Source organism: Stylophora pistillata, chromosome 4 (genome assembly GCF_964205215.1).
Source record: "Stylophora pistillata chromosome 4, jaStyPist1.2, whole genome shotgun sequence".
In the NCBI taxonomy this organism is placed as follows: Eukaryota; Metazoa; Cnidaria; class Anthozoa; order Scleractinia; family Pocilloporidae; genus Stylophora; species Stylophora pistillata.
Genome location: NC_142522.1, coordinates 27,921,885 through 28,203,609, shown reverse-complemented (window position 1 = coordinate 28,203,609; position 281,725 = coordinate 27,921,885). Strand labels below are relative to the sequence as shown.

Sequence of the window (281,725 nt, the reverse complement as noted above, 5' to 3'; positions counted from 1 at the left end):
GCCAGAAGGCTCATCCAGGCAGAGCCTATCACAATGTTAAGTAGCATGAAGCAACCCTAAGTATCACTACTTCTTGCGTGGTGGTACGCCAGTCTATTGCAGAGGTATCCCCCATTGTTTTGTCAAGTTACTGTTCTTCTGAAAAATGCAGTTATCCAGTGCTACTGCTCGGTGGAGAGAGGGCCAAGAGGGAGTGTTTTACCCAAGAAGGCACAGTAAAATACCCAGCTAGAGGTCGCTTTCAGATCTATTCAACCATAGTTCAGCGAGCTTACTTGACTATAGGTCACTCTATCTCCCACCTTTTGCGCACATTCCATGTACTTCTAAAGAGCTTGTGCTCTTTTTTTTTTCCCAACTTTCAAGAAACAAATCAAATGATTCAAAATTGGCATTACTGCTTGAAAATCGCACTCTGTACTTGTAGCTAACTTTTTTAACACAATGACTCGCTCTCACACAGCCTAACCATGACTTGATGTAATCAACAATTATAAATTTTACATTAAACTACCTATACTCTATGGCTCTCTGATGAGCAACATCAATTATTTTTCTTTGTCAGCTTTTTGTTAGCAACTATCTTGATGTGGCTGCAGTCTGTAGTTAACCTGTTCATTGCTGAAATCAAGAGCTCTTAAAAATGGTGGATGCTGAGACCACAGCTATACAGAAAATAAAAAGCAATGGTAACAGACCTGAGGAATGGCTGGAGTTTTTGGCTCTGCAACAATCAACACTGGCAGCAGATCTTACTGATGAGAACTGTCGGCACTTGCTGTACCTCTATGAAAGAGCTGTCAGTCAAATTCCAGCAGAAGAAAATAAGAAAAATATCTCCTATGCCCACATTCTTGTAAATTTTGCAAAACTGCAAATGTAAGTGTTATAAAAAGAGCATAGGTTTTATTTCTTCAAAGACCCAGCTGGAGGGAAAAAATGGCTATCAATACTAATTCGGAGTCAGGAGAGGTCAATTATTTTTGCAAGGTGTTCTACTATATTTCATCAGTTTTGTAGGAAAATATAGGTATATTATGTATCTTAAAAACATTTGAAAACATGTGTCTGCTTCAATGCAGACACATTTTGCAAAATTGTGACCTTAGTTGTGTTCCTGTGTTATTTATAGGAAAATATCGAAAGATGATGCACGGAGCACATTCCAGTTGGCACGAAACAATGCAAAACACTTTGCTATTGTTTTTGTTGCATGGGCACAGTTTGAGCTTTCAGCAGGTTTGAATCCAACTCATTTTTCAACTTCATCTTTTTTTATCGACTATGATGCATCCCCTTTACCCTTTGAAAACACAGGAGGGTCCCAAAGGAGTTAGAAATGCACACACGTAGCAATCATTGTAATTATCAGTGTGTTCTAGCTGAGCCTGGTGGGTGGCAGAGGTGTCTAATTTCTTTCTTTATACTACTTGCAAATATTTGCTTTTATGGATTTCCAAAAGCCTTTAAGAGCTGTACACTCGTGGCTAATTGTAATGAGAACCTTCTGCAACTCTGTGATTCTTCTCAAAAGAAAAACCTGATCTTGATGAATCTTGCACAATTTTTGTAGGAAACAGAAGCAAATGCAGAAGCTTGCTACGAAAAGGAAAAGATTCTGGTGCAGAACCCAAGGAGTTACTTTTGAAAGCTTATGATAACTTTGTAGCACAAAGGAAGGTGTTGATCGAGGAGTCTGAGGAACTGACAGGTTTTACAGGTTACAGAGCCAGCCAGAAGAGTAGTGAATCATCAGTAGATATGTCACCTTTGAGTACAGGTAAAGTTTAATTGCTCTGTTGTAGCTTTTAGAGAATGATTGTTATTGATCAAAAGGGGTTTATGAGACAAGCATACATACAAAGTGAAACATGCAAAGGTTTTGCACGTGATTTGGCCATGTACATCTCAACTGGGTACTGTAGACTGTATTGAACAGGGCTCAACACTAACTTTTCAACTTACTAGCCAAGGGGCTACTGACAACATAGATGTTACAACAATTTCAGTTTGTTTACTAGCCAACTGGCTAGTGGAAATCTAAAACCACCAGCCAAAACTGAATTTCTACGGTAGTCTGTGGCTAGTTGGCTACCATTAGTGTTGAACCCTGTTGAATTTCGACTTAATTTGGGAATAAAAGGGTCACCCTATCTTAAAGTTAATGATGATATTTCTAACAATCATCATCTAGGTTTGTTGGTGTATTTAGTCTTCAGCCAAAAAAAGTGTGAAATTTGTTCTTAATGTTGGGTTGCCAGATAAAATAAGCCCAGGGGGGGTTCAATATGCCCAGGTCCAAGTAACTGTAAAAGATTTTGAGTAACTTGTTGAGTGGTATATGACACAATGTCATGCTTCCGTGCTGAAAATTGGCCACAAGCATTTGAAATAGTTTGAGAAATGTGCCAGTTGCTGGCTTATTATTTTATTTATCCATTTATTTCCTTCTTTTTTTTATTTTGAATTTCACAATTACAGGTGATTTTTCATTTATTCACATCTCAATCTTAAATGTAAGCACCATTTATTACAGCAAACAAGAAACAGCTTTATGGGACCAGCAACTACTACAACTTTCAATGTCATGAGTTGTACAGTGCTAGGCATGTCATATTTAAGTGCTTTTAATTGACCGCATGTTTGTGAGGCCAAATGTTATCTAGTTTGGTTTGGTTATCAAACTAATCTTGTTGTCTTCTTCTTAACTCATAAGAAGATGAAAGTTCAACAGGCACTAACACACAGCTCACAGAGGCTGACACTGCAAAAGTTTCAGACAATACCACTGCTGTGATTTCATTCAAATTACCAAGTGTTCTGGAGAGCTGTGGCAAGAAACCTCTCAGTTGCAGAAGAAGTAACAGCAGCAGTAGCAGCGATGAGACAGACAGCATCCTTTACCAGTCATCCACCCACAGGCAGCGTGGGAGCATGTCCACCCAGAAACCATCTGTGAAATCCACTCCTGACTTCAAATCAGGTTAATAAACAAGATATATGCAGCTAATCCCAGTTGTTAACCTTTTCACACCCAGGATTGACCTAAAAAGGATTTTCTCCTTGCAAGATTGATGTATCTTCATGCAGAGAGATGTTGAGAAGAAAGAAAAATATCAACACTTCACGTAAACAGGCCCTTAAACAATTCCACAACTTTTCCCCCCAGGTAACTTTTGGGCATACACTGTAAATCCTCCATTGAGCCCCCCCCCCCCCTCCCCGCTCTATTAAGCCACCCCTCTTTAATATGCCCCCCTCTTTAGAGGAAGAAAGTTATTAAGCCCCCCCCACCCCTCCCCCTCAAGAAACAAAAATTAAAAATAACACTCAATGTCAGTAAGTACGATCAATTTATTCAATTACTGTAGTTTGTCATTTAAAATTGATTATGGTAATGGATTGATTGATGTTATCATGTTGGCATCAATAAATTACGGTATATGGAAATTGCAGAGCAATGCTAAAAATATAAAATGGCTAAACAAGGTCCATTGAGAGAGTTAGATCGTAAATTTGAGTTCTTTATCGTCTTTATTAATTATCCCCCCTCTAATAAGCCACCCCCACCCCAAGTCTCTGAAATAAATAAGCCCCGGGGGAAGTGGGGGGTTTATTAGAGGGAAATAACGGTGAATGTATCTTTAATCCATTGTGCTAAAGAAAGCTTACCAGAGGAAAACTTGTCAAGGAAATCTTGCCAATGTTATTGACGGGTTAACTTGCACTTTAGGTACAGACAGTCTTGCAGGATGTATGAATCTATCAGTTCGCCGCCACAAAGCAAGACGCGGTGGAGGAATACACTTTGGTCTTCCAATGAGAGTGAAGAGACCACTACCTGCATTGAGTGAGCCTGGTGATGAGTTGGATGGTATAACTGAACTGGACTGTACCGTGGAGGTGCCTCAACAACAGAGTTGTGAACCTGAGACAGCTGCCAGTAACCAGATACATGGATTTCATCTGGCCAGGAGCAGTGTTCATTCTGCGTCTACAGAGAAAGATATGACTAAGGAACAGAGCCTCTCACCTGCCTCTGGATCTCAGAAAGAAACATCGGGCAAACATTATGAAGGGCGTTTCAGGAATAATACAGTGGAAACACAGGAACTTGTTGCCCCGCAAGTAACAGAAAACCTACTGTATAACCAGCAGTCAGCAGGGTCTTATTCATTTACTGCAAACCCTCAGCCAGCGATGCTGAATAACAGCTGCAGTACACAACAAGGAGAGGTATCCAACTCAGGTCGCCAGCCCATGCTTTATCAAATACCAACACCACAAGGTTTGCCATCTGCGTCAAGCCAAGTTATTGATGGCTCAGTCACCATTCGGAAACAAAGTACTAGTTCAACTGCACAACCCGCTGAAAGAAATGGCTCTCTGTTGCAAAAGAAGACTGCACAAGTTAGTCACAGTGGCCCGTTGCACTCGACGCCTGGTCAGCTCTTAGGTGCCGGTTGTGCCCCAGGTTACCCTCAAGAAATGCAGTTCTCAAGGTCAGCAGCCGTCCCTGCCCAGTCCTCGCAGGAGACTATCAGAGTGAAAGGCAAATTGTACCAGAGATTAGGTACTATTGGTAAGGGCGGCTCCAGCAAGGTAAGTTGTCTGGCTTTTGTAGTAATTTTTTTATCTGCGATGTGTTTATTGCAACTTTAAGCGCCGCCTTGAGACCAATTTTCGCCATCCTTTCCAACTTGAATTAAACTTGTAATTCAAGCTTTGCCACTGCTTTTAAAATGTATCATCCATTTTTTGTGCATAAGGTCAGCATTTTAGATCCGCAGGAGTGTACAAATCGTGGATAACTGACATGATTATCTGAACTCTACGGAATCCGAACAGTATTCAGGATTACGAATTACAAATGACAACCTTTCGACTACCTTAGCGCCAAGTTGACGCTAATGATTACAATGTACTTCCTCTGAGGTTTTCGAAACTTTAGTCATTACCACCGACACCAGTCCAAGTCTCCATTCATCCGGGCAATTACACGACACGATCAACTGTTACTCCTGGGTTCAAACTGTTTACTGTTTTGTAATCTGTTATTTTTTCATTGATGCTCTTCCAGGTCTTCCAAGGTTTCGACGGGAAAAGAATATGTGCTATAAAGTGCGTGAATTTAGAAGAAGCCGATGAGTTCATTGTTCGAAGCTATATCAACGAGGTGCAATTGTTGGAAAGATTGCAGGGCAATGATAACATAATTAAACTATTTGACTGGTGAGTATGCCATTCTGCTTTATCTTGTTTCTTTTTTTTTTCTTTTTTCTTTTTTTTTTTTTTTTTTCCCACGCATAGCATCGTTTGGTCCCAAACTGCTGCATCTACAGCCACTCATACCGTACGCACTCTAGGAGCATTAATCACGAAATTTTGGGCTGGCTAAACAAGTAATGAAAATCTACATCTACTTTTATTGATCAACAAGGCTTTCGTATCAAGTCGATATAAAAAATGACAGAAAAATTACTCAATCTGAGGAGAACACAGTACCGTACGATAGTTTCCCTTTCCATATTCTTCTAGGGAGCTGAGCCAAGAGATGAGTTCCCTTATTTTGGTGATGGAATGCGGAAGTATTGACTTGGCGGGCTTTTTGAGAAAGAATCGCACAAAGATAACCGAGAGTGAGCTTCAGGTGTTTTGGCGACAGATGCTGGAAGCTGTTCACGTGATTCATGAAGCACGCATCATTCACCGAGACTTAAAGCCTGCCAATTTCTTGTTGGTCGAAGGGCGCTTGAAACTTATCGATTTCGGGATTGCGAATTCTCTTCAAGTAAGTTGGATGGCCACGTCCTGTTTCTGAGTACTTGAAAGTCTGCTGTCTCTAAACACTTCGTTATGTTCCCATACAGGGCTCGTATGGGTCATGGCCAAACTGGAAGGTCATTGAAGTCTACCACGTCGTTTTCTAGACCTGTAAAGTCGTGAAAAATGACTTGATATTTCATTTTTGAGAACAACAAAGAAGGCCTCCTTTTCTTGATTGTTTTTACTTTATTACCAAATTCTGGTTTTTAATTCTTGAAAAACACAGAAAGGGCCGTAAAAATGTATTTGAAAGTCACAGCATTTTCGCTCATTTTTTTTTTTTTTAGACCGACACATAAAGTTGGCCCCAAAGCTTCAGTTTTTAAATGAAAACTCTTAGCTCTCTATAAAGTTGGAGATAATAATTTGACGATTCCCGTGATCTTTGAAATTATTCTATTACACTGTGTTAGGAATCGACAGGTGGACTTCTTGACAGACGTCAAAGTTTTTGTACGAGTCAAATAAGTCCGAGTCTACATGTACGTGCTTTACATGTCCAATTTAACCTTCACTTGTTTCTTTTAGGGGGACAAAACAAGTGTTGAACTTGAAACACAGGTTGGCACATTAAACTTTATGTCTCCAGAAGCTTTTCAAGATATCTCTCACGCGCCTCGATTTGACAGTGCAGGAAATGCAAAACCCAGAATGAAGGTAGGGACATAAATTACTGGTCCGTCAGCAGGTAACATAAAGGAAATCCGAGAGGAAAGGTTCCACACCATATTGTATGTTACCCGCTTCTTCGTTCGCGCAACTAATAAATCCCCTATTGGCCAAGCTTGGTTTGGTCAAGATTGCTGAATTTCAGCCTCAGACGCCAATTCATCCCGCTCGCACCCATTTTACATCCATGACGCTCCTGCGATTTGCATCGTTAGCGCGAAATTTGTACGTGTATGATACTGGTTAGCCTGATTGGAGGCGGTAGTTTGTTTTTCAAGCACGAGATTCAGTGCGGCAAATATTCGATCGAGATATTGGACGGGTAGAAGATTTGGGATGCGTGACAAACTGAGGGTGGAGGAGAATTTGCTACCTTTCTATAATATCAAGAAATAGATAGATATAAACCGTAGGCCCCGTCCCCTGCAGGGTTAGGGGTAGGAGACGTTAATTTCCCACGCACGTGATTACTGTGTGGTGGATGTCCTCCCCTGGGGTGGGATGGGTGGGTTTACTGGGCCCGCAGTAATTGGCGCAAGCTGTTGCGGTGTCCCTGCCTGTCGGCGAATCTAATAGATTAAATTGAATTACTTCTGCTGCCCGCGCTCCTCCACCCAGGAGTATAAGTGAGTGCGAAAAAACTTTCAGGGAAACCAGACAAAATCCGGAAGGGAAGAGGGGAAGGAATGATTTGTAATAGACTAGCACTCAGTGCACGAGGAGTACTAAAACTAAGTCCCAGTCACTTCATGTCCGTAAAACAAACCATCATAAGCTTCAGTGGCTGGCTATGTGGGTCGATAGAAATGTTAAGAATAGCAAAGGAAAAATTGAAATTAGATACAGTCATAACCCGCATACAAGAATCTAGGTTTTTTCAAGTTAGCCTCCGTGTATTCTTACATAAATGGTGTATACTGTGAAATTAGACTACTTAGGTTCTAAATCAGGTTCTTAAGTTTTTTTTTTTTTTAACAAAAAAAAAGAAAGAAACTTCTACTCGTGGGTGTAGGTGTAACACTGCGCTGTTTACCAGCCCTGTAGAGCCCTGCTTCTGCACACAGTTATGGATGTATTGACAGTACAGTAGTGGGAACCTATAACGCTGGCAGTGTTCTGGCTAGATGCTATTACCCTTTTTATATCGCATGTCATGAGCTGTAATAAATTTGAAAAAAAAAACTCTACATTCTAAAAATAAAAAGGGCTTAACTAGGAAACTTTAGCTTAACAGGTTCTTAACTTTTAGGTTCTTAGACGCGGGATTTTATCGTACTACTCACTATTGCTACAATCCTCAAGTTAGCTGTGGACAATTATTGAAAAGTGTATTGTTCACGGCTGATGCAATATTTTCTCTTCGGCGGCGCACAAATACATGTAGTTGAAACTGGACAATGAGAAGTTCAAATTTTGCCGTCCTAGCTGGCCTCTCAAGTCTCGTATGCAGACTAGACCTCTTACCTTTTACTTTGTACTGTGAGTTACTGAGGGCTTTAGCTCTTGTCTAAAGTGAGTCCAGTACACAGCTTCATTTTTCGACGTTGTAATAACTTTTCGTAATGGTCGGATTTATATTCCTCTCTAGATCGGCCGAGCAAGCGATGTTTGGTCTTTAGGCTGTATCCTGCATATGATGGTGTATGGTAGGACTCCTTTCCAACACATAACTAATCATATTTTCAAGCTGCAATGTATTATGGATCCTTCACACGTCATCGAGTTCCCGGAAATTAAAGACAAAAACTTGCTTGATGTCATGAAGGTTTGTCGACTCATTTGTCTTGATAAGAAAACATTAAAAATGATCGTGTCTATTTACAAACCTGAAAGAACTCCCCTCGTCCATTGATGTCTAAAGAAAGGCCACTTTTTAGCGTTTTTCCGACGAGCAGAAGTGAGAACTCTGCGCGAATGACACGCAAGGCGAGGCGAGTGCTCTTCTCGCGTGTGATTCCACCCTTTGCACTTGCTTCTGCTCGCCCCAAAAACCAAAAAGAAAAACATCACACCTGTTCAGCCGTCTCCTGTGTGACTGTTTGCCTTTCCTGGTATTTTTAGGGTTGTCTTCTCCGGAATCCCAAGGAGCGTTATACCATCCCTCAGTTGTTGGCTCACCCTTACATAAATCCTCCATCACATGGTGAGTGTGTCAGCGTTGAAGTAAGGTAAATTGTTTGTCAATAGAGTATAGCAGCAAACTCAGTCAGTCTTTCGCAGAAAATAGGCTGATAGTTTCGAAAGAAACTGTTTGGGGCTGCGTCGGTGGGAGTAACGAAATAACTTGGATATATCAACAAAGTTGAAGTGGTAAATTGGCCACCGTAACGATTACAAAAGCTGACGTTTCGAGCGTTAGCCCTTCGTCGGAGCGAATAGAGGAAATGTGGGTTGTGTGTGCTTTTAAAGGCAGAAAATGGAGCTACGTTATTGGTGGGAACATGGCAACGAGAAAAACAAGAATAAATTAGTGGAATGAAAAGCGTTCGTTGATCCCTGTGGGATTTAGACTGCCGGTTTGAAAGATGAGCTTTAGTTCAAGATTTTTACGGCTTTCCGTGCTACCTAAGTGTAAGGAAAGACCTCAGATTGCCATATGTTTGGAATGATTAGGTAAATTAGAATGTCTAGCGACTGGTTTCGACGTGTCCTTGTCATTCCTTTCCACGTCTCGAAGGTGTTCTCGGAATCGGTCGCCTAGTCTTCTGCCTGTTTCGCCGATGTATATCTTTTTGCAATAAGTACAAGTTATACAATAGATTACATTGGCGGAGGTGCACGTGAAGTGATCGGTGATCTTAATGGATCGTTTAGGTCCCGGTATTTTATCAGTGTTGTGAATGAAAGGACACGTTTTGCATCGTGCACGAGCGCATTTAAAAGTGCCTGGTTGGTCATTAGTCATGTTTTTGTCGCGTTTGAATGAAATGAGCGGAGGCTGCGAAAAGATAGTGCTTGTCTCTGGATCGTTTTGAAGTAATTTAAAGTTTTTAAGAATGATGGATTTAACTGAGTGGTTGTGAGGGTGAAACGTGAGAGTGAATGGATGCGGTCGGAATCTTCCTTATGCGACGTTTGTAGTGCTGAATGTCAATCAATAAGTTGGGCGCGGTGGTAACCAGCTTGAACGACAGAAACGGAGTAACCACGTTTTTTCGTTTTTCGATAAACGTGGTTACCCGGAAAGGAATGACAAGGACCCGTCGAAACCAGTCGCTAGACATTTTAATTTACCTAATCATTCTAAGCAACATCGGCAATCTGCGGTCTTTCCTTACACTTAGGTAGCACGGAAAGCCGTAAAAATCTTGAACAAAAGCTCATCTTTCAAACCGGCAGTCTAAATCCCACAGGGATCAACGAACGCTTTTCATTCCACTAATTTATTCTTGTTTTTCTCGTTGCCATGTTCCCACCAATAACGTAGTTCCATTCTCTGCCTTTAAAAGCAGACACAACCCATAATTCCTCTATTCGCTCTGACGAAGGGCTAACGCTCGAAACGTCAGCTTTTGTAATCGTTACGGTGGCCAATTTACCGCTTCAACTTAGTTGATATATCCAAGTTATTTCGCAGAAAATAGACGTATCCAGTGTGTTAGTTGTAGAATGCAAGCAGGTTATTGGCATTATACAAGCTCATCGCTCAAAAAGTGTATAAAGCCTAACTTTTAACAATGTATTCTTACATGGTCAAGCTAAGTTGATGGCGCTCGGCACCAAAAGGGACAGTTTTATCGCAAAACAGCTCAATTATTTAAAATCACCAACTGTTTCACACGTTATTGTTCCCCAATTTGATACTTTTAATTTAATAACAAGCATCTGCCATGCGTGAATCTATTAAAGAGAGCATGGCTATTACAAAGTCGCACAGAGCGCAAAATCATTCGAGTGATGTATTGCTGTCTTACCATCAGATCCCCCGGTGGAAATAGAGGATGAAGACAAAATGTTTCATGTCCTGATGGAGTTCGCCAAGGCAGATGTCAACTCTCCCCGCTCGGTGCGAGCTCTTAGTAAGGTAAGATTTGTCTTAATCAAGCCTTTCACGAACTAGCAAAGATTCTGAAAAATTTGGAGACTTCTTCCAAGAAAATCAAAGGCATTTATTTTCTATCACTGTGCGGGACGCCACTGATTATTTTGGGCTGAAGGTGTGAGGATGTCATTCATCTTATTTCACTTTGCTTTTTCACTATTGATACTCGTTTCAAGAATGGGCCTTAACGTTTCCAGAGTAAATAAAACTAAACTAGCTTGTATGCAAAGAATTCTTAACGTAATCTCCTTTACCCATTTGTCTGATTGCATAGCGATCAGAAAATCCGATCTGACTTTCATAAAATTATCAATATTATAAAGAAATGCCTTACCGCAGATTTCAAACACAACAAAACGTTATCTTTTTACCAGTTGCACTCACTGATAACTTGACTGATTTTTTTTCCCCGTTTTTCAGACGTTTTACAAACAGCTACTCACTGGTAAAAAGGTGAGCCTATCATCTGCCGCACCCCAATCCTCGATCCCAATGCATTCTCAGTCACCTCGTCAAGTGCGTCAAATTCCGCCTCGTCAAGTCCTGGAGCCTGTCATCCGCCAGCCTCTTGTGGGGATAGATGTGAAGGCGTTGAATCAGGCTCAGAAAGCGCTGAAGCCCCCACATGCTTCGGGAAATGCCAAATATATGAAAGAAAATGATAGAGAACAGGATAAGGTTTGTAAAATTTATTTAAATCGAAGTAAGCTTGTGTGTGATGTGAAGTTAGTCTATAGTTCATTTTTTTAAATCCCTAAAAGGAGCACCAAGGTAAGAGACTTGGGTAAGGATACGTAGACTACAGAAGCGTATGGAAAGGCTTTAAAGTTCCTTCCGTTTATCAATCGTATGCATGCGAGGGAGACTTCATGTAGAAGTCTCGGTTTCCTTACGGGAATGACAGACCCTTATCAAATGACTATGAGTAAAGATAATGAAACATTTCATAATACAAAGGGGATATTGCATGGCTGCGCTAATGGGTACTATTTCTATCTTTTTACTGATATTATCGCTCACGAGTAAATGAAGTGAATAACTCGTAAACATCGTCGCCGCCGGTAGATAACGTTTTTATCAACAGGCAGATAAGTAATGTTCTGCTTATTTTATACAGCATATTTAAAAATGATATGGACAATCTTAGAAAATATTTCATTTGCTCGAAATACAGTGACAATATCATGTCATGGAACAGTCTTTCATTGATAACTATACAATAAATTCAGTTATCAGTGAACAAAAATTTAAAAGAATTGTTCTGAAGTTATGAAATAATGAATTTTATGCAGGAAAACCCGGATCTCGATGGGCTTTTAAAGCATGAACTTTTAGAGAAATACAAGAACGCACATCCTCGTAACACATCTGAGTTTTCCTTTGGTAAGTGAACTGAATACAGTTTAAACGAAAAGTGTAAGTTAGTAGTAATGGTTGTAGTAATATCACAGTTCAGAAGTGAAAGACTGAGTGGCATTTTACGTTTTGATAAGCCCCCTTCCTTAAAAAAACTTCCCATCTGACAAGTCCCACCCTCCCTTAGGAATTCCTCTCCCTCTTATAAGCCTTCCCCCCACTAAAAAAAATTTACCCTACTAATTAGTCCCTCTTTGTCATTAGTTTTCTACTCTTCCATAAACCCCCCACCAACCCTCTTAATATTTTTATGAGATGTGCTTCAATTTTATGTGGGTTATCCGAACAAAACGACCCACTCTTCAGTAAGTAAGCCCCCTCAATATTTTGATAAGATGTGCTTCAATTAAAGTGGAGTCATTCGCACAAAAAGTCTAAACTAGGAGAATCTCAGAGAAAACGTTCCAACATTGAATTAGCTGGGAAAGACACAGTTGCTGCATTTTTCGAAAAGAAAGTCAGTACTTTCTCGTAACCAGTGACGAATATTAGATAGCATAGGCCCCTGGGGAAGTCCATTAACAAGCGAGTTATCATTTGGGAAAAGCTTACTTTCACAAGACTAGAAAGAATAATAATGGAGACCTATTCAGTTGAGTATGATTTTGTTTCGATTGATTAAGTGGATTAAAAAAGACTATTCTATCAACGTGATGTGATACTGCACCCCTTTTACAAGTTGTGAATAGTTCAGTTCTTTTACGTCATAAAACTAAAAACACAACCTTTGCATCTTGGGGAAACGTTTCAATGTTCTACAGCGTATTCTGTCAAATTTCGTATGCAATCTTGAAAAATCTACACGAGTGCGCACTGTTCGCGGTTAAGTCTTGTGACGCTATCTGATGTGGCGAATGCTGATGAACCAATCGATTTGTCGCAAAATTGAGCGAGTGCTGTAAGCCATGTGATACCTCTTAAGCAACTTGTGGAATGCTAACAGGAGGGTATTGACGCCTTGCACGATTCTCCACCAAGCTTCTCAACTTTATCAAAGTCTTAAGACTCGGCTAGGCAGAAAGTTACAGCATCCATCGTTCGGTGGTGAACACTAATGGTATCTGATAATGCAACGGTACTTAAAATCTTTTGTTGGCGGCTTAGATGTTTGCATGGTTTTTTATATGGGCGCAAAAATACGTCACCATCGCCCCGAGCTACCTTGCATAGCATTTTCAGTCTCATAATTTCCACATCTAGGACAATGATGCAACGTTTCTGGCGAACTGATAGAAAAAAATTTAAAAGCTAGGACCGCTATCGGTGGTCCACGTTGAGAGGAGTTTCATATCTTTCCGTAAGGGTGAGAAATACTTTCATCGAAAAAGTGGCATGTACAGAAAAAAAGAACAAGGTGAATAAGCAAAACATGAATCCCACTGAGAATGTCCTTCCATCTGTCACGCTATGTAACACAATACTCTAGAAAAATGCAGCCTTTTTGATAAGTAACAACAAAACCAATGTGTCCTTTCCCTAATCAACTATATTTATTACCGTCCTGTATTCTGTAAGCCTCAGTCTTTTGTCAGATTACTCTAACCGATGTGTAAACCGAGCTTCTAAAATCATTGTTAACCTTGAATTTCATTAATTGATACAAATCTGTAAGAAGAATAAAAGGTTATGTTTAAGAACTTCTTTTTTTTTTTTCCTTTCAGAACAAACCTGGAACACAACATATGAGGACTAAATTAATCCTGACTGATAAGGATCCCTAAAATTCTTCGTTCAACACGAACAACTCGTCTGTTTTTCCGAGTATTGGTTCTATTGAAGTATTTTTGTGTTTGTGTTTGTGTGTACTCTTTAATTCATGTATAAACATCTTGATAGTGTAATATATTTTTCATAGTGGAGTGGGTTTTAAATCCAAGGCATTGAAGTTTTGATTACGCAAATGGTTAAACCAAGTGCAGCTAAATTGCGTTTTGTTCTGTGATTGGCTTAAAATATAGGTTATGAACAAAATGAATGAATAAATCGTTACACGATTTGTTTATAAACAGGCTGAAGTCAGTAAATCTGTTTAAGAAAGCAAAACAAACTCAGCTTGCGAAACAAGCACTCTTAAACAGTTTTCTTCGACAGCACCAGATTATCAAACTCGTAGTATTAGCGATAAGTGGAAAGGGGAGTTAAAAGAGGGAGGGAGAGGAGATGGGATGAAATAAAAAAATGCTAATAGCTGGTACAAGTGCGAGTACGGGCAGGTAATTGTTTTGCACTTATCAACATAAATTTTTTACTCAGTGTTTTTATCAGAAACATTTATTAGTAAATGACAACAGGGCAGTGATGACTTGAAGTGTAACCTATTACAGTCATTATCGATCCCTACCAAATCAACCGTATTGCTGAATCATGCCTCCCCCCATCGTACTTCTCTCAAAATACACGGCTAAGTGGACTTTCGACGAATGCTTTTAGGGTCCACTTAATGCTCTCTACCCACCCTCTACTCACAGTCACCTAAAGAAGGTTAAGTACCACGGCCTCTTTCTCCATAACAAATACACAGTCAATGTTATCGATAAAAGCCAGCGCTTTTTTTCAATATGATCTAAAGGATTGTGTATCAGACGAATAAACTACCGAACGGCTAGGGGTAATAGGCGTTCAGTACATAATCAAAGGGTCGTTATTTATATTAGACCTTCTTGTCTTCTTTAAACTCGTTATCCCATGAAATTGTGAAAATTTTATGGGTGATTACTTTTACCGCAGTGCCGAGTGATGTGTTGCGGCGCGCACTGTTTTATTGAGAGAAAAATAGATGTCTCTATGAGCAAAATATCTTGATAATTAGCAATATTGGATTTGACTTTCTTCCGCGATTTGTTAAGTGTCGTGAATGATTCCTATATCATAAGGAAATGGGTAATACTTGTTTTCCTTTTGAGGTGCCAATGATAAGAAGCAAGACAGTGAAGTGGAAACAATATTCAAAATCGATGGAATTAACATTTTGAACTGTTACAGGTCAATTGGTCAAAGCGAGAAACTAACATTTTCGGTCTCGATTCCTGTTAGATCTCTGAGTTTTTTTGTTTTGTTTGTTTTGTTTTTTTTTTGATCATTGCCTGCTTCATTGTGATTCGAGGTACAAATAGTCTGTCTTTACTTCTGTTTATTTGCGATTCACGCGTGATTGCTTTTTCACTAACATGTAACATCACCTAACGTATCATTCCATTCGGTGACGAAACTCTACCCTGTTGATATACTTGCAAGCGAATGCGACAAAGCAACTTACCAAACATCACGCTTACTAAACTTATAAGCCTCAATATACTTACATTTTATGGTAACGTATTTAATTTTAGTTGATTAAAGTAGGAAATCGGGTGTGCTTGAATAGACATCGACCACGCGTCCTCAACATGGCTGTCATGCTTTATTTTCTTGTTTACTTTATTTAAATGGAAATAGCGATTACGTGGTTCTTATTTAATCTGATCCATTCATCTTATTGTTTTTCCCATCACGTTCGGGTTAATTTTTTTTTCCCGGCCGGCCTTCCTTCCCTCTACTCTCGAAACACATTGTTTAATTCATCACTGTGAACTGAATGCATGCTTTGTTCTTTTTCGTTCATTTTGTGTTACACCTGGAGTGAATTTTCGTAAGTCGTGTTAAAATAACTCGTTCTTTGCAATTCAAAGCTGAAACTGCCCTATTAAATACATATTTCCCCAATTGTTAGCCTAGACTGAAACAGTTGGGGCCAAAATAGAAAGTGCTGACTAGGGACTGTCAAATTTTGTTCTAAATTCGGTAACTTTGTGCTAAAAATATCAGGTTTGACAGCTCTAAACTTAGCTTATGAAATGCGTGGGATGTCGTCAACAGTTCTGATGATGATAATTCTGGAAAATTAAGCGTGAATGAAGGGAATATAACAGGATCAGAGCCTGTAGCATGAATTTTTTTTTTACCAAATGCTAACACAGAGTACTCAATACAAAAACGTTTAAAAAGTAACGTGAAAAGTCGCAAACCCTAAGTGGCGTGCTTCGTTCACAAAACATTCCACAGCCAATACTTAATTAGTTGTCCTGCTTGGCAAACAACTATCTTCCAGATGTCTTCAAATCAGCCAATCGTATTGTCGGAATTTTCGAGAAAGTAAACGATACGGTCAAATAAGCAGTAGCCCTTTGACAGAGTAGCGACAAGAGGACATTTCAAGCCGGTTCAAAACAAGAAGGCGTGAAACACTAAACAATCCAAGATTGGTGTCACTTTTTACAATTTCAACCAAAATGTTTTCTTTCGCTATCAGCTTTGAGATAAACTTCATGGATTCTTTAGAAACACCAGCTTTGATCGCTATTTTAGTGTTTGTGGCCATCGTTGCGGTAAAGCAGCGACATCATAGGCGTATTAGGACGTTTGTGGATAAACGTTTCAATACAAGCGCTTGTTGCTCAAAACCGATTCCTGTGGAGAATGAAGAAAAAAGTGGGAACGTAAGTGATAACTTTTAAAAGTAACGTAGCTGTTCCGTTTTTTTTTTTCTTCTGAGAAAGTTCACATTCTCAGTAAGTCCTTTTAGTGAAGCGTCCATGAAATTTCCAAAATCTGTGCAATAATTCCCTCTTTTAGAAACCGACAGACATTTCCTTTTATAATAGCTATGAGAATTAGGTGTTACATCGAGAATACGTCTATTTACTGATACGTTTCTGGCAGTGTTCTTATCACTTGTTTGTTGGTTAATGTATTAATTTTGTGCGGGGAAGTAGTTGATAACTCTATCGCGATAGGTGATCAAGCCGCAAGCGAATTCTGCTGATTTTTGTCCCTTGCATTGAGTTTTGTTTGCTTTAAAGATAACTTAATTTCATTTCGTTTTTGATCAGTTTCTGTGCATGTATAATATCTGTAAAATGAAAGTTACAAAACTTTTGATTTCCATATTAATCTCAATTGTCAAATGTGGGATAGTCCCAGGGCCTGCGCAGCAAACTTATTTTTAGTGGGAGAGGGGAAGGAGGGCTAAAGACGAACGCGTAAGCTTCAGCCGATAAGGCAGGGGCGTGGAGCATGCTTAAAACAGGACAAGCTTTTTCAAAAACGTAGGGGGCTGAAAGCGGTCCCTGTCAGCGGGTTGGATATTGGTGAAAGGTTACCTTTGATGTGAATGTCTCTACATTTCAGTCATTTTCTTCTGACTGAACTTAGTCAAAAGTGACTTTTGCTACTCCTTTAAAAGAACACCGTGTTGCTTAGCTCCTAGATGGCCATTCTTCTGAGTTTTTAATGACGAATTTCTCTGCTTACTTTTTTAAGAATTCGCCATGGTCTGAAATTATGACAGCTTGCGTTACAGAGCTCCAGGGAATTAAAATTATTAATGACGAACAGACGAGAATTTCCCAAGAACATTCACTGTCTGAACGCTATCGACACCATCCAAAAAATCAAGAAGAGAGAAAGAACAAGTCCTCTGTGGAAAAGTTGTCCTTGCTGGGATAACAAGAAGTTCATTATTATCAAATAGCTTAAAAACGTGTAAAAACCCCAGAACACTCGGACCTCTTCGGATTTCTGAAGCTAAGTGAGAATAACCTTGTTAATAATATACATGAAAAAATTTCTCAGTTCTGATTGGTTAAGATTAATGCAGTTTTCAGTTAATTCAGTGCAGAAGAGAGTTAATTCAGTGCAAAGAAAGAAACAAACCAGACATTCTGAATGGTCAGAATGATTGGTCAATGTCAAGGTCAATGTCACTTGCAGGGTTTGAATAAATTATTTTTGCACGTGATGCGCGCGCTTTTCTTCTGCGAAGTTATGAGAAACTACCTCGTATTTTTTCATGTATATTATTAATAGATAATCACATGATTTTCTCGTGCAATTTGGAGTAAATAAGCACCTGTAAATTTTTTCAAAGACCACAAATTGCACTCGCCCTACGGGCTCATGCAATTTTGTTAGGCTTTGAAAAAATTTACTCGTGCTTATTTATTCCAAATTGTACCCGAAATCATGTGATTACCTATATAAATTGATCTAGATTTGTAAAATATTTTACGGAAGATCTGATCTGACAGAAGATTTACTGTCGTTCCTCGTACAAATCGACAAACGTGAGAGGAGACTTAATCATACAGTAAATCTTTCCTACTGCTGATGCATCCTGAAAACAATATTCGAATACGTATTCAATTCATAGATTAGTTTTACTAGTAAAGACCCCAAGGTATGATAATTATTTAAAAATCTATAGTTTTCGGTGCAGGGTCTGTAAAATAATCCTCATGAACATGACGAGGTGGAGAGGATGATATCAGGAAAAGTATTCACGTCAGTTGAACCTCCAGTGGTGAGCAAAAAACACGCACGGCTGACAGGTGCATCGATATTATCGAGTGAAAATTAAACGAAAGTGCGATCTATGACTTACAGTAATTATGCCCAAACTTCTTGTTAAATGGCCCGAAGAATATCGCCAAATTTTCTTATCTCTACAGGAAAACTGAATCGCATTATCTTGTGAGTAGGTGACAACCCCCCGCTCCCGCCGCGAATATGCTTTCCAAAAAGTTGTTCATTGTTTGTTTTCAATTTCGATTGTCAATGAGAACACGATATGACGCTTTTTAACGTTGCATCACATCTCAAAATAAACATAGAGAGTAATTCTAATCAAGTGGAACCGAAGAATAAATATTTTGCCTTTTTTTTTTTTTTTTTCGATTTTCCGTCGAGGTACTAACCTATGAATTTCATAAATTATTTTCGAGACAGAATGAAAATGTCCGTGATTAAATTCATGACGATATTTAGCCGATCGATGTATCACCTTTGCATTTTACCGAATGGCAAATAGAAGTATTAAATTGTGACCACATGTCTTATAAATTGCAAAGTTGGGCTTTCTAATAGACAGTCTTGTTTCTTGGCAATTGAAACCTCGGTAGAAATAAAAAGCTCCCCGTGATCATGACATGTACAAACAAGACTACAACACGTATGCCGTTTGATTATGATGTTATGAACCCTACCATTAGTATGCTTAAACAAATATCGAAAAAAAAAACAGTCAAAAATTGAATTTTGTCACTCTCGCAGCCGACAATCAGGTGTGTAGTAAGGAAACTGTTGAACGTTGTCTTAGAGCCAGCCTTGAAGGAAAATGTCAAAACGTGGGATACACTATCTGTGCGGGGATCTTTTTCTCTATTTTTCACGGCTCTCGCGATTTGTCAGCGAAGGATTATTCATCTCTATTTCTGTTTCGCGCTGGTAGATAAATAAAATTTGGGATTAGTTTGGCTTAACTTGCACATAAGGACTATACAGTATCAATTTTATTGAACGGGAAACGCAAGGAATGATTATCGCTGTCCACCTTTCAGCGGTTTGTACCACAATGTAAAAACTATAACATCTTTTATGGATCGATAAGACCTTTCCCTTTGTTCCTGTTCAACGGCAGGTTAAAGAAAAAGTATGCGAAATATACGAGAGAAATTTCGCTATTTCGCTATTGCTTAAATAGCGCTATCTACTGCGAGGATCGGTGTATCATGTATCTAATACCGCAGTTCAGAATATATGAACTTCATATATTTCATTGTATCTGATTTATCACTTTCACGGGTTTATTAAGAATCAACTCAACGGCCTGCTCCCAGTTGGCTTGTTAGCTCAATTGGTAGAGCGCTGCACTAGTATCGCAGAGGTCAGTGGTTCGAGTCCCGTACAGGCCTGATTTTTTTCAGGTCTGATTTTCGCTATTGCTTTAATAGCGCTATCTACTGCGAGGATCGTGTATCATATGTATCTAATACGCAGTTCAAAATATATAATCTTCATATATTTCATTGTATCTGATACGAGAGAAAGTTGTCTACTCCAATACGTGGTAAAACCTTTATCACTGAGCTAGCAGCCATTCGTGACTAACCAAACTACTCATAAAGCCAAGTAAGGCCTAGTTGCATCTGTCTTCCCCAGTCGTTCGCGGGCAACAAACTGTTTACCTTTGTTTCTACGCAACGTCACGTATCTGAAAGTTATCGAAAGGAGCTAAGCACTTTCAACAAAGCCAAGGTCGCACTAAAGGAGAAAAACTGCTGCCTTTAAACACTGAAGCTTTCTAAAAAAATGTTTGAGCGGCCATCGATGATTTGACCTGATTACTTATTTCACCCCAGTGGAGTAAAATGGAACAAACTTTAACAAAAAAGATGAAAAGTAGCCGGTTTAGTATGTGTCTCGCACAATTAAGCAAATCGTGTTATAAATATGTAGATCTACTTTCCTAACTGGTTTATGCAAATAGTTGATTTATATCTTTTCATTTGTCTTTTTCTTTTTTTTATTTTTTATTTTTGAACTGCACAGTGTTAACGCACTAGGCAATTTTCCCTTGAAAAAAAATTGATATTAGTGTTCAATTCATAGTAAATTTAACATTTCGTATTATCCCTATTCTTGATCTTCGTAAAAGCAGGAAATTATCTCCAATCGTTCTACAACCTTCAAAAGAAGTATACGTGATGTTGATTTGATTAGATGTCTTCTCAAAATAACAGAAATTATTTCCATTTGTTGAGTTCTAAAAATTTCCTAACCAATCATGATAAATTGAATAAATAAAGAAAATACGTTAAAAAACGCACAATAAGGATTTTCCGAAACTGGCTCTAAATTTAGTAACATTTGGCTAAAAATACTTTGTGTTCTTAAAATAGCTCGTAATAGAGCGCGGGGTGTGTTGATTCAAGGATTGCGTTGGCGGCGCTTGGGAAATGGTAAAGACCTTGAAAAGAGAACAGTCTTATATCATGACAAGTGCCATTAGAAAAACTTTCATTTCTTACCCCGATTTTTTTCCCAAGTTAAAAAGAAAATTCACCAATGATTTTTTTAGTGGCTTTTCACCATATTTCGCTCTTAAAACAGTCGATTTTGTTCTTAGGTGAAACTACCAACTTTCAGATGTCTTTCAGTCAGCCAATCATATTGAAGCTAGTTTGGGAAAATGACTGATAACGTCAAATAAGTAGTTTTTTCTTGTCAGAATTTTAATACTGAAAAAGAGAAGCACCCATTTGAGTGAAAGACTTACGTGAGAAACTTAGTAAATCAAACTCAAGAAAAGAATTGACTATCACGAGCAAGCCGTGGAACTGAGAAAAAATGTCCTGTTCTGTTACCATTACCTTTGAATTTCAGTACAAAAGCGCTTTTGAAACAGCAAGCTTGCTCGCGGTAGTTTTGGCTGTTGCTGTTTTCATGGTAATTCGTGGCTGCGCTTCATTTCCCAAGGCGCTCGATTTTAAAGCATTTGATCCTTGCTACGACAAAAGACCCATTCAGGAGGAAAATCGAGAGGATAACAAAAAGGTAGAAGATATTTTTATTGACTAGAATCCTCTTTAATCAAGCGTTGATTAGTTTCTTCAATGAGTCTGTTTTTGTATTTTGTTTGTTTTTCTTTGCTGATGCGGCAGATAGCGCATAACCTGTTCAGAAGGAAGAGGTTATTGAACACCTTACTTTTTCACAATAGTCTTGTCTTGGCGATTGCCTTTTTTTTAACCTTGTGATATAAATGTCGCGACGATAATACAGTTGTGCAAAAAATGTCTTGGCAACGAAAGACGGCTTCGTGGTAGTTTTTACAAAATTTAGTCTTTATCGGCGAAAAATCAGTTGTGAGTGATATTTTTTTGAGAGAAAAAACTGAAAAAACACTATGATCAACATAGAAACAAGCCGTATCATAGACGATGTGTTTGCAGTCTTGTGTAGGGATTATGTTTCACCTTTTCGTTGCCAGGATCTCAACTGAAATTCTCCTTACTGTCTGCCATTCATTTCTTACCATGTACATTCTAAGAATTTGCCCTTTGATCAAATGATATCCTTTAGTTGGCATGATCCTTTTTTTTTCCCCATTACCGGTTTGCATGGTACTTAATTCGTATTACAAAGAGAATTAACTTCAAGGTCATGCACACCTGGGAGTAAAAAGTTTAACTGTGATGTATATCTTTCCTTCCCTCAAGACATCATCGTGTCGAATCACGACGACCTTCTCTGCTGGCCCCAAAGAAATGAACATCGAAAACAAAAGCCAAGAAAGTATTTCTGAAGATTACAAGCGCATTCGGAGAGAAAGCATGGCCAGCCTAGGAAGAAGCAAAAATCTATGGTTACCTGTCTGACATGCAATAGCTGAAACTTTCTCATCGCGTGCTTATAAAACCTTCAGGGATTCATGCTGCTGCGGCTATGACTAAAAAATTGTATGCTTAATAGTTGTAATTTAACGCTTCTTGCTGAACCAACGGTCTTAATTGTTTTGTAGACGAAAAAAACATTTTTAATTGAAATTAAGTAAAAATAATGGACAATTCAGTTAGTGGCATCATCAACGTCGGAACATTTTTTTTTTCTTTTTGGTTCGGGCTTGTGTCCTTCAAATGTTTCGGTCAACTGAACTTTGTTTTTTTTAGAACAGCTGACGGCAAAAAAAAAAAACAAGGGAGAATTTTGGAAAGTTTCCCCCACAAGAGTCTTCTTCCAAAGGTGATCATTCTTTTCTGTAATCAAGTGGCAAAGAGTCGCATCTCTTGTAATATATATAGTCAGTTCAAACAAGACGTTTATCTCAAAGGCAAAAAGTTCGATTTTTACTATTTAAGTCTAGCTTAGTCATTATGGTGATGCGTATAACTCGAGCGTTGCAAAGATGTTTTTGCGAAAAATATGCCGAAGTCCCTTGGGTTATCCCCTTGAGAAAAATACACGGCTCAAGATTTGCTATCTATTAATCTCCCATCGATTTTTGAAATACTGTTAATCCTCTAATAAGCCCCCCTATAATGAACCACCCCCTCTAACAAGTCCCCCCCTTTTTTAAAGGAAGGAAATTTTTAAGCCCCCCTCTTTATAGGAAGGAAATTATTAAGTCCTTCCTCCATTAAGCCCCCTCCCCAATCCGTCCCCCTCAAAAAAATTCAAAATAACACTCCATGTCAGTAGGTACGATAAATTTATTCAAGTGCTGTAATTAAAAAAAATAAGAAATGTTAAATGAGAACAACTTTTTGAATAAATACGGTACATCATATCCTATTGTATCCCGGAAGTGAACATCGGGCTAAATTGATAACACCCCCCCTCTATTGAGCTCCCTCCCCCTCTAACAAGCTTCCTCCCCAAAGAACTTGAAATAAAATATTCTCCCCCTCCCCCCTCCCCTTATTTGAGGATTTACGATAGGTATTGAAAATGCCTCTGGGGAAGAAATCCCGGCGCCCAAAATAAGAAAACTCGTTTATCACCGTTAATTACAATTACTTACGCATCACAATCCGCAAACAACTCGGGCGCTCACAAACCTTCAGTGACACTGTCCTAAGACTTGGGCCTACTGAGGAAAAGGTGTCTTAGCTTGATCCTCTCTTCCAACAAACATTATAACGTAACCAAAGTAAAGCGCACGCTCTGATTGGTCAATTCAGCGTCCACCATTTGGCTATGGGTGACGTGGCAAATCAAAGGGAGCTCTTTTGCTACAATGTATCAATGTCATGCTATAAAACAAATGGTAAACACCACAGCGCACACTGTTGAGTTAGAGATGCACTTGGGAGGTTGCTAAGCACTTAAGAAGCTAGAGTTGCTCTCAGCTATCGCCTCGCGCGACTCTTACGCTTCTTTCGTGCTTAGCAACCTCCCGCGTGCATCCATAACTCAATAGTGTACGCTGTGGAACCTACGCTGTGGTGTTTACCATTTGTTAAGTATTCAGGATGCTTGGCACATATAAACCCAACATGTGGCCTTGATACACCACTTTGGTTCAATGAGAGAACATAGGAAAGCACAGTTTAAAGGTTCTGGGGTTCAATTGTTCTTGAAGCACTCAAATATTTCCTCCTCCGGCACTCGTTATATGAAGTAGGCGTTTTTCCATATTTGGTAGATTAGTTTGCGATTAGCAGAGCAAAATATCCAAGCCAATATGGTAATTTCAGCTGTTCCTGAGGGAGGATAAAATTCTAGAAACATTTAGGGATTTATCAGCTCTTGGCATATTTCGAGAAAAGTCATTATTATTCAAACCAAAGTAACTACGTATGCGTAGCGTTGGTTCCTTGGAAACGGCAGCAGTGTAAGCTGTTTCGCTCCTTTTAGAGCTCGTCAGCACTGCATAGCCAACCTCTCATTAAAGACACAAGTTCTTTGTAATGAGAAATCATAACTTCCAAGGTGGACTAAAGTGTTTTAAACCCCAGTCACCACATTACAACTGTGGGACCTGCTACGATGTTAGCATGACGTAGGAATAAGAAAAGTGTCTTCAACAGTACATCGAGAGATTTTGGTTGCATCCCACCTCGGTCATCAATGGATATCAAGGGTCCCAATAACTCGGTCATCTGTGTCTGTCTCCAGCATGGAGAAGACATTACCAAATAGAAGCAACTACGCATGCCCAGCCTTGGTTCCTTGGAAGCGGCAGCAGTGGAAAGCTGTTTCGCTCTTTTTAGAGCTCGTCAGCGCTGCATAGCCAACCTCTCATTAAAGACCCAAGTTCTTTCTAAGGAGAGGTCATAGCTTCTAATGTGGACTAAAGTGTTTTAAACCCCAGTCACCACATTACAAATGTGGGACCTGCTGCGACGTTAGCATGACGTAGGTAAAAGAAAAGTTATTCAAACCGTAAGCTGTTTATTTGAGGCTTCAGAGCTCCTTCTGAATCCATTTTGCATGAGATTTAAGGTAGCTAAGATTGCCACCTTAAATATGCCCACATTTTTTCAAGCATATCGATCTCAATGAAAAGTTATGAGCAGAAAAACAAAAATTGAAGGACGTTTTCACATTAACCAGTATTAAGTAAATCTAGCAAGTACACATCTAGAGAACAGTCATAGCTTCACCTGCTTTCATATTGCTCCCTAATTTGTAATCAGTCAATGCTTTATATCGAGGAACTCGTACAGTAAACATAAGTTGTGTATATGCACCTCTTTGGGTCCAATTCAAGGATTTCTCTAGCTCTCCAGTTTGCTTCTTTTTCAAAATTTTTCTCCGTTTTTTGAATTTCTATGGAAATGACTTCCATGACCAAAATTCATTCCCTCATTTATTATGTTATTTTGCACATTTCTGAACTTGCCGCTTAACGTTGCAGATGGCAATAAAAATGACGAAAGTAACGTAATTTTTTTATCTTGATGGCAAATTTGTTAGATTCTTGGTCAACTTGCGTTGCATTTTCATTATCTAGAAAACAAAACATGACTTTCTCTTTTTCAAACGAAACTAAAATATATTCATATTAACTTTCAACTCGCCCAGTTTGAAAACATCTTTACCTTCAAAGACATGGGGCCGGCTTTTCGAGTTTGAATTATGAAGAAGACACCATGGAATTAACCAGGAAATGATGTGTTGTGTTTGTAATGAGGGCTTTTTCAAAATTTCTTCTTTTGTGTAACCTCAAAGTACCAACGGTAAAGTAGTGTTGTAATCCATGATATACAAGTTACCTGATATTTCATGGGTATGGTAATAACTTTGAGAAAAATTTAATTTGAAAACTATTTGCATAGCGGATGAAAATTGTCACTCTTATTTATTTTATTTATTTCCCTCCACAATTCTAAAATAAGCTTTAAACCTCTTAAGACTCGGTTTTACGGCAACTGAACACAACATGATTGATATTTTGTATTTTATAATCATTCATTAGTTGGTTACGTCCTGGCACGGGATCGCCGGTTTATTCCTTTATCTAGTTTTCCCGGCTTTACTTAACTGAAAACCTGTCGAACTGGAGCTTTTTCCACGCTTTCTCCTGTTTGCCAAAGGCTTACAGCGGAGGAGTTTTAAACGAAAAATTAATTTGAATCCATCTCGAAAATTTGAACTTTGTAAAGCATACAATAAAGGATTTAAAAACGAATTTGTGAAGAGAACAAATCTAGAAATTCTGTGAAATAAATACAATGTGTCGTAATTGTCCTTTACAGTTGTAACATCAACGAAGCTAAGAAACATAAAGTAAATTGCAAATGGCAGAGAACAGGTAGCGAATACAAATGTCAACCAGATAAGAAGGCGACCTAGTTGTTTTTTTGCTTGCCGTTCAGCCTCCGTTACCGTTGATTCCGAGAAAACTGTTTTTGTGAAATATATTCCACGGATGATTGAAAAATAGCAGAGGAAGACTATCAGGGAGCTAATAATTCCGAACCAAACACAAGTAAAGATGATGAAGGGTTTGTGAAGAAAATATTCATCCAAACTCCAAGGACGCTTGCAAGGATATTTGGATGACGAGATATCGTACGTATTGGCTTGAATATCTGGGATGCATGAGATTAAGGCAAGCAACCACAGCACTGCTATCACATGTTTCACTTTATCTTTGTCTATTCTTAGATTAGCGCGGAAAGGTTTGAGAAGCGCTAGATACCTTTCCACGGCGATCGTACAAACCGAAAGAACGGCGGCGTTGATGGTGATCGGAACAATTGCATTTCCCGCAAACAGTTTGCAGATTAAATCCCCAGTGAATCCTTCTAAGTCAACGTGCACCAGAGCAAAATCGTATGGACCAGGACAGAGGAGCAATGTCAATAAATCGGCCACGGCTAAGTTTAAGAGGAGATAGTTCGTGGTCGTGTGCATTGAAGGCGTTTTTCGCACTATGGTAATCACGATAGCATTACCTATTACGCCTGGAACGGCAATAATTGAGTACAGCACTGCAAAAATAATGTCCCGAGTTGTGATGAAGGTCGCCGCCGAATGACGATGAGAATATTCTTCTGTGATGTTGATTTCCATTGCTTTTGCCTTTCAAGTCCTTATTTTATATTCGCCTCGGCACCGTCTTCAAAAATTGTTGTTGAGATCGCAATTCGAATTTTTGGATAGTTTTCCTTTTTTTTTTTTTTACAATTGTTTTCGATGACTTTGAAGTTTTATGTCTCTAAATTTAGAGAGAAAACGACACCCCATTGAATTACTGAAGTGGCACACCGGCTGCTTAGCACATCAACCCATAGTGGTGTAAGTAATTTAGCCAAGAAGGGAAATCACACGTGACTGTTGCCGCGTCGAATTATAACGAATCAGAGCAATATGAGAAAATAGATATTACTGTGTAGGGTGTTGGGAACGAATAAATCATAATTAAAGGGCCTTATGACAAAAGCAATATGGAAAAACATCTGTGTAACCGTTAAACTTATCATTTAACACATTTTTCACAACAAACCACAATGAATTTCAGCCGGCATGATTGACCATAATGCCTATAAGAGCAGAATGGTGCCGTAAATGTGTTGTTTGATACTCTGCTGTTCAAATACCTGAGGTAAAACTCACTTCCGCCAAATTTTGACTCACGAACTAAGTTGTAAAAATCTCCTTCACGTTGTCTGCGTCAAAAGATTGGCTTAATGCGCCGATCAATTCGAAACTTCAATAGCGAGATTTAGCACCGCACTTTCGTGAAACGGCAAACGTTAGCTTTCCCTTTCACGTTTCATGTAAAATAGCGTCAACCTTACTGCTTTAGCTTCGCGTGAGCTCACGTCATGGTGGATTTGAAAGCGCCCTTGTGTGACTCACAAGGAATAGTTTTGGCGCACTTTTTCCAGCTACTGACTTCTAGTCTGTGAGAGAAAAAGTGAAGAAAGTTTAACGTACTCGGCAAACGCAAAACAGGTTACTTTCACGTACAGACGGCATAGTGCCACCGGCAAACGTGAAAAAATGGCGGGAAAAACATGGTTTCGTGGTCACTCTTGCCGTTCATGTTTCATGTAAACGCGGTGCTAAATTTCTCTAATATCCCTCCCCCGCGCGCCACGTCACATCACGGGTATTTAACCGTCGTCCGCACCCGGTGGGAAAAATTTAAACTTTGCCAGGCTGGGGTGGGGAATTTGCACCGTAGTGTCAAGTCTTTCCAGTGGAATACAAGTGTTGCATCTTTTCAATATTTAAAAATATTGAGGTGTTTATGGTAAATAATTAGTTTTCGCGAGCGAATGGCTCGGAAGAAGAGCTCAACGTGTAGAAAGTCACAGTCGGGGATTTTTCCTTTTGCAAAAAAATTGGGTGGGGCATTTGAACACAATTTTTGCCCCGGGGAAGGTAATTTGAACAGACCAATCTTCTAAAGTTCAAATGCCCCTGTGGGGATGCACTGGGAGGATGTTGAAGCTTCGAATTGATCGACGCATAACCTCGACTTCTGAATACGATTTGAAAAAAGTTTCTCTGACAAGAAATTATACTGTCTCTGGCCAACCTTGTAGTCAACTTCAGGAAGGGAGCTGGACCAAGGTTGGGGGGGGGGAGGAATCAATCATGCCGTTTTTACTAAACACCCGTGGGTCTCGGAGGACAGGTGTTAAAAAGATAAACTTAAAGAAATGGTAGCAAATTGCACAACACCTTTCATAAACGCTGTACCATAAATGAATAAAACGTAAGCTTCGTAAAAACACCAGATTCACTGAGCCAAGTCTGAAATTAACGCCGTAGGTGTTTTATCAAGATATGTGGTATTCTGAGTAACTCCAGTGTAGACTGCATCAGTTTTCAGAGTGGTCTTATGATGTAAAGAAAACTAAGAAGACTAAGGTCCATCATGCTTATATACGTGTTGGGTGTAGCAGGAATGCTAGAAATGAGGCATGTGTCATAAACAGTAAGATGCCTCCTTTCCACGATTTCAAATCTCAAAGGTCAACGGTCTCAAAGGAAGCCATGTCTCAAAGGTCAAAGGTCGATTTCAAATCTCAAAGGTCGACTCGCGACAGAAAAACAAATACGACGGAGAGAACTTTCGTAGCAACTATTCTTCTTCGAATTTTTTTTTTTTTTTTTTGCGTTGAACCACAACCTATTATTGTGTCTGTTCATTGTTTCGTTTGATTAGCAGCACTTCTCAGCATACAATTTGCTACTCTTAGTTACATGTAGTGATAAGGATAACCTCAGGTGGCTCAAGATTTGCAGGTACGGTGACACTGAAGTGAATTTAGAATTACTGTCATGTGATATAGTTTAGTCACCTAAGGAGAAAGAGTTCGGCCCAAGAAAAAAAAAACCGGTATAAGAGAAAATCGCGATGAAACTCGGTGTAATAAATTTTTGTGGTTTGCGGTAAACCATATCATTTAGGTTTTCATAACACTACCCTGTTTCTACAGATTGTTATTTTTTCCAGCTGCCCACGTTATCTACGTTATCCTGAAATCACCCGCTTTTTTTTTCGCACAGTGGTGATCAAAAATAAAATCTTTCATAATATTATTTTATCTATTTATTTATTTTGCAAGATCCGAGATAGATAAGTGATAGTACCGGAAAAAAACAGGGTTCTTAGTTTTTTCGGGAGAAAAGGGTATCACTAAACGATTATCCAGAGTTAAATGTACAGAACTGCAGAAAGATGTTTCACGTAATCACTAATCTATCTTACCACTTAATCGGGTTACCTTATAATTTGCATTTAAAAGGATGTGAGTAAACTATCCTAATTTTTATTTTTTTAGTGGTTTGACACAGAAAACATTTGAGTTTGTAATTCCATAACCAAACAACCCAGTAAATGCAACCAATGTTCAACAGGAAATGAGGGATTTATCACGATTTATTTTCCGGTAGTCCGCTACAGAAAAGAAACATCTAATTTCAGGCGATTTTCGTTTAACACCTTTCTGTCTGGTAGAAAGCTATGTGTTATCTGTGCACTAAGTAACGCCACTCCAGACCTGAAGGGTGCAATATTCGTTAAATAGATCAATAATGTCGTTTCCTGTAATTTTTATTACTTCTTAAATAATCTTAGCGGAAATTTGTTCTAAGATGTCGGAAGAATGAAAAGAGTCCAATTAACTTTTTAAATGGACTTTTTTTACTCTGTTCTTCTCTCAGAATAGAACAGTTGCGTTAGCAACGATGGTTTCAACGACTAAGATTTTGGCTCATTGCCTTGTGATTTATGAGGGCATTTATTTTGTAATACAAATAAGGAAACATTCAGGCTCGCGGTGCCTGGTACGTTTTTGCCACGGTGCGTTAGGCCGAGTGTAATTTCATTGAGGCTAAAAAGCTATGAAACACCAAACAAAAGCGTAACTGTTGAACTTAAATGTTGCCTTGTTACTAATTGTTTTTATGGACACCTGTCGTACTTATCGCCGGCTCATCAAACGCTGCAATTAATTACCATTTTGGTCGAGCTTCTATGTATTAAAGTCGTTTAGAACTTGACTCAAAACTGCTTCAAGATTCATTCATCGCTGAGACGGAACAGGACGGAGGAATTTTCTTAACAACAACCGCCTAAAAACTCTTTTTTTCATAGTTCTAAGCTGAGTCTTCGGAGCTTGTAGTCTGAGCGGATCATAAGCTAACGTGGTTTGTGGTTTTCCGATCTTTTTTACGATGGATGAAAGCTATTCAAATAGATCCCAAGAACATTTAAAAACAACCTCACAAGACATCGTTTTTGCCACATTATATTCGTTCATGGTGTTTTTTGGCGTGTTGGGTAATGGTGTAGTGATTGCTATCGTACGCAAAACGCCTTCGATGCGCACGACAACGAATTATCTTCTGCTAAACTTAGCTGTGGCCGATTTATTGACGTTACTTCTTTGTCCCGCTATTTATGACTTTGCTTTGAATCATTCGAGGATGAACTCCACACTGGGTGATATCGTCTGCAAACTCTTTGCTGGAAATGCCGTCGTTTGCATCACATTCGATGCGTCCGTGTTGACTCTGTGCGTTATCGCCGTGGAGCGCTATGTGGCAATTGTCAAACCTTTTAAAAGTAGCAGTTGGAACATTTCTTCCAAGAACACGAATTTAGTCACTGTCGTGATTTGGGTACTGTCGTTCATTTTGAGTTTCCCGGACAGCTTGTGGACGATGTACAAGAAGGATCCCAGTTCGAGTTATCCATGCACTCGCCCATGGACGCTGGAACACGGGTCGACTGTTAAGGCCTATATTATCACGCACTGTCTGGTCATGATTGTATTTCCCTCCATTTTGATTTCATTTTGCTATCTCTCGATTCTTAAAGTGCTCAAGTGGGACTTGTCAGACCCAGGGATAGACGAAGCCGAAAAGAACAGTATGAAAAGGCTTTTAAAGCTTCTTGTCTCTTTAGCGGTGGCATTTTGCGCGCTCTGTTTGCCGTTTGCGTGCTTCTTTATGTATGTTTCCGCGATCACGGACGCTCAAATTAAGCAAGATTTCGCACAATTGTTTCTCGCACACAGAATTGTTCGGGTACTGATATTTTTTAATTCTTTCATAAATCCGCTGTTGTATGCCGCACAGAGCGCAAATTATAGAAAGGCAATGAATGGAATTTGGTGCCGCACTAAAGTGGTCGATTCAAGGCGCAGATCCATGAAACTGGCGGAAAGAACCTCACCCACTGGAATTGGAGAGACAGTCCTAGTACAGAGACTCTGACAGCTGCATCTGTGTGAAGGATTGATAACAAACCAGATGCAGAATTGAATGACGAGTTAAGTGACAAGTAAAAAAAAAACAATCAAAGAAAGCATTATTCGCTTGTCATGAACTTTTTTTAAATTTCGAAGTGATTAATTTCATCGATAGAAACTATGGAATGAAATAGCCCGGAACAACTTTTTCAAAATGCCCATAAATATAAGCAATTCAGATCGCTTTTAAGTGTTCAGATATATCGATATCATTTGCATTGATTTTATTTGACCATACACTTTCTTTGTCTCCGACGGAGAAACACGTATTTCACTAACTGCTGTTTTGCAATGGCTACAGTGATGAAAGAGACTTAGATTCAGCATGACGTTTTTCGCACAAATTGGTCAACTAGTCCTTCCCTCTGCTTTCAGTCGTATGAGCACTAATAACTAAAAAGTGAGTAAAAAATAATGATATAAAAAGTGAGTAGAATCAGAGTTCGTTTCAGGCTTTAGCCATTCCTACGAACGTTACAGTGCCGAGAATATCATTTTTAAACTCACTGATACTTGATCCAGATAACAGCGGGTAACTAGAGCCGTGGGACTGAGGAGATAAATCTATCAAAACCGCAATTATGATGACGGAGTTTCTGTTTAAGATAACGATTCCTTGAAGTTAATCCATGTTTGAAAAATCGATATCACACTGAATGCACAATATGTATGCACTACATGCTTTACTCGACTAAAAAAGAAAATAAATCAAAAAGTTTCTTTAATTACCAAGTCTTTCCTCGGACTAATTAGCAATGTCGAACGTTTCTTGTGTCTAAAAGAAGAAGGATGAGTTAAGTGTGCGATAAGAATTGATTATCAATCGAATATCAATCGAATATTTTAATAAATCACCAATAAAATAACGGCAAAAGTGACCAATCAGCTCTCAAGAACAAGGCGTAGTTAAAAAGCGATTGGCCGATACCTTTTCCGTAATTCTCAGCCACGAGACTCGACAAGGCTTACTATGAATAATGATTGATCCTCCAACAAAGTTTAGTCGTTCCACTTCCAAATCGAGTTTGCTGGTGTTACTACAAATTTGTAATCATCTCTTGAGAGGAATCTATTCTATGAATGTAGTTGTTTTTGTAAATGAAAAAATTGAACTGAGTCCCAGACCATACTGTGGTCTGCCGTATATCAAATAAATAAAATCTACAAAAGCGACTTGATCATTAACTTCAAACTTTCTCCAATGAAAGAAAACAACTTTTCTTTGCACTCCGGAAAAAGCTCATGATTTCGTAAATTGACTATATAGGAAAGTGGTCTGTGAGTTTGAGATATGATAACTTTAAGTGAAATAGACACCTCAGTGACATAATACAACTTTAAAGGCAAAATTGTCGCTTTATCAACTCGAATTCAAAATAAGATCCAGATGGTCTTCGTTGACTCAGCCTCATTGAAAAAAAAGCTGGTAGGATTTGAATAAAACTGACTACTAACAGCGCAGATCTTTGGTCAACATTTAAACGTGTCTTTTTTTCCGATTATCGCCAATCTTGTTTATCTAATGGTTCAACGATTTCGAAAAGCGGTTAAAACGCTATATTTGTCGCAGAAGGTAAAAGATTAGAATAACACGACAATTGCGCATTTTTGGAAATTAACAGATGGCGTTGTGCGACCAGTACCAATTATCGCCTGGCGCCGTTTAGCAGGCTTAAAAAGCATATTGTAGTTAAAGTGGGTTAAAAATTTAAACAGCATAAGAGCGGAACAGTTCCTACAAATTAAACGTATTCATTGTTCAACCTCTGCCAGCTATCACCAGCTGTTTCCAGAAACGGTTCAAAGACAATTTTAGTCACATGAGACAGAAACTGAATGGCACGAATATATTCCTGTGGAGCTATTTGATAATTGAAATGCCATCTCAGAAATAAATTGTTATGACCATTTTTTGCATCTTTAATAGACAACATGTCGGTGTAAATCTTTTTCTTGTAACGGAAAATTTCGCTGACATTTGAATGCCTCAGAACAGTGCCTATCAGAGCCGGCCAAGATCACATTTGTTTTAAGAGTTTCTCCCACTAAGGAACGTACCTTTGAAGCTAATACCGTACAACCAACTATCAAAAAAGATACTGTAACTATCAAACGTCAATTCAAAGCTCCCAAATTTGTTTCGTGAAATAAAATGCTTTCAATTTAAACTGTCATTTGGAATGTTTAGACCCATTCTTTGGTTTTATTAGTTTCTTTAGAGTAAACATCTGTCAATTGCAAGTAAGCAAACGGGTTGGTATCACGAAAGTACAGCGAGAAAGAAGAAAACGAGAGAAATGGGAGGTAACAACAAAAAAGACCTACAATCATCAGCTGGCACCCGGCACAGCACAAGACGTTCTTTTAGCGACTTTTTACACATTCATTGCTGTTTTCGGTGTTGTCAGTGATGCTATCGTGATAACCATAGTGCGAAGAACGCTTTCAACGCACACATCAACAAACTATCTTCTCTTGAAATTAGCTGTGGCTGATCTCCTGACTTTCATTCTGTGTCCTGGGATGTGCAGTACGACTTTGCTTTATCTAACGTCAACCTGCAGCTGAAAGGGATTACGGGGGATTTGATCCGCAAGTTGTTTGTGGGAAATGCTGTTGTTCCAATCACCATCAATGTCGCCGTCCTAAATGTCTGTACGATTGCTGTGTAGCGGTATTTGGCTCTTCTAAAGCCTTTTAAAGTCAACTCGAGGATGTATGAAGATCAAGTAAAATATATGAGTTCCGTGCTGTGGTTGCTTGCCCGGCTATCCTGTATCCCATATATTCAAGCCAATACATACAACATCTCGTCTTCCACGTATCCGTGCAAACGCCCTCGGAGTTTAGACGAGTATTTCCTTCACAAGTCCTTCATTACATTCAGTGTTGTTTGTTTTGGCTTTGTTAGTTCTATGATAATGTTTATCTGTTACTTTGAAATCATCCGTGGATTGTACTTTACGAACACAATTTGCTCTAAGTCATCGGACACAGAAGCAGACAGAAAAACAAAGAAGCAGCTAGCTCAGTCGACCTCTGATCTGGCTGGCTGTTGCCTTTTCCTTCTGTTCACTGCCATTTCATATATATTTCCTCTTACTTATTTCCTTGGATAATGAAACGGTCCAAAAAAACTGCAGCACATTGAATTGGATTCACAAAGCATCACTCTTTCTACTTTTTTCTAATTCTTTCCTAAATCCTATTTTGTATACGCTACAAACCTCGAACTATCGTGATGGATGTAAATTGATTTTAGCTCCAGGTTGATTTGCCGCAATTCTTTGGTAACAAATTCTACACAAGGCCTTACTAATTGGTGTACAGCATCGAGGAGCACACTGGCAACATTACACAGCAAAGAACATTTCGTAATAAATGTCAAGTTGAGTGAAAGAGAACAATTATTCTTCGGGAAAATTACAATCGAAACTCTGGTGATTAAGTAACCAAAGTCAAGCTTCTGTGACGCTTTTCCCCCCGGTTCGTGGTCACCTCCGGGAATTTGCATCTACTCACCAGTTTCAATTCTTGACAATTATCATAGCTGAACATTTGGGTAAATAAGGCAAAATATGTTACCTAATTATTCCCCTCTATACGATCATTACTGCGCTGCCTCATGAATACGAATTTACACAGTGTTATCGGAGAAGGGCATTTTATTTTACTAAGTTGTTAATCACGAATGATTTTTAACAGTTAAATATGGAGATATTCAAATCAATTTTCACATCATCAGTTTGCTGTTGTAACAAGGCAAAGCAAGAATTAAGTAGACTGTTATCAAACTGTTCACAGATGAGTGTAAATCGTGACGCATTTGACGAGCCTTCTAATGGGTGTAATAAATAAAATAGCAGGGTCCCAGAAATGCTATCATGAATTTCTCAAGATCGTGAATTTTGCAGAATTGTCCCCAGCAAAAGGCGCAAAAGTGGATTGAAGCGGTAAAATTTGGCGAATTGGTGCCAAAAGTCCCCACATTTAAGTCGATCTCGCCTGAAAAAAAAATTGCGCAGGATAGGAACGATAATTTACTGCTTTGGGAATACAATGAAGTTTCGTGCATTTTACGTGTTTTGCCTAATATAGGTCCGCTGGTGTTTCAAAGATATTACAAATTCCTGTTACGGGACTGTCTGAAGCGCATTTCTCGCCTGATTCGTTCGACTAATATACTGATCAGAACACAAAATTTCTCTACCCCTTATTAAACATGACAGTTAAAACAATTTTCCCACTCCGCTATTTTCCTCGCCATAACTATACCCACTGACATGGTCTTGCTAAAAGGTCGTGATCGGATTGCCCAAGGAGGAGAATAAATAAACAACCCGACCCAAATCTCCCTAGTTTTTGCACCTCATCCTCTACTACTGCACCGTCTTATGTCGTGCTAAAAAGAAAGGTTAGGGCTGGTTGCCCAATGGACCTCTAGGATACACGTCATCCAGATAAACATCTTGCTGACAGTCTCTGTGAAGAGAAGTGAAATAAAGTAACTTCACATCTATTGGGACTACCCAAAGTTTAAAAAGTAGAAAAAATGACAAAAGAATCAGTTTACTAAGTCTTTAGTGTGAGATAAAAATTCATCGAATATTCGCAGTGTAAACCGATCTGCACCACCTTTGCTCCAAGTAAATTATGCCATTTTTAATGTGAATAAAAATAATCATTTTTTATCCTAATTAAAATTAGCATAGCTAGCGACTTAACTCTGTGCCGAAAAAAAGCCGTTTGTCAGCTAGTGGTTTATTCACTAGAAATCATTCTAAAAGATAAAGAACGTGTCGAATAATGATATATTGCGATGACTCTTGAGAACTTTAATCGCGATTTACCGGTGCTATGGTGAGCAATCATCTTTTCTTAAATATGAGGGTCTCCGCGGGGTTAACTGATAATTATTTAACTGCAAAAAAAAATTAGCCGTTTTACCCTTAAAATTCTCCTTTTTAAAAACAATGGAAAGAAATTAACCGTAAGCCGTAAAATGGCCAAAATTTTAGCCATTAATCGTAAAAACCATCGTCATACTGAGACTCTTACATGTCAAAACATATTGCTCAATTATTCGGTGGGAATTTAAAGCCAATAAGACTGGGGAAGTGTAAGAATGGAATAAATGACATCCAGACAAATTAAAATGCACAACTACCACGCTATTCTGTATTCTTATAATCAAGAGTTCGAGAGACTTTCCGACTCACTTGTTGGCAACCTCTTCCTTACCACAATTCATTTCAAATGCTGCTGCAGGAATTGTTAAAGAATCCGCATGATATCGGTTTTGCGGTGAACTAAACGCAAGGTATGACTAAAAAACATTTAAAACCCGTGCATGCTGGATGAAATTTCCAATGGTTTAATTAAGACTGATAATTGATCAGAGGAAGCTAACGCAGGTTTTATTTTCAGAATGAACGAAAGCAACATCAACGCCTCTCTACTCATTACTACTCATGACATCGTTTTTGCAACGTTGTACTCGTTTATTGTGTTTTTTGGCGTCATAACGAATGGCATGATCGTATCTATTGTACGGAAAACGCGAACCATGCACACAACAACAAACTACCTGTTGATGAACTTGGCTGTAGCCGATTTCCTAACGTTATTATTTTGTCCGGGTTTCTACGACTTTGCATTACACAATCTTCGATTGGGCTCTGACAGATTGGATGACATCTTTTGCAAGTTTATTGCAGGAAATGCAATCGTTTGTGTCTCTTTCGATGCCTCTGTGTTGACTCTGTGTGCCATTGCGGTGGAGCGCTACCTCGGTATTGTTAAACCTTTTAACAAACGTTGGGTGCTGACGAAAAAGAAAGTGAACTTTATTATTGTGGTTATTTGGGTGACAGCTGCTTTTTCAAGCCTTCCCGATATACTGTGGACGAAGGAAAATAACGAAGACGTTCTGTCGCCATGGCGGTATCCATGCACGCGTCCCTGGACAGTTACGCATCAGAAATTGAACGTCAAAGCTTACATCCTTAGTCATTCTGTCGCTTTAATCGTTCTGCCTTCAGTCTTGCTTTGTTTTTGCTATATTTCGAGTTCCGCAGCGCTCAAGTCAAGCGCAGGTAAACCGGATGAAGATCCCGCTAGCAAACGGAATATGAAAAGACTCTTAAAGCTTCTTATCTCGTTAGCTTTGGCATTTTGCACACTCTGTCTGCCATTTGCGGTTTTCTTTTTCTATGTCACTGCACTCGCCCCAAACCATTTAGAGCAAAGTTTTAAAACGTTGTATCTGACACACAGAATCGTTCGTTTTTTGACATTTTCCAACTCATTCGTAAACCCCCTTCTTTACGCTGCTCAAAGCAAAAACTACAGAGAAGTTCTGTTTCAGAAACTTTGCCCCAAAAACAACGCACGTAACACAGAAAACGATGCTGCAGTCAGAGCCAGAGAGGAGAAACATAGAATATATTACGAAACAGCCGTGTGAAACAATTGTAACAATAAAGAAAGGTCAGTGACACATTTGTCACGAGCGTGTTTCGTAGAAAACATCTTTATTCTTGCTTGACGAACAGAAAGAAAGACGGAGAAGGAAAACGGAATCCGAAGGCGATTCGAAACCTATTCGCCGAACCGTTTCGACTTCATAATTAAAGGTTCTGGAAGATGAATAAACTGTAACTTATAAACTGTAACCTGTTTAGGGTGTGTTGAGTCATAGACTAAGCCCACATGTGAAAAGGGACCTTCTTATTCTTAAGATCAACAATCGGTCAAAGGCATTCTATGAGGATAGTGAAGAATATGGTTCATTTTGAACTCAGTCGCAAGTATACGCCTGATGTTTTTGAAGCGAACTGAATATACCTCTGTAATTTGGTTTTATCAACTAAACTGAAATTGTAAATTGGCCACCTTAAAGAGTTAAAAAGCTGACATCTTGAGTGTCAGCCCTTCGTCAGAGCACTAACCCCCTGGATATACCTCTGACAAGTGAGAACAAAATGGTTAAATTTGATTTTTTTTTTTTTGTAGGATTATCACGAAATAGAAGACTGTGTTCTCAAAAACCCTTGACGCTAATCGCCAGAAACATTCAAAGAGATTACAATCAGACCCAAAATAGAATATCACCTATATAAATGATAATTTTTACCGCAATTGGCAGTAATGTCGCAATCTGATTGGCCAGTTTTCCGTTGTCGATAAGAGTACAGACAACGCTGCTCGCGTCAAAGTATCACGCGACGTGTCACTTACTGAAAGAATCAGTTTTTTTTTTTTGTTTTTTGACTTCGATATTGTGATAAAAAAATAAATCGAAAGTGGTTAATCGTAGTCTGCGGACCCAGTCGGCTTCGCTTCGCGAATCCACAACATTTTGACCATTGTGATGATAGAATATCGTTGTCAACATGAGTACAGACCACGTCAAACCACCGTCGATTTGTCAAGTTTTAGTGAATTAAACTGCCAGTCGTAAGATTGCTGAAGAGTTGGTCATCAACCTATTGACAATTTATGGAGACGCACAATCGTCCATTGGAAGAGATTCAATACCGATGAAGATTCTCGGAAATTTTGGATGCTTTCTAAATTCTAACAACTAATATATATAACTACGGATTGTTTGGCTTTCGTCGACAGGTCAACAATCGCTAATCTTTGCTAACTGTAGAATGTCATCATTCTTAACACTACTGAGTTGAATTTATGTCATCTTATGTTATCAAAGTTAATCTGCGATCACTGAGATGACTAAATCTCCAAGATGATTTTGCTTTCTATAAGCTTTCGAGCTAAATTTCCCTATGGGGGCCGTCTCCTATTGATCGCTTTTATGTGTGGCAGTCATTCCGCTTTCTTTTATTCGATGTGCAGGCAAAAATAGCACCAACGTTTTACTTTTTCCACCTGATGACTTCGCTCGACTCCCGCTAAGTTTGCGCCTCTTTATAGGTATCGACCCGCAGTGGGTATTACGAAGCCAATTATCCTAAAGATGATCTGCGAATGGTTCTTATTTCTGTGGATTAAAAGATACCACTATTTAGAAGAGGTATCGTGAAACCACAGAAAATATATATTAGCCTATCAGGATAAGGGTGGTACCAAAAGTGAGCAATGAAAACTAAAACTGAGTGTACGTGACTGGGCTTTGAGCTTAGAAAATGAAGAATGAGTAATGACGAATTCGCTCTTAGTTTTGGTCTTGCAGTTTGGTTTTTAAATGCAAATTATCTCGGGGAATAAGACTGAAACAAAAACAATTTCATACTTACGATCCTAAAAGCTTCTGAAATATACGTTAAGGTTGCTATTACTTTTTCGCTTTATTTCTACTTTTAATTTTAATTACTTTTATATTTGTTCTTCTGATCTTTAAAATTTTAAAAGCCACGCATTTGTACGTGCTTTAATTCAAATTTGGTTTGATATTAAATCTTCCACTGAATGAAGTGTGTAGGTAAGGGAATGGCAGTTTCGAAAGCCAGTAGCAAGGCACAGCAAAGGGGGAAAAAAGATCAATTTTGAATTAGTTCCAAACTCGATAGCCCATTTCCGAATTACCCTTGGCCTCTTTTTCAAAACGAGGCCTGGTGCCCAACCATTCTTCTGAAAATGAGTTTAATTTGCATGTGAATGAAAACTTACTATCATATGAAAGGATGAGCACCACGACTCGTTTTGAAAATGAGGCCAAGGGTAATTCGGAAATAGGCTATTAATCGAAACTTGACTTGAAAAACAAACTTCTTGGTACGAAGCGAAAGAGGATGATTTGTCATTTTTCTGCCAAACATTGGGCTGAACTGAGTTGTCACATTGGAACCTGTAAGTAGTCTTCTTTTGCCTTTCCTGAACAAAACACTTCTGCAGGATGCTTCCATGTGAATAGACAGTATTGTTGCAATCTCATATTCACTTTGAAATGAATGTCGAAAGCAGCACATGATTGCTTTAGATTTATCGTTTCGCAAATTTCTTATCTCTCTCCTACTAACTTCTTCCACTCCTGCTCATGTAAAAGAAATTCTTTAGTGCGGTTCACCATACCAATTTTAAGAAAATTTAAAGGTAACGTTGGATTTATGATTTTAAACAATAGCTGAACCTTAAAAATATTAAATAAACACGCTTTTCTAAACGGAATCAGACACCACGAATATCTGAATAGAATAGGTGCTCCAGATAGATTGAAACCTATCATGCCTACTCTCTAATAACATTACAAATCGGTTCAATTTTCGCACAAAGGTCGTTGCAATCATTAATCATCATTAATCATTTCAAAACCACGCTGCCGATCCGAATGGGATTAAAGGCGCCAGGTATGCTTGGCGCTAACGCTGCGGAAAGCATAAAGTGCTCCAAAATATGCCATCGGAATATTCATGATTCAGTTCTGAAGTGTTATCTGCTAAAAAAAAATAAATAAATAAATAAAAAACAAAGTTGTTTACATTTTCACTCGAGAATCGTCTTAACATCATCCACAGTCGACTTAGATAGACTGTAATCTAATACCGCCGGGCGGAGGTCGTCAAATATTCTGTCAAACCTCTGAGTCTGAAGGCCTTAGTGCGTACTGAATATTCACCTGCCAATCACCATATTCTGGAAAATTCACCTGCAAGTCCACAGCGTCACTTGCACTTACCCTTGAGTGAATAATCGATTGATAAATTTGAATCTTCTATGTATAATTTCCTTGTTCTCATAAGCCAAATAAAGAGTCATTTGAGCAATCTCGAGTTCATTTAGTTGCCATGACTATCACAATGACGTTGAGATGAAAGGAAAATCAGCTTTCACATTTGTGTATTTTCGAACAACTTCCTCGAGAGGGAAAAATTGATCTTCCTTGTTCCCTTCACCAATGCATATCCTCAGATTTAATCGTCTTTATCAATGTTAATTGAAGAAATTGGGTGCGAAAGATAGCAATATTGAGCTTCCATATCTTTGCGATGGTTTTTACTACTAAAGCAGCATAAATTTAACAAAAAAACTCTAAACTCAGGTTACTTCTACAAGTGCAAGAAATTTCTGCTATTCGCCGAGTTCTAAATGTTCTTGATTATTTTCTGCCATTCTGTTTGAACGTGTTTTTAAAAAGCGTCGGCTAATTCTCCTCAGTCCTTGTCTGTAGTTAGAACTTTGCGCTGCGTAAAGGACAGGATTGATAAAAGAGTTGAGAATAAGAAAAAAGCGAACCACTCGGTGTACAAGGTGAAGAGAGTAGTAATTTTGTTTCAGTGTACTCTTTGAGATAAGGGAGACGTAAATAAAGAACACTGCAAACGGAATGCAACAAACAGCAAAAGCTACAGCGAGAGAGACAAGTAACTTTAAAAGGTGTTTCTTGGATTTTTCCGCTTCTCCACTTTCAGCGGAGTTTTCACAACAGATGTTTCTCTTAAAGTGTATTCCATAGAAAACAGAGCAGTAACAAAACAGAATCACAACTGTGGGCATCACAATAAACAGACTGCAAAATACAATTATATACGTCCTTTTATACGGCGTGAGTCGATCGAGAGTCCATGGTCGATTACAAGGATATGCTCTAGCCTCTGGATCGTAGTCGTTCGATAAAAATCCTGGTAAACATAGTAGCAACGCTGATACCCACGTTGCGACAATTGCATGACGGACGTTTCCTTTACCAAGTCTTGCATTTGTGTTAAATGGTTTCACGAGAGAAAAGTACCTTTCCACAGCTATGACCGTCAATGTGAAAATAGACTCTAGAACAGTGACAGAGAGCACAGCATTTCCTGCAAACACCTTGCAAATGAAATCCCCAGTGGTTTGACTCAGTCTTACGTTATGTAAAGAGAAATCATAAAAGCCCGGACAGAACAACAGTGACAGTAAATCGGCCAGGGCTAAGTTCACCAGCAAATAGTTTGTTGTTGTATGCATGGATCGCGTTTTACACACGATGGCGATCACAACACCGTTGCCAATCACACCAAAAAACACAATGATTGAGTAAATCGTTGCGAAAACGATGTTTTCAGAGGCAACGCCGTCGACAATTCTTTCGTCGATGGTAAAATTAGTTTCACTATTTCCGGAACTCATCGCTTATCAGAGAGGAAAAACCCTCCAAATGTCATTTAACATTCCCACTGGCTTTAAATGCTTTTTCTACGATTCACAATGGCTTTCAACAAGCGAAGTGATTGTTAAAGAATGCCTTTTCTTCACACACGATTTCGAAAGTTCAGCTGTGTAAATTCTTTGTTTCCGAGATGTTACAGGTGAATCGAATTTTTTAATATATTAGGGACCTAAAGCAAACACGACGGCGACAGCAACGAGGACGTGGAAAAACAAGAGATCTGATTGGCAGAACAATAGCTCAGCACGTGCGTTTTGAAACTTTGTACATTTTTTAGCCGTCCTATGCAAAACAACAACCTGAAATCGCCAAAATTTACGTCGTCTGAGAACCGAAACCGTGGCGGCAAATTATTATAATTTCCATTTAGAGCTCAACGCTACTTTTATACGTCATGCTGAAGTTGAGCCGTGGCGCCATATGAGACAGTAAGCTCCTGCAGCTATGTTTGAAATTCTAACTAAGAGTAGAAATTCATTTTTTAATCGGAGTCTTCCTTGGCGTTGCCGTCCTGACTGCTTAAGGTCCCTATTAGCTTTCAATTTGGTCGATCAGTTCGGCATATTTAAAATTGAGGAGTAGCCAAGAATAGCATTGACCGACATTTCCAGGTTAAAAAATTATTCTTAAACGTAAGCAAGAGAATGTTTATAAGCTCTTGACGTGAGCCAATGGCATCATCTGGATCTAAAGGGTTAAGAAATCATTTCCTGATGGTTTTAAAGTGGACATCCCGGTTTTTCTGTATACGCAAACAGTGCGTAAAAATAATTGTGCTCACGGTATTATCGTTTCACACTAATCTGTAACATCATGGCCGGATGATTTATCCACCAAAGATCATGATAGCAGCTTGTTTCTGTCAATACTCGCCCATCTTAAGAATTATGAAGTATTTATATAGTTTCTTCGCACGTACTAAATACGAAACAAAACGGGTCGGTTTCTCGGCTATTTTATAAACATAAAATTTATTTTAATTTCATGTCCATGATAAGTCTCTGAAATTCTCCGTTAATTCTCAGAACTTGTACTTAAAATTAACAAATTTGAAAAAAACCAGTCTGAGAGGAATAGACATTTTCAATTGGGAGTCAAGTTTCCCACACACAATGGAAAATACAATGGAGTTAAGTGAAAAACCGTTCCAAAATAAACAAACAGCATGAAATGTCTAGAAGCTTTGATTTTGACGAAAATTTGACTGTGCTGTTTTTCATTTAGAATCGCTCGCATCGTAAAATTATTCATAACCTTAATTATGAATTTTTAATTGTACACCACCTGCCACTATGTCATTCCACCCGCAAAAGTGCTAATTTGCGAATGTTTCTCTGTCATGACTGTGCAAACCCTTATGAAGAAAAAAAAAACCATAGATTTCATTTTCTCGGATTTTGTGGTCACGGTAATAAACCCAAACAAAATTTTTCCCGTGAAAAAAACCGACGACTGGACTGGACTATTTTTTTCACCATTTTTGGACCATTTTGTTTGGACCATTTTTTGGACCCTTTTCTTTGGACCATTTTTTGGACCATTTTATAAGGGGGGAAACACACCGTTAGTACTCAGGGAGGGTTGGGTGCGGTCAATAAGTACTCAGGGAGGGTGGGAGGTGTTTGTAATTGTAAACACTACTGCTTTATGGAGCTTTTACTTGATCGTGCAAATTATTTTAATCGGTTTTTCGACTGACTTTTTGTATATCAAAATTGTTGCGCTGGGCCGCGGCGTTTGTTTAATGTTTTTGTCAGCGAAAGTAAAACTGCCACGTAGACACTGGACTTTAATTTTTATTGAATATATCGCGTTTACGATCCTCCACTGTTGAGTTGCTAGTCTGGCATAGGTTATGCGTGTGCCTTTTGAGGCGACTTGTGCACCATCAGTTTTCCTTTGTGTATACAGTATGTAATTACCAGATTTATCCATCTTCCTTTGTCACTGATGTTATCAGACGAGATCACGGAATTTCCGGTCCTTAGCCCTTGACTTAACCGCATACAGAATTCACAAGCGCTATCGCAATTTTAACGTTTATACGTTTACTATAAAAGATCATTGTTGGTACAGTCGTACAAAACAACCGTCTCTCGGGTGTCTCGAAAACACAGACCTCGAAAACGCAGACCGCAGACCTCGAAAACGCAAACCTCGAAAAAATTTTTTTTCACATTTCGAAGAGAACATTAGTTCACGCGCAGACGTCCAACGTTGAGCGCGGGACAAACCATATAAGGCTACCGAAATAGACATTCACTGTGTACCACATTCCTTGAATGCAAAAATTCAAGTCCCTCGGCGATATCAATCACTGCCTTGAGAAAAAGCGGTAAAAAAATGTTGAAAGGCTTCGCCTGCTTGTATTTTATCGAGGCAAAGCAATAATTCGAGGAGATCTAAACCTGAACATTAGGACCGAATGGCAGTAAATCAAAACACTCGTATTCCATCATTATAGCAACCGGTTTAAGACCGATTAAAACAATTTGTACAATCGAGTTAAAGCTACATTAACAAGTAGTGACAATTACAACCACCTCCCGCCCTTCCCCGAGTGGTAACAGTCTGCCTCCCACCCCTCCCTTAATACTTATAGACTGCACCCACCCCTCCCTGAGTACTAATGGTGTGCTTCCCCCTTATAAAATGGTCCAAAAAAATGGTCCAAACTCAATGGTCTAAAACAATGGTCCAAAAAATAGTCCAGTCCAGTCCCTATTTTACCCTATGCCTGGAGGAACAGCTGTCGTGACAAGCTGAAGTATCCTTTCCTGCAGTATGTTTTTTAGATAAGGTTCACGCACGTTTTCTTGTAATTTGTTCGAATTATTTCCACTCACAATCTGAGGACTGGATAACGTTCTTTGTTTCCTTCTGTTCGCTCACAATCTTAACACACGTTCGCTTACAATCGTTGTTCGCTCTTTTTCTTGTTCACACTGTCGCTCTAACATTTCACAATAACTACGATCGTATTACAAGATTTCAAGATTTCCACAATTACACTGTTGCCAGCTTGTTACTTAATCGCTTCGTTGTGCTTACATAATTTCTAAATCATGCACGTGTCTAAGAAGTTGTCACCAGATCCTTACGCGTGTCACGTGTCGCGCGTGGAACTATAGTTTTCCGACATAATTCTGGTGCGCTTGCATGCAGAAACGTGTATTGCGTATTCCAACCACATCCATATCGAATAGCATTTGTGGTCTTTTGTTTCCTGCCACAAATCACTAGTGGTCATTAAAGATTGTAATCGGATTATAATCTGTCATTTTGATGTCGACTCTGAAGGTAAAGCAGTCAACGCTAAGAAAATAAGTGTCGTGCACAAGTCTTAGATCACAAAGAAACAATGATGAATATTTGACAGTTTAGGTTTGCAGTCAGATCTACGTATCTAGGGCGTTTACGTGTGATAGCAATAAAACTAGGGCACTCTGTAACATAAAGGGGGAATGATTAGAACGGTTGTGATGAGCGAAAGTATGACTGCAATAAAGTGAAGAAAACGGCAGATACAGTCCTAAGTGTTTGTTGAACCAGCGAGCGCAGAGATATTCCTAACGCAGTAGATAATTCCGCAAAAATAGCTTTTTCCGTCGCTTTTGCAAATAGATATGGATAGAATGGTTTCATTCTGTTTGAAAAAGATGATCTGTTCAATTGCGATTCAAGGGAGAAATACTTAAGAAAAAAGAGTTACAAAATGTTTTTGTCTCTCCACGTCACAGTTATCATGTCGGCGGAACATCAACATGTCATGTTCTCTTGTTAACAGCAGCTCGTTAAGCTGTGTTGTATGACAATATCTTGTTGTCTGCATGAATATTGTTATAACCAAGGTTAACGGAGATCTTTTACCATAGTTTTTATGCGAAGAAGTTGCTCCGTCAGTGATCCGAGTGATTCCAGTAGAGAAAAAAACGAATCATTCTCTTTCTGGATAAATCAAAGTTACATTCATAATGTTGATATCCACTTCGTCCATTCGTTGAGATTCATCATGGTGGTGCCAGTAGTCATCAGTGCGCCAGATGATCTAAATACGAGCTACGATTATGTTGTGTTCATTGACAAGACACTTTACTCTCCCAGTGCCCCATTACACACCGACAGAGTATCCGGTAAACCTGACGCAGTACTAGTGGGTCTGCCTCCTCCACAGGCTTTCCCAAGAAAAAGCTGTTTCGTCCCCATTCGCTCGCGATCGAATATTTTGGGGGAGCGAAGGGAGCGATGGAAAGGGAAGAGAGAGGAAGGGGGAAAGCCTGCGAAATCCTGTGTCGAATATATGCGAAATCTTTCGAAAATTTGTAAATCGGTTCAGACAGCGAGAAAGGCAGATTTTTTTGAAGACGAAGCACGCCTTCCATCAACTGAAGATTTTTTTGATGATACTCTTAGTGATTTAAAAGTTTCCATCGGAGAGTTATCGATTGAAGGTAAGTTGGTCACATATTACAATACCCGGCTAAAATATGTCTTACTTGAGGCCACAGCAGTCCCGCAGTAGTGTTTAATAATGCTTTCCCCGCAGTCTGCAGTCTGCAGTGGCAATATTCCGAATAAACAAGTCTCTTGCTAAACCGACTGCGTCAACCCCATGATTCATGAGTTATCGAGTGAAGGTAAGTTGGTCACATATTACAATACCCGGCTAAAATATGTCTTACTTGAGGCCACCGCAGTCCCGCAGTGGTGTTTAATAATGCTTCCCCCGCAGTCTGCAGTCTGCAATGGCAATATTCCGAATAAAAAAGTCTCTTGCTAAACCGACCGCATCAACCCCATGAACTTTGATAAATAGTATTAATACAGTCACCGCTTTCATCATTTTCTCGCAAATTTGGCTCGCCTAATTTAAGTTTGGATGCGTTATAAGTTATAACTTATATACTCACCTTCGATTTCCATTCAGAGATGGTGGAGATGAAGTGTAACGTTTCGCGGCCATAAATTTCCCACGTCTTAGTTCGTGCCTTCGCGACTACCTCCGCAGTTGCATATTTCTCATGAATCACCCTGTAATGCTGACCCAATCCACTTTCTTCAAAAAATATCACATTCTGACGGCAATTTTGCTCCGGAGAGATGATTTTTTTCATACTTAACTGAGCCTTGTGGACCGGTCTAGGAAGTTCCGGGAAATCCGCCATTAATGCTTCCGCCATCTTGGATACAGGATTTGCCAGTCGCTTCGCCTTCTCTCCCCTTCCCATCACTCCTTTCGCCTTTTCTTAATAATTAACTAGAATGTCCCCAAAATAATCGCGAGCGAGCGACTGGGGACGAGGCAGCTAGTGGGTAACATTTAAATGAAATGGTGTCTCCTCGGTTAATCAACTTTCAAAAAGTGCAGTTCTTGTCGCTCTGTGCGACTGAAATCGGGATTCACTTCTTCGCTTTATAAGTATAAATATCCTTTTAAATGATGCCCCTTCTCATTTTCCCTTCTCCACTTGCAGTTTAATACGCAATACAAAACAGGAGAAAAACTAGACGCATTCTCATTCCACATAAATGAGGTTAATTTATTCTTTATGGAAAAAGAGGAATATTAGCCTTTTAACATTTGTTTTTTATTGGCTGTCTCAAGACTATCAACAGAAAGGCCTATTATCTCTGGATCTCCAGCAGTGATATGTAAATATGAGATGTATTGTGTTGCTGGTTAGACCACTGAGGTACCTTTTTCAGTGTGTCTTGCCACTGGCAGAAAAAAATTAAAAGGCGTAAATGATTTCCATAGTATTTTAGACATAGTGAGCAAGCCGTCTAGACAGACAATAGCAAATGTTTATTAATGCAGGGGAATTTTAAAAGATAATAAACAAGGTATTAGAATTTAGAATTTAACAATAGATTGTCAGATATAGTTAGCATTCATATTTGCAAATAGGTACCGAAAAACCTGTTTTGGGAGTATTTCATTAAAGTTTAAAGTACCCGTTGCCAACCTAGCTAAATATCATTACGATGATTAGTGAGGCCATGAAAATTACAATTAAGATTAAATAAAAGTTCTGCTGATTAGGATTTGGAATCAACTGTGTGGAAATAAGACCTTAAGTAATAGTTTTATATTTCGGCATCGTAAAGATAGAAGTTTTTTGTAATTATCCTCGAGAACATGCGAATGAAATAATCCTCCATGAATAATGGCAGGGATCAGTTCTTATTTACGGCGGAGCTTGTTATAGTGGGCGATTTTTAGTCCTTCTGTATGAGTATGGTGATTGTTTCAAGTGTTGCGACAGTGGTACCTAATTGAGGGCACAAAACTGTTTCTCTAACCTCACAGCTTAGCAAGTCCACCTAGTTCCACACAGTAAGATTTCTGAGATGTTCTTCTTAAGGCTCTAAAGAGCATGCAGCTTTGGAAGATTCTCTTGAAACCGTCCCTAAAATTGGAACTTTGCAAGGCGTAAAGTAATGGATTGAAAAAGGAGTTCGAAAAAAGGCAAAAACGACATAGTCTGTGAAGTAGATGAAGAGTATTGTAATTATCCTGGACGAATGCTTGCTTAGAAGATATCAAAAATATGAAAAATACAGCAAATGGCAGCGAGCAGAGGGCGAATATAATGGTGAGCCAAATGAGAAGTTTAGCCAGTCGTTTTTTTTCTTGTTTTTCACGGCTGCCAGTGACAGACGACTCGGAAAAAATTGTTTTTGTGAAATATAAGCCACGGATGATTTCAAAATAGCAGAATAGAAGGATAACAAAACTCACCACACCAAAACCAGCACACGTGAAGATGATAAAGGGCTTGTGAAGGAAGTATTCATCTAGACTCCATGGACGTTTGCAGGGATATTTTGAATAAGTCGAAGTGACGTTGTACGTATTGGCTTGAATATCTGGGATGCACGACAACAAGCCTAACAACCACAGCCCAGCTATGAAATATTTAACCCGATCCTCCTTGATTCTCAAATTAGAGTGAAAAGGTTTGAGAAGCGCCAGATACCTTTCCACAGCAATCGTGCAAACCGTAAGAACGGCCACGTTGATGGTAATTGGAACTATTGCATTTCCTGCAAACAGCTTGCAGATCAGATCTCCCGAGAATCCATTTAGATAAACGTTCTGAAGCGCAAAGTCGTACAGTCCAGGGCAAAACAACAACGTTAATAAGTCTGCCAAAGCCAAGTTCATTAGCAGATAGTTAGTTGTTGTGTGATTTGATTGGGTTTTGGGAATTATTGTGATCACGATTGAGTTTCCTATCACTCCAAAGAGAACTATGAAAGAGTACAGGGAGGCGAAAACCACATCGTGAGTTGAAATCGTTGCTTCGGTAAAATTTCTGCTCGTGTTATTACTTCCAGGCATGCTTGATCGAACGTAGCTCTTTCAGTGCTTCTAACAGTAAATGAGATTCCGATTCTAATAAATAGCTTTTTTCCCTCATTCATCAGATTGCAGCAAGATCGCCATAGGTTTGCTTAGATCCGCGAGGATAGCTTCCACATGTTAAATGCGAGAGAAAAATACAATTAAATATACTACCTCTACACGTGGTGTTCCTAGTCAGCTGAATACACGGGGGAACATGCAAATTACCGCTTCTTTATCGAGTAGCTTTTAAGTGCCGAGACCAATAAGGTATGTCTTCTCTGTGTTGCGACACGGGAGATGTAACAGGGTCGGTAAAGTGTAAATGAAGTAATTAATATTTCATCATCACATTTTTCAAAGTTGCAATTTAATACTTTAAGAGGTCAAATGCTATGTCTATATATCATTGTGAAAGCATAAAAAGGGTTTAAATAATTACCTGAAATTATTTGAACGGCTGTGTTGAGGCTTAGGGTTAAAATAAATTGAAAACCAGAAACAAACGCTTTCTAAGACCACTCACAGAGTATGATATGTTAACATACAATATAACTGACAAACAAGACAATAGAAGATAGAAGTCATTTCGGAAATGACGTTTGTTTTGGATTGGGACAGGTATTACCAGTCGAGCTTCCATTAGTTTTGTCTTTATTTGTGTTTCCACGATTGGGAAGACAGTTATAAGCCTTATTCGTTCAATAAACTTCATCAGAACTCGGCTGAGCATGCCATAGTTAACGTGAAATACGAGCGTGTCTTATAAATTCAAATGAAGTAGCTGACAGGTGAATTAAAAATAGAACAGCTTATTTCAGAAACTCCCTTGTTCAATTTCAAAAATTCAATCTAGCTAAAACAAATAATATCAATTATTAGTGGCCGGTAAAATCCGCCTTTGACAGTTCAGCTCAAGGTCTTCTGACATCGCGATTGAAAATACAGCGTCCATTAGCAGAATATTTGCTTTTAAGGTAGCAGGTGTAAAGTTCCCTCAAGGCCTTTTCGCCAGTAAGATCTGAAAGCTCTTTCTCCAAACCAATGACCATGAAATTTCTCTTTTGCTAGTCGAAGGAATATGACGTTACATCAAGCACGATTCTCTGGCTAATAGGTTACATCAACTAAGTTGAAATTGTAAATTCGCCACCGTAACGAGTTAAAAAGCTGACGTTTCGAGCGTTAGCCCTTCATCAGAGCGATATGACCAAATTACTTTGTTACCCCCACCCACGCAGCAGCACAGTTTCTTTAGAAACTTTCACCCACGATTCTCTGGTTGAAGCTTTACTTAGTGCAACTTTTAACTGTATCGAACGTAATCCGGAAATAGTTTGGTGTAGCTTTATTTCGCTCTATGACTGATCTAGAATAATCACCTATTTTTTAAACCAATCGGATGCAAAACTTACAAAACCAACTACGACTTTTATTGACTACTCGTGTTTGCTGCACCCAAGCACAGTTTTCTGGCTTTAAAACTGAGTTCTCATAGCTCCCGATGATAGTTTCTTCGTTGTATCATCTCTTGATGATAGCTTCCTCTGCCCTGATCGACAAATCAGACTTAAAACTCAAGTAAAATCGATCGCGATGTGGTCGCTCTCGTTTTCCCGCGCTTCAAGCAGTTTGCTTGTTAGTCGGGCGACCGACTATAGGTTTACCCTCGGGTTTCTCTAAAAAGCTCAGTCGCGTGCAATGGGGAATACCGCAGACACGTAATAACCGCGCGACCTTCTTTCCACGATGTCGAAGATGGCGAATAGGTCGACTATGTTAACAAACGGTATCATCTTTTCTACGCTCGAACTCACAGACCAACACACCGTTCGCGGTAGACCCACTTAAAAAGGTAGCGTGTGTAATGAGCGTATATTTCGAAACGGGTCGTTCCGCGAACTCAAAATAGCAAAAGAATCAGATGATTTAGCGAAGGTCCAGCTCGAATCAAACCAGAAATCAAATGAGTTAAATGTGGACAGGGTGACAGAAGAACACTTGCTGATAAAACCAAGGTGACTCGTGATCACACTCTAGGAAATGAAAACAAAGATGCCATGCTGGACTTTTATCAGAGTGAAGATAAACGCAATTGTCATATTTATGTGACCTTTATCGTGATAAGCTTACATTTGTTGTTTTTGCTTAAACAGAGTACATTATCAGCTGTTATGTTTTTGTTTGTTCCATTAGTTTTGTCGCTTTTGTGCGTATATTATTTCGCATATTGTTGCGCAGGAATGTCTGTTTGGTACCAAACAACGTGGTGTCGGATAAGATGATGTATTGGACAAAGTAGCGCCATGTTTTCAGCAAAAGTGTGACGAATCAGCGTTGTGTGTACAAAATTAGAATGATGTTGCAAAAGAAATAACATTATTATGCAAAAGAATTCAGGTCTCGTTATGCGATGTTTGTTAATCGTTGTAATATTAACGATGGTGATCGAGTACCATGTGCGAAGACGATTCGCTCGTGATCCTACTCTAACAATCAAGGCACCATATAGTCAAGGTGATGTTACTATGTACTTTGGTGAAAATGCTGAAAAACAATGTGTTGCTATCAGTTTGATTGCTTTGATTTATAAGAAGATAAGAGAAATACATACCTGTAGTGACCTGGTACAAAGTTTGGAGAGGGTAATCAATTGTATTCAACATTGTCACAATGTACAGGGTAGATGTATTTAATGCAAACAGAATCACCGTCGATGATTGCTTTGTCTGAGAAAAATTACCAGCTTAATTATAGTGAAAGCTACACTGGTAATCTAGATCATTGTGATTCAATAATTGAGGGATATCTGTACAGTATGTCTATCGACAAGGCTTTTGAATCACTCTTGTCACATAATTACTCTTCATTTATTCTGACAATAGAGTGTGTTGGTGTCAGTATCTGTCATACTGATAATGGGAGTTATAAGACATTTGACTATCATGCAAGAGACAAATATGTTAGAAGCCATCCCTCAGGTACATGTGTACTATTAGAAGTACCATGTATTCAGGGCTTAGTACAGTATTTCTAGACTATACACTCCCTCAGTGACAATTATGAACTCAGAGGAGTGCAGACTAGTACATATGAAAAAACTGCAGTGAACAGATTGAGAGAAGAACACAACTGCTCTTGTCAACAATGCTCTTCAGTAGGGCTTTATGCATGTGTTACTCAGTAGCAAAGTCTTGTAGTTATTGGAATTCCAGAACCCTATGTTGCATAGCTGACCAAGGAAATAAATTCTATCGTAAAATGGGCATAAACAGGCGTCTAAAATGGGCAGATTTATACAGGAGTCCAACTTAAAGCCTGTAGCCCGACTTACGATCTTAGATCGTCTTGTTTTCGCTTGGAGTTCCCATCGGATCCTGATGATATTTTCCTTCATGCTGTTTGGATGTTTCGATACCTTTCTATCGAGGTACATGTCATCTTGAATGGCTGCGACATGCTCCAGACCTTGAAGAATGATGTCCATAGTCCGCTGAAAAATTTCTGGGGATGAGGTAATACCAAACGGTAGCCTTTTGTACCGATATAGACCACGATGTGTGTTGATGGTTACAAATTGCTGACTGTCAAGATCCAATGGGAGTTGCTGATAAGCATTCTTTAAATCAAGCTTGGTGAATCGTATTCCGCCTCGCAACTTGACAAATACAACCTCAGGCAGGGGAATTGGATACTGAGGGACATTGAGTTGGGGTTGACCGTAACAGCATAGTCTCCACATGACCGTGTGGTGCCAGCCGCCTTGGGAACATGAACCATGGGTGTTGCCCATTCACTGAATTCGACCTTTTCCACAATACCTTCGGATTCGAGTCGGTGGTACTCTGCATCTACTGCTTCCTGGAGAGCGTAAGGTACTGGGCGGGCCTTGCTGAACTTTGGCTGGGCATCCGGCTTCATCTCCAATTTAGCTGTGATTCCCTGAATAGTACCAAGGCCAGGCTTGAAGACATTAGAGTGACACTGGACTGTGTTGTGCAATTGTGACTTGACCTCTGGTGTGAGGCCAGGGTCTGAGACATGGATGCTACATATTTTCTTCCAATCCAGGTTGACAGGAAAGAGCCAATTTCTTCGAAAGAGTGATAGTCCAGAGCCTTTAACTACAAGGAGTGGCACAGTGACACGCTGATTTTGATACTTGAGTTGTACTAGGAACTGGCCAGAGACTTGGACTTGGTCCCCTGTTTAGGTGTGCAGGCGTGTATCAGACGGTTGGAGTGGGGTCTCCTTGAAATGCCTGTTGTAAGTCTCCTGGGAGATAGTTGAAACTCCAGCGCCGGTGTCCAATTCCATTAAGATTTGGGTTCCGTTCAATTCGACGGGGACTTCTATGCCATTGTTCTGTGCATTGATGCTGAAGATAGAGAGAGAAAATGGATTTGAAGGGGGGGTCAAGTTGTGACGCTTCTGGCTCTTCAACCGTGTGGATCTCCTGAGATTTAGACTTGCATGCATCTGTGATATGACCCGATCTCCCACAGGAAGGGCTGGTATAGTTCCTATATTTGCACTGGGAACGTGCGTGGCCTGTTTTGCGGCAACTAAGACATTCAGAAGTGCTGTTGTTTTGATTCTTGTCAAGTGGCTTTTTGCCTCGGCCCTCACATGGAGGCCTGCGTGTTCTGCGCGGACGATATGTCAGACGGCAAACAGAATCGAGCTTGTTAATCGGAGTGGCGTCTTCTCGAGAGAATGCGGCGACATCCGTCTCGGCAGCCTCAGCGCCGAGCACTTTTTTGAGAGCTTCGTCAAAGTTGTGTTCCTTGGTTAACAACTTTTTCTGTATTTCCTTGTTTCGAAGTCCACAGACCAAGCGATCACGTAGAGCTTCATTTAGATGTGTGCCGAAGTGTCAGGTAGAAGCGAGGTGTTTGAGCTTAGCGGCGAAAGTGGAAACGCCTTCTTCTTCGAGTTGAATGCAGTTGTGAAATCGGTATCGTCCTGCGATAAGAAGTTTCTTCGGAGCAAAGTGGTCCTTGAGAATGGTTGCGAAATCACCGTAAGTTTTCTTCGAAGGAGCTTCTGATGAGCACAGGTCCGAAAGGACGTCGTAAGCTTTGGAACCGATGACAGAGATCAGGGTTGCTCTGCGTTTGAATCGTTCGCCTGTATCCGCTCCAACGCCGTTCGCGATAAAATACTGCTCCAATCGCTCCAAATAACAATTGATATTGGTGGAGGTTGGATCGAACTCTTCTATTTTGCCTAACTTTGGCATAATCCCGTCTTCGTCGCCAGATATGTTATGTGTTTGGTTTGCAGAAAAGAATACACACACACAAGATGGCGGGTCAACAGCAAGATGATATTGATAAGAGCACATGGTAACATTACCGCTGCATACTACGCGGGCTCACAACAAACGGACAGTCAGTACAGAACATCTCCATACTATAACATTATAGTTTAGTCACCTAAGGAGAAACAGTTCGGCCCAAGAAAAAAAACCCGTATAAGAGAAAATCGTGATGAAACTCGGTGTAATAAATTTTTGTGGTTTTCGGTAAACCATATCATTTAGGTTTTCATAACACTGCCCTGTTTCTACAGATTGTCATTTTTCCAGCCGCCCACGTTATCTTGGTTATCCTGAATTCACCCAAGTGCGTTACCTCAGTATTTTGACATGACACCGAAACGTTAGGACGAGCCATGTTTCTTAGGTACACTCCAGAAAGACTTGAATATATAAAAGCCAGACAAAGACATTTTCAAGTTATTATTTCAGGCTTTCTTTTATTCTTAACTTGAGCTTGAACGAATTCATATTCTTCGGTTTCAGGTGACGTCACAAGCTTTGCTGAAGTTAGTGTCCGCCATGTTGGTGTCCTTTGGGTGTCAAATTTATGAATAATTAGTCGATTTCTATAGTGAAGCCCTCCCTCTTCTCGCCGTATTATTTCGCCAACTACATGAATATCCAGAAATAAAAAAGCGATAAAAGTACCTGGCATTCATCTTAAGGTATCCCAGTGCTCTCTGAGTATGCCGAAAGCTTAGAGAGTTGGAAGGAAAGATGTTTGCCAAAGATCTCGGTCGTCGGGGTTGACCCTGCAAGCATACCAGCCGAGAAGTTCAGTCCAAAATGCTTGCCTCCTGTGGAAGTGTCGGACTTGCTGAGTTACCTCGTTCTTGAGACCAGCTTCTACACCAAGAAACAGTTCAAGGCGTTCAAGAGTCCGAGAGGCGTTTAATCAAATGGTGTCGGGATTTGTAACCTCAGTTGTAGGCAAAGTAATCGCCGGCAAGTATGTCGTGAGAGCACGAGTTTGGCATTCACAGCATATGAATAATCCTTTAGTGAACATTTGGGTCATTTCCGAAAACGATGGGACTATTTTGTCAGCCCATTGCTTGGGATGCAAAGTTGGACTGGCTGAGTAATGCTCACATATCGCGAGTGTTTTATATCATGTTAGAGGAAACTACTCGAATTCATGGCAAGCGCGCTGGGTGTCACGAAAACTCAGACCCCGAAAACTCAGACCCCTCGAAGTGTTCTCCAAGCTTCCGAAGTGCTCCATAATTCGATAGTGCATAGCATAAAACATGAACCAATTGTTTTATAACATAACCGGTGGAATAATGAAACAAATCCGACGCGAAAGACGGACAACAATATCAAGAGTGATTCTTCAGTGAAGCGAATCGTGACGGCGCTGATGCCGAGTCTTCTTTCCTGTTGTTTTTCTCTTTCTGCCTCATTTAAGAACTCTAGCCCAAGGGTCGCAAAATTGTCTTCGTTTTGGGATTGGTGGGCCGAGTCTCTGTTTGTATCCATTATTATCGCGAAACATTTAAGAATTTTAAAAGAGCGACAACATGGATCTGTGCGACGAAGTACAAAAAAGTCAACAAACGTACCTTTCGGCTCGTCTAATCACGCCACATTTTAATACTTTGGTGTTGGAGCGAACGGATTTGATACAGTTAACTGTGAATGAAAAGCTCAAAATTAACGGGAAAAATGGAGGAAATCTAAACTAAATGAAGTCTTGTGTCACTCAAAGATGTTTTAATACTCAACGATCGGACGATTTTGCGAAACGTGCAATTTGCGGCCTTGTTTTTGCTGCTTCAGTTGGATCAAGACCCAAAAGGTCAAAATACACACGGCATTACCAGGAGTGATCATGAGTCGAGTTTATCTCTTGAATTTTCGAGGGGTCTGAGTTTTCGGGGTGTGAGTTTTCGTGACACCCCAAGCTCGCTTGCACTCAGGTAAAATGCTCATGGATTTTGCCGACATATGTCAATGAAGTGCCGTATGCGAGGGCTAAAGACATCGATTTCTCATCGGCTAAGAAGCTCAAAGAAAACCTCGACCAAAAAAATCGAGGATCTACAACAGCCGCAAGCCTCGAACCATACAACAACTTCTAGTTCCTCTTGTTCTTCCCCTTGATTTGTAATGATCTTAGGTATAGCGCATTAGATCATATATCTAATTAATTCTGCGCTATAGAAATAATAAAATTATTAAATTATTATGCGAAAAAATCCTTAGTCTTTATGCTTTCCACTTTTGCTCGAACAGCCAACAACAATGCATAAAACCATCCCTTCTTTCTCACATGAACTCTTCGTTAGATACGGTTTGTTTGCGCTCGAGGGACACCGAGATGGCGGATAGTAACCGTTGCTAAGCTATTGGTCACGTGGGTGAAACCCAAGAATTGGTCACGTGGGTGAAACCCAAGAATAGATTAAAGCATGCACGAGAATCTTGATGACGTCATTGAGAGACAGTAACATCATTGCGTTTATTTGAAAACCACAACTAAGAAGAACAATGCGCCTATAGAAATTGCGAAACTTCCTTCACCGTTAAACTAGATGAAGGAAATAAAATGCTGATAGGAATAACGATTAAAAAAGCTTATGACGATTTTTTTTTTCGCACAGTGGTGATCAAAAATAAAATCTTTCACAATATTTTTTTCATCTATTTATTTATTTTGCAAGATCCGAGATAGATAAGTGATAGTACCAGAAAAAAACAGGGTTCTTATTTTTTTTGGGAGAAAAGGGTATCACAAAACGGTTATCCAGAATTAAATGTACAGAACTGCAGAAAGATATTTTACGTAATCACTAATCTATCTTACCACTTAATCGGGTTACCTTATAATTTGCATTTAAAAGGATGCGAATAAACTTTCCTAATTTTTATTTCTTTTAAGTGATTTGACACAGAAAACATTTCAGTTTGTAATTCCATAACCAAACAACCCAGTAAAATGCAATCAATGTTCAACAGGAAATGAGGGATTTATCACGATTTATTTTCCGGTAGTCCGCTACAGAAAAGAAACACCTAATTTCAGGCGATTTTCGTTTAACACCTTTCTGTCTGGTAGAAAGCCATGTGTTATCTGTGCACTAAGTAACGCCACTCCAGACCTGAAGGGTGCAATATTCGTTGAATAGATCAATAATGTCGTTTCCTGTAATTTTTATTACTTCTTCAATAATCTTAGCGGAAATTTGTTCTAAGAGGTCGGAAAAATGAAAAGAGCCCGATTAATTTTTTAAATGGACTTTTTGCACCCTATTCATCTCTCAAAATATAACCGTTGCGTTAGCAACGATGGTCTCGACGACTACGATTTTGGCTCATTGCCGCTTGTGATTAATAAGGGCATTTATTTTATAATACAAATAAGGAAACATTCAGGCTCACGGCTCACTGTGCCTGGCACGTTTTTGCCACGGTGCGTTAACCCGAATGTAATTTTATTGGGCTAAAAAAACTATGAAACACCACACAAAAGCGTGACTGTTGAACTTATGTTGCCTCGTTACTCAATTGTTTTTATGGACACCTATCGTAGTTATCGCCGGCTCATCAAATGCTGCAATTAATTAACATTTTGGTCGAGCTTCTATGTATATATCGTTTAGAACTTGACTCAAAACTCCTTATTTATTCATCGCTGACACGGAACAGGACGGAGGAAGTTTTTAAAAACAGCCGCATAAAAACGCTTTTTTTTCATAGTTCTAAGCTGATTCTTCGGAGTTTGTAGTCTGAGTGGATCATAAGCGAACGTGGTTTGTGGGTTTTCTGATCTTTTTTTACGATGGATGAAAGCTATTTAAATAGATCCCAAGAACATTTAAAAACAACCTCACAGGACATCGTTTTTGCCACATTATACTCGTTCATGGTGTTTTTCGGCGTGTTGGGTAATGGTGTAGTGATTGCTGTCGTACGCAAAACGCCTTCGATGCGCACGACAACGAATTATCTTCTGCTGAACTTAGCTGTGGCTGATTTATTGACGTTACTTCTTTGTCCCGGTATTTATGACTTTGCTTTGAATCATTCGAGGATGAACTCCACACTGGGTGATATCGTCTGCAAACTCTTTGCTGGAAATGCCGTCGTTTGCATCACATTCGATGCGTCCGTGTTGACTCTGTGCGTTATCGCCGTGGAGCGCTATGTGGCAATTGTCAAACCTTTTCAAAGTAGCAGTTGGAACATTTCTTCCAACAACACGAATTTAGTCATTGTCGGAATTTGGGTACTGTCGTTCATTTTGAGTTTCCCAGACAGTTTGTGGACGAACTACAAGAAGGATCCCAGCTCGAGTTATCCATGCACTCGCCCATGGACGCTGGAACACGGGTCAATTGTTAAGGTCTACATTATCGCTCACTGTCTGGTCATGATTGTATTTCCCTCCATTTTGATTTCATTTTGCTATCTCTCGATTCTTAAAGTGCTCAAGTGGGATTTGTCAAACCCAGGGATAGACGAAGTCGAAAAGAACAGTATGAAAAGGCTTTTAAAGCTACTTGTCTCTTTAGCGGTGGCATTTTGCGCACTCTGTTTGCCGTTTGCGTGCTTCTTTATGTATGTTTCCTTGATCACGGACGCTCAAATTAAGCAAGATTTCGCACAATTGTTTCTCGCACACAGAATTGTTCGGGTACTGATATTTTTTAATTCTTTCATTAATCCGCTGTTGTATGCCGCACAGAGCGCAAATTACAGAAAGGCAATGGATGAAATTTGCTGCCGCACTAAAGTGGTCGATTCAAGGCGCAGATCCATGAAACTGGCGGAAAGAACCTCACCCACTGGAATTGGAGAGACAGTCCTAGTACAGAGACTCTGACAGCTGCATCTGTGTGAAGGATTGATAACAAACCAGATGCAGAATTGAATGACGAGTTAAGTGACAACTAAAAAAAAAACAATCAAAGAAAGCATTATTCGCTTGCCATGAACTTTTTTTTTCATTTCGAAGTGATTAATTTCATCGATAGAAACTATGGAATGAAATACCCCGGAACAACTTTTTCAAAATGCCCATAAATATTGCAATTCAGATCGCTTTTAAGTTTTGAGATCTATCGATATCATTTGCATTGGATTTTATTTGACCATACACTTTCTTTGTCTCCGACGGAGGAACACGTATTTCACTAACTGCTGTTTTGCAATGGCTACAGGGATGAAAGAGACTTAGATTCAGCATGACGTTTTTCGCACAAATTGGTCAACTAGTCCTTCCCTCTGCTTTCAGTCATATGAGTACTAATAAATAAAAAGTAAGTAATAAATAATGATATGAAAAGTGAGTGGAATAAGAGTTCGTTTCAGCCGTTGGCCATTCCTACGAACGTTACAGTGCCGAGTATATCATTTTTAAACTCACTGATACTGGATCCAGATAACAGTCGGACTGAAGAGATAAATCTATCAAAACCGCAATTATGATGACGGAGTTTCTGTTTAAGATAACGTTAATCCATGTTTGAAAAATCGATATCACACTGAATGCACAATATGTATGCACTACATGCTTTACTCGGCTAAAAAAGAAAATAAATAAAAAATTTCTTTAACTACCAAGTCTTTTCTCGGACTAATTAGCAATCTCGAACGTTTCTTGTGTGCAAAAGAAGAAGGATGAGTTAAGTGTGCGATAAGAATTGGTTATCAATCGAATATCAATCGAATATTTTAATAAATCACCAATAAAATAACGGCAAAAGTGACCAATCAGCTCTCACAAACAAGGCGTTGGTAAAAAGCGATTGGCCGATACCTTTTCCGTAATTCTCAGCCACAAGACTCGACAAGGCTTACTATGAATAACGGTTGATCCTCCAGCAAAGTTTAATCGTTCCACTTCCAAATCGAGTTTGTTGGTGTTATTACAAATTTGTCATCATCTCTTGAGAGGAATCTGTTCTATGAATGTAGTTGTTTCTGTAAATGAGAAAAATTGAGCTGAGTCCCAGACCATACTGTGGTTTGCCGTATATCAAATAAATGAAATCTACAAAGCGACTTGATCATTAACTTCAAACTTTCTCCAAGGAAAGAGAGCAAATTTTCTTTGCACTCCAGAAAAAGCTCATAATTTCGTAATTTACTATATAGGAAAGTGGTCTGTGAGTTTGAGATATGATAACGTTAAGTGAAATAGACACCTCAGTGACATAATACAGCTTTAAAGGCAAAATTGTCGCTTTATCAACTCGAATTCGAAATAAGATCCAGATGGTTTTCGTTTGACTCAGCCTCATTGAAAAAAAAGCTACTACGATATAATTACAACTGACTACTAGCAGCGCAGATCTTTGGGGTCAACATTTAAACGTGTATTTTTGCCAACTATCGCCAATCTTATCTATGCAAATGTTCAACGATCTTGAAAAGCGATTAAAACGCTATATTTGTTGAAGAAGGTAAAAGATTAGAATAACACGACAATTGCGCATTTTTGGAAATTAACTTATGCGTTGTGCGACCAGTACCAATTATCGCCTGGCGCCGTTTAGCAGGCTTGAAAAGCAATAAAGAGACTATCTTATTTTGGTTAAAGAGGGCTAAAAATTTAAATAGCATGACAGCGAAACAGTTCCTACAAATTAAACGCATTCATTGTTCAACTTCTGCCAGCTTTCACCAGCCGTTTCCATAAACGGTTCAAAGACAATTTTTGTCACGAGACTGAAACTGAATGGCACGAATATATTCCTGTAGAGCAATTTGATAATTGAAATGCCATTTCAGAAATAAGTTGTTATGACCATTTAATGCATCTTTTATAGACAACGTGTTGGTGTAAATCTTCTTTTTTTTGTAACGGAAAATTTCGCTGAAATTTGAATGCCTCAGAACAGTGCCTATCAGAGCCGGCCAAGATGACATTTGTTTTAAGAGTTTCTCCCCCTCAGGAACGTAACTCTGAAGCTAATACCGTACAACCAACTATCAAAAAAGACACTGTGACTATCAAACGTCAATTCAAAGCTCCCAAATTTGTTTCGTGAAATAAAATGCTTTCAATTTAAACTGTCATTTGGAATGTTTAGACCCATTCTTTGGTTTTATTAGTTTCTTTAGAGTAAACATCTGTCAATTGCAAGTAAGCAAACGGGTTGGTATCACGAAAGTACAGCGAGAAAGAAGACGACGAGAGAAATGGGAGGTAACAACAAAAAGGACCAACAATCATCAGCTGGCACCCGGCACAGCACAAGACGTTCTTTTAGCGACTTTTTACACATTCATTGCTGTTTTCGGTGTTGTCAGTGATGCTATCGTGATAACCATAGTGCGAAGAACGCTTTCAATGCACACATCAACAAACTATCTTCTCTTGAAATTAGCTGTGGCTGATCTCCTGACTTTGAAGCTGTGTCCTGGGATGTGCAGTACGACTTTGCTTTATCTAACGTCAACCTGCAGCTGAAAGGGATTACGGGGGATTTGATCCGCAAGTTGTTTGTGGGAAATGCTGTTGTTCCAATCACCATCAATGTCGCCGTCCTAAATGTCTGTACGATTGCTGTGTAGCGGTATTTGGCACTTCCAAAGCCTTTTAAAGTCAACTCGAGGATGTATCAAGATCAAGTAAAATATATGAGTTCCGTGCTGTGGTTGCTTGCCCTGCTATCCTGTATCCCATATATTCAAGCCAATACATACAACATCTCGTCTTCCACGTATCCGTGCAAACGCCCTCGGAGTTTAGACGAGTATTTCTTTCACAAGTCCTTCATTACGTTCAGTGTTGTTTGTTTTGGCCTTGTTAGTTCTATGATACTGTTTATCTGTTATTTTGAAATCATCCGTGGATTGTACTTTACGAACACAATTTGCTCTAAGTCATCGGACACAGAAGCAGACAGAAAGACAAAGAAGCAGCTAGCTCAGTCGACCTCTGATCTGGCTGGCTGTTGCCTTTTCCTTCTGCTCACTGCCATTTCATATATATGGTTTACTCTAGTTTGAGCACTCTGGCATGGCTTAGACGATACCACAAAGGTTGGGTCGTTTGGGGTGACCGTCTCGGTTCTCCCCCATCCTAGCATTAGCACTGCACTGATGAGGCCCAGAAGGCCGAAACAGTACTGTCTGCAGTTAGATATAGCTCTTTGGCATACAAAGCTTTGCTTTCATGTCCAAATTGAGCACTCTATCTAGGATGAGTCATTGCCGTTGCAATTGCGCATGCTCGCTGGTTTACTCTAGTTTGAGCACTCTGGCATGGCTTAGACGATACCACAAAGGTTGGGTCGTTTGGGGTGACCGTCTCGGTTCTCCCCCATCCTAGCATTAGCACTGCACTGATGAGGCCCACATAGGTCGAAACAGTGTGCGCCCTACTTACCTGACGCGGGATTTCATCTTTGCAAGGTAAAGTGTTGGTCCGAAACCTCATCGTGGGCAAAGGATTTGTAAGTATTCTCTCATTTTTCAAATTTATTCGACTGTGCTAAGTACCTGCCGGGAGTGGAACGCCAGTCTTTTTTGTCTTGTTGTTTTCGGTCACCCATCTCGTTTTTGGTTTTTTTTGGTGGGGCCGAACTTTGTTGGGAACCCATCCAGGTTTCAGCTTTGCTGAACTTGGTGGGTTTTTTTTTTTTTTTTTGCCTTTTTTGCCTTTTTTGGCAATTGTTGTAGTCCTTTTTCTCTCCTTTCTTTCCTTTTTGTTTTTTTTCTCTCTTCCTATTCCTTTTCAAAATGTTAATATGTGCTAGAACTTGTGTTGTCCATGCTACGGCGGCAGTTACGGTCCACCCTAGACCAGCTGTTCTTAAAATGTTGGAAAAGGAAATCGACCTTAATAGACTATCTGCGGTTCAGTTCGTTCCGGGAGGCCTTATTCGCCTCACTTTCAAAGATCCTGACGATATGGCGAGTCTTGTTGAGTCCGGTTTTATAAATCTCGATGGTGTGGAATGTAGTGTCACCAATTCCGATCGTCCACACACGCTCGTCTATATCCATCACTACCCCGCTGAAGGGGATGACGCGATCCTGTGCGAGGACTTCAAGACCTTTGGCAAAGTTTTCTTCTGCAAACGTCAGGCTTTCATGGGGCGTCCACATCTTCTTACTGGATCACGAATTCTGACCATGTCCATGGAGAAACCTATCCCCGCACAAATCACCATTGACGGTTACCCTGTGCGCATTTGGTATCGTGGTATCAAGCCATTCTGCTCTATCTGCAAAACCATGGGTCATAAAGCTGCTGACTGTCCCTTCAATGGAAAATGCAGGGAATGTGGGGAAGCTGGTCATCTCGCCCGTAACTGCCCTTCCCGCCGTACCGGAAATGTCTGGGGCTCTACGCCCTATGTTGTTCCCCCGGCCGCTGATTTCCCGCCCATTTCTTCTGGAGATGTGGCAAATCTGCCGGGTAGCGTTCCTTGTCCACCCAACGAATCTGTTGATCTTCCGTCTGAAGAAATGGTTATCTCTGCTCCTGGCGAAGCCAGTAATAATGAAATCAGTAATCTAAATAACGTTCCTAAACAATCTGAGGCCTCAGAAATAAATAGTGTTCCTAATAATAGTATCGCTGGTCAAAACACCAGTTTAGTTAATAATAGTGAGTCCGGTCAAAGTACCGGTCCTTTAGTTAATGATAGTGTTATGTCTGGTCAAAGTACCAGTCCTATAGTTATTGATAATGTTAGGTCTGGTCAAAGTACCAGTACTTTAGTTAATTCCAGTGAATTATTTATTGATAATGTTAAGTCTGGTCAAAGTACCAGTTCTTTAGTTAAGTCTGGTCAAAGTACCGGTGAAATAGTTAAGTCTGGTCAAAGTACCAGTAAATTAGTTAAGTTTGGTCAAAGTACCAGTAAAATAGTTAAGTCTGGTCAAAGTACCACTAATACTAGTGTTGGCCAAAGTGTCACTAATGTCGATGATGATATCACCGAATTCTCCTCTCAGGACTCTACCCCTGTTCAGGGCTCAGAGTCTCCTGATATTTCTGAATTCTCCTCTCCTCTCACGAGGAGCATGTCATCGGACGGTTTTGAAGTTGTCTCCAGGAAACGCTCTAAGAAACGTGTCATGGTTCCTTCTCATACTCAGTTGGCGAGTACGGTCTCTAAGCGTACGAGGGCTGTCCCCAATCTTCCCAGTAGGAAGGGGAAACCCCAGCCCCAGCCCTGGCTTTCATGAGGGTCATCCATCTCTTCCTCATGGCTTTGTCTCTCCTTACTTTGAATGTCAATGGCATCAGGGACCGGTCGAAGCGTGATGGTCTCGTGCAATGGTTGCGCTCTCTCCCGGTGAAGGTGGATGTTATCTGCCTTCAGGAGACTCATTGTGTTTCCTTAACTGAATGTTCATCGTGGTTTTCCTCGTCTGGTTTCTTGTCTGTGCTAGCCCCGGGTTCTATTCACTCTTGTGGGTGTGTTGTTCTCTATCGTCCCTCTATCTCCCTTCTAAAGTCTTGGTCTGCTGATGGTCGTTTCTTACAATGTGAATTCTCGTTTCATGATAAAATTTTCCGAGTTGTCTGTGTCTATGCTCCTAATTGCAACCCTGCACGAGACCTGTTTTTCGATGGCCTTCATTCAAGGATCGACCCTTCCATCCCTACGGTCCTTGCTGGAGATTTCAATGCTGTATTTGATAGGGCTCGAGATAGGCGTGGCCCAGACCCCGCCTCCTTGTCTGGAGATAGTTCTCCCACACTAAACCATCTTTTTGAGGCGTCCTGCGTCATTGACATCTGGCGTTATCTCCACCCCACTACTCCTGGGTTCACCTGGACCAGGTGGAATGGCAGTTTAGCGTCGCGTATTGACCTTTTTGGGGTCCCATTTGCGTGGGTCCCATCAGTGTCGTCTTGTTCCGTGTATGTGTGTCCGTTCTCGGACCATCGCGGTTTGTGTTTATCTCTGTCTGTTCCCGATGCCGTTCCACCTGGCCCAGGCTACTGGAAGCTGAATACTTCCATCCTCGACGATCCGGACTATCGGCAACTAGTCCGTGATGAATGGTCTGCTTGGCGCCTTGCCATCCCCCGCTTTCCTTCTCTAGCTAAGTGGTGGGATCGTGGGAAAAGTAAAATCAAGGGGCTTACTATCCGCTTTTGTGCAAATAAAGCCCGCACAACATCTTCATCCAGAGATGCCCTGGTACGTCTTGTCCAGCATCTTCAGGCCAAAGTTGATTCTGGAATTACTTCCTGCATTGACCCTTGGCGGTCTGCTTGTTCTGAGCTTGCCCGGCTTGATTCCCATGCTGCGAGGGGGGCTCAGGTGCGTGCGAGAGTCCGATGGGTTGAGGAGGTGAGTCTTCCTCGCAGTATTTTCTTCGTCTCGAGAAAAAACGTTCCGCTGACCGTCATATCTCTGCGCTGAGAGAGCCTGATGGCTCTATCGTCTCGTCTTCTGCCGATCTCTGTGCGTCTCTTGGTTCCTTCTATTCTAGTCTTTATACAGCCTCACCTACTGACCCTCATGTTCAATCTTCTCTTCTTGAAAATTTGTCTTCTGTTCTCTCTCAAGATCAGGCCAACAGTTGTGAGGGCCCTCTTACATCATCAGAGGTCCTCGTCGCTCTCAAGGGCATGGCTCGTAACAAGGCACCTGGTTTAGACGGCCTGCCTATGGAATTCTATCTCCGTTTCTGGGACGTGGTTGGCTCTGATCTTGTTTCTGTTCTTAATGAATGCTCTTCCTCTGGTTTTCTCTCCCTCTCTCAGCGCAGAGGTATCATCACTCTGTCTTTCAAGAAGGGGGACCGCCTTGACCCCAAAAATTGGCGGCCCATATCTCTTCTAAACGTGGATTATAAACTTGCTTCTCGTGCCATAGCTGGGCGTCTCCTCCGGGTTATACACCTCGTTGTCAGCCGAGATCAAACATGCGGAGTCCCTGGCCGTTTTATCGGAGAAAATGTTGCTCTGCTTAGAGACATTGTCAGCTATACTGAGTCTTCTGGCACCCCTGTCGCCATCCTGTCCCTCGATCAAGAGAAGGCTTTTGACCGTGTGGATTGGGGCTTCATGCGGTCCACTCTTGTCACCATGGGCTTTGGCCCTTCCTTTGTCGCGTGGGTCGACTTGTTCTATACTCATGTTCAAAGCGCGGTCAATGTGAATGGGTTCCTGACTCCTTTCTTTAGCCTTTCTCGTGGTGTCCGGCAGGGGTGCCCTCTTTCTCCCCTCCTATATGTTCTTGTGTCTGAGGTTCTTGCGTGTAGTATCCGTGCAGACCCCCGTATCAAGGGTCTGTCTCTCCCTGGGTGTCCCGTACTGTCTCCCATCTCGCAGTACGCGGACGATACATCTTTAATCCTTACCACTGATTCTGGCATTCTGGCTGCCCTTGAGACTTACAAGCTTTTTGAACTAGCTTCTGGATCTAAGATCAACCTTTCTAAGTCCAAGGGTCTCTGGTTGGGTGGTTGGCGGGGTCGTACGGACCCCCCGGTTCCTTTTGACTGGTCTCCTGCTAAGCTCAAGGTGCTGGGGGTGTTTGTCGGCCCCGGTAACCTTGATGAAGACAACTGGCGTCCTCGCATTAATGCGGTGGACCGTGTTCTCAAGTCTTGGCGTTCTCGTGTTCTCTCTTTTCATGGCAAGGCCCTAGTCATTAACGCTCTCGCCCTCTCCCGGGTTTGGTATGTGGCCTCTCTTATCCACATGCCGGCCTGGGTGGAGGCGAAGCTTTCCCGTCTTGTTTTCTCGTTTTTCTGGTCTGGCAAGGTTGAGCTTGTCTCCCGTTCGGCCGTGGTTCAATCTCCCCTTTTTGGTGGTTTTTCTGTGGTTAATATTCAGTCCAAGGTGAGGGCCCTCCTTGGTCAATGGGTGAGGAGATTCGTCTCCTCCCCATCCAGTTGGGTCGCTCTCATGTCCTTTTGGTTTAACTCTTTGTTTGGTGTCTCTCCTCTTGTTGTGTTTTCTCGTCCTTTTAGTTTCGACTTCAGGGTCTTGCCGCCCTTCTATCAAGCTCTGGTTTTGGCTTGGCGTAAGCTCGACGGGGCCTTCGCCACGTCAAAAAACTCTTTAGTCTACGGCTCTTCATGCCCTCTTGTTTGTTCTCCCGTTCTTACTATGTCTACCAAGTCTTGCTACCTATATCTTCTCTCTGAGAACATGGTCCAGCCTTATTGTGTCCTTAAGTTTCTATTCATCTATCCCAACCTTGACTGGCCTGCCACGTGGCGTGCCCTATCCTTCTTTTATCTTGACCGTCGTGTCATCGACCTAAATTGGAAGATTGCGCACGGCGTCCTGTACACCGCCCGGCGTCTCTCCTCTTTTGGTTTATCTGTTCCTCTCTCGTGTTTTTGTGGACCCACGGTCGAGTCACTCAAGCATTTGTTCTTCTACTGTCCACTTGCTCAGAGTGTTCTCGCCTGGGTCCAGTCCTTGCTGTTTTCCTTCTCTCCTATGTGTCCTGCCATCTCTTTACGTCATGTCCTCTTTGGTTTCAACTCTAGTGAACTGGTTTCTGTCCCGCGTGTCTTTGTCTATCTGCTCAATGTTTCTAAGTTTTGTATTTGGCGGAGTAGGAACGATTTCCGTTTCCGTAACGTTCGTCCTGGCGCTGTGGCGGTGATTGCTTCTATCAAGGCCCGCCTGAAGTTTTATTTACCAATTTCCTTCAGGCGGTGCAAGTCTGACAGGCGTCGTCGCGTCTTCCATCGTCAGTGGGGCGCCCGTGGCATCATAGCTTCAGTGGTAAACGACTCCCTTGTCTTTTCCATTTAGTCCTGCTCCCCGTAGTTATTTAGTTTCCTTTTTTGCTTGAATGAGTGTGTCTCGGTTAGGCTCGTGCTGGGTCTCCTTTATTGGTGTACTGCACAGTAGCCTCGTTCTTCTTTTGCTTGAGTGACGTGTGATCTTTTGCTTGAGTGAGCGTGTCTTTGTGCTGCTTGTGCTGGGTCTCCTTCATTGGTGTACTGCACAGTAGCCTAATTGTTAGTATCTGTTTCGTAACCCATGGGCTGGGTCTCCTTCGTTGGTGCACTGCACTGGGCTAGTATCGTTCGTTCTGTCTACTTTGTAAGTGTGTCTGTCCGCTGCTTGTGCTGGGTCTCCTTTGTTGGTGCACTGCACAGTAGCCTTTCGTGAGTATTTGTTTTGTTGTCCATGTGCTGGTCTCCTTTGTTGGTGTACTGCACTGGTCTGTTTGTCCTTGTTCGTTTTAGTTCTGTGTACCCAATTTTTGTTTCTGTGAGGTGGGGTTCGATTCCCCAGCGAGTTTGGCGTCTGGTGACCCTCGTTTCTGGTGGACCCTAACCCTAAGGCATTGCACGCAAGCCATGGGTGGGATTAGTCCTGTTGGTCGGCGGGCATTGCACACGCCCTTCATCGGGGGCCCGGCCGTCCACCTTAAACATAAAAAAAAACTGCACTGATGAGGCCCACATGACGCGGGCTTTTGCTTGTTGGTAAGTGTTCGCTCCTTTCCCTGGTGGTTGGGAATTTGGTTTGTGGTGTGCTTGTTTTTGGTGAGGTCTAGTATTAGTTAAGTGAGTACCTGCCGGGAGGGAAAACTTGTGATCTTTTCCTCTCGGTCAGGTTCCTCCTTTTTCGCTTTTGGTCGGTGTTTGGTTACCCATCCCTTTGCTTTGTCTTTGGGTTGGGGCCGAACTTCAGGATGATTGTTTCCTTTAGTAGGACAATCGATGTGGACTGCAAGGGGCTCCCCGAGGGGATGCTTTTTCCTGAGGCAGTAAAGTTACTCCTCGAGTATTTTGATCGTGAGTCTGATCATGTTGTGGAGGCAGTGCAGGCGTGCCCTGGTCGCGTTGCCAGGGTTACTTTTGCAGCTGATGTGGCCAAGCTTTTTTTTGAAGAGTTGGGCGTGGTTAAGTTAGGTGAGGTGGAGTGTAGGGTGGTTACACCTCCTCCTCCCCCACCTCAACTTACCACTGTGGTTCTGTCTTGGTTCCCTTTTGAGGGCTCCAATGAAGCGATACGTACTGCGTTGTCTGCTTTTGGCATCGTCAAGTCTGTCCGTCATCAGTCTTGGTCGGGTAGACCCTCGGTCTTTACTGGGTCTAGAATTATTCAGATGGTGGTTCAGAAAGTTTTTCCACCCTTCATTGGTATTAGAGGTATACGTTGTAGGGTTTGGTACAGGGGGCAACCCCTGCAGTGCACTGTGTGCCGTAAAATAGGCCATAAGGCTGCGAGTTGCCCTTCCAAGGGCAAGTGTTTTAGGTGTTCACAGCAAGGCCATTTTGCTAGAGATTGTAAGGCCACCGTTGATGTACCTACAGTCACAGACGATGTCGAGCCATCCTCTATGCCTGAAGAGCCGCCCGCTGACAGTGCTGATGAAGCCTGCTCGCTCTCATCTGAGGCGAGTGAAGATCGCTCCACCTCTTTAAACGAGGGTGAGGAATTACCAAATGATTGTGTACCGGCAACACAGGGTTTTGCTAACCCTGTCTCCGATATGGATGTCGGAGAGACGACCTCTGCTTCTCGGAAGCGTTCAGCCTCCCCGGCTCCCACTTCTGCTAATAACACTGTCAAGAGGACCCAACAGGCCCCACCCACTGATTCTGCTGCTGCAGCCAAGCCTATTGCTGTTACTCCCTCTGAACTTTCCGCTGCTTTTTTAAAGGACCCGTGGCTTAGCACTATTTCATCCGAGGACCGCGTTTTTTTGGCCGAGATTGCTGTGTTACATCACCTGCCTGCTCCTGCTGGTAAAGATATTTCCGTTTGGTACTCTGATCCGAGATATGTTTTTGAACATCGTGAAATTTCTACTGCCTTTAGGCTTTACCGGTCACTTAAAAAATCTAAAGAACCAAAATAAAATATATAATTAACTTAGGCTTAAAAAGAAAAACTAAAAGAAAAAATTAGTTAAGTTTTGAGTGGGTGTGTTTAATTTCTGGGTGTGTGTGTGTTAATTTTTAAGTGAGGTGGGGTTCGATTCCCCAGCGAGTTTGGCGTCTGGTGACCCTCGTTTTTGGTGGTCCCCTTCCCTAAGGCATTGCACGTAAGCCAATGGGTTGGGATTAGACATGTAGGTCGGCGGGATTGCACCTCCCTTCATCGGGGCCCGGCCGTCCACCTTAAACATAAAAAAAAAAAACTGCACTGATGAGGCCCAGAAGGCCGAAACAGTACTGTCTGCAGTTAGTTATATATATATATATATATATATTTCTTCCTTATTTCCTTGGATAATGAAACGGTCCAAAAAAACTGTAGCACATTGAATTGGATTCACAAACCATCACGCTTTCTACTTTTTTCTCATTCTTTCGTAAATCCTATTTTGTATGCGCTACAAAGCTCGAACTATCGTGATGAGTGTAAATTGATTTTAGCTCCAGGCTGATTTGCCGCAATTTTTAGGTAACAAATTCTACACAAGGCATCACTAATCGGTGTACAGCATCGAGGAGCACACAGGCAACATTACACAGCAAAGAGCATTTCGTAATAAATGTCAAGTTGAGTGAAAGAGAACAATTATCCTTCGGGAAAATTACAATCGAATCTCTGGTGATTAAGCAACCAAAGTCAAGCTTCTGTGACGCTTTTCCCCCCGGTTCGTGGCCACCTCCGGGAATTTGCATCTACTCACCAATTTCAATTCTTGACAATTATCATAGCTAAACATTTGGCTAAATAAGACAAAATATGTTACCTAATTATTCCCCTCTGAACGATCATTACTGCGCTGCCTCATGAATACCAATTTACACAGTGATATCGGAGAAGGGCATTTTATTTTACTAACTAAGTTGTTAATCACGAATGATTTTTAACAGTTAAATATGAAGATATTCAAATCAATTTTCACATCATCAGTTTGCTGTTGTAACAAGGCAAAGCAAGAATTAAGTAGACTGTTATCAAACTGTTCACAGATGAGTGTAAATCGTGACGGATTTGACAAGCCTTCAAATGTGTGTAATAAATAAAATAGCCGGGTCCCAGAAATGCTATCATGAATTTCTCAAGATCGTGAATTTTGCAGAATTGTCCCCAGCAAAAGGCGCAAAAGTGGATTGAAGCGGTAAAATTTGGCGAATTGGTGCCAAAAGTCCCCACATTTAGGTCGATCTTGCCTGAAAAAAAAATTGCGCAGGATAGGAACGATAATTTACTGCTTTGGGAATACAATGAAGTTTGTTGCATTTTACGTGTTTTGCCTAATATAAGTCTGCTGGTGTTTCAAAGATATTACAAACTCCTGTTACGGGACTGTCTGAAGCGCATTTCTCGCCTGATTCGTTCGACTAATATACTGATCAGAACACAAAATTTCTCTACCCCTTATTAAACATGACAGTTAAAATAATTTTCCCACTTCGCTATTTTCCTCGCCATAACTATACTTTTATCAGCACTGACATGGTCTTGCTAAAAGATCGTGATCGGATTGCCCAAGGAAGAGAATAAATACACAACCCGACCCAAATCTCCCTAGTTTTTTCACCTCATCCTCTACTACTGCACCGTCTTATGTCGTGCTAAAAAGAAAGGTTAGAGCTGGTTGCCCAATAAACCTCTAGGATACACGTCATCCAGATAAACATCTTGCTGTCAGTCTCTGTGAAGAGAAGTGAAATAAAGTAACTTCACATCTATTGGGACTACCCAAAGTTTAAAAAGTAGAAAAAATGACAAAAGAATCAGTGACTAATTCTTCAGTATGAGATAAAAATTCATGGAATATTCGCAGTGTAAGCCGATCTGCAACACCTTTGCTCCCAGTAAATTATGCCATTTTTAATATGAATAAAAATAATCATTTTTTATCCTAATTAAAATTAGTATAGCTAGCGACTTAACTCTGTGCCGAAAAAAAGCCGTTTGTCAGCTAGTGGTTTATTCACTAGAAATCGTTCTAAAAGATAAAGAACGTGTCGAATAATGATATATTGCGATGACTCTTGAGAACTTTCATCGCGATTTACCGGTGCTATGGTGAGCAATCATCTTTTCTTAAATATGAGGGTCTCCGCGGGGTTAACTGATAATTATTTAACTGCAAAAAAAAAAAAAAAAATAGCCGTTTTACCGTTAAAAATTCTCCTTTTTAAAAACAATGGAAAGAAATTAACCGTAAGCCGTAAAATGGCCAAAATCTTAGCCATTAACCGTAAAAACCATCGTCATACTGAGACTCTTACATGTCAAAACATAATGCTCAATTATTCGGTGGGAAATTAAAGCCAATGAGACTGTGGAAATGTATGAATGGAATAAATGACATCCAGACAAATTAAAATATACAACTACCACGCTATTCTGTATTCTTATAATCAAGAGTTCGAGAGACTTTCCGACTCACTTGTTGACAACCTCTTCCTTACCATAATTCATTTCAAATGCCGCTGCAGGAATTGTTAAAGAATCCGCATGATATCGGTTTTGCGGTGAACTAAACGCATGGTATGGTTAAAAAACATTTAAAACCCGTGCATGCTGGACGAAATTTCCAATGGTTTAATTAAGACTGACAATTGATCAGAGGAACCTAACGCAGGTTTTATTTTCAGAATGAACGAAAGCAACATCAACGCCTCTCTACTCATTACTACTCATGACATCGTTTTTGCAACGTTGTATTCGTTTATTGTGTTTTTTGGCGTTATAACGAATGGCATAATCGTATCTATTGTACGGAAAACGCGAACCATGCACACAACAACAAACTATCTGTTGATGAACTTGGCTGTAGCCGATTTCCTAACGTTATCATTTTGTCCGGGTTTCTACGACTTTGCATTACACAGTCTTCGATTGGGCTCTGAGAGATTGGATGACATCTTTTGCAAGTTTATTGCAGGAAATGCAATCGTTTGTGTCTCTTTCGATGCCTCTGTGTTGACTCTGTGTACCATTGCGGTGGAGCGCTACCTCGGTATTGTTAAACCTTTTCACAAACGTTGGGTGATGACGAAAAAGAAAGTGAACTTTATTATTGTGGTTATTTGGGTGACAGCTGCTTTTTCAAGCCTTCCCGATATACTGTGGACGAAGGAAAATAACGAAGACGTTCTGTCGCCATGGCGGTATCCATGCACGCGTCCCTGGACAGTTACGCACCAGAAATTGAACGTCAAAGCTTACATTCTTGGTCATTCTGTCGCTTTAATCGTTCTGCCTTCAGTCTTGCTTTGTTTTTGCTATATTTCGAGTTCCGCAGCGCTCAAATCAAGCGCAGGTAAACCGGATGAAGATCCCGCTAGCAAACGGAACATGGAAAGACTCTTAAAGCTTCTTATCTCGTTAGCTTTGGCATTTTGCACACTCTGTCTGCCATTTGCGGTTTTCTTTTTCTATGTCACTGCACTCGCCCCAAACCATTTAGAGCAAAGTTTTAAAACGTTGTTTCTGACACACAGAATTGTTCGTTTTTTGATATTTTCCAACTCATTCGTAAACCCCCTTCTTTACGCTGCTCAAAGCAAAAACTACAGAGAAGTTCTGTTTCAGAAACTTTGCCCCAAAAACAACACACGTAACACAGAAAACGACGCTGCAGTCAGAGCCAGAGAGGAGAAAAATAGAATATATTACGAAACAGCCGTGTAAAACAATTGTCACAATAAGAAAGGTCAGTGACACATTTGTTTTCGTAGAAAACATCTTTATTCTTGCTTGACGAACAGAAAGAAAGACAGAGAAAGAAAACGGAATCCAAAGGGGATTCGAAACCTATTCGCCAAACGGTTTCGACTTCATAATTAAATGTTCTGGAACATGAAATTATAAACTGTAACCTGTTTAGGGTGTGTTGAGTCATAGACTAAGCCCACATGTGAAAAGGGACCTTCTTATTCTTAAGATCAACAATCGGTCAAAGGCATTCTGTGAGGATAGTGAAGAATATGGTTTATTTTGAACTCGGTCGCAAGGATACACCTGATGTTTTTGAAGCGAACTGAATATACCTCCGTAATTTGGTTTTATCAACTAAACTGAAATTGTAAATTGGCCACCGTAAAGAGTTAAAAAGCTGAAATTTTGAGTGTTAGCCCTTCGTCAGAGCACTAATCCCCTGAAAATACCTCTGACAACTATGAACAAAATGGTTAAATTATTTTTTTTTTGTAGGATCATCACGAAATAGAAGACTGTGTTCTCAAAAACCCTTGACGCTAATCGCCAGAAACATTCAAAGAGATTACAATCGAACCCAAAATAGAATATCACCTATATAAATGATAATTTTTACCGCAATTGGCAGTAATGTCGCAATCTGATTGGCCAGTTTTCCGTTGTCGATAAGAGTACAGACAACGCTGCTCGCGTCAAAGTATCACGCGACGTGTCACTTACTAAAAGAATCGGGTTTTTTTTGTTTTTTGACTTCGATATTGTGATAAAAAAATAAATCGAAAGTGGTTAATCGTAGTCTGCGGACCCAGTCGGCTGCGCCTCGCGAATCCACAACATTTTGACCATTGTGATGATAGAATATCATTGTCAACATGAGTACAGACCACGTCAAACCACCGTCGATTTGTCAAGTTTTAGTGAATTAAACTGCCAGTCGTAAGATTGCTGAAGAGTTGGTCATCAACCTATTGACAATTTATGGAGACGCACAATCGTCCATTGGAAGAGATTCAATACCGATGAAGATTCTCGGAAATTTTGGATGCTTTCTAAATTCTAACAACTAATATATATAACTACGGATTGTTTGGCTTTCGTCGACAGGTCAACAATCGCTAATCTTTGCTAACTGTAGAATGTTATCATTCTTAACACTACTGAATTGAATTTATGTCATCTTATGTTATCAAAGTTAATCTGCGATCACGGAGATAACTAAATCTCCAAGATGATTTTGCTTTCTATAAGCTTTCGAGCTAAATTTCCCTATGGGGGCCGTCTCCTATTGATCGCTTTTATGTGTGGCAGTCATTCCGCTTTCTTTTATTCGATGTGCAGGCAAAAATACCACCAGCGTTTTGCTTTTTCCGCCTGATGGCTTCGCTCGACTCCCGCTAAGTTTGCGCCTCTTTATAGGTATCGACCCGCAGTGGGTATTACGAAGCCAATTATCCTAAAGATGATCTGCGAATGGTTCTTATTTCTGTGGATTAAAAGATACCACTATTTAGAAGAGGTATCGTGAAACCACCGAAAATATATATTAGCCTATCAGGATAAGGGTGGTACCAAAAGTGAGCAATGAAAACTAAAACTGAGTGTCCGTGACTGGGCTTTGAGCTTAGAAAATGAAGAATGAGTAATGACGAATTCGCTCTTAGTTTTCGTCTTGCATTTTGGTTTTTAAATGCAAATTATCTCGGGGAATAAGACTGAAACAAAAACAATTTCATACTTACGATCCTAAAAGCTTCTGAAATATACGTTAAGGTTGCTATTACTTTTTCGCTTTCTTTCTACTTTTAATTTTAATTACTTTTATATTTGTTCTTCTGATCTTTAAAATTTTAAAAGCCACGCATTTGTACGTGCTTTAATTCAAATTTGGTTTGATATTAAATCTTCCACTGAATGAAGTGTGTTGGTAAGGGAATGGCAGTTTCGAAAGCCAGTAGCAAGGCACAGCAAAGGGGAAAAAAAGATCAATTTTGAATTAGTTCCAAACTCGATAGCCCATTTCCGAATTACCCTTGGCCTCTTTTTCAAAACGAGGCCTGGTGCTCAACTATTCTTCTGAAAATGAGTTTAATTTGCATGTAAATGAAAACTTATTATCATATGAAAGGATGGGTACCACGACTCGTTTTGAAAATGAGGCCAAGGGTAATTCGGAAATGGGCTATTAATCGAAACTTGACTTGAAAAACAAACTTCTTGGTACGAAGCGAAAGAGGATGATTTGTCATTTTTCTGCCAAACATTGGGCTGAACTGAGTTGTCACATTGGAACCTGTAAGTAGTCTTTTTTTGCCTTTCCTGAACAAAACACTTCTGCAGGATGCTTCCATGTGAATAGACAGTATTGTTGCAATCTCATATTCACTTTGAAATGAATGTCGAAAGCAGCACATGATTGCTTCAGATTTATCGTGTCGCAAATTTCTTATCTCTCTCCTTCTAACTTCTTCCACTCCTGCTCATGTAAAAGAAATTCTTTAGTGCGGTTCACCATACCAATTTTAAGCAAATTCAATGGTACCGTTGGATTTATGATTTTAAACAATAGCTGAACATTAAAAAAATTAAATAAACACGCTTTTCTAAACGGAATCAGACACCACGAATATCTGAATGGAATAGGTGCTCCAGATAGATTGAAAACTATCATGCCAACTGTCTAATAACATTACAAATCGGTTCAATTTTCGCACAAAGGTCGTTGCAATCATTAATCATGTAATCATTTGAAAAACACGCTGCCGATCTGAATGGGATTAAAGGCGCCAGGTATGCTTGGCGCTAACGCTGCGGAAAGCATAAAGTGCTCCAAAATATGTCATCGGAATATTCATGATTCAGTTCTGAAGTGTTATCTACTAAAAAAATAAATAAATAAATAAATAAAAAACAAAGTAGTTTACATTTTCACTCGAGAATCGTCTTTAGATCATCCACAGTCGACTTAGATAGACTGCAATCTAATATCGCCGGGCGGAGGTCGTCAAATATTCTGTCAAACCTCTGAGTCTAAAGGCCTCAGTGCGTACTGAATATTCACCTGCCAATCACCATATTCTGGAAAATTCACCTGCAAATCCACAGCGTCACTTGCACTTACCCTTGAGTGAATAATCGATTGATAGATTTGAATCTTCTATATATAATTTCCTTGTTCTCATAAGCCAAATAAAGTGTCATTTGAGCAATCTCGAGTTCATTTAGTTGCCATGACTATCACAATGTCGTTGAGATGAAAGGAAAATCAGCTTTCACATTTGTGTATTTTCGAACAACTTCCTCGAGAGGGAAAAATTGATTTTCCTTGTTCCCTTCACCAATGCATATCCTCAGATTTCATCGTCTTTATCAATGTTAATTGAAGAAATTGGGTGCGAAAGATAGCAATATTGAGCTTCCATATCTTTGCGATGGTTTTTACTACTAAAGCAGCATGAATTTACCAAAAAACTCTAAACTCAGGTTACTTCTACGAGTGCAAGAAATTTCCTCTATTCGCCGAGTTCTAAATGTTCTTGATTATTTTCTGCCACTCTGTTTGAACGTGTTTTTAAAAAGCGTCGGCTAATTCTCCTCAGTCCTTGTCTGTAGTTAGAACTTTGCGCTGCGTAAAGGAGAGGATTGATAAAAGAGTTGAGAATAAGAAAAAAGCGAACCACTCGGTGTACAAGGTGAAGAGAGTCGTCATTTTGTTTAAGTGTACTCTTTGAGATAAGGGAGACGTAAATAAAGAACACTGCAAACGGCATGCAACAAACAGCAAAAGCTACAGCGAGAGAGACGAGTAACTTTAAAAGGTGTTTCTTGGATTTTTCCGCTTCCCCACTTTCAGCGGAGTTTTCACAACAGATGTTTTTCTTAAAGTGTATTCCATAGAAAACAGAGCAGTAACAAAACAGAGTCACAACTGTGGGCATCACAATAAACAGACTGCAAAATACAATTATATACGTCCTTTTAAACGGCGTGAGTCGATCGAGAGTCCATGGTCGATTACAAGGATATGCTCTAGCCTCTGGATCGTAGTCGTTTGATAAAAATCCTGGTAAACATAGTAGCAACGCTGATACCCACGTTGCGACAATTGCATGACGGACGTTTCCTTTACCAAGTCTTGCATTTGTGTTAAATGGTTTCACGAGAGAAAAGTACCTTTCCACAGCTATGACCATCAATGTGAAAATAGACTCTAGAACAGTGACAGAGAGCACTGCATTTCCTGCAAACACCTTGCAAATGAAATCCCCAGTGGTTTGACTCAGTCTTACGTTATGTAAAGAGAAATCATAAAAGCCCGGACAGAACAACAGTGACAGTAAATCGGCCAGGGCTAAGTTCACCAGCAAATAGTTTGTTGTTGTATGCATGGATCGCGTTTTACACACGATGGCGATCACAACACCGTTGCCAATCACACCAAAAAACACAATGATTGAGTAAATCGTTGCGAAAACGATGTTTTCAGAGGCAACGCCGTCGACAATTCTTCCGTCGATGGTAAAATTAGTTTCACTATTTCCGGAACTCATCGCTTATCAGAGAGGAACAACCTTCCAAATGTCATTTAACATTCCGACTGGCTTTAAATCCTTTTTCTACGACTTACAAGGGCTTTCAACGAGCGAAGTGATTGCTAAAGAATGCCTTTTCTTCACACACGATTTCGAAAGTTCAGCTGTGTAAATGCTTTGTTTCCGAGATGTTACAGGTGAATCGAATTTTTTTAATATATTAGTGACCTTAAGCAAACACGACGGCGACAGCAACGAGGACGTGGAAAAACAAGAGATCTAATTGGCAGAACAATAGCTAAGCACGTGCGTTTTGAAACTTTGTACATTTCTTAGCCGTCCTATGCAAAACAACAAAGTGAAATCGTCTAAATTTACGTCGTCTGCGAACCGAAACCGTGACGGCAAATTATTATAATTTCCATTTGGAGCTCAACGCTACTTTTATGCGTCATGCTGGAGTTGAGCTGTGGCGCCATATGAGACAGTAAGCTCCTGCAGCTATGTTTGGAATTCTAACTAAGAGTAGAAATTCATTTCTTAATCGGAGTCTTCCTTGGCGTTGCCGTCCTGACTGCTTAAGGTCCCTATTAGCTTTCAATTTGGTCGATCAGTTCGGCATATTTAAAATTGGGGAGTAGCCGAGAATAGCATTGACCGACATTTCCAGGTTAAAAAATTATTCTTAAACGTAAGCAAGAGAATTAATATTTATGATCTCTTGACATGAGCCAATGGCATCATCTGGATCTAAAGGGTTAAGAAATCATTTCCTGATGGTTTTAAAGTGGACATCCCGGTTTTTCTGTATACGCAAACAGTACGTAAAAATAATTGTGCCGCTCACGGTATTATCGTTTCATACTAACCTGTAACATCATGGCCGGATGATTTATCGACCAAAGATCATGATAGCAGCTTGTTTCTGTCAATACTTAAGAATTATGAATTATTTATATAGTTTCTAGTTTCTTCGCACGTAATAAATACGAAACAAAACGGGTCGGTTTCTAGGCTATTTTAATAAACATAAAATTTATTTTAATTTCATATCCATGATAAGTCTCTGAAATTCTCTGTTAATTCTCACAACATGTACTTAAAATTAATAAATTTGAAAAAAAACAGCCTGAGAGGAATAGACATTTTCCATTGGGAGTCGAGTTTCCCACACACAATGGAAAATACAATGGAGTTAAGTGAAAAACCGTTCCAAAATAAACAAACAGCATGAAATGTCTAGAAACTTTCATTTTGACGAAAATTTGACTGTGCTGTTTTTCATTTAGAATCGCTCGTATCGTAAAATTATTCATAACCTTAATTATGAATTTTTAATTCTACAGCACCTGCCACTATGTCATTCCACCCGCAAAAGTGCTAATTTGCGAATGTTTCTGTCATGACCGTGCAAACCCTTATGAAGAAAAAAAAACCATAGATTTCATTTTCTCGGATTTTGTGGTCACGGTAATAAACCCAAACAAAATTTTTCCCATGTTCTGGAAATTTCAGGCATTGCTACAAGAAAAATTTCACCTGTCTTTTACTTCGGGGAATTATTGCTTTTCACTGCCCATTATCAAGTAAACCTCGAACTTGGGATTTTGGTTTGTTCTACAGTACAGTCCATTCTACTCCTTTTTTAAAAGGTGTTTCCTTGCGCCCCACGTTGCTTGGTTGTTCTGTTGGAGAAAAGACCGGCAAAGGGTAAAACGACGACTGGACCGGACTATTTTTTGGACCATTTTTGGACCATTTTTTGGACCCTTTTTTGGACCCTATTTTGGACCATTTTATAAGGGGGAAAACACACCGTTAGTACTCAGGGAGGGTTGGGTGCAGTCAATAAGTACTCAGGGAGGGTGGGAGGTGTTTGTAATTGTAAACACTACTGGTTAATGGAGCTTTTATTTGATCGTGCAAATTATTTTAATCGGTTTTTCGACTGACTTTTTGTATATCAAAATTTTTGCGCTGGGCCGCGGCGTCTCTTTAATGTTTTTGTCAGCGAAAGCAAAACTGCCACGTAGACACTGGACTTTAATTTTTATTGAAAATATCGCGTTTACGATCCTCCACTGTTGAGGTGCCAGTCTGGCATAGGTTGTGCGTGTGCCTTTTGAGGCGACTTGTGCACCATCAGTTTTCCTTTGTGTATACAGTATGTAATTACCAGATTTACCTATCTTCCTTTGCCACTGATGTTATCAGACGAGATCACGGAATTTCCGGTCCTTAGCCCTTGACTTAGCCGCATACAGAATTCATAAGCGCTATCGCAATTTTAACGTTTATACGTTTACTATGAAAAATCATTGTTGGTACAGTCGTACAAAACAACCGTCTCTCGGGTGTCTCGAAAACACAGACCTCGAAAACGGAGACCGCAGACCGCAGACCTCGAAAACGCAAACCTCGAAGAATTGTTTTTAACTTTTCGAAGAGAACATTGGTTCACGCGCAGACGTCCAACGTTGAGCGCGGGACAAACCATATTTGGCTACCGAAGTAGACATTCGCTGTATACCACATTCCTTGAATGCAAAAATTCAAGTCCCTCGGCGATATCAATCACTGCCTTGAGAAAAAGCGGTAAAAAAATGTTGAAAGGCTTCGCCTGCTTGTATTTTATCGAGGCAAAGCAAAAACTCGAGGATATCTAAACCTGAACATTAAGACCGAATGGCAGGAAATCAAAACACTCGTATTCCATCATTATAGCAACCGGTTTAAGACCGATTAAAATAATTTGTACGATCGAGTTAAAGCCCCATTAACCAGTAGTGACAATTACAACCACCTCCCGCCCCTCCCTGAGTGATAACAGTCTGCCTTCCACCCCTCCCTCAATACTTATAGACTACACCCACCCCTCCCTGAGTACTAATGGTGTGCTTCCCCCCTTATAAAATGGTCCAAAAAAATGGTCCAAACTCAATGGTCCAAACTCCAATGGTTCAAAAAATAGTCCAGTCCAGTCCCTATTTTACCCTATGCCTGGAGGAACAGCTGTCGTCACAAGCTGAAGTATCCTTTCCTACAGTATTTTTTTTAGATAAGGTTCGAGCACGTTTTCTTGTAATTTGTTCGAATTATTTCCACTCACAATCTGAGGACTGTATAACGTTCTTTGTTTCCTTCTGTTCTCTCACAATCTTAACACACGTACGCTTACAATCGTTGTTCGCTCTTTTTCTTGTTCACACTGTCGCTCTAACATTTCACAATAACTACGATCGTATTACAAGATTTCGATAATTACACTGTTGCCAGCTTGTTACTTAATCGCTTCGTTGTGGTTACATAATTTTTAAATCATGCACGTGTCTAAGAAGTTGTCACCAGATCCTTACGCGTGTCGCGCGTCGCGCGTGGAACTATAGTTTTCCGACATAATTATAGTGCGCTTGCATGCAGAAACGTGTATTGCGTATTCCAACCACATCCGTATCGAATAGCATTTGTGGTCTTTTGTTTCCTGTCACAAATCACCAGTGGTCATTAAAGATTGTAATCGGATTCTATTCTGTCATTTTGATGTCGACTCTGAAGGTAAAGCAGTCAACGCTAAGAAAATAAATGTCGCGCACAAGTCTTAGATCACGAAGAAACAATGATGAATGTTTGACAGTTTAGGTTTGCAGTCAGATGTACGTATCTAGGGCGTTTACGTGTGATAGCAATAAAACTAGGGAACTCTGTAAGATAAAGGGGGAATGATTAGAAAGGTGGTGATGAGCGAAAGTATGACTGCAATAAAGTGAAGAAAACGACAGATACAGTCCTAAGTGTTTGTTGAACCAGCGAGTGCGGAGATATTCCTAACGCAGTGGATAATTCCGCAAAAATAGCTTTTTCCGTCGCTTTTGCAAATATATGTGGCTGGAAGGGTTTCATTCTGTTTGAAAAAGATGATCTGTTCATTTGCGATCCCAAGGGGAGAAGAGTTACAAAATGTTTTGGTCTCGCCACGTCACAGTTATCATCTCGCTGGAACATCAACTCATGTTCTCTTGTTAACAGCAGCTCGTTAAGCTGTGTTGTATGACACTATCTTGTTGTCTGCATGAATATTGTGATAACCAAGGTTAACGGAGATCTTTTACCATAGTTTTTATGCGAAGAAGTTGCTCCGTCAGTGATCCGAGTGATTCCAGTAGAGAAAAAAACGAATCATTCTCTTTCTGGATAAATCAAAGTTACATTCATAATGTTGATATCCACTTCGTCCATTCGTTGAGATTCATCATGGTGGTGCCAGTAGTCATCAGTGCGCCAGATGATCTAAATACGAGCTACGATTATGTTGTGTTCATTGACAAGACACTTTACTCTCCCAGTGCCCCATTACACACCGACAGAGTATCCGGTAAACCTGACGCAGTACTAGTGGGTCTGCCTCCTCCACAGGCTTTCCCAAGAAAAAGCTGTTTCGTCCCCAGTCGCTCGCGATCGAATATTTTGGGGGAGCGAAGGAAGCGATGGGAAGAGAAGAGAGAGGAAGAGGGAAAGCCTGCGAAATCGTGTGTCGAATATATGCGAAATCTGTCGAAAATTTGTAAATCGGTTCAGACAGCGAGAAAGGCAGATTTTTCTGAAGACGAAGCACGCCTTCCATCAACTGAAGATTTTTTTGATGATACTCTTAGTGATTTCCATCGGAGAGTTATCGATTGAAGGTAAGTTGGTCACATATTACAATAACCGGCTAAAATATGTCTTACTTGAGGCCACAGCAGTCCCGCAGTAGTGTTTAATAATGCTTTCCCCGCAGTCTGCAGTCTGCAGTGGCAATATTCCGAATAAACAAGTCTCTTGCTAAACCGACTGCGTCAACCCCATTATTCATGAGTTATCGATTGAAGGTAAGTTGGTCACATATTACAATACCCGGCTAAAATATGTCTTACTTGAGGCCACCGCAGTCCCGCAGTGGTGTTTATTAATGCTTCCCCCGCAGTCTGCAGTCTGCAATGGCAATATTCCGAATAAAAAAGTCTCTTGCTAAACCGACCGCATCAACCCCATGAACTTTGATAAATAGTATTAATACAGTCACCGCTTTCATCATTTTCTCGCAAGTTTGGCTCGCCTAATTTAAGTTTGGATGCGTTATAAGTTATAACTTATATACTCACCTTCGATTTCCATTCAGAGATGGTGAAGATGAAGTGTAACGTTTCGCGGCTATAAATTTCCCACGTCTTAGTTCGTGCCTTCGCGACTACCTCCGCAGTTGCATATTTCTCATGAATCACCCTGTAATGCTGACCCAATCCACTTTCTTCAAAAAATATCACATTCTGACGGCAATTTTGCTCCGGAGAGATGATTTTTTTCATACTTAACTGAGCCTTGTGGACCGGTCTAGGAAGTTCCGGGAAATCCGCCATTAATGCTTCCGCCATCTTGGATACAGGATTTGCCAGTCGCCTCGCCTTCTCTCACCTTCCCATCACTCCTTTCGCCTTTTCTTAATAATTAACTAGAATATCCCCAAAATAATCGCGAGGAGCGACTGGGGACGAGGCAGCTAGTGGGTAACATTTAAATGAAATGGTGTCTCCTCGGTTAATCAACTTTCAAAAAGTGCAGTTCTTGTCGCTCTGTGCGACTGAAATCGGGATTCACTTCTTCACTTTATAAGTATAAATATCCTTTTAAATGATGCCCCTTCTCATTTTCCCTTCTCCACTTGCAGTTTAATACGCAATACAAAACAGGAGAAAAACTAGACGCATTCTCATTCCACATAAATGAGGTTAATTTATTCTTTATGGAAAAAGAGGAATATTAGCCTTTTAACATTTGTTTTTTATTGGCTGTCTCAAGACTATCAACAGAAAGGCCTATTATCTCTGGATCTCCAGCAGTGATATGTAAATATGAGATGTATTGTGTTGCTGGTTAGACCACTGAGGTACCTTTTTCAGTGTGTCTTGCCACTGGCAGAAAAAAATTAAAAGGCGTAAATGATTTCCATGGTATTTTAGACATAGTGAGCAAGCCATCTAGACAGACAATAGCAAATGTTTATTAATGCAGGGGAATTTTAAAAGATAATAAACAAAGTATTAGAATTTAGAATTTAACAATAGCTTGTCAGATATAGTTACCATTCATATTTGCAAATAGGTACCGAAAAACCTTTTTTGGGAGTATTTATCATTAAAGTTTAAAGTACCCGTTGCCAACCTAGCTAGATATCATTACGATGATTAGTGAGGCCATGAAAATTACAATTAAGATTAAATAGAAGTTCTGCTGATTAGGATTTGGTATCAACTGTGTGGAAATAAGACCTAAAGTAATAGTTTTATATTTCGGCATCGTAAAGATAGAAGTTTTTTGTAATTATCCTCGAGAACATGCGAATGAAATAATCCTCCATGAATAATGGTAGGGATCAGTTCTTATTTACGGCGGAGCTTGTTATAGTGGGCGATTTTTAGTCCTTCTGTATGAGTATGGTGATTGTTTCAAGTGTTGCGACAGTGGTACCTAATTGAGGGCACAAAACTGTTTCTCTAACCTCACAGCTTAGCAGGTCCACCTAGTTCCACACAGTAAGATTTCTGAGATGTTCTTCTTAAGGCTCTAAAGAGCATGCAGCTTTCGAAGATTCTCTTGAACCCGTCCCTAAAATTGGAACTTTGCAAGGCGTAAAGCAATGGATTGAAAAAGGAGTTCGAAAAAAGGCAAAAACGACATAGTCTGTGAAGTAGATGAAGAGTAATGTAATTATCCTGGACGAATGCTTGCTTAGAAGATATCAAAAATATGAAAAATACAGCAAATGGCAGCGAGCAGAGGGCGAAAATAATGGTGAGCCAAATGAGAAGTTTGGCCAGTCGTTTTTTTTCTTGTTTTTCACGGCTTCCCGTGACAGACGACTGGGAAAAAATTGTTTTTGTGAAATATAAGCCACGGATGATTTCAAAATAGCAGAATAGAAGGATAACAAAACTCACCACACCAAAACAAGTACACGTGAAGATGATAAAGGGTTTGTGAAGGAAGTATTCATCTAAACTCCATGGACGTTTGCAGGGATATTTTGAATAAGTTGAAGTGACGTTGTACGTATTGGCTTGAATATCTGGGATGCACGACAACAAGCCTAACAACCACAGCCCAGCTATGAAATATTTAACCCGATCCTCATTGATTCTCAAATTAGAGTGAAAAGGTTTGAGAAGCGCCAGATACCTTTCCACAGCAATCGTGCAAACCGTAAGAACGGCCACGTTGATGGTAATTGGAACTATTGCATTTCCTGCAAACAGCTTGCAGATCAGATCTCCCGAGAATCCATTTAAATAAACGTTCTGAAGTGCAAAGTCGTACAGTCCAGGGCAAAACAACAACGTTAGTAAGTCTGCCAAAGCCAAGTTCATTAGCAGATAGTTAGTTGTTGTGTGATTTGATTGGGTTTTGTGAATTATTGTGATCACGATTGAGTTTCCTATCACTCCAAAGAGAACTATGAAGGAGTACAAGGAGGCGAAAACCACATCGTGATTTGAAATCGTTGCTTCGGTAAAATTTCTGCTCGTGTTATTACTTCCAGGCATGCTTGATCGAACGTAGCTGTTTCAGTGCTTCTAACAGTAAATGAGATTCCGATTCTAATAAATAGCTTTTCTCCCTCATTCATCAGATTGCAGCAAGATCGCCATAGGTTTGCTTAGATCCGCAAGGATGGCTTTCACATGATAAATGCGAGAGAAAAATACAATTAAATATACTACCTCTACACGCGGTGTTCCTAGTCAGGTGAATACACCGAGGAACATGCAAATTACCGCTTCATTATCAAGTAGCTTTTAAGTGCCGAGACCAATAAGGGATGTCTTCTCTGTGTTGCGACACGGGAGATGCAACAAGGTCGCTAAAGTGAAAATAAAGTAATTAATATTTCATCCTCACATTATTCAAAGTTGCAATTTAATACTTTAAGAGGTGAAATGCTATGTCTATATATCATTGTGAAAGCATAAAAAGGGTTTAAATAATAACCTGAAATCATTTGAACGGCTGTGTTGAAGCTTAGGGTTAAAATAAATTGAAAACCAGAAACATACGCTTTCTAAGACCACTCATAGAGTATGATATGTTAACATACAATGTCTTAATAAATATACCTGACAAACAAGACAAGAGAAGATCCATATCATTTCGGAAATGACGTTTGTTTTGGATTGGGATAGGTATTACCAGTCGAGCTTCCATTACTTTTGTCTCTATTTGTGTTTTCACGATTGGGAAGTCAGTTATAAGTCTTATTCGTTCAATAAATTTCATCAGAACTCGGCTGAGCATGCCACACTTAACGTGAAATGCGAGCGTGTCTTATAAATTCAAATGAAGTAGCTGACAGGTGAATTAAAAATAGAACAGCTTATTTCAGAAACTCCCTTGTTCAATTTCAAAAATTCAATCTAGCCTAAAACAAATAATTTAGATTTTTAGTAGCCGGTAAAATCCGCTTTTGACAGTTCAGCTCAAGGTCTTCTGACATAGCGACTGAAAATACAGCGTCCATTAGCAGAATATTTGCCCTTAAGGTAGCAGGTGTAAAAGTTCCCTCAAGGGCTTTTCACCAGTAAGATCTGAAAGTTGTTTCTCCAAACCAATGACCATGGAATTTCTCTTTTGCTAGTCGAGGGAATATGACGTTACATCAAGCACGATTCTCTGGTTAATAGGTTACATCAACTAAGTTGAAATTGTAAATTGCCACCGTAACGAGTTAAAATGCTGACGTTTCGAGCTTTAGCCCTTCATCAGAGCGAATGACGAAGGGCTAACGCTCGAAACGTCAGCCTTTTAACTCGTTACGGAGGCAAATTTAAAATTTCAACTTAGTTGCTATGACCAAATTTCTTTGTTACCCCCACCCACGCAGCACCACAGTTTCTTTAGAAACTTTCACCCACGATTCTCTGGTTGAAGCTTTACTTAGTGCAACTTTTAACTGTATCGAACCCAAACTGTATTGACGCAAAAGGTCAAAATACACGCGGCATTACCAGGAGTGATCATGAGTCGAGTTTATCTCTTGAATTTTCGAGGGGTCTGAGTTTTCGGGGTGTGAGTTTTCGTGACACCCCAAGCTCGCTTGCACTCAGGTAAAATGTTCATGGATTTTGCCGACATATGTCAATGAAGTGCCGTATGCGAGGGCTAAAGACATCGATTTCTCATCGGCTAAGAAGCACAAAGAAAAGCTCGACCAAAAAATCGAGGATCTACAACAGCCGCAAGCCTCGAACCATACAACAACTTCTAGTTCCTCCTGTTCTTCCCCTTGATTTGTAATGATCTTAGGTATAGCGCATTAGATCATATATCGAATTAATTCTGCGCTATAGAAATAATAAAATTATTAAATTATTATACGAAAAAATCCTTAGTCTTTTTGCTTTCCACTTTTGCTCGAACAGCTAACAACAATGCATAAAACCATCCCTTCTTTCTCACATGAACTCTTCGTTAGATACGGTTTGTTTACGCTCGAGGAACACCAAGATGGCGGATAGTAACCGTTGCTAAGCTGTTGGTCACGTGGGTGAAACCCAAGAATTGGTCACGTGGGTGAAACCCAAGAATAGATTAAAGCATGCACGAGAATCTTGACGACGTCATTGAGAGAACGTAACATCATTGCGTTTATTTGAAAACCACAACTAAGAAGAACACTGCGCCTATAGAAATTGCGAAACTTCCTTCACCGTTAAACTAGATGAAGGAAATAAAATGCTGATAGGAATAACGATTAAAAAAGCTTATGACGCTTTTTTTTTCGCACAGTGGTGATCAAAAATAAAATCTTTCACAATATTTTTTTGATCTATTTATTTATTTTGCAAGATCCGAGATAGATAAGTGATAGTACCGGAAAAAAACAGGGTTCTTAGTTTTTTTGGGAGAAAAGGGTATCACAAAACGGTTATCCAGAATTAAATGTACAGAGCTGCAGAAAGATATTTTACGTAATCAATAATCTATCTTACCACTTAATCGGGTCACCTTATAATTTGCATTTAAAAGGATGCGAATAAACTTTCCTAATTTTTATTTCTTTTAAGTGGTTTGACACAGAAAACATTTCAGTTTGTAATTCCATAACCAAACAACCCAGTAAAATGCAATCAATGTTCAACAGGAAATGAGGGATTTATCACGATTTATTTTCCGGTAGTCCGCTACAGAAAAGAAACACTTAATTTCAGGCGATTTTCGTTTAACACCTCTCTGTCTGGTAGAAAGCCATGTGTTATCTGTGCACTAAGTAACGCCACTCCAGACCTAAAGGGTGCAATATTCGTTGAATAGATCAATAATGTCGTTTCCTGTAATTTTTATTACTTCTTCAATAATCTTAGCGGAAATTTGTTCTAAGATGTCGGAAGAATGAAAAGAGTCCGATTAATTTTTTAAATGGACTTTTTGCACCCTATTCTTCTCTCAGAATATAACCGTTGCGTTAGCGACGATGGTCTCGACGACTACGATTTTGGCTCATTGCCTCTTGTGATTAATAAGGGCATTTATTTTCTAATACAAATAAGGAAACATTCAGACTCACGGCTCACTGTGCCTGGCACGTTTTAGCCACGGCGCGTTAGGCCGAATGTAATTTTATTGGGCTAAAAAAACTATGAAACACCAAACAAAAGCGTGACTGCTGAACTTAAATGTTGCCTCGTTACTCAATTGTTTTTATGGACACCTATCGTAGTTATCGCCGGCTCATCAAATGCTGCAATTAATTAACATTTTGGTCGAGCATATATGTATATATCGTTTAGAACTTGACTCAAAACTCCTTATTTATTCATCGCTGAGACGGAACAGGACGGAGGAAGTTTTTAAAAACAGCCGCATAAAAACGCTTTTTTTTCATAGTTCTAAGCTGATTCTTCGGAGTTTGTAGTCTGAGTGGATCATAAGCGAACGTGGTTTGTGGGTTTTCCGATCTTTTTTACAATGGATGAAAGCTATTTAAATAGATCCCAAGAACATTTAAAAACAACCTCACAGGACATCGTTTTTGCCACATTATACTCGTTTATGGTGTTTTTTGGCGTGTTGGGTAATGGTGTAGTGATTGCTGTCGTACGCAAAACGCCTTCGATGCGCACGACAACGAATTATCTTCTGCTGAACTTAGCTGTGGCCGATTTATTGACGTTACTTCTTTGTCCCGGTATTTATGACTTTGCATTGAATCATTCGAGGATGAACTCCACACTGGGTGATATCATCTGCAAACTCTTTGCTGGAAATGCCGTCGTCACATTCGATGCGTCCGTGTTGACTCTGTGTGTTATCGCCGTGGAGCGCTATGTGGCAATTGTCAAACCTTTTCAAAGTAGCAGTAGGAGCATTTCTTCCAACAACACGAATTTAGTCATTGTCGGGATTTGGGTACTGTCGTTCATTTTGAGTTTCCCAGACAGTTTGTGGACGATCTACAAGAAGGATCCCAGCTCGAGTTATCCATGCACTCGCCCATGGACGCTGGAACACGGGTCAATTGTTAAGGTCTACATTATCGCTCACTCTCTGGTCATGATTGTATTTCCCTCCATTTTGATTTCATTTTGCTACCTCTCGATTCTTAAAGTGCTCAAGTGGGATTTGTCAGACCCGGGGATAGACGAAGCCGAAAAGAACAGTATGAAAAGGCTTTTAAAACTACTTGTCTCTTTAGCGGTGGCATTTTGCGCACTCTGTTTGCCGTTTGCGTGCTTCTTTATGTATGTTTCCTTGATCACGGACGCTCAAATTAAGCAAGATTTCGCACAATTGTTTCTCGCAAACAGAATTGTTCGGGTACTGATATTTTTTAATTCTTTCATTAATCCGCTGTTGTATGCCGCACAGAGCGCAAATTACAGAAAGGCAATGGATGAAATTTGCTGCCGCACTAAAGTGGTCGATTCAAGGCGCAGATCCATGAAACTGGCGGAAAGAACCTCACCCACTGGAATTGGAGAGACAGTCCTAGTACAGAGACTCTGACAGCTGCATCTGTGTGAAGGATTGATAACAAACCAGATGCAGAATTGAATGACGAGTTAAGTGACAACTAAAAAAAAAACAATCAAAGAAAGCATTATTCGCTTGCCATGAACTTTTTTTTTCATTTCGAAGTGATTAATTTCATCGATAGAAACTATAGAATGAAATAGCCCGGAACAACTTTTTCAAAATGCCCATAAATATTGCAATTCAGATCGCTTTTAAATGTTGAGATATGTCGATATCATTTGCATTGGATTTTATTTGACCATACACTTTCTTTGTCTCCGACGGAGGAACACGTATTTCACTAACTGCTGTTTTGCAATGACTACAGTGATGAAAGAGACTTAGATTCAGCATGATATTTCTCGCATAAATTGGTCAACTAGTCCTTCCCTCTGCTTTCAGTCATATGAGCACTAATAAATAAAAAGTAAGTAATAAATAATGATATAAAAAATGAGTGGAATCAGAGTTCGTTTCAGCCGTTGGCCATTCCTACGAACGTTACAGTGCCGAGTATATCATTTTTAAACTCACTGATACTTGATCCAGATAACGGTGGGACTGAAGAGATAAATCTATCAAAACCGCAATTATGATGACGGAGTTTCTGTTTAAGATAACGATTCCTTGAAGATAATCCATGTTTGAAAAATCGATATCACACTGAATGCACAATATGTATGCACTACATGCTTTACTCGGCTAAAAAAGAAAATAAATAAAAAAATTTCTTTAACTACCAAGTCTTTTCTCGGACTAATTAGCAATCTCGAACGTTTCTTGTGTGCAAAAGAAGAAGGATGAGTTAAGTGTGCGATAAGAATTGGTTATCAATCGAATATCAATCGAATATTTTAATAAATCACCAATAAAATAACGGCAAAAGTGACCAATCAGCTCTCACAAACAAGGCGTTGGTAAAAAGCGATTGGCCGATACCTTTTCCGTAATTCTCAGCCACAAGACTCGACAAGACTTACTATGAATAACGGTTGATCCTCCAGCAAAGTTTAGTCGTTCTACTTCCAAATCGAGTTTGTTGGTATTATTACAAATTTGTCATCATCTCTTGAGAGGAATCTGTTCTATGAATGTAGTTGTTTCCGTAAATGAGAAAAATTGAGCTGAGTCCCAGACCATACTGTGGTTTGCCGTATATCAAATAAATGAAATCTGCAAAGCGACTTGATCATTAACTTCAAACTTTCTCCAAGGAAAGAGAGCAAATTTTCTTTGCACTCCAGAAAAAGCTCATAATTTCGTAATTTACTATATAGGAAAGTGGTCTGTGAGTTTGAGATATGATAACGTTAAGTGAAATAGACACCTCAGTGACATAATACAACTTTAAAGGCAAAATTGTCGCTTTATCAACTCGAATTCAAAATAAGATCCAGATGTAATTCGTTTGACTCAGCCTCATTGAAAAAAAAGCTACTACGATATAATTACAACTGACTACTAACAGCGCAGATCTTCGGGGTCAACATTTAAACGTGTATTTTTGCCAATTATCGCCAATCTTATCTATGTAAATGTTCAACAATCTTGAAAAGCGATTAAAACGCTATATTTGTTGAAGAAGGTAAAAGATTAGAATAACACGACAATTGCGCATTTTTGGAAATTAACATATGCGTTGTGCGACCAGTTCCAATTATCGCCTGGCGCCGTTTAGCATGCTTGAAAAGCAATAAAGAGACTATCTTATTGTGGTTAAAGAGGGCTAAAAATTTAAATAGCATGACAGCGGAACAGTTCCTACAAATTAAACGCATTCATTGTTCAACTTCTGCCAGCTTTCACCAGCCGTTTCCATAAACGGTTCAAAGACAATTTTTGTCACGAGACTGAAACTGAATGGCACGAATATATTCCTGTAGAGCAATTTGATAATTGAAATGCCATTTCAGAAATAAGTTGCTATGACCATTTAATGCATCTTTTATAGACAACGTGTTGGTGTAAATCTTCCTTTTTTTTTTGTGACGGAAAATTTCGCTGAAATTTGAATGCCTCAGAACAGTGCCTATCAGAGCCGGCCAAGATGACATTTGTTTTAAGAGTTTCTCCCCCTCAGGAACGTAACTCTGAAGCTAATACCGTACAACCAACTATCAAAAAAGACACTGTGACTATCAAACGTTAATTCAAAGTTCTCACATTTGTTTCGTGAAACAAAGGAAATGCTTTATTCATTTTAAACTATCATTTAAAATGTTTAGACTCATTCTTTGGTTTTATTAGTTTCTTTAGAGTAAACATCTGTCAATTGCAAGTAAGCAAACGGGTTGGTATCACGAAAGTACAGCGAGAAAGAAGAAAACGAGAGAAATGGGAGGTAACAAAAAGGACCTACAATCATCAGCTGGCACCCGGCACAGCACAAGACGTTCTTTTAGCGACTTTTTACACATTCATTGCTGTTTTCGGTGTTGTCAGTGATGCTATCGTGATAACCATAGTGCGAAGAACGCTTTCAACGCACACATCAACAAACTATCTTCTCTTGAAATTAGCTGTGGCTGATCTCCTGACTTTCATTCTGTGTCCTGGGATGTGCAGTATGACTTTGCTTTATCTAACGTCAACCTGCAGCTGAAAGGGATTACGGGGGATTTGATCCGTAAGTTGTTTGTGGGAAATGCTGTTGTTCCAATCACCATCAATGTCGCCGTCCTAAATGTCTGTACGATTGCTGTGTAGAGGTATTTGGCTCTTCTAAAGCCTTTTTAAGTCAACTCGAGGATGTACGAAGATCAAGTAAAATATATGATTTCCGTGCTGTGGTTGCTTGCCCTGCTATCCTGTATCCCATATATTCAAGCCATTACATACAACATCCCGTCTTCCACGTATCCGTGCAAACGCCCTCGGAGTTTAGACGAGTATTTCCTTCACAAGTCCTTCATTACATTCAGTGTTGTTTGTTGTGGCCTTGTTAATTCTATGATACTGTTTATCTGTTATTTTGAAATCATCCGCGGATTGTACTTTACGAACCCAATTTGCTCTAAGTCATCGGACACAGAAGCAGACAGAAAGACACAGAAGCAGACAGAAAGACAAAGAAGCAGCTAGCTCAGTCGACCTCTGATCTGGCTGGCTGTTGCCTTTTCCTTCTGTTCACTGCCATTTCATATATATTTCCTCTTCCTTATTTCCTTGGATAATGAAACGGTCCAAAAAAACTGCAGCACATTGACTTGGATTCAAAAAGCATCACGCTTTCTGCTATTTTCTAATTCTTTCCTAAATCCTATTATGTATGCGCTACAAAGCTCGAACTATCGTGATGGATGTAAATTAATTTTAGCTCCAGGCTGATTTGCCGCAATTCTTAGGTAACAAATTCTACACAAAGCATCACTAATAGGTGTACAGCATCGAGGAGCACACTGGCAACATTACACAGCAAAGAACATTTCGTAATAAATGTCAAGTTGAGTGAAAGAGAACAATTATCCTTTGGGAAAATTACAATCGAAACTCTGGTGATTAAGCAACCAAAGTCAAGCTTCTGTAACGCTTTTCCTCCTGGTTGGTGGTCACCTCCGGGAATTTGCACTTACTCACCAGTTTTAATTCTTGACAATTATCATAGCTAAACATTTGGGTAAATAAGGCAAAATATGTTACCTAATTATTCCCTTATGAACGATCATTACTGCGCTGCCTCATGAATACGAATTTACACAGTGTTATCGGAGAAGGGCATTTTATTTTACCAAGTTGTTAATCACGAATGATTTTTAACAGTTAAATATGAAGATAATCAAATCAGTTTTCACATCATCAGTTTGCTGTTGTAACAAGGCAAAGCAAGAATTAAGTAGACTGTTATCAAACTCAGTGTTCACAGATGAGTGTAACTCGTGACGGATTTGACGAGCCTTCTAATGTGTGTAATAAATAAAATAGCCGGGTCCCAGAAATGCTATATTTCTCAAGATCGTGAATTTTGCAGAATTGTCCCCAGCAAAAGGCGCAAAAGTGGATTGAAGCGGTAAAATTTGGCGAATTCTTACCAAAAGTCCCCACATTTAAGTTGATCTCGCCTGAAAAAATAACCTGAATTGCGCAGGATAGGAACGATGAAGTTTGCTGCATTTTACGTGTTTTGCCTAATACAAGTCCGCTGGTATTTCAAAGGTATTACAGACTCCTGCTGCGGGACTGCCTGAAGCGTATTTCTTGTCTGATTCGTTCGACTAGTATACTTATCAGAACACAAAATTTCTCTACGCCTTATTAAACATGACTGTTAAAATAATTTTCCCACTCCACTATTTTCCTCGCCATAACTATACTTTTATCAGCACAAGGTCTTGCTGAAAGATGGTGATCGGATTGCGCAAGGAGGAGAATAAATACACAACTCGACCCAACTCTGCTTAGTTTTTGCACCTCCTACTCTACTACTGCACCGTTTTGTGTCGTGCTAAAAAGAAAGGCTAGGGCTGGTTGCCCTGAATGGACCTCTAGGATACATGTCATCCAGCTAAAAATCCTGCTAACAGTCTCTGTGAAGAGAAGTGAAATAAAGTAACTTCACACCTATTGGGACTTCCCAAAGTTTAAAATGTAGAAAAAATGACAAAAAAATCAGTTACTAAGTCTTCGGTATGAGATAAGAATTCATCGAATATTCGCAGTTTAAGCCGATCTGTACCACCTTTGCTACTAGTAAATTAATGCCATTTTTATTGTGAATAAAAATAATCATTTTTTATGCTGATCAAAATTAGCATAGCTAGCGACTTAACTCTGTGCCGAAAAAAATTCATTTGTCAGCTAGTGGTTTATTCACTAAAAAGAACTTGTCGATTAATGATATTGCGATGACTCTTGAGAACTTTAATCGCGATTTACCGGTGCTATGGTGAGCAATCATCTTTTCTTCAATATGACGGTCCCGGCGGGGTTAACTGATAATTATTTAACTGCAAAAAAGAAATAGCCGTTTTTCCCTTAAAATTCTCCTTTTTAAAAATAATGGTAAGAAACTAATCGTAAACCGTAAAATGGCCAAAATTTTAGCCATTAACCGTAACTGAAAACCATCGCCATACTGAGACTCTTACATGTCAAAAGATATTGTTCAATTATTCGGTGGGAAATTAAAGCCAATGAGACTGTGGAAATGTATGAATGGAATAAATGACATCCAAAAAAATTAAAATGCACAACTACCACGCCATTCTGTATTCTTATAATCAAGAGTTCGAGAGACTTTCCGACTCACTTGTTGACAAACCGCTTCCTTACCACAATTCATATCAAATGCCGCTGCAGGAATTGCTAAAGAATCCGCATGATACCGGTTTTGTGGTGAACTAAACGCAAGGTATGGTTAAAAAACATTTAAAACACGTGCATGCTGGACGAAATTTCCAATGGCTTGATTAAGATTGATAATTGATCAGAGGATGCTAACGCAGGTTTTATTTTCAGAATGAACGAAAGCAACATCAACGCCTCTCTACTCATTACTACTCATGACATTGTTTTTGGTACGTTGTACTCGTTTATTGTGTTTTTTGGCGTCATAACGAATGGCATAATCGTATCTATTGTACGGAAAACGCGAACCATGCACACAACAACAAACTATCTGTTGATGAACTTGGCTGTAGCCGATTTCCTAACGTTATTATTTTGTCCGGGTTTCTACGACTTTTCATTACACAATTTTCGATTGGGCTCTGAGACATTAGATGACATCTTTTGCAAGTTTATTGCAGGAAATGCAATCGTTTGCGTCTCTTTCGATGCCTCTGTGTTGACTCTGTGTGCCATTGCGGTGGAGCGCTACCTCGGTATTGTTAAACCTTTTAACAAACGTTGGGTGCTGACGAAAAAGAAAGTGAACTTTATTATTGTGGTTATTTGGGTGACAGCTGCTTTTTCAAGCCTTCCCGATATGCTGTGGACCAAGAAAAATAACGAAGACGTTCTTTCGCCATGGCGGTATCCATGCACGCGTCCCTGGACAGTTAGGAACCAGAAATTGAACGTCAAAGCTTACATCCTTAGTCATTCTGTCGCTTTAATCGTTCTGCCTTCAGTCTTGCTTTGTTTTTGCTATATTTCGAGTTCTGCAGCGCTCAAGTCAAGCGCAGGTGAACCGGATGAAGATCCCGCTAGCAAACGGAATATGAAAAGACTCTTAAAGCTTCTTATCTCGGTAGCTTTGGCATTTTGCACACTCTGTCTGCCATTTGCGGTTTTCTTTTTCTATGTCACTACACTTGCCCCAAACCATTTAGAGCAAAGCTTTAAAACGTTGTTTCTGACACACAGAATCGTTCGTTTTTTGAAATTTTCCAACTCATTCGTAAATCCCCTTCTTTACGCTGCTCAAAGCAAAAACTACAGAGAAGTTCTGTTTCAGAAACTTTGCCCCAAAAACAACACACGTAACACAGCAAACGATGCTGCAGTCAGAGCCAGAGAGGAGAAACATAGAATATATTACGAAACAGCCGTGTAAAATAACGGGCACAATAAAGAAAGGTCAGTGACACATTTGTCACGAGCGTGTTTAGTAGAAAACAACTTTATTCTTGCTTGACGAACAGAAAGAAAGACGGAGAAAGAAAACGGAATCCAAAGGGGATTCGAAACCTATTTGCTAAACGGTTTCGACTTCATAATTAAAGGTTCTGGAACATGAAATTACAAACTGTAACCTGTTTAGGGTGTGTTGAGTCATAGACTAAGCCCACATGTGAAAAGGGACCTTCTTATTGCTAAGATCAACAATCGGTCAAAGGCATTCTGTGAGGATATTGAAGAATATGGTTTATTTTGAACTCAGTCGCAAGTATACACCTGATGTTTTTGAAGCGAACTGAATATACCTCTGTAATTTGGTTTTATCAACTAAACTGAAATTGTAAATTGACCACCGTAAAGAGTTAAAAAGCTGAAATTTTGAGCGTTAGCCCTTCGTCAGAGCACTAATCCCCTGAAAATACCTCTGACAACTATGAACAAAATGGTTAAATTATTTTTTTTTTTGTAGGATCATCACGAAATAGAGGACTGTGTTCTCAAAAACCCTTGACACTAATCGGCAGAAACATTCAAAGAGATTACAATCGGACCCAAAATAGAATATCACCTATATAAATGATAATTTTTACCATAATTGGCAGTAATGTCGCAATTTGATTGGCCAGTTTGCCGTTGTCGATAAGAGTACACACAACGCTGCTCGCGGCAAAGTATCACGCGACCTGTCACTTACAGAAAGAATCGGTTGGTTTTTTTTTTTTTTACTTCGATGTTGTGATAAAAAAATAAATCGAAAGTGGTTTATCGTAATCTGCGGACCCAGTCGGCTGCGCCTCGCGAATCCACAACACTTTGACCATTGTGATGATAGAATATCGTCGTCAACATGAGTACAGACCACGTCAAACCACCGTCGATTTGTCAAGTTTTAGTGAATTAAACTGCCAGTCGTAAGATTGCTGAAGAGTTGGACATCAACCTGTTGACAAGTTATGGGGACGCACAATCGTCCCTTGGAAGAGATTCAATACCGATGAAGATTCTCGGAAATTTTGGATGCTTGCTAAATTGTAACAACTAATATATATAACTACGGACTCTTTGGCTTTCGTCGACAGGTCAACAATCGCTAATCTTTGCTAACTGTAGCATGTTATCATTCTTAACACTACTGAGTTGAATTTATTTCATCTTATGTTATCAACGTTAATCTGCGATCACTGAGATAACTAAATCTCCAAGATGATTTTGCTTTCTATAAGCTTTCGAGCTAAATTTCCCTATGGGGGCCGTCTCCTATTGACCGCTTTTATGTGTGGCAGTCATTCCGCTTTCTTTTATTCGATGTGCAGGCAAAAATACCACCAGCGTTTTGCTTCTTCCGCCTGATGACTTCGCTCGACTCCCGCTAAGTTTGCGCCTCTTTATAGGTATCGACCCACAGTGGGTATTACGAAACCAATTATCGTAAAGATGATCTGCGAATGGTTCTTATTTCTGTGGATTAAAAGATACCACTATTTAGAAGAGGTATCGTGAAACCACCGAAAATATATATTAGCCTATCAGGATAAGGGTAGTACCAAAAGTGAGCAATGAAAACTAAAACTGAGTGTACGTGACTGGGCTTTGAGCTTAGAAAATGAAAAAGGAGTAATGACGAAGTCGCTCTAAGTTTTGGTCTTGCATTTTGGTTTTTAAATGCAAATTAACTCGGGGAATAAGACTGAAACAAAAACAATTTCATACTTACGATCCTAAAAACTTCTGAAATATACCTTAAGGTTGCTATTACTTTTTCGCTTTATTTCTACCTTTTAATTTTAATTGTTTTTATATTTGTTCTTCTAATCTTTAAAATTTTAAAAGCCACTCATTTGTACGTGCTTTAATTCAAATTTGGTTTGATATTAAATCTTCCACTAAATGAAGTGTGTAGGTAAGGGAATGGGGGTTTCGAAAGCCAGTAGCAAGGCACAGCAAAGGGGAAAAAAAAAAATCAATTTTGAATTAGTTCCAAACTCGATAGCCCATTTCCGAATTACCCTTGACCTCTTTTTCAAAACGAGGCCTGGTGCTCAACCATTCTTGTGAAAATGAGTTTTATTTGCATGTAAATGAAAACTTATTATCATATGAAAGGATGAGCACCACGACTCGTTTTGAAAATGAGGCCAAGGGTAATTCGGAAATGGGCTATTAATCGAAACTTGACTTGAAAAACAAACTTCTTGGTACGAAGCGAAAGAGGATGATTTGACATTTTTCTGCCAAACATTGGGCTGAACTGAGTTGTCACATTGGAACCTGTAAGTAGTCTTCTTTTGCCTTTCCTGAACAAAACACTTCTGCAGGATGCTTCCATGTGAATAGACAGTATTGTTGCAATCTCATATTCACTTTGAAATGAATGTCGAAAGCAGCACATGATTGCTTTAGATTTATCGTTTCGCAAATTTCTTATCTCTCTCCTACTAACTTCTTCGACTCCTGCTCCTGTAAAATTCTTTAGTGCGGTTCACCATACCAATCTTAAGCAAATTCAAAGGTAACGTTGGATTTATGATCTTCAAACAATAGCTGAACCTTAAAAAAATTAAATAAACACGCTTTTCTAAACGGAATCAGACACCTCGAATATCTGAATGGAATAGGTGCTCCAGATAGATTGAAACCTATCATGCCGATCTGAATGGCTTGGCGCTAACGCTGCGGAAAGCATAAAGTGCTCCAAAATATGCCATCGGAATATTCATGATTCAGTTCTGAAGTGTTATCTACTAAAAAAAAAAACAAATAAATAAAAAACAAAGTAGTTTACATTTTCACTCGAGAATCGTCTTTAGATCATCCACAGTCGACTTAGATAGACTGCAATCTAATATCGCCGGGCGGAGGTCGTCAAATATTCTGTCAAACCTCTGAGTCTGAAGGCCTCAGTGCGTACTGAATATTCACCTGCCAATCACCATATTCTGGAAAATTCACCTGCAAATCCACAGCGTCACTTGCACTTACCCTTGAGTGAATAATCGATTGATAGATTTGAATCTTCTATGTATAATTTCCTTGTTCTCATAAGTCAAATAAAGTGTCATTTCAGCAATCTCGGGTTCCTTTAGTTGCCATGACTATCACAATGACGTTAAGATGAAAGGAAAATCAGCTTTCACATTTGTGTATTTTCGAACAACTTCCTCGAGAGAGAAAAATTGATCTTCCTTGTTCCCTTCACCAATGCATATCCTCAGATTTCATAGTCTTTTTCAATGTTAATTGAAGAAATTGGGGGCGAAAGATAGCAATATTGAGCTTCCATATCTTTGCGATGGTTTTCACTACTAAAGCAACATAAATTTACCAAAAAACTCTAAACTCAGGTTACTTCTACAAGTGCAAGAAATTTCTTCTATTCGCCGAGTTCTAAATGTTCTTGATTATTTTCTGCCACTCTGTTTGAACGTGTTTTTAAAAAGCGTCGGCTAATTCTCCTCAGTCCTTGTCTGTAGTTAGAACTTTGCGCTGCGTAAAGGAGAGGATTGATAAAAGAGTTGAGAATAAGAAAAAAGCGAACCACTCGGTGTACAAGGTGAAGAGAGTCGTAATTTTGTTTAAGTGTACTCTTTGAGATAAGGGAGACGTAAATAAAGAACACTGCAAACGGAATGCAACAAACAGCAAAAGCTACAGCGAGAGAGACGAGTAACTTTAAAAGGTGTTTCTTGGATTTTTCCGCTTCCCCACTTTCAGCGGAGTTTTCACAACAGATGTTTTTCTTAAAGTGTATTCCATAGAAAACAGAGCAGTAACAAAACAGAATCACAACTGTGGGCATCACAATAAACAGACTGCAAAATACAATTATATACGTCCTTTTATACGGCGTGAGTCGATCGAGAGTCCATGGTCGATTACAAGGATATGCTCTAGCCTCTGGATCGTAGTCGTTCGATAAAAATCCTGGTAAACATAGTAGCAACGCTGATACCCACGTTGCGACAATTGCATGACGGACGTTTCCTTTACCAAGTCTTGCATTTGTGTTAAATGGTTTCACGAGAGAAAAGTACCTTTCCACAGCTATGACCATCAATGTGAAAATAGACTCTAGAACAGTGACAGAGAGCACTGCATTTCCTGCAAACACCTTGCAAATGAAATCTCCATTGGTTTGACTCAGTCTTACGTTATGTAAAGAGAAATCATAAAAGCCCGGACAGAACAACAGTGACAGTAAATCGGCCAGGGCTAAGTTCACCAGCAAATAGTTTGTTGTTGTATGCATGGATCGCGTTTTACACACGATGGCGATCACAACACCGTTGCCAATCACACCAAAAAACACAATGATTGAGTAAATCGTTGCGAAAACGATGTTTTCAGAGGCAACGCCGTCGACAATTCTTCCGTCGATGGTAAAATTAGTTTCACTATTTCCGGAACTCATCGCTTATCAGAGAGGAACAACCCTCCAAATGTCATTTAACATTCCCACTGGCTTTAAATGCTTTTTCTACGATTCACAAGGGCTTTCAACGAGCGAAGTGATTGTTAAACATTGACTTTTCTTCACACACGATTTCGAAAGTTCAGCTGTGTAAATGCTTTGTTTCCGAGATGTTACAGGTGAATCGAATTTTTTAATATATTAGGGACCTTCAGCAACCACGACGGCGACAGCAACGAGGACGTGGAAAAACAAGAGATCTAATTGGCGGAACAATAGCTCAGCACGTGCGTTTTGAAACTTTGTACATTTCTCAGCCGTCCTATGCAAAACAACAACGTGAAATCGCCAAAATTTACGTCGTCTGCGAACCGAAACCGTGACGGCAAATTATTATAATTTCCATTTGGAGCTCAACGCTACTTTTGTACGTCATGCTGAAGTTGAGCCGTGGCGCCATATGAGACAGTAAGCTCCTGCAGCTATGTTTGAAATTCTAACTAAGAGTAGAAATTCATTTTTTAATCGGAGTCTTCCTTGGCGTTGCCGACCTGACTGCTTAAGGTCCCTATTAGCTTTCAATTTGGTCGATCAGTTCGGCATATTTAAAATTGAGGAGTAGCCAAGGTTAGCATTGACCGACATTTCCAGGTTAAAAAATTATTCTTAAACGTAAGCAAGAGAATTAATATTTATAATCTCTTGACATGAGCCAATGGCATCATCAGGATCTAAAGGGTTAAGAAATCATTTCCTGATGGTTTTAAAGTGGACATCCCGGTTTTTCTGTATACGCAAACAGTGCGTAAAAATAATTGTGTTCACGGTATTATCGTTTCACACTAATCTGTAACATCATGGCCGGATGATTTATAGACCAAAGATCATGATAGCAGCTTGTCTCTGTCAATACTCGCCCATCTTAAGAATCATGAATTATTTATATAGTTTCTAGTTTCTTCGCACGTAATAAATACGAAACAAAACGGGTCGGTTTCTAGGCTATTTTAATAAACATAAAATTTATTTTAATTTCATGTCCATGATAAGTCTCTGAAATTCTCTGTTAATTCTCACAACATGTACTTAAAATTAACAAATTTGAAAAAAACCAGCCTTAGAGGAATAGACATTTTCAATTGGGAGTCGAGTTTCCCACACGCAATGGAAAATACAATGGAGTTAAGTGAAAAACCGTTCCAAAATAAACAAACAGCATGAAATGTCTAGAAACTTTAATTTTGACGAAAATTTGACTGTGCTGTTTTTCATTTAGAATCGCTCGCATCGTAAAATTATTCATAACCTTAATTATGAATTTTTAATTCTACAGCACCTGCCACTATGTCATTCCACCCGTAAAAGTGCTAATTTGCGAATGTTTCTTTGTCATGACTGTGCAAACCCTTATGAAGAAAAAAAAAAAACATAGATTTCATTTTCTCGGATTTTGCGGTCACGGTAATAAACCCAAACAAAATTTTTCCCATGTTCTGGAAATTTCATGCATTGCTACAAGAACAATTTCACCTGTCTTTTACTATGGGGACTTATTGCTTTTCACTGCCCATTATCAAGTAAACCTCGAACTTGGGATTTTGGTTTGTTCTACAGTACAGTCCATTCTACTCCTTTTTTAAAAGGTATTTCCTTGCGCCCCACGTCGCTTGGTTGTTCAGTTGGAGGAACGACCGGCATAGGGTAAAACGACGACTGGACTGGACTATTTTTTGGACCATTTTTGGACCATTTTTTTGGACCATTTTTGGACCCTTTTTTTGGACCATTTTTTTGGACCATTTTATAAGGAGGGAAAAACACCGTTAGTACTCAGGGAGGGTTGGGTGCAGTCAATAAGTACTCAGGGAGGGTGGGAGGTGTTTGTAATTATAAACAATACTGGTTAATGGAGCTTTTACTTGATCGTGCAAATTATTTTAATCGGTTTTTCGACTGACTTTTTGTATATCAAAATTTTTGCGCTGGGCCGCGGCGTTTCTTTAATGTTTCTGTCAGCGAAAGCAAAACTGCCACGTAGACACTGGACTTTAATTTTTATTGAAAATATCGCGTTTACGATCCTCCACTGTTGAGTTGCCAGTCTGGCATAGGTTGTGCGTGTGCCTTTTGAGGCGACTTGTGCACCATCAGTTTTCCTTTGTGTATACAGTATGTAATTACCAGATTTATCTATCTTCCTTTGTCACTGATGTTATCAGACGAGATCACGGAATTTCCGGTCCTTAGCCCTTGACTTAGCCGCATACAGGATTCACAAGCGCTCTCGCAATTTTAACTTTTATACGTTTACTATAAAAAATCATTGTTGGTACAGTCGTACAAAACAACCGTCTCTCGGGTGTCTCGAAAACACAGACCTCGAAAACGCAGACCGCAGACCGCAGACCTCGAAGACGCAAACCTCGAAAAATTGTTTTTGACATTTCGAAGAGAACATTGGTTCACGCGCAGACGTCCAACGTTGAGCGCGGGACAAACCATATTTGGCTACCAAAATAGACATTCGCTGTGTACCACATTCCTTGAATGCAAAAATTCAAGTCCCTCGGCGATATCAATCACTGCCTTGAGAAAAAGCGGTAAAAAAATGTTGAAAGGCTTCGCCTGCTTGTATTTTATCGAGGCAAAGCAAAAATTCGAGGATATCTAAACCTGAACATTAAGACCGAATGGCAGGAAATCAAAACACTCGTATTCCATCATTATAGCAACCGGTTTAAGACCGATTAAAATAATTTGTACGATCGAGTTAAAGCTCCATTAACCAGTAGTGACAATTACAACCACCTCACGCCCCTCCCTGAGTGATAACAGTCTGCCTTCCACCCCTCCCTCAATACTTATAGACTGCACCCACCCCTCCCTGAGTACTAATGGTGTGCTTCCCCCCTTATAAAATGGTCCAAAAAAATGGTCCAAATTCAATGGTCCAAACTCCAATGGTTCAAAAAATAGTCCAGTCCAGTCCTTATTTTACCCTATGCCTGGAGGAACAGCTGTCGAGACAAGCTGAAGTATCCTTTCCTACAGAATTTTTTTTAGATAAGGTTCGAGCACGTTTTCTTGTAATTTGTTCGAATTATTTCCACTCACAATCTGAGGACTGTATAAAGTTCTTTGTTTCCTTCTGTTCTCTCACAATCTTAACACACGTACGCTTACAATCGTTGTTCGCTCTTTTTCTTGTTCACACTGTCGCTCTAACATTTCACAATAACTACGATCGTATTACAAGATTTCGATAATTACACTGTTGCCAGCTTGTTACTTAATCGCTTCGTTGTGGTTACATAATTTCTAAATCATGCACGTGTCTAAGAAGTTGTCACCAGATCCTTACGCGTGTCGCGCGTCGCGCGTGGAACTATAGTTTTCCGACATAATTCTAGTGCGCTTGCATGCAGAAACGTGTATTGCGTATTCCAACCACATCCATATCGAATAGCATTTGTGGTCTTTTGTTTCCTGTCACAAATCACTAGTGGTCATTAAAGATTGTAATCGGATTATATTCTGTCATTTTGATGTCGACTCTGAAGGTAAAGCAGTCAACGCTAAGAAAATAAGTGTCGTGCACAAGTCTTAGATCACAAAGAAACAAGGATGAATGTTTGACAGTTTAGGTTTGCAGTCAGATGTACGTATCTAGGGCGTTTACGTGTGATAGCAATAAAACTAGGGCACTCTGTAACATAAAGGGGGAATGATTAGAACGGTTGTGATGAGCGAAAGTATGACTGCAATAAAGTGAAGAAAACGACAGATACAGTCCTAAGTGTTTGTTGAACCAGCGAGCGCAGAGATATTCCTAACGCAGTAGATAATTCCGCAAAAATAGCTTTTTTCGTCGCTTTTGCAAATAGATATGGATAGAATGGTTTCATTCTGTTTGAAAAAGATGATCTGTTCATTTGCGATCCCAAGGGGAGAAGAGTTACAAAATGTTTTGGTCTCGCCACGTCACAGTTATCATGTCGGCGGAACATCAACATGTCATGTTCTCTTGTTAACAGCAGCTCGTTAAGCTGTGTTGTATGACACTATCTTGTTGTCTGCATGAATATTGTGATAACCAAGGTTAACGGAGATCTTTTACCATAGTTTTTATGCGAAGAAGTTGCTCCGTCAGTGATCCGAGTGATTCCAGTAGAGAAAAAAACGAATCATTCTCTTCCTGGATAAATCAAAGTTACATTCATAATGTTGATATCCACTTCGTGCATTAGTTGAGATTCATCATGGTGGTGTAATCATCAGTGCGCCAGATGATCTAAATACGAGCTACGATTATGTTGTGTTCATTGACAAGACACTTTACTCTCCCAGTGCCCCATTACACACCGACAGAGTCTCCAGTAAACCTGAGGCAGTACTAGTGGGTCTGCCTCCTTCACAGGCTTTTCCAAGAAAAAGCTGTTTCGTCCCCAGTCGCTCGCGATCGAATATTTTGGGGGGGCGAAGGGAGCGATGGGAAGGGAAGAGAGAGGAAAGGGGAAATCCTGTGTCGAATATATGCGAAGTCTGTCGAAAATTTGTAAATCGGTTCAGAGCGAGAATGGCGGATTTTTCTGAAGACGAAGCACGCCTTCCATCAATTGAAGATTTTTTAATGACACTCTTAGTGATTTAGAAGTTTCCATCGGAGAGTTATCGATTGAAGGTAAGTTGATCACATATTACAATACCCGGCTAAAATATGTCTTACTTGAGGCCACCGCAGTCCCGCAGTGGTGTTTAATAATGCTGCCCCCGTAGTCCGCAGTCTGCAGTGGCAATATTCCGAATAAACAAGTCTCTTGCTAAACCGACCGCATCAACCCCATGAACTTTAATAAATAGTATTAATACAGTCATCGCTTTCATCATTTTGTCGTAGATTTGGCTCGCCTAATTTAACTTTGGATGCGTTATAAGTTATAAGTTATATACTCACCTTCGATTTCCATTCAGAGATGGTGGAGATGAAGTGTAACGTTTGGCGGCCATTAATTTCCCACGTCTTAGTTCGTGCCTTCGCGACTACCTCCGCAGTTGCATATTTCTTATGAATCACCCTATAATGCTGACCCAATCCACTTTCTTCAAAAAATATCAAATTCTGACGGCAATTTTGCTCCAGACAGATGATTTTATTCATACTTAACTGAGCCTTGTGGACCGGTCTAGGAAATTCCGGGAAATCCGCCATTAATGCTTCCGCCATCTTGGATACAGGATTTGCCAGTCGCTTCGCCTTCTCTCCCCATCCCATCACTCCTTTCGCCTTTTCTTAATAATTAACTAGAATATCCCCAAAATACTCGCGAGCGAGCGACTGGGGACGAGGCAGCTAGTGGGTAACATTTAAATAAAATGGTCTCTCTTCCTCGGTTAATCAACTTTCAAAAAGTGCAGTTCTTGTCGCTCTGTGCGATTGAAATCGGATTCACTTCTTCACTTTATAAGTATAAATATCCTTTTAAATGATGCCCCTTCTCATTTTCCCTTCTTCACTTGCAGTTTAATACGCACTACAAAACAGGAGAAAACTAGACGCATTCTCATTCCACATAAATGAGGTTAATTTATTCTTTATGGAAAAAGAGAAATATTAGCCTTTTAACATTTGTTTTTTATTGGCTGTCTCAAGGCTATCAACAGAAAGGCCTATTATCTCTAGATCTCCAGCAGTGATATGTAAATATGAGATGTATTGTGTTGCTGGTTAGACCACTGAGGTACCTTTTTCAGTGTGTCTTGCCACTGGCAGAAAAAAATTAAAAGGCGTAAATGATTTCCATGGTATTTTAGACATAGTGAGCAAGCCGTCTAGACAGACAATAGCAAATGTTTATTAATGCAGGGGAATTTTAAAAGATAATAAACAAAGTATTAGAATTTAGAATTTAACAATAGCTTGTCAGATATAGTTAGCATCCATATTTGCAAATAGGTACCGAAAAACCTTTTTTGGGAGTATTTATCATTAAAGTTTAAAGTACCCGTTGCCAACCTAGCTAGATATCATTACGATGATTAGTGAGGCCATGAAAATTACAATTAAGATTAAATAAAAGTTCTACTGATTAGGATTTGGCATCAACTGTGTGGAAATAAGACCTAAAGTAATAGTTTTATATTTCGGCATCGTAAAGATAGAAGTTTTTTGTAATTATCCTCGAGAACATGCGAATGAAATAATCCTCCATGAATAATGGCAGGGATCAGTTCTTATTTACGGCGGAGCTTGTTATAGTGGGCGATTTTTAGTCCTTCTGTATGAGTATGGTGATAGTTTCAAGTGTTGCGACAGTGGTACCTAATTGAGGGCGCAAAACTGTTTCTCTAACCTCACAGCTTAGCAAGTCCACCTAGTTCCACACAGTAAGATTTCTGAGATGTTCTTCTTAAGGCTCTAGAGAGCATGCAGCTTTCGAAGATTCTCTTGAACCCGTCCCTAAAATTGGAACTTTGCAAGGCGTAAAGCAATGGATTGAAAAAGGAGTTCGAAAAAAGGCAAAAACGACATAGTCTGTGAAGTAGATGAAGAGTATTGTAATTATCCTGGACGAATGCTTGCTTAGAAGATATCAAAACTATGAAAAATACAGCAAATGGCAGCGAGCAGAGGGCGAAAATTATTGTGAGCCAAATGAGAAGTTTGGCCAGTCGTTTTTTTTCTTGTTTTTCACGGCTTCCCGTGACAGACGACTCGGAAAAAATTGTTTTTGTGAAATATAAGCCACGGATGATTTCAAAATAGCAGAATAGAAGGATAACAAAACTCACCACACCAAAACCAGTACACGTGAAGATGATAAAGGGTTTGTGAAGGAAGTATTCATCTAAACTCCATGGACGTTTGCAGGGATATTTTGAATAAGTCGGAGTGACGTTGTACGTATTGGCTTGAATATCTGGGATGCACGACAACAAGCCTAACAACCACAGCCCAGCTATGAAATATTTAACCCGATCCTCGTTGATTCTCAAATTAGAGTGAAAAGGTTTGAGAAGCGCCAGATACCTTTCCACAGCAATCGTGCAAACCGTAAGAACGGCCACGTTGATGGTAATTGGAACTATTACATTTCCTGCAAACAGCTTGCAGATCAGATCTCCCGAGAATCCATTTAAATAAACGTTCTGAAGCGCAAAGTCGTACAGTCCAGGGCAAAACAACAATGTTAGTAAGTCTGCCAAAGCCAAGTTCATTAGCAGATAGTTAGTTGTTGTGTGATTTGATTGGGTTTTGTGAATTATTGTGATCACGATTGAGTTTCCTATCACTCCAAAGAGAACTATGAAGGAGTACAAGGAGGCGAAAACCACATCGTGAGTTGAAATCGTTGCTTCGGTAAAATTTCTGCTCGTGTTATTACTTCCAGGCATGCTTGATCGAACGTAGCTGTTTCGGTGCTTCTAACAGTAAATGAGATTCCGATTCTAATAAATAGCTTTTTTCCCTCATTCATCAGATTGCAGCAAGATCGCCATAGGTTTGCTTAGATCCGCAAGGATGGCTTCCACATGATAAATGCGAGAGAAAAATACAATTAAATATACTACCTCTACACGCGGTGTTCCTAGTCAGCTGAATACACTGAGGAACATGCAAAATACCACTACATTATCAAGTAGCTTTTAAGTGCCGAGACCAATAAGGTATGTCTTCTCTGTGTTGCGACACGGGAGATGCAACAAGGTCGCTAAAGTGAAAATAAAGTAATTAATATTTCATCATCACATTATTCAAAGTTGCAATTTAATACTTTAAGAGGTGAAATGCTATGTCTATATATCATTGTGAAAGAATAAAAAGGGTTTAAATAATAACCTGAAATCATTTGAACGGCTGTGTTGAGGTTTAGGGTTAAAATAAATTGAAAACCAGAAACATACGCTTTCTAAGGCCAATCATAGAGTATGATATGTTAACATACAATGTCTTAATAATAACACCTGACAAACAAGACAAGAGAAGATACATATCATTTCGGAAATGACGTTTGTTTTGGATTGGGATAGGTATTACCAGTCGAGCTTCCATTACTTTTGTCTCTATTTGTCTTTTCACGATTGGGAAGTCAGTTATAAGCCTTATTCGTTCAATAAATTTCATCAGAACTCGGCTGAGCATGCCATAGTTAACGTGAAATGCGAGCGTGTCTTATAAATTCAAATGAAGTAGCTGACAGGTGAATTAAAAATAGAACAGCTTATTTCAGAAACTCCCTTGTTCAATTTCAAAAATTCAATCTAGCCTAAAACAAATAATTTAGATTTTTAGTAGCCGGTAAAATCCGCTTTTGACAGTTCAGCTCAAGGTCTTCTGACATAGCGACTGAAAATACAGCGTCCATTAGCAGAATATTTGCTCTTAAGGTAGCAGGTGTAAAAGTTCCCTCAAGGCCTTTTCACCAGTAAGATCTGAAAGTTGTTTCTCCAAACCAATGACCATGGAATTTCTCTTTTGCTAGTCGAGGAAATATGACGTTACATCAAGCACGATTCTCTGGTTAATAGGTTGCATCAACTAAGTTGAAATTGTAAATTGGCCACCGTAACGAGTTAAAAAGCTGACGTTTCGAGCTTTAGCCCTTCATCAGAGCGAATGACGAAGGGCTAACGCTCCAAACGTCAGCTTTTTAACTCGTTACGGAGGCAAATTTAAAATTTCAACTTAGTTGATATAACCAAATTACTTTGTTACCCCCACCCACGCAGCACCACAGTTTCTTTAGAAACTTTCACCCACGATTCTCTGGTTGAAGCTTTACATACTGCAACTTTTAACTGTATCGAACGTAATCCGGAAATAGTTTGGTGTAGCTTTATTTCGCTCTATGACTGATCTAGAATAATCACCTATTTTTTAAACCAATCGGATGCAAAACTTACAAAACCAACTACGACTTTTATTGACTACTCGTGTTTGCTGCACCCAAGCACAGTTTTCTGGCTTTAAAACTGAGTTCTCATAGCTCCCGATGATAGTTTCTTCGTTGTATCATCTCTTGATGATAGCTTCCTCTACCCTGATCGACAAATCAGACTTAAAACTCAAGTAAAATCGATCGCGATGTGGTCGCTCTCGTTTTCCCGCGCTTCAAGCAGTTTGCTTGTTAGTCGGGCGACCGACTATAGGTTTACCTTCGGGTTTCTCTACAAAGCTCAGTCACGTGCAATGGGGAATACCGCAGACACGAAATAACGGCGCGACCTTCTTTCCACGATGTCGAAGATGGCGGATAGGTCGACTATGTTAACAAATGGTATCATCTTTTCTACGCTCGAACTTACAGACCAACACACCGCTCGCGGTAGACCCACTTAAAAAGGTAGCGTGTGTAATGAGCGTATATTTCGAAACGGGTCGTTCCGCGAACTCAAAATAGCAGAAGAATCAGATGATTTAGCGAAGGTCTAACTCGAATCAAACCAGATATCAAATGAGTTAAATGTGGACAGGGTGACAGAAGAACACTTGCTGATAAAACCAAGGTGACTCGTGATCAAACTCTAGGAAATGAAAACAAAGATGCCATGTTGGACTTTTATCAGAGTGAGGATAGACGCAATTGTTATATTTATGTGACCTTTATCGTGATAAGCTTACATTTGTTGTTTTTGCTTAAACAGAGTACATTATCAGCTGTTATTTTTCTGTTTGTTCCATTAGTTTTGTCGCTTTTGTGCGTATATTATATTCGCATATTGTTGCGCAGGAATGTCTGTTTGGTACCAAACAACGTGGTGTCGGATATGATGATGTATATGATGATGATGAAAGTAGCGTCATGTTTTCAGCAAAAGTGTGACGAATCAGCGTTGTGTGTACAAAATAAGAATGATGTTGCAAAAGAAATAACATTATTGTGCAAAGGAATTCATTGTTAATCGTTGTAACATTAACAATGGTGATCGAGTACCATGTGCGAAGACGATTCGCTCGTGATCCTACTCCAACAATCAAGGCACCATATAGTCAAGGTGATGTTACTATGTACTTTGGTGAAAATGCTGAAAAACAATGCGTTGCTATCAGTTTGATTGCTTTGATTTATAAGAAGATAAAAGGAATACATACCTGTCGTGACCTGGTACAAAGTTTGGAGAGGGTAATCAATTGTATTCAACTTTGTCACAATGTACAGGGTAGATGTATTTAATGCAAACAGAATAACCGTCGATGATTCCTTTGTCTGAGAAAAATTACCAGCTTAATTATAGTGAAGGCTACCGTGGTAATCTACATCATTGTGATTCAATAATTGAGGGATATCAGTACAGTATGTCTATAGACAAGGCCTTTGAATCACTCTTGTCACATAATTACTCGTCAATTATTCTGACAGTAGAATGTGTTGGTGTCAGTATCTATCATGCTGATAATGGGAGTTATAAGACATTTGACTGTCGTGCAAGAGACAAATATGTTAGAAGCCATCCCTCAGGTACATGTGTACTATTAGAAGTACCATGTATTCAGGGCTTAGTACAGTATTTCCAGACTATACACTCCCTCAGTGACAATTATGAACTCAGAGGAGGGCAGACTAGTACATATGAAAAAACTGCAGTGAACAGTTTGGGAGAAGAACACAACTGCTCTTGTAAACAATGCTCTTCAGTAGGGCTTTATGCATGTGTTAGTCAGTAGCAAAGTCTTGTAGTTATTGGAATTCCAGAACCCTATGTTGCATAACTGACCAAGTAAATAAATTCTACCGTAACATGGGCATAAACAGGCGTCTAAAAAGGGCAGATTTATACAGGAGTCCAACTTAAAGCCTGTAGCCCGACTTACGATCGTTTTATATTCGCTTGGAGTTCCCATCGGATCCTGATGATAGTTTCCTTCATGCTGATGTTTCGATACCTTCCTATCGAGGTACACCCTGATAATCATTATCTGTATGCTCGACAACGTCTTCTAGTTGTAAAACGAATTTCCTTCATTGACACTTCTAAGAATCGAAGGGTAAATAAGCGCAGTGCAGCAGCGACCATTTGAATCAATCTTCCTAAATCAGCTCTCCCACAAGAAAACACAATTGTCGATTAAATTCTGACTGAAGCCATCTATTCAATCTATACCATTCAAAATGCCCCTTTCATCAAGTGTGGAAATCACCTCTTAGAGGTAAAAAGTGAAATTTTATTGACAGGGTTAGCCGTTAGGCTAAAAAAAACAATTTGGACAATTGGGTTAAATCAATTCAACGCAAATGTCCATAACCGTATCCAAGGTTACCGATCGGACTTTACGGGCACTATTGAAAATCCAACAGTTATCATGATGCCTGTGATTTAGGTGGAGGGAAGATAAATGCACCGTCTGGTATGAACTAATGATGCAGCCTTCACTAACGCTTTAATGAGCTTTAGGTGTTGGAGCGCATCGGCCGAAATGCAGAAGGCACAATACCGAATATGGGCAAAAGAGGAAGTGCACAATAATGTTCTCATAACATTTTTTCCAGTTTAGGTCCTAAAATATAACACAGCTCAGACAAAGTAATTTCCAATTTCAGTATAATCATCTGAAAGAGCTTCATTTAAATTAAATGTCATTTAATCGCTTTATTCAATCAGGACAACTGTGGGATTAATTGAGTTGATTGTTGGTTTTGGTATGTTGCTTCCGTTAATAAAAACAACAGATACGCGATAGACGGGAAGATTCTTCAAAGTTTAAACGTGATGGTGGAAGGTAAATGCTGCTTCTCGTGCTTACATCTTCCTTTTTCTGTGTAATTGTTTCTTTTTTTTCCTTTTTCTTCATATTCTACTTTTCTTTAAACTTTTTTTCGCTTCCACTGTCTTCCGACTTTTTCTTTTTAAGCATTCGTCGTGTATCTATTTCTTCATAGATTATGACCACCAATAAAATGAACTGAATATCACTCCTTCTTTATAATAATAAATAATAATAATAATAAATGTTTATTCACAATCAATAAAAAGTGAAAAGGAGATAAAAGAGGTTATCCCTTTCTAGTTTATCTCCTGATCCTAAAATATATTACGACATTAATTTAGATACAACTATATGATTATATGATACATCAAAAATAAGAACTTAGTGTTAACTAGCAAAATTTACGAGGTGACTTCTCAGTCTATTCTTAAAAATATTCAAATTTGCCGCCTCAGCGATTTCCTTTGGCAGATTATTCCAACTAGTAATTCTACGTATAAAAAATGAATCTTTGCAACTATTTAAGGTCGCTGATGCAAACTTAAGTTAAAAACGGTGATTGGCACTTAAAGGCCTAAAATCGTGTGCAAACATGAAAAATGCCGAGGGATCAAGTCCATTAAGTCCATTAAGCACACTTGTCTTATAACACTCGGTAAGTGACGAGAATAATCTTCTTTGCTCAAGTGTTGGCCATTTAAGAAGTTTTAAGCGCTCTTCGTAGGTCATATCTTGCCCAATTTTTCCAAGGGCACATTTGGATGCTCTACGTTGTACCTTCTCCAAGGTATTTGAGTCTTTTTTAAGGTGCGGACACCAGACTGTGGAGCAGTACTCGAGTATCGGACGGACTAGGCTTTAAGCAATATTTTCTCGATAACCGGTACCAGTTTATTAACAGGGACCTTTGGCAAATTATTTGGAACTTAACGCTGCTTACATGCAATATGCTAAAGTCGATGTGAAGCCAAATGAGACTGTGGTGGAACACATCCAGCCATATCGCGGAGTCACAAAGGTATGAAAAACGTATACGGTGACGGACGGAGAATATACACCAAAATTATTATTAAATTAAATAAAGTATATATTTATGAATAAATAATAAATTTTTGATTACCGTTTTACCTTATTTTCAAAAAGGTGCAATGTGTATGTATTGTTTTCTAGCATCGGTTTTCCTCCACTTTCTTGATGTTTTTATTCAAATCAGACAGAAACCGGTAGCAGCAAGCCACCTGCAGCTTTTATCATAATGGCTTTTTAGTTGTCTTTAACCCTGGCACATCATTCAGACTTTTGTTTCTTTTAGAGTCTCATCCATAAATGCAAGAGCTGTCTCTAGGAACCATTTTTCCGAATTTAATTAGCATATCCCATTTTCTTTACCTTCTGCAACCAGTACGCTACAGATCCCATTTTCTCTTCGTTCGTTTGTCTGTTTGTTTGATTTGCTCTTTTTAGTCTTCTCTCCAACAGCAGTTTACGGATAGGGGCTCATTTACATTATTTTGTTTATGAAAATTTCAAGGACAAATACTCAGCAGGCCTACGAGAGCCCACTTAGTACACAGCTTAAGAAACTGAGTTCAATCTCCTATTACTGTTTGACGCCTTTAGATAGACAATTTACACTCGAGCTTAGAATGTTACGAGTACAAGAGAGCTGTATGCCTCTCTTTTGTGCTATAATAGGAGTGTCATACTAGAACGCGTGAGGAGTCTTAATTACTCATTTTAGCGACAAAGGGAAATTTTTCTCTGCTGATCATATTTATGGTGAATAATTTTCACGTAAAGCTGCTGAAATCTTCAGAAGTGCATAGAACGAATCGCTGATAGATTTCACCAATATCAACACGAAACGGCCTTAGTATATCTGTCTTCATTTTAAAGAACTTCAAGACTGAGGATAAAATGAGGAAACTCTTTCGTGAGGTTATTCCGAACCGATGACCAATATACTATATACAGCTGAAACCTAACATTTAGCATTTCATTTTCGGCGAGAAATTTACATTTTAACCTGCATTCACTCGTCTATGTAAACAACAACATTTAGGCTGTCGACTTTTCACCTGTCAAGCCAACAGCAGTGTTTTTGTGAAAGGTACGGAATATTGAAAAAAAAATTAAGTTCGTTTCATTATTTTTCAGCTGAGAACAGGAGAGGGAAGAAGTTATCCCAAAAGGCTTAGAATCTGAATTGAAAACAAAAACATTTTGTGGTTTTCTGATCAAGAGATCCGAACAGGTGGATAAATGACCAACGAAAGTCTGTTTAGCTCTGAACCCGATGGTTCCTTAACCAAAGTGGACATCGTTTTCGCCGTGATTTACTCGTTGATTGTTCTTCCTGGAATTGTGGGCAACTGCATCATCTTAATAATTCTGTGGAAGAACTCCTCGATGCACACAACAACAAACTATCTGCTGATGAACTTGGCTGTGGCCGACCTGATCACTTTGCTACTCTGTCCCGGTTTGTACGATTTTGCCATAACGAAAGTTCATCTACAGGGTATCACCGGAGACTTGATTTGTAAGCTGTTTGTGGGGAACGCTATCGTCCCCATCACCATTAACACAGCTGTACTGACAGTTTGCACCATCGCCGTGGAGAGATATATGGCGCTTGTGAAACCGTTTCGCACCGCAAAACTGACTAAAGAATCTGTTAAATATGTTATAGCAGTTCTGTGGCTGTTAGCTCTACTGTCGTGCATACCAGATATTCAAGCCAATACGTACGACATCTCGTCTACCAAATATCCTTGCAAGCGTCCATGGAGTTTGGATGAATATTTCTTTCACAAACCCTTCATCATCTTCACCTGTGTTGGGTTTGGTCTCATGAGTTCCTCGATACTCATCTTCTGTTATTTTGAAATCATCCGTGGATTATACTTTACCAGAACAATTTGTTCGGAATCGACATGCAATGTCGAAGAAAGAAAGGCCAAGAAGCAATTGGCTCGACTAGTAATTTGGTTGGCAGTCGTCTTTGCTGCGTGCTCGCTACCATTCTCCATATATTTCATTTTCTTGATATCGGCCGACATTAGAACTGTCAAAGAGAACTACAACGTTTTGTTTGAGCTTCACAGGGCTACACGGTTTTTACTGTTCTCGAACTCTTTTTTCAACCCCTTGTTATATGCCTTACAGAGCTCGAATTATCGAGACGGATTTAAGTTAATTTGTAATGTCAATTCTGGATTGCTTTGTTGCAAGCGTGAACATGTTGCGCGAAGTTTAAGCCTCACTCGAGGAGGGGAGACATTGCATTCATCCCAAGGAGTTTTTGTCGTAAAGGAGATAGCGGTTTAATTTCTAAATTTAAAAACGATGACTAACTGCAATCAGTACTTAAATCTAAAAATGTAAGCCTTTTCCGCACCCCGAGAACATTTCACTGCTTGCTATTTTAAGGATGTCATTTTTTTCTTTCGAACAACCTGTTTGCGGCCCCACTATAACAACATTGAAGGATGAGATCAAAGATTCTTCATTTCGAACTAACAACCCGACAAAGACACTTGGGGGTACGATATAATATTTACATAAGCGGAATTTTAATGTCATACTAGAAAAATAAAACTGACGGCTGACAAACTTAATGGAGCTGTAATGGTATAAAAATAACGTTTCTTCCAAAAACGTCTCGACCCTCTCACGAAGATGTTACCTTTTTCATTTTTTTATTGACCTGATTGACGTGTATTAACTAAAATGATAAATATTTTTAGTGCAAAATCTAGATTTTGGCGTTAATGTGGATAACTTGACAGACAGTAAATTTCAGGTATTGTTTGCGCAAGGGTTAGATCTTTCACTCTCCGATATGTTAGTAATTTAGGTGTGCTTTGAAACTCATTTTGATATAGCTCTTGAGCGTGAAGATTTTGATCCGCATAAAAGACAGCAGACAATTTCAAGTTTAAATTTGATCCAGACTAAATAAATTTCAATTTTCTCTCTGTTGTGTTTTACCGGAAAAAGGAGCAAATTAATTGTTTCTAGCTTTTTCTCGATGAAAGTAGACACTATGTTGACGAAACGTTTGCGACACGATACACACAGACTGCGTTCGTTCTATTTTCTATTGGGCTTAGAGTTGAGTTTTGAGCGTAGGATATTTTTAGAATATAAATACTATGGATTTTCTGGGAAAATAAGTAGTCTTCTTCTTTTTATTAAAACTTAGTTTGGGTATTATCAAGAGACATCAGAATAAACGGACAATACTACCCTAGAATGCATAACTGTATGGACAAAACAAATTCATCAGAACAACTGGTTCAACTTAACGCACACGTTGTCCCTAACAATATTTGCTTTGATAACAAAAGACGCCTAATGACAAACAAATTCATGATACCCCACAAAAGAATATATCAATTCAATATAACCTCACAAAAAGATAAAACCAAAGCTTTCTTAAAAAGAAGCCACTCTAATCTAATTTTGTGCGAAAGCAATTTCTTAAGACTTATATTTCGTCATTTCAATGAAAGGGCAAAATTAGGCACGAAAATTAGATTCCACATAGGTTTTTCTGCCAAATATAATTTTGATGAGACTTAGAGATGAATAATTTGTAACTACAGAAAACGATTCTCACAACACTAGAAGAAGAGAATCATCCATAAAAAGAATTGGTTTTGATATCCTCTTTTTTCGATTTTACAATTTTATGAAGAAATTACTTTCTAAATCAGCTTTTCAGAAAATGAAATTTTCATGTTTATTTATAAATGCAAAAAAAAAAAAACAAATTAAACGAGCTAAACTTGGCGAGCGATATTGTGCTAAGCAAATGACCAGAGTACACGAAAATTCAGTCGAATGGCCATCGGGTGTTAGTGTTCTAAGTTAAGGTGTTAATGTTAAAGTGACAGCGTTTAAGAATCGATCGCCGTGAAAGGCAATGGCTTTTACAGGTTTTTTATATTTGAATCGGTGGCTAGATCATACTGCTCGACTCTGGCAATGTAAACTTGCAATACTTGCAATATTTCATTATTAGGGGTTTCAGCATTCTCTCCTTAACTAAAAAAAGCAAGTAAAAAAATTAACATCTTTTTTTTGTTGGCCATACAGGCCTTCTGGTGTTATTTATGGTCAGCATTAATCGGCACCGGACTACACACGAACAGATCACGAACGATATTTCTTTTTGGGCAATTTAGTTAGGCTTTCATGTTTTATCGTTCAGTCACCCACGTTCAGTTATCCAGTGACGCAAAACTGGGCAGAGGCTAGGAAAGGGGCTGAGCTCAAAATTAGAGGCCAGCCGGCTTCTCACCCCTGCTTAGATAGTACGTAAGTGTTCGCTCTTGCAAAAAGACCGACGCCAAATGACTGCATAAATGCACGGCGTTAGATAATCGCTCCCTCAAGATTTCTTTAAAGTGTCTTTCTAATATGTAGATGCATAATGCGTGAGAACCCCGTTACAACTCTTTGTCTTCATAAATATATCACTGTTTATAACATAACCAAACTAAAGCGCGCGCTCTGATTGGTCAATTTAGCGTCCCCCATTTGCCCATGGGTGTACGCTGCTGACGTGAGCAAATGCAAAGACTATTTTTCCGCGCGCGCGCGTTTTTTCTGGTCGCGTAAGATTTGTCAAATAAAAGGGAACTCTTTAGCTACAATGTATCAATGTCATGTTATAAAACAAATGGTAAACACCACAGCGTACACTATTGAGTTATGGATGCACTTGGGAGGTTTGCTAAGCACTCAAGAAGCTAGAGTTGCTCTCGGCTATCGCCTCGAGCGACTCTTACGCTTCTTTCGTGCTTAGCAACCTCCCGCGTGCATCCATAACTCAAAAGTGTACGCTGTGGTGTTTACCATTTGTTAAATATTCACAAATACGTCTTTTCCATGAATCCATTTTCCTTACGGGGGAAGTTTCCTGCATCATTGTTTGGAGATGAGACGTTGTTTTCGTTGTCATGGAGATATTTTGCAGCCAAGAAATGGAATGAACTCTCAAATGACATTAGAATAAAAGTGGGCACCAAAGAAATAGTAAACAGAATTAGACCATTAAATTTCGGGGATTAATAGATTTGTAACGTTAGTTTTAATGGCATTTTGATTGCGGCGGTAATATTGTAATAACAGTTTTAAAAAGCTTTTAATCAGTATTTAATTTGTGATTTTACCCACTGTGATATTAGCGATGTTAGCTGTTAGGTTAGCTGTTAGGTTTTCATTAGGTATTAGGTGGAATACCTGTAAACTAGCTCTTAAGCTAAGCGTATTTCCACGTTAAATAAAGTATTAGTATTAGTATTAGTTGTCATATTCTGACTCGTTACCACTCTCTAAATGACATGATTTCTTAGCCAGGTTCCTTTGGATTAGATGGCGCATCACCTCTCGTCTCTAAAAAGTTAAGATATCGTTTTACCTTTTTAATACATTCTCACTCGATTTTAATAAGAGGATTCATAAAATAGATAAATAAATAAAGTCATCGATAAAATAAATCTTTGCCTTCAAGTTAAATACAATGCGTTATTTTCCTACCTCTTTTTCATTAGTTCTTCTTATTTTCCAAGAGGGCTTTGGCTTTCCCGGAACGAACTTTCCCGTAAATAACTATGTTGAGAGAAAATATATTACTGAGCACGAGTGGTTTTAGTCGCGCAGTTATGGGAACGAAAACTGTAATTTTGCCAACTTTCAAGGCTTGACCAATAATTATAGGGCAATTCAATGAAAGAAACCTCAGACATCTTGTCCTCTTTTGATGTTCGAATTCTCCATTTTGGTAGAAGCATTCGCTGTCAACATTGCTTAAAAAAAAAACCAACACCAAGGTTTCTTTGTAACACACATCTGAAAAGGTATTTCAGAATTATCTGTCCTGTGTGTGTGTGTATTTCCAAGGAGACCTAATAACGACATCGCTTTAAAAAATCTTCTCCTGTCATCGTTCTTCCGGTACTAGGTACTGGGTACTGGGTACTAGGTACTGGGTACTAGGTACTGGGTACTAGGTACTAGGTACTAGGTACTAGGTACTAGGTACTAGGTACTAGGTACTAGGTACTAGGTACTAGGTACTAGGTACTGGGTACTAGGTACTAGGTACTAGGTACTGGGTACTAGGTACAGGGTACTGGGTATTGGGTACTGGGTACTGGGTACTGGGTACTGGGTACTGGGTACTGGGTACTGGGTACTAGGTGCTGGGTACTGGGTGCTAGGTGCTAGGTGCTAGGTGCTAGGTGCTAGGTACTAAGTACTAGGTACTAGGTATCGCTGATTACTGACTGAAAGCTTGTGACAGGTTAAGTAATCAGAGTTAGTCACTCCTGCTTCTTTTTCTTTCTTATTAGCTGGATTCGTACTCACAATCCCGACCCCCCTCCCCCCCCCCAACCCCCTTCTCGCCTTCCTTCTTTTCTCATTACCTGACAGAAATCATGAAATTATCCTCGCTACAGTGTACTCACCAGTATTTTCCTGGGAGCAAACTCTCAAAAGATTCTTTAAAACCCAGAGGAGTGGAAGAACCATATAGAGAAGATTACATTGAGGTGTGAGAACGCTTTTTTTGTTCTGGTAAAATTCCACTAAGTATCCAAGTTGGTCTGTTAAAAAAATTAAATGAAAGTCATTAAAAAAATACTCGATATGTATGCCATACCGCGCTAACAGCAATGATATTTCAACATAAAGTACATATATACCATAGATGAGGGTTTTCATCGCTAGTCAGAAATCCTTGTTGACAGAAAATTCCGTATCAAACTTTGTCTACTGTTCGGGTTAGGATTTTTTAAGACAATGAAGCTTTTGATATCTGTTTTTTGGGATTTTTCTGTTCGGTGACGCGAACTTAGACTCGGGTTAACTTCGCTCTAGTTCGCAAATTTTTAACGATGACATTTTGGTTCCCCACGGGAGCCTACTGTGGAAAACACAGACAGATCAGCAGGGGGTGAGTTAGTAAATTTCAGTACCTCGACATGACGCGTCTGTCGGAAGGAAATTGATTTTACACATTGATTCACGTAGGTTGATTCACACTGCGCGATTCGATTTGTAATCATGGCGTAAGATTGTCGCATGCGATAGAGTCCTAACGTGTGATGCTCCATTGCAGTACACAGTAAATAAATAGATATAAAAGTTTACGACGTATTTTATCAGGGAAAGTGATTTATTCCAGTCATGTTATTGAGAGCAAGCGTTCTCGGAAAGCTGAGAGCGATCATTTTTTTCCATTCGCGTTAAACGTGTTTTGTTTTAAAGTTGTCTTTGTTTTGCCCACGCGACGCCGTTTTAGAATAAACAGAGGGCAGGCGAAAAAACCTGGTCCTGAAAATTACCTCTTTAAGAAAAGAAAGGAAAGAAAACTGCGTGCGTTCTTTTTTCAACCACTGACGCAAGGAATTTAAAATAAACGCGCGCAAAGCGACAGACGACAACGTGAAAAAACAATGTGCTCATCAAGTTCCAAAAAAATACTTCTACCCACAAATTAGGAAAACCACTAAATCAGAAAGAATTAGCTTTTAGCCTTACACTTTGCAATGCTAAAGGCGTCTTTAAAATGAGTGTTATTAACTATTGCATCTTAGGCTTTGACAGAGGGCAGGCAAAAAAAACTGATCCGGGAAATTACCTCTTCATTCCTCACCTACGAAACGAAACAAACACAATTTAAGTACTATTATCAATTACTAAATGTAAGTATTCTGGAATCGTTACTACAAGCCGAAAACCGGGAGAAAGATGAAGATTAGGAGCAAGAACAGGAGGACAACGAAGAAAAAGAAGAACAATGAAAAGAAGGGGAGGAAAGAAAAATAATTTCGTTGAATACGTAACGGTGACTTTTTTTATCATCATGAATATATCAACTCGTCAAAAGAGTTGATATATTCATTATTACTTCTCCAACTCACCTCTCTAAGTGCAGAGGATCTGTTTGGTATGTGGCCATTTCAGTTGAGAGGTAATGATGCTTTGCTTTGTCATACTACAAGTATAACTTCGCGAAACTCATAACAAATGCCAGAAAATCGAAAACGAAAAAAGCGAAAAACTTTTACATCAAACAACATAAGTAGGAATACTTGTAACAAAGGGCCATGACGACATTTTCTTCGATAAAAGAGAAGTTGTGTGCACATGCGCGAGGTATCGCCATAGCAGAAAGACACTCGGAAAGCAGCACAAACCTGTAGGAGTGATCCTCACGATGGTTCTCCTATTGTAAAGAATCCTCTTCGTGTTGGAGACTTGTACGGGCAAACCAACCCATGATAGAACAAAGAACAAACAAGGTCACTCTGGCCAAAGCCAAATAGTTCCATTTGTTTGCAAAGAAGCGAACTCTTTCTTGCTGGTAAACTTCCTTGACAACATCTACCAGCCGTGTCCGATGACGAATGAGAGAACAATGCAATCTGCATAAAGGAAGGTAGGATGGTGTAAGTGAACCAGTGTTAAATTATAGACTGAAGATGGTGCATACGCTGTAAGTTGAAACGTTTTTCCCATCAGTTCAAACTGAGGATATTAATTGCATTGCAAGCTCCTGCTCTAACATTATGTTAGTTCTGACTTGCTTGATAATGAAATTTAGAAAATTAGCCTAGCCTTCGAGGAAATGTAGCCGGGTTAAAGAATAAAATGCTGAATTTTAAAATTCTTCTGTACTCACCGATGATGGAATATTCCAGGATCCCCGTGTCTCGTTGGAACGAAGTCAAAACGAGCATGAAAAGAAACATTTGATAAGCTTCACAGTTGATGATAAATTTCAAACAAGGAGAATGGAATATTCTGGCTACCTTGTGCCCGCGAAGAAAGATTTCGAAAGCAAGCCAAATCATGAAGATCGTTGAAGACAATACAGACGATAAGAACACCACTGCGAATCTTTTCCACGGGCTGTTTCTTAGGAATGGGACATGTCTGAGAATTTCTGACTTCAATACCAGATACCAGCTGACTGTAAGGGTGGATGACAAACTGACAATAGCAAATACGATTAGTTGTTGAGTTTTGGAAGTCCAATACGGTGGGGTGATTTTACTGAGAAAAAAGCATAAAGTAAATACCCGTGTTTTTGAAGGGTGCATCTTCTATATGAGTATGGTAATAAAGCTTGGGGCCGTCACAAAGTTACAAAGATTCAAAAATAATTTAAGGGAGTCGGACAGACGAACAGACAGAGAGAAAGACAGACAGCCAGGTAGGCAAGTAGGAAAATTTTTAAAAAGATACGTAAGAAAGATGTGCACACCTTCCCATTCCTGGTAACGATGGCAAATTCTAGAATGCTCAAAACCACTCCATCCGTGTTTAACGGCGTACTTTTTTCGTTTTGCATCTCCATAACACACCTTATCTCTTTCATTAAGCGGCATTCATTTAACAGATCCATGGTAAACTCTTTACAACGATCACTCTTTCTCAGCCATGTTAGACTATTCCTTTCTAATTACGCATGCGCGTTGAACAGGATCAGGTCGCTGAAGGGGTTTTGAAGAAATGATGCTGCCATGTACATGGGACTTGCAAGAGCTCGGTATCTGTTTAAACGAAACAAAGTGAGTCCCAGCTTTCCATCGAGCTTGATATCTGAGCCAACAGGATTTTAGTTTTCAATCGTTAAGCTAGGAATGGTGAATCCATGTTCCAAAAGGAGTTTACAATTTTGAAATTCTGCAAACAGGCCGCCAGGATCAATGACATTGATATTTCAAACTCATTAACTCCGAAGACGTCCGCTTTGATGCTGAAGGATCATAAATTTGGAGCAAAATGGCAACACCTTTAACATCACTTTCGCGCACCGCGTGTAACAAGGTGTGTTCCAAGTCGGCTCCATTATGAAGTAGCAAATTAATCATGTTTTTTCGTACAGAAGATTCACTTAATTCTGAAGCAACTTGTAAAACTATTTTACCAGAGTTTACAATATTTAATCCGAATTTCAGCGAGGAACCTAAGGCGATTTTAACTTAATCCAAATCTCATTTCGCTACTGCCATGAAAAGCTTTCGTTCCCTTTACGTACTGGATTCCAACAAATGCTATTCACTGCTAGCTCTTGCTGGAGAATATCTTTGCCTTCCATTACAAATTATGCGCTTGATATCTGCGGAGAAAATTCTGTACTATTCAATTTAGCCTCTATCTGGAAAAGTCTCCGGTTCACGTCTCCAGCCCTTTCGCTTGCATACCAGGTTCGCACTGTTCACATGAACAGAAACGAAACGATCATTTAAACAAACCGTAATTTGTTAAGCAGTTGAAATGACGAATGGCTTCGGTTAGTATAAAGCGCTGCCGGAAAAAAATGCCAATCAACAACAAGGTACCGCCTCTGAGCTTCTGTGTTCATGTCTAAAAAGATTGGTGCTTCGCGGCAGGTTTAAACTCAAGTAAACGCAAGTAAACCTGCCAGATTCTTAATGCAAATAATCCAAGCTTCTTATTGGAAAGATTCTAGATTCAGTTCTGACAGGTGAATACCTGGCAAATCTACAAACACCGTTCCTTTCACGTGTCAGTGCCCTCTGAAGATCGTGGTAAATAAAAGTCACTGAGACGATGAGATACTAATAAGAGGTGGCTTCCTCTTCAGTTTGGTCCGGAGGTAATTCATAAATACACTATAACATTAAAATGGAATATAAATTAAGGACACTCGAACTGGTTCACTGACGCAATTTGAAAGAACAAACCTGAGTCGCGCACTCCAGCTCAGAACCGAATACACATGTAAAAAATGGCTTTTGTTTGCGCTGAAGTAAGAGGGAATAATGGAACTTAGTTAGCGATGTGTTTAATTGAAATGGGATTTGTTTAACGACTAAAATAATTTCTTTAAAAAATACACAATCCCCTCGCGCAGGTATTTTGACACCAATTAACAAATGGTAAACACCACAGCGTACACTATTGAGTTATGGATGCACGCGGGAGGTTGCTAAACACGAAAGAAGCGTAAGAGTCGCTCGAGGCGATAGCCGAGAGCGACTCTAGCTTCTTGAGTGCTTAGCAAACCTCCCAAGTGGATCCATAACTCAATAGTGTACGCTGTGGTGTTTACCATTTGTTTTATAACATAACATTAACATACTGTAGCTAGAGTTCCCTTTTATTTAACAAATCTTACGTGACCAGAAAAAACAAGCTCGTGCGGAAAAATAGTCTTTGCATTTGCTCACGTCAGCAGCGTACACCCATGGGCAAATGGGGGACGCTAAATTGACCAATCAGAGCGCGCGCTTTACTTTGGTTATGTTATAATTTCAAATGTCGCCAGGATCGACGAGTGTGGATTGAGCAGTTTACAGAAGTCCAGTTTATTTCTTCTTATTTTCTCTTACTTACTCGCTTTGCTTTTAAGGTCTCTCGTGGTTGCTGAGTCAATTTCTAACAGATCACACTTAATATTCATTTTATTTCTTAGCAGTTTTTGTTAGTGTGTTCATTTCTAAGAGAAGATGACACTGGTTTAACTAATTTAACCAATTCAACGCACGCCCTGTATATGATTTTATATCGTACTTAATGCGTATAGCCGAGCGCACCACTAATGCATATTGATAATTCCATTTGCCTTTAATGTGGTTTTCAGGGATTTTAATGGTATAAAATAACTTGGGGAATTTATTTTTCTGAATCTGCTCCAAATTTTTCATTTTCTAATCATTTCTGTCAGCCGTAAAACTGTCCCTACTCTCAAACGATTTCTCGGAATAAAATCAGGCCTGATTTATTTTCAACTACCTTTGTTTATTTCTTAACCTCTTTAAGCCTTTATACTGAAAAGAAATTAGAAATACCAAAAAAGCAGTACTGATCACCTTACAGGAAAAAAAAAGTTTGGGGCGAGTCCAATATAGCATATTTTGAAAGATGTCATAATCGACCCAGAAAAAATTACGCCTGTCGCGTCATTTAAGGAGCTATGATCACAGATGGAAACGGAGAGGGTAATTTAGTCTTTTTTATAGTACTTGATACCGTCAACCTGTATTTAGTAGCACCGCATTGAGCGGTCACCCTGTTTCTGCGGTCGATTGTCAAAGTTCCGAAATTTCTTTCTTTTTAAATTCTTTAATTTTCTGAAGTACTTTACATTTCGGGACTTTGACGATCGACGGTAGAATACAGGGTGAATCCATAGTACGGTGTCGCTTGATACAGGTTCTACTGTATTTATTTGTACAAAATGTGACACCAGTAACGCTATTGAAAAACATCCTCAATCACAGCTCCTTGTGGTAACAACATTTTCAATACAGCCACTTCTCACAAGTGTACTTTACATATATTCATGTTGGATCCATCACATTGGCATGAACAACTGTCGATTGAATGTCGAACATCATCCGAGGTTGCCTTGGTTTCGATTTTACTTGCAGGTGATTGGTCCAGAGAACTCATGCCATCCCCTTGACCAGGTTACTCGCGTCTTCCTGCGGTTTGCGCAATTGCTTGTTTCCACCTTGCGTGTACATTACTGCTTTTTATAATTCGTTTTCCTCTTATTGGTTGTTGCGATAGTTTGAGTTTGGTTTCGCGACACTTTTAAAACCTAAACTTCTCTATGCCATGATGATGAGGCCCCCTGAATTAGACGCTAAATTTTTCCAGGTTTGAAAATTGCTACGGAACCTCTTTATGTATAAAGGCAGCTGTTAAACGAGGTAAAACCTGACGGTCAATAATTTCTAAGTATAAAGTTTTGCCGCCAAACGTAAAAGAAATGGCTGCAGTGAATAATCTTATTTATTTCTCTTGACACTGAATCGACAATAAAATTCGCTATCAATGAATCCGCAAGATTAGAGAGATTTAGCACCGTGTTTACGTGAAACGTGAACGGCAAGAGTGATCATGTGACCTTGTTTTCCCGCCATTTTTTCACGTTTGCCGGTTGCGCATTGCTGTTTCTACGTGAAGGTAACCAGTCTCGCGTTTGCCGTGTATGTAAGATTTTCTTTACTTTTTCTCTCACAGAGTAGAAGTTAAGTGCCAGGAAAAGGGCACTAAAACTATTCCTTGCAATTCATACAAGGCGTCTTCAAATCTACCATGACGTTAGCTCACACAGAGCTAAAGCAGCAAGGTTCAGGCTGTTTTACGTGAAACGGGAAGGGCAAGCTGACGTTTGCCGTTTCAAGTAAACGCGACGCTAAATCTCTCTAATAATTGAATTATTACCCAGTAATTCAAGAGAGAATGAAGAAAAAAGTATTCGAAACGGTATGGCAGATATGATGATATGATAATGGTGTTGTTGTTTATTTGTTAGACTTCGAGCAGCCTCTCCTTTTCAGCGAAATTATCCGCGGGAGATAAAAAAAAAACATGAAATAAAATTGACATAAGCATGCCACGGGAAGCTCTACTTTTCACTTTCGCACCTCGGGAGTTCCAGGAGTTGGACGCTCCAAAACCCACATTTCAGCTACACTACTCAACAGACACTAATATAGTGAACCATTAGGTTTATTTTGCATGTTTCGGCCGAGCACCAGCGTAGAATAATGAAGGAACACATACTCAAAACCATTGCATTTTCAGTAATCGTTATCAAAGCACACGACAAAAATACATACCGAGAGCTTAGCAACCCCTAACAAACATCGTGGTTAGAACGGTGGCCAGAAAAAACCCGCTGTAAAAAACCCCGAAGGGAAAAATAGACTGGAAATCTGGGTAGGAACCAGGCACAAGCTCACGTAACCTTCCTACAAGGCTATATGCATACTTACAAAAAATAAATAAATAAACAAACTTAGCAATAGCTGAGAAGGTGTCGGCCTATAATGATTGCCGACGTGCAATCACAAGCTTTAATACTCGTATCACTATACCCATAATGCATCTATACTCAAGGGCCCAGGCCCTTGTCCTGTTGCTCTCGTGCCGCAGAAATATTTAATTTCCGGCTTATTCGTTGGCACTAAAACGCCAGAAATTCCATTTTTCGCAGTCACAGGCCTAACATTAACACCATGCGCTTTTAAAATCAATTTATTAATCGCTTAATTCTCAAGTATGGCCTAGCCTTAATGTAGCAGATGTATCAGTTAATGTAGTAATCATTATTATTATAATTACTATTATTATTTTTATCATTGTTATTATTGTTATTATGAATAACCTGATTATATCCTCGCAATTTTGATCTACACCCGTAGAAGGGGTATCGAATGGTCTTTGCGAGCATTTGCGGGCATGCGAGCACTTGCGGGCATGCGAGCATTTGTGAGCATGCGAGCATTTGCGAGTATGCGAACAGTGTGTTTATCTTTGCGAGCACGAGCAGTTGTCAAATTCTTCTTGCGAGCAGCGAGCACTTTAGAAAATACAGATGGCGAACAGCGAGCACTTTAGAAAAATACAGATGTCGAGCAGCGAGCACTTCGAGTACTTCGTAAATTTTCCGCAAGCCGGAATCTCTCGTTTATTAATAGGATATGTTGTTTTGCGCCAAGTAATAGCTAATAATCTGGCTGACACTTCCAAAACAGAACAATAGGTGCAAAGCTAGGGCGGTTCAACCAGTCCCAGCATTTTACAGCCAACTGTGCTCTACTTGATGCCAAATTACGTCACGTAGCTTCACATGAGTCAGTCAGGGTGGACGCTCAAGAACTTCAAGAGCTCTCAAGGAGATGTACTAGATCCAAAGCCCGCGATCCAAAAAGATTTCCATCTCTTACTACCCGACACTAAAATGGATGGTATGTTTTTTTGGTTTTATAGTTCTTATGAAATGTAAATAACGTGACATTTGGTCTAACAAGCCCTTTGGGCTTCGGTTTCGATGATCCGCAAACTGGTTTCCCGCTGATCGACTCAAAAAGATTCAACGCAATGAAGCTTTATTTATTTGGAGGCTTCTAGAATCTAACCAATTACAGCTGTACAGATCTGACAAGCTCTAGTAGTAGCTTTGAAGGTCATATAGTACTTGTAATAGTAGTATTTCTCTAGATTACTTTCTACCTTCGCGGGTGCCTTTCGAGAAGAATTCTTACATTTCGTGTTTCCGCGCGACATTGAGACATTAAGTTTCTAGACATGTCTCCTCGTTTGGCTAGGCCTTTAATTTTTAATCACAATGATTAAGGCAACATTTCATTAAAGAATTTCTGGTAAAGCCCAAACGACCGAGGGTTGTTATTAATGTTGTTGTGTTTAATCGGGTTTCATGTGCCACCGTTTGGCATCAGATTTTAATAGTTATTATTACTAGTGGCTAGGAAGCTTCCAAGGTAAAAAAAACCGCTACAAAATGCGATCCGAGTACACTGTTTCAAAATATTATGACTCCGTCCATTTTATTTCTCATTGCACACTGGAAAATCCATCATGTCTACAAACCCTGATAATTTGCTCAAATTAATGCGAATTTAGATCAGCAAAGGTTCGCAAGTAATGTTATCTCTACAGGAGGTTATGTCACCTCCCGTTATGTCGAACTTCCTATCAGAAAGAAGGTTTAAGTCATTGGGTAAAATACCCGGGAAAAGATACAACAATTGTAAGGCTAGCTTCAAGCTATGAAAGCGAATCTACTGAGGGAAAAAGCAAAACCAGTATTAACAGAAGTAAAATATCTTGGGTACTTGTTAAAAACCTAAGAAACAAGTGAATAGATGAACGATCACATATTTGAACTGCGAAATTGTACCCCTCTCAAGCAGAAAGCCTGCGACAAAGAAATAATAAAGAATAAATCAATAAGCGAAATGCTTGTCATGGAGCATCGTGCTTTTTTCCGATAATACATACAGCGTCTCCAAAACAGTTACGGGCTGAACTGTTGAAGAAAGACTGAAGCCGGAGGTAGGGATGTTTCAATTTTTTTGTTTTAACCATATCATAACTGATTTATCGTTTATATATGAATAAAAATAACTACAAAGCACGATTAACGAAATTTCGAGCAATCGAGCACATGTTAACGAGAATGCGAGCATGCGAGCAATTGCAAAAAATTTTGCGAGCACGAGCAAGCGAGCACCCATGTAATTTTTGCGAGCAATTCGAGCAAAGACCAAATTTTACGAGCACTTGTAAATTGAATGGGACCATTCGATACCCCTCGTAGACCGTAGCCTCTTAGGAGAGGATAGATAGATAGATAGATAGATAGATAGATAGATAGATAGATAGATCCCTTTATTTATACACGGTAAATTTCCCTCAGTCGTATACAAGCAATATACCTACAAATGTAAAACTTAAAACTATATAATAATTATAAAATATATACAAAGATTAAAAGCCTAATCTACACGAACTGAACTAACTTCTTATTAGAATGAAAACAAATGAAAATAAAAGTACTGCTTTTCAGGGACGCCGTGTCATTAGTTCACTCAAAACTGAAGTTACTTAGTAATTTGGATATATCAACAAAAATGAAATGGTAAATTGGCCACCGTAACGATTACAAAGGCTGACGTTTCGAGCGTTAGCCCTTCGTCGGAGCGAAGGCCTAACGCTCGAAACGTCAGCTTTTGTAATCGTTACGGTGGCCAATTTACCATTTCAACTTTGTTGATATATCCAAATTATTTCGTTACTCCCACCGACGCAGCCCCAAACAGTTTCTTTCGTAACTATCAGCCTTTATTCATTTGAAGTTACTTAGCTTCGTCTTAAACTCACCTATTGTTTTAGATACTCTAATATCAGTCGGAAGGCTATTGCACAACGCGGCACCGCTATAAGAGAAACTTTTACGAACATAATCAGTACGAGGTTGCGGAAGAGCCAGCCTCATTTCACTATTTCGCAATCTATAACTAGTAGTATAATTACGAAAGATGAATTTATTTGATGTATAATCAGGTGTCTGTCCATTTAGAATTTTGAACATCATAACGGCTTTCGCAAAAAGCCTCTGATTCCTTAGGTTTTTCCAATGAAGTCTACGGAACAGGTCTAGAGCACTAGAATCATAAGGGGCGGACAACAATATACGAGCCGCACGGTTCTGCAGCTTCTGAAGTTTTTCGGCCAGACTTGTACTACAGCAATCCCATACTAAGCTGCAGTAGTCAAACTGGGACTTTACCAAACCATTGAAGATGTTCAAAAGAGTGTAGAATGGTACAAAATCTCTAATGCGCTTAACTAAGCCCAAAGCTGAAGAAATTTTCTTACAAACAGTTTCAGTATGGGTATTCCAGCTTAAGTTTTCATCGATAGATACATCGAGAGACTTTGTTGACGACACCTGCTCAATGGGAAAATTATTAATGGTAAGAGACGGATTGTCTGACAAGTAAACTCGCCTTTGCCTTGAAGTTATTATTAAGAATTCGGTCTTAGTCAGGTTCAATGTGAGTTTATTAGAAGACAATCAGGTATTAACAGATTTCAAATCTTTGTTAAGATAATCATCAATTTCGTTTAAATCTTTGCCAGCGTAAGTAATGCTAGTATCGTCAGCATACATTCGAGGATAAGCAAAATTAAGGCACTGAGGTAAATCGTTAACACAGAGTAAGAATAAAAGCGGGCCCAAAATCGTGCCTTGAGGCACACCGCAATTAAGGAACTTTGGCGTGGATTTAGAACAATCGATTTGGCAGATCTGTGTTCGGTCAACTTAATAGGAGCGAAGCAAACGCAAAGCTAGTCCACCAATTCCGTACGAACGAAGCTTAGATAAAAGAATCTCATGACCGACTGTATCAAATGCCTTCTTTAAATCTAAGAAGACAACAGCATTGATCAATCCACGGTCTATATTAAGAGCCCAGCTATCAGTTGCCTCGAGTAGAGCCGTAACCGTCGAGTGTGATGAACGGAAACCGAACTGATGTTTGGAAAGAAGATTATACCTCGTAAGATGGACATACAGTTGATCATAGATTATCCGCTCAAAAACTTTTGCTACGAAAGGAATTACTGAAATGGGGCGATAATTGGATGGATCATTGCGCTTGCCCGAATTTTTGTAGAGAGGGGAGACTCTAGCATTTTTCCAAGGCCCAGACTAATGTAAAAACAATTTTTTACATTAGGCCCAGACTAATGTAAAAACAATTGTGTTACCAGGTTAACAAGTGCTATTAACATACTCTTAATAGCGACAGACACAAGGTCATTATGTCGTTTTTACTTGGTCGGTGTCCAAGCCCCTCTCTTCTAATGTAACAGCCACTTCGTCCTCATTTTCTTCGTCGGAGTCGACTGGCTCAGTTTCAGCCTCTGTGAGGTATGATTTCTTGGTCAGAGTCCTTAGGATAAGATTGCGAATCACTTCTCGTCTCTGTGAGATGGCAAAAGATAACGAGAACCAATTTGATTAATCACATAAATATAGTCGGGACGAGTAACGAACTAAAGGCCTATTTCTCGAAAGCTCCGTAAGTCTCAAGTCTCGGAAAGCTACTCGTAACGTTTACATTTATGATCGATTTAATGATAGTTTTGAAATTCAAACGATCAGGAAACATGATAGAAAGGATAAGTTTGAGGTAAGACCAAAAGTCCTTTTTTTCCTAAATTTACTTTTTGAATGTTGCCCCGGGCGCGTGAGGTTGCTGGGAACATCGAGAAATGGGCCACAGGTTCTCTAAATCTAGAAAAAAACATGTCTGTTTGTTTCTAAAAATTGCGCTCTTCAACGAGGGAGTAAACGACCGTTTTTCTTTCAATGATTGCAATCGACAAGGAGAAACAGACATGAAAACGAACAATGACCGTAGACCATTTACAAAAATATATCGTCACTTTCATCTTTCTTTACTGATAAAACCCAACTGTTTAACCTGTCAGCTATAAGTCGGTGTTAAATTACTGAGCTCCTAACGCTTAATCCTTAACATGCGCAGGAGAATTTCTTCTTACCTCTTTCTCTTTAATTCTGCCAACTTTCCGGGTGATTTTTTGTTCCTTTTTCAAACGTCGTTTTCAAAATAAAAGAGACAGAAGGAAACAATAGCATTTTAGATTGTGTTAAAAAAAAAAAAAAAAAAAAGGTGGCAGCATAATAATTGTCATTATTAAAAACTAGATCATTGGATAATGCAATTCACGACTTTTTATTGGCTTAGCCATTATGGTATATCAGCCAATATACCATAATCTACAAATATTGCAAGCGTACGTGTCAGCTTAAAATTAAAAGGGAGCTAAAAATTTAATAAAATAAAATAATTTAATTTAACGTTTTTAATAAAACAATTATTCCACTCGCGCTTGTTGGATATGAGATGATTATAGCCAACGAGGCGCGTAGCGCCGAGTTGGCTATCTATCATCTCATATCCAACGCGCGCTCGTGGAATAATTGTTAATTATAACATAACTAAAGCAAAGCGCGCGCTCTGATTGGTTAGTTCAGCATCAACTATTTGCCCATGGATGTATGCTGCTGACGTGAGCAAATGCTAAGACTATTTTTCCGCGCGCGTTTGTTTTTTCTGATCATGTAAGATTTGTTAAATAAAAGGGAACTCTTATTACAATGTATCAATGTTATGTTATAAAGCAAATGGTAAACACCACAGTTTGTTCATAGTTCTGCTGAACTCTTTCACCGGTTGTTGGATACAGGCCTTATAAAGAGGATTTTGGTCGGTATTTCAGGAAGGGTGATTAAACTTTATTGAGTTGCTGGTGAGCAGTCGGTTGTTATAAATGAATTTTCGCGCGCTTGTGTTCTCTTGTCATGTAAGACTACACGAACATTTTTTTGCGATGTAGCTCAGAAAGTTATGTTATAAAACAAATGGTGAACGCGACTCTTACGCTTCTTTCGTGCTTAGCAACCTCCCGCGTGCATCCATAACTCAATAGTACACGCTATGGCGTTCACCATTTGTGATGTAGTTATAATTATAATTATAATTATAATTATAATTGTCACTGCTAATCGCCGTCGCAAAGTACAGCAACGACGCAGCTCCACAGGGCCGAACCGAAAGCTTACAAAGGCGCCTCTGGCAGCCGCTATACGGTCCATGTGTGATCTTGGAGCACAGCTTACAGTGAGGGAGGAAACCGGAAAACCCGGAGAAAAACCCTTCAAGCAGAGAAGAGAACCAACGAATCGAACCCGGGCCACATTGGTGGGAGGCGAGTTCTCTCACCACTACGCCATCCCTGTCTAACAATAAGTTACATTAGCACATTCAGCTTAACATTTAAATTAAAAGGAGGAAAAGGGAAATGGCTTTTTGGTTATTCAGATCGGAACTCAAAACGAAAAAAAAAAATCACATGAGTAACTGGATAATTTAACAGGTCAGTTTTAGTTTAAGTGTTACTGAAACATCTTAAGCTGTCAATAAATGTTATTGATATCTGGGTGGTTTCTTCATTGCGCCATTAATTTTGCCTTAAACCCAATTTAGGAGGAAACTCTCTCTATGTTGCTCAGTGTAATAAATTAGTAGTTTAACTCACCAAGGCCCTCTCCGAGCAGCAAGCTGAGACAAGACGCTGAAAAAAGCTTACAATGGGGACAAACAGATATACCAAGTTAAAAGGAGGCGGAAGAACCCCCTTCTTGGAAATCCAGTTTAACCACAATCTGGTTCTTGTTAACTTCCATTCAGCATCCAAGTTGGCCTGTCAGAAAACGAAGTGTCGAATCATTATCTGAGAAGTTACGCGAATGACTTAAACAGAATGAATTATCAGTGATTTTGTCGGTACAATACTGGAAACTTGCTCGAACCAATGAGAACTAACACCATTTGTGACAGTAATAAATTTATCAATTTTTTTAAGAGTAAAGCTTACTGTTATCTGGACGTAAGAGTCGTTGAGTATCGCGATCAGCATATTGAGGGCTACCAGAACCGCTGTGATGTTAAACGCACCAAACAAGGTCATTCCAGTTCTCCAAATGACGCCATACTCAGCCTCAGAAATTTTAAAACTGCTAGGGTCTATCTGACCAAATAGTGACCAAAAGATTGTATTCGTGCTGTCTAAAATACTGCAAGACAGAAAGTACACATTTGAATTATCAAACAGCAAGAGAAGATATATCCTCTCTTTTCGAACAGCTAATAAGTTCCATAATATCCATATAATGGTTAAGAAATTTCAAAATACGTACCGTTAAATTATTTGAGACTGACTGCTAAAATTAGTTATTTCTTCTGTTCTAACCAAGATGAAAATTTGACGAACTTTTCTTTTTTTTCGTTGTTTTCATTTTCAAATAATATCAAAACAAGTCAAACACAGCGAACATGTTCGGATATTTCCGGTTGGTATCCGAAGAAGCAAAAGAAAGTGAAAGATTTCACGTGTTAGATCAGCAGCAAAAAATTCTATGCACGTAGCACGTGCTGAAGAACTAGGGTTTTTTTTTTGTCCCTTCTTTGACTTGCCGAAGTAACCAAGTTGGCATGAAGCACGACACAAACCACTTAGACTCACCTTTCAAGATGAAGAGGATCTGTTTGATTCGAATCAGCTGAACTGTTATGGAAATGCTGTCTGGCCTTGGCATACTGTAGGTAGAGCTTGGTGAAGCTCACCACAAACGCGAGAAAGACAAATATAAAGTAAAAGAAAAATTTCATCACATCGAACATCATTCTCATAAAAGCTTGCAGTAGAGGACCAATAGTCGAGTTGGACTGGATAAAGGCCAGATTTTGGGTAAAGGCCAGAAGTATTGCCACTGCAAAGAGACAGTCTGAGACCAAGACGATCGTGTACGAAAAGTCGTCGGCGTGGTTGGCCCACGTCATAGTTTCCAGTTTCTTTATAAGGACTGAGCGGCCGGACCACCAAAGGATGTAATGAAGAATGAATGACAACACTGTTGCAACAGCCAGGTAGTTCCAGTAGCTGGAAAAGAAACGGACTCTTCCCACGTGGTAGAATTGTTTGACGAGATCTACTATATGTCCGAGCACAAACAACAAAATCAGCCAATCTGTGTAACGAGAAGGAATTGTCAAGTCACCAAGACATACATTTAACAGGGAGGCTTGTGATGACGTAACAAAGTTTTGTATAGGAAAGTGTGTGCAGTTTCGTGTGACTAACACTGCACTATCATATTGAACACATCAAGTCACGGTGTGACTTGCTAAAGTTCCACCTGAGGTTTAGTTAGTGGCTGAAATGTCATTATGCCGTAAATCGCGAAGTGCTTATTGGAATTGTTTATTGCCGTTGAATCGTTTTAGCGTTTTCGAGGTTTTTTTGGAGTGACACGGAGTCAATATTTACAGAGGCATTGTCCTATTGAGGTCACTTGTAGAGAGGTCCTGCTACCTCATACTTAGTGGCCAAAGATAACCAAAGATTGCGGTCGGGCAAATTACTGCTCGACGCCGGCTGTTTACCAATATCAATCTTGGAATTTAAGCAAGAAAAGCTAAAATAATGACATCCAGATGTAAACTTACAAAATTATATATATCTCTTCCCCATCACTCACCCGTTATGGCGTACTGTAGAAAATTGCTCTGAAACGCGAATGAAGACAAAAACAGCATGAAAAGAAATGTCTGATAGGAACCACAATGAACAAGGAACTTTACGCAGGGAGAGTGAAACATTCTTGACATCTCGTGCTTGGGAAAAAAAGTGTCTAACACCAACCAAGCCATGAAGAATAGAGGATACCAGACAAAAGCCAGTAGTATCAAGACAAACTGCTTCCACGAACTTTTTTCCAAGAATGGGACATCTCTGTATATTTCAGAATTTAACACAAGTTGGCTGTAAGGATGGCTGACGAACTGCAAATGCAAAGGGTAAAACGTTTCTTTAATTCTTGTCCAATAGGTTTTTGCAGCCCTGTAAACCCAATTAGTTCCGGAGGATTTAGTCAAGTAATGCTTAACGAAGCGTTGGCTTTTTACGAAGACATCAAAACTTACTGAAATCCCTCGAATCTTTTTCCATAATGTTAAAGTAAAACTTTCTTGGTAATTGTAGACATCGTTATGTTTCCTTTGCTGTTACGTCCAATTAGCATTCTGAGTCCACTAAAAAATGCAACTTTTTACTTGGTGTCCCTAAAAGTGCAACTTTTTACTTGGTGTAAATTAGAACTGAACATGACAGAGGAACTGTCGAAATATGTTTTTTTTAAATTAAATATGTTATGTATTTTCTTAAAATCTCTTGAATAAAAGAAATTTTCGCAACCATTCGATACGTGGTCGTGTAGGCGCTGGCCATAGAACGACGAACGTCATGCAATCGTTACTCGACTGGTGTCTTTATTCATGCGCGAAACAGCCGGTGACTTGCGTATAGTCTAACAAATGAATCGCCTTCAACATTGTCAGCCATGTGTTCAGGATTATTAGAGCTGCATCAATTTATAAAAGAGCAGCATTCAGTCCTCGCTGGCCTGAGACAAAGGCTGATCGTAGAAGCGCCGTGTGCATGCGTTTAAAGATTATCGCCCTGGGGATAGTAGTCTTGCGCCCGGAACAATTTTAAAAATATTTAATTAAATTGATTGAGATAGCCTATAATTGTGCACTGCAGTTACGTTACAACTCAGAAAAAATACCTTTTCATTTTCGGTGACGGTGGCAAACTCCAGAATGTTCAGACTGAGCTTTCCTTGGACGTATGGTAGCGCGTTATCTTCGCTCTGCATCTCCATAACACACCTGATCTCTTTCATTGAACGGCATTCATTCAAAAGATCCACGGCGAATTCTTTACAACCATCGCTGAGATCCAAATACTCTTTTCTGAACTCATACTCCTGCTCAGCAATGTCAGACAGTTTCTTGTTAAGAACGCATGCGCGATGAACAGGATCCGGACCACTGAACGGGTTTTTTAGAAATGAAGCTGCAAGGTATACAGGACTTGCAAGAGCTCGATATCTGTTCAATCGGAGCATGGCAGGCCCCAGCTTCTCGCTGACGACTTCAATAGGGCGTTGAGAATCACTTTGCAAATCAGAAATGGTAAATCCGTGCTCTAGAAGAAGCTTCACAATTTGGAAATTCTGCAAACAAGCCGCCAGGATCAGTGGTGTCATGTGAAGCTCGTGTTTTGAATACTTCCTGATGCATGAAGACAATGGCGGAGAAATTTTCAGCAACGGGGGACCATAGAATTTCAGCAAAATTTCCAAGCTTCTGACGTCATCATCACGCACAGCGTACAACAAGGCTAGATCCAGGTCGGCTCCTCCGCTCAACAGGATCTTGATCATGTCGCTCCGGACAGAAGTATCTTCCACATCTACCGCCTCTTGTAAGAATGTTTTGCCAGATTTGTTGACACAATTGAGGTCGCATTTTGGTTGGGAATAGTCAAGAATACTTCTGAATTTTTCCAGATCTCCTTTTTTTATGGCTGTAAAGAGCTTTCTTTCGAGCTTGTGTAACGGTTGAGAGACACCATCAACTGTACTGAACTCTTGCAAGAAAATGTCTGTCGCATCCAACATGGTTATAAGTTAGCTCTCGCTTTGTACCTGGCAAAAACTTTCGGTCACCTTCGGTAGAAGTGACGTGGTCAGTCTATGGAGTTAAACCCAGGCCACATAACGATCAGTATTTAATGCCAACCTGGGTAATATCCTTGAATGAGTAAGAAAGGCCCACCTGCCCCTTAACAATAAGCAATTATTGTATGAGGTTGAGCATTATATCGTGAGCATTATATCGTGAATTAAGACACGAGGTTTTGATAATTCACGCTATCATGCGAAAACCAAATTCAGTAATTGTTCTATTATACTTTCCAAAAAAATTTGCAAACGAAGACGCTTAGCTGATTCGCACACGCATCGAGCGGCTTTTGTGATCTGCCATGTATGAAAAGTTTTTTATTTCGCCGCTTTAAATCAACATACTTCGCTGGAAATACTTTGTTCACCTCGATGAATTTTGGGTTTTTGATCGATAATGTCAGTCCCCTTTGCCAGGAAATGCCTGTTTAGTCAAAATCGTAAAGAAGACACGTATCTCTTCGAGTACGGGCTGCCATCACATTTTTTTAACGCCCGCTTAGACTTCTTCAGAACGCTGGCCAAAGCAGTTTTACCTTGCGATTCAAAATGTGGCTCAAATTTTCATTCGTAATTTTTATACTTGTTTTTGTTGTCCTCTTCGGAAACAGAGGCGAAGCGTTTAGCCATTACAATTTTGACAACACTACACGGACGAGGGGCTTGAAAACTAGGAAAACTTTGAACCCGACCGGCATAACCAAATGTCTGCTGCAAATGTTGGGATGATTTTCATGTCAACTTCACATGCTACTGAATTTTGACTGAATGCTTTCGATCAATCAGATGTTTCATAGTAAGTCTAATGTATAATAACTCCAGTTAGCGGGGATGGTATTGTAATAAATCATTACCTCCTGAGATCTGAGTCGCAATTCTCATGTTGTCGAGCCTTTTCTTACAAAGTATATGGGAGAATTTAGTTGTTATTTTTCCTAATCACCTGATTTGCTGCTAATGTATTGATATTGTCAAGAGAATACAAATAGTTTAAACTTTCACTAATTTGGTTATACTTAGCCAAACGTTAAAGGGTTGGTGCAAGTCGAAAGAACAGTTCAGTGAAAACGGACAACCATGAACATGCTTTAAGACGACTTTAGTAAATTTTAAAGCTATCCTTCACAAAATAATGATTAATGCTAATATATTAAATTCTGCGAACTTCAGTAACGTTGAACAACAGCCACTCATAAGATCCTTCTGTACCGCTTTCGCATATAGCAGCGAAGCATTACCCCGACAACCAGAACTGATTTAAACCATAGTTAGTAGAGCTTCAAATATAGCATCAAAATCGTCTCCAAACAGAAAATCAGTACTAGAAGTCCCTACCGACGCCATGTTTGTTTGGTGTTGCGTGCAGGGTCGCGGTCACGTGACGGTACTTTCAACATAAAAACACGAACAATAGGCTCACTCTTAGAAGTTCGCCGGCTTTCCTAACCAGTCCCCCTCTACTAACTATGTTTAAACCGGCGATCAGTCGATCGGTCGAGACAACTTGAGCAACCAATCAGCGGCCACATTGATCGTGAATTGATCGTTTCTTAGCACTCAAGACTGCTTACAGGTTCTATCTAATCCTTGTTATAAATACCTTCGTCCCCATTAACACGTTGTACAACGTAGATCACTGTTAATTAAACGCTTCCATGTCCTTGCAATCTCCCATGGACTATTAGGATGAAAAAATTAACAACTATTTTAAACCCCTTGGGACAGTGCATTTTCATTTGATCAAGTGGTCGATTTGTGGTCCCACTAGGCAAGTCTTTACAAGCAAGCACTTTATGATCATATGCCTATACGCAAAATTCATTTGCGCTTCAACGAGCTATCATGGGTAACCTAATTATACAGCGTTAAATGCGTTGTAAAATTCGACTATACAAGAAATTCCGTCGTTTCTCATGCAAATGTCCAAACTTTGTCAGCCCAGTATAACAAGGTAACCAATTAAAAAGAATAGCTGTATGCAGGGCTCATGCTGTAAGTAAATTTTGCACTAAGGCCTCTATAAACAGCCCAAACCAATGTCAAATGTCAATGTAGAGCAATTATAGTATATTAGCTCTTTTGTAAATATTTCGCTCTCCTACGTTGTCTCTCCGTACTGGAATAACTTGAATAACTCAATCAAACAGAACTCTATCTCCGGATTTCCTAGGAAATTAAGTCATACTGATTTTAAAGGGTGCCTCTGTCACAGCCTATGGATTTCATTGATCATTTTTATTCTTATATACTTTTAATATTCTAATGCATTTATACACTCTATTAGGATCCCGTCACCTATTTTATATTTAACCTTATACATTCTAGGTTTTTTTACCTAGTTTTCATGCTCATTTTTCTTCTTTTTTTTTTTCGTCGCCGGAGCGTTTTATACAGGAGCCTCGTTGCTCGGAAGATTGGGCGACCACCTTCTCCGTCATCGACCCGAAATGAATTATGACAAATTATTACACTGCATTCCGACAGGATGTCCTCCTTACTTTATTGTTGTTGTTTTTTTTTTTGGATACATGATCGAAAAGCACTGTAAATGCATTTTTAATTTATGTCTTCAGTCGTCGTCTTGACTAGCTTAACTCCCCAAAACTTCCTTTGCACAAAATAAATAAAACCTAAAGTCTAATCGCCATCACACATCTTTATCAAACTTTGCATGAATTCTGTTAACTACGAATTATGAAGCGGTTATAATCTTGCAGTTCTGTTTCTGTCTCCGTCAGCGTAGAAAAGTGCGATGAATAATGAAAAACATCGTCGGTGCTTTGTTTTAACATTTTGGCTCTTAGACGAGATTGTTTTGGTTTTGAATTTATCACACTTGATTTCAAACCATTTAGTTAAAACTCTTTGACTTTACAAAGGGCATCTGTTTTTCAAAGTGTAGGCTAATGGCTGCAAACACGCAATATTAGAGATCATTTGGATATAGCAACAAAGTTGAAATGGTAAATTGGCCACCGTAACGATTACAAAAGCTGACGTTTCGAGCGTTAGTCCTTCGTCGGAGCGAATAGAGGAATTGTGGGTTGTATGTGCTTTTAAAGGCAGAAAATGAAGCTACGTTATTGGTGGGAACATGGCAACGAGAAAAACACGAATAAATTAGTGGAATGAAAAGCGTTCGTTGATCCCTGTGGGATTTAGAGATCCCTAAGTGAAGTATAATTAGACAGGTGCTGCCTCTGCGGCCTGATTTAGAGTGAACTCCATATGATAAGATACATTTTTCTAATAAAAAAAAAAGGATCGAAATGACATCTTCGCTCTATATTGAATTAACTGTAATGCACAACAGTTAGAATGTGCTTTCTTGTCAACAAAATGTATCGATGAACATGACAGCCATGCACCTTGCTAGATTCGACAATTTCACGTTATTTCCAAGAACTTTAAAGAAATAAATGATTTTGAAAATCATTTATTTCTTTAAAGTTTTTTTCCCCTCACCTTTTCTTTTCAGCCTTTTTAGAGTTGAAACCTGACAAGAGGAGTTCCTTAGTCCTTTTCTCAAAAATGCCATCTACTGATGCTCGAGATACTGTAATGACACTATGTTTTCCCAAAGTATGCTAAAAAACTAACACTCAAAGATTCATGTTTTTAAATAAATCTGTGATAACGGCAAAGACCTACTATAATCTTGCTTTTCCTCAGAATTTGTCACTCAATATCTTGCCAACTTCCTTGAGCTAGCAGCAAACAACAGCAATCAACTTCTAAACTTATTCCTAAAATGAAGCGATTTAAAAATTAACCGGCAGTCCACGAAAATTTCTTTTGTTTAACATTTAGCATGATTTAAAGCACTCGATGTCAACATCTAATTGTGACGAAACCACGGCACGTACTCGAAGTCAGTTTACGAAACGTGAAATTAGCTAAGTTTGGACTAGGGGTACTGGCAAGTACTGACTACTTAAAAAAAGTACTTTTATTCTTTCCTTCGCCAGTTTTCACTATTCATTTACCCCTTTTTTTAGCTGAGGTAAACGCATCTGCCTCAGATAAATTAATCACATGCAAATATCAGTGCGTCAGTGGTTCGAGGGAAGGATTAGTTATTATTGGCAGTGAAAATTGCATTAAGATACACTCTTATCAGGAGCTTATAGCATGCTTCAGCTTTAACTCAGTAACCATTACCCTATTTCAGCACGTAGCTTGCAGAGCAAGATATTTATTTGAACAAGTGACCTGGCTTTCGGTAAGAAATATCAGTTTCCGTGCACATTAGAACCCCGCTAACTCGAATCCGGTTAACTCGAGCCCCCCCGCTAACTCGAACTAATTTTACTCTTCCTTGGCTCAAATTTACCCCGATACCTCGAGCTTTTCGTAAAACGACGGTCCACTGATAAACATCAAAATGTCAGAACATAGCTGATTGACACGTCCCAACCTCTAATCGCGATTGACACGAACGTGAGAACATTTATGAAAACGCAATATATTTACTTCAACTTCCCAAACTAAACATTCTTATAACAGAAAAAAGAAACAAATAGCTCTCGTAACACGAGAGAAAATGACTATTGATTGCGCAAGAAAGGTTAAAACACGATTCCTTATTAATTATTAACAGATACTTGATATTCAACATCATTACCGATCACTCAAATCCCCGAACCATTTTTATTTTGCCTTGGGAGTTCGAGTTAACAGGGATCTATTGTATTTGACCTCATGATCTACCCCACCCACCCTTCTGGCCCTGCTTTTGTGTAGACGCTCCACGCTGCTTCAGGGCTTTCTCTTGATCCGTTGTTCACGTAGGGAGTAATAATTTCTAAATCCTTCAATTGTTTAAACATTTTCCATACCATCTTAATCTCCTGTTATCACGTTGCATCTCACTACTTTAAGAATAATGATAAGTCACACTTTTTCTCTTCCGGCCAAAAAAATAAAAAATTTCATTGGCTTCTCAATATCAGTAACACGAACGAGAAACGGAGAGGCTAATTACATCTCTCTTTTAAAAAATTAATTTGTAAGCAAGGGTTTAAAGCCCAGTTGATTGTTGGATGCACAAGTACTCTCCCCCTCTCCTCTAGAATGAACGCGGCCATACTGCATAATCATAACAAGAATCCTCGCAATGCTCCTAAATTCCAGTGATACAGAGGTGTTGGTCTCCGTTGAGAGACACACCTAGCAGCGGTGAATTTCGTTTTAGCGCCACTGAAGATGATAGAGATACAATAACAGAACGGCGCGGCAATACTCCTTTTTACAGTTGTGGGCTTGGTGGCCAAGCCTTTGAACAGGAGTGAGGTTTAGAGTGACCTTGTTATGATAGAGATGTTGCTGCTTTTCAAATGCAAATTACTTTGTTATCATGCTAACTAGATACAGGTCTCTACCACAACAGGGTCACCCTTAGCCTCACTCCTGTTCAAAGGCTTGGCCACCAAGCCCACAACTGTAAAAGGGACTATTAGTAGTCCCCGAGTAGCTGAGGCTCAGAAACCTTAGAAACGGATCCAGCGCTCTGTTCACTTCTTTTTTTGTTTACATTAACTCGCATTTTTAATTCTTGGCGATTAAACAACATAACTCTAATCATAGAAACCATTTAGCGCAGAGAGAGATCATAATTTCAGAGAGCTTTAGAAAGTAACGTTTGCTGCGTAAGTAAATTGCCTGCTTCTGATGAACAAACTTAGCCACTTGGCAAAATATCACAGAGTGAATATATATTGCACCACTTTGTTTGCTTGCTGTTGTCATGGTGAATAGCAAGCAAACAAATTAAAAAAAAAAAACAAAACGAAACACGTCTTTATCAGCCTAAAATGAATCTGAAAGTTAGATTAAACATCTAATCAGTCATGACCGGCCAATTCGAAAAAAGAGCCGTTAAATAGAGGCAATGGAGGGTGATTAATAGTCTTGGACGATCATAATGAAGACAAATGGACTTCACGTCAAATGTTGACATTCGATCACTAAAAGTATGAAATTTTTTCTCCGATGAAAGGATTAACGATTATCTCTCCGACATGAGCAAAATTCAGTCAGAGCAATTATTTCGAAGCAGAATTTCCTCAAGAATGATAACACGAAAAAATTTTTTAACTTAAAGGACATTAATTTTCATCTAGTAAAATTGTGCTGGGTTTATCAATAATCTAGATTGGTGACCTTTTCTGTCATACTTCAGATTTTTGATATTCTTCATTTTACGAGAGAGTACAATATAAAATCAGATCAAAGCAAAGAAAACAAATGCCTTACATTTTTAGCTTTGCGGCCGAGAAAACGAACCGTATCCTTTTTCCTTATGTTTTTTTCTCGAGCATTTTAAATAGCTGTGCTTTTAAGCTCAAGAGATAGTCTAGGTGATCTTTTTAAATGCTGTATGGTCATATGATAATAACTATAAGCATTGCGTAGAAAATTTTTTTTTACTGGAGAACTGAAAAAGAAACAACAACAACAATAAACAAACTCAATAAGGATTTTAATTTGTCAAACTAAAACGATACAGTTCTTGTCGCAAACGCATCTGTGTAAGATTCGATCTCAAACAGCTTTGAGAAAAAAAAATATATTGAACCAACTTCGGTCATTCCGGTATTTTACGTATCAATTGAAAAACGGTATAATTTGCTTTACAGCAAAAGTTCTCAAATAACAAAAGTCCTAGTTGTGCCGAACTCTGGTAGAACATTTCAATATCAAATACATTTAATCTTGTTTTGACAATCGGCCATGCGCTAACAGCTACTAGATATGGGCCTGCATGGTGCAAAAAAAAATTATTTTTACCTAGTTCACCACCCAGAACTTCGTTGCAATGACCCAAACTATAGAGAACAATTACAAACGTTCGAGCTTAGCAAAAATTTCCAAGAAAGGTGCCGGCCATAAACGAAATACTTTTATATAAGCAGTAGGTACGGACAACAGTTTTGATAAAAGTTTCAACCACATCAGAGCATCTTCAATGCAAGAGCTAGCTCATCACGTGATTGAATAATAAATAAACAACTTACTTCTCGCTCGGCTTAATCTGGTGACAACTAGAAGGGTGGTGCACACTTCTACAGAAACCTTAAATTTGCAAAATGCACCTACACAGCTCCGCTCGCTTCACCTGCGACTCTCGGTGCGAATCTGGGTGTTAACACTCGGGATTTTAAATTATAGCTTCCTTACCAATATTGACAGAGGGATCGCGTTGTCGAATCACAAACGAGAAGGATAATATTTCCACACCTTAAAAATCTTATATTAATCTGGGATCATCGCTTGGGATTATGCAGAGTACGTGAAGGATTTTGGATTCCATAAGAGATAAGAGAGATTCCTTAGCACGAAATTAGAAGACTTGTGAAAACGTTGTCTTGTAGATTTATCTTTGAGTATGCTCGTTAAATTTTCAAATACCTTACATTTACCTTAACGTGGATCCCAAAATAATTCTCCACAAAGAAAACTGCTTAGAAATCTCCCCACATATGTGTTTTTTTCATGTTCAATTCAATAAACTACTTTTTCAGTCTAGACGGGAGGCATTACGAGGCTAGATTTAGTAAACCAATCTTTATGTAAAAAATATTAATGTTTCAAATTCTCCCCTGTTGTCTAAAACGCTGTCCTTTTCAAGGAGATCGATGCCATTATTGTCAGTGTAACCACGCTCGCTGAGGTAGCTCAAAATGGTCTCCGCGTCATGCTGAAAACTGATTGTTTGGATATGGATCAATATCGCCTGCTTCCTTGTATTGATATCACAATAATCCAATCATTGCTTAACAGGTAATAATTTTTTAAAATACTGAAATCATTATAACAAAAGTGAAATATCACAAACTATATTAGAATAGCCTCTATCTGGCGCGAAAAAATGCACCGATATTTGTCCGGGGACATTATCTCTTCCAAGATGCGAACAGTTTTCCAAGAACGAAGCTCGAAGAAAACTCTGAGCTTCGAGGGACGGATAATGTTCAAGAACAAAGATGCGAGCATATTTTTGCGCAAAAGCGAGGCTGTAGTTTTTATTATCCTTTAGATATTTTGCATCTCGCGTGAAAAAATGTTTACGAACAGCTTCCTGTTTGCTGTATGGGATGCTTTCTTTGAAGTGTTTTCATGTACGACTTTATGAACAAACAAATATTTCCCTACTTCTGTAGTAACCACAAAACGTTATCTCGTCTTAATCAAAATTGTAAACGAAGACTTTTTGTATAGGAAGTTAGATTTGAAAATTGGAGAACATCACTCAGATAACATCCACGGATATCACCCAGTTTTAGCTAAGGAATATTTAGTCACGTGATCCGTTAAGACCACTCGCGCGCGAGCTAAAATATTTGATGGATTATGAAATGTACTATCCGAACTCTAACTTACTTCTTGACCGCAAAATTCGTTCAATCAAAAGCATTTCCAACACTGATCCAATTCAGTTTAGGAAGTTAGCTTAGATAGTGAAGTCAGTTATATCGGTCTTAAATACTCACCCATCATAGACTAACAATGGCTATTTGCGGATATAGATAAGTCTCGGAATGAGTAAATAAAAAAGTTTGAAAGGTCATCCCAGTCGTTTTCTTGGGATGTCACGCAACACTACCAAAGAACGACTGCAATGTCACCAATGTCACCATAGCAAAGTCACCATCTCTTGGAGACACTCGTTTATAAGTATATGCGCTTGTAACTTGAAAACCAGCCTGGCACGTCTCGTTATTTATCGGCGAATTGCGATCAGTGCATCGAGATTTGTCTTGCCATGATTCGTCTTGTTATGATATGAAGGTTCAGAGCTATCATAAAACTGCTTATAATAAAATTGATAATTCCTTTTGCACAAATTTATTCTCTTTCTTAGAATTCCGAACGACTTGATTAGCCAAGCTATATTTGAAGGGATGCATCCTCAAATTTTCGTTGACAAAAACACGACACTTTCAGAAATAAAAAAAAAAAAAAGAAGAAATAAAAGTGTGGTGTTTTTGTTCTGCGGGTCAACTGAGATGGTCGAGTAAATGACTGACCACCCCAAACATGCACCTTAACGTTCCGGATTTTTTTACTTATTTTGCTTTACTTGCTACTAACACAACTAGACAACATATGTGGCTTCGCCTCCCAAATTGCAATAATAAAATAGGAGGCAGTGGCCACAAATAAAGGAAAGGCATTTTAGACTAACTTTTTTCGTCTCCTGTTAAGTATACTAATAGCCGTATTCGAAAACGACGGGTCATTGAAATGATTGTAATTAATCGGACATATTCTGGGGCGCAAGTTTCTGGCATAGAACGAATGGCTTCTAGTCAAATGTCAATTCTATTCGTGATTATGGCGAAGGTTAGCCTGTCACATGCTGACATAGAGCAGCTGGAGACCGCAATGCCCGGGTAAGTCGATATTTGGAAAGTCAAGCTGTCTTGATCCAGAAATAACAAAAAGTGACGTGTGTCTACTAAACTCTTTCCCCGCAAGAATTCTTTTTTGGTTCATCGAACCTCACCATTTTGTACCTAATTTGTTAGTAAGCAGAAAGAGCATTGGAAGATGTGGAGATAGTTGGGCAATCTGTAAATTAGTACCGTTAATATTATGTCGCTTCGCAGTGGATAGCTTTTTTATGACTATTCACATTTTACAAAATCAAAGCCACTACCACATAAGATCGGAATGATATTTGAAACCAAACGGTTCTTTTAATCAATTTTGTTTTGTTCTATAATTGCCTGTGAGGTTGTGTCAGTATAAGTAGATCAAAGTTGGTCAGGAGGGGAGAAAAAGGAAAGTATTCAAAAAGATCAGTCGTTTCTAGGGTTTTAAATATTCCTTGCACTTATTGCAAAAAGATTTACATCGGCGAAACAGGCAGAAGACTAGGTGACCGATTCCGAGAACACCTTCGCGACGTGGAGAGGAATGACAAGGACACATCGAAACCAGTCGCTAGACATTTTAATTTACCTAATCATTCTACGCAACATATGGCAATCTGCGGTCTTTCCTTACGCTTAGGTAGTACGGAAAGCCGTAAAACTCTTGGACAAAAGCTCATCTTTCAAACCGGCAGTCTAAATCTCTCAGGTATAAACGAACGCTTTTCATCCCACTAACTTTATTCGTGTTTTTCTCGTTGCCATGTTCCCACCAATAACGTAGCTCCATTTTCTGCCTTTAAAAGCACACACAACCCACAATTCCTCTATTCGCTCCAACGAAGGGCTAACGCTCGAAACGTCAGCTTTTATAATCGTAACGATGGCCAATTTACCATTTCAACTTTGTTGATATATTCAAATTATTTTAAATATTCCATTATGTTATGATCGCGTCACAAAACTTAAACTGAGATGCACGGATTTCCAACATAATGATGATAATAACAATAGCCATATTGAAATTTTTCTAGAGTGTAGCTACATGATCTTAGCGGGCTTTACAGACATACGGGATTGAAAGAAATGTATATTTTTACATTCGATGTTTTTCTTGTCGTTGTTGAATTTCAGTGAGATGTATCACCAAACAGAAGCCTTTACTTCTAAAAAAAATCCAGTCGTGAAAACAATCTAGCTGTGAACACTCGTTCGTGAAACTTTCTCAGCTTTAAAGCGAAATTGCAAGAGTTTTTACTTAAATAATCACTGAATTGGCCAAGCCGCACATTCGCAGCACTTTTTCTTTACTTAATTTATTATTGTAAGTGAGGTGGCTCTCCCATAAGCCTGGTGACTTTTTGGGTCTCCTCACCTTCTAACTGTTATCGCTGTAATTAACTATTTTTTAATTGTTAAAATAAGGCAAATAAAGATGATGATGATGACTGACACTTAATGGCCACAGGGAACCTTCACTTTCATTGAAGTTTGGTTTGTTTAAATCGGTAGACTGCTTGCATAATTGACATCTCTGCGTGAATCTTTCACTCGCCTCTTTATTACAGTGTTTATACTGCAGCTTTAGTAATTTGTACACGTCTTACCGTCTCTATGAAAATCACATATTACATTTACAAAGATTAATTCTGATCGAGCTAAAATGAAAGTGTCCCTAGTGAGTCTTGATTTGGTTTTCATGAAAGTACGCCAACACGTATACAAAGTTTTAAAAACAACGTTATCACTTCCTTTTCAACTGCGCAGGAGTTAGGCTGCTTGCTAATACCTTTCTTATTTTTTCTTCCTTTTTCAGACAAGATTATGGGTTTGGATAGCTTCAACTGCTCGATATGAAAACGGTTATAATGCTTCAAGAAAACATTGCGTCGTCTAAATGTGAATCTGCCTCTACCTTTGAAGTCTCTTTCCTATAATGACAAGCATTTCGAGAGAGGTGACTCTTGTCTTCCACTATTTCCGTCACGTTATAAAGGGCTAAATTTGTTAATCAGCTATGATGTTAGAAATGTAGTCCATTTTTAGTCTGTGTGCTATGAAGCTCGAGGAGAGAAAGAAAAAGAAAAAAAAATCGAAAATACAAATTGCAAACTCTAATCGTTAAACGTAAGCCATATGGGAATCGAATCACGAAAATGAAACGAGTTTTTCAAATCAATTGTCTCCTCTAATATACTTTACTTTATGTGTCTGCGTACTTAGTCATTCCCTTACCTTCACTATGCTCAAATTTACCAAGTTACCCACATGGTTCCAACATTTTCAGCGCAAATAGGCGATAATCTTCGCATCTACTGGTAAAATGGGGTTGAAAAAGCCCATTGAAATGACAATAAATTGTACGCAGATGTTAATAAAAATTCGATTAATGCTTGCGGCAATAATGAATGATGAATGTTAAACCTACTAAACCAGTTGCATATTGGACGCGTTGTGCGCAGCTACATATAATTGTGGCTTAGCAAGCTTAACAATAGAGACATGAGGGAAAATAGAGTCCTTTGTGATCTGTTACCATGATGACTCCTTAATTTGGTTACATTCTCCACCAGGAAAGAAAGAAAAATATAAAGAAACAGGATTGTTATGACCTTGTTATCGATAAAATTTGACAAGCTCGGGAAATCAAGATGTAACCGGAGCGACGAGCTAAATTGAAAATGGTTTTGTCTTCTGAATAATGAATGAAATCAGAAGTTTCTGTGTATTGATTTCTCCCCAAAACGAATAAAATTCATGGGGTGATATTTGGTACAACTGGTTGCGTTTCCCTCGACAAAGAGACTGTGGCAAGACATATAAGTTTGAAAATTAAGAATCTTGTGAATTTCTGAGGTGTCGTCTGCAAAATAGTAAAGGGTATTCCTTGGAACAGAAACCTAAAGATAGCTTTTACCACCTTTCGTCTCGAAATGGAACATGAGGCTGCCATAGTTTTTTTCTGACAAATAAAGGATTTAGAAAAGACGTTGTCTAACGGCTCTGGCATGATGAATAGAAATAAAGAAGAGTCCAAAACAAAGAAGAATATACCAATAAGCCAATCAGAAGGGGTTTTCTCTAAGGATTCCCCCAGAGCCGTTTTCGGTTGCCGTGGGCAAAAAATAAATGCTCTGCAGTTGCTCTGCGACTAAGGATTCGATTTTTTTTTTTTTTTTTAAAGCTGTCACCTTAATAGGTTGTTTTGTAAGTAGTTAAGGATACAAGATACTTTCAGGGCAATGAATTGTTCGAAAAATATTTTTTTGAAAGTATCTAGGTGTAATCTATCGAATTTCACTACTCTAGTAGATAAGAACATTATTTCTGGCGATTTAGGAAAAAATCAAATTCGGATCTAAGTAAACAAATCGTCGAAGGAAACTTTGGAGGCGCTTTTCTCCACTTTGAGTTTCGAGCCAATTAGCCAAACATTTTCGACTTTGTGGCCCACAGAATTAAACCGATTCCCCTGAAAATTGGCACGGAGTAAAATCAATAGTCCGGCAAAGAAAACAATAACGAGGCCAAATTTTGATTTTGAAACATTTTTGGAAATATGATGAGGAATGCAAGGGTCAGCAATAAAAGTTACATGCTCGAACTCGAAACGCCAATCGACAATCGGCCACGGGGTTTTTTACCACAATATCTCCCGACTGACTTCCCAAAGACTGCGTATAATCGACCGAAGACACATGAGTAATTTTCTCCTTCTGCTCAATTATCGTTTCTGCATTTCAATAGAAAAATTTTAAAAAATGTAATTTATCAAATTCTGTAGTTTGTAAGCTTTAAAATGATACACAGTTTAATGGGATTAACTTAAAGCACTGGCTTTAAAAATGATTTTCTGTGACCCACCCGTGAAAGTATCTTGTAACCTTAAGTGGGGATAAACTGCTAAGAGAAACGAAAAATCCTTAGGATTTGAAAAAAGTAAACATGAAGGGCCGGTTATGTAAACGAGGTCCAACCCAAATCGTAGTTTTATCCGGGCCAAGAAAATTTCCTCCGACTGTTAGCTTTGGGCTCTCTTGACACTGTTCACAAATATAAATGTTCAGATTAAAGGTTCAGCCAAAGGGAAGATAGTTTAGAACGCGGTTTTGTAAAACAACGGCTAAACTTTGTTTAAGTAACTGGCCCAAAATGTCTTTTTTTATCGTCAGAATATCAATGGCATCTCTTGGAATAAAAATAGTTAGTTTTAGTAGATGCTTCGTACTTCAAAGGACATCGACACTTGAATGAAGAGTTTACGAGGATAATAATTTATAATAATAATAATTTATTATTTATATAGCACATGGTCCATAGGAAGATGCTCCCAAGCGCTTTACAACGTGCAAGTAACCCACCATCCCACCCCGGGGAGGACATCCACCACAAAGTAATCTCATGCGTGGAAATTAACGTCTCCTGCCCCTAACCCTGCAGGAGACGGGACCTACGGTTTTATTCGTCCTTATCCGGGAAGATAAGAATATCTATCCATTTATTGATATTATAGAAAGGTAGCAAATTCTCCTCAGTTATTTTAAGACCATGAGTATTGGTCCGGCCGGGGCTCGAACCCTCGACCTCCCGCACAACATAATCCGGCGCTGTAACCAATTGAGCTAACCAGGAGGCGTGATCTTAAAGAGTGTTATCGCTTCGCTGGCATGTATAAACAATCTAACCTGATGCGATAAAAACCTTGCGGCTCCACCTGGTTAACAACTCTCAATTGCTTTGCTGCGGTCACCGAAGGACAGCCTGAAAATCAACGATTTCTTGCAAATGGTTGCACGGTAAACAATAACCTGTTCCCGATTGTCAATATGTGGACAAGAGCGAAAAAAAGGGGCAAGCAGAAGACAAAACGAGGGGGAGGGGGTGCGCCTGCTCGTTGGTCTCCACTGACAAAGGGTCTGACACACGCCAGGTAAACAAATAGACTCATGCACCTCGTTGATTTTTTGTCCCTTCAGAAGTCATGTGACAGTTCCCAAGATGTTCTTTTCTTTGTAAATTGGTACTCTTGATTTCCATAATGAGAAAGCATCAAACATAAGTGGATTTCCAGTGATCTGTAGTGGGGGCATTTAGCATACGACACAAAAAAGGCGCCCACTGGGCTCGTCAGTAAACCCCCGTGTAACTTTTATTACATGTTCAAAGTTTTGTTTTACAAATTAGAATATACATTAATTTAGATATGATATATCAGCTTGTCTATGGTAGATTGACCTATCTTTAATTTAGTTGTCATTCATCGTCTAAAAGGGTAGAGCCATGTGAGTTAAACTTTAAAAAAAACATGATTATCATTCTCATCATTTTTTAGAAACTTTATTGCTATGATTATCATTATTATTATTTTTATTATAATCATTGGATCAAAGTTAGTTGCCGCTGCTGTAGAAGTAAGTCTTATTATTACTGTTATGGCTCATTCAGCGTCGTGATAAAGCGTCGTGGCTCATTTTAAATAGTTTAAGGTGGTTCACCATGATGGTGGACTTCAAGTCAAGTGACAATGTTCGATTTACTGGTTTAGTTTTACACTTCTTTTCGTTTCATTATTATGATTTATCTTTATTTTTTATCTTGTGAAACTGTCCTCCGACAGAGCCATCACAGCCTCTTCGCAGAGAGATTTCTAAAATGGGTTTATTTAAAATACTTATACAGTTAATCTAACCAATGGTTCAAACGCATTTTTGACACAGTTCTCAAGCCCTGCTTTCTTCAGTTTTGTACTACACTAAGATAAAAGTTCAAACCACGTTACTTCTTACGTAGAGGCGTTACTTTTCTTTTAGTAGTTTCTCTTCCGAGAAACGTCACTGTCCCTCTCTTAGCTAAGCAGGCTTAAAAGTCCTTTGAATGATTCGGGAAACCAAGGAGATTTGGTCCTTCGACCAATTGTTTTTATATATGATGTTCATTTTCCTTGGAGTGTGATCTCACGCAGCTGATCAAACTGTTCATTTTTATCATTTTCTGTCCCCACATTTCCATCTTCATTCTCACTCAGAGCAATGTTCGCAAGACTGCTCTCTATTTTCTCAGGATCCTGCCCTTTAGACCCTTTGATCACTGTTTGGCTCGGTTCTGTACCGTTTGCGGCGTTGTCACTTTTCTCGTTCAGATGTTGATGGTGTTCGCCTTCATCGTTCTTGTCTTTGGTTTCTAAGCGTGTTTGCTCTTCGTTCACATTTTCAGTAACTGCGACCGGATGAGTGTCACTACTAGCATAGTTTACGTCGTTTGTTGTCTCACCTATTGGAACTGGTCCATTAGGACTCGTTACCTTCACGCTATCATCCTGCGCCGTTGAATTTTCGCCACTTACTGCCACGGAATCGTCCCTCGTGATCGCCGTAACATCTTTAGAATCGACCACTCTTTTTCCAAAAGTTTGACTCTGATTTGTATCTGAATCTTGAACAATCGATGCCTCTTCATTTCTCTTTCGTTTTTGTGGCCCATCGATTTCTTGGGAGGTTTCTTCTATGGTTTTCTCTTTGTTAACTTTCAGAGCCAGGATCTGTTCCATTCCCGAGCGTCGTCGGGGCTTTTCATCACCTGAATACCCACGGGTCTGCTTGTTTTCCTCGATGCGCACACTGCCAGGGAACGCCTGAGGTGAGCCAATTTTTCCAGTTGGTAACGAAGGCTGTTGTTCCACGCTAAGACAAAGATCTTTATCACTGTTCTGCTCTGTACTACTTCGTCTCTCTAAATTTTCATTTTCATCGCTCTCTTGAGATTGGTGTTCGGTGTTCTGGTTTGCACCTGTCTCGTCCCTTGATTCGCTTCTCATAATAACAGCAGACTTTGGGTATTCATTGGGGAGTGAATTTCGTGCATTCTTTTCCTCGATGGTGGAGTAGTCTTTAAGACATTCCTCCAGGTTTTTACGCACTGCAATAAAGGAGACGATATAACCGTTACTTGACTGAAAACAGATTATAACCTCCGGAGCACTACAACGATATTTGTTTGCGAGGGGCGAGGCAAGGTGAAGGTAAGATTTCTACTCACGCGTCTTACTAGCCGATTTCGGGACATGCATTATCAATTTCTTGTGACAAAACTACTTTCCGAGTTTAACTGGAGAATATCCGATTGAAAAACTAGCTCAAAATAAATATCAGGTGGGTTTGCGTTTTTGAAGAGTACAATACAACGATTTCTGTAACAAACGTGAAGACTGTAGTAAAAACCTGGTTTCTCTATGCTGGTAGAGGAGAGCGCGTTTCGATTGAGTATCTTAGAACCAGTTTTAAAAAAAATCGTGACAGCCAATAAGAGAAAAGTTGAATATCACAAGTGGCCTATAAAAAATTAAATCAAATCCTCGTAAACTCACTGGAAGCGTGGGAAAATGACAGAGGTGAGTGTGATTCAAATCACGATTAGTTTTTCTTTCTTGGTTTTTTTTTTTCTCTAATTGACATTGATGCTGCATCAAAAACACAGCGCCACCGTCATTTGGTGCCTTCCTGTGATCAAATCAAGACTGGTTTTATCTGTAACTGGTTACGACGCTACTTTATATATAAAGAAACCCACCGTCATCCGGTGCCTCTTCCTTTAGATTTTCCAGTTCTAAGCAGTATGAAGGTCTTCTGCTTCCACAGGTCATTTCCTTCAGCATGCGAGCCCGCTCAACCTCCATCTCAGCCCGTAAAACAGCGGTCTGCTCTCTTTCCTGTGCCATGCGCTGTCGTCTATACGCAGCTTCTGCCCGCTGTTGGGCCGCAACTGTCACTTGGGACTGGGCGCGAGTTTCTGCCAAAGAGATGAGTGATTTTTGTCATGCAGAAGCTGGTTCTTGCCCAAATAAAAAATCAGCAGTAAGCTTTATAGCTTTTCTATAGCTATATCAAGTAAACGAGGTTTTTTTTTTTTTTTTTGAGTGCACACGAAATATTAATCAATAGATCATTTGGGTGTAGCTTAAAACTGCAAATAATTTAAATATTCATGGAAAGAAATCAGACGTATATCAAAGGTTCGTATGCAGGGCATATTGGGTAAACGCTGCGTTAACGCAGGATATCGAAAGAGATAATGGATTGCATGTCAAAAGCGTGAGATCAGAAATGATGATAATTTGCATCCAGTCCAGTCCTAAAAAATTCCAAGCTGTACAAAGATAAAACGCAGTAGCGTAATAAAATTAGTACTTTTTACTTGTACTTCGCATTTTTGTTCGAAATCGAGCAACGATGAGGAGATTACTTGCTAAATTAAAGTAGTCAGTATAAGGCAACTGCTTCCAATATATTCAATGATAAAGAAGCAGATTTGTAAATGACATAATCTTAACAATTATCAATTATCGGTTGCGACGAATATCAAGCGGCTCGTGGCAATCAGTTTGGTGGCGTACGCCGTGAACATAATTAGAAAACAAATTAAAAAAACAATTAACTGAAGCACCTTCTCAAATTACTTGAATAATGACATGGTCGAACTACCTGTTGCAAAAACGTATTCCGCCCTCGGCGATATACTGGTAATAGAGATTTTATGACAGGAATTCACTGAGTAGAGAATTAATATTGGGGGAAACGTAGCAAATTTTTATGTCACACACAAAAAAAAAAACAGTGTTGGCTTGGCATTCAGTTCTACTAACATTAAGCCAACGTAAAATGTCCGTTGTTGTGCCGCTAATATCAAGTGCAATCAAAGTTACACGAAGATTCAGGGACACGATAACTGCTAAGGCAGCGGTTAACTTGAACTCTGAATAAAGCCCTCTGAATAATCTAGTCTACTCACCCCCATCCTGAGAGTAAGTGCGACCTAAAGAAGATACCACGCTGGACTTTCCAGAGCTGCGCGTGAGAGGATGTGCCACACCACCTAAATCACTGTCATGACAGAAAGAGCTGGTGAACGCCCTTTTGATCGGGGATGAGGTGGTCCCTGGCACGATTAACGGCTGGAAAATTGTCATAGTAACGTCATCACTAACTCTGACAGCGAGGGGCTTTTCAAACAGGTCGTTCACGAAAGAGCCACCGCTGACAATAACATTCTGCCCTGATTGTGGGGTAACGATTTGCTTAGGATTTAACAAAGGTCGATCAGTTGATCTGACACCGGCGCGGCGTTTTACTCGATGTTTTCGCTGACCGGTTGATGATGAACGTATGGCTTTTGCTATACGCCCCGAAGAGATGCGACTGCTTTTCGGCCGAGCACCAAAAGTAAATTGTGTGGTTCTCACAAACCTCGAAGTGTGGAGCAGTCGCATCCGAGAGTATGACTTCGGCAGATGAAGAGCTAGTAAATATTGCAGCCTCAACACCTTGGCAGATGATTGGGATAACTCTGCAAGACAAAGGGTGTTTACCGGCTGCTGGCGAAGGTACGCCATAAGGACAACAAAATAAACAGCAAAACTAAGCAAGGTGCTTGACGTTCCACTAAAGATAAAATTCACTGCACCAGTGGGTCGCTGAACTAACGCCCTTACTACTGTTCACTTGCTTATAAATCGATGAAAGCAGTACTGATACCCCCGAATCTGTCCAATGAGAAAAGCCAAACTCCAGAACAGACAGCTACTTAATTCCGCCTTTAACGTAAATGATGAGGTTACATGACTGTCTCAACCGCTTGCTTAGTATCGCAACGTACAGATAAGAGGATTCAGTCTAGGCTTCCGGGAGCCGAAAAAAAGACTTTCTTCAGTTGAAAAATTTTGTTATTCTTGTTTTTGGTAAATATTTTTTTTAATGTGGTGAGTAATTCAATCCTGACGAAAGTGTTTGTGATGCTAAAGAAGACATTAGAGGATCTAATACTCACTATTTCGAAATCATCAGCCATTTGATCATGATTGATTAAAGGTTTTATCCCGCTAATTGTGCGATCAGATAACACATGTACAGAGGTACTCCAACACCATTAAAGCACAAACGCACGAGCCGGGAGACTTGAATCTACTAGACAATACAGCGTCAAGAGGTTTTTATACTGATGTAACTTGATGTTATGGCATGAAAATAATCCTGAGTGTAATGAATATTTTTGGTATGAAGAATTTTATAAGTAATTTGGTCTTATACAGAGGTTAGGTTCTGCGGCAGATCTAGACTCTTTCGTGGTTTGGCAAAGAGCCGTGTTTTAAAGCTCTATCTCAGAGGACTACGAGAGCGCCCAATCGCTTATAATGAAACCCAAAGAACAATTGCACAGACATGTACAAATGCAAGTAATCACGATTTTAGAGCACTATCTCTGAGGACTACGAGGGCTCTCAACCGTTCGTAATGAAACCCAAAGAACAATCGCACAGACATGTAAAAATGCAATTTCAGATCACTTCAGATACAAGGCGAGTCGAGTACAGTTCTTAAAACTGCCTCGCATAATTTAAGCTGGTCTAAAATACACCAGTTAGATATTCAATCATTTACATGGGTATAGAATACATGCTTAAAACTGTGAAATAGGACCAGGAAATTGACTGAATGGAACAGCTGGGAATGTTTCTGCATTAGTGGGAATGGGGGTAAAAAGTATAAGGGTATTGTCAATGATTTAAAAAGTCGATTTTTCGGAGTGCTTTTGGCAAGGCGAATAACTCTTCTTTTTTTAATTCAAAAGTAGAGATTGACAAGTTATACGAAACGAGGAACGACGATATCTAACAACGACATTATTTATTTGGGTCTAATATAGAGGCTGAAGCTGCTGAAAGTAGACAAAATCAATTAAATTTAAGCACCAACTTAAATCCATTTACAGTTATTTGGTGCAGTATGATTTTGATGCAAAACCATTTTCAAGGTTATGTTCTGGTATTGATAAGGGTCGAAAATATTGCAACAAGTAACATGGGTCGACACGTGCCTTGCTTTTATCTTCTCTTTTATCATTTCATGATTAAAAAAAAAGAAACAAGACCCTTTGGTGTTAATGATTCAGAATACTTCTGCAGAGGTGAGGAGTCATCACTTCACTGAAATTCGTAGGAGTTGTTCCTTTGCTTCATTGCCATTTTCCAAGGAAAGAATTTTCACAAGTTCTAAATTTGATTCGCCTCACCTATAGTTTACAAAACTTTTAGCCGATCGCCTTAAGGGGACGCTTGTTCGATTCCTAGCATAGCTTGCAATTTACCTCAAATAATTACCAACGTTAAACACAATATCCGAATACTCAGTCAGATTAACTGATTATCGTTGCAAATAATTATCGTTGCAAATAATTATCGTTGCAAATAATGCGTTTCAAATTCTTAATCTTTCTCATGAACTAATTTCCAGGCTAAAGGAGGTAAATTTGTTAGGGTGAGTGGCTACAATTAACATTGAATTTCTTGCAGGTGTAAGGACCATAAAACGTTATACCATTAGAGCTTATTCCCTTTGACGCAAAGAGTGTCTATATGCCGCCCACTTCAGTTACAGGGTTGTTTGAACAAAGCTCTTCGGGAAAAGCTGGGTTGTAATGTCGGCTTGAAAAGTGAACTGAGCTTCGATGCTAGAGCCGGGCGCCGGAAACGAGGTTCCAGATTTGCGCCAGTACCGATAACTCTTGCACTTATTGCAAAAAGATATACAAAGGCGACATAGGAAGACGACTAGGTGACCGATTCCGAGAACACCTTCGCGACGTAGAAAGGAATGACAAGGACGCATCAAAACCAGTCGCTAGACACTTTAATCTACCTAATCATTCTAAGCAGTATATGGCAATCCGCGGTCTTTCCCTACATTTAGGTAGCTCGGAAAGCTGCAAAACTCTTGAACAAAAGTTTATCTTTCAAATCGGCACTCTTAACTCCATAGATATCAACGAACGCTTTTCATTCTACTAATTTAATCTTGTTTTTCTCGTCACCATGTTCCCACCAATAGCGTAGCTCCACTTTCTGCATGTCAACGCACACGCAACCCACAATTCCTCCATTCGCTCTGACAAAGGGCTAAAGCTTGAAACGTCAGCTTTTTAACTCTTTACGGTAGCGAATTTACAATTTCAACTTAGTTGATATAACCAAATAACCTTGTTACCCCCACCGACGCAGCACCACAGTTTCTTTAGAAACTTTCACCCTTTACCGATAACTAACTATGATAAATATGATGTACAAAATTTCCATGCAAGACTGACTTAATTGTTTGTAAATTTAGAGTTCCTCGGTACCAAAAGAAGAACAAGGAGAACGAATTCTGTATTTCAACATGAATCTCATCGTATTTAACTAAAATGAACACAAAAACCTGTGTGGACTCCGCCCTTATAAGTCATAATAGCTATTAACTTCAATTATTTTGTAACGTATTTTGATTTGAAACTTTTATTTAATTTCTTTTTTTGATATTATCATTTCTTTTTTTGATATTATCATATGGGCCGATGATTTGACGGCAGCATTGGTCACAGCACTGCCTGATTTCATTGCCATGTACAACACGTGCCCACACATGGCTGATCTTTTCTCTAATCACCGTATACAGAGGCTTTCAATTTACTACAGCAGGATATATAAATATAAATGAACGTCATTCCGACATTTTTCTAAAATGTTGCGGCAGTTTTTAAGTTCCTTACTTTCTTTTCTTGGAGTGCGGGAGAGGGGGAGGCCGATAGTGTTAATTATCATAGCTGTTTGCAGATCGCTGCGTATTTGTACTGATTCAAGGTATTACCCCCTCAAAAAACAATGTTCAAAGCAGAGGAAACGATGAGAGTTTACCATGACAAGGGAGGGGAGGGTGGAGGATTGCCCAGTAATCAGGATTGTTTTGGTAAAATTGCCGGGGAATTCTTTTAAAAGTCACGATTGTAGGTTTTACAGTTTCCCCGAACAGAACTCGATATCCGACTAACTGTAGTTCACTGTTCTTTTCTGTGGACTTCACAGATGTTCAGATATTTTAGCGTAAAAAAGGCTCTTTCCGTTTAAATGGGAAATTCCGTGGGGCCGAACTGGGAAGTAACCGCGATTAAGTTTACAACACCGATATTGATCACTAAAATTCAAACTAAAAGAGTCACCAGTAGACCAGTCATTTTGGATGTAAACGAGATCGTCTCCAAATGTTATCAGCATCATGAGGTCAATGTAGCATTTAAGTACATTTAAAGCATTTATAATGAAGTTTCAGATATTACTTAGAAGACAAAGCTGTATGCGGGTATACTGAAAGCTATTACTTGACGAGATCCCGAGATTGATTGCCTCCTAGATTCATAAAATCGGAAAAGCTGTATGCGGGCATAAAGCTATTACGTATGATGCACGATCCTCGCAGTAGAGAGCGCTATTTATGCAATAGCGAAAATCAGACCTGAAAAAAATCAGGCCTGTACGGGATTCGAACCACTAACCTCTATCTAATACCGGAGTTCAAAATATATGAACTTCATATATTCATTGTATCTGATTTATCATCACGGGTTTATTACGAATCAACTTAACGGCTTGTTAGCTCAATTGGTAGAGCGCTGCACTAGTATCGCAGAGGTCAGTGGTTCGAATCCCGTACAGGCCTGATATTTTTCAGGTCTGATTTTCGCTATTGCATAAATAGCGCTCTCTACTGCGAGGATCGTGCATCATACGTATCTAATACCGCAGTTCAAAATACATGAACTTCACATATTCATTGTATAAAGCTATTACTTGACGAGATTCCGAGATTGATTGCCTCCAAGATTCATAAAATCATTCAATTAGAGGAGATTCTACAAGATACCGCAAAATTCCGAATATTATGTATGAGGGGTTTATTTTTGGAAGGGGCCTATATTCGGAAGAGTTTATTATAGGAGGGAAATTTGCGTTCCCAATTTGGCTGGGCTTGTAATAGGAGGGAAATTTGTGTCAAAATTTTTTAATGTGCAACTAGTAATATTAGGGTTTTGGCTTGAAATTCGTATCAAATTAATCGCACTGAAAATACCAAGTTCAAACATAACGGCAATAAACTTTATTAGAACGGAAATACAGTAAAAACGGTAATGCAGTTCAGGCTCAAAGTTCATGATAACTATGAAAAGCGAGGGGCACCAGAGGGAGTTTGAGTTCAAGGTGGCGGCGAGATCGAACTTCCTTGCAAATACTTTGTCAACGGACCGAAGGAATTCAAGGTGCGAACGGAGGAGCGAACAGCGCAAAAGACAACAAACTTCAATACTTGTTGCCCACATTTCTTTCGTGCACGGAATCATTCTTTTATGACTAAAAAAGGCTTCCTAATAATGGTGACTGTGTGTAGTTTGCTTTGGTTTGTTTAATTGAGGATAATTTCCAAATGCAAGCCTCCGGGGGCTTCTAATCGGAGGGGTTTATTATAGGAGGTATTTTTGCGTTTCAGATTTGGGGGGCTTCTATACGGAGGGGCTTATTTTCGGAATTTTACGGTAATATAAAAGCCTTGAATCTTTTCTCAGTTATGATATCTTCGATGAATCCTTTTACTTAAACAGGTCGTTTTACATGGGATTGTACGAGTTGAAAGCAGCCAAACTCGATCGGAAACGGCGGTGAACAGGCACCAGGATTTGTTTACATTCAAAGCAAATAAAATTGATGTTTCCTCGGTTGTTATGGTGTTAGACAAACAGACAGTTTTTTAAGAGATTATGTGTATTACTGTAGTTATGAAGTGTTGCACATATTTTAAACGTAAGTTACAATCCAAAGTCAGGTCCAGTATATGACTAGAGATGCAGTAGTTATGTGGAAATAAACTTAAACAAGCCTAATATTCAATGTTACAAATGGCTTTAAGGGCTTAAGACTTCTTTTGGTCGCCAGAAGCCACGGTAAAGCAAATATCAACATCTCCAACACACGCAATCTTGCACAAAAAGTTTCCATTTTCGCCGTCGGTCGACACAACAAAGATCTGTCAAAATTTCTCAAATAATTCTGCCCGTTAGCGCAATTAATCGCTAAAATTTGGTTAAAATTTAATTATTTCAGGCGGAAATGAATGAATATCATAATGTTACACTATGAAGTTAAATTAACTTAGTTTTTCTTTATATCAGCCTGATTGCTCAGTCAAACACAAATTGAACTTTTCATGATAAATATGCCGTTAATCGAGCATTCGCAAACTAAGAGCACACAACGTGAGGTTAAGAAATAGTAACCAAGAGGTAAAAACGTGTCCAAAGGGGTAGAATTAAGTACTTGCCGAGCCTTAAGTATCCCTTTCTTTTCTGTGACACCGCTCTTATCGTTGTAGGCCACTAATTTTTACTCAATCTACCTCACGCAATGGAATGATTTGGTCAGTCTAGAACTAATTTGCCGAGAAATAATACTCTAATTTAATTTATCCAGCGATGACAACGACACAGTCTTTTAGTCAAAATACCAGCCTCACCACAACAAAACCACAGAGGTCTCGACGAATTTGATAAATCCACACAAAAGATAACCTCAGAGACAAACACCTACCTCTTTTCGGGAGTTGAGAGCTGGTTCCACAACCCATTTATCATACGATGCAAATAGCCTCAGTTAATCGTCCTCGCTGCAGTTACAGTTGGTGAACATTGCGTCTTCCTACTCAATGCGTGTTTTGACGTGTGTTCCCATTTACTATCCCTGGAATGTCAACTGGCCTATTGTCTGGGTATTATCACGAGGTTTAGCAATTGGGTTGAGTGGATAATGTGATGGCATAATAAACTATAAAATAGAAAATAGATGTAAAGTGAGATTAAGTTGAGCTACAAGAGGCTATAAAGATGGGTAATAAGCTAAGCCTCTCGTCTCGTAATCTAATCAGAGAAATCTTGAGCTTTAAAGAGACAATTTTTGCCATAGTAAGACAGAACACCGAGCATATCACGTACAAAGCCAATTATTACTAAATTTAGTAAGTTTAGCATCAAAGTATTACGCACAATCCCCCCGGTGCGTGCATTTCAGTGATCAAATTCATCGAACCGGAAGAAGTAAAAAATTCATTTATGTGTCACGTAGTTTTATTCTAAAGATATGAGATACTCTTTGCAGAAGCCCACTTTGCTTTTTATGTTTCGTACAATGTTTTACATATGTACCGTGACCTTAGGCCAACCATCCAATACAATCAATCTGTCAAGCTACCAATATAGTCACCGGATGTGGGGGCTAATCCCGTGTGACGCACATAATTGGAAAATAAGCAATATCAAGTACGGCTTTCGTCGCTTTATTTTCTAGCTAATCATTTCATTTATTTGACCTCCAATGCTCAATATACAGCAACAGTTTCTCTTGCTGAAACTGCGTTTCGCCGAGTTCCTTCGTATCACTCACTCTCATGACTCTCCTCTTTCAAGTTATCTGTTTTCATTAAGAAAAGGAAAAGGAAACGTCCTCCATAGAGCTATTAATTATTTTGACAAGTGTTACGCCAGAAAGACATTGACAATCAAGACAAATGAATGGTTTTCGGACGTGGAAGAAAGGTTTTGGGGCGAGCGTCAGATAGGGGCCACAGTGGTACAGGCAAGGGGTTTTTTTTTTTCTTCCATTTTGCTAAAATTTAAAGGCAAATACGAGAGAACGTCAAGTTTTGCTATGATGCAGTATTGCGTTATTTTTCAGCGAATTGTTTCGGAAATTTTTGTTTTCGTATGAGTAGAGTTTTGCTGTTTTTCTGTGTATCTCCGTGCCAACCGTTCCTTGATTGTGCAGGAAAATGAAGTTCAATTCTCATAATCGTCTTAGCTAAAAAACTAGTCCACTCTGTTTTGTTACCTGATATCTTCATCTTTTTTAATTCCAAAGTACTACTGTCGTGACCCCGAGAAGAAAACACGCGCACGGTAGACAAAACTACCTTTCGTGGACAGGGCCGGGTTGTTCAAACCTTACCCAGGATTAGCGCAAATTTTTAATTAAGTTTTATACCTCTGCAAAGGGATTTTTCTTTTGTCTCTTTTTCCCGTTAGTTCTGAGTCATATTGAGAGAAACCCAACAAGCCTTGGCACTTATACACACTCTTCTACAGGAGAAATTAAAGTCAAGGTTAACTACTAATCCTAGACTAACGTTAACTCCATTTCGAACAACCCCGCCCAGGTTCCGAACCCTCCCCCGTTAGGGCTTCGATCAGTGACCATTGTTTTGGCCCTCCCCCAGAAGGATGACGATTTCTTTCCCGGCATTCCGCGTAGCTCTAATGGGGAAAATGGCTGAGCGACCAATCGTGAATATTTTAGGTTTGATTTCCTCCTAAAGTAAATTTTTAAGTGTGTTTCCATTTTTTAGCTCACGAATAATAAGATTTCAATTTCTTAACGTCCTCATAACAGCCGAAGGAGTCAGCCTCACTGATGTAAAAGGTAAAGGTAAAGGTCTCTATTTCTCTAAACAACGTACGTGTTTAGTTACAATAGGCCATTTTACAGTTGTGTACTTAGTTGCCAAGCCTTTGATTTGGAGTGAGGCTGAAGGTGACCTTGTTGTGATGGAGACCTGTATCTAGTTAGCATGATAATAAAGTGATTTACATTTGAAAGGCAGCGAGGTTTGTATCATAACAAGGTCACCCCTAGCCTCACTCCCGTTCAAAGGCTTGGCAACCAAGCACACAACTGTAAAAAGGACCATTTTAAGGTTGAAATCAGACAGGCGCCTCTGGCAGCCGTGTTTAGACCGTAGCGATTTCACCTACCCACCCAACCCACCCCAGGGGGGAACATCCATCACACAGTAATCTTGTGCGTGGGAAATTAACGTCTCCTACCCCAACCCTGCAGGAGACGGGACCTCCATTTATTCGTCCCTATCCGAGAAGACTAGAATATCTAACCATTTCTTGATGTTAAAGAAAGGAAGCATATTCTTCTCAATTAATTTTAAGACCCTGAGTGTTGGTCAGCGGCCGGTATTGAGCTCTCGACCTCCCACACAGTGGTCCGGCGCTCTCCCAATTGAGCTAACCAGGCGGCGGTTTATAACCAGGAGACATATCAAAGGTTTGCTGATCACAGGCAGCCCAAGCTCACTACTAGAAAAGCGGACGTGACTCTTACAATGTTGTGCGACGTTTAATATTTATAAAGGTTTGTATGGGATGTTATCGGTTTGCCTTAAAAGGAGAGAAAAAAAAGTCTTGTTTTAAAATAAAATGGACTTACCTTATTGCCTTGTTGTTTTCTTTGTTGATTACCAGCGTCTCAGGCCATTTTGAAGCGTTTTCGGCGAGTTAGCGCTATTTTGGTGTTCAACTGCTAAAAAAAAGAAGTTTGTATACAGTTAGGATTTATTTACTGGAGTTTGGTTTGGATACCATTTCATGATAAGTTTAGGCTCCTGTTACATGCTTATCCCATACAAGAGAGCTTATTAGTCGCTTGGAGCCCATTACTTTGAGCGTTCAAATGCACTCTGTTTATGTCATGGTGTTTTCAGAGACAAGTCTACTTTTAGTTGAAATTTACCGCGAAATGGGATTCCACACAATACTTGGTCGAAGGGCTTCCCAAACAATACCGAAAATATCGCTAACGCAGCTTAAAAATTGGTGAGATATTTAGTCCCGTGATCTTTTCAAAAGTCTTTTTATCGGCATTGCGCTTGGGAAAATAATATGTTGTAAAACTGCAGTAGTTCTCCATTTAACTAGACGGCGTGTCTAGAAAAAGCTCATAATTGTTGGTTTAGCGATTTATTACCAGATCAATATTTATTAAATACATTAAATATTTCTATTTTTCTATGCTTGGTGGACTTTAGATGAAAAAAAATATCTTTGAAAAGAAGGCCGAGAATCTGAGGTAGATTCGTCCACCCCGCCACCGTGCGTTTAAAGTGAACTGTGAATTGTTTTCTCTTCTCACGTGCCACTCCGTCGCTAACAATGCCTTTGATTTACCTTGATTCTTGATTAGCTGGCTGAGCGTGCAACAGAACTCTGCGTCAAATCTGAGACGCAGCAACCGATTATTGGCTGCAGTTGTTAATGCATATTCATCAAAGGTGGTAGAATTTTCAGCAAACCGCGCTCTCCGTCGTAGAGTGAAGGCTTGCTGTCCAATGTCCTAAACATAACGTCACATTCTGGAAGGAAGAAACCAGAAAAGAAGAGCGACTAAAGCACTTTATGTCACTACAACAGCAGGTGAGCATTATCTTTAAAAAAATATCGCCTTAAGCTCCCTCAGAGACCTAAACTAGTTTTATTATTTCAGTTCAAAGACGTAGCACGAATCGGTCGCTAGTTCTAAGTGGCTCTTCAACTCGAAATTAGACTGAACTAGAGTGTTGGCTTCGTGAAAAGTAAAACTTTTAATTGTAAAATATTTGTGGTGAAACAGCCAACTAAAAATGTTCTGCTTGCTAAATGTAATGGGGTCCAGACTTACTTTTGAAATGAATGTAGCCACGTGAAAGTCTGATGACCCTTCCACTCGTGTTCAGTAGCCTTTGCTTCATTGTAAATAAGATTTTAGAAAATTTTTTTTAAGCTTTGCTTTGCGTATAATTGCGTTAAAAGTAAAACAAGACAGAATTTTGATTTTCAGTCCTTGTCCGGCTCATGGAAAATAAACATTCCCTGATCATATTCATATTTTCTTGTTTTTGGGAAGAGCAATGTTCTCAAAAGGATGGAAGAACAAAGATTCTCAGATCAAGAGAAGACACCGGAATCAGCGCATATTTAGTGGACACTGCAAAGATAAGAACTTTAAATTATTTAGTAATACTAGCAAAAATGGTGGCTCTTTATCGGTGTAATTAGTGTAAGGAGTTTTTGTTCTTTCCCCGATTGTATTGGAATGGACAAAACTGATTACGTGGTAGGGAATACTCTCAATTATTAAAAACTAGATCATTGGATATGCAATTCAAGACTTTTTATTGGCTTAGCCATTATGGTATATCAGCCAATATACCATAATCTAAAAATATGGCAAGCGTACGTGCCAGCTTAAAATTAAAAGGGAGCTAAAAATTTAATAAAATTTAATACAATTTAATAACTTAACGTTTTTTAAAACAATGGTCCTTTTTACAGTTGTGTGCTTGGTTGCCAAGCCTTTGAACGGGAGTGAGGCTAGGGGTGACCTTGTTATGATACAAACCTCGCTGCCTTTCAAATGTAAATCACTTTGTTATCATGCTAACTAGATACAGGTCTCTATCACAACAAGGTCACCTTCAGCCTCACTCCAAATCAAAGGCTTGGCAACTAAGTACACAACTGTAAAATGGCCTATTATTCCACTTGCTCTTGTTGGATATGAGATGATTATAGCCAACTCGGCGCTACGCGCCTCGTTGGCTATCTATCATCTAATATCCAACGCGCGCTCGTGGAATAATTGTTAATTAGCCACCATTTTTGGAATCGTTTGTTGTGTTACAAATTGTTATACAAACCCCGAGCGATCGTTTAATTTATTCGAACTACCAGCTGTAATTTGGTGCATAATGTCTCAGATAATCTCGTTGCATCGAATTGAAGACAGGAACGATTGGGAAATGACATAATTCTGGATACGGAGTACTGAAAATCATTTATTTCAAAGCTCTGATCGCTCATTTTTTGGTTTGTTTCACATGCAGTTAGTACGATTTCGCACAATTCAGGAAAAGGTGATATCAAGGTGGCACTCGAACAAAATACTTGAAAATACAAAATAAATTAAATCTTATGATGCAATTGAATGATTTTTCGTACTTTCTTGACGACAATAATCACAATGATGAACACCATAAAGTTATCCTATCTCCAAAGTTGGACGTTGAAAAGTTAGTTTTAAAACTTGGAGAAGGCTCCTTACAACAGATGACTATCAGCACTCTGTAAACGACTTAAAAAAAAAAAACCAAAGCAGTTACCAACAGACCAAACAAAACAAACTAACCTTACCGACTGATTAAAACTGCCTGACTCATCAACGGACGAACGTCATTTGAGTCTGACAGCCGCTTTAGTGCAAACCTGACAAATCACTTTCACAAACGTTGTTTGAGTTCGACAAATTAACAACGGTCACTCGACTCTGATAACTTCTAGATCTAATTAAACAAGTCATTCGCTAAGACTAACAGCCTTTTTATGACTTCCCTTAATTGGACGATCGTTCCTCACGATTGACAACTAAAGGATACCAAGAGAGAAAGTTGGCCAAAAACCATATTAAACTAAAAGATTAGCAACCCGTATTCAACTGAGGAATTATTTTATTTATTTATTTTTTTTTTTATGCACGAAGCAAGAATTTGTAACAGTGCCATCTTAATTAAATCCTTTACTTTGGGCCATCAACTGAGTTCGGTTTCCATTTGGAAACAAAATGTGTTCTAAAACCTTAATGCCTGGTCACGAGCTCTTTCGAGAAACTGATGAATTTGAAATTTCCCGCTGCATAGACTGGTTTAAATTGACTCTTTTTCACAACGAAGAAATATTGAAGAAATATCAAAGAAGACTTTGTTCGAAAGAAATCAAGTGAACCATTTCGCAAGTCGTTGAAAAATAGTTTACAGATTGGACTAAAGTCAACGAGAATGCAGCTGTCTGCCGAAACGTTGTCGGAAAAAAAAGCCCAAGTGCACTCGACAATCCCGAATAGCATCGTTCCTCGACCTCAGGATTCAGGGAAATCTGAGAAGAGGCCAAGGCATATAACAGCTTTGATAAGTTTATTTTCTTCGCAAGCTTGATCTTTAATTCAAGATTTGATAAAAACGAAAACAAGAACAAATTAGCCCTGATCAACAACAAAAATGATGTACACTCAACGAGAGTGAATTTGACCTAAAGAAATGTTTACAACGTGATGTTCTATTGTTTTGTTCCTCTCGTATTCACGTGCAGGTCGGTATTTATCTCCTGTTGACAAGTGATTTGGTCCATATTTATTTGTTTCGCTTATTAAAATTCATTGTTTACCGGATACTCAGATACCCTACGGGATTGCCGCGTGCACTTTGTCCTTTTTGCAAACTAGACGATCTTTTGACCAATGGAGGTTTTGCACAGCAGCCATGTTGGATGGCAGGAACAATAGATTATTTTACCGATGGGAAAAAAATTCTTTCTTATGCAAAATATTTTCATTGTTCCTGCCATCCAACATGGCTCCTGTGCAAAACCTCTATAAAAGAATAAAAAAGGTCCGTAAGCGAAGAATTCGTTGATCATAATTGCCATTTGACTCTGGTTTGCTGATTGAGGTGGCAGTAAACACTTTATTGTTTTTATGCTTTGGTAAATAAGTACAACCAACAACACAAACCGGTTCAAAGTTTTCTACCCAAATATTTTCTAATGATGCTTATTCAGGTTAAAACTTCTTTCAGCCAGCCAACAGCCCTCATATCTAACACAGGATTATACTGAAAAACATGCAATGAACATAAGCTGACTGAGCTCTCCATCTTCTCTGCTAAAGCATTAAAAACCAGGGTGAATTCTGCGAACAAATCGAGAAGTATCAATTATTATAGCATGCTGTCTCAATTCGCGTTCAGCCTCATGAGTTTAGACATTTGCTAACTAGGCTTTACGATGTTTATATAATCGGGTCAAAAAGTTCCTTGTCAGTTTTAAAGTATGTTGCAAATTATAAAAGCACTTTGAGATACAAATATCACTTTCTGTTTTTGAAGAAAGAACTCAGACATTATCAGGGATTAGGCTTCAATTCATTTTTAATCACGTTGAAAAAAGTTCGATATAAGTTAATGATAAATGACGTCATTTCTATCATCAATGATGTCATAGGCGGTGGAAAATTGTGGTTAATTTGTTAAGCATACACTGTCAATTGGCTTCAGCATCAAAAGCCCAAACTTTAAAAAAAAAAAATTAGGTTTCAAGATTTTTATTTAATCTCGTTGTAAAGAAGTACTGCACTAAAGCTTAGAGATAATTTGAGAAACAAACATTGATTCATGGAAGATACCTTTCCAATTTGTTTTTAGCGCTGGGAGTTCCCTCATTTTTTAACAATGACTCTCTCAGAGTTTTATTGAGAACACGTCCAAAAAAAGATCTGTGTTAGCTGATGATAAACTCAAGGAGCAATTTGAGAAACAAATTCATTTTGGTGCATACTGTCACAATTCGGTTTTTAGCCTCTAAAGCTTATGGATGATGTTAGTTCTTAAGCTCGAAGATATTTATTGAATCGCGTCAAAAACGAACCATGTAATTTAATGACAAACGTAAGACCTTTAGCATAAGAACTGATAAATACTTTTGGAGTATGCACTTTTAATTCAGCTCATGACTCAACTTCATTACAATAAGGCTCCAAGGGTTTAACTGTTTCAATTGAAAAAATAAAAATATTTATTTTTGTAAGAAACTACAAGACTAACAAACTTATCAGAGATCTCAAAAGTAATTCTGAAAAAAAAAAAAGAAAGAAAGAAATAATAATTGTAGGGGCATGCTTAATTTTCTTTTTGCTTCAAAAGACGAGACATTCATAAATTATTGATGGAAGAAATAATATAATGTGAGCAAGTATTATCTACATGTATCGGAGATCTAAAATAAAATTCGATAACTTAGTTTGAGAGATGTTAAATCCTGAGGATCAAATTTTGTTTAATCTTAAGAGCTGAGACTTTCGGGCTTCAGATTGATTGAACAGGATTTGTCATCAAATGAAAGCCTTCCTTGACAATCCTATGCCCGCCATCCTGGCATATCATTATGCTAAAGCAGTAGCACGCCTTGAAAGAAAATTCCACGGCTTAGTATCAAGTGCTACTTTTTTCATCAGTTAACTCTTGAATAAAGATTACCTTGCTAAAGAGGAACATCCCGAAAAACAATTGATATCTTCTAATGGTGGCCTAGGGCAGAGTTAGGGCAAGGTATTTCTTTGATATTGGTGAAACAGATAAAAAGGTATTCATGATAGAATTAATTCATCAAACGGACACTGCTGAAATCAACTTAGAGCTACCTTGATCAGAAAGAGATCCAAGAAATAAGATAGTGAAAGAATTAATTCAGGTTTTAGTTCGCTGTTTTTCCCCATTATTGACTGAGTTAGCTTCGAATTTCAGATATTCGCTAAATCCAGGTTAAATTGTTCAACGCAGACGAATTAATAGGGTAGTCTGGAAAAGCAGGAATCCGGAATTCCGAATTCCGCCGGAATATTTCAACGTCTGTTTTTTTAGTTCAAAACGACTCCGATGATTTTCTGAAGAGTGTACGAGCTCCGAATATACTCCGATGATTAACCGAAAACTATCCAAGGGTCTCCGAAGTTACCCGGAGATCCTTAAGGAACAATCGAACCCCGGCTTCATTTGTTTTTTATCGACTTTTTTTATCTCATCTTTTGTTTATTTTTAATTATTAACTTATCTATTTTTTAACGGCCGTGAAACTAAATAATAAACAGCAAATCATTCGTCAAATTATAGGTTAACATGGTCAGCGTCCCTTTAATCGGTCTCGATTATTGATTAAAAGGGTACAAAGAAAATATAGCAATGCCTTAGTCAGTCTGCCATTTATTCAATTTTAATTCCGGGAAAGCACTGCTTAACGAAAGCGATAAGCTCTTCTGTTAGAGACAGGCCTCCCTCAGTTCTCCTCAACAGACCTTGCAAACGGCCTGTATGATACCAGGGACGACGTGTGCACAGACATGCTGTGTTGATATGGTAGTATCTTCTTTGTGCTCTTCCTAACTTCCAACATTTTGTGCCATCTAAGTACAGATTTGGATACCAGTCCAGCTCCAAACTTCCAATGACTGCCATGCTATCAACAGGTTGAGAGTCTTTTTGAAAGCTTCCTTCACATCCGTTACATTTTGAGATGTTTCCTTTTAGCTTCATTTAAAAGAAAGGATTAGAAGATTCAGGAATGATGGGTTTCGGCGGTAAAGGAAAACCTTGGGGCACGGATGGTTGGAGTGGATGCATACCGCTAAACGAATGCTGCTGCGTAGAAGACATCGCCGGCGACAGCCTTTGGCTAAACATAGATGTCGTAAACGACAGTGGTAACGGCCCTGGGTATCCAAAAGGATGATTTTGACCAGCCCCCCCCCGTCCCATTTGCTGTGGCCACGTGATACACCTTGCTGGTCAGGGAAAAGACTCTGATGCTGTGGCTGTAGATCTGATATTTTTATTCAAAATCCAAGTTATTAATTCAAGTTTAACTCAAAAAAATAATTTCGCGATCAATTTTTAGACAATGGCGTCACTAACGTATTTTACTGCATGTCAAGTCTTCACAAGGCCTGCGTTTTCGATCTTTCTTTGTTCTTCGGACGAGGAAAAAGGAGTGGGATATCGGGGTGGTTAACTGTCCAACCGGAAACAAACTGATTTAAATTTACTCAATATCCATGCACTTTTCACTTCGTTAAGACAAAATTCACCATCAAAAATTCCGTGTAACTAACATAGAAATAGATTCTTCAGCCTTTTCTTAATTTCTCATAGGTGTTCGACCATGTTCATGGGGATTCGATCGTTCCTCAGGCCGGATCCTCGAGTAACTTCGGAGTATATATGCTCAGCTCGTACACCACTCGGAAAATATTCGGAGTTCTTTTAAATTAAAAACAGGCCTTGAAAAATTCAGGGATCTTCGGGTAACTTCGAAAACCTTCAGATAATCTTTGGTTAATCTTCGAGTATATTCGGAGCTCGTACGCTCTTCGGAAAGGTAAGCTGGAAAACCTGCAAGGTTTGTTGAGGAGGAATGAGGGAGGCCTGTCTCTTACGGAAGAGCTTATCGCTTTCGTTAAGCAGTGCTTTCCCGGAATTGAAATTGTCTAAATGGCAGACTGACTAAGGCATTGTTATATTTTCTTTGTACCCTTTTAATGAATAATCGAGATCGATTAAAGGGACGCTGACCATGTTAACCTATAATTTGACGAATGATTTGCTGTTTATTATTTAGTTTCACGGCCGTTAAAAAATAGATAAGTTAATAATTAAACTGAAATAAACAAAAGATGAGATAAAAAAAGTCGATAAAAAACAAATGAAGCCGGGGTTCGATTGTTCCTTAAGGATCTCCGGGTAACTTCGGAGACCCTCAGATAGTTTTCGGTTAATCATCGGAGTATATTCGGAGCTCGTACACTCTTCAGAAAATCATCGGAGTCGTTTTGAATTAAAAAAAGACGTTGAAATATTCCGGCGGAATTTAGCTACCAGCGAAGAGAATTTCGGTGAAATTTAACCACTCAAACGTCCAAATTAGGATTTTACAATCAGCGAAAACCTTCTCTTTTGAAAACCCTTTGTCACAGTTGTTGGGTATCTATACGGTGATCATCGTCGACCAAAACCAAAGCCATCACAACGACCAATTGTGAGAGAGGAAAGTACCCTTGAGAGCCAATCAGAACTCATAGTAAAGCCAAGCAAACTGCCAAAAGCGCGGGAAAACAAGCAAACTGCCAAAAGCGCGGGAAAACAAGCAAACTGCCAAAAGCGCGGGAAAAATAGCAAACTGCCTAAAGCGCGAGAAAACGTGGGTGACCACGTTGTGATTGGTTTTAGTCTTACATCTGATTGGTTTAGAGATTGTTAGTTTTTTTTTTGGCCCATTTTAGGGCAAATCCAATGCAGAGAAATGATGACTAGACACGGTGGGTAACAAGCGGTTACTGGCCGTTTATGATAACCAATGAGGGCGAGTACACAAAATGACTAGTAAATGTGGATGATGACTGGTTCCGGGGAATGAGTTTTGCATTATTAACTTATTGACTGAGTGGGAGGGCCGAACGGGAAAATTGGATCGTGGTCATAACGTACGGACAGAGCGAGGGGGAGGTTCGACCCTCGTCACCCAGAGCCAAATATTTTCCCTTCCGGCCCGACTCAGTCAATACGCATTTTACCTTACGATATCATATGTAGAAAATTTCAACCGAAATAGGACGCGATAGACAGGCACACGCAGCCACACGAGCACACAGAAAATTTTGTAATTAAAACTTTTCCTTAAGTTTTTCAAGTCAGAACAAGAAACTCTCAATTCTCTGAAAAACGCGACTTTTTTTTTCGCATTTCTGTTTTCCTTAAGGTTTTTGCAATAAAGCAAAGTGACAGCAGCAACATGGGACGGCTTTTTCCGGTCCGACTCACGTCAACCCGCCCGACCCCACACACGTCAGCTTTCATTATGGTTTTCTATGGGATTGGGCGAGTGGGGCCGGGCAGGTCATATAATAAAAAACTTCTGAACATATGGGGATCCTGTTGGGTATATCGTTGGGTATATCGGGGAAACTGCTTGCAGACCGTAACAAGCTGTTAGTAATTGTACCAAGGACCCTTTTTTAGTGTTCTTTAATTAGCATTGCATTTTATTGATTAATATCAAAAATTCGGAAAATTCACTTGTGTTAAAATATTTCTTGGCTTATTTGGGCTCTTAGGAAGATAAAAATTCTGTCTTTTCTGAACCCCATTTTAAAAATACCACGGACTGCATGTAACTGGCTTGTACACGCTTGAATGGCTTAGTTTTCTCATTTGTTCTTCCGATATCCACCTTGACATCAATTAATTAACGCTCTTGTCAAGAAGTATTAATAAAATTTAGGTCCGTGAATATTGGATATGAGAATTAACATCGATTAAGGTCACTAAGATTATATTAACCCTAGGATATAAATTCTCTTGCCCATAATTTACAAATGCACGTAAACTCATTAGCACCCAGAAGCGATTAATATGTAACTTCTTCCTAAACTGAATATCCAAACATTATCTAGCAAACAGGTTATGATAGCACCAAAACTTATCAGGTAGAAGTTATCATCTTGATCTAACACCAGATTCTCGTGACTAGTTTACATGAAGGAGAGAATTAACAATCAGTTACCGGTAAAAGGTCAAAACCAAAATCTGACAGTTTTAACGTGTCCACGCACAAAAAATCACATGATTGTTATAATTATTTACATTGTCTCACTGCCCTGCCCATTCTTCAAAATAAATATCAATGATAAAATAGATGCAAAATTTGCATTGAAGCAAATGACTGAATCAACTGAGGGAGACAGATTCACCAATTTTTATTCATAGTCAAGTTAACCCTCATAAAATTTACGCTTTCCGTTCACAAACAGCCCATGCTGTTCACAACTTCGCCACAGGGTTTCTTGACAGAGCTGCCTTTATCATACCAGCTGGCTTGTCTGTGGCCATCAGAATCTACAAGTTGAGAAAATCTTGAATTACACAAAGGATGGAGGTCATTCTTTTCAAATGCAAAATGTAGCAAAACGTTTGGTTTTCTAGCATCCCAAAACGATCAATCAAAAAAAAAAAAAGACTTCATCTCACATATATTTAGATTTAGGGAGTCGACCAAACTGAACTGTCCGAAGTTAAAACGTGGACTGTAAATGGCGAACGTGACCATCAGAGTCTTGTCACGTGACTCCTAGGAGTTTACAGTCCCACGAAAACTATTAAAATTCTAACCTCATCCTTATTTGCCATTCCAAACGGTGCCATGTTTACTGTGAAGTAATGGATGTTTGGCATCACCATTTCCACACAACCAATCTGTAAATTAAATAGCACTACAATTACATTCACATGCAGAAACCTGCAATAACAGTGATGTCAAAGCCCTCAAATTTCCTTTATTCAGTAAAACTTGTTATTGAAGAGTTTATTTTAATGTTTGTTTCCCTCCCAACTCAATTAGCTTCCCTATTTTCCGGGTAGGGGTTGTTAGCTATGAATTCAATTACTAGACTTCTTTTTTTTGTCATTTTTTCAGTGTTTCCAATTTTACAGCTAGGATGAAGATCAGGCACTGTGGCAAAGAAACTAGGATACAGAACTGGCAGCCTGGTCAGGATCCCGTTCCAAGCCCTTAACCATATGGGATCTGTTCTCCATTACCTGAGTTCAACTCGTTAAATGAAGCTTGTTCACAGGAACCTAATATGCTTCCTGCCAGTCAGGATTTTTTTACCTTTTTTGTCTGTATGTAAAATGTCCTCAATAAAGCCCTAGAGGATTTGGGTGGTCAGTTAAGATAATGACAATAAAGATGACAGTGTTAATGATGATAATGAGAGTTATCACATGGTTATCATGAGCTACTTTTAGTCGCTGAAAAAAGTGGACAAACATTGGATCATTGATCTTGTTTGTCAGCCAGTAAGTAGTCCATAAATGCAGATGAAAATTCAATACAGCAACTTCTCTTGGACTGGAATCTCAGGCTATCACCTGAGCAAACACTGGCTAAAGTTGTCACTTCACCTGTGGAATACTGCCCAAGATCTTTGCTTCTGCCTTGTATAAAGTATTCTGTTATTAAGAACAAACAAAGAAAATAAGTCTGTCTATGTCATAGGTCTACAAACTAGCAGAGTACCCCTTAAAGCTTAAGAAGAATCGGGGTCTCAAATATTTACCAGTACATACAACCCCAAAAAAATATGTTGAGGGGTAAGGGGGGGAGGGGGCTTCAATTTAAATTCTTTTTCCTCTTCAGATCTGAACAATTTATGCACAAGTTTTACAGAATGAGACAACTCCTGTAACCAAATTGTGAGCCATTGCCCCATGGTCCTTATTAAATAATCATTGATACAAAACTTTGTACCAGCATGTTTATACTATATAATTATTATACTACTATCACATGATGAAACTGTAAAATAAATAAATATATAATTTAGCAATGGACATTCCACTGGGTGACTCTTATTGTCCACTGTATTTCTTAGCTCACATCTTAATCTAACCCATCATTTTCCTGCCCATAAAATTACTTTACCTAAGATGAGCACAAATTTACTTTGAATATGGTGGGTTTGTCATTGTGACTGAAAAGTGCCTCTGAGTTAAATCATCCATAACTCATAAAAGAGCCTGCCTATGGTGAGCCAACAAATTTGGTTCTCATCCTTTGAATAAAGGATGACTGGACTGGACTGACTGACAATGACTGGAGCACCTTTAGAAATAATATCATATACAAAAAAATAATTTTAGAAATTCCCCAAATTTTAATACACCATGAAAATCTACCAGCCCTGTAATGGGGCAAAAATTTTGTACATGGACCACTCCTACTGGTACTTTCTTTAGATGACCTACTCACATTCCATTAGTTATAACCAGTTCTTGGTTGTAACCAAAGAACGGCGATGAATACCTTCACTTACCTCTACCAGTACATATAATTGAGTTGATAAGGTCTTCTATGACATCACATCAACTTTTGATATTTTAATGTTATGCAAACAACATTATTTAAGACAAAAAAAATGCAGTTATAATACCTGTACAGAGGGTGAGTAGACCCCAGTGTCAGGAGGCCCAGCAAACTCCTCCAGTATTGTATTCTTGACAAAATTCCTTTTAAAATAATTTAAGATTGAGTAATAGCTATGTGTAAAATACTACTCAAAATAACTGCTTTGATCAAAATGTTACTAGAGACTCTGATCTGATTGTATCCTCTTTTGGTCCATTAAATATTTTCAGAGAAATGTCATACAAATCAACTGAGGTAGATTTCAATTTTAATGATAAGGCTCCCTTTTTCAACATGTAAACTCTCAGATATAAATCCCAATCTCCCACAAGAAATTCAAGCTGATTTCTACATGAGGAGCTCCACCAGTCAGAATTCAGAGATCTGATTTTTCTCTCCATCAACCAAGAGTAAGCACCAAATTAGTAAAAAGTTAAACTTGGAGATAAACTTGATGCCTCACCAGCAGGAAGAGAAGTCCACACCCCTTGTTGTGTCAAACTTGTACTGGCAGTAGACTTTGGTAGAGAATGGACGATCAGTAGCGTCTGGCAAAATTGTGTATTTGTCTTTACAAAATCCTAGAAGAAACTAAAGATTATTACCAAGTCATTTCTCTCAAACTTACTTATAATCATACAACTTAGAAAAAAAATGCTGAACCTTTGTTACAAGTGTAGAATGACGTGCTAATGATGAGATATTAACCTTCAAATCCTGATTGAGTTGTTTTCAATATCTGCATCTCTTTGAGGCCACCCGACACCATTGGTTCCTCTGTACAAAAGACAAGACAGTGCCACAAATATTCAACTCTTTCACTCCCTAGACCTCATTAGTAATTCTCCTTTCAGCCTGCCATACAATTCTTCAGATGTTAGTTCTGAGAATTTGGAAATGAACCAACCTATACTATCCCATAATTTATATTTTCTTTACTCTCATCACTCGCCTGCTTAGTATGGTATTGATATTGTAAGGAGAAATTCTGTCTTGATCGCTCTTGGGAGTTCAAGGTAATACTGGTAAGTTACCAAACATTTTCATTACAGAGACGTTGATTTCCCACACACGAGATTACTGTGTGGTGGATGTCCTCCCCTGGGGTGGGATGGGTGGGTTATTACAGGGCCCCATTTAAACCAGCTATATTAGCTGAACTGGGCTACCCTGTATAAATATTTGTAAATACATACCATACATAGTTACATACAGCCAATAAATGTTTTACAAAGTTCAGTATTTTAATTACTGGTACTAACAAAAAAAATTTCTGGGTAAAAAAAAAATGTTCTCAAAACAAACAAAAAATTTTATTTTTTGCAATATTAACCAGTAAATAATTAAAAAAAATGTAGAAGTGATGTGATCAGGGGTGAACAGTAAAATACATATCATTAGGATTGACTACAGTTACATGTATAAAACATATGGATCTGTCAGTAATAATGACGTAATTAGGATTATCGTTGCTGAATACAAAGGCACAAATTCTAGAAATCAAACAGCTCATTTTAACCACAAAATGTCAATGTTACAAGAGGTTAAGAGTATAACCACATATCTGCACCTCCTCTTGCTTGAGTAACGCAGCAGAATCTTGTCACATCTGGAGTAAGAATAAATGCATGGGCATGGTCAACACCTTTCTGTTAGAAGAAAAAATCAACCAAATTAATAATACAGATATGGAAATTATTCTAGCATGAGCAACCTATAATCCTTTCACCCCACCCAACATCAGCGTCCATGTTCTCCATACTCTTCTCTAGACATTTCCTTTGGTATGGACAGAGAGAATAGCAATCAGAGCTTCTTAGGGAAGTGATCATTTCCTTTCTTTTTATGATCTGAATAATGCCTCTGCCTAATCAGCACTATTACTGAAAGGAAAAATTAGATGCTGGTCAGTGGCGGATCCAGGGGGAGGGTCTCTGATCAAACCTGACGCTTACAACTTTGAGACAGGATCGTATATCACTTTTAACTGGCTGATTTTTTTAATGAATCCAAATAAATGGTAAGCCGCCAAGGAATTATAATGTGCAACCGTAACTGGTGGTAGGGTTGTGGGGGAGAAGTAATTTGCCTCAAAGAGTCCAACAGTCCTTTCTGAACCAAAGTTTGGACCCCCCAATCAAAAATTCCTGGATCCACCTCTGCTGGTCACCCTTAAGTTTTAAACTCTTTGACCCCTAAGAGTGATTGGCATCTCATTTCTCCTTACAATATCACCCCTTAATCAAACATTAAGGTCATGAGAATTAAGGAAATCATCATCACCTCAGGAAGTTCTTGATTGTTAACCAAATTCTCCTTGTCAGCATCTTAGGAAATGTATAGAGAACAGTATGGAGAATATGCATGCTGATATTAGAGTGTAAAGGGTCTCAGCTATTCCTTAAACCTTTTCACTTTCAAGATCTAATTGTTAATTCTTCGCTCTAGCTACAACACAGTTCCTTGTAAATTGGTTACGAGAATTTGGTGTTCAACCAAGGGAACAACTTCTACCTGCTAAGTTTGAGTATTCTCACTACCTGTTTGTTGGATAATGTATGGATATTATAGGGAGAAGTTACAGGTTAATTGCTTCTGGGAGTTCAAGGGTTTAACTGAAAATCAGTACGATACTCAGTCTTCTCTGTACTAGCTGTGCTATTCTCAAGAACTTAGTGTTCATGTTGTGAAATGAAACCATTTTGACCTGAAATACATTTTATACTGATTGAAACTCAGAACAAAATATCTAAGCTAATAGTTTTGTTAATTCTCTATAAATGTAACTGTCTGTAGAACGAATCCACCTACTTTTCACTCTTAAGAGTTTACAGTTTACTACCATAAAATCCCCAAGTGTACACTTTTTTTTACCTGTTGGATACGTTTCCAAGGTGACTCATCAATGTTAACAGTGACATGAACTACCTGGATAAGGAAACAAAGAACAATGAGTAATCTGTTGCAATGATCATCTTTTGATAATTACAAAAATAAACTCTACGATACTAGTTAATTTACCTGTTTATGTGTTGTTAGGAAATGACTGCAGATGTGGATTGCAAATTCTTCAATATTGTTGAGCTATAACACAAACAAAAATACATCTGTTAAGTTAGGTCTAGATTGGATAGGTATGTCCAATGGGCAAATCCAAGAAGGCTTATGGGTCATGTCTCCCTTTCTTAGTGTTTTTGACGAAAACTTCTCAAAGCTTGTCTTTCAAATCCTCAGCTTTTGAAGAAACAATCATCCCAGAATACTGCAAACAGCACCTCCAAAAATGTAAATTTGTGGGGATGGGGGAGGAAGGTAAGCTTGTCTTAGGGGAGATGACAAAAGGCGGAACCCTACTCCGTGGAGTACCCTATGGAGTACCTAAATGGAGCACCCTAAAAACCATGTATTGGTCAAATAAAATACTTTACAAACATGGTAAATCATACAGATGTAGATATCTGAATACAATTTGAGCTTGCCAGCTATCCGATTGTAACAGTTTGATACAGTCCAGGTTTTTTGGGGGCAGGGGGCTATCAGTCTTATTGGTTCCTCCATTTTTGTTTTACCGCTGTGTAATGAGTCCTTTGACTGGAAGATAAAAAAACCCCATAAAATGAACAAAACCCACTTAATTTCGAGTTCTGCAAGTGGTGAAATATTTAACCTTACTAAATTTTCCAAATCAAGCACCCCAGCCAAATGTATTTGCTGACTTATCCATCTTTTTTTTTAAGTTGCTTTATATATATCTCAATTTCATTACCCATTAGATGGGTGAAGAGAAGGTCAGTTTAAACACATGAATTACTTTTTTTAAGTCCTAGCTTATATCCTCATCACTTCACAAAATTTAGAAACCCATGAGTCCTTGTGTTGATGGGCAACCCTAAAAGCCAGAACGGCGGGATGGTGGAAAACGACCCCAAATGCTAAAACCTGGAACTGCGGAAAATGATCCCAAATCCTAAAACCCGGAATGGCGGAAAGTAAACCCAAATCCTTAAACCTGGAATGACGGAAAATGACCCCAAATCCTAAAACCCGGAACGGTGGAAAATGACCCCAAATCCTAAAACCCAGAACAGCGGAAAATGACCCCAAATCCTAAAACACAATGTATGACAGGGCATGTTGCACAAATTTTGTACAAAGACAGTCAAGTGCTTGGCTCATTCATTCCCATGACGATAATGCATGTGACCAAACTTAGACTAGTGTGAGAGTTGAAGAGAGGTTTGCATGGGGTCATGGGCATGGGAATTTCTCATGGCATGGGAAGACAAAAGAAAGTTAACAGAAGGAAGCCGTCAAGAAGAATTTGAAGAATTTCTTTGTGACCAGGTGTCCAAAACACCACCATCCTACTGTGAAAGTTATGGCTTACATATCAGTGGAAGAAATAAACTTTCTGTACAAAAGAGAGGCTATTTCACTAATTCAGCTAATTTGCAGGGTGAGAATAGATCCTGTTGGTAGAACCCCGCTAACTCGAATCCGGTGAACTCAAAACCCCCCCTTACCCGAACAAAACCCAAGTTCCCTTTGGATTTGACCCCATTTTTTCCAGTCATTTGCTAGTGGCAACTCCTTAAAGACGGAGCGGTGGAAAATTACCCTAAAGCCTAAAAGACGGAATTATGGGCTGATCAAGGGATCAAGAGAGCCAAATAAAAATCAAGTGTACCCACACTTATTTCCCCTTAGGAGCATAACTTCTGCAGATATTAAGTCAATACCATAAAAAAATTATCTTTGCTGGTAATAATGTGTAATATCATGCTGTGGATGTTCAGTTTGTTTCTCATTCATTGCCTAACAATCAATTCCCAATAAATCAATCGAGGCGTTGTACGATTTTCACCTTTAGTTAACTGCACATTCTAAATCATTATGCCTTTGTAAATTCAGCTAACCTTACAGAAAACTAAGAAGAGGACAAGCGATACAATATCTGAACTTCTTTGGTTTGAATTATCACTTAATCGTCCATTAGCTAATTTATCGGGTTCTTTCTGTTAAATTCCTTTTGTCTTCTCACACCGTGAGAAATTCCCATGTGCATGACCCTATGCAAACCTCTATTGCTCTCAAGCTAGTCTAAGCTTGGTCATGCACATTATCGTCATGAGAATAAATGAGCCAAGTGCTTGACTGTCTTTGTACAAAATTTGTGCAACATGCCCTGTCATCCTTTTCGTGTTTTAGGATTTGGGGTCATTTTCCACCGTTCTGGATTTTAGGATTTGGGGTCACTTTCCATTGTTCCAGATTTTAGGATTTGAGATCGTTTTCCACCATTCCGCCATTTAGGGTTGCCCTGTGTTGATAGATTAAACCCCACACCTCTTGCAGACACCCTAAATAAACAGGTATTTTGAAAGATGTGAAACCTGCTGCCGCATGAAGTATGTCTGTACTTTTAGCCTCGTGAAGATCATAAGATGATGACTGTAATCAGCCCATTAAAGAAAACGTTCATGGATTACATTTAAGCCTTCCATTAGAAGTGGCCAGCAGTTTAGTGTCAAATTCAAGATGGCAGTCAATTCGTGGACTGTATTGCACTGTGACAATCATACTGCTGGCAAGCTCAAAATACATTGCGATTTGTATAACTAAACGATTAACCATGTTTATAAAGTATTTTATTATAAATCATTTTATCTAACTAATACATGACTTTTAGGGGAACTCCATTTATAGGTACTTCATAGGGTACTCCATGGAGTAAGGCTCCACGTTTTGTCATCTCCCTTGTCTGAGTGCTTTTAGCATTTCCTCTCGTAAGAAGTAAAACCTTTATTAAGAGCCAGTGTGTTTAACCCAGATGGACTAAATGGGGACACCAATAAAATAGCAACACTAATCAACATGATACTCATAAAATTTGACTATTTACAGGAGAATGATAAAAGACTTGTGAGTATAAGAGATCCAAATTTAAAAAAAAATTAAATTAAATCAGGTCCACTGTTCAGATTATCTTGACCGAATAAGGAACTTTAAGCCCTTACTCAAAACTATCAGACAATCCCACGCCCTTCTTAAAGAAATCTAACGACAAATAAAACGAGTGATCAGATTGACCCTCGTCATTTTACTTTCGCACGCCCACCTCCCCTTTGTAATTGTGTAACCGTACCGTAAAGTGCTTTATTACACACAACATAAGAACTTTATCCCATAAAGCTCATTTGTAGAAATCCATACGCTTTTATTTTCACATGTGAAAAAAGCCTATACAGCCAATCAGAATGGCGTATAGCTCTTTCAAGTGTCAAAGTATAATCAATTGAATTGCTCAAAAGAATTACAAGGACACTCGCCTACTAGTGCTCACAAAATTGTTTGCAACTGCTTGCATGCTCATATTCTCAATTTAAAAGTGCTCGCAAAATTTGGCCTTTGCTCAAATTACGTTATTGATATCATACTTAGAATTTTAAAAAAAAACTTTTGTAAGTACAGTTTTCCGTTCAGTACTTTATTCCCTTGATGTATATGTACTGCAATATTTTCCATAGCCATTAAATTTGCATTGTTGTGAGTTTTTGTTTCTAATTTGCATTCAGAAAATGATTTCATTGAAATTCTCGTGTGTTATGTGCAATAAACAGCTCACGACATGGAAAGTGCTTTGTACCGGGTTTTATTCACTCGTTGTTTGTGTGAATTAAAAGACGTTTATCGACCCTTTCTCCACTCCAAGCATACTAGTACGGCCAAAGACATTATTCTGAAGGAGGATGAACAAATAATAACTGACAAACGGCAGATTGCCAGCATCTTCAATGACTATTTCATAAATATCGGTAAACACATTGATGCTCCACGTTGTTATGACCATGGGAGAGATTAATTTACAAATCACCCGAGTGTGAAGGCAATTACAGAGAGCGTCAAAAATGTTGGTATGTCATAAACTGCCCAGCGAAACCCCTGACTCTGATGTCCTTGACCTAGTTAAATGGAAATCATTAGGCTATATTTACAAACGTAGACTCGCTTCTATAATGTATCAAGTACATTATAATAGTTTACCTGATCAACTTACTGCCCTTTTCACAAAACGCAACATTGATAGTAATTATAATCTAAGGCGTATTAATGACTTTCCGCATGTACGGTGTAACAGTGACCTTGGTAGAAATAGTGCAAGGTACAGAGGGCCCATTGTCTGGAATTTGCTGCCTAAAGCCATCAAGGATGCTTCCTCTCTTCAGCTTTTTAAACAAAAACTTAGACAGGCCTCAAGGACATTAGATCGCATTCAATTCGAAAAGGAGGCCTGTGTGATAACATCAAAGCAAACGGATTTTTTATACTTTTAAGTCCTTGAAATTTCTTTACTTTTTCCTTAGAATTGTCCATATATTTAAGTAGTTCCTTTTTAGTTCCTGGCAGGTCCACACCAGCCTTTGGGTTGCCACAAACCGACCTGCCTTAACAAAAATTATATGTATGTATGTATGTATGTATGTATGTATGTTTCGGCATGTCCTTGTCAACTTCTGCTTAATTCTGTTCAACAACTGCTGCAAGATATTAAAGTGAGAAAATCACCAGGTCATGACGGCATTACTCCCAGATTACTTAAGGAATCGGCAGCAGTCATTGCTTCTCCACTTACCAGTATTTTTAATTCGGTCAGTACAAAATGCAGACTGCAGACTGCAGATTGCAGACTGCAGACTGGGTATAAAATGCAGACTGGGTATAAAATGCAGACTGAGACCAAAATTGGGTATAAAATGCAGACTGACAGCAAAATTCTCGTTTCGTGCAATACGCGATATATTTTCATCGTTAACTCACCCCCCAGTCATGTAATCGCCTTTCCGAGTTCGTTTCCTTGCAATTTCCTCTCCATATGCATAGACTGTGGTCAGTCTATGTGAACAGTCCGTTTATTTGTTGCGCTGAAACATGACAACACGTTCGATCGTAGAGCCGCCATCTTGAATAATCCGAGCAAACCTGAACTATAGCGATTTCCTATTTGTCATTACCGCTGGCCCATGCATGTATCAAATATGGCGGTTGTAGCATGCGCAGCGTGTAATTTATGCAACCAAATGACATATCTCTGGCACCAGCAGCCGTTTTAGTTTATGAACTCGAAGGGAAACATGTTGTTCTTTCGATGAAAAAGCATCAATTTATGGACATATCTTATGAAGCTACCTCAGGCTGCTACTTCACTGTACTGTACTTCACTGTACCGTTTTAGTTTATGAACTCGAAGGGAAACATGTTGTTCTTTCGATGAAAAAGCATCAATTTATGGACATATCTTATGAAGCTACCTCAGGCTGTTACTTCACTGTACTGTACTCTGTTTTATAAGCGCCCAGAAGGAAACTTTTAGCGGCTGCTAAACTCAGGAAGGCGATTGCGTGACACTGAGGTACGTTAAAAAAAACATTGCTCTCGCATAGTCTGCATTTTATACCTAATTTTGGTCTCAGTCTGCATTTTATACCCAGTCTGCAGCCTGCAGTCTGCATTTTATACCTAGTCTGCATTTTATACCCAGTCTGCAGTCTGCAATCTGCAGTCTGCAGTCTGCATTTTGTACTGACCGATTTTTAATTCATCTATGATCCAGTGTAAGTATTCGTCAGTATGGAAAATGGGACAAGTCACTCTGCTACCAAAATATACTGAGGAGGATATGAATAAGCAGTGTTTTTGACCTGTCACCGTTCTCCCAGCCTTAAACAACATCTATGACAGGCTCCTTTCATCGCAGTTACTCCATTGACATTTCCAGGGCCTACTCTCTGATTTTCTCTCAGCCTACAGGCGGTTTTATAGCTGCAATATGACGCTGTTATGCCTTGTTGAGGACTGGAAGGAATGTCTGGATCGCCAGCAGCTTGTAGCTGTTGTAATGATGGACTTATCAAAGGCTTTTGATAGCCTCCCCGCGATCTTCTCATTGCTGAATTGCGAGCGTATGGCTTAGATACACAGGGTTGTGCTTTATTTAATGACTACTTTCAGCATAGGCGACAGAGGGTAAAAATCGGCAATGAGTTTTCCACGTGGGAGCATAATTACAGGTGTGCACCAGGGAAGTGTCCTGGGACCCTTACTTTTTAACATATTCTTAAATGATATTTTCTATTGTATTACAAAGCTTAAGCTTAATGCATACGCTGATGATCAGCAATTATATAGCTCACATACAGATCACCTTGCCCTGTATGATAGGATGAATAGTGAACTATCGATTGCTGTCGATTGGTTTAAGAATAACGGTCTTATGGCCAATCTAAGTAAATTTTATTCTCTCATACTTGGGGAAACTGATCTTAATTTTTCATTTATACTTGATGGGGTGAGAATTGAGCAGCATGATGATATAGGTCTACTAGGAATTAACATTGACTCAAATATTAGTTTTTCGAAGCATGTATCCCATATATGCGATAGGGTCAATAACCAGTCTAGGGTCATTGGTCGTTTTGGAAATCTTCTCTCTGGATCCATACGGTTACATTTATACAAGGCATTTATACAAGGCATTTATACAAGGCATTCATACAACCTATCTTTTAGTACTGTAGTGCTGACTATAGCATTATTGTGGAGCACGGAGTTCTAATAAGCTAGAGATAGTTAATAAGCGAGTGCTTCACCTAGTCCTCGGAGACAGATCAAGTTCGTATTCAGCTTTACTGAACAGGCTTGATATGGTATCACTAAAAGATAAAAGAGTCCAGGACATATTAACTATGGTTTACAAAGGCCTTTACAACATGGCTCCTGGGTATATCACATCACTTCTCAAAGAGCGCAGTCAAAGTGCATATGATTTAAGGGGTAAAAGGAAATTACAGATACCAGCGGTGAAGACCACAACTTTTGGACTTCACTCTTTCAGGTATCTTGCTGCCTCTGCATGGAATAGCTTATCAGATGAATTAAGAATGTCGGACACTCTAGCCACTTTAAACGCGCCATTAGGAGTTATATATCTAGAGGTGATTAGTAGATAATTATTAGCAATTTTATATGAGGTTTTAAAGGAGTCTTTCGATTTTAAACTTATTGTCATTTGTTTTGTAGTTATATGTTCGGAGATTAACTAGCACATCTAGTGCTATTCATAAATCCGAATGGAAATAAAGTTTATGTATGTATGTATGTATGACTCGCTCGTACCTCGCTCGTTCGGGTTTTTGACACAAACAACTCATGAATAAAACCCCTTGTTATCCAACTACACCTAGACGAGTACAAATAACGCCATAGACAAGTACAAATATCACGCTGTATTTGTACTCGTCTATTGTAGTACCGGTTAAACAGGTTGTCTCGCATCGCGCAAGCGAAGGAACAAAAAAAAAAGCAAGTGGCGGACTATTTGAATCATATTTCTGACGACGAAGAGTCAAAATGGCTGGAAAATATAGGTCCAAGTTCATTAGATGAATCGAACGAAGAAAAGCAGCTTGACGACCAGAAAATTTCTTCATAATGAAGAAAATAGAAACAGCGGCACAACAACGCGCCAATTTCGTTCCGCTTCGCATACTTCTGTCACGCACTCCCCGTAAATAAAATCCGCGAAATTCGCCCGCACTGAAATAACAGTTTGGCGTGTTGCATAATAAATAACTTATTATATAAACATTTTGTTGTGTAGTATCGCTGAGTATTTTTACTCGTTATTTGTATTTTGACTCGCCCTATATTATGGGCTCGTCAAAATTCGGCACAACTCGTAAAAATACTCAGCCATAGTACACAACAAAACGTCTAATAAGATATATGTACGCCGCACTTTCTATGACGTAAACTATATCTATAAAAAAACATAGAGATTAAGCGAAAATAAAAACAGAGAAAAACCGCCACCAATTTCATAAAGGTTTGCCTTACGTCTTAAAGTCTATGATGCAGACATAAAATGAAGTTACTCTCACCGGATGATCTTTTGCTAATGCATAGACTGTGTTTTTCTGAGTATCTGTTGGTACCACGCTCGAATTGTTTCCATAATTGTAGTCTCGGTAGTCATCCAATTTCAGCTCTGTTGCAACTTCTACCTGCTTAATCTCGTGGTATTTTCCACTGCGTTTGATCTTGAGAAAGCGAACTCCACTTTTTCCATAGCCAGTGAATGAAGGATCTATGTGGAATAAGGACACCATTGTTCCTATCAATACTGATCATCAGTTCTCGCACTAATGTGATTTTCGAAGCATTTGTGAGCCGCCTTGGGCCAAACCGCCAGCGGATTGCATCTGACAATACAAAGGGCGCGCAATCTGAAAAATGGCAGCAAATGAAACCATTCTTTCCTCTTGGAAAACTCCGTTTTCCACGCCAATAAGAAAGAACGAAAATACTTGCCGAGATGTTTTTCAGAATTCTGAAAAGCTTCTGGCTTCAGCTGTATCGATTTGTCGATTGAAAGGGAGCGTTGAGTGCCAAACGGGAGGATTGATCACAGTATGCGAAGAATTACAAAGCCTGATTCGTTTGGCTTTCTGTGGTAAGAAAACGGACTTAGCTTATTTATTTCTTCACCTACGGTCGAAAAATTTCGCTTCCTTCCATTTTCCATTAAGTTCTTCAATACAATCCACTAGTACAGACATTCCGAGGTCACAGACGTTTTGCTGTTCCAACTTTGATCATTTTAGCTTTCCATCAATCTTTCCGCTTGGAAATGAAAATTCAAACCGCAATTTTGATATATTAGTTTTCTATTCCGTGGGGAAAATAGCGATAGAGAAGCTTTACATGGGGTAATACGAGACACCTGTTGAGGTTACCTTTATTGGAGGATCACCTGTTAAAGCCGGATCGTGGAAGGCGTGAAGTAGAAGAAGCTTCTGGGATTGACTTTAGAAGCATTGTGAAGGAGAAGTTTTAGAAGCTATTTTCAACACTTAAATACTTTAAATGAGTACTCCCGTCACGGATCACTCCTGAAACAAGTCTAACACTTGTGAATTAAAAAGAGAGTTTTCTTTTTTGGTTAATTTATTTCACAGAAGTAAAACAGCTTGAAAAACATTTTGATTCCCAGAGAAGCAACTTTGAGATTGAAATAGCTTGCCTGAAGGAACGAGTTAAACATCTGGAAGAGGTTGAGAGTCACAGTAAAGAAAACGGCAATTATATTGGTTATGGAGAAACCACTGAAACTGCTTATGACGAGAATCTCCTTTGGTAAGATCACTATAATTATTTCATCATTATGGGTCAAATACAGTAAACACCCGCATATAAGAACAAATGGATTAAGAACATCAGGCTGAAATTTTGCAAATAAAGCACCATATTTATAAGAACAAAATCAGCCTGGAAATATAAAATGTTCTTGTAAAATGGATAAGACATTAACATGCCCTTCATGTTAGATGTATTTTCTTGTTCTGTTCACTAGTTAACTAGTAATAAGGCTGATTTTCTTTTGCAGGCTAATTGTTACAATAATGTCACGATTTTTATTAATTTTCTTCCCATTAAAAATGCTAATTTAATCTCAAGCATTTTTTTGCATTGTTACAGTTCTGAATTCCAACAACAAAATGTAAGAACAATTTAAGGACACCTTCAGGCTGATTTTTCACTGAGCACCCGATAAATAAGAACCTGATCAGCCTGGCATCCAAAATCATGTGTTCCTTTTGTTAATCGAACCACGCTTGAGTCCGTTTTCAATGTCTTAGTTCAACCGTACTTCAATTACTGCAGCGAGGTCTGGGGGCATTGTAACAAGGGTCTTTCGAATAAGCTCCAAAAGTTGCAAAACCGGGCTGCCCGTATTCTGACCTTCTCCAGTTATGACACAAGCGCTGATCCTCTTTTTGTGCAACTTAACTGGAGACGGTTAGATACTCAGCGACAAATACAAGTGGCCACCATGGTCTATAAATCTATACATGGTCTTGCGCCCGACTATCTTGGTTCTCTTTTCACTAAATATGATCCTCCATATAATCTAAGGAACTCTGAAAACAAACTAGCTGTTCCATTGCCTCGCACCAATTTCCTGAAAAATAGCTTTAGCTATAACGGTGCGGTTATCTGGAATAGCTTGTCCCCTGAATTGCGGCAAGCAAAATCACTTCAATCCTTCCGAAATGGTTGTCGCAATTTCTTCCTCTGAATCGACAAAACACACATGGCATCTATGTAAAGCAGAATTTCTTTATTTTTTTCTATTTTACTTTTAAATTTTAGATCATGTTTATATAGATTAAAATAGATTGTAACTGTAAAAATAGATTGTAATAATATTATTATTTTATCTGATAGATTTACCGTGTCTAAATAAAAATAAAGTTCAAGTTAAAGTTCAAGTTCAAGTTCTTATATGCGGGTGTTCACTGTATGACTACTCTTTCTACTCTTTACACACAGCAACATTAGCATTCACATTCTCCACACTCATCTCTTTACATTTCCTGTGGTAATGACAATGAGAATTTGTTTGAGAATCCAGAGTTTCTTAAATTGGTGATCATTGCCATTATTCTCATGACCTTTTAATTTGATTCAAGGGTGATACTTTCACCCTTTCACTCCCATGTCAGTGACTGAGACAGAATTTTTCCTTAACGTATCAATACAACAAGCAGACAAGTGATGACAATCAATTATATTATGGTAACTGCAGTTAGCTCTGAGGGTACACTTACTTGGGTATCTGTTGTGAACATTCCATGAAGTTTACCATTGATCAGCTCCTTTTTCCATTTATGATTGTCAATGATGAGTGAAGAAAAAAAATGATCTCTTTAAAAATGATTATCCATTTTATAATAAAAATTTTAAACCATTTGCACCATTCTTTAAAAGTTACAAAACTTTGGATTAATTCAATGAGTTATGTTATTCTAATTCTGCAGGAGTAAGTCAAACTCAAGAGAAAATGATGGAAACGCAGCAGACTGTCATTTGTCTAGAACTGACAATTACACCGATTACAAATACAGTGATCCGAATCTTTTTGAGCCTAACAGTACAAATAGCAGAGTTGTTTCAGTATGTGATGGTGTTTTGAGTGAACCTCCTGAACAGCAAATGTCAAATGTTTCAACAGAAGCTAAGAAAGGAAATTTGAAAAAATGCTCTGAGAAATTGTTACCAAAGAAGACAGATGACACAGATGATGTTGAAAGGTCACACAATCTGAACCTACCTTCAAAGATTGCTGAGGAAAACGAAAATGAAGATGTTGTGGCTGGGGAGGAATCCGAAGCTGTGGTACTGGAATGCGAGGTAAAGTTGAAGGACATCTCCAAAAAAGGCAAAAAGAAGGAGGGAAGTCCGGCATTGTTGGAAAATTCTATCAAGGAGGCTGAAGCTCTCACAAGTAATATCAACCACCAGGCAGACAGTAAAAATTTTAAGAAAGGAAAGGGGAGATCAGTTTTTAAAGATGAATCAGAAGAAGTTTTTCAAGTAGAAAGCCCTGGAGAGGTCATTTTTCCTGCAACAGCTAGAAAGAAATCAAAAGAGAAGAAAAGCAGGAGGTCAACAGTAAAAGAAAAGTTGCAAAGAAATAAGCCCTCTTTTACCAAAAAGTCAAAGTTAGTCTCTGATGGTGTGGCACTTGGACCTGGAGATGATGAAATAGAATCCCAATCTGAAGCAAAAGCAGAAAGCATTGAAAAGAAACCAGGGACCTCCACTGCTTGTGAGGTAACAAGCTCCAAAGAGAAATCCTCCAGGAGAGAGTCCACAACCAGTGAGGACAATGATGAACCACTAGGCGATATGAGTTTTCTGATCAACATCAACTCCCAAATCTCCATGTTTGTAGATGATGCATCACAACAGGAATGTGAGTTGCAGCCTATGACAGCCAGGGAACGCAATGATGTCTACAAAGTCACTCAGCTGTATAAATTGCGTGCAAGGATTGGAACCAAGACTGAAAACAACCTGACAACAGTGTGTCTGTCCAAGCAAGCAGACACAAGAATGCCAAAACCTGGCAGAGTTGACAATTTACTAAGTAATCTAAGTATAATGGCAAGTAAAGAGGCAACAAGGGAAAGCCCTAAGAATCATGGAAAGAGAAAGCACACATCATCTAAAGAGGAAAATGTGCAAACTACAGCTGGAGATCTTCTCGAGCAAGCTGCACCACCAATGAAGAAACTTACAAGGCTCTCCAAGACTGGTAATTAAAAAAGCCAATGCAGGGAATTGCTAACTATGAGGATACTGTAATGAACATGAACAGAATATATTTTCTGCTACTTACAGCAGTAGAACATTGAATGTTGCAAACATTTCATTAAACCCATTTTGTGCAACAGAATTCATGTGACATATTCTATGTTCAGTTATAGATCACTATTGACTCCAAAATGTGGAAAAACAATGTGGCAAAACAGCTCTATATGCTTGTATTAATGCATTGACTCTTTAACTCCTAGAAGTGACCAAGACAGAATATTTCCTTACAGTATCACTACAATGTCAAGCTGACAAGGGATTAGAATGAAGTATAATATCAATTTGGGTATTATTAGTTGATTCAATGGCAAATTCTCTGAAGTGACATGGGATCTTTGAAGTTAAAGGTTTAAAATCTTACATCATTTGTGGTATATAACTGAACAAACACATGGCATCCAAGGTTTTTTCTAAGTTTTAATCAGTTTTTCATTACCTTGGGATGCATGTAAAAAGTGCAAGTGTATTCAGGATACTATCTGCTTACTTACACTTTACATCTCAACAAACCAGCTGCCCTATTACAAATTGAAAGAATACAACAGCTTTTAGTTTTCAGCAATGCAGAAACCTTGGCATTCAAAATTAATGGTAGATGACTGCATGTTTTAGTGCTTTGCTAAGTGTGACTGTCCTTAGATTTTAATAGCATCATCTTGATCTTTTAAAAGAGCATTGGGCAATTCTTTCTCAAACAATATTCAAATTTGATGGCTTAAAATGATTTATCTTACAAACATTCCCCTCATAAACAGATATACTGTACGTTAGTTTGTTTCTTGTAACTCAAGAATTTAGACTTCTTACCAATTTGTAATGACACCAATCATACTGCTCTTCAGTTGTCATCTGCAATGGTTTTTACAGCTGTTTACAATAAAATATGTTTAAAAGCACCATGGACAGCATATCTAAATACACATAGAGTGTGTTAACCTGCCTGTGCTTTACAATATGGTTTTAACTTTCACAACTCAATTGAAAACAGGATGATTCTATATTCATTTAATAATTTGTTTTGTGAAAATGTCGCATGTTTCCTTACAGGACATTAAAAATAACAAATGAATCTCTGAAGTATTTTAGTTACGATAAAAGGCCAGGAATAGTTGTTGCTTGCATGGCCAGCCCACACAGAAAAGAAGGGCTGGGGGAGGGGAATTAATGAGAGTATAAAACATGACATCAATTAACTACAAAGTACAAATTGAATACTTTATTTTGACAATGCAATTATTTCTTCGAAGCTTACGTTGTTACATCTTGAAGTGAGATTTTAAAGCCTAAAAGGAACTTTGCCACTTTAAACCATTTTTATCCTGTACTACTGAATTGCCTCAAATTTAACCTTTAGTTTGAGTGTATAGCTTTTTTCAGATTTTTTAAACCATGACAAGGCTCCTTAACAACAATAAATATTGCTAAATTTGACACTGACTTGCTACTAAAACTCAACAATATGTGAGATATCACATCAAATTGGCAATTGTAATGAAATGATGACCCCTGAATAAGGAAATAAGTTCATGCAAATTATTTCAAACTTCTATTAACTTTCTGAGCCTGAAGTCTGGGAAAATGTATAGAGTTTGACAAAATGCAAGTGAAATTATTTCCTTATTTTACAAGTATACCACTAATTTATGACTTCAACAAGGATACCTATTTCAATGATTTGTAACAAATATCAAGCTTAAATGCCATGTAACTAAAGCTAAACTAAATAAAAGATGTTCAATTTTAATTTGGTAAGAATCTATTTTTAAAGTTACCTACTTTAAAAAGTGTCTAGAGAACAAAAACACAACAAGTGTTTCAAAACCTACCAGAAACCAAGATGTGAAAAATTGTTACAGTAACCAATTTCAAAGAGTAAAAAATTGCCAATAATCTTCACCATGTGTTTCAAATTCAAAATTTTGATAAAAGAAACACTGTGAAATCCAATGAGACTATACAAGCTACAAATAATAACTTAAACTTGACTATCTAATCAAGGTTAATGTTTCTTGTTCAAATGATGTGATAATGCTGTCTGTCTGTTTTTTTTTTTTACACAATGAGCTGTGATTCGTGGCTGCATTAAGGTTCATTACGAAAAGAACCAGGCCCGACATTGCACAAGATTTATTTTCGTTGTTTTTTATAAGTTTACTTGTCAAACCAATGCTGCCTGTAAGGCTGAACTATCAAGACCACTTGTGATATCATGTGAAAATGATCTTGACGAAAAAAAGGCTTTGGATATATAGCGTTAACTGGAACCTTAGGCTATCCAAACAAAAGACAATTGAGTATCTTTCCAATTAACTAAAACAATTCAAATGCTTCACTCACTTTAGCAATTTTAGAGTGACACTCTAAAACATTTATACTAATTTTTTTTAATGTAATACCATACAAATCTCTTAGAAACTGAATGCAGCAAATTTTTTTCTTCCAATTCATACTTGTACCACCCAAAGCATGAGGACATACCTTAAGGTGAATGGTTTGAACTTAGCTTGTCATGAGGAGTTTTTAATTAAATGGGTATGGCTTACTTTATTATCACCTGTTCAGCTAAAATTTCCCAGTTAAGCACTCTTCACTTAAAAACCATTCTGGGCTAACATCTCAATACAGGTTGTTATTTTTAGAAAAGAGTTTTTCCAAATGTGTTACTGTACAGTTCATCATGTGGGATACATAGAGGGTGAAAAAACTAGCCAGAACACTGGAAGTGTTATAAGATCACAGTAATGTACTGTAAATACCTCCATAGTTGTGCAACATATCCAAGTATATGGAAAAGTTAACCATGTAAAGCAAGGCACTATAGGGCTGGTAAAAAGCACAGCATCACAACCACACCCATAAATAGATTAAAGTCTCTTTAAAAAAAATTAAGAACCTGGTTTAGAATTTGGGTAGTCTATTTTCACAGCAAACATCATTTATTTAAGAACCCCCTGAGGCTAACTTGAAAAAACCTTGTTTCTTATATGCAGGTTCCTACTGTATTAAGGATAATAAAAAAAAGAGCTTTCAAAAGTGATTCCACAACTATGAGATGTACAAAGGGAGGAGCTTCTTAATCAAGGTTACCATGATACTAATTATGAAATCAATATACTGTCCTGCAATAAAAGTGAATGGATTGCTGAATGGTATACCTTGTCAATTAAAACCAATATGAACAGGGGAAATCTGAGGGTCTGAACATACTGCTACAACCAAACATCACTTCTGTACTCTTACTTTGTTTCTTCCTATGCTGGGTAGTCAACATGTGGGCAACAATACCTAGTAGATGAAAACAAAGAAAAGTCAGTGACAAATTGGATATGAATTAATTAAACATAGGCACTGCAGTATATAGTCACTACCCGCATGTTCCCAAAAAGTAAAATGAGAAACTACATCAAAGAATGCTTCATTGATGGCTGTCTAATATAAAGAATTATTACATGACTCGGGCAGTCAGAGGGCCAATAACTAAAATCAACCAATCAAAATGCTCTATTGCTGGTCAATATTCTCTCAGTATTGGACCGGGCACTGTCCTGAATGGTCCCGAATGATACCGCACTTGTGTCCCTTTGAACTTCAGTCGTATAATAAATCTCTTATTAACCAAGCTTGCTCGGGACCGTACTGGATGAATATCAGCCCTCGGTCTTTTTTGTACGGACCTCAATGTGCTCGGTCCGTACTGTCAAGGCCTCGGGCCAATATTCTCCCAGTGCGGTCCTTGTGCTTGGTTAATAAGATGTATATCATGTTTCTCAGGCATCCTAATCTGAAGAAAAAAATTCAGTGAAAGACAGCTGACTTGAACCACCGAGAGAAACTGAACAATGGTTTGAGTTAATGGGGTTGGTTCAGTTCAAGTTCAAGTTATGAAGGTAGATTTGAGCCAAGGATAAGGAAAAGTGAAATTGGTTAGAGTTGTAAAGGGGAGTTTGAGTAATTACCTGATAGTAAATGACTTAGAAAATGGGGTCAAATCAGATTTGGTTCAAATTAGTGGGGTGTTTGAGTCAACTGAGTTCAAGTTAGGGAGGGTTCTACTGTAGGTCTTATCAACCAAGTCACTGACAGTCTCCCTCACCATTTTTCAGGCAAACTAGAAGGATTACTATCATCAGGCAACATATGCCACCTTTTACAATTCTCGCACTGAACCCAGGTGTCACATGAAGTGGACTGCCATTCAAATTTTGACACAGCTCCAGAGGCACCATCCTGACATGAATTCTTGATCTGGTCTTTAAGACAGTTGCTAACTGTGCCTCCCTCTTCATTCTGAGTTGGTGTACTGTTTTTTGTCATCATCTTTATTTTATCTTCAGCAGTGGTGCTTGCTTTATCTGTTGTCCCAGGTGCAGTTGTTTCTGACTCAACTTTTGTCTGATGACCTTAAGTTTACAATAGCAATAATAATAATAACAACAACAACAACAACAACAACACATAGCAATTCCAACCACCTTTTATCTGAGGTATAGAATGGTACCTTAAAAAAACATCAGTCTTGAAAAATTTTGGCCTTATCTCAAAATCTTGGCCTTTAAAATAAAAACTAAATAAGCATCTCAGAATCTCACTGGCATTTTCAGATATTTTATTCAGCTTTATTGGTACCTTGAAATCTTCTGCACTTAGAGTCTTGGGTTCAGATTTTTCAGAAGTAAATTTTCAGTCTCAGATTTGATAAAACACTCATGTCTTGGTCTTGAATTTTAAAACCAGGATCTTGCAAAGTCTCCAAAGTCTACCATTCTATACCCCTTTTGGTGCCATGTCCAAAAACATAAATATACACATTTTTAATGCAGAATAATGATGACTCCATCTTTCTTAGTCACCAGACTTCAATCCTACCATCTTGTTCCAGTAAATTTCTTTTGACTCAAAATCTGGATATTTTTATCCTTTAAGCACCGAAATTTCTTTCATAGCAACACATAATCATTTGCAGATGCCCTAAGATGTCAGAGGACATTTCAAGGATGTCCAAAAGGGATTCCAAAAAAACCTAATTGATAAAATCAGAGGTTTTAGGGAAGTATGAACAGATTTGGAGACATTTCTTCATAGCTTTAAGCAAGTTTTATCACTCATAGATTACAAAAGCATGTCAGTCCTGGTAGTAAATGCAAAAGTTGGTTTTTTTGTTAGGCAGGAAAAATCAGACAATTGGCAGGAATAGGCTAAGATCAAAGCTGAGTTCAATGTATGAATTCAGTCACCTTACCTTTTGGTTTCAAACCAAATTGTTCACAAGAAGTATGTTCCTTCTTTGTGACAGGAGTTTTTCCTTTGCCATTTGCAGTTGTGCATATAATGGCATTTCTGAGGCATGAAATAAAGTTAGCATGAGCAACATATTTTGCCTTTAACAAAAAAATCAGGAGGGCCATATGATCACAATTTTTCCATGAGGGCAGGAATTTAACAAAGCAATTTCAAAAGTTTAAATAACCAAGGGTTGCCTGGGAGGGATGTTGAAGCTTTGAAATGATTGATGCATTACACACATATGAAGTTGTAATACTACTTGCTCATTCTACGTATTGTCCAAATCACTCCCACTACTGGTCATGAAGAATGCGTCATTATCAAAATACTTAGTCATGGCCAGTTCACATCCAGCCCTGAAAACCTGCACGCTCTTACTAGTTTGCATTCCAAAATATAACAAGATTTACAGAATTGGAAACCCACTCCCTTTTTCTTGAAAAGATAATAGAGCTCTTAATTATAAGGCTTAAAATGTATTCTTCTCTAACCAATACAAACCAAGATCTTTCATGTACATACCTGTGTCGTAGATTGTGAGAACCAATCCTGAAAGAATGTATGACAAAGAAAACAATAAAAATATATATATATTTGTCTCTCACATGCCTGTAAGTATCAGACGACTTGAGATTACATTTTTCAAAAAAAATCATTGTTAAATCATATGATTCCATCCTGTAGTTTTCAATCTCTGTGTCATTCTATGGATTTTACGGTTTTTTTTTCCTAACCTGTATCCTTGACCCCAACCATCTTGCTTCTCGCAACTGTTGGTCAAGGCTGGGGCCAGCGTTGTCTCTTTCTTGGTTTTGCAGTACTTGAAATCCGGGTATGACTCTCTTGTTCTTCTCATTTCTTCCCTAGCTCTCTCTTTGAATGGTTCCTTCTGCTCAGGAGTCATGCCTCTCCAATGTTTAGCAAGGATGGTGCTAATCTCCCGGTTATCTCTTCCAGGATACTGTGTCTTGAATTCTCCACGGTACTGCTTGCTAAACCAAAGGAAAGCATTCATGGGCCTTTTGATATAATTCTCAGGTGTTTCGTTAGTGTTTCCATTTTCAGATCGTCTAGCCATGACCTCCTCAACTTCTTCTGACCCTTGGCTGCTCAAATCTGAAAATGGTGATGCTGAGATCGTTGTCATGCTTTCTTCAAAGACAAATTCTGGGGTGCTGCAAAGACTGTTTGGTGCTCCAGAGAACATGGTTGCGACATTTTGTTGCCCACTGATATTGCGAAAACAGTTTTGCTTCAAGCTGGACATGCCACAGTTTTGTAACATAGCTTGCAGATCCTCTGTTTTCAGTCCTCTCTGGAGATAAGCCTCTCTAATGTTTTCTTGAAGCTGCATGATGTGACTTATTGCAGTTTCAAGTATTTCCTTTCTTGAAGGATGGCCATTTCTCAGGTCTTTGCATGGTAATATTTCACTCAGTTTTTGAAGTGCATCTCTTATGGCCTTTTCTCTTTCTTTTTGCCTATGTTCAAGAAGATTCATGAATTAAAAGTTTTTCTTCGAGGTACATCTTTCCATACTTAGAGTTGAATATATCTACTTTTGATGCATAATTAAAATATTTTCTTAGAACATTAAATTATAAAAACCCACCTTTGACAAATATTTCTCAAAAGCAGTGAGTGGTTTGGAAGAAAATTGTGAAAATCACAGAGATCAAACCAATGACACATGAGCATTAGTATTAATTCGTGTTTCAAAACAAAATTGTTTTTCCTTATCCCAAACTAAGGCCAATTCTCTATTAGAGAGTAAAAATCACTCTTAGATTATCTCATGAAAAAGTCTTTTCTTAATTAGAAAGTTGCTACTTACATCATCTTTTGCTTGATATATGTGAATTTGTCAACTATTTTACGAGGATTCCCTTTTCTTTGTTTCTGGCCTTTAGCATCTGAGGCAGACTTGTTTTTCTTTAACTTCCATGGTGTCTGAGTTTTAACTGCTATTGTAATAGCATACATGTCACTGAGGAATGTTTATCAAGAGGAAAGAGTGGATTTTCCAGTGGAGGAAAGGGGGAAAGACACAGTTTATTCAAATATAAATTATCACCTTTTCTGTCAAAAAGAAGGGGTCATATAAACCATTAAATATCCCCCTCCCCTGTCGGGTAACACCATCCCTTGATTAAAGTTTGCTTAGTTTCATAAAAAAATGGCTTAAAAAATTGATCCAATTTTTGTTCCAAATTGATTATATAGTTACCTTTGATGTTGGTGCTTGCTACAGTAACTTGTTTACACCTGTCAGTTATTTTGAGCTGTGCATTTAATGGGCTTGTTTCATCTGACATTGGACTGATGCTTTCTCTCCAGCCCCTCAGGCTTCCATGCTAGAAACAAAAAAAGTACTGTCAACAGATTTTGGAAGCCAGTGAGGAAAAAATTGAAAAATTTAAAGTTTGTTGTTGTTGTTGTTGTTTTTTTTTTCATGCTCTTTCTTTGAATTGCTATGTTTAAATTTGTTATCGTTGGTTGGATCAGGATTCTGTACCAAACTCTTTTGTCTATGAGAGATGCAATTTAGGGAATCATACTACAAATAAGAATTCTTACCGCTGTGTTCAAAAGCTCTGAGACGGGTGGAAGAGGCAAGTGAGGTTTCCATGGTGATACTGCAATAAAAATCAAGTTTAAAAGGTTAAAACAAGTCGTTGAAACTGATGTGTATTTAAGGTTGTGGTAATTTTTCAAAGATTGTTGACATTCAAAAAATGGATTGAATTTGAATACCAGATATATGACGGTAAAGAGCTAGGAGAAGAATGATGTTACCTTCTGTGCTTGACGTCACCTTTGAATCTTGTTCAATAACATCACCGCTCTCATCTAAGGCTCCAAGCTTAATTCATAAGGAGACAATCAGGTTTTTAGAAGACGCAGGATTAAAAAAATTCCCTCAAATGTATGGAGTAAACGTTACGGAATGAAAAAAAAAAAAACACAAACAAACAAAATGTCACAACAACAAAAAAAAAATTACCCCATCCATCAGAGGAGAATCTGCATACCAAACATCACTGCTGTATAGATTATAACTACTGCAATAGAATACCAAAAAACAACAGTCACAGCAACATCAATGGCAATTTATTAATAGACCACTGATTGATATAATTGAAACCAGGAAAACTGTACCTAATACACAAAACCAAAGTCACTGGTCAGTGTCTAAGAAAGTTTATGTGGAATAACAAACTCTTCTTTTTTTTAAATACTGTTTCTATGTCCTATTATACCTCTTCCAATAAGAATATCTAAAGAAAAGAAGAGCCAAAAAGAAACAGTCAAGTCACAAAAGAAATTTTTGTCACCCGTTACACCCTGACATCAGTATGCATATTCTCCATACTATTCTCTATACATTTCCTAAGGTGCTGACAAGGAGAATTTGCTTACAAATCTAGAGCTTCTTCATTTGGGGATCGTTCCTTCGTTCTTGTGACCTAAATGTTTGATTTGGGGGTAATATTCTAGGGAGTCACTCTTAGCAGTTAAAGGGTTCAATTTACTTCAACCATTTATTGTGGCAGAAAGTTAATCAGTAGGACATCACTTGCTGTAATTCCCCATCTTCTTTTTGCTTGTGTTCAAACATACAGAACAAGGGCCAAGAGTGCATATGCAATTAAATGATAACATTTCAAACATACTTACTTGAAACTTTGTGGTGTGACAGGATGGTGCCAATTTTGTGGGAATGTATAATGATGAAGATTATGTGCATTACCAGTTGCTATTGGTAACTGGAACTGCTGACTAAATGATATGGTGGATTCAAATCCCCATGATGGGGAAAACACTCTATTTTCTGGAGGTCCTTGCCAATCTGTTGAAATGAACAAAAGCAGTAACAGGTCATGATAATAATTTCTTAATCCAATAACAAGTTGAGGGAAAAGATTTAAAATCATTCCCCACACAGTAGTAATTCAGACAAATGAAGTTAATTAACTCCTTCTCATTAAGCAAAATTACACGGACTTTGTTATGAAGTTTAACAACATGATCTGAGCTGACAAATGATGAGGACAAAGATGAATATTAATAAGGGGATTATTAGTTGATCCAAAATTGTATTGCAGACAGCATGGAGAGTTATCAGTGAGATCTTGGGATTGAAAAGATTACCTGAATATAATTGTCATAAGAAAATGCCACACTCAGTTCAGACTACAATTTGAAGACCTTGCAGCAATGCTAGTGCTGGAATGTCCTACACTTTTATGTCCTGTAATGCAGTTTTCTTCAATATAAACAATCACAATGATCACATATGTTGAGATTTTGTCAACTATTCAAACAAGAGGTTTTGAAGTGATTCATCTCATAACATATTTGAAAATTTTCAGCACATTTGGTGGTATATGGCATTTGAAAATAATCTTTAACACATATAAACCTCCTCCCTATATTTTTCTCTTTCTCTCTTTCAATATCTCACCTAAATTTTTCTTGGAAGCTATAGTTAGATAATAATGCTTAATTTGGCATGAAAAAAACAATTTAAAAATTTGCCCTTAAAGGTCTACCATATCCTTAAATTCTCGGATGTCAAGTTTTCTTGGGCTAGCTACAAGGCTGAGGTGAAGGGTGCCATGCTTAAACCATTCTAACAGGTGTGATTCTCATTTTGTTTTAAATATTTCCCAACTTCAAAAGCAAGGAAACAAAAATTAAAAAAAAATCATATCACTAAAAACTCTTAATGTGTTGCACTAAGGCAGAGAGATTCTGCTGATCTGGTTTGATATGTTTTTGTTCTAGAGAGAGACAATACCTCTACCCATAGAAAACATAGGTGTTGGTTGATTGCAAGGGAAACCTTACAAAATACTAAGGGTTGAATCCTGTAAATAAATAACATCTAATTCTGGGGGTAGAGACAGTATTCTATGTCACTTTCTGGCATTGAAACCAAAATGAGTTATTATTCAGAGGGGTGTTTGTTCTTCTGAATGAGTTCCAGGTTCAAAGCAAAACAATTCTTCACAAATTTAACTCATTTAATTTAACGAAAATAACAAGCTACATCAGTAAGACAAAAAAACATGGCGGTCAAGTGACCTCACGGTCAAACTAGTTCCCAGTCCTTCTAAACAGTGTTGATCTCTTTTTACAAGCCTTACCTTTTCCAGTAGAAACAGGATCAAACAGAGGATATGGAGTAGGAACCCTGGACTGAAAAGGAATTGGACTGAACACTCTACAGTTTGACTCCATTCTTGCTGTACTGTGTGGTATTGCAGACGACAGAGGAGTTGACAAAATGTTCTCTGGAAATTCAACTGGTACTGGAGTACTATTGAAGTTCACCTCCTCCTGAGAATGATTAAGATATGAAGATGAGGTTGGCAAAAATCAACTTGGCAATTATTATTACTTGAACTGTGCAACACTTAACAGAAAACAACAAAAGATTGAGACTTTCAAGTAGTTTCATAGAACAGATCAAACTTTGAAAAAGTTCTGGTCTAGTACTATGTCTTTTTTTTTCTGGGAAAACAAATGAAAATTGTAAAATATCACAGCTTGATGTGAAATCCTCTGTATGAACTCTTCAGCTGCTAGAATTGATTAACAAGTAATTTTTCATTCTGATTCCAATGCATTATGATCCTAATAGTTGGTTGAGAGAAAGGAGAAGCTTGCCAGCTGGAGTATGTCATCTTGATTAAACATGGCCGTGAATTCTCCTTGAAATGTACAGCATTAAATTGTGAGAAAAACCAGTTCGATCTTGGGAGTTGCTGTAATCTAGAATACAGATGTACCTGGTACGAGAATTTGACAACCACACTACAATACTAGCAGAACAGCCTTGGAGACAAATCTTGCCTGGAAACTTCACTCTTTATTCAAACATAATTGTGCCATTAATATCACCTAAAATTTTACTCTAAATACTCAAATTTACATGTAAAATGTAAGGTTGGAAAATAAATGTGAAGTCAACGCCCATTTTGACAGGAAGTTCGCTGATTACTTCCAGGGTGTGTTTGAAGAGTTTCCTGACAGTTTAGCGCATGGAAATTTTGGATATTCGAGGAAATAAATTCGACTACATCTAACTGCTCGTTATGGTCCTGATTTCTTTAGTTTGCTTCAAAATCTACCTTCTTAGATCAGTAGGGTAAGAATATATTCTTCCAACCGGGAAGAAAATCCAGATCTGCACATGCATACATGCTAGCTTGATTTGCTTGTTGAGACCTCACACAAAGGACTTTCAAAACACGTCAGATTTCTTCCAAATTAACGATTACAATCATGAATTGTAAGACCTCCTGGGCTGGCGATAAAAGGGTTCAAGAGATAAGAATCGGAGTTGGACCGAAAGAACAAACACATACATAACGAATTCATTTTACACCCGCCGGATGCATCGCAAAAACTTACATGGCTAGATCTCTTCGAGATTGCACACTACAAAGTGGTGATTGCAACTACCCATATTATCTACTTGTAGCTCGGTGTAGCCGCAAGCTGTTTGAACTGAAGTTATTCAAACTAATGTTTTCTACTGCATCGAAAATGTGGCTGAAGAAACCTAAAGTCTTCTAAGGAAGGTGCCCCGAAAGGGTGAACAAAATCGGAGGAAACCATCTGAGTTATGTAGATGATCCACGAGGAAAATCTGGTATAATAACGAAGATTGGATTCCACCCAAATGTGGAAAACGAGAGGTGTGCTTGTTCAAACTCACATGCAGCTGTAAAAAAGCGCGCCCATTTCTCAGCACGTGGATTTGGTAAAATCTCAACTCAGGCTTGGTGTAGCAGATTGCGAAAAACTATGGGCCAACGAGTGCTTAACCTGAAAGCATACGACATCGACCTACCTTACTTCGAGAGGTCTCCATTACAACTGGACGAAATTCGCTGTCAGATAGTGCTGCCATTATCGATCGAAAGTCAGTTCAAGGTGGGAACGGTTGAACTAACTTGATAACAGCTTTGATGGACACTTGTCAATCATAATGTTTTATATCATTTTCTTGCCTCTCTTCTAAAGCAAGTTTGCCCCCTCAGAAAAAGCATCCATATGTAGGAGGAAACCGCCTCTTCCGGGATTAAATCTATAAAAGCTATGCCAAACTAAGAGAGAGAAAGACAAGTATTCTGTTGTTGGTTCGGCATGCACTTGCTTTGCTTTTTTCCCATTCAGGGAAGCTAGGTGTGCTACAGTAAGGGCAGAATTTTCGTAATGAGAGTGAAGAGACTGACTTGCATGTGCTGCGACCCCCAGAGAGTTGTTAGGAAACCCATGATAGTATAGCCAGCTTTCAAAACAAATGCCCCATTTATAAAAATTAGCAGAGCTTCGCTGTAAAAAAAAAAGGGGTAAAAATTGCAGTTATAATCACGTAATATAGCGGAGTAGTAGAAAACCTGTCTCTGGAAGTCTTTTATTTGAAAATTCATCGTTACTGTTCAAAAGATAAAACGCCTTGTTTACAGTCAAGTCAATTCTTCCGTTTTAAAAGATCTCCCAATTAAAGGACAACAAGGCAAATACTGCAAGGTGATTGGGCGATCATCTTAAATAATTATACTTATAATGTGGAATTTAAGTGCAACGAACACGGTGTATTCGTTGTTCAATAAATATTGTGGACTTCATGAACTGATGCATGATTATAACCTGGAAATTTGATGAAATATTTTGGAACTCCTGAAGAGTAAATATTTCTAGGCAATCGTATCATACCTCACTAAATACAAATGAGAAAGCCTCTTGGCCTCATTTCACCGAGTACACGGAATATATGATTTGTAATGACGGAGATCTCCTCAAATTTATATCTACACTTCTTGTCCACATCCCTGGAAAAATTGGACATCTGCATGACAAAGCAATCGTATGTTGGGAGATACCCGAATAACGCCGTTAGCTACTAGTTTCATTCTATGCGAGGAAAAAATAATCCTATGATTGTAAACGGTGTCCCAGACTGGGGAATCACTGACACCACGCCCAGCTGTGGTTTGGTATTTTAGCGGGCACAAAATGAAAGAACGCTGAAAGCTCAGGCAGGGAAGGTAAAAAGATTCTTCTTTTTTTAGTTAAACTCGAACAAAAACAGTAGCCGGCACTGTTACTTCAGGGTTTGAGGAATAACTTGATTGTTGCAGTAGGACAGTATGGGTAACATCGACGGGATTGTAGGTAGCACATGTTAATTTGGTCTGAATCCTTTCTTACTTGTACCTACGCTAAAAATAGGCCGTTTGCCATCCTTGGATGGATAAAATTGGCTATGCACTACACAACGGTACTCTAAAACTCACATCAAGGTAAGAAATTGAAACCCTGTGCGCACCTACTTTACAAATGAAAGATCTCTTAGAAGCTACAAGGTGGCACAGCATCTAAGTCTATAATCGACACAATGGTCAATACACACAGGTTCTGGTGTGATACACCTATCAAATAGTAAATATATTAAGTTCAAATTGTTCTGTATAAATCCACTCTTGTTGTCTTCCACTTGCCCGAACTTTGAAGACTCTTGATGCAAAGAATTCTGCACTCTTTTCTTTGAACTCCATGATACATCCAGCTCAAAGGAAATCTGACATTCTCAACCTTGAATCAATTTTTTTCTCTTTTTCCCGCTAGTCGACAACAAACTGTGGAAGTATTGTCCGGAGCCGAGTATTGATATTACTTATGAAGCAGACAAACGCGTTTTAGAATTCTTCTTCATTGTCAACTTCCATCCTTATGCTGTCCAAAAAGCTCGAGTTCCTTTTCTTCATTTTAATTTTTTGTTTCTCAAAGTTCTTCTTTTTGTCCTGCAACAGAGAATAACTTTGTCATTTCTATTCACGTCCGTCAATCAGTAGTAACCACTGAAAACTCTTTTTCTCAATGGATTTCAATTCATGTGCGTGCAAACCTTTAACACACTCGCGCCCTCGAACGAATGGTTCAAGGTGAGTAAAAGTCGAATCAAAAGTTTTCCTCAAGAGAATGAAAAATAGGGCCAATCAAATGCCCGACGTCTTACAAAAATACTAGAACTACAGAAAGATAGAGAACTAGAGAACTAAAGAACTAGAGAACTACAGAACTAGAGAACTACAGAACTAGAGAACTAAAGAACTAGATAACTAGAGAAGCAGAGAACTAGAGAAAACTAGAGAAGTAGAGAATTAGAGAACTAGAGAACTAAAGAACCAGATTACTAGAGAAGCAGAGAACTAGAGAAAGCTAGAGAAGTAGAGAACTAAAGAACCAGATTCCTAGAGAAGCAGAGAACTAGAGAAAGCTAGAGAAGTAGAGAAGTAGAGAACTAGAGAACCAGATTACTAGAGAAGCAGAGAACTAGAGAAAGCTAGATAAGTAGAGAAGCAGAGAACAAGAGAAGTATCGAACTAAAGAAGTATAGAGAGCTAAAGAACTAGAGAATTAGATGGCTATAGAACTACAGAAAAGTAGAGACCAAAGACTTTAGGGAAAACTTACTCCCCCACGAGACACATATAGACAGTATGTTTGACCCAGTCTACTCACCTCTATTGTAGTCATGGAGTCTGTCCGAGCACGTGACGCTGACGAAGGTCGCTCAGTTCCAGAGCTCGGGCGATTCCTTGAGGCAGAGTCGGAGCGGCTTTCCTTCCCACCTTCTATTGTTAAGTCCTCCTGCAGGAAAGAAAATACAGCGGTTAAACGTAAACCACACGGACTGTTATTTTTCTATGTCCTTCCTTTGTCAGTTTAGTTAGTCCTTTTTAGTTAAAAACCACGAAGCATTAAGGTTTGCCAAATAACAGGAAAAATAAGCCCGTCAGTAAGCAGATCTCCTTCTAGAAATTCTTTGTTTTGCATAATTTTCACGTCTTCGTTGCATGTTCCCACCTGCCACAGTCCATATTTTCTTGCCTTTAATGGCATTCTAGACAACTATGCTTTGATCGCTCGCCCTTTGGTTGATTGACTTGCCGACTCAGTGACAGAAAGACAGATAAATACGTAGACGTAATCAGACAGAAGGATGAATAGATTGATTAATTTTGTTTTACTAACCTCAGTATCACTGATCCAATTTTCCTCTTCACTCTCCAGTCCTCCAACTCCACTGTCCGACACTTTGGACGGTGCACCGCCATCTTGGTCACTTCCTACAGACTCCATACTACAACACCAAAGACAAAAATCAATGGAAACGGAGCCAGAAATATCCTGTTCAACAACTGATTGAACTGTTCCCTGCCAAGAGCACAGATCAGATAATAAAAATTGCTATTCTTTTGGTTACCTTTTCCTTCGCTTATGGTCACTGGTCATCAACTGAGCGAGAGTGCTGTCCTGTCTTGTAAGCTCTTTTTCTAAAAGGATGCAAGACATGCGTTAATCGTGAGATTAATTGTCGAGACAAGGTCACCTCACGCGCTGAATTCTAGATCCAAAGGTCAAAGTTCGAGCCCTAGGCGGATCATTCTGTTGTATTCTGGGACAAGAACACTGAACCCTCCGAGTCTGTCTTCTCCTAAGAGTGCAAATGGCTATTAAAAACTGTCAAAGGTGTTGGTTCTTATGGACGAACATCCCTCCCAAGAGCTTACACACGAAGGCGCGCTATATAAGGAAGTCTTCCCTGGGAAGACCTAGGCTCATTCGTCACTCACCGTTGGCGTGTGCGGGTCAAATTTAAATGCTGGTAGACGAACAAAAGGAGCTAATGAGATATCTATTGTTTACTTCTACCAGCATGGTGGCATGAGGTAACGTGCGAACCACCTACTTCGATCTCAAATTTACCGCCACAAATAAAGACAGTTTCCATTGGAGAAAGGAAATACAAATCTCAAAAATTCTTGTATTGTGACGAAGACATAAAACAATTTTGAGGAATGCGCCCGCTGTTCACTGCTTTGGAGTAGCTGTAGCTCAAGCTGTCTTGACTCTAAGAGTTCTACATCACACGACGGTTGATTGACAAATAGTCCAGTGGGACCTAAGGCTCCTTTTATAGCGCGCCTTCGTGTTTAATACTAAAGAAACCCGAATTAACCCAGGCCAGTTGCAGGCACGTGAGACTTGACCTCAGCCCGAGCTAATTGTAAATCAATTCAACGCTAACTTCAAAGCCATTATCAGCCACCTAACAAACACTGATTGCGGGAAACCCTCTGACAAGAAATCTGTTCCAGGAAATAGAGCTTCCAGGCGATTATCTGGCATTCAACAAGTTATCTGACATGATTAAAATTTAATTTGACTACGAATTTTGAAGGCAAATTTTTTCAACATCCCGAAGACAATATATGAATTCTAATTTTTTTTTAAACGGTAAAAATAACAAGATTTCCTGGAACGAGTTCTTCTGGAAAGAAAGAGAATATTTCTTCATAGTATGGAAATCAATTCGCGACTTCGGAGTCCAGATGTTTGACAGGCTAAGAATCCCACAGAGAGTGAGCAAGTGCAAGAACTTACTAAATTTCTTCAAGAGTTTCACCAGCTCCTCATGTCCATATTCCTAAAACAAAACGAAAGCAATCTTTATTAAGTATTCCTAGCCAAGAGAAGGAATGCCTGTTTACCTTTCTGGTAAAGGATTCGATGAAACCCTTTGCTTTCCAAAAATAATCATCCTAGATTTACTATTAGCTGTGGAATGTGCAAACTGTGAAGTGATCCCTTAAGATACATGCCCACTAAACATGATCCCCAACTTGAATTCTCCTACGAGACTTGCTGTCGTTTCTTTGCATAAGAGAAACTATTTGTAAAATAACGAAGTCTTTCCTATTTAATTATTTAAGCCTGATAACTAGAACCTTCACTTACTTCTGCTATGTCAAGAGGGGTTCGTCCGTTATTGTCCACAACGTCCACCTTTGCTCTGTTGGCGATAAGCCACTTGACACACTTTACATACCCGCTGCAAACAAAACGAAGTGTTCGTTAGGGCGCCTTTTGACTGAATGACGTAAAACAAAAATCAATGCATTCTCCCAAAGGCCAATCAGAGTAAAGGTTGGTGTTGCTTTACTCTGCTCTGTGATTGGTCTAGAAAAATCCCACCACTATCTCAACCAATCAGATGCAAAACTAATAGCAATCCTACTTGGTCACCGGCGTTTTCCCGCGCTTCGAACAGGTTGCCTGTTTTTCATTGGTTAGTGATGATATTAACCATTTTTCTAATTGGTAGTTGTGATTACTTTGCTTTTGGTTTTTCGACAGTCAACTGAAAACCACTCTGCCACAACCAACCACATATAATTCAATTAAAAAATGTAACCGGTCTTTCGCGAATTGTTGGGTTAGTTGAGAGGATGCAAGAGTATCGTAGACTTATCACAGAGTGCACTGAAGGATAATCAGTACAGCCGGATTCCTTTTGATACCCACCTGAAATTTCTCGGACAACTATTTGGGCAGTTAGGGAACAGAAAGCAAACAACATCGAAGAGACGGCAGAAATGCCCCGTAGTGTAAAGTTGAATTGCAGCGACAACATACCTCATACAAGCCAAATGGAGGGGAGTAAGTTCGTCTACTGTTCTGCAGCTCAATGTACTACCCATAGCCGATAGAATCTGAATAAAGAACATAATTACACAAAAAAGCAATGTTTGGTAAATAAGTGAAATATTTTTAAGCTTTCATGGTAAAATCGTGAAATTTGGTTTATCACTCTCGTATCCGTCTACTTTTTAATCCAATTTTTCATATTTTCATGTAAGTGAGTTATCAAGCCACTTCTTTTCCTGGTGTGAAGTGAAGAGAAACAAATTTGAGTCGCTTTCCTTCAACAGGTAACCAGGTCTCCAAATCTTGAGGAAGCGTTAATAGCTCAACACCATTTAATGCACCGTGGTTTGAAATGGTCGAAGATCGTTTAGCGGAAACAACTCGTTTTTTTTTTTCTTTCACTCTTTATTAAATCAAAAGAATATAATGCAAATAAGAGTGTGTAAGAAAGAGTAACTAACCATCATACAGTTCACGTGACCATTCATAGCTGCCAGATGCATGGCGGTATAGCCAGTCGGCGTCTCTGCGCCTAAGTCTACACCGCTGACCGCTAGCCACTTAACACAATCCAGTTGACCATTAGCGGCTGCTATGTGAAGTGGGTTCAAACCGCGTTCATCTGTCATGTTCTTCATCGCAGGCACCACTCTTATTAATTCCTTCACTCGTTCAAGGTCTCCCTTTTTGGAGGCGTCGTGAATTGATGCACCTAAAGATAAGATAATGAAAAAAAAGAATCTAATTAGAATTAAATCAGCGCTGAATCATCTAGGTGATCATAGGCAGCAGTCAAATATACCAGTCATATATTAAGCCGTTTGACACGTGGTTTCTTGAAATTAGAATTGGTGCATATTAGCAACAATGTTTCGATTGGTGGACTACAAAACACGACCTTGTACCATTTCGCACAGCAGCCCAATTGGCTCTGTTCGTTTGCTCGCCAATAAAACATTTCACTTACTCCTAATGGGTGACTACAAAGTTACATAAAAAGCGAACAAACCTCTCCTCAAGATATTTTCACTCTCGCTGATAGAGTGTTTGTGTTGCTCTCTTTCTTTCTCTTGTTTTGCGCGAACTCCCGCTCGGAAGCCTTCAACAAAATCTTCACTTTGAGCAGAAACAGGTCGATCACGTTCATGCTGGTGAAAAAATATTACAATTTGTTACTTGAATAGTGCCATGTGAGATCATCATACACATAAATTAACCGATCACTATTACAACCAGCGAGTTTCAAACCCACAAACATCATGAACTTTTATAGCAGGCGCTTTGATATGGAAAGCAAGTAACTTAATAGGTTGATTTCGGCAGGGGGTGGTTAAAGATAGGCGAAGGGATTTTCTTTTGCTCTCGCCTATAAAGCGTCCCCCCCCCATCCACTCCCCCCTGCCTTTTCCAGATTTTCACGAATGGGTAATTAGTGGTCCCATGCCAAAAACACGCCTGTAACATAGGCTACAATCATGCTGGCTGTTTCTCACAAGATGTAATGTCTCTTAAGAGGTAACGTCGAAGCATTAAAAGATAACCTTACCTCTGGTTTGGTGTCAACTGTGAACTCCACCCTGGGCTCTTCTTCTTCTTCTTCTTCCTCTTCTTCTTCTTCTTCTTCTTCTTCTTCTTCTTCTTCTTCTTCTTCTTCTTCTTCCTCTTCTTCTTCTTCTTCTTCGTCCTCTTCCTTGTCCTCGTCCTTTTCCTCCTCATCCCTTTGTTCAGCCGTATCTTCTTCCCCCTTTTCAACATTTTCTTTCTCTTTCATTTCTTCATGCTTTCCACTCTGCTCCTCCTCTTCGAACCCAGTCTCCGGACTGGGTTCTTCCTTCTTGGTTTTCTTCTTGAATTTCGAGACAGACGTGGTGACCAGCCTCAACTGATCCGAACCGTTCTTGGATAACCTCCTTTTCTCGTCATCCTTTCCAGCCTCTTCCTTTTCTTCTTCCTCACTTTCGCTAGCATTTTCATCTTCCCTGCTTCTTTGCCTTTTTGAATTTTTTGTAGAATTCTCTTCAGCATCCTCATCGTCAGAATCTTCGTTCTGTTCCTCAGGTTGGAAGAATCTTTCCTTCTCGTCTTCCTTTTCTTCATCTTGTCCTTCGGGAGTTTGTCCTTTCTCTTCTTCTTCTCGTTCGCTAACATCAAACAAGTCTTCAGCCTTAATCGCCACTAATAGATCATCCGCATTTTCATCTCCGTTCGTTGATGCCACATGCGGGGGAGGTTTGGCCCGTTTGGAGCTTATCGGAGGTTTCTCCCTCAGCGAATCAGCTTTACTTTTTGATTTCTTTTTAACTTCTCTCAAGTCAGGTGCAGGAACATTATCTTCGTCTTCACCGCTAGAGAAGCTGTCACTCTCGCTTGCGCTCCGGTAAAAGTCGTCGTCTTGTCTTTCGTCAATTCTTGGTAAGACCGCAACAAGATGCGATGCTACACGCCACAAAAAAATAAAGAAATCTAATTAAATAAAAACAAAATTTTAAAACTACAGAATTAAAAACTTCAAAGCAATCTCTCCAGCAGGGTGTGTACTCCACTACAGTCTTATTGGCAATTGTGGAGTCTTCCAAGGTGAGAAAGAGGGGGTCGGGTGCACCTTACGAGCCCCTCACCCCTAGCCACGCCCTATTTTCAAAAACTTACTTGGTATGCTAAGGGAAAACGGTACATTGACGAGATATAGCAAAGCAAAAGGAGAGGACTGGTGGGGTGAGCACCTCCATGACCAAGTCCTGTTTGCGAGTCTGGGCCAAAATTATTCCACGCCGATAAGAAAAAAAATTAGGAACCTCAAACTAAACCGAGATCACAATGTAACTTACCCACGACGAGAAAGAGAGAGCTTTCCAAGCTGTTCTGAACAGCTTTACCTTGAGTGAAAAATCACCACTTTGTTCTTACCTTCACGTATGCATTTATGCTAATTCTCACTAAAGCATACTTAAGTTATTTTAGCTAACAGGAATACCGTTCACGTTAAAAGTAAGATTACCTGGAATGACGTCTGAGGTTGGAAGATCTCGAATAATTTGCCCATCATCATCTCGTGACGATAACCATCTACAAAAAAGGTAAAAAGGCGAATGAAATTTAAAAAAAAAAAAGCCAGTGACTAGTTGAGTGTCAACAGAGTATCAGTCCACGAGAGTTTGCGAGACAATCGTAGATTCAGGGTCCTTCAGGTTGTTATCACTGATTGAAAAAAAAAAAAAAGAGTCTTTACATTCGTCAAATTCAGCACTGCATGCCATGAAAGGTCTTGAAGTGGGTCACTCAAAGTTTGAGCGAAAATTGTAAGTGGACTTGTTCACCGACTGTACTCTCATGGCTGACCTTTACCTGCTACAACTGAACTCGAATGCTCTTGTCGCCTCCGGTCCTTCCTTGATAAACACCTTGTCCAGGAACCAGCCATAACCTAAATACAAAAATAAAAGCAAGTTTCTAGTCATCTGACATAGTAACGAAGAAGAAACGAGTAAGTGAAAGTTCTCCCAAACGTTGCTACAAACCTAAAACGAAGTTAACATCAACATCATTTATGAAAAAAACACACATAGTCAAGAGTGAGGGAGACACTGGTTATGGTAGCTTACCAAGTTTCGTCTCGCTGTGACCAATTCTGATACTCGACATCTTTCCAAGAAAGACAGAGTCTACGACGAAGATATCCACCTGATAAACAGACGTGCAGCAAGAAGAATTAGCCGATTGGAGTTCAACTAAGGAGTCGCTTGTAATAATTGTACATAAACTCTTCCAAGTGTAGACCCGGTCCGACTTGTCTCAGTTTGGACAATAAACTCGTTTCATTTCAGAAATGAAAATGCAAGAGTGTAATTGGTTCGACATTTTTTTAAATTCATATGACAGCTTTCATACAATATACACTGTTTTCTCCCCAGGAAATTCGTTTTACAAACAACAAAATTTTCCCCGGTGGCTCACTTAAGAGCCATTGATGTTCCCTCAATTCTATGACTTCCTCTAGTCCAAATTACCTACATCTTAATGGTCCGGGCGGGAGTCCCGATTAAAAAAAGAGGAGGGAGGGGGAGGGGGGTTACTAACACTTGACCGAAGTCCAGTCGCATGCCAGGATGCCTTGTTATTATAAAGTGCTAGTCCCTCTTTGGTAAAAGAGAGGGGAGGGTATATGTACCCTAAGACCTCTTCCTTTTTGACCACACTCTTACTCTCACCTGTCCTCTTTGAAACTTTGTTCTGTGTGTTCTGGATCGCAGCAGCTGCCTCTCGCCTGAGTTGCCGTACTCTCCAAACATTGTTAACTTGACCGTCGCCTTGGTACCAGCACCCAGTTTATCACCAGTCAGGATATATACTTCATACGTTAGCACTGCAAATCAAGACAAGTGTTAAAATTACAAAACAGCCTTTGCCCGAACGATGAAACGGACATTTTTGTCTTTCCTGATCTTAACAGTAATAAAAGCGGACGTCTATAAAATATAAAAAAAATAAATATGGCTTTTCCAACCACTGTTTGCGATAGTCTCAATCGAGGGCTTCCGAAACGTTACCTGGGTGGTCCTCAGTTCTATACTCCTCAGGGACTCAGAACAGTCGCTTTGCCTGACTCTTGAGAGAAATATGCTTCACACAGGAGAGATGGAATTCCCCAGTTAGGTGTGTTCCATAATTTACCCCTCGAAAATTACTTTTAGATCACCCCTTATTGGTGGATCCCTGTAGCATCTAGAATGCCTCTCCATGAGACATTAACAAAACTCATGAGGTATGAAATCAAAATAGGGATTATATTTGGACAAAGGCCAGAATGAGGTTCAGTGTTGTTAGTTAACTGATGGTAAAATGTGGTTTTCCTTCTCACTTGCGAATAGTGCAGATTTGCAAACATTTGGCCCCTTTGCTTCACTTTATTGACAACAATAAATGCCTTACTAGACAATAATCACTCTTAAAAATTAGCATATTCTCACCTTTGGGTTCCAGGTCTCTGTTCCTTGTTTGTGTCTCGGCTGAGAGAGGGGTGGATGTTGGTACGTCTGTGGTACTGGCACCTCGTGTTGCCGTGATTGTAGAGACACCCACCTCTTTGACTTCCTCTGAGCTGTCTCTTACGATTGGAGACAGTCTTGGAGGTAGGATGATATGCCGCTCAACTTGCTCATTATCATCATTATCAGTTTGTTTAGTAGTTTGTGTACCTGGAAATAAGGACACAGCTTTAAGGGACATCAACTCCCAAATGACCACAGACCCTTCTGTGAAATTAAGAAGGCTAATTTTTCTACAAAGTTCCACTGTAATTTTAAATCAAGCAGTCTTAATTTTCAGTTTGTGTAGCAGTTTGTGTACCTGGAAACATTAGGAAACATCTTTAAGGGAAGTCAACTCCCAAATGAACACAGACCCTTCTGTGAAATTAATTAGGCTAATGTTTCTGCCTGTACAAAGTTCCAATTGTAATTTTAAATGAAGTGGTTTCAATTTTCAGCTGTCATTTTGCAGAAAGGCATGTAGGCTATCACAGAATGTGATGGTATGTGAATTAAATTTTTTCAAACACCTTTATCTGATTGCTGTCTTATCTCTAATAAGTAATCCTTCCTTTGACCCTTCAACTCCTATGAGTGACCAAGACAGAATTTCTCCTCACAATATCAATACAACATCAAGCAAAAAAGTAATGAGAATAAGGAAAATAAGAAAATCAGGGGATAATTATAAGTTGATCCAATACCAAATTCTCCAAACTTATGGTGGTGATAATTGTATGAAAACCGGTAGGGAGGATTACCAATGAGATCTTGGGAAAGCGAGGGTAACCCAAGCGTAAATTGAACTTCAGCTAAACTCTTCTATTAGTTTGAATATATCAACAAAGTTGAAATGGTAAATTGGCCACTGTTACGATTATAAAAGCTGACGTTTTGAGCGTTAGCCCTTTGTTGGAGCATTAGCCCTTTGTCATTCGCTCCCACAAAGGGCTAACGCTCGAAACGTCTGCTTTTGTAACCGTTATGGTGGCCAATTTACCATTTCAACTTTGTTGATATATTCAAATTATTTCATTACCCCCACCGACGCAGCCCCAAACAGTTTCTTTAGAAACTATCAGCCTTTCTTCTATTAGTACCCTAGCCAAACACATTCCTGGTAGTAATGCGAAGAGCTCAGGCAATTGCAAGAAACATAAATGAGTGTTCTTCACTGCATTCCTTGCTCAATGAAAAATTGTTGCTAGATCACATCCTGTTCTATTTCAAGTTCAGGTCTTTTCTTTTGAGTTCATGGTCAATTTTCCGTGTACAAGAGAAAAATTTCTAATACATGCAAAAATCAGTATGGCCTTTTATCACCCATCATAATTACAAATTGTCAAATTGTACCTGAATGGACAACTGTCTGTGTTGACATATCAATCATGTCATGTTCTATTTCCATCCATGACATCCTTGGCGTATGTGTTGATGATAATTTTTGAGATCCAACACTTTCAAGTTCATCATCATCATAGCTTTCTTCATCTGGTCCAACAGCCTGTGATTTCAGTGGTAAACCAGCACTCTTAGGTCGCAAGTCTTTTGGTCGGTGATGTGATGCCATAATACTGCTACCGCGTCCATCTAAATTCATGCGTCCAATAAGGGATCTGAAAAAATCCATTAGGGTAACTTTGTTACATAAAGATCAAGCTTACAATTACATTATTTAAATAAAAAAACCAAGATATTGTTTGATTAACAGATTACTATCAGACTATAGTACTACTGGAGGCTGACTAAAAAAAAAAAATCCATTTGTATTATTTCTCAGTATTATAAATCTATAATGTACAAGATTGAGTAAAAGTATTTATTTATTAAATAAAAAACCCAGACATTGTTTAATGAACAGATTTCTAATGCCATGCACCAGAGATCATCCAGAACATAACAAAATAAATTTAGTACTGTCTTAACTGAGACCAAGTTGCATGTTATCATTTTATACGAGTCCACAAATGTGAACTCCAGTTACACAGTAGACCTTAAAGACTTTTTGTTGGAAAAACACCATTGAATTCCTACTGGTGTTACATTATATACCTGAGTCGCTCATCACCATCATCACTTTGTGATCCTCCCGGGAGTACAACATGAACACCACTCCTAGTGAGTTTCTTTCCATCTCTTCCAGTTGGGGAGGACTTGAAAAATGCTGACTCTGGTCTTCTTGGTGGAGCTGATCTAGGTTTGGGCTGAGGAGAATGCATCAGAAAAACAGTAACTTCATTAAAAGTATTATAAGTAAATCATTCTTAATCCACAAGTGGTTTGCAAGTCTTTTGTTAAAGAAGAACTGAGTGTCGCCTTTTTTAGTTATGAGGTAAGGCATAGCAAACTTGATGTTCAGTTTGAGAAATAAAAGAATTGAATAAATACTTCATTAATGCTAACCTTTGGCGGAGAAGGACGTCTTGAAATTCTTTGAGAACTCTCAGAATCTGATTAAAACAAAAACTACATGTGAGGAATCTAATCTGCACAATGTGAGCGTCCCGTCCCAACAAAATACCTCAGGTTATCACAGGTTTTATCAATTACAATATCATGTACCTGAGGAGAGAGACTCTGTTGCTGCACGGCATTGCTTCTCCCTTTGAAGTCTTGGTATTTCCTACGTATGTGATAAGTGAAAGTCAGATGTGCACTAACTATATTAACTTCACAAGGAAGGGCTTTAGAAAGATGGTGAAGAAAATACAAAGGTCGAGTTACATATACAAGGTTGTGTAGGTACACAGGATACAAGAAGAAAAATAAAAAGAAAGGAAGGAAAGACAGAAGGAACAACTCTAAGAAGAAGGGATGGAAGGGAAGGATGCACTAAGACATGAAGAAATGAGGAATAATTCTTGGGCTTACCTAGTGCTTTGGTTTGCAACACAGTAAAGGTGTAAATAGGCCAAACAAGAGGAACTGATCACTGGTCTGGATAGCTTACCTTGTCCGATGCCTGAAACCCTTTGCTTTGTTTCTTGGTGGCAGGTAGAGCTACTGTTTCCTAAAATAACAAAGAGTACAGTGTACATTGAGTATTAAGTTTCATTTTGAGCTTTAGGTTTAGCTAACGTGATGCCTTTTCCTTACCGTGGCAACAATCAGCTTAGTTGCCATGTTAACTAGTCTTTCCCTTTCATCTCGGCTGACATGCTGGGGAGGAGATCGTCTTGCTATTCTCCTTGGTCTTCCAACAACATTTGGAGGGATTTTTCTAAAAGAAAATAACAATAAAACATAAAAATACACCTTACACTTAAGATGATAATTAGAATCTTCTCCATTTTTTCTTGGTGGGAGGCTTATTAACAGTTCTATGTGAGCCATTTGTATGAGTTGAATAAAGGTAGTGGGACTTTACTTACACCTAGTTTGGGTTGAGGCATGGCTATGGTTGTGGTGTTGTGTTCTTCTAAAGATATTTTATTCTCAATCAACCCCAAATTATAAATGGACACTGTTTTACATATCAATGAAGCAACTAGAAAATTGTTTTTCCCCCTAACAATTTGTCAAGTTTCCCTGACAGGGTTCAGGCACTCATCAAACTCATTATACTACTAAATCAAAAGTCAAGAGAGCCACTGTGTTAGGAAAGCATCTCACTCAAGACCAAGACAAAAACACGTGAACAGAGCTTATAATAAGTGCCGACCTCTGGATCCATACTCTGTTAGAGCAACCACTTGGCTACCACATTTAGAAGAAGACTTAAACCAACTTCATCACCACAATTACCTTCTTTTAGCACCCCTCTTTGTCTTCATGTACTGATCAACTGACATTGTAGCATGTGGTCGATGAGCAGGAGGTTGTTGTGGAGCAGTCTGCGGCAAAGCATACGGTGAGATTGGCCCAGGCTTCAGTCTGTAGTCTACAGATGCCATAGTCTGATCCACAAAGTTCCTAACAGAACCTTCCCTAGAGTCTTGGTCCTTTACCGTGTGCATGTTTTGTAAATGTCTCCTAATTTTAGGACTGTGAAAATAGTGTTTTAAGCTCCTGTCATGGATCCCATCATAGTCCAAAGTTGGACCCTGGGTTTGACACAAAAAAAAAAAAAAAACAAATTAAGGGAAAAGTATTAGACATTTGTTTTTAGGCAATTTTAGTGTGATAAAAATGTTTTTCACATGCTTCTATCATTAAATAATTATATTGATTTATGAAAAGGTTGAAGAAGAAGTCATCAAGAGAAAGTTATTTAAATACAAGCCAAGGCTGTGCTCAAAGGAAAATTAAATGGAGCCAGTGCTCTGAAACTGTGATATCGAGGGTGCCCATTGTATGAAAAAAATAAAATTCCTGAGTCGCCCAAGAGCAAAAGTAAGGCTAGACCCCAGCCTTGTGACCAGATGCAACATCATCACCTTCTCTAGAAGGTAACTTGTGGAATTATAGAAAAACCTTACCAAGTTATTAAATGTAAGCTGCATATATTTCCTATTAAGTTTATGTCAATAATTCTAACATCTTTTCAGTGTGACATATGAGGATTTCTTGCAAAGAAGACTTCAAAACTGGCATTTTACAGGAATGCGTCAAGAGCTTAACTGGTGTATGTAGATGTCAGTGTGAAAATTAAAAGAAAAAATAAGAGTTCCATCTTTCTTATTTTCAATCACTTTTTTTTTCAGTGTTATTGAGAACTGTACTATCAATTTCATGGTTGAAATAAGCAGTAATTTATAAAGAAAAAATATCTTACAGCTCTCAGTGGAATTGGATCTTCTCTAGGATGAAATGGACCTGATAAATCAAAACCGTCTTCTCTCCTTTGTACATCTAGATAGTACTTCCTACAGCAAAAACAAACAACAATTATTGCAGACAAAAAATACACTCATCGCATAAAGCACAAATTATGTACAAACTCAATGTCTTTACATTATCCAAATATCTCAGATTAACTTGAACTACAAAAAATAAACTAGACCTTATTGTGTTCACAAGTTTCATTTACTGTTAAAAGAAACTTGTTCTCTCATCTGAAACTATCAAAATAACATTAGACAAATCTCCAACTTACTATTATATAGAACCATATTCTTGTAAATATTAAAAAAAAAACAGTACAAGAGGTAAAATGTTTCTTTTTAACACAAGAACTTAATGAATAATGAGCACAAATTAAATGTAACATGCAAACATGGAATCATGCACATAAAATAAAGTAACAAAAATAGTTTTCACTTCAGTTGAAAAAATAATCTCAATCGCTTATTTTGTATCATACATCTTATCACTGCCATGTTCAGAGTCCGTGTCCTCTGCTAGAAAATACAGACAAGAGTTGCGGCAACGTTGACGATTCAAATTCCTCTTTAGTGTCCTCTTCATATATTATTCCAAAGATAATCTTCCACATGAAATCATGATCAAATTGAACACCAGACAGTGCCAGTAAATACAAATCACCAACAAAAGTTGTTGAGTCACAGTCTGATCACTTGCTCTTGTTGCTTAAATAAGTCCAACTGAAAGCTTGCAAAGGATTTACACAGAATATTGTAATCTGGCAAAGTTATGGGACCATGGAAACACTGAGTAATGTGTTTTTAACACATGAATCATTTATTGTCAGTCTGATGCCCATCATACAACATTTCACAAATGTTTTCTAGAAATGCATAGCCTGGTCCCATGGCTTACCCACAAGAAAAAAAACTATCTTTTCTATTGCAACCTAGAACTTCCTCAGGAAGTGCTTTGATTTGATAAAATTTCTAAATAAACTGTCAGAAATTGTATGTGATTTATGCTAATTGGCTTACAATTCCAAACTTGAACAATGACAATTACCTCTGTATGATTACCTCTAGGTATGGAAATTATTCAATTATTTATGAAAACAGTCTTTTAAATATATAAACAAGTGCAATAATGATCATATACTATCCAAGACATAGTTCTTTTTTTTTAATCTACTATTTATATAATAATATTCATTAAATAAACCTGTTCTTTGCTTCTACAGGCTAGTGATATTTGAGATAAATTTGTATGATCTGTGCATGTGTATTTCACCTGAGACTAACAAAAAAAAAAACAAAACAAAACCAAATTTGTATCAACACAGTTGAATTTCACCCTCAAGATCTCAATAGTGATAATTTCTCCTTAATGTCTTCTATACAATTCTTATGTTGCTAGTTTGGAGAATTTGGTATCAGATCAACTAAGTCTAATTATCTCATATAATAGACATTTTTCTTTAATCTCATTACTTGTCTGCTTGGTATTGTTAACAATGACAGGGCTCAACACTAACAGTAAGTAGCCCACTAGCCACAGACTAGTAGAAATATTAAGTTTTGGCTAGTGGTTTTTTGATTTTCACTGGCCTGTTTGGCTAGTGAACAAACTGAAATTGTCATAACATCTAAGATGTCACTAGCCAGTTGGCTACTAAGTTGGAAAGTTAATGTTGAGCCCTGACTGATATTATAATAAGAAATTCTGTCTTCGTCACTTGTGGGTTTGAGCTAACATACAGGAAGGAAGTGAAATGGGCTCATTTATGATAGTACTTCTTTCTAATTAAAAACACATTGGTTACATAAATCTCACTACTCCAGCGAACCATCAGTCATACTTAACACAGATGAGTACTGTCTTTTTTTTAAAAAAAAATGAAGGAACCAGTCCTTAGAAAACAGAATTTATATTTAAAAGGAAGTAACCATTGATGAATCAAGATATTTCAGAATAAAAAAGTATACTTATCTTTCCTTTTTGATGTTTAGAATCTTTCTATACTCAAAACATACTTTTACCAGTTCAAGTATCACTTGTTTTCATCAAATAATTCCATTCTCCTCTTTAATTTTTTTTCTTTAATAAATGCTAAAAAGGTCCAGAAACACTGGTAAAGTGACCTTGTATGATGTTTTCACATTACTGCTTCAAAATGTATGGAACCACTTTCATGTTTCTATCCTAGAAATTGAGGATTTTCAATATTATGCATATTAACATGTCTAAAATGACTCACATTTTCCACTTAGTTATTTTTAAAAACAGTTCAGGAGGAGTTAGATTGAACCAAATCAACCAAATAATTTGAATATATCAACAAAGTTGAAATGGAAAATTGGCCACTGTTACGATAATAAAAGCTCCGACAAAGGGCTAACGCTCGAAACTTCAGCTTTTATAATCGTAACAGTGGCCAATTTATCATTTCAACTTTGTTAATATATTCAAATTATTTCAATACCCCCACCGACACAGCCCTAAACAGTTTCTTTAGAAACTATCAGCCTTTATTCAATTCAACTAAAGCATTCCATCTATTTCAGATATAGACTAATCCATTGTCCTTCTTTGTTCAGTTCTAACATTTTTAACAGCTTTAGGAAAAGTTTGATGTCATAACTACACATTCATTTCAGCACATGATAACTGAAGTTTTTGAATTTTAAAATATCAAAAATCTTACACACACCTGGTGGGAAAAAAATGGCTGTACAAGTCCCTAACAAAATAGGCGCTCACCTTACTTTACAATTACAGACTGAAAGCTCAATTTAACGAAACTTTCTATAACAAAGTCTTTGGTATAACAAACAATACTTCAGTTTCAGCCCAGCTGAAGTTACAGTAAAATGTATGCCACAGAACGTTGATATAATGAACCCTTGATATAATGAACCACTTTCCCCAGTCCCTTGGCATTTCATTCAATTGAGGTTCCACTGTATTAAGTTAATTTCATGACAACTTTTAATGGAGCTAAATGTTCTGATAAAAAAAAAACACAAAACAAAACAAAACAAAAAACAAAATCAGCTCATAAAGAAATATAAAACTGTTGCCAACCATGAAATATCACTCCATCCATTATGATTTTCCCAAAGTAATAATTGGCCAAAGTCACATGATAATATTTACTTAAAAACCTACTGTCCAATTACTATCAAACTGATGCGGATATCCAATTTTGGATCTATGGACTGACATTATGGTTATATGCCTTTGACAGGCTGCGTTAAGTCATCTTTACTCAATGAAATGCCATTTCTACGAAGTGATACAAACCATGTGCTTAATCCTCTCCTTTTTTGCTCTATTTTAAAAGTTACGATAGCATTCCACTTAAGATTTTATCAAGTAGTCCAGTCACGGTCAAGTTATATACACTACAGAGACCATAGAAAATTAGTTATATTTGAAACGTTTGGCGCAACTAGTCTAATGCAACTATAACGAAACCAAGCTCACCGAAACTTCAAACCAAACTAAAATCGAGCAAATTGGAAACCTTTCACGCGGAAATAAAAGCGATTGTGAAGTTTGAAGTTTCTATTTACCGTAATTATACTACGGCTCTTCAAACTCCTATTCACTAACCCTACTTTTGGATCAATAGAAACAACGTGTTACTTTAGCCACCGCATCGAAAGCAAACTCAATAAAATGGTCATCGTAAAAGACTTCTCCAGTAAATAATAAAGCTAAGCCCCCCCACATTATTTCCTCGTCGATGCAGATAAAGATAATTGATTTCTAAGACACTAAATTAAATAAACGATCTTGCACTGGTGAGACGTTTCTATTGCAAACATTCGTGTGTTAATCCCTTGTTCCAAGCTCCGCATAAGACGGTTGTGGAATAAAACGACGAGGTAAAAGATATACTTACAATTTCTTTGCCACAGTTTTCGTTACAGAAGCCGAACTCATTTATAACTAGCTTCAATTCCTTGACTATCTCCTCCAAAGTCAGATCAAATTGTGCACAAACATGAAACGACGCAGGAATTAGATACCCTGCAAACTTTGGAAAATGCTGGCATCAAATCAGTAAACTGGTCAACTGGCTTCTCGATTTCGTCGCCTTCATAGTTTAAGATATCACCTCACTAAAGAAACTCTTGCGAGAACTAATTCGATCGAATGTACCGATAAGACTTCAAGAGCAAAACACAGTTGATTGGTCTTTGTATGACAGCAAGCGTCTCTAGGGTGCTAACTATTTACCGCGCCTCAACCTAACGACCATTATTAGTCAATAATCAATCGTTCCGAAAGATGTCAATCGATAATTAATCGTTAAAGACACTCGCCATGTTTTTAATTAAGAACGAACGTACTTGTATTTCTACACCACTGTACTGGTTGTGCTAACTCTGGAATGCAGATTCATGCAAGGAAGGACGGATTGTCTAAAAAAGCTGTCTTTTCCAACTCGAGTTGTCCGTCACATAAAATCAAGGAAAATGTATTACGTCTGGGCTGCAATTGTGGCTAGTTTTGCCACGATCGTGGTTTACTTTCGGCTTCCATTCATTGTCTTTCCTGTTCTTCTGTTTGTGGCGTTTCTAGCATCTGGAGGAAAGGATTTTCCGCGAGTGTTCTTTCGAACAATTTTGCGCGATATAAAGTAGGTGTATTTGTTCGATGTGTTTTTCCTACTTACAATATGGCCTCTACAGAACGATAATCGATCGGGTAACAGATGCAGTATATATGAACTTCTTATATACATTGTATCGGATGCAGTATTAGAATGATACTGCTGGCTTACTAGTTGCACCTAAGAACATTAGTTTCCTTTACACATGCTTTTGAGCTCAACAACACGTCGCTTGCTGAAGAAACGATTATTGAATACGATTATCTCATCTCTGATCTGAAACAGTTTGCATAATTTATCGAACCCTGTAAGAATCGATTAATAGTGATATTTAATTTTGGTCATGCAAACTTATTCAGCTCTTACATTTCGTTTACAAGTGATTTTGTCAATTTTTATCATGCCCTTGAATTGGCCTATGCATTTACATGTAGCTTCTGAAAACAAGAGGAAAGATTTTTATATTATTCCAAATCAAAGCTGTAGTGCCTAATACAATTTGTTTTATCCAAGATCTGTATGTCTTAATAATGAAATACGGATATGTGCGGAAATCATGCCAAACACAGAATGACATAGTTCTGTTTGTTACTTAGTCTTTAAAAGCCTTTAAAGTAAAGAGGGAACTTTATCTTTGAAACGTGAAAACTCTTTGTACAAGCATGAATAGGAAATGGTTCTTGAGGGCTTTACATCCTTACATTAATTTGAAAGCAAATTACTCTCTCCTGGACTTCCACATAATCAAAGTTTGTGAAGTAGTTCACATAACCACAGAAGACCCATTTACTTGATGATATTAGTTTTTATGATGAGATGAAGAGGAGCAATCTTTAATTTGTTTGCTAATGTGAAGAATCAATGGCATAGTTACTTAACTTTCATACATAGTCCCCTCCCCCCCCCTCCCATTAAGTCTCTACATGCAGTTAAATCAGCTTGTGACTTGTAAGCCAGAAGTAGTTTATGTCATTTTTTAATGTTGTAAGGTGATTTAGAGTATTATTACTTCACCATAGGTAGGATACTAGGGTAACCCTCCTCCCTTTGTAGTATTTTATCAGCTGGTTACCTTGACAGCTCCCCAGTAACCATTTGTATTATAGTAATCCCAGGTGAAGAGAGTGCTATTTCCTGCTTAAGAATACAATGCGGTAACTTGGCAATGGCTCAAATTTAGATGTTAATCCATGTTGGAGGGCAGTAACCATAGAGCTACTCATTGTGTGTATACTTAAGTTATAATGGGAATATGCCATGATATCAGACTGACTTCATTTGTTGTCTTACTTTCTGTATGATTTTTCTATCGTCACCAGGGGTTTCTCACGTTTTGCCAATCTGCTTATCACCACTCGACTCCATGTAAAGAACAAACATACAATTTCCGACATATTTCAGGAAACAGTGTCCAAGCATCCTCAAAAGGCTGCCATTGTATTTGAAAAGAGAACATGGACATTTAAAGAAGTTGATGAATATTCGAACAGGATTGCAAATTTTTTCAAATCACAAGGATACCAGAAAGGCGATGTGGTAGCCCTTTACTTGGAGAACTGCCCAGAGTTTATTTGCATCTGGCTTGGATTATCCAAACTTGGTGTAGTTACAGCACTAATCAACACCAACTTGCGTTCAGATTCACTTTTTCACTGTATATCTGTAGCTTCTGTTAGAGCAGTGATCTTTGGTACAGATCTGTCAGGTAATTTGATTGAGATCTCTCTTTTTAGAGACAGGGTAAAACATTTAAGAGGGAGAAGTCTGCTGCTTGGTTTATTGAATGAAATAGCAAATCTGTTAGTATGAAGAGTTAATTTTTGCATAGGGTAGGAGAAAAGGAAAATATCCCCAACTCTTTCGTCATTGATTGTAGTGTTTTCTGGAATCATATTAGGGAATTTATTCTCAAGCCTTCATGAACACAGTGAGACAATTGTCATCCTTCTCACAAGGGTCTCAGTCATTTTTGCCCTGCAGTTTCATGTTAATTTTTTCCCAGATTAATCAATTGTTGTCATTTATTTTAGCATTCAGTTGAAAACATCCACAAAATTGACCTAATGTTCATTTTTTTTAAGGTACTATGAAGGAAATCCGGACAAAAATTCCAGAAGTTGTTGAGCTCTACTCCGTAGGAGTTAAATCAACTTTTATGGCCTCTGTAGTTCATTTGAACCAGAAAATTGAAGCAAGTTCACCTGTGATGTCTGCAGTCAATCATCCTAAGTGTTTTGCCGGTAATGATATAAAATGATTGTATGTTTCAATATGAAGTTAACGCTGTCCAAAATAATTTGTTGACCAAAGTTGATGGGTATTGTGGGATTGTATGTGACAGGAAACCATACTTCTTTTGGTTCACTGAGTGTCAATCTCAGCTTTATAAGAACATTTTGACAGTTTCTTAGTACAACATTGTGAGATTTCAGTGGCGGATCTAGGGAAGGGGCATGGGGGGGCGGGGGGGGGTGCCTGGCCCCTCTAATTTTGGGTAAAAAAAAAATGCATGGGAAAAAAAAGCTGGCAGGTGAACACACACAAACAAAAGTGCCCCTCCCCCCCTTAGCTCAAGGTCTGGATCAGCCACTGGATATGGTTACCTAGTGGTTACCTAGTGGTTACCTAGTGGTTACCTAATGGTTAACCTTTCTGCACTCAACCATCAGTTTCCATATTCTCCCTACTGTTCTCTATGCATTCTGACAAGGAGATTTTAAAAGCTTCTTTAGTTGATGATCATTTCCTTTATTCTCATAACTTCTCATTTGATTCAGCAGTGATACAGTAAGGAGAAATTAGGTGCTAGACACTCTTAGGGGTCAAAGAGTCATGGTTGCAGACCTGGCGGTTGGGATTTCAGCTCCGTCTGGTTTCTTTTCTTGTTACATGTTCAGCCTCTTGTGTATTTTCATCTTTGACCAAAACTCCTGTCTTTGTAACTAAGACAGAATTCATCTCTTAGGCTGCATTTGCACTTGGTGCCTAAGCACGATTCTTGATGGGCACTAATGTGAATACACCTTTTTTTGATGTAGCTATAATTTTGACACTTTGCAGTCTCGGCACGAGGAACAGTGTTCTAAACTGTTTGATGCAATCTCTAATGACCGCAAACTATCTCGCTTATTTCCTACCAATCATGTAAACCATTATAACCCAAGGAGAATTTGGAAATATGACCTCCCTGGCATGCACGCCAAGTGTTTTCAGCAGTCCTTCATCCCAAGCATGTGCCGACTATGAATATTTGATTGATCAAGCCTGCCTAGTATTACTTGATCTTAGTGATATTTTATCTTTTTATAGTTTCTGATGCAATTATAATTTTTATTATATTCCTGCATGCATTATACTCCTGTATCTATTATAATATAGTATATTATTTTAAAATATCATGCAACTCAGCCCTTGGCTGTGGTGTAATATTTGTTTTTAAACTATTCAACTATTTTTTCAAGTACCCACACCAGAACTGTGCCCATGCAAGACCTTGTACTTGGGCACTGAACTGGGGATTGAGATAGGACCAACACTCAAGGTCTTAAAATAATTTAGAAGAATTTGCTACCTTTCTATAACATCAAGAAATGGTTAGATATTCTAGTCTTCTCGGATGGGGAGGAATAAATGGAGGTCCCGTCTCCTGCAGGGTTGGGGGTAGGAGACGTTAATTTCCCACGCACGAGATTACTGTGTGATGGATGTCCTCCCGTGGGGTGGGATGAGTGGGTACAAAAGGGGTTCGGTGTCAATTGGGACGAAAGTTCTGTTCCTTACTCCTGCCATTCCCATGGTGAATGAATTAAATTCAAATTCAAATATTGCATACTCAATGTCTGAACACAGTACCATTGTGTGCCAGTGCCCCTAGCACTAATGCTCAGGCACTGAGTGAGAATGCAGCCTCATTGGTAATACCAGTAATAACTTTTCCTTATCATTTTCTTATCATTTCCCTCATGTATTTACCTTTACAATTTTCATTCCAGATGTATTATTGTATATATACACTTCAGGGACAACTGGATTACCCAAAGCTGCTGTGGTAACAACTGCTAGGTATGTATACCTAAGAAATGTTTTTGCAAGAACAATTATAAACGACGTGCACATACACGCGTCACACATATTTTTTTAGCTTCTAGGTGACGTGACCCACTGCTGTCTGGTTGCATAGCTGGTGGTTTTGTGTATGATTAGAGGTGTTGAATGACAAGGCAGCAAAAGGCATAGAACAGAAAAACTTGAAGTTTCCCTTATCGAACTCAATTTTATCGCTACTGTAACCAGTGACCCGTGACCCGTGACCTGCGTTTTAGGCCCGAGACCCACGAGCCGTGACCCGTGACCTGTGATTTAGACTCGTGACCGGAGACCCGCCACCAGTCTGAGTAGTCTCCCCAAGCATCAACAACTAAGAATAAATTAAATGTGAAATGTTAAGAGCCAGCTTAACCGAAACCGTGTTTTCTTTCTCTCAGATACTTCAGGAATGCATTCGGGGTGATCTGTGCGCTAAAGGTGCGCAATGATGATGTAGTTTACTGCCCCATGCCGCTGTATCATTCTGCAGCTGGAATAGTAGGTGTCGGAATGTGTTTCATAGCTGGTTGTACTTTATCGCTAAGGCGCAAATTCTCTGCCAGCAATTTCTGGGATGACTGCGTTGAAACAAAGGCTACGGTAAGTGTGTTCTGTATTCTGAATGTTAAAAGCCAAACATTGGAAAAGTACGCATTAGCCGAGGTTCACAAATGAGCGGGGAATTTTCCTACACTCGAGTCTCTTCCTCAGACTCCCCAGAGCTTTACTCGTGACATATCCCGTGCGCAATAGAGAGCTGAAGCTTGATGTGTGAGGGCTACGGCAAAAATTGAACTTAATTTCTTGTCTGCCTTCAGCTGTTTGTACGCCGGGGTAAAAATATGTTGCATTTAAGGTTACGGATATTGTTGCTGCTGTAAATGTCACGCTTAATCAACCAATGCTGCAAATGCAGTGTATTCGTGCCTATTCCCTTCCATTCTCCACGGAGTATTGCTTCAAAGAAATTTTCCGCCAAATCTCTTTTCTTCTTTTCTGTTTCCCTATACTTAAAGGTAATTTTTTTGCCATAAATTGAAATAGAGCGCTTTATGATTGGTTGTCTTACAACCAAAACCAGAGCAATTACAATAGCCAGTCAGATGAAAGGAAACATCGCAAGCAGCCAATGAGGTCTCAAATTTTGAAAAAGGAAAACTGACATAAGCACATGAAAGCGCAGGTTACTTAGTCGCTGTAGGTTTACTTTGTGAATCTGATTTGTCGAGAAACTGGCGCGAGTTTTTTGGACCAATCATATTGCAAAGTAAAGAAATATCAAAGCAACCCTGGATTTTCAACACTGATTGAAAATCGTTCTAAATAGCTGAGTAGATAGATCTCGGTCAGTTTCAGGTAGGCCAGTTGAAGAGTTCTAATTTTGAAAGTTTCAAGTTTGCAATCTGTGTCAAAGATTCTTCACTTTCAGCTATCTGTGTCTCCTTGTCGTTTATTCTTTCTATTTTGGACTTTTTTTGCTATCTTTTCGAATATATATATTTCGATGATGCACATCGCAGAAATCGAAAGTGAGTCTCGCTGATGTGTTCATTCTTTGACTCACAGGTCATCCAGTATATTGGTGAGCTGTGCCGATATCTCTTGTCCCAACCTCATCGTCCTTCGGAAAACAAGCATTCTGTCCGCCTGGCGATTGGTAATGGCCTTCGACCTCAGATATGGAAAGAATTCCAGGAACGTTTTAGCATAAAGGAGATCGGGGAATTTTACGGTTCCACCGAGGGAACAGCCTCTGTGATAAACATTGACAGTACCCCCGGTGCGTGTGGATTCATGTCTGAGATCTTGCCGTCCGTCTATCCTGTAGTGATTTTCAAAGTTGACCCTGACACAGGTGAACTAGTGCGCGGCCCGGATGGGCTGGCTGTGAGAACAAAGCCTGGGGAAGTTGGACAGATTGTGGGAAAGAGTTTAAGAGGTAATTATTTGGAGAGCGGTGGTTATTAGGTGATCACCACAAAAGTAGCCTATGGGGGCAAAGCCTATTATCATGCATGATACTGTCTTAAGAAGTTCGCGTTTCAATGCTTCCGGGAAAGTCAGGGTTTTGTCGTTAGCTCTTATGGAAATGTGATCATCGTTAAATAATCGCCATTTTATGCACCGAAGTCTTCTGATGTCCTTTACGGGGACCGGGTCAAGTCCGAGGTAACAAACCTTTAATAAAGTAATGTCAGGGTTCGGGTTTAATGTTTTTTAGAATTCTACACATGCGCCACAAAAGATGCTTTTATTGTTGCGATCCAAGCTGTACGCAAGCTTTGTGGACCCAGTATAAAACTTGGTATATATAACTGAAGCTCACCATGAGTTCCTCATTTCCCCTTATTACTATGTCGTAGAGCACCTGACCAATGATTGCTGATCACGGGCTAGACTCCCCCTCCCGCCCCAACGAATTTCTAGTCTCTATTTGTGACTTCTGGATTCAAATAATTTTATCTGAACAGCGTATTGTAAGATGATCATCTTCATTTAACACAAAAATTCTCAAAACAGACACTCTTAGAGGTGTTAGGCGTCAGCGAAAATAATTTTTGGTTTAATATTATTATTTTATTACGCCACCTGTAGGGGATCCTTCCTTACGGTTTGACGGATACCTGAACTCACTTGAAACCAAAAAGAAAATTGCCCACGACGTTTTCCGAAAAGGCGACGCAGCATTCCTATCCGGAGACTTAGTCTTCCGAGATGAGTTCGGCTACATTTATTTTCACGATCGCACAGGCGACACGTTTCGATGGCGTGGCGAGAACGTATCGACGGCCGAAGTGGAGTCGGTGATGAGCAAAGTGCTTGGCCTTCGCGATGTTGTTGTCTACGGCGTCTTGGTCCCGGGCACTGAAGGGCGTGCGGGCATGGCCGCCATAGTTGATCCGGAATACAAGGTCGATCTCGCGGAGCTAGCTGCTAGTTTGAAGAAGCTTCTCCCGAGTTACGCTTGCCCCATGTTCCTCAGGATCGTTCATAGCGTCGACTTGACGGGAACTTTTAAACTTCAAAAGTCCAAGTTAAGAAACGAAGGCTTTGATATTGGTGTTATAGAGGATCAATTGTTTTACTACGATAGCAAAGAGAAAACGTACCTAGCCCTAGACGAGGTCAAATATGAGCAGATAATTCGTGGTGAGATCAGAATGTAGAAAATATGGATATTTTTCCGTTTAGAAACTCTGTGTTACAATAAAAGTAAATAGCAAGGCCATTAATTTGAACAAACGAGTCAGAACCCGAAATATTTGAAAATAGTATATGAGAAAGCTAACGGGCGAAAGAAAAGACGCGCCTCTCATATGGAAAACAGTCCATTGGCACAGAGTATTCTCGGGACCAGTTTCAGCTTGTGTCCTCCCAATTTCATCCGTAATTTTACATAATCCACAAGAAAAAAAAAACTTGAAACATAACCACTTATTAAACAAACCGAAATTTTTCAGAAAGTATGGATATTAGCGGCTAGTTTGCCAGTCGTGTGTAGCCTGCGCGACGGGCACTAAAAAGGGGAAAAAGCGGAAACGCCCTTTTGACACTGTGACTGACTTTGAACCCTGAAGTGTCTTCTCACGTGGTTTTTAAGTATTGTATCCTTGGTTCCAGGCTCGAATTGGATTGTTCGGCAATCGTTGGAGAGAGCTAGCATATACATTGCAGAGATCTTGTTGTTTCATGTAACAACTCTTATCTCAGTGAGACTTCCTTGGCTGAACCTCTTAAGTACATGTAAGTAACTAGCCTCCTTTGCAGACGTTCATTGTGTGTGGAATTTAAAATATCTCCGGGGGGAGATATTTTTAATTCGACACACAAAGAACGTCTGCAAAGGAGACTAGTAAGTAACAACAGGTCAAACACCGACTATGATCCTCAGGATATTCTTTTGCATTGTAGGATGGTCAATAAAACTTGCTAAAAAATTGGAATACAGAAAATTAAAGTTACCTGAAAAGTTTAAAACCCTTGTTGTGTGACACTAGGCTAACACGACTCACGTACTTGGCAGAGAGATAAAAAGGTCAACGTTTCACTCTTCAACTTCTTGTATATTTTTCAAGAATGGTGACAACCAAAGAAAAATACAACGCTGTAAATAGCCTTCAAAAGCGAAAAGTTGTAGTATGTAATAGAATTAAATCTGCTCGATCTAAGCTGATCTTGCTTGAATTCATATAAAAAAAATAAAATACAGTGGCTGATCTTGCTCGAAGTCTTAAAAACAAATACAGTGTGCAGAGCACATTGTTAACATAACATCTACCTATCCGATTATCTTAGAATGGAAATTTTCCTATTTAAAGAACTTAATAGAAAACTGCGAGAAAAACTATAAACAAACCTCTAGGAAACAGAAAATCGCAAAATGTTTCATCTGCGAACAAAATACATACCAGCCCCCGGCCCCGGGCGAGAAAAACTAACGAATACGAGATCGAGGCTAAGCTAAGCCGGTCCAAGATGGCGTCCAAACCATGTTCCGTGAATTGAAATGAAATATTGCGTGGCATACGTAACGGTTACTAAAACATGTTCGTTACGCGAATAGTAAGCGTTCTCCTTCGTCGAACGCAATAATTCTTGAACAGTGACAGATATAAGAAATGGCACTCAGTATGTTCCTAGAACATGTTGAACGCAATTTGTGTGACCTTTCCTTTCATTTTAGCGCTGAAACCATGGATCACATGCACAGAGCAGCACAGCAGATTGTTAAACAGGTCGTAGATAACATAGGGAGAATAAAACCTCACCTGGATGTTAAGGAAGTAATAAGTATGGGGAGTTTTGCAGAGGGAACTAAGATTTGTTCTCCAAACGAGTTTGACTTCATGGCGTGTTTTGATTTCCTCTCCAGGAATGAAAATGTGCGAATTGAGGGCACTGAAGGTTGCCAACCAGGTTACATGGTGGCTTTTCTCAACTCTGGCTTTGATAAGGCCATGGCGAACATAACTAGGCTACTGTATAAGGATATTTGCTGCATACACCACGAAGGATTGCGTGCAGAGTTTGTGGAGACCCTGAAAGAGGTTGTTAAAGCCATGTTAATGAAGAAGGTTGTGACTCCACATGGTATCATGGTCATTAAAGGTTCAGACTATTTAGCTTTGAAATTAGAGTGGCACAAGTTTAAGGAGAACTATGAAGGTCCTGAAATATATAATGGACTTTGTGATAGAGACTTGATATTAGCAACTTCCTACTCACTAGATATTGGTGTTGATATTATGCCAGCAGTGTCAGTTGAGGACTTAACTCCCCTAAGTGATATCCATGGTTTTCCCAGTCATGTATTTGGAATGACAGGAAATGTAAAGTTTCATCTTGTGTGCAAAGTGTCAGGGCAGTCCCCTCATGCACCTTATCTCCACATTTCCCACGCTACCACTGAGGTTTTTCTGGTGCGCCATCTACATCCAATCCATAAAAAATGCTACAGGGTACTGAAGTATCTTCTAACTCACAACACATATTTTAACAGGCCAATAAAAGACATCAGCCTGTCTTCTTATGTTTTTAAAACTGCTGTCCTTTTTCATGAATACGAGAAGCTGTGCTCAGGAACTCCAGATATTGTAACCTGCTGCATTGAAATTATACGGTATGTCAGGGTTAAATTAAGGGAGGGTGTGTTTCCACCATTCCTGATGAGAACAACAAATGTTTGGGGGCAGTGTTATAAAATTCCTGTATCAGATGCGTGGAGGCCATCAGGTCTAGACAGAGAAATCTGTTCATTTGACTGGTGTTTTGTTTTGTGGTTTCAGCTTTGGAGGCAATTTCTTGGCAAGGCACTGACAATATTTCAAAAAATAAAACTGAAATTGCAAACAGAAGAACCAGAAACCAGTGATAGCAGCACTTTATTGAATGATGCTTCACTGACTTCACTAAACAGCATGTCCCAGACACGTGATTTAGTGGAGTATGTTCCAAATAGGTATGATTCATTTCTAGCTGAGTTTGAAGTTTTAAGGGAGGATGCATTTGTCATTACAACTAAGTATTCTAAAGATGCAAAAGATACTCAGACATTTAGTTTCATTAGCAGATGTCCTTCAGAAAAAGTGTGGGAATTGGTTCTACCTAAATTTCCAGAATATCTCAGTCGAATTGAGAGTGTGTGCAGCAGGGAAATGAGTATCCCAAAGGAAGAGTTTGAGGAAGTGGTAGAAGTGGGCTGATATTTTCTTGAAAATCTACCCTGCCTTTTCTCATCAATCAATGGCAAGGAAATACTTCCATGGTCAGAGGCGGATCCAGGAATTTTTGATTGGGGGGGTCCAAACTTTGGTTCAGAAAGGACTGTTGGACTCTTTGAGGCAAATTAGTTCTCCCCCACACCCCCTCCCACCAGTTGGGGTTGCATGTTATATTTCCTTGGTCGCTTACCTTTTATTTGGATTAATTAAAAAAATCAGCCAGTTAAAAGTGATATACGATCCTGTCCCAAAGTTGTAAGCGTCAGGTTTGATAGGGGGGGGCTGGACCCTCCCCCTGGATCCACCACTGATGGTTAATGTCACAGCTCCTGTGTTAATGTAAATTTTTTACACGATTGCTTCCTTAGAATGACCAACATCAGTTGATTTTAAAACAATGGTATCAAAAAGATAGCTAATCATTGCTCAACAAGTTTAACTCATTTTCTTTATATAGTAAGTCACTACAGTGACATTTTACCTGTTCAAGACCACCCTTGATTCTAGCTTTTAGCACTCCCACCTCTTCAAAAATGATTCACAATTCATGGGATAAAATGCAACTTTTTGCCAAGTTTAAACATAACTCGACACCTGGTTCAGAGGTAACTTGTATTGGCTTTGAACCCTCTCCTGCAGGTTTTTTTTAACTTTGTTGATTAAGATGATGTGCTAAAATATAAAAGAGGCCATCAAACTAGTTTTTAGGTGTAAACTTCCAAAAGATGTCAAGCTCGCTAATGATGTTAATGTTTTTTAAGTCTAAGCTAAGATCAATTCAGCTGTAATTTATATATTTAAAATTTTTTTTTATTTTTTGGCATGTAATGTTTGTAACATTTTATATTGGTGTGTACATAGATTATAGATTATAAATTTCTTTTTTTTTCTTTAAATACTTTATTATTGTAATTGTAGATTTAATGCATCAGTTTAATCTCTGCGGAACCGATATTATGGCCCCTTTAGTTCGGTGAAGTTTTGTGGAATAATCGAAATGATCTTTGAAGATATTGTAGTTTCTAATAACTGCTCCGTAAGGTGTTGTGAATACTGCTTGCACTGCCTTACGTATCGCATTTAAAACACTCGTCAAAGGATACGGCCAATCCCATATGCGACTAGCTCCGTACTTCTTCAAACAAGGTTAGCTCAAAACAAGCACTGGCTCCGATCCTGAGAGGGTAATAAGCGTCGCAAGGACCATCAACATCTAAATGTCTCCAGAAAATCGACTTATACCCCATTCACACTAGCAAAACATGTTCATTAAAACAGGGTTTTCTGAGAACTGGAAAGCTGAATTTTCCATAGGATTTAAGTAATCGCCAACTTGTATTTCAAATTTGTTGCATTTCAGGTCGATAAACATGGGTTCATAAAATTATCGATGTGTTTTACGCAACATTTTGCACGAAAGACGGGAGAGATTACGAGCGTGATAACTTTCGTGTGATGGTTACTGCTGTCGATCGATGTGTAACAGAGATAAGGTACAAGCACTCAATTATTCTCTAGAGAGGTTTCAAAAGTTTGAAGCAAATTATTGAGGATAAAGCCCCACTAAAGGACAACTAAAAAGGGAAACAGAGTCATATTTTTGCTTGCGTGCAATTTGGAATAAATTAGCACTTGACCGCCTCCTGGTTAGCTCAATTGATAGAGCGCTGGACTGATGTGCGGGATGTCGAGGGTTCAAACCCCAGCCTGACCAACACTTAGGGTCTTAAAATAATTGAGAAGAATATGCTGCCTTTCTATAACATCAAGAAATGGTTTAGATATTCTAGTCTTCTCGGATAGGGACGAATAAATGGAGGTCCCGTCTCCTGCAGGGTTAGGGGTAGGAGACGTTAATTTGCCACGCACGAGATTACTGTGTGATGGATGTCCCCCCCCCCCCCTGGGGTGGGATGGATGGGTTGTTGTCTTGCGTTTCATACATGAGCCTCTGGCTCGGGCAATATGGGTAACCATGCCCCACGTAAAGACATTAAACATTGATTACAGGCGACTCGTAAATTTTAACGACAGCAAATTGCACTCGCCCTAGGCGCTCGTGCAATTTGGACAGCCTTTGAAAGCTTAACTTGCGATAATTTATCTCAAATTGCACTCGAAATCATGTGATTATCTAAATTTATTACATCCATTTTAAAATCACTGGTGGTCCCTGTAATCTGATTGGCTCTAATTGGTGCGATTTATTCACGAATCGCACTATTTTTTGCCTTAAATCGCATCTTTTTTCCAGCCAATGAGGAAGTTACACTTAAAACAAACAACCAATCAGATTTCAAGGCTTGTTTAAAGTGACCTATATTTGAATTGACCAAGTCCTGCATTTGGGCTATTTCAAAATGGATGTAATAAAGTGGTAATTGAACCTCGTGTCGTGCAATTTTGGTCTGAAATCACGCGTATTATGATTTCAGCCCAAATTGCACTCCACTTAGTTCAATTACCATTATGAATAGAGGTTATTCCATGGTAACCGCTTGAACGATTTTTATTCACTCGTTGCAATGCATCAAAAACAAAAACCAATGAGTGGGCACACGAATAAGGGGGTAAGTTTGTAAAGAAACTATGGTGCTGCGTGGGCGAGAGAGTAGAGAGAGAAAGCCGATTCATATCCACATTCTCTGACTACGATATTCCAAACTTTTAACTAAAAATTTTCGTTAGGAAACGATATGCTTTGTGATAAGAACAAAAACATTTCTTGGTGTTCTTTGCGACCTTGAACATCTAAATAAAGATAAACAGATGATCTGGATTTGGAAACTTTGCTTTTTATAGCTTCTGTTTATCTTTAACTGTATGACTCTTTGATGCGTCTATCTCCTCGAAGCTTCAACATCAACGTCTGCCGTTTGAAAAATTTTCAGTTCGTAGCTGAGGAAATCTGCATGCATGCATGCATGTGTTTTATCGCATATGTTTTATTGGTAAAATAGAAACTACAGATATAAAGCAAAGAAAAATATATCATGTAACTAATATTTACATCTCTATGATGTAAAACTAATGCTCTTTCTTTGTGAGATTTGCTCTTTCTTTGTGAGATTTTAACTTTAAAAAAAAAACTTAAGTTAACTTAACTCAACTAAACATAATCAACCACTACCCACAAATAGCATAGTTAGTCTCGGCGGGCAGTGTGTGGACGCTAAAACATCTTACATAAATTTCGGTTCAACAAAAGATTCAATAAATATACAAGAAACAACAGAAATTAAATATTAAATCATTAATTTAAAAGAAGAAATGACAGTATGAGATAAAAATACAGAAATAGAAACACATGACAATAAATAGAAGAATACATAAGTTATACACTACTATTAACTGGATTTAACTTTTGACACATCATTGATAATTCGTTCTATGTCAACATAACTATCTTGAACTTGAAGATTTTGAAATAATATTGTTGTTAGCTTTTTCTTGAAAAGATCTTTTGGAAGATTCCTTAAGTTTCCTGGAATGCTATTCCAAACTTCACAACCAATCCTTGAGAATGAGTTTTTATGCTGATTTAGCCCAGAATAGTTTATGTAATAGTTACCGGCAGATGAAGATCGGGTATTATGATTGTGTATTAGGTGGGAAAGAGTGAACAAACCAGAAAGAAAAGGGGGGGGGGGGTTAAATTGTTATGGACATCATGCATTAAGAAAGAAGAGAGTTTAACGTAAAGCATACTAATTGGCATAATATTAGCTGATATAAAATAAGGGATGGTGTGTGAATTATAGTTGGCAAAGTTATTAATCGCACAACCCTTTTCTGGCGTATCAATATTGTTTCCATATGAGACTTAGCTGCTTGGCCCCAAGCTACAAGGCCATATGATAAATAAGGATAAATGAGTGATCTATATATATTAAGTAATGTCGAATATGGTACAAGATGCCTTAGTCTACAGATTATACCAATGCCTTTACTTATTTTTGATGCAATATGACTGATATGATGTTTCCAGGTAAGGTTACTGTCAATAAGTACACCTAAATATTTCACACAGTCTTTACGCTCCAGGTTAATGAAATGTTTTCTATTATTATCATATATTTTCAGATTTACTTGATAATTAAGTCGCTTCTGGCTGGGATGGAAGATGATAAAATTGGTTTTCTGTACATTTAAAGAGAGTTTATTTGAGGCTAGCCAATCATAAGTTTCGAGAGATTTACGGTTTCTGTCGGAAAATAGCAGATTTGTATCGTCAGCGAATAAATAAAATGCTAATGTATCTGACGCTTTGTAAATGTCATTGATATAAATAAGAAACAGCAATGGCCCCAACACGGAGCCCTGTGGGACCCCACACAGGTTTTTTTCTTTTTGGGATATGTAGGATCCTATTTGTGTGGTTTGGACCCTTCCAGACAAGTACGATGAAAACCAGTCGTTTACAACTCCACGAATTCCATAGTGATTGAGTTTATGTAACAGGATCGAGTGGTCAACCGTGTCGAATGCTTTTTGTAAATCATTAAAAATTCCACAAGAGAACATGCCCAGATCCATGTTAGCCTGGATTTTGTTGACTATATCGAGGATCGCATGCTCAGTGGAACATCGCTTACGAAAACCGTATTGCGACTTATAAAATATGTCATGCTTGTTCAAAAATACTTTCAGTCGATTGCTCATAATTTTTTCAAAAATTCTGTTAAATATTGAGAGGAGCGATATAGGACGATAGTTATAAGGATCAGTTTCATCTCCATCTTTAAACACGGGAACAATTTTGGCATGTTTTAATCTCGATGGGAAGCGACCATTCTGAACAGAGACATTTATTAGAGTCGTTAGAGGTTTGGCAATTATGTCACGCGAGCACTTCAGTATACGACTTGGGCGGGAGTACAATCCATGTGCTTTACCTGAAGGTGCCAACATTATTTCAAGCACAACTTCAGAAAAAAGGACTGGTTCAAATAAAAAAGAATCACTATAGGCTATCGTTGGCAGAAAATCTGAAAAATGTTTATTACCGGGTGGAATTTTTGAAGCAAGTTTTTTCCCAATAGATGCAAAATGGGAGTTTAGTATAGTAGTATGTTCATAGGGGTTATGAGATAGCCCTCGATTGTCCGAGCTCTTTAATATATTTATTGCTTTCCTGATTTTCTTTTTATTGTTAAGAAGACTGTTAATGCCTTCCCAAGTTTTTTTCATATCTTTAATGTTTACTTGAAAAAAATTTTGATAATATAGCTTTTTACTCAGACGCGTGAGTGTCAGAATTTTATTTCGGTAGTATTTGTATTGATCTTTATTTCCTAATGATAGAAGTTTATTCTTTATTCTGATAGATTTCCTTATCCCTCTAGTTATCCATGGTTTTGAAAAGATTTTAAACTTACGTTTTGAGATTGGTTTAAGAGGGACATGTTTATTCATTAGTTTATTCAATTTGTTGTACAACCTAGAGAAGAGTTTATCGACGTCTGTTCCGACTTCGGGACCACTCGAGCCCAGTCAACTTGCGATAGGTCGTTTATGTAGTTTTCTTCTGAAAAAACGAGAATAGTCGCGGATCAGATGACTGCCAATTTGTCCTTTTTCTATAACTGATCGTGTAATACAAAATTGCGTAAAGTGATCGCTTATGTCAGAGATTATGTTACCGCTAATAATTTCTTCTTGCCCATTATTGGAAATCTCTTAGCCATTATCTTTGTTTTAAAGCTAACAGAATCCTATGATTCTCAGAATGCTGTTATTTAGAGCGAGTTATAAAAATTCGAAAATTTTAACTAGTTCTGCTATTTGACATTTGACAGTGACATCTCCCTTTTGGTCCACACCTTATGCCGAAATTTTACCATTCAAATCTCCGATATCATTGCTAATGTCACAAGTGCCAATGCCGGATTTCAACCCGCCTTACTCTCAACGAAAATGTCTCCTCTGGAGACAATTTCTACAAAAGCGAGTCACAACGATTGGCGAGGTTGGACGTAATGCCGTGTAAAGAGCGCTATAATCTTGGATTATTAAAAAAATACGTTAAGAACTTCTCAAAAATGCGCTGAAAGATTACTTGAGATTTGGGTTTTTTTAAAGAGCATTTCCGCGTGTTTGTTATACATGAAATGTTCATTTCGCCGATTTCATTTAGGTAATGAAGAGTGGAAAGATGCACAAAGCGCAGGAAAGACAACAGGAGTGGATAAAATCCTCTTTGAAAGGGATACAGATTGTGTATTTCGTTATTTCGGCTACGTAAAGATTTTAGAAGTTCAAAAACAATTCTTACCCAAATGGAAATAAGCTGCTGCCCTCAGGCTGTTGCTGTAAAGCTTGGCGTTCAGCCGTATATCTTTGCAGTTCACTTGAAGTCCTTCCGTGTAGAAGTTTATCGCCTCCTCAGCTTCTCCTTGTCTGTATTCGTTGTTATCTTTTTCGAGACATTATTCTTTTGCTCTCGCTGAAAACATATCAGCTTAGTGTTAATGAGTTAGTAATGAATAAAGCGACCCTGGACGGATAATGCAAAGTTTTGCTTAACAAAGTAGCAAGTAGGTCATAAAGAAACTTAAAATTCTGTCAAAATAAAAGGAATTTCAGAAACGATTATTCGTGCATTTAATTTACTTAGTAAAATATACTTAGTAAATGGGAGTCTTAACTGTAGCGGATCTACTGAGTTTAATTCAGTCGATTGACATTTAGTGAATCTTTCACAGGAACCTCTTCTACACTATTAACTGAGGATTAGCTCGATTAGAAGGTATAAGTGGAGTCTGATAAAAACATCGTCCTTCCACTTTGTAATTTGAATGTATCAACAAAGTTGAAATGGTAAATTGGCCCCCGTTACGGTTATAAAAGCTGACGTTTCGAGCGTTAGCCCTTTGTCGGAGCGAATAGGGGAATTGTGGGTTGTGTGTGCTTTTAAAGGCAGAAAATGGAGCTACGTGATTGGTGGGAACATGGCAACGTTTTTCTCGTTGCCATGTTCCCACCAATCACGTAGCTCCATTTTCTGCCTTTAAAAGCACACACAACCCACAATTCCTGTATTCGCTCCGACGAAGTGCTAACGCTCGAAACGTCAGCTTTTACTGAACCGTAACGGTGGCCAATTTACCATTTCAACTTTGTTGATACATTCAAGTTATTTCGTTACCCCCACCGACGCAGCCCCAAACAGTTTCTTTAGAAACTATCAGCCCTCTTCCACTTTGTCAGTTCTCTTCACGGCCGTTCTTTGGGATGTTACGCTACGTCCCCCCCCCCCCCACCCCCCTTCCCCGCTGCGACATCCTAAACACGGATGCGAGGACAAACAGCAGTCAACCTTCAGGTCTGCGCAAGAGGATCAATCCTGACCTGCTGCGCGCCAGTTTCCCGCGCAAGAATGAGAAACACGATCGCTGTCTTTCAAAATTAGAAAGAGAAAATTGAAACATTCATCTGTAAATCTGGGAAAGGAAACAAAAGTAGAGAAAGGGAAAACTTATGAATTTTTGTTTCCTGTTGATTTACCTTTCTATTTTGAGGTCTACCAATATGGTTATACGGTTTTGAAATACCATACGTGACTGACTGTCTTTTAGAGTTGTTTTTCACCCGTGCGAGACAACTTGGTTGTGATAGCTTGTATGCACCTCGCCTAGTCAGTTTTACAATATTAGTGCATGTGCAGACGTTTGACCTCTGTGCTTTGCGTTTCAGACAATGGATTGTGAGCTTCCACGAACTTCCTATTCCGAAAAGTTGATCAATAATTTGAGATAAATCAGGACATGTGAAAATTATCCATCTATAACTGGAGACTTTAAAAATAATACCTGGGGGCGTATTTCAAAGAATCTAATTTCTCATCTCTTAAAGGGTCATCGTCTACACCAAGTTTTGTCTCACTTGAAGTAACTTGACTTTCGTTTGACGCTGAAATTACCAAAAAATATCTTTTTGTTTAATAACGCATATGTGCAATTCCAACTGGTGCTTTTGTTCGCTTACGACCAAGGGAAAAGGCCCTGGGAACGAGGTTGTGGAAGCTCATCGTTTAAGTCCGGATCCTTTCCTATTGTTGGGGGATTACGTTCCGTCATAGCTGAAAAATAAAATGAAATTGATTGTACTGCGCTAAAGAACATCGTCAAGAGTTCGAGTGAGTTAAATATTCCACCAATTTTTGTTTAGAGAAGCTAAGTAGTCATGAATGACCTGAAGCCAAAAGCCCCTTAAAGCAGTTGGGGAAAGTCTTTTTTTTTTTTTCCAGTTCGATTTTATTTTGATCCAAAACTCTGAAGTAAGATATTATTTGGAGGGACTGGATTAATGGTGCTCGTTAATCTTTTCATCGGCAAAATCATAAATCAAAAACAAGTTGAGAACCCGACGCTGCATACAGACTCTTACATGATCTTACATATCTTGATCTTGAATCTTAAATCTTGAAACTACTCCCAGAACATAAGAGCAGAAACCGAAATAAAACCAGGAGAATCTTTTGATATCGAAAAACTGGAGAGAACTTTAAAAATGTCTGTTAACGCATTGCTGAGGAAAAATTTTTTTGCTGTATAAATCTGAAGGTAGCACGAAGACCCAATTTTTCTAAGGTTGATTTCATTCACATGAAGCGCGCGAATGAAGACAAGCAATGGATATTAAATCAGTTGAAGGTAAAAGATTTTATTTCTGATCACAGTTTTAGTTTCGAGCCATTCTTTTTTTACCCTTCAACTCCCACAAGTGACAATATCAACAGAATTTCAAGCAGACATGCGATAAGAATAAAATTATTCTCAGTTGATCGAATACCACACTCTCTAGATTTCGGACACTAGTAGCCGATTCTCGATTTTGGACGTAAGTGGCCTTTGTTTGCCGCACGCAGCACGCTACACACTATGTTGTTGCAGAGCCTCTGATACACTGTTGTTGTACAACACGGGAGGGTTCATTCTTTAAAAAACCTTTTCTGGGCCAGCGGAGTGGTAACTATGGCTTTCGCTATTTGAATGATTGACAGTATAAATAGTAAATTCCTTATGCCAACACACCTTGCATAACACATTCGTATTAGTACTCTTCTGTTACCCTCGAACAGGTGATCGTGGATCCAAACAAATTGACCAGCTATCAGGCCTCGTCTTCCTCATCTTTTAGCCCAAGAAGCGTTATCGAGAAAGATTAAATGGCTTACACTTGGCCGGTAATCGTAGCTGGTATTTCATTCCTAATTTACTACAAACGCCTTCCTTGGTTTCTGTTTCCATGTCTTCTCTTTGGGGCGTTTCTCGCCTCAGGAGGAAAGTATTTTCCGAGAGTGTTCTTTCGAACAATTTTGCGTGATCTGAGGTAAGATGCACTGACTCTCACCATATGAAAATAAATTCATTCATCAACACAACTCCGACCAAACTGAAGTGACCACTGGTAAACAAAGAAACAATAACTATATTAACTTAACTACAAATATTTTCGTTCAGAAGTTAGAAATCATCAGTGAATTGGTTGTTTTATTCTTGTCTGAGTAGCTGCGTAAAGTATTAAGTGATGGAACACATAATTCAAATTTTAGGAATAATCTGGAAAAACCTAACTTGTATTGGCAAGAATTCTGTTGGAGTATTTGCTTTGTACATGATTCTGTTTGTTTATATTTGGAATTAGTGGAGTTTGTCGTATGCTTCGAAACACTTTCACTGAAACTATGGTATGCAGAGGAGAAACTTCTAAATCTAGTAAGGGCTAGTAAGGGTTGATTCGTATACCTGATGCCACCGAGCACATGTCATTATCGCGGTGAGTTTATTCAAAATAAAGTTAAAATGTAACTATATTTAGTTACGGCCGTCCACGAGGAGTGCACTCGATCGCACTTGTTTCCAGGATCTTTTCGGTCATAGAGGTGGCGAAAAGTGAAAAAACTCCGGTTTACTGTTTACAAACTATCACTTTGCGACGCCAGGCATTGTGGCATATTTTTGCTGGCTAAAATGGAGATTTTGGTTAGTTAAAGTGTATTCTAGCCCGCTCGTGTTCAGACTATTTTGTTGTCATTTTTTTTCGGTTTTTATTTTCTCAATGCTCTCCAAAGTAATAATATTGGTAACACAGTTAATGTTCATGGGTGTAGATATGTTTTGGGCCCTTCTCAGAGTTCACTTCAAACGTGTTGAAGTTGAAGTTCATTTATTTGTTTAAGCAGGTTGATTAATTGGCAGCTGTAATAGCTGATGTGGACCTGCTGTCCTAACCCACCCATCCCACCCCAGGGGAGGACATCCATCACGCAGTAATCTCGTGTGTGCGAAATTAACGTCTCCTGCCCCAACCCTGCAGGAGACGGGACCTCCATTTATTTGTTCCTATCCGAGAAGACTAGAATATCTAACCATTTCTTGATGTTATGGAAAGGTAGCAAATTCTTCTCAATTATTTTAAGACCTTGAGTGTTGGTCTGGCGGGGGCTCGAACCCTCCACCTCCCGCACTACAGTCCTGTGGCTTAGACTAAAATGACTCTTGGCCTGTAAGCAGAAACTACATTGTTTTAGTTTATCTGACAAAAAGCAATATTTACCATCAGGTTAGTTTACTTGGCTGTGAAGATTAATATTCAAGTCAAAAGACTTCAGAAGAAGGGAAATGTGACTGTTGCTGACATATTTCGAACAAAGGTATCCAAACATCCAAGGAAAGCAGCCTTCATATTTGAGCAGACAACATGGACGTTTCAAGATGTTGAAGATTTCTCCAACAGAATTGGAAATTATTTTAAGTCTCAGGGCTACAAAAAGGGAGATGTAGTGGCTCTGTTTCTAGATTCTTGCCCTGAATTTGTTTGTATATGGCTGGGTTTGTCCAAGATTGGTGTGATAACTGCCCTCATTAACAGTAACCTTCGACTGGAGTCTTTGAAGCATTGTGTGTCTGCTGCAGATCCCAGGGCAGTAATCTTTGGAAGTGATCTATCAGGTGAAAAGAGCACATCTCCTTTGTTAAGTGGTATTTGTATGACAGGGCTTTAGGAAGCTGGGGGGCAAGGGGGCAAGGTTGAGGGTGGGGTGAGCGTGGCTCGTTGCAATAAGAATCATGGCATCTTAAACTATGAAAAAAAAATAATAATAATAATAAGAGAAAAAGCATCTTTTAAAAGAGGAAACTTACTTAGTGCTTTCCAACCTCGCAGAAGGCAGACTAGTGAGACTACTCTGGGTTTTTTCAAACAATTATACTAATGAGAGTTTAGTGCGAGTTCTTAATTCAGTGTTAGAGGTTGACAGAAAGGATTACTGCTTACATTTTACTTCTATCAGTTTTCTCTATGATAACCTAATAATAAAATTCTACCAAATACTAGGTCTTATGTGGGCTTTTATTTAAGAAATTTTAAGCAAGGTTAGACTTAATCCTTGGTAACAGTTCATGAGTAAGTCATTTATCTTTTGCTGTGCAGATGCTGTGAGAGATGTTCGCAGTCAGTTTCCAGAAGATATGGAGCTGTACAACTTTGGAACATCTCCCTGTTCTGAAGCTTCAGCTAAGAGCTTGCTTCGGGAAATGGAAAGAAGTCCCTTAAAACCACCACCTGCTGATGAAACACAGTCATTTGAAGGTAAGTATTTATTTTTGTTTATGAGGATGGTTACAGTGCGAGAGATACATTGGTGTTATGGTTTGTTCATTTTCAAGATCTAAATACCAATTCTCTCCCTTTATCTCTACTACCAACACAGCTATTTTCACTCTCAATTTTTTCTGGGTATAATTTCTTATTTCTTACAGATGTGCTGATGTACATCTACACTTCAGGAACTACTGGATATCCTAAAGCTGCAGTGATAACCCATCTCAGGTAGAAGTGATAGAACAATGGATTTAGCTATGGTGGCAAAATGCTGAATGCATCTTTAATTCTTTCAAACTCCCTCTTTCTTATGCTGTTGAATCCTCACTCTACTAAGCCCATACTACTGTATGCTTATGTGCCTGTGAACACTGAATTGGTGAGATTGAAGAAAGCTTTGAAAAGAAAAAGTATATACCAGGGAGGCAGGAATGAGAATGACAATCTGGCAAAGAGGGATCCCCATCCTTTCTCCCCTCACTGTTTTCTTTTCTCCAAGCTCTATTCTATGCTAAAGCAAATTGATATAATGGCTTTGGAATATTAAGCACCCCTTTGCTAAAAGATATGCTTTATGGAAGCTATGGGACTTGTGATTAGTGGGGCATTAAGGAAATTATTAACTTTTGCTGTTCCCTAACCCCTCTGTGCACACTAATGATGATGTATGCATGAGTCCAGGGATATGTCAAAGCTTACTTTACTTTTTGGCTCCTCAGGTTCTTCCGATTCAGCAAGGTGTCCTCTCTGTACAGTATCACAACTGAAGACATCTTATACTGTACTTTACCATTATATCACTCTGCAGGAGGTGCCATTGGTGTTGGATCTTGTCTTTTAGGAGGAATCACATTGGTGTTAAGAAAAAAGTTTTCTGCTTCTAAATTTTGGGAGGATTGTATTAAGCACAAAGTAACTGTAAGTGGCTAGAAATTTAAAATAATGTAAATGTGCAAGGAGGAAAAAAACAATTGGATTTAGCTGGGTAGCTAAGAATTTCAATGTTGGTTGTCAGCCAGTGACTCACTTGAAGCCATAGTGCCCAAGAAACAAATTTCAAATTATTATTTTTCTGTTGTGCTCTTATGCACTTGGCTGGTGATTGTGCAAGTTAGAGTAAGAGTACATCTTTGAAGCAGAGAAATATGTGGAAAGCTCCACTTTTGTGATTTGTTGTGAGCTGAAAAATTTCCAATCTAACAATTTTGGTTAAGAAAATGTTCTGCCTGCATGGGGAATGAAACAAAAAAAGTTTAATTATTACCTTTTGGTGCCTTTGCAATTAAGTTTGGAACCTTGAGGGGAAGAAAATGGGAGCCACAGAAGAGGGAGGGGCTTGGCAGAATGTGTGATGTACATACTGCTTCAATAAGATTGTTTTGGATGAAAACCAACCTAAAGAGACCTCCCAAAGTATACGGCTTGATGTAAGAGTAGGATATAGACATTGCCATAAATTTATTGCAGAATGATTCATGTAGTTCTTTAAAGGTGTTTTGAATCATAATCTCTTCTCTCTCAGGCAATCCAGTATATTGGAGAGCTGTGCCGCTATCTGCTAGCCCAACCACATTTCCCATCAGAGAAGCAACATTCAGTACGGGTTGCATTGGGAAATGGATTAAGGCCTCAAATATGGAATGAATTCCAGTCTCGCTTTGGTATCAGCAAGATTGGAGAGTTTTATGGATCAACTGAAGGAAATGTGGCATTTTTCAACATTGATAATACCCCATGTGCCTGTGGTTTTGTTTCAATTATATTCCCAAAGTTTCTTCCATTCTGTTTCATCAAAGTTGATCCCATAACTGGTGAGGTACTTAGAGATAAGAATGGGCTTGCAATCCAAGCAAATGCTGGGGAACCTGGACTTGTGGTTGGAAAAATCATAAAAGGTAGTTTTTCATTTTCTGATATTCTATCTTGCACAACTGACTGCTTAAAAAAATATGGGTATAAATTTGCATGTATTATTAAGTAAAAAAACTAGCAAAGTATTAAGATAGAACCATTGTTTGTGGGTGTTGTACTCGCAACAACTGGCAGAATAGGTCAGGAACTTTTATTATGTGTGTTGCTGCCTTTTTCTACCTGGGGAGGAAACATTTATTTGACTTTTTGCTTTAAAGCATGCATGTTATCTTCCCTTAGTACTTCCAAAGTCTATTTGATTTCACATTAAATAAAATCTTCTGTGTGTTTAAATCAGAGTTTGCTTCCAATTAGGTCTCAATAAGAATTCTAACTATCTGCTTTACATTTTTTACAATGTTGGTTCCAAGAATTTGGTGTGAAGAATCAAATGATATATCCCTAAAATTATGTGTTTGTTTATTACCCTTGCCTTTTTAATGATGTTTTTATTAAATATATTACATGCAAAAATTACTTTTTGATTTTGATTTTGATACTGCAGTTCAACTCTGTAAGAGAAGGTAGGCAGCCAAGCAAAAGATAGTTAGAAGACTACATCTTTTGTTTGCTATGCCAGTATGTCTAGCTAGATTCAGAATATGGATTTGTTTTGTCTAGAATGACTGTTTTACTTGATGACAGGAATATTTGCTCTTCCCCCTTTAGAAAAAGGCCTCAAATTTGATGGATATTTGAACCAACAAGAAACTGCAAAGAAAATCTGCCACAACATTTTTAAGAGAGGAGATGCATATTTCCTAACTGGGGATCTTCTCATCAAGGATGAGTATGGTTATGTTTATTTTCATGATCGCCTCGGAGATACATTCCGCTGGCGAGGAGAGAATGTTTCTACCGCTGAAGTGGAGGCAATAATGAGCAATATACTGAGTCTTCGTGATGTGGTGGTTTATGGTGTCCAAGTTCCTGGCATTGAAGGAAGAGCAGGCATGGCTGCCATTGCTGATCCCCTCAACAAAGGCATCAATTTGAGCTCTCTTGTCCAAGGATTAAAAGAAAAACTACCTAGTTATGCTTGCCCCATATTCCTGCGAATAATTTTTGGTGATGTAGGTCTTACAGGAACATTTAAACTTCAGAAGACTCAGCTAAGACAAGAAGGATTTGATGTGGGAGTAGTGAAGGATAAACTTTTTTATTATGATTCACAAGTAAAGCAATATGTAGACTTGGATGAAGAAAAGTATGCTAAAATTGTTTCTGGTGAGATCAGAATGTAGGATTTTTCATTTACATATTTTATCTTTTTATATAGTTCTGTACTGTGCAACTCCTGTACAATTCTACAGTAACATTACAAAACCAGAACTCTTTATTACTACCTACAATTTCTTGTGGCTCCTGACATGATGTCCTACAGGTTAACTACTAATGACTGTTATTTCTTGAAATTCAATCATTTATACATAGCATGTTTTCAGTAATGACTATTTACAGGTCACAAAATGTAGGAGCACTGTATTTTTGTTTATCATTTTTCAACAAAACCACACATCCTGTGTGTACACTTCAAGTACTTTTCAACTGTTTGGAAAAAGCATGTCTGTTTCTTTGTTTGTGCATTTGACATTGAAGAATCCGGAACAAGATATTTTGTTGAGTATTTATTGATATTAAGAAAAACAAGGAGATAGCTGAAAAATCAAGTCTGGAGGCACTCTATTTTGCCTTGCTTGTCAGTGTAATATATCTATAAATATATGTAAAGTGTAAACTTTGATTTTCGTGAAACAGTGCTCAATACATAGAAGTAGAGTGATGTATATATTGTGGGAGGAAAAAGACAAATAAACTACAAGTTTATTTCCTGGTTTTCCTCCCCTGATGAGTGGGCAACCACAAAACAGGCTTGTAGGGATGAACTTGTAGTTTATTTGTCTTTTTCCTCCCACAATATATAAATATATGTATATATAGATAATTTAGTTTTGTAGTTTGTCTGTCTTTTTCCTCCCACAATATATAAATATATGTATATATAGATAATTTAGTTTTGTAGTTTATTTGTCTTTTTTGTCCCACAATATATAAATATATGTATATATAGATAATTTAGTTTTATCAACTGAGTCAATAATGCAGAGTAGCCTCTGTAAAGAGTAACTAAAGCTGATGTTTCAAGGGTTAGCCCTTTGTCATTTGCTCTGATGAAGGACTAATGCTTGAAATATCAGCTCTAGAAATTCTTTACAGAAGCCAATCTACCGAATCAACTCAGCCAATCAAAGTAAATGATCTTGTTATACTCCCCCACAGATGCAGCACCAAAGTATATATATTTGGTATGACAATTGTAAAGCCCCATCTACATGAGCAATTTTTATGTGGCAACTGTATGTGACAAGACGTGTTCTGCTTTAGGCACGTTTGTCACATTTTGTGTGGCGTCTCGTCTACACGGACAATTTTTTTTATGTGACAATTTTTATTTGCCACATAAAAACTAACGTGCCAGCTTTTCAGCAAATGCAGTTAATCGTCACATAAAAGTTGGTCATTTTTCATCATCTACACGGGCAAATAAAAATTGCCACTTAAAAATTGCCATATTAAAATTGGTCATGTAGACAGGGCTTAAAGTTAAAAATATAGCATTAAAAACGAGTTGTTGTTGCTGTATACATATGTTCTGTAATAAATCACATAGGGCACCAAAATTGTAACAATTAAGTCTAAAACTGTTGTACACAGCAACATGGAATAAGAACGTAAGCATATCTGCCAACCCCCAGAGTACAAAAGTCTGGAGATGTCTCAATTCGACGGATGTAAAACGCATGTGACAACCTTAACAGTGCCAAATTTCCGTCATGTATTGTGCAATTTGACTGGTTGATTTCTGACCAATTACAGTACTCGTTTAATGTATATCAATTTGATTGCTCTGTTTTACTTTTTCCAATCGAGAACAGCTTAAATAAGAGCACTAAATCCTTTTTGACATCTCGAAAACAACTGAATTATTGAAAAAAAATTGAAAAACGTCACGTTAGGTATTTCCCGGGAGATTTGGTGCTCTAACTGGGAGACCGGGAGGATTTATTTTTGAATACACAGAAGGGCACCTGTTACAACTGGGCCAAAAGATGCAATATGTATGTTTTTTCATTTAATCCTATCACTCCCAAGATCTTATCAGTAACATTCTCCGTACTGTCTGCCATACAATTCTTTTGATATTTGTTCAGAGAATTTGGTTTTGGATCAACTAGAAATTCCCTAATTTATATTTTTCTTTGTAGGCTGGATCTTGTTAGGAGAAATGTTGTTTTGATCATGGGAATTAAAGGGTTAACAAGTGATCAAAAGAAAACAGACATCCCATGTCCCTTACCCACCTATATACAGCACATGTCGACTGTGCATGTGTGGCAGGTGGTACACAGTGGAGTGAGGTGACAAATTCCAAAGAGATAATTTGATTAAATTTGGTTTGAATATCGTTGCACATATAACTTTAGTGCATAGATTTTAAATCGGCCAATTACAAGACTCAAAAAATTCAAAAATTCAAAAATGTATAAAGTAAAGAACGATCTAGTACCCAGCTACATATCTGAGATATTTACTCGAAAGGGTACTCGTTATAACCTTAGGAATAGTGACTTTGAAATACCACGATTTAACACTATACGCTATGGTAAACACACACTAAGGTATCAAGGACCATATATTTGGTCCAAATTAGAAAATGGTATGCGTGAACTACCAAGCCTTAGTATCTTTAAAACTAGAATCCGTAGAGTTGACCTGGTCAGCCTAGTGGAAGACAGTGGCAATTGCTGCAATCTTTGCAGCACGTGATTTTTTTTTTTTTTTTTTTTTTTTTTTTTTTTAATTATCTGCATGGTACAAGTATTTTTATGTTATCTGAACACTGTTGATATTTCTAAATATTTTAAAATTTTAATGCATAGTTTATCAGCTGTATTGTTACCTATTATGATACTGTACATAGTTTTTTTTTATTAATTTAGTAAAGTAGGTGTCCCCAATTAGCTCTATGAGCTAAATACATTGACAAGGTAATAAAGATTTTATTATTATTATTATTATTATTATTATCAGATCTTTTTATTTCCATATTTGGAGATCTGTGGTCACGACTATTACCTTAATTGGTCACTATGAACTAATAAGGAGTGATTTCTGCGCATTCGACATGCAACCTGCGTGACAGTACTTCATGTACGTCATTTTCTTTCGAGCGTGAGTTAAACATGGCGGATGGCCCGATTTCCTCTGAAAACGTGACGATAATAGTCAGCTCTAGTGATGAAGACGAAAATGAAAACGTCGAGGGACTTTTCGGAGAATTTGTTTCCAAAGTCGAGCGATTTGTGGAGCAAAACAATGTAGTGCTTTTCTTGAAGCTGAAGTTCACGGAGGCTCGGTCCGAGTTCGTGTCATCCGCGAAATTCAAAAATGCGCTGAAATGGAGAACGAGAGAAATGAATAAGTCAAATGGCTACATTTACACTGGAGATATTTGTAAGCTTCTCTTATCAGATTCAAAGGTAGATAATAGCAAAGTGGAATTGGATGTTGACGAAAAAGCAAATGATGTACAGTTCGTGGGAAATGGACAAGTCGTGAGTCACTTCACTCGCGTGGAAGGAGACGTAAATAGAGTGATACAGACAATAGTAGATGATGGACCAGACGATCACACGTCGGATAAGAAGGAAAAACATCCACAGGCTGCTGTCCCCTCGACGAGCAGCACAAGCTCTGTTCAACGTCCTCCAAGTGGTATTGTTAATGGACGGATTCATGAAAAGAAAAGACCAAACGAAATCGCGAGTCCATCGAAACGGATGATTACCCCTCGAAAACGAAAGAGGCTTGTTAAAAGATTGGAATTGAAGCTTCATAACCTGGCTGAGAAAATTAAGATTTTAAGTCAAGCAGAGCTGAGTTTGGATGAAATGGAAATGAACGACAGTACGTATATTCAAGAATGTCGTCTGAAAGACAAATTTAATCGCATCTGGGACAAGATCTGTAGAGTACAGGGCAAACCCCCCAACACAGGAAGGGTTACCGAGAAAGAAGTCAAGTGCCCAACCACAGGCATAGCAGGGATAGACCAAGCTATCAAAAAGTTCTTAAAGAATATGAAAGGTCGTTTTCCTGATAAGTTTGACATCAGTAATGTAGTACAAGAAGCAAATAAAAAGTATGGTTTGAAACTGTCAGGGCAAGTTCTCAGTGAGATCAGTGACGAAGTGTTCATGTGTATAGGTAACAGTCTGCAAAAGAGACGGAAGAGAGATTTTAATTTCAATTTTGGATGCCACCTCACAGATGAGTATAATGCCAGCAATGACCCTGCAATAAATGACTCGGTACTTCGCAAGAAGTTGGAAGAAAACAAGAAGATCAACAAAAAGAATCTGGATGAAGTTTTCTCCAAGTTTACCTGCTATGGACGGATAAAAGCTCATGGTGGCAGTGGCAACTCAAGCAGCAGTGATATTGAGGAGGAAAGACCTGAGAAGAGTGTCAGAGTCACAATGAAAAAGAAATTCTCTCGCATTTCTGTCACACAATCAACAGATTCTAGTGAAAATGAATGCAATGACTTTGGCTTGAGAGAAGACATAAATGATAACACCAACAAGATTGGAAGCAAGGACTGGTTTGATGCTAATGAAATTGACTTGGAAGACTATGCAATAAAGCCTCCTCATCAACTGAGTGGAAAGAAGGAAGACACAAAAAGTGAGACTAAATGTGATAAGGAAAACAATACTTTATTGCAATCAAGTGATAGAAATCTGAGGGAGAACTCTGCTATTGTTGGGTTACCTACCGGTACCTCAGTTCTGTCTGAAGGCAATGAAATTTGTGCAGAACACATAAGTATCGAGGACATGGACTGTGTCCCTCAGTCCCCCAACCCTGAAATTTTGGAGCAAACAGGTAGCAGTGAGAAAGAGAATACATCAGCTGTATTAGTCAAAGATCAGCCCATTGTTATCGTCAGGGAAAGGATGAAGAATAGTGCAGTATCCACAGATCAGCAACTTGATGATTCCAGTATGAAATCAGATTCTAATATGGTCACTGCAAGTAATGAATATCTGACAATCAAACCAGTAGAGACTTCTTCTAACTCTAATTCCCTATGTCGTGTGATGTCAAGTGTCAATGACTCATTATTACAAGAGAATTCCAGTATGACATCATACTCTGAACCTGTAGAGACTTCTCCTGAATCCCAAGAGACCAATACTTCACCAGGTCATGAAATACCAAGTATGGGTGATTCTTCATTGCAAGAGACAAAGTCTTCTTCTAGTGTGAAATCAGGTGTTAATGTTATCACTGTTCATGAGGAGGAACTGAAAGCTAAACCAGTAGAGACTTCACCTGGATCCCAAGAGACCAGTACATCCCCAAGTTGTGAAATATCAAGCATTGATGATTCTTCACTGCAAGAGACAAAGTCTTCTCCTTCCAGTGTGAAATCAGGTTCTGATGTTATCACTGTAACTGAGAAAGACCTGGCAACTGGACTAGTAGAGACCTCATCTGAATCCCAAGAGACCAATACTCTCCCAAGTAGAGTAATCTCAAGCACAGAAGATTCTTCAGTGCAAGAGACAAAGTCTTCTCTCAATGATTTTGATGATAAGACACAAGATGTGATTAGCAAAGTTACTGGATCTTCTTTTCATTCTGATGTTGACAACAGAGAAGTTATTGCTGGAAAATATCCAAAGGAAAATAGTTCTCATGATGATGCACCAAAGTCCTCTCTATCTAGGGAAAGAAAAGGTGTAAACTTTACTTTATCACCTCTTACTGTCAATATTAAACCTATATCACCTAAAGGTCAAAGGATTTTATCACTAAGCCCCAAGAAGAGGAAAGCAGAGAATGGATCACTTGATTTTGATAGGCCACTGAAAAGTTTCCGCAAAGCAACTTTGGAAGTCCCAGGAAGTCAGCCATCTTCCTCTTGTAATGTCCTAGAGGCCATAGACAATAAATCAAATCTTGATGATAATGAAAGATTACCAAAAGGTGAAAAGGATGAACTTTCTGTTTCTTTGATAAGCAGCTCTCCTGAGAAAATTATCAATAGTGGTCAGTCTGGTATTGAAGCGAAGGCATCAAAAAGATTGCTATCATCTTTGAATAGGACCGGGAGAAACTCTCCCATCAAGAAACAAAAAACTTCTGAAAGGACAGTTATCTCCATTGTGCTCTCAGATGATGATGACAGTGATTGTGAAATACTTAAATGAATGTTTATTGTGTGTTCTGTTTGAATATTTAAGTGTCCAAAAATTTATAATAAACAGTTGAGGTTGCTGGTTTTGAATCAAACACATGTAGTTGGTTTCTAAGTAGAATAATAGATGTTGGGTAAGGTGATCCCTGCATGCTAGACTAACTTGCTTAGAAGCTGGAGCTTACATTGGTTTCTATTGCACCAAGGAAATACAGTCAAACCTGTATCAAGTGGTAAACAGAGGGGCATGGAGGGGTGACCACAAAACATAGGTAGACCACATCATACAGGTTCAACAGAATAGTGGTAATAAAAAAAATGATACTTAATGTCATTTTAAGCCATAATTGACCACTTAATGTACAAATATTCACTCAATAATGCTATCAATATTGATTTTGGGCAATGATATGTATTAAATTTTACACAAAAGGTTATTCTTGGTTTTATTTGAGTGGTCCTCCTTAAAGTGACTGCTTAATTAATAGAGGTGAAAATTAGAAATGGAAAAGATTTCTGTTGACCGTGTAATACAGGGTGACAGCTTAACACAGGTTTGACAGTAGGAGTATTGTAACCCCCTCCCCCTTAAAACAGGATGTTAGTCCATGGCAGGTTACCCTTGCAATTTATGCCCACTTATTTATTTTCTTGATTGTGAAGGGACACCATGAGGGTAAAATCTGCAGCCTACAACGCAGCACAGTAACCCTGTCTAAGGCTCAAACCAACACCTTTTATCCAGATTTGAGAATACTCACTGTGTCACATTAACCCATTCATTAGTAGGATCTAAACAGTGATTATCAATACTGTTCATCACCTATGATTTAGTCCTGGGAATTTGGTGGTCAATCAAACAATTTCTTCCTAATTGGTCATTTTTTTTACCCTATCATCTTTCTGCTTGGAAATGTGTGGAAATTCATGATTGGTCACACTTGGGAGTTAAGAATCTACAGAATCTGTTTTTAATGATCAACATTTGGGAAATGAAAAAAACCCAGGTGTACTTGATTAACATGGTTAATGAATTAAGTGTCCCATTTCATTAATCCAGTTGCATGCTGTTGAAACCCCCATAACTTTATTATTAATTCATTGATAAAAGAGAAAAGGAGCCAATCAGGATGAAGATTTGGAAATAAACAACTATTAAGTTCCTAATTATGGCTAAGAGCTCAAATCAATTGAATTGAGAAGTTTTGCCCCTTACAAATATTAAAAAAGTGACTCAAATGTCCTAATCACTTTCTGTCTTGGCTTTACTAATCTTTTCCAATTACGTACTGGCAACTATACAACCGGAAGTAGATGACAGATTGAGCTCTATTAAAATTAAACCCTCGTAAGCTGTTTCCGCTGAGCCGGCTAAGCGTACTTATTTCTGCGCATGCGTCTGTCTTGTTTTTGGCGCGATGCATTATTTACAAACCACGTTTAGAAATAATGAAAAGACGGTTTCTGTCGAGGGAGGCATTGAAGTTATTGGCTGTGGGAGAAGGAACCTTACAAAAATGAGCATTGTATCGGCATATGGTGCAGGACGATTTAAAAACAAACGAGGCCCAGACGGTAGCTAGAGTACAGGCACTTCGAAGCAAAACTAGCCATCTCTCAAGTGAGGTACGAAAGATGTTAAATACCAACGTAGTGGTGGAGGATAATCAAGTTATCAGGCTTGTCCTCGATTTCTTGGACTCCAGAAAGCTTCATAACTCCATGAGAAGTCTGGAGAAAGAATCTGGAATCGTTAACTGTGGTTTCTCAGATGACATTCTGTTTTTGAGAGACCTTGTTCTCGACGGCGAGTGGGAGGCCATATTGATCTTTGCTCAGCCATTTGAAGGCATCAACGAGTTTGATTCAAAACAGTTCCGTTATCTTGTTTTGAAGCAGAAGTTTATGGAAGTGTTGTACTTCAAGTCGGGTTTTGGTGGAAATTCAACAAGCTACTCGATTGAGGATTTAATAAAGTGTCTGAATCAACTGGAAGAAGACTGCCCAAACAAAGCTGAATACAGCAAACTATGTTGGCTATTGACTGTTCCTAATTTATCTGAACAACCGGAATATCGCGACTGGAACCCCACAACTGCAAGGATAAGTTGCTTTGATCATATTCTTGATTTATTGCGGAAGGTCATTCCCATCGAGAAAAAAGGTGTAAATGGGAAATTTCCAAAACCGTTGATTCCAATTAGAGACAGGTTATTGCACTTATTAATCAAGGGATTGTGTTTCGAGAGTTGTGTGGATTATTGTCAGATGAGAGCAATTAATGGAAATCTCTCAGGGGAGCTTGATGTTTGCGTTGGAGACAATATTTTAAATGGGCCATCACAAGAGAGTTCTGGAAATTTCTTGTCTTGGCTCAGAAATCTCTCTCAAGATGCATTCATCACACCCTTTGAACCAGTAAGTTTAGAAGTGGACTTGAAGAAAGGAAAACACACACCTGGTTTCTTATATCACAAATCTCCTAAAAGAGATGATGCTGAAATTATTTCAAGGAGTTTGTCTCTCTCAGGGAGGCCAGCCACAGCAGATATGGCTTCACACCCGTCGAGGTTGGAAACAGAAGGAAACAGGGGAACATTATCTGAAAACCGACCACATTCTAACAAACCTCTCAGAGGAATTTCACAATCATATAATGAGTTTCACTACAAAGGCTCTTCAGAAAATGAGCCGTTGAATAATGCAGGAAATATTGGCCTCTCTAAAAGTAGATTAGACTCTAGACTTGAGGGTGAAGAAAAAGTTTTGGCGGAAACTGATATCCCAGATGATGATACGAATCATGTTGAACATGGGCAGGAGCTCTCTCAACACTTAGTTGCTAATGGTACAGACTCAAGTGGTGATCCTGGGACTATTCATGCACTGAAGGAGCAGCAACAACAAAATGTTTTGAAGCAGCTTGAAGCCTATGAGAGGCAGAAGCAAGATCTTGAACAGCAACTTCTAGAACTGTCTTTGAGAGAGACTGCTAATAAAAAACCTGATGGAACTGATAGTATAACATCTCAGCTGCTTAATGAAAGACCAGAATCCAGCGATTCTTCCAATGGCTCTCGCAACAAACTCTTATCCAATGATATGGGTTTTCAAAGTTATCCACAGAGCTCAGTGCAAGTAAGTACGAGTCATCAACCAAATGGTAAGGCATTAATTCGTGGTCCATCAGAAGGAAATCTGAATCATGTTAACAGTGAGGATTACCTGCCATGGGCTCAAGGCAGCTGTCAAATACCTGAGGGTGTAAGGCCATTTCTAAGTCATGAGAAAAGTGATGCAAGTGGTTTTTCAGTCACTCAAGTCATGACATCAACTCCTGCTACAAAACCAAAGCATAAACCAGAGGATTTAACCTTGGCAGATATGAAGGGGAATCCTACTACCTATGATGGAATACCAATTACACCAGCAGAGCAAACATTTCCTAACACTCCAGTATTAAATGGACATCCACCTTTCGGAACAGGTCACTGGGTTGCCCTAGCTGATGGTTCAGGAGTTTTAAACACCAGGTAAATGGCCTTTTAGCCTTCTAACCAAGTGCAGTGTTGTTATTAAATTGAATTTTTTAGCAGCATTTATAAAACACAAAAGTTGGGTTTACATGTTGGAGCTCTGTATTTATATCTGGGATTTGAGTAATCTTTTAATACTGACAAGCATTCTGGAATAACTGTTACATATGCATCAGTGAGCAAGTGCTGCTTCATATCTCTGTTTTATTTTCTGTAATGTTTTGTCATTTCAGTACACCCAAGTCCACTAGGCAGGGATTATCATCTACTACAGCACCACTTGCATCCCCTATCCTGCATGTAGATGGTTCCACACCCCCATGTGGCATTCCTCTTGGTTATGTCAAGGAAACACCTAAATTTGTTGCGGAATGCAAAAGAACAGAATCACCCATGCTCCCTGTATTAGCTGCTGACACAGTAATGGTATGTTACCACTCAAATTTATCTAAAGATGTCTTAATACAATGTTCTTTGTCTCATATTTGAGATCAGTAATCCCTGTGAAGTTCAACTAAACAGCTGCTGTCCATTGGCACAAGAAAGTAAAGACCTTAAAAAATTTTGGTGGTTGCAGGCAAATGTTGTCTTCACATTAACAGCCAATGTTCGTTTTCTGACTGGCATATTAGACCAGATATGAAAGGCTGCAGGTGTTTCAGATCACACTGTATGTCTAGTGTTTTAACTTAATTGTTCACTTGCTATTTTGATTTCTTGTCATTCTCTTAATTTCAACTGCATCTGAACGTTAGTATCAATGCTTTCTTAAAATCTAATTGATTCTGTTTTGTTTCCAAAAAGAGAATACTCCATGTTGCATGGCCTCTTCTTTATCATTTTACATTTACCTTTGTTTGAAAGTGTATCATTGAAACTTTGAAGATACTGCATTGTATTGGCAATGGCTATATAAATTTTTGTTTAATTATGTATTTGTATTTTGAAAAAGGAAAGGTAAACAGGAGGGAGTTGGTCCTAGTTGGATCTGCTTATTAATGTAGTTAGATTTCTACAGTGTTATTTGCAATGGTCCAGATTACTGAGCACTGTGTAAGAGGGTTAAATATGACTATTTTGACTATGTTATGAACAAGTTAAAAGTTAGAATTTACTGCAAAAAAAAGGTTTGTTTTAATTTGTGATTCATATGTTTATTAAAATTGCAGTCAGTTCCAACCGCTTAATTCAATCTTTTTGACAATCCTAGAGTAAAAACATTTTTGCATGGTGAGTACATGTATTTGGTAAAGATGAGATGGTCCTTTTTTTTTATTTGAAGACAATAAAACCCTCAAAATGTCGCTAACCAACTGTTCTAAGTGGTTGCTCAACAAGATATGAACTCACTACCCTTCACACCTGCCTTTTCCTTCAATGACATCATTTCTATTTTCATTTAATTTTTAACACCTACCAAACTTTGGATAGTGTGTAAGGTCTGAATTTAGCCACTGTCTAACTTGCACTCGAGGTAGTTGCTCAGTGAATAGAATGCCTGTCTTCATCTTCAAAGTAAGTTAAATTATCGGGTTTTTCATGGTGGAGAAACAATAGAGAGTGTTGTGACCTTTGTAAATAGTTTTTCTCATGGTTCTTAAAGGTTTTCACAGTTCATTTGTTGTCACTTGTCTCAGTTACTGGTTAACATGTAGTTGTGTCTGCAAGCTTTGCCAAACATATTGCTGCTCTGTTCTTCCCATCTGACCTATATTTTTTCCAGTGTATAATTGTTTTGAAGTTTGCATTTATCCAGAAAAGACTAGTGCCATTAACTTCCAAGTGTGATTTTAAGAATAGCTTATAGGTCTCATCTATTTGTCCATTTCAATTTTCTCAACATACAAACTGTTCTGGTTTTCTCTGGTTACATTCTGATTTTGGTATTTGATCTGTGTAAAAAATGATTGCTATTTTCTCAAAGAACCTTTTCAAGTAGGAACCATAAGATGTAAAGGAAATGCACTAGCATAATTTTGGGGTTTATAGATCAAGAAATGTGTACCTCCATAATTATTTATTTTGATTGCCTTTCTTGATTGAATTACTGGTACCTGTGAAGAGATAATCACTCTATCCCAGTGTTTTTAATCTAAAACTGCACTCTGTCATACCTCTGCTTTGAAGGAAAGTTACACAGGTACCAGTGAGTACAGGGGGTTTGATCAGTCACATCCACTGAGGCATTTGTTAATCCTTAAAACCTATCCACTTGGCTGGTTGTTGGATCCTTAAACAGGTTTTATATTTACAGGAGTTAAGTTCTTGTCATCTTGAACACACATTTGCGTTTATTACTCGTGCAGGATCAAAACAGCCCTTAGCGCTGGTTATCTCTAAAGTAGGTCTTTGAAGTGGCTGTTGTTTATTCGGTGATTTTTAATGTTTTCAATGCTGTTTTTCAAGCGTGACTTCTACTATGCAAGACAGGCAATTTTATTTTTTCTCTTGTGGCTTTCAAGGTTCTGATGTTAGTTTGACATAAAGAGGCAGCTTACTCTCTATCAGGTCTCTATAGATCAATCAAAATTCCTTCATTTCATTATGGACTTAGAATTGTTGTAAGCTCTTTGCTGTATATTGAATCATGAGATTTTTGACAGAACTATAATACTGCTATACCTTTGTTATGTTGGAGACAATTATTTTGTCTATTCCATGTTATGCTGTTGACATAAACTGGACTAATTTTTATTATAACATAGCTAGCAGAGCCATGCAATTAAATTCAGTGCATGTAGGCGTGCTCAAAATCCCGATAGTGTACGCTGATAGCGTGAGCAAATCGCTTTGCCAGAATTTTTTTTCGCGCGAGCAGCCATTGTTAGCGTGAGAAAATAATATATTTTGCAACAATAATGGATACAAACAGAGACTCAACCCACCAGTCCCAAAACAAAGACAATTTTCCGACCTTTTCCCTCGGGCTAGAGTTCTTAAATAAGGCAAAAATAGAGAAAAACAACAGAAAAGGAGACTTCTGCTACTGTTGTCTGTTTTTCGCGTCGGATTTGATGCACAATTCCACCAGCTATGTTATGAAACAATTGGTTCATGCTTTTAGCTGTGCACTATCGAGTTATGGAGCATGTGGGAAGTTTGGAGAGCACTCAAGAAGATAGAGTTACCCTTGGCTATTGCCTCGTGCAACTCTTACGCTTATTTCGTGCTCTCCAAACTTCTCACGTGCTCCATAACTCAATAGTGCACGCTAAAGCATGAACCAATTGTTAAACCCTTTTTTTTTATGTTTTGGAGAACTAAATCTATGATATGATATCTTTTATCTTGCAGGACATGGAGAACGGTGTCTCCCACAATCAACAGATCCCTATGAAACGAGGACCTAAAGTCAATGGTGTGCGCCGAGCCTTGGTGCCACAGGGTGGTGGTACACACAAGATTGGGGCCATGGGGGAAAATAAGGACATTATAATCCCATTTCAAGGTGAGGGTATCAGTACTAATGTGCCCACACCAGAGATGATTAAATCCGCCAACATCGGGAGCAACACACCTGCCAGTCACCAAATGCAGTCCCCTAATGTGAAGGTAGAAGCAGTGTCACAAGGTTTGAAGGAGGGAGCAGCAACAGAAAATGGACAACCTAAAAGAAGTGGGATGACATTTGTAGTGGACTCAAGTATGTACACACTGTATTTAAAAGATATGCATTGATTTCCTTTCTTCAATGTTTGGACAATTGAATTATTATTTTTTTGAAGGGTTACACAGAATTAACCCCATGTTGACTTTTTATGCAACATGCAGGTCTCCCTCTGTTTCACAAGCAAATTAAAATAATTTGGAAGAGAATATCATGGTCCATTACAAATCACATTTGTTTCCTCTTCCATGTACCCCTTGTTTATGGTTATTCTCAAGAAATGGGAAATAATTTGCATACATTTTGAAGTTGAAAACATTTACAGCTTGAAATGTTCATTGACAACATTGTTTCATTGTTAGTGATTATTGGTTTTCCTTTTAAGGAGCAGAGAACTCAAGAGCTCCAAGTGGTAATCTACATCCAGCAGAAGTAAAAATGACCCAAACAGAACCTGACAGTGTCATTCAGAAAGGTACCGATACAGTAACTGTAGTTTTCAGCACTTTCAATCTTTAAAACCCTAAAAGTGACCAGCATCTAATTTCTTTTTAGAGCAATATTAAGAATATTAACTTATATTGCACTAATATCAATATACATTTTCATCAGTGCAGAAAATAAAATGTTACAAAAATCTAACTGAAGAAAAAACAACAACAAATAGAAAAAGAAAAAAATCTAATAATGAAATAATATATATGCTAAACATATGTCAATAAAATATCTAAAAATGTATAAAAGTGTAGTTTAAGTACAAAAAATATATATAATCTAATCTAATGTAATTCAATATTTAACAACTAAAAGCTTCTTTAAGTAAATACGTCTTTAAATATTTTTTTAAAAGATTCAACAATTTTGAATTTCTAATAAAATATGGAACAACATTCCAAAGTTTTGGTGCAGCTGTTTGAAAAGGTCGGTCACCGAGTGTTGAGTACCTCTTTCCTTTTGGTAATTCCAGTAATAGATCTTCATTACAAGATCATAATCTGTACCTTCCTGGGGTCTTTAACTTAATTGATTCTAGTATATAATTAGGTGCAAGCCCATGAACAGCCCCATACGTGATCAGAAGGATCTTAAATAAAATACTTTGATGAATACTGCTCAATCACTCATTGACGTCACGAGAAACAAGGAAATGATCATCAACCCAAGATGCTTTCATTGTTGAACAAATTCTTGTAGGCGATAGAATAGGAAATATATAGAGAAGAGTGTAGATAATATGGATTTTGATGCTTAGGACATTGCTATACATTTCTGTTATTTTTTTTTTTTTTTTTCAATACATAGACAGGTAAAACGAATGATATAATATCCTAGCCTGCAGTGCCGGTGTATTTTGGGCGCACGAGTGCACATTTTCGTATTAGGCCGCCATCTTAGATTTGGTAACTGGGGAGGATTGAGGCGAGGAAATATTTGCAGAGGGAGTAGGTGTTAAGTGGGAAAATGGGCAATGGGGGAGAGGGAGGGGAAGGAAAAAATACGCCTGCCCGCAAAGCCTGTGATTTTGCAAAACCCATACACCAGGTGGACAGGGCCTCTGACTGGTGCGGTAGGTTGAAACTGGATTGATGCATGTCATCTAAAGTAGTTTTCTTCCAATTGTTCCACAATTGGGAGCGGGAGTGATTTGGAGAGAAAATGGTGGATACGCTAAGCTTTGATGCCGCTCTCGCAGAAGTGCTTTTATTTCTCTCTGAGCTGGGTATGTCACTTGTATTATGCCTGGAACAAAAGGAAGCCATTTCTTCTCTTGTTCATGGAAGGGATTTCCTAGAAGTTCTTCCGACGGGCTTTGGTAAAAGCCTCGTCCAGTTGTTGATCCGCGTGAAGCAAATATTATCGTTGAAAGCTGCGTGTGTGATTGTTGTCTGTCCGCTCAAAAGCATCATGCAAGATCAGCTGTCAGAAGCATCTTTAATGGGTTTGACAGCGACATCCCTTGCTGGTGCTAGTTTACAAGATGTTGAAAACGGCAAATAGCAACTGATATTTGCATCCGCAGAAGAAATACTAGCGAAGCCTTTTCTCTCTTCCCTGAAAAAGAGCACATCACCATTGCACCAAAACCTTGCTGCAATAATTGTGGATGAGATTTTCTTTATTTGCCAGCTGACTGTGGCGATAGTGTCTTGGCTGTTGCCGAATTAACTCTACCAAGTTTTGATTTTCTCCATGAAGGGCTCGCTTTCTCCGGAGTTGCCAGTGTGCGTTTCATGCTTTTAGATACGGAGTTTACCGTTGGAGTCATCCCCACTTTGACAAACTCGAACAACTGGCCAAGACTGTGAATTTTTCGACCACACGGGTTGCAAACGCGATCAGAATATGTTGCAGGATCGTGCAACAATACTAATCCAACACGACTACAAACCTTTGCTAAAACAACTCCAAGGCTGACCTTTCTCTGCAATGGTCTAAAAAGGTTTTCTGAGGACGAGTACACTTGTTTGCCGGGAATATTTCCGAATTTCACTTTAAAAGAGCTTTTGCAAATCCTAGAGCTGTCGTTAGGACGTCTTTCCAACATAACTTCACTCACATACTCGCTCGCTCGCTCGATTGATTCTGTTTTGCACGAAGTTGACAAATACATGTGTGTCAATGTTTTTGTCAGAAGTAAATTTTTGGCTTCCATCCGGTAAAAGCAAAAATCGATGTTCATTGGCTACTTGCACATTTCCGGAAAGGTGGTCAACCGCTGCTAATTAGGGGGCGTTTTGCAAAATCACAGGCTTTGTGGGCAGGCGTATTTTTTCCTTCCCCTCCCTCTCTCCCGTTGCCCATTTTTCCACTTAACACCTACTCCCTCGGAAAATATTTCTTCGCCCCAATCCTCCACAGTTACCAAATCTAAGATAGCAGCCTGATATGAAAATGTGCACTCATGCGCCCAAAATACGCAGGCACTGCAGGCTATAATATCCCAACGTTTTGGCGACTTCATGACGCCATTATCAAGGGTAAAAATGAAAATAAAGTTAACATTAACATTATACCCTTGATAATGGTGTCATGAAGTCGCCGAAACGTCGGGATATTATATCGTTCGTTTTTACCTGTCTATGTATTACTAAATCTTTGTTAATATGAATTTTTTGCAATGAATTGAATTTTTCTGTTGGGCAAGTAAATTTCTAAATACATGTAAGTAGAAATGGTAAAGCTAAGTTGACAAAGCACTTTTTCTGAATTTTTATGCTATAATCATTTCACAGAGAGAGAAATGGGGACAGTTAACATGACATACCGTAAACCTTCCACCAATTCACCACCAAACAACACCACCGTTACCATCAACAATGGTAACTATAGAAATTATGTTTCACTCCTGGAAAAACAGAAACAATTTCTGCAGTCATCCTCTGAGGCCAAGTTTTATACAGTGGCTACACTAGAAGATGTGCAAGCTATCAGAGCAATAGCATTTCATCCATCAGGAGATTTGTTTGCTATTGGATCAAATTCCAAGACTTTAAGAGTGTGCACAGCTGAAGGGTTGAATTCCCAGAGGAGAGTGGAAAGGTACTGGTTTTTAGCATGACTTTCACTTTTCATATTCAACAACAACAACAGTGTAACAATTTTTATTGGTGTGAGATATACAGAATATAAATTAATTCCAGTTGTAATACTTTTGAAGAGGGAACATGACTGCTCAGAAATAGTAAATGCTAAATGTAAAATAAACTGGTCATGCAGCTAAAAGAAAGAAATTCCACCTTATAATTTTCCAGGCTTGGAGGCAAGTCAAGAAATTTGAGTATGGTTTCTAGGAAGTCATGGAAAAAACGCAAATTTTAGAAAAAGAGAGGAAAAAAACTCGGCACAATCATTTTTACATATTTTAATTTACCTCTCAATTATAGATTATGGAAAACATCAAAAAGTTTCTGGAAAAGTCTTATTATGCTATAGAATTTTATGACTTAGAAATTGTTGAAACCTTGAAGTACATGGGAGGTAAATTTATAGCCAACTTCATAAGCTGTTTATTTTACACTTTGTTAATTGGATGCTTTTTTTTATATAGTAAAGGCAGTGGCCAACCTCCACAACCAACCATTCTCTTCAAAAGCAACCGTCATCACCGGGGCTCCATTTATTGTGTAGCATGGAGTGCCACAGGAGATGTAATAGCTACAGGATCAAATGATAAAAGCATAAAGATGACCAGGTTTGATGCTGAAACCTGTTCTGTGACTTGGCCAGGGCTGGAGCTTGCTATCCACAATGGTACAGTCAGGGACCTGGCCTTTGTTTCCCGAGCCAGTGGGACACCAGTGCTAGTGTCTGGAGGAGCAGGTAGTTACTTTGTTTCTAAGTAAACCTTCCCCTCAGAGACACCCCGTAAACAGACAATGACCACATAAAAAATGCTCGATGTCTTCACCTCTAAACCACCCTATTCTCATCCAAGTTCAACTTCAGGAAAATAATTGTTCTAGGGGTCCATCACTCTATGGAACTCTTTAGCCCCTAAAAGTGATAACCATCTAATTTCTTCTCATTGTGTCGCTGCTGAACCAATCAGAAGAGTCACGAGAATAGAAGAAATACTTTCCAACTTAAGAAGCTCTTGATTGTAGAAAATTTTCTCCTTGTTGATATCACTAGAAATTTATAGAGAACAGTATGGGGACTTGGTATACTTGAGCAAGGTTGTAAACTACCTTGACTTAAGAAGCTCTCTTAAAGTGTACAGTAAAAACCCACAAGTAAGAACCTACATTTTTAGGAGTTAGCCTAAACAGGTTCTTATTTAAATGGTACTTAACAAAATTTTTAGGCTATTTAGGTTCTTAAAACAGGTTCTTATTTTTGGAGAAAAACACACCTGCATAATAAGTTGGTAATTGTCCTATATTTTGTAACTACATATTTTGCACTCATTTTTCTTAAGAAAATAATGTTTTACAGCAATGGCAATCTGGTTTTTCTTCAATTATGATTACAGTAAATAATTTCAGTGTACCTGTAATGTACTATATGATTTTAGAAAATAAGAACCTATTTTAATTTTCTTAGGCTAAATAGGTTCTTGTTTATAGGGGGTATAAATGGCAAATTTTAGGCCGACAGGTTCTTAATTTTTAGGTTCTTACTTGCGGGTTTTTTACTGTATATGACACAATTTTTATTCCCGCTGATTCTGGTCATTGGTAATGTTAGAAAAACGACTGTAAAGTTTTTAGATCTTGAGAATACTTTGAAACCCTTTTTTTTCCGTTCAAAATGCGTGCTACCTTCATGTTAAAATTGTCCCAGAAATCGCGTGGCCAAAATGTCACATGATATACTTCTGTGACGTCACTGTGTTTGATAAACAAAACAATATGGCTGAAAGGGAAGGGAAACCATCAAAGCATGGGGGTCGAATTGGTAGACATCGCCAAATTAAACAGTGTGGGTCAAAAATTAGCATTAATCACTCGCACATTCAAAGCCCCAAGCAAGAGAAATTAGGCACCTGCGCGCGACAGCAATGTTATCAAACACTGTGACATGACAAGGACAATTATCATCCCCAGTTTCCCTGGACACTTTCATATGGAAATTGGCGGTATTTCGGCCGCAAAAATTCATCCAAATTATTTTTTTTTCGCGTTATCAAAACATTTTTCATATATTGCATATATCAAGAAAGGAAAATACTTAAAAAATAAAGTGTCACATACACTTTAAGTGGTATCTTTTGTTTTATCCTGATGTTGTCTTCTTTAGAAAGACCATGTCATTCTTAAATCACAGTGCATTGAATTTCTTTTTTATTCTATCAAACAGGAGATGGAAATATTATGATCTCTGACTGCAGTACTGGTCAGACGATAGGACAACTCAAAGGTCACTCAGGACACGTCATGGCTGTGTATGCTGACAGTGATGATATCATAGCCTCAGGGTCTGCAGATAATACTGTAAGGCTGTGGGACCTGAGGTCACAGAGATGTATAGATGCCGTAGCCACTGGTGATAGCTGTGTGGCATCTGTTTGTGTAAACTCATCGGGCAACATGTTAGCTTCAGGTAAATGACAAAACTTTTGTGTGTGACATACAATTTGTGGTCAAAGAGTGTTATTGTGTGGGTGAGGGTTGTCCTGAAGAGGGCTGTTGTTGGTGATTAATGTTTAAACAACCGGAGAGAAAGTCATCTTCAGATCCTTTATCAGCATGACTGCTGTCAGCAGGAGTGACATGAAACAAATCAAATGAAAATTTGATATTTAGCCAACAGTATGTTACCATCATGATTTATTTGGGTGGTCTAAAATGATTTTTCTTGTTGAAGTTAAGGTTTTCATTTGTGGTGTGGCTTTCACTAGCCAGTCAGTTTCCAATTTTGTTCTATACTAATGAGTAGTTAATTTATGCTGTCTTTCTCCGCAACCACACAGGCCAAGAAGATGGTAGCTGTATGATCTATGACATTACAGCCGGGAGAACCCTACAGCTTTTCAAGCCACACACAATGGATTGTAGATCAGTACGTTTTTCACCTGATAATAACTTTCTTTTGACCGGATCCTATGACTGTAGTATCATCTTGATGGACATGAGGAAAGACTTAGAGACACAAATACCACCTTACTCTGTAGTGGCTCATCATAGAGACAAAGTCATCCAGTGCCGTTGGCACCCTACCCTTCTTGCTTTCCTGAGCTCTAGTGCAGACAGAACTGTCAGCCTTTGGGCTCCAGACTGCTAAAAAAATGGGAAGTGCATTTAAAGTTTGGCCTCTTTAGGGTATAGCAGAGCTTGTTGAATGTTTCCTCTTTCATGATGGACACTTTTGAAGATAATAAATAGCTGTACAGCATGCAGTTTTTAAGTGCAGAACACAGTTACAGATTTCAGTCAAGTGTTTAAAGCATTTGAGACTTTGATTTGAAGTGATGATGCCTATTGAATGAAATTGAAATGATCTCCTAGTTAGCTCAGCTCATTTTTTGCCATCACATTATACCCAGAGAGATCTTTGCCACAGGCATGCAGTACTGCAGTGACCTTAGCACAGAGAAGATCTAGTTGAAATCTTGCAAATTTGTGCAACACACATCTAAAGACATCTTTCACCTTGAAAATAATTTACATACATTCAGAATTTCATGTACTTACATGACACTATCATCAATCAGGCACCTATCAGTTTTTAAGACAAATTATTTATAACATATAGATACTGAACTTGTAAAAATTAACTACCTGTAATAATTAATGATACACGGTACCAAGTAATAAGCTGGTGTAGATTCTCGAGTTGATGTGAACCCTGGTCAACGATGCACCCTCACCCCAAAAGAAATGCAAAGGAATTACACCTTGCACTGATGGTTGTCATGTATAAGCATGGCTTGTGAATCCTTAAACTTGTAACCAAATTGTTTCTAGTTTTTGTTTACAACCTATGTTAATTTTTCTCAACCTCATTTAGTTTCGTTTTGCTGTTTGTTTTTTCTTCTTCTTTGTTTTGTTTTGTCTTTGCATGTTGGTTAATTAGCAGTGAATGACATAACTCTCTTACATAGAGAAGAAGGGGACTCCGCATGCAACAGAGCAACATTTGAAAGTAACTTTTAAGTGGAAATTGTCTCTACCTTCACCATAGGGCTATTTTCGATTGAACTCAACAGGCTTCTAAATACAGTTCAATAGCACACCCATCATAAAAAACTTTGAACAGTATCTGTGACTGAAAACATTCAGTATTTAATCCACCCAGGATAATGTAGGAATATCCTCCCGAGATCTTTATTATAAAACACTATTCGTCATACATATGAAGAAAATTTTGTGGCAGATTATTTGGTAAGATAATAAACCACATGTAGATACAATGAAATTTCTTACATAGTAAGTATCAGTTACCAGTTGGTGCTCCTTATTATAAGGGGTCATTAGTTGCAAGCATGGTTATGTGGTATTTGTTATGAATTGTATTATTTATAGTGGCAAGAGGTTGCAGTCCAACGTATCATTGTTATTTAAAGAAAGGTCACTTTAATTAAATTATTGTCATCAATCTGATTGTGTATCATATTTGCAATTACCCTTTGTATTTCTGGGGAAAAGAAAGTCTGTAGTAAATTGATGTTTAAGATATTTATTGAATGTATGATTTTTAAGAAAAGGATTATGCTGTTTTGATAAACTAAAGTAACTGAATGAAAACAATGTTAAAAATTAATTAGAACACTAATCTGAATTAAAATTAAAATTGACACAGTAGTTATGGCTTACAAAACATTTTAGGGTTGAACCTGCAAATGTTTATTTCCCATGAGTAGACGCCATGAGTTGATCCCAGCTTAATTATTGAACACGACTTTAATATTGCTGTTATGCAAGCAATGTAAGCATGCATGTTTAACACAACATAGAATATCCTGTGCAGATACAATTCTCATTAGCTTCTAGTTACTTTTTTGGTTGGAAATTGAATGGCATTTTGGGCTACATGTAAGAAGACTATGATTCACACAGTCTGGATTCAAACGATGTGGGGTTATTTAACTTTGTTGTTGATTTAGATACGCAACTTTTACATTGCCTCTCTCCATCAGGACACAGTTGTTCAGAGTGGATAATACTATCAGCAAGAGAAATCTCTATGCAATGGATAGCACAGTATGTTCAGTTAACTCTTATCTTTTGGATAGCAATGTTTCTGTTGAATAGTGTTATCTGCTCTCTAAAACAACCAAACCTGGGGAGTATAACTGGGTTACTTGCAAACTATCAGGAAAAGCTGATGTAAACCTGCAATTGATTACTATTCCCCATCTGAGGGAGTAGCAATACTTCTAGTTGTCTCATCCAAATGAAATTTGGTTTAGGTGCTAATATTCCTCTTTTACTTTTTGTCTCATTATTATGTGGTTTGTTTTGTTTCAAGTTGTTTAATTTCCACATCTTGAATAGTGGTGGGTGGGAGGGGGGGGATAGCCAAAGCATAGTTAGTGGAGGGACTGGTTTGGAGATCTAGCAAAAGCAATCATTGTTGCAGCTTGGATTTACTACCAAAACAGGTAGACTTTTTTTTGGAGATGCGCAAAACAGTTGCCGGTGGAGAGAATCATATTTGAATTGAGCCCAGGTGATCTTTCCCTGATGCCTCAAATGTAAGCACACATGATCACATTCCTTCGTATTGCCGAGATTAAAATGATGGTGGGCTTTTCCAAAACAAACAAGGAAGGTCTTTCATCCGTGGTAAAAGCATAGACAATTGCCCAAGATCTGTGATAATCAATTCGATTTTAGGTGAAAAGAAATATTATAGAACACTTTTAGCTGGATTATGTTGTATTACTAAACGAAAGCAGATAAACGACTGAAAGCAAAAGCTCAGGCAAAGAAATGCAAAGGAATGTTATCATGTGTGTTTGCCTCTTGTGCTAAGTCACGTGACTAAAAACGATCACCTTTGTTGCCAACAGCAACTGTTACACACGTCTGCGGAAAAACAATCTACCTGTTTCAGTAGTGAAAGTCTCTGACTATGTACAATCTCGCAGCATATGAATAGCATTCATGAACCCCTTGATCCCTTGGAGTAACATCTAATTTCCCCTTATAATAAATTATATATGTGGATCAAACACAAGGTCATGAGAATAAAGGAAATGATCATCAATCAAAGATGCTCTTGCTCGTTAGACAAATTTTCCTTGTCAGTACCTCAGGAAAAGTACAGAAAACTATATGGCAACAATGCATACTATTGTTAGGGTGTATTTAGAGTCTATGAGGTGTTGCTGTTAGTCTGTTAAATCAACTTAACTGGGTGCCAGTGAAGGTTGTGCATTGCCAAGTGAAAAAACAAAACCTAAAATTAAAGATCATAGAACTCTGATGGCCCCATTCCTTGAGTGAACAAATCCACAACCGGAGAGTCAGTTATTGATCAAACTTTAGTTCAGGTTCATGTGAGTCTCTGTTGGAGCATTGAAATAAAATTGATACCTAACATAACATTCATTGAAACAACTTCAACTACCAACATTTTATTTACAGTCAATAAGTACCTGTTACAATAATTTACAGGTGTTACTGAACATCATACAATACTTTTTGAACCACAACAAAAATAATGGACATAAAAAAATACTTTGGCAAATCGCCACCTATACATTAAAATTGACATTACTGGACCAAGAAGTAGAAATGACCTTAAATTCTTTTAATTCTATACAACCACATATTGTGCTTGTCACAAAGTAAAGAGTGACAGTAATCCTATTCACTCTTTTCACCAGAATACATACGTTAAATACAACGTATTTCTTAAAAAATAACAGCAATATTACTTGCTGTTCAAAATTTCAATTACAATTAACAGCTGACAACTATAATAAATTAATTAATTTATGTTGCAAAAATAATTATTTACAATGAAAGCAATTAGTCCTCTATGGAGTTTAACAGTACCAATTTGTGATATATTTAATTGTTTTTTTGCAACATAAATTAAGGAAAACTCTACAACATTACTTTATTAAGAAAGGAAAACACAACGGAAAAGTCAGCTAAAGAGCCTTCTCTGACAGGCTGTCTGGTTTCTCAGAGATTTTTGTGCCCTTCACAGAAGGTACCTATATTTACTCCTTGGTGAGGCACAAAGATTACAATGAGAAACCCAATCCTTTCAATCCAGAGTCCAGTAAAATAACAAGATCTCTGCAACTGAGAAGCATTACTGTGATATCATAAGAATGAGTGTAACTGAAGAAGGAGAAAATCTGTATGGTTAGGAATGTAAATGACCATTTTTTAAAAAGTTATGAAAAATTTATAAATTTGCATTAACTGTGAGATAGTTCTCATTAGATACCCTTTACTTGAAACACAATCAAGTTCATTCCAATTTTTCAAAATTTTCCTAATTAAATTAAATTTACACAATATCAAAATCTTAAAACTAATATTGATGCGAACTTGTTATTGCCCAATTTGAATTTTCCACCTTTTTAATTTTTGACCGAAGGCCTTATGCGCAACAAAGCACAAAGAAGACTGGTGATGATGATGAATTTTTGACTGAAGTCACCCACACTGAAAATCTATACAATAACCTTGGTATGCTGCCACACTTACTGATAAATAATTTACAACTATGAAAGCCATACAATAACCAGACTAGTTCAATTTGGTCTTTTGCCAACAAAATGTCATTAAAACAAACTGACAATAAGTTATACAGGTAAAAAAATCTCAGTATATAATTTTCCTAAGGACACTGCCAGGGGGTTACCAATCCTTACGACCAAGAAATGGCAAAACAGTCAGAACAAGTTTGTCAGAATTTGCTAGAATATTGTGTACTTCTGACATAGTCTTGCTTGCAGTACTTTCTCCATTGATGTCAAGGATCTCATCTCCAGGGTTTAACAGACCAGCCATAAACTTTGAAGAGGCACAGTCCATTATTCGACTAACAAACACTCCTTTCTTGTATTGTTGATAACCCTTCTGAATGAAAAACCCAAACAATCCACCAGGACTCCTTTGTAGTTCTAAGACATAAGCGCTCCCAAGATCTTCCCGCATAGCTATGATTCTTCCCAAACTCTGGCCCCCTGTTGGCCGACTCACAGCAGTTGTAGAGTCAAACCATTTCTTTGTTAACTCATTAACATGCAAGGCTTCTTTCTTGGACTTGTTCTTGCGGAATATTAATGAACTTTTTGTTTTGCTCTTGCCTTTGTCAATAGACAATCTTGGTTTTTCACTCACTGGCACATCATTTACAACATAGAGACCAGATCGACGACCAAATTTGCGCTTCTTTTTTTTCTTTCTAGTTTCATCAAAACCAGCAGGTAAAGAGTCTCCATAGAATGACACACTTCCAAGACTATGGCTTCTACCAAGCTCAGGCATGCTTCTCCATTTCTGGGTCCTTATCAAGTCTCTAGGTTCACCCTCAGAAATTGTATTAAGCTGATATGTGCTGAAATATCTTTCACGAGCTGACATGTGGGGCCGCAAAATATACTCGCTTTGAACACTGCAAACTGTCTCAGCATCTGAATCTGTCTCATCTTGGCTTCCACTGAAACTGCGACTTTGCAAAAAGATGCTCCTGCGATATATGCTTGAACCTGTTAAAAATGCAACAACAAAACCAGATTAGGAAAGGCATTCTGTGATCAGAACACAAATTCTCCTTATAATTTCATTACACTATCATGTGGACAATTGATGAGATTTGACAAAATTACCAACAAGGGGATATGATATTGATGTCATCCAAATTTATTTCCACCAGCGGCAGCAACATAAATTGCATTCTCGTCAATAAAAGAACACTCTCTCTCTCTATCAAGTCTCAAGAGTGAAAGAGATATAGAGTACTTTGTGGTTTATAACTAACTTAAGAACTACACTACATTTTACTGTTTCAAATGGAAAAAAATTCATCAAACTCATTTGTAAAGCTCATATGCTCTTGACACAAAGTAGACATCAGAAAAAGGGTCCATCTAAAAACTGGCCAATCAAAATTTTTTAAAAACATAAAGCACCGCGACACTTTTTTCCTCAATATATTCAGAGCTTATCTGCCAAAAAGTATTACGTTTATTTATATACAGCTTAATGTTGTAAATTGGGTTGTATGAATGTAACCCGAGAAAAAAATTGATCATGAAGGAAATATTAGGCACATTGAAAGAACAAGCAGAACTTGATAACATGATGGAAGATAAAACGTGAGAATACCTTCCTTACGTAAACAGCTAGGTTTTTTTTTAAATTGAAATATTATTTCTGAATCTATTGTTAAGAACAAGCCGTATCACTAAACATTTATAATTAGGTAGGCATAAAACCAAAATCTCATTTCTCTCTGACAAATTTTTGATTTTATGGCAACTCCTGACACTCCTCCAGGATTGCTTTTTTTTTTTAATAGAAAATTGTTTAATTTACATAAGATTTAATCTCTGTAATCTTGTGATACAGTGCTTGTGTGGATAAACATCCAAGAATAGACACAGAAATTAATCAAATGAACAATAATACATATTATGTTAATTTCTTCTCATTCTTAAGGTTTGAAGTCTGGTTTTCCAATATTTTCAACAGAGAAATTTTATTGTGCAGTACCTACTTCCACAGGCTTGAAGTTGTGTTTCCTCCAACCTTTCAATACTTTCAACAAAGTAATTTTATTGCATTATTTCACAACTGCCATTACAAAACAATTTAACAATGAAACAATGCCATTACCAAAAATGGTACATTTCATGTTTAAGTTGACTAGCAAAATACAGAAAGTCTTTAATCTCCAAAATCAACACATAGAGAAAACAAAAAAAAAAATTCTTTAAAGGTTAAAAGGAAATTATAATTATTTAAAAAACATAACATTGATTTTCCAAGCAAGGAATATGTATGGAAAATTACTCTAAAGCTTGCTTCAAAATCATTTTCAAATAAAATATAGTTTTTTTCATGATTGAAAATTTAAATGAATCGAACTGAGCAGTTTTACAAATTGTCAGAGTATAAGGGCAAAAATATTTGGCTGAGTAAATGTATTTTCATTACATCTACTTATTGCATGTAGATACAAGAAGCAAAAAATTAATCTATAATTAAAAAAAGATCATACATATTTACAAGTTATTGTTCGAGCTTCGACTAAATTATCTTCCCAAAAAAATTGCAAGTAAAGATATCGCGCTGGCATTAATTCAAGAAGTTGGCTGTGTGGGTTTCTAATGCAGAACGATTCTTTGTCACACATTCACATTGTGAAAATAATTCATTGGTTAAGTGAATGATAATGAAGAAAATATCACTCATCCCCAGGTTATTAGTGAAATTTGCGACAGAACCTTCGCGAGCAGTCTACTTTCAACGTCACCTGTTAAAAAGCCAACAAAGTGTAAACAAATGCGCTACCCACAGCAACAAATTATCTCCAATCGTTTTAATGTTACCATTATCGAACAAATACGAGGGCAGTGCACTCTTACCTCGGCAATAAATCGAAACTTTTTTCAGTAGCAATCAATTGTGATCAATCTTTTGACCATACACTGAACAAATGTAAGATAATAGATAGGTCAGCTATAAAGGAAAATTTCTCCTTGCATGAAAGTATTGCTCCATTTGGCTAGACACGAAAGCGAACACAAATTTTAACTAATAAAATATGTTGCAAAATGATATTTCTTAGGGTATTCTTTAATCACCAACAACTAAATCCAACCAATCCAATCAAATGCGTTTACTTATTTCTAGATTTGACGACTATTTTTAGACGAAGATCTTAATCGAAAACATATTATGTATAGTTTTTGCGTCATTCGACGGAAACGAGCATTCGGAAATGGCTCTAGGAAAAGAAAAATGGCCGACAAATTATTTCTGAAATGAAGTGCATTATTCACCAACACCACAACTAAAATAAAAATTGCACCATACATCTGGCGCTCTGAAACAACATCAGGCCGAGAAAATGTGACCTTTGATAACACCAAACGACCTTGGATTCGCCAGAAAAGTGGGTAAATTTCGATGTCATTAAATTAAAGAAGAAATTTCTACTACCGCTACTTCCTGACTTAAGGACACCCCCAGGTGAAAACTCAACTACAAATAACATTTAAATTTATGTTTCTTTTAACGCCTCGCAAAACAAAATTTTAAAATAGCACTCCAAACGAAAATAGGTCTGGTATCGGCAAGTTTCGAATCAGTTTCATCCTGTGCTATACCAATCAACTTTTCGCATCTCAGAACTAGTTAAAGAAAAAAAGAGGGAGACCACTTTTATTCTTCCTCAGATATCGTGAAACAAAAATTACTAAAACGCAAATCAATATCCTAACAGATTCAGCAACTTGCATACATTTCATGCTTCAAAGGTAGCAATAATTCGCTTGCTGTGACTTATGAAATATTCAAAAATTAATCTCATTGATCGTGCAACAAGGAAACGAAAAGGGCTTACTGAAAAAAAAAATCAAAATCCCTTAATCAACACTATAGAAATAAATAAACACACGCACAGAATGATTTGAAAGGAAAAGAGGTGCAAAGATTGCGTCTAGAAATCATAGTGCCGTGTTGGACCTTACCTCTTCTTAGACCTCCTGTCAAAGATACACTCCGTTGACAGTTAAAAGAAGAATTGCTTGAACTTGGTGCGATATCCAAGCTTTCCGTCTTAATTTCCTGATTTCTGTAGGCCACAGATTTAAGAATACCTCGTCGATCTACACTTCGACTCGTCTGACTCTCAGAGTCGAAGCTAGCAAACTCCAGGGAACTTGACAACGGCAAGGTTGTCAAACTCATTGAATTCGGTCGCGTAGACGGATAAGAGAGTGTGCCACTTACTTGTGGATCTTCCCATCTCGCAGGCCTGGAAGACCTTGAATTTGGAGTACATGGACGATCTGTTGATATTCCACTGTCCTTGTCTGATTCCACACTCTCTCCTGGGTAAAGAAAGTGAGTTTTGCTAAATGAAGTCGGCGTCGGTTCATGGGACGTTTTTGAAAGTACCGACTCGCGGTCGATATCGTCGAACGCACTATCACAACTATCCTCGAGATTATGCAGTTTCATAGCTACCGAAAGAGGAGGAGGTCTCCTTCTTGATGTAGTGGCAACAACATTAGAACTCTGATCGTTTGTTCCACTTCGAAGCACTTGTAATTTATCTGATTTCGTTGTTTGTATTTCTTGATGCTCTACTGATTTCGGGTCGAGCGACTGAGAGCGATCAAAGCTTCCATCAGGCTGATTTGAACAAGATGAAGAAAACGAATAGGTTCCAGAAGAGTTCTTGAAAATTTCAGGGTACTTTAGTTCTAGTTCCTTGAAGCGATTTCGAGCCCGTTGCAACATCTCTTTGTGAGCAAAAAGATCTTCTTCGAACATGACGCTTTTTCGTAAACCGTTCAGATTTCGCGACGGCAAATCAACCATACTCTTTGACAATCCGTTTGAGTGGCTGTGCATTAAAGGGAAACTAGGGCTTCTCTTCTCTGTCGAGTAAAGGTTAGGGTTCTTAGTCACATAATGGCTGGATGGTACATCAAAACTCTGGGCTCCTGAAAATCGCTTTCTGTTTAGCTGACAAGAAGTAGACTGGACAACTTCCTCGAGAGATTTGTGTATGTGTTCTTTGGCTTCCATATCTCCCATTTTCAAGTGTGAATATCGTGATCAGCACCAGTACTCTTCATATAAACCTTTACGGTCTGACCTGTGTCTGATATCTAGTGATCAACCGGGTAGCAACGAGTGATATTTGAGACAAAAAATTCGTTGTAAGAATCTTCTAAGAATGCATTTGACGTCATTTTCAGCAATAAAAGAGTACTTATTCAAAACAAACCAATCACACTTTACTTCCGATCTATTTTTGGAATAAGTGATTTACATACATACCCTCAACTCGGTCAACTAGTCGATCGTCATAATAAAAAGATTAATCGTAGATTCTCTACTCTTTAAGGCTGTGTCATTTTAATAGCCCACGAACGATCCAAAAAACATAAAAAAAAAATGCAATAATATTTTGATAAATGTCCCTTCGTGGTGTACTTGTTACATAAGGTATTTTCTAGAAAGATACGACTCATGATTCTTTTACTAAAACATCAAGCGAGGAATTGGAGGAAATTTGAAAAATACACCGAAGATATTGGGTTTTCAGAGGAGCATTTTTGCTATTTATTTCTAATCGCGTTTTTCATTTTTTATTTTTTATTTTTTTCTTGGTAGGAATCGACTTTAGCATAGATAAATTAGCTTGAAAAGTCCGCGGGCATTTAGTTCGTGTCCACGTAGGGGCTTGAAGGCGGAGACCAGAAGTAAGATTTTCTCTGAGCTTTTAGACATCTTGTTGCCATTCACACTTAATCTATTGCTGATAATGATTTAATATCTTTACTCGTCGATCGAAAGAATACAGCTGAA

At 38.6% G+C, this 281,725-nt stretch overlaps 30 protein-coding genes, 2 long non-coding RNA genes and 3 pseudogenes across 48 annotated transcripts in view; 19 read left to right on the top strand and 16 right to left on the bottom strand.

The window, feature by feature from the left end:
- Positions 1-15,335, top strand: part of LOC111329274 (dual specificity protein kinase TTK-like) — a 15,876-nt gene extending 541 nt beyond the window's left edge. The window contains exons 2-15 of one of the 3 annotated variants that reach the window (XM_088758727.1): positions 566-879; positions 1,133-1,239; positions 1,574-1,780; positions 2,720-2,983; positions 3,734-4,602; positions 5,081-5,232; positions 5,539-5,791; positions 6,355-6,483; positions 8,084-8,260; positions 8,557-8,638; positions 10,416-10,519; positions 10,958-11,215; positions 11,830-11,920; positions 13,615-15,335. In XM_088758727.1, the coding sequence (XP_088614853.1) occupies positions 644-879; positions 1,133-1,239; positions 1,574-1,780; positions 2,720-2,983; positions 3,734-4,602; positions 5,081-5,232; positions 5,539-5,791; positions 6,355-6,483; positions 8,084-8,260; positions 8,557-8,638; positions 10,416-10,519; positions 10,958-11,215; positions 11,830-11,920; positions 13,615-13,646 (2,961 nt within the window). In that variant the 5' untranslated portion in view covers positions 566-643 and the 3' untranslated portion in view covers positions 13,647-15,335. Of the gene's footprint in view, positions 1-565; positions 880-1,132; positions 1,240-1,573; positions 1,781-2,716; positions 2,984-3,733; positions 4,603-5,080; positions 5,233-5,538; positions 5,792-6,354; positions 6,484-8,083; positions 8,261-8,556; positions 8,639-10,415; positions 10,520-10,957; positions 11,216-11,829; positions 11,921-13,614 lie in introns of all 3 variants that reach the window. The other 2 variants (XM_088758728.1, XM_088758726.1) reach the window with 2 other exon arrangements.
- On the bottom strand, positions 2,507-3,812 carry LOC148733179 (uncharacterized). Its single transcript, XR_016000662.1, has 2 exons — positions 3,673-3,812; positions 2,507-3,080 (listed from the first exon to the last, which is right to left on the bottom strand). It is a non-coding gene; the product is annotated as an uncharacterized LOC148733179 (long non-coding RNA).
- An 883-nt stretch (positions 15,336-16,218) lies between the features above and the next one.
- Positions 16,219-17,740, top strand: LOC148733178 (uncharacterized). The gene is made up of 2 exons (XM_088758738.1): positions 16,219-16,425; positions 17,249-17,740. Exons 1-2 carry the CDS (start codon positions 16,219-16,221, stop codon positions 17,432-17,434), a joined length of 393 nt encoding a protein of 130 aa, XP_088614864.1. The 3' UTR covers positions 17,435-17,740.
- A 7,809-nt stretch (positions 17,741-25,549) lies between these two features.
- On the bottom strand, positions 25,550-27,278 carry LOC111329272 (neuromedin-U receptor 2-like). The gene has a single exon (XM_022933907.2). The coding sequence runs from the start codon at positions 26,783-26,785 to the stop codon at positions 25,724-25,726; it is 1,062 nt and encodes a 353-aa protein (XP_022789642.2). The 5' UTR covers positions 26,786-27,278; the 3' UTR covers positions 25,550-25,723.
- Positions 27,279-29,958: 2,680 nt separating this feature from the next.
- LOC111329271 (neuropeptide Y receptor type 2-like) lies at positions 29,959-32,171 on the top strand. The gene has a single exon (XM_088755918.1). It carries the CDS (start codon positions 30,407-30,409, stop codon positions 31,448-31,450), a length of 1,044 nt encoding a protein of 347 aa, XP_088612044.1. The 5' UTR covers positions 29,959-30,406; the 3' UTR covers positions 31,451-32,171.
- A 1,210-nt stretch (positions 32,172-33,381) lies between these two features.
- Positions 33,382-48,055, bottom strand: LOC148733177 (uncharacterized). The gene is made up of 2 exons (XM_088755928.1): positions 47,506-48,055; positions 33,382-35,967 (listed from the first exon to the last, which is right to left on the bottom strand). The coding sequence occupies exons 1-2, from the start codon at positions 47,821-47,823 to the stop codon at positions 35,938-35,940; spliced, it is 348 nt and encodes a 115-aa protein (XP_088612054.1). The 5' UTR covers positions 47,824-48,055; the 3' UTR covers positions 33,382-35,937.
- LOC111329270 (neuromedin-U receptor 1-like) lies at positions 33,649-34,892 on the top strand (annotated as a pseudogene).
- Positions 36,191-38,013, top strand: LOC111329252 (tachykinin-like peptides receptor 86C). Its single transcript, XM_022933888.2, has 2 exons — positions 36,191-36,805; positions 36,913-38,013. The coding sequence occupies exon 2, from the start codon at positions 36,914-36,916 to the stop codon at positions 37,949-37,951; it is 1,038 nt and encodes a 345-aa protein (XP_022789623.2). The 5' UTR covers positions 36,191-36,805; position 36,913; the 3' UTR covers positions 37,952-38,013.
- LOC111329255 (tachykinin-like peptides receptor 86C) lies at positions 40,485-42,754 on the bottom strand. The gene has a single exon (XM_088755927.1). The coding sequence runs from the start codon at positions 42,553-42,555 to the stop codon at positions 41,518-41,520; it is 1,038 nt and encodes a 345-aa protein (XP_088612053.1). The 5' UTR covers positions 42,556-42,754; the 3' UTR covers positions 40,485-41,517.
- Positions 48,056-48,114: 59 nt separating the features above from the next.
- On the bottom strand, positions 48,115-50,398 carry LOC148733176 (galanin receptor 2b-like). Its single transcript, XM_088755921.1, has one exon. It carries the CDS (start codon positions 49,938-49,940, stop codon positions 48,900-48,902), a length of 1,041 nt encoding a protein of 346 aa, XP_088612047.1. The 5' UTR covers positions 49,941-50,398; the 3' UTR covers positions 48,115-48,899.
- An 8,045-nt stretch (positions 50,399-58,443) lies between these two features.
- Positions 58,444-62,286, top strand: LOC148733175 (neuropeptide Y receptor type 2-like). Its single transcript, XM_088755917.1, has one exon. It carries the CDS (start codon positions 59,051-59,053, stop codon positions 60,092-60,094), a length of 1,044 nt encoding a protein of 347 aa, XP_088612043.1. The 5' UTR covers positions 58,444-59,050; the 3' UTR covers positions 60,095-62,286.
- Position 62,287: 1 nt separating this feature from the next.
- Positions 62,288-63,349, top strand: LOC148733174 (neuromedin-U receptor 1-like; annotated as a pseudogene).
- A 6,082-nt stretch (positions 63,350-69,431) lies between these two features.
- LOC148733173 (uncharacterized) lies at positions 69,432-71,302 on the bottom strand. Its single transcript, XR_015999642.1, has 2 exons — positions 69,738-71,302; positions 69,432-69,588 (listed from the first exon to the last, which is right to left on the bottom strand). It is a non-coding gene; the product is annotated as an uncharacterized LOC148733173 (long non-coding RNA).
- A 1,521-nt stretch (positions 71,303-72,823) lies between these two features.
- LOC111329254 (tachykinin-like peptides receptor 86C) lies at positions 72,824-74,805 on the top strand. 2 transcript variants are annotated; one of them, XM_022933889.2, is made up of 2 exons: positions 72,824-73,627; positions 73,735-74,805. In XM_022933889.2, exon 2 carries the CDS (start codon positions 73,736-73,738, stop codon positions 74,771-74,773), a length of 1,038 nt encoding a protein of 345 aa, XP_022789624.2. In that variant the 5' UTR covers positions 72,824-73,627; position 73,735; the 3' UTR covers positions 74,774-74,805. The 2 variants fall into 2 exon arrangements, with proteins under 2 accessions (XP_022789624.2, XP_088612051.1); XM_088755925.1 differs by having other exon boundaries at positions 72,824-74,805.
- Positions 74,806-74,836: 31 nt separating this feature from the next.
- On the bottom strand, positions 74,837-79,748 carry LOC111329256 (tachykinin-like peptides receptor 86C). The gene is made up of 2 exons (XM_088755926.1): positions 77,722-79,748; positions 74,837-76,283 (listed from the first exon to the last, which is right to left on the bottom strand). Exon 1 carries the CDS (start codon positions 79,345-79,347, stop codon positions 78,310-78,312), a length of 1,038 nt encoding a protein of 345 aa, XP_088612052.1. The 5' UTR covers positions 79,348-79,748; the 3' UTR covers positions 74,837-76,283; positions 77,722-78,309.
- Positions 79,749-85,078: 5,330 nt separating this feature from the next.
- LOC111329251 (galanin receptor 2b) lies at positions 85,079-88,175 on the bottom strand. The gene is made up of 2 exons (XM_088759043.1): positions 87,477-88,175; positions 85,079-87,223 (listed from the first exon to the last, which is right to left on the bottom strand). The coding sequence occupies exon 2, from the start codon at positions 86,904-86,906 to the stop codon at positions 85,866-85,868; it is 1,041 nt and encodes a 346-aa protein (XP_088615169.1). The 5' UTR covers positions 86,907-87,223; positions 87,477-88,175; the 3' UTR covers positions 85,079-85,865.
- Positions 88,176-90,161: 1,986 nt separating this feature from the next.
- On the top strand, positions 90,162-95,311 carry LOC148733172 (neuropeptide Y receptor type 2-like). The gene has a single exon (XM_088755922.1). The coding sequence runs from the start codon at positions 90,325-90,327 to the stop codon at positions 91,360-91,362; it is 1,038 nt and encodes a 345-aa protein (XP_088612048.1). The 5' UTR covers positions 90,162-90,324; the 3' UTR covers positions 91,363-95,311.
- On the top strand, positions 93,551-95,311 carry LOC111329269 (neuromedin-U receptor 2-like; annotated as a pseudogene).
- An 879-nt stretch (positions 95,312-96,190) lies between these two features.
- LOC148733171 (tachykinin-like peptides receptor 86C) lies at positions 96,191-97,897 on the top strand. The gene is made up of 2 exons (XM_088755924.1): positions 96,191-96,718; positions 96,826-97,897. The coding sequence occupies exon 2, from the start codon at positions 96,827-96,829 to the stop codon at positions 97,862-97,864; it is 1,038 nt and encodes a 345-aa protein (XP_088612050.1). The 5' UTR covers positions 96,191-96,718; position 96,826; the 3' UTR covers positions 97,865-97,897.
- Positions 97,898-99,250: 1,353 nt separating this feature from the next.
- On the bottom strand, positions 99,251-102,636 carry LOC148733170 (tachykinin-like peptides receptor 86C). 3 transcript variants are annotated; one of them, XR_015999640.1, is made up of 2 exons: positions 100,712-102,636; positions 99,251-99,387 (listed from the first exon to the last, which is right to left on the bottom strand). XR_015999640.1 is itself a non-coding variant. In XM_088755923.1 (1 exon), the coding sequence occupies exon 1, from the start codon at positions 102,335-102,337 to the stop codon at positions 101,300-101,302; it is 1,038 nt and encodes a 345-aa protein (XP_088612049.1). In that variant the 5' UTR covers positions 102,338-102,636; the 3' UTR covers positions 100,627-101,299. The 3 variants fall into 3 exon arrangements, 1 of the variants encoding a protein (XP_088612049.1); XR_015999641.1 differs by having other exon boundaries at positions 99,283-99,387; positions 100,909-102,636; XM_088755923.1 differs by lacking the exon at positions 99,251-99,387 and having other exon boundaries at positions 100,627-102,636.
- Positions 100,063-120,353, top strand: LOC111329250 (tachykinin-like peptides receptor 86C). Of its 2 annotated transcripts, none has more exons than XM_022933885.2 (2): positions 100,063-100,199; positions 116,199-120,353. In XM_022933885.2, exon 2 carries the CDS (start codon positions 116,304-116,306, stop codon positions 117,369-117,371), a length of 1,068 nt encoding a protein of 355 aa, XP_022789620.1. In that variant the 5' UTR covers positions 100,063-100,199; positions 116,199-116,303; the 3' UTR covers positions 117,372-120,353. The 2 variants fall into 2 exon arrangements, with proteins under 2 accessions (XP_022789620.1, XP_022789621.1); XM_022933886.2 differs by lacking the exon at positions 100,063-100,199 and adding an exon at positions 114,540-115,059.
- Positions 107,902-110,580, bottom strand: LOC148733169 (galanin receptor 2b-like). The gene has a single exon (XM_088755919.1). It carries the CDS (start codon positions 109,727-109,729, stop codon positions 108,689-108,691), a length of 1,041 nt encoding a protein of 346 aa, XP_088612045.1. The 5' UTR covers positions 109,730-110,580; the 3' UTR covers positions 107,902-108,688.
- Positions 120,354-131,220: 10,867 nt separating the features above from the next.
- On the bottom strand, positions 131,221-146,693 carry LOC111329289 (short transient receptor potential channel 4). Of its 3 annotated transcripts, XM_088757762.1 has the most exons (9): positions 146,550-146,679; positions 141,134-141,211; positions 138,574-139,543; positions 137,485-137,788; positions 136,470-136,974; positions 135,822-136,020; positions 135,483-135,647; positions 133,923-133,967; positions 131,221-133,341 (listed from the first exon to the last, which is right to left on the bottom strand). In XM_088757762.1, the coding sequence occupies exons 3-9, from the start codon at positions 139,468-139,470 to the stop codon at positions 133,177-133,179; spliced, it is 2,280 nt and encodes a 759-aa protein (XP_088613888.1). In that variant the 5' UTR covers positions 139,471-139,543; positions 141,134-141,211; positions 146,550-146,679; the 3' UTR covers positions 131,221-133,176. The 3 variants fall into 3 exon arrangements, with proteins under 3 accessions (XP_088613888.1, XP_022789665.2, XP_022789666.2); XM_022933930.2 differs by lacking the exon at positions 141,134-141,211 and having other exon boundaries at positions 146,550-146,693; XM_022933931.2 differs by lacking the exon at positions 141,134-141,211 and having other exon boundaries at positions 138,574-139,591.
- On the top strand, positions 143,065-150,887 carry LOC148733168 (uncharacterized). The gene is made up of 4 exons (XM_088757960.1): positions 143,065-143,091; positions 143,654-143,755; positions 147,164-147,315; positions 150,727-150,887. The coding sequence occupies exons 1-4, from the start codon at positions 143,065-143,067 to the stop codon at positions 150,746-150,748; spliced, it is 303 nt and encodes a 100-aa protein (XP_088614086.1). The 3' UTR covers positions 150,749-150,887.
- A 3,150-nt stretch (positions 150,888-154,037) lies between these two features.
- LOC111329302 (uncharacterized) lies at positions 154,038-164,710 on the bottom strand. Of its 2 annotated transcripts, none has more exons than XM_022933959.2 (3): positions 164,347-164,710; positions 156,477-156,695; positions 154,038-155,825 (listed from the first exon to the last, which is right to left on the bottom strand). In XM_022933959.2, the coding sequence occupies exons 1-3, from the start codon at positions 164,381-164,383 to the stop codon at positions 154,843-154,845; spliced, it is 1,239 nt and encodes a 412-aa protein (XP_022789694.2). In that variant the 5' UTR covers positions 164,384-164,710; the 3' UTR covers positions 154,038-154,842. The 2 variants fall into 2 exon arrangements, with proteins under 2 accessions (XP_022789694.2, XP_022789693.2); XM_022933958.2 differs by lacking the exon at positions 164,347-164,710 and adding an exon at positions 157,695-158,624.
- Positions 164,711-176,175: 11,465 nt separating this feature from the next.
- Positions 176,176-190,355, bottom strand: LOC111329290 (uricase). The gene is made up of 10 exons (XM_022933933.2): positions 190,070-190,355; positions 182,154-182,216; positions 182,007-182,060; positions 180,703-180,781; positions 179,841-179,909; positions 179,596-179,713; positions 179,158-179,233; positions 178,130-178,177; positions 177,335-177,418; positions 176,176-177,061 (listed from the first exon to the last, which is right to left on the bottom strand). Exons 1-10 carry the CDS (start codon positions 190,295-190,297, stop codon positions 176,987-176,989), a joined length of 894 nt encoding a protein of 297 aa, XP_022789668.2. The 5' UTR covers positions 190,298-190,355; the 3' UTR covers positions 176,176-176,986.
- An 8-nt stretch (positions 190,356-190,363) lies between these two features.
- Positions 190,364-196,092, top strand: LOC111329303 (uncharacterized). The gene is made up of 3 exons (XM_022933960.2): positions 190,364-190,641; positions 191,147-191,324; positions 193,010-196,092. Exons 1-3 carry the CDS (start codon positions 190,422-190,424, stop codon positions 194,295-194,297), a joined length of 1,686 nt encoding a protein of 561 aa, XP_022789695.2. The 5' UTR covers positions 190,364-190,421; the 3' UTR covers positions 194,298-196,092.
- An 894-nt stretch (positions 196,093-196,986) lies between these two features.
- Positions 196,987-206,902, bottom strand: LOC111329268 (uncharacterized). Its single transcript, XM_088756180.1, has 13 exons — positions 206,494-206,902; positions 204,782-204,974; positions 203,310-203,481; positions 202,636-202,693; positions 202,428-202,494; positions 202,209-202,267; positions 201,859-201,985; positions 201,466-201,595; positions 200,366-201,112; positions 200,154-200,180; positions 199,588-199,685; positions 198,442-198,748; positions 196,987-197,633 (listed from the first exon to the last, which is right to left on the bottom strand). The coding sequence occupies exons 1-13, from the start codon at positions 206,551-206,553 to the stop codon at positions 197,600-197,602; spliced, it is 2,079 nt and encodes a 692-aa protein (XP_088612306.1). The 5' UTR covers positions 206,554-206,902; the 3' UTR covers positions 196,987-197,599.
- Positions 206,903-207,044: 142 nt separating this feature from the next.
- On the bottom strand, positions 207,045-226,154 carry LOC111329285 (uncharacterized). Of its 3 annotated transcripts, none has more exons than XM_022933923.2 (24): positions 225,819-226,154; positions 221,883-221,973; positions 220,913-221,211; positions 220,265-220,388; positions 220,119-220,178; positions 219,731-219,791; positions 219,572-219,618; positions 219,221-219,372; positions 218,522-218,784; positions 217,109-217,336; positions 216,350-216,504; positions 215,744-215,822; positions 215,487-215,565; positions 215,140-215,207; positions 213,688-214,577; positions 213,151-213,289; positions 212,603-212,853; positions 212,130-212,206; positions 211,452-211,545; positions 211,098-211,140; positions 209,917-209,986; positions 209,685-209,793; positions 209,172-209,300; positions 207,045-208,450 (listed from the first exon to the last, which is right to left on the bottom strand). In XM_022933923.2, exons 1-24 carry the CDS (start codon positions 225,857-225,859, stop codon positions 208,346-208,348), a joined length of 3,654 nt encoding a protein of 1,217 aa, XP_022789658.2. In that variant the 5' UTR covers positions 225,860-226,154; the 3' UTR covers positions 207,045-208,345. The 3 variants fall into 3 exon arrangements, with proteins under 3 accessions (XP_022789658.2, XP_088612304.1, XP_088612305.1); XM_088756178.1 differs by lacking the exon at positions 225,819-226,154 and adding an exon at positions 222,411-222,619; XM_088756179.1 differs by lacking the exon at positions 225,819-226,154 and having other exon boundaries at positions 220,913-221,152; positions 221,883-221,966.
- Positions 226,155-226,216: 62 nt separating this feature from the next.
- On the top strand, positions 226,217-234,835 carry LOC111329261 (long-chain fatty acid transport protein 4). Its single transcript, XM_022933896.2, has 7 exons — positions 226,217-226,559; positions 227,852-228,237; positions 228,614-228,772; positions 230,525-230,594; positions 231,017-231,218; positions 232,185-232,557; positions 233,214-234,835. The coding sequence occupies exons 1-7, from the start codon at positions 226,321-226,323 to the stop codon at positions 233,783-233,785; spliced, it is 2,001 nt and encodes a 666-aa protein (XP_022789631.2). The 5' UTR covers positions 226,217-226,320; the 3' UTR covers positions 233,786-234,835.
- A 153-nt stretch (positions 234,836-234,988) lies between these two features.
- Positions 234,989-237,735, top strand: LOC111329262 (uncharacterized). Of its 3 annotated transcripts, none has more exons than XM_088756181.1 (2): positions 235,260-235,402; positions 235,492-237,735. In XM_088756181.1, the coding sequence occupies exons 1-2, from the start codon at positions 235,392-235,394 to the stop codon at positions 236,819-236,821; spliced, it is 1,341 nt and encodes a 446-aa protein (XP_088612307.1). In that variant the 5' UTR covers positions 235,260-235,391; the 3' UTR covers positions 236,822-237,735. The 3 variants fall into 3 exon arrangements, with proteins under 3 accessions (XP_022789632.1, XP_088612307.1, XP_022789634.1); XM_022933899.2 differs by having other exon boundaries at positions 235,271-235,409; XM_022933897.2 differs by having other exon boundaries at positions 234,989-237,735.
- An 8,124-nt stretch (positions 237,736-245,859) lies between these two features.
- Positions 245,860-253,249, top strand: LOC111329291 (long-chain fatty acid transport protein 4). 3 transcript variants are annotated; one of them, XM_022933935.2, is made up of 8 exons: positions 246,155-246,172; positions 246,488-246,619; positions 247,406-247,794; positions 248,276-248,434; positions 248,605-248,674; positions 249,166-249,364; positions 249,969-250,341; positions 251,027-253,249. In XM_022933935.2, exons 2-8 carry the CDS (start codon positions 246,606-246,608, stop codon positions 251,599-251,601), a joined length of 1,779 nt encoding a protein of 592 aa, XP_022789670.1. In that variant the 5' UTR covers positions 246,155-246,172; positions 246,488-246,605; the 3' UTR covers positions 251,602-253,249. The 3 variants fall into 3 exon arrangements, with proteins under 3 accessions (XP_022789669.1, XP_022789670.1, XP_088613079.1); XM_022933934.2 differs by lacking the exon at positions 246,488-246,619 and having other exon boundaries at positions 245,860-246,172; XM_088756953.1 differs by lacking the exons at positions 246,155-246,172; positions 246,488-246,619 and adding an exon at positions 246,682-247,234.
- A 1,323-nt stretch (positions 253,250-254,572) lies between these two features.
- LOC111329293 (uncharacterized) lies at positions 254,573-258,061 on the top strand. Its single transcript, XM_022933936.2, has one exon. It carries the CDS (start codon positions 254,602-254,604, stop codon positions 257,635-257,637), a length of 3,036 nt encoding a protein of 1,011 aa, XP_022789671.1. The 5' UTR covers positions 254,573-254,601; the 3' UTR covers positions 257,638-258,061.
- An 874-nt stretch (positions 258,062-258,935) lies between these two features.
- LOC111329286 (WD repeat-containing protein 47) lies at positions 258,936-272,804 on the top strand. 2 transcript variants are annotated; one of them, XM_022933925.2, is made up of 8 exons: positions 258,936-261,157; positions 261,394-261,586; positions 264,455-264,803; positions 265,159-265,242; positions 268,001-268,307; positions 268,816-269,087; positions 270,567-270,809; positions 271,180-272,804. In XM_022933925.2, the coding sequence occupies exons 1-8, from the start codon at positions 259,161-259,163 to the stop codon at positions 271,488-271,490; spliced, it is 3,756 nt and encodes a 1,251-aa protein (XP_022789660.1). In that variant the 5' UTR covers positions 258,936-259,160; the 3' UTR covers positions 271,491-272,804. The 2 variants fall into 2 exon arrangements, with proteins under 2 accessions (XP_022789660.1, XP_022789659.1); XM_022933924.2 differs by having other exon boundaries at positions 258,939-261,157; positions 265,153-265,242.
- Positions 272,805-274,772: 1,968 nt separating this feature from the next.
- On the bottom strand, positions 274,773-281,093 carry LOC111329294 (uncharacterized). Its single transcript, XM_022933937.2, has 2 exons — positions 279,874-281,093; positions 274,773-276,885 (listed from the first exon to the last, which is right to left on the bottom strand). The coding sequence occupies exons 1-2, from the start codon at positions 280,946-280,948 to the stop codon at positions 276,032-276,034; spliced, it is 1,929 nt and encodes a 642-aa protein (XP_022789672.1). The 5' UTR covers positions 280,949-281,093; the 3' UTR covers positions 274,773-276,031.
- Between the last annotated feature and the right edge of the window lie 632 nt (positions 281,094-281,725).

What these genes read in the sequence shown, in the direction of transcription:
- LOC148733178 (XM_088758738.1), top strand. Translation starts at nt 16,219, where the DNA reads ATGTTTTCTTTCGCTATCAGCTTTGAGATAAACTTCATGGATTCTTTA. An exon ending in ATGAAGAAAAAAGTGGGAAC is followed by an intron (nt 16,426 to 17,248) that starts GTAAGTGATAAC and finishes TACTTTTTTAAG; the next exon opens with AATTCGCCATGGTCTGAAAT.
- LOC111329272 (XM_022933907.2), bottom strand. Translation starts at nt 26,785, where the DNA reads ATGGAAATCAACATCACAGAAGAATATTCTCATCGTCATTCGGCGGCG.
- LOC111329271 (XM_088755918.1), top strand. Translation starts at nt 30,407, where the DNA reads ATGGATGAAAGCTATTCAAATAGATCCCAAGAACATTTAAAAACAACC.
- LOC111329252 (XM_022933888.2), top strand. Translation starts at nt 36,914, where the DNA reads ATGAACGAAAGCAACATCAACGCCTCTCTACTCATTACTACTCATGAC.
- LOC111329255 (XM_088755927.1), bottom strand. Translation starts at nt 42,555, where the DNA reads ATGAGTTCCGGAAATAGTGAAACTAATTTTACCATCGACGAAAGAATT.
- LOC148733177 (XM_088755928.1), bottom strand. Translation starts at nt 47,823, where the DNA reads ATGGGAAGGGGAGAGAAGGCGAAGCGACTGGCAAATCCTGTATCCAAG. An exon ending in TCTCTGAATGGAAATCGAAG is followed by an intron (nt 35,968 to 47,505) that starts GTGAGTATATAA and finishes TTCTCTTCACAG; the next exon opens with AGACTGTCAGCAAGATGTTT.
- LOC148733176 (XM_088755921.1), bottom strand. Translation starts at nt 49,940, where the DNA reads ATGCCTGGAAGTAATAACACGAGCAGAAATTTTACCGAAGCAACGATT.
- LOC148733175 (XM_088755917.1), top strand. Translation starts at nt 59,051, where the DNA reads ATGGATGAAAGCTATTTAAATAGATCCCAAGAACATTTAAAAACAACC.
- LOC111329254 (XM_022933889.2), top strand. Translation starts at nt 73,736, where the DNA reads ATGAACGAAAGCAACATCAACGCCTCTCTACTCATTACTACTCATGAC.
- LOC111329256 (XM_088755926.1), bottom strand. Translation starts at nt 79,347, where the DNA reads ATGAGTTCCGGAAATAGTGAAACTAATTTTACCATCGACGGAAGAATT.
- LOC111329251 (XM_088759043.1), bottom strand. Translation starts at nt 86,906, where the DNA reads ATGCCTGGAAGTAATAACACGAGCAGAAATTTTACCGAAGCAACGATT.
- LOC148733172 (XM_088755922.1), top strand. Translation starts at nt 90,325, where the DNA reads ATGGATGAAAGCTATTTAAATAGATCCCAAGAACATTTAAAAACAACC.
- LOC148733171 (XM_088755924.1), top strand. Translation starts at nt 96,827, where the DNA reads ATGAACGAAAGCAACATCAACGCCTCTCTACTCATTACTACTCATGAC.
- LOC148733170 (XM_088755923.1), bottom strand. Translation starts at nt 102,337, where the DNA reads ATGAGTTCCGGAAATAGTGAAACTAATTTTACCATCGACGGAAGAATT.
- LOC148733169 (XM_088755919.1), bottom strand. Translation starts at nt 109,729, where the DNA reads ATGCCTGGAAGTAATAACACGAGCAGAAATTTTACCGAAGCAACGATT.
- LOC111329250 (XM_022933885.2), top strand. Translation starts at nt 116,304, where the DNA reads ATGACCAACGAAAGTCTGTTTAGCTCTGAACCCGATGGTTCCTTAACC.
- LOC111329289 (XM_022933930.2), bottom strand. Translation starts at nt 139,470, where the DNA reads ATGTTGGATGCGACAGACATTTTCTTGCAAGAGTTCAGTACAGTTGAT. An exon ending in TCTACAGTACGCCATAACGG is followed by an intron (nt 136,975 to 137,484) that starts GTGAGTGATGGG and finishes CTCGTTACACAG; the next exon opens with ATTGGCTGATTTTGTTGTTT. An exon ending in ACTCTTACGTCCAGATAACA is followed by an intron (nt 135,648 to 135,821) that starts GTAAGCTTTACT and finishes GTTTTCTGACAG; the next exon opens with GCCAACTTGGATGCTGAATG.
- LOC148733168 (XM_088757960.1), top strand. Translation starts at nt 143,065, where the DNA reads ATGCCATCTACTGATGCTCGAGATACT. An exon ending in AACAAGTGACCTGGCTTTCG is followed by an intron (nt 143,756 to 147,163) that starts GTAAGAAATATC and finishes GTCCTTTTCAAG; the next exon opens with GAGATCGATGCCATTATTGT. An exon ending in ATCCAATCATTGCTTAACAG is followed by an intron (nt 147,316 to 150,726) that starts GTAATAATTTTT and finishes TTCCTTTTTCAG; the next exon opens with ACAAGATTATGGGTTTGGAT.
- LOC111329302 (XM_022933958.2), bottom strand. Translation starts at nt 158,295, where the DNA reads ATGGCGTACCTTCGCCAGCAGCCGGTAAACACCCTTTGTCTTGCAGAG. An exon ending in CACTTACTCTCAGGATGGGG is followed by an intron (nt 156,696 to 157,694) that starts GTGAGTAGACTA and finishes TCTCTTTGGCAG; the next exon opens with AAACTCGCGCCCAGTCCCAA. An exon ending in GGAAGAGGCACCGGATGACG is followed by an intron (nt 155,826 to 156,476) that starts GTGGGTTTCTTT and finishes CCTTTATTGCAG; the next exon opens with TGCGTAAAAACCTGGAGGAA.
- LOC111329290 (XM_022933933.2), bottom strand. Translation starts at nt 190,297, where the DNA reads ATGGTGTCCTTATTCCACATAGATCCTTCATTCACTGGCTATGGAAAA. An exon ending in CATTAGCAAAAGATCATCCG is followed by an intron (nt 182,217 to 190,069) that starts GTGAGAGTAACT and finishes TTTGTGTTATAG; the next exon opens with CTCAACAATATTGAAGAATT. An exon ending in TCTTGGGCAGTATTCCACAG is followed by an intron (nt 177,419 to 178,129) that starts GTGAAGTGACAA and finishes TTTAATTTACAG; the next exon opens with ATTGGTTGTGTGGAAATGGT.
- LOC111329303 (XM_022933960.2), top strand. Translation starts at nt 190,422, where the DNA reads ATGGCAGCAAATGAAACCATTCTTTCCTCTTGGAAAACTCCGTTTTCC. An exon ending in GATTCGTTTGGCTTTCTGTG is followed by an intron (nt 190,642 to 191,146) that starts GTAAGAAAACGG and finishes TTTATTTCACAG; the next exon opens with AAGTAAAACAGCTTGAAAAA. An exon ending in TATGACGAGAATCTCCTTTG is followed by an intron (nt 191,325 to 193,009) that starts GTAAGATCACTA and finishes CTAATTCTGCAG; the next exon opens with GAGTAAGTCAAACTCAAGAG.
- LOC111329268 (XM_088756180.1), bottom strand. Translation starts at nt 206,553, where the DNA reads ATGGCAGCACTATCTGACAGCGAATTTCGTCCAGTTGTAATGGAGACC. An exon ending in ATTCTCCTCTGATGGATGGG is followed by an intron (nt 202,495 to 202,635) that starts GTAATTTTTTTT and finishes TTATGAATTAAG; the next exon opens with CTTGGAGCCTTAGATGAGAG. An exon ending in TCTCACAATCTACGACACAG is followed by an intron (nt 199,686 to 200,153) that starts GTATGTACATGA and finishes TTCATGCCTCAG; the next exon opens with AAATGCCATTATATGCACAA.
- LOC111329285 (XM_088756178.1), bottom strand. Translation starts at nt 222,514, where the DNA reads ATGAAGAGGACACTAAAGAGGAATTTGAATCGTCAACGTTGCCGCAAC. An exon ending in ATCCAATTCCACTGAGAGCT is followed by an intron (nt 221,212 to 221,882) that starts GTAAGATATTTT and finishes TGTCAAACCCAG; the next exon opens with GGTCCAACTTTGGACTATGA. An exon ending in CCCCTCTTGACATAGCAGAA is followed by an intron (nt 211,141 to 211,451) that starts GTAAGTGAAGGT and finishes GTTTTGTTTTAG; the next exon opens with GAATATGGACATGAGGAGCT.
- LOC111329261 (XM_022933896.2), top strand. Translation starts at nt 226,321, where the DNA reads ATGCAAGGAAGGACGGATTGTCTAAAAAAGCTGTCTTTTCCAACTCGA. An exon ending in GCTGTGGTAACAACTGCTAG is followed by an intron (nt 230,595 to 231,016) that starts GTATGTATACCT and finishes TCTTTCTCTCAG; the next exon opens with ATACTTCAGGAATGCATTCG. An exon ending in TGTGGGAAAGAGTTTAAGAG is followed by an intron (nt 232,558 to 233,213) that starts GTAATTATTTGG and finishes CGCCACCTGTAG; the next exon opens with GGGATCCTTCCTTACGGTTT.
- LOC111329262 (XM_022933897.2), top strand. Translation starts at nt 235,238, where the DNA reads ATGGCACTCAGTATGTTCCTAGAACATGTTGAACGCAATTTGTGTGAC.
- LOC111329291 (XM_022933934.2), top strand. Translation starts at nt 246,009, where the DNA reads ATGGCTTACACTTGGCCGGTAATCGTAGCTGGTATTTCATTCCTAATT. An exon ending in GCAGTGATAACCCATCTCAG is followed by an intron (nt 248,675 to 249,165) that starts GTAGAAGTGATA and finishes TTGGCTCCTCAG; the next exon opens with GTTCTTCCGATTCAGCAAGG. An exon ending in GGTTGGAAAAATCATAAAAG is followed by an intron (nt 250,342 to 251,026) that starts GTAGTTTTTCAT and finishes TTCCCCCTTTAG; the next exon opens with AAAAAGGCCTCAAATTTGAT.
- LOC111329293 (XM_022933936.2), top strand. Translation starts at nt 254,602, where the DNA reads ATGGCGGATGGCCCGATTTCCTCTGAAAACGTGACGATAATAGTCAGC.
- LOC111329286 (XM_022933924.2), top strand. Translation starts at nt 259,161, where the DNA reads ATGGTGCAGGACGATTTAAAAACAAACGAGGCCCAGACGGTAGCTAGA. An exon ending in TCAGGAGTTTTAAACACCAG is followed by an intron (nt 261,158 to 261,393) that starts GTAAATGGCCTT and finishes TTGTCATTTCAG; the next exon opens with TACACCCAAGTCCACTAGGC. An exon ending in GACATTTGTAGTGGACTCAA is followed by an intron (nt 264,804 to 265,152) that starts GTATGTACACAC and finishes TTTCCTTTTAAG; the next exon opens with GAGCAGAGAACTCAAGAGCT.
- LOC111329294 (XM_022933937.2), bottom strand. Translation starts at nt 280,948, where the DNA reads ATGGGAGATATGGAAGCCAAAGAACACATACACAAATCTCTCGAGGAA. An exon ending in GACAGGAGGTCTAAGAAGAG is followed by an intron (nt 276,886 to 279,873) that starts GTAAGGTCCAAC and finishes CATTTTTAACAG; the next exon opens with GTTCAAGCATATATCGCAGG.